Source organism: Eriocheir sinensis, unplaced genomic scaffold (assembly GCF_024679095.1).
Source record: "Eriocheir sinensis breed Jianghai 21 unplaced genomic scaffold, ASM2467909v1 Scaffold42, whole genome shotgun sequence".
Classification (NCBI taxonomy): Eukaryota; Metazoa; Arthropoda; class Malacostraca; order Decapoda; family Varunidae; genus Eriocheir; species Eriocheir sinensis.
In genome coordinates this window covers 95,720-384,077 of record NW_026111743.1, presented here as the reverse complement: position 1 = coordinate 384,077, position 288,358 = coordinate 95,720, and positions in this window count along the sequence as shown.

Below are 288,358 nucleotides of genomic sequence, written 5' to 3'. Positions count from 1 at the left end.
CATAAAATAACGTAAATTTGGAAAAAATATATATATACAAAATATACATCAAATAATGTAAATATTTAAAAAACTATATATACAAAATACACAAAGAATAATGTTAAATCGTATCAAAATAAATAAACAGAATATTAATAAAATAATGTAAATTACAAATTTACGTTATTTAATGTGTATTTTGTATTTTTTATATTTATACAAATATACATTCTTGTATTGGTGTTTTGTTTATTTATTTTGATACGAATTTACATTATTTTATGTGTATTTTGTATACATTTTTTTATACGTATTTACTTAATTTTATGTGTATTTTGTATATATATTTTTACAGAAATCTACCTTATTTTATGTGTATTCGTATATATATTTTGAAACAAATTTACATTGTTTATATGTATTCTGCATATCTATTTAAATATAGATTTAAGTTATTACATGTGCTTTTTGTAAATTTATTTTAATACAAATTCAATTATTTTATGTGTATTTTGGTATGTATATTTTTATAAGAAATGCGTATTTTAAGGGTATTTTGCATCTTAATTTTCATACAAATTTACATTATTTTATTAACATTCTGTGTATTCATTTTGATACGATTTTACATTATTCTATTTGTGTTTTGTATATATTTTTTTATATATATTTACATTATTTAATGTGTATTTTGTATATATATTTCATACAATTTTACGTTATTTTTAGTGTATTTGTTTATATATTTTCATTCAAATTTACATTATTTTAAGTGTATTTTGTTTATGTATTTAAATACAAATTTACCTAATTTTATGTGTATTTTGTATATTTATTTTCATACAAATTTAAATTATTTTTGTGTATTTTTGTATATAGTTTTATACAAATTTATGTTATTTCATGTGTATTTTGTATATCTATTTTCATATAAATACACATTCTTTTATTGATATTTTTTTATTTATTTTGACGCGAATTTACATTATTTAATTATGTATATGTATTTTTATAAAAATATGCTTTATTTCATGGGTATTTTGCATCTTTATTTTCATACAAATTTACATTATTTTATTGATATTCTGGTCATTCATTTTGATACGAATTGACTTTATTCTATGTGTATTTTGTATATTATTTTCATACAAATTTACATTATTTTATGTATATTTGTTTATATATTTTGACACAATTTTACAATATTTTATTGGTATTTTGTATATATATTTCAAAGGAAATTTACCTAATTTTACGCGTATCTTGTATATCTATTTTCATACAAATTCAAATTATTTCTATGTATTTTTGTATATATTTTTATACAAATTTTAGTTATGTTATGTGTATTTTGTAAATTTCTTTTTATTCAAATATATATTATTTTATTGGTATTTTGTTGATTTATTTTGGTACGAATTTACATTATTTTATATGTACTTTGTATATATATTTTTATACGCATTTACATTATTTAATATTTATTTTGAATATATATTTTTATACAAATTCATGGTATTTTATGTGTATTTTTATATATATTTTCATATAAATTTACATTATTTGATATGTATTTTGTACATATATTTCATTACAAATTTACCTTATTTTATGTTTATTTTGTATATTTATTTCATTTAATATTAAATTATTTTATGTGTATATTTGTATTTGTATTTAGGTTATTTTCTGTGTATTTTCTATCTATATTTCCATCGAAAAATTACATTATTTTATTGGTATTTTGTTAATTTAATTCGATAAGAATTTAGATTACTTCATAGGTATTTTGTATACATATTTTTATTCGTATTTACATTATTTAATGTGTGTTTTGTATATATAATTTAATGCAAATTTACTTTATTTTATGTGCATTTTTGTACTTATATTTGTATAAAAATTTCCGTTCTTTTATGTGTATTTTGTATGTGTTTTCTTATACAAATTTACATTATTTTATTGGTATTTTGTTTATTTATTTTGATACGAATTACATTATTATATGTGTATTTTGTATATATCTTTTATACGTATTTACATTATTTAATGTGTATTTTGTTTATATATTTTTATACAAATTTACGTTATTATATGTGTATTTGTATAAATAGTTTGATGCAAATTTACATTATTTTATGTATTTTGTATATATATTTCAATTCAAATTTAGCATATTTTAAGTGTATTTTTGTATATCTATTTCATACAAATTTCATTACTTCTGTGTATTTTTGTATTAAGTTTTATACAAATTTACCTCATTTTATGTGTATTTTGTATACAAAATACACATAAAATAATGTAAATTTCATAGAAAATATATAAACAAATACACATATAATGACATAATTTTGTTTGAAATATATATATACAAAACACACATTAAATAATGTAAATATGTATAAAAAAATATATACAAAACACAAATAGAATAATGTAAAATTGTATCAAAATATATACACAGAATACTAATAAAATATTGTAAATTTGTATGAAAATTAAGATGCAAAATACCTATAAAATAACGCATTTTTTTTTAATTATAGATACCAAAATACACATAAAATATTTGAATTTGTATTAAAATAAATATACAAAATGCACATACAATAAGGTAAATTTGTATTGAAATAGATATGCAAAATACATATAAAATAATGTAAATTTGTTTCAAAATATATACACGAATACACATAAAATAACGTAGATTTCTATAAAAATACATATACAAAATACACATAAAATTAAGTAAATACGTATAAAAAAATATATACAAAATACACATAAAATAATGTAAATTCGTATAAATATAAATAAACAATATACCAATAAAAGAATGTGTATTTGTATAAATATAAATATACAAAATGCACATAAAATAAAGTAAATTTATATAAAACTATATACATAAAATAACGCAAATTTCTATAAAAATATATGTACAAAAATGAACATAAAATAAATTTGCATAAAAATATATATACAAAACACACATTAGATAATCTTTGTTTTCATTTTTACATTACTTTATTGATATTCTGTACATTTATATTGATACAATTTTACATTATTCTAGGTGTATTTTGTATATATTTTCCTTACATATTTACATTATTTTATGTGTATTTTGTATATATATTTTCATAAAAAATTACGTTATTTTATTGAGTGTATTCGTATATATTTTGATACAAATTTTATACAAATTCATGGTATTTTATGTGTATTTGTATATATATTTTCATTCAAATTTATATTATTTTATGTGTATTTTTACATATATTTCATTACAAATTTACCTTATTTTATGTTTATTTTTTATATTTATTTCTTTTAATTCTAAATTATTTTATGTGTATATTTGTATTTGTATTTAGGCTATTTTATATGTATTTTCTATATATATTTTCATCCAAAATTACACTATTTTATTGGTATTTTCTTAATTTAATTTGATACGAGTTTAGATTATTTCATAGTTATTTTGAATACATATTTTTTTACTCATTTACATTATCTAATGTGTGTTTTGTATATATATTTTTATGCAAATTTACTTTATTTTATGTGCATTTTTATACATATATTTTTATAGAAATTTGCGTTATTTTATGTGTATTTTGTATATGTTTTCTCACACAAATTTACATTATTTTATAGGTATTTTGTTTATTTATTTTGATACGAATGATATGATTATATGTGTATTTTGAACATATTTTTTAATACGTATTTACATTTTTTAATGTGTATTTTGTTTATATTTTTTTTTTAAAAATTACTTTATTATATGTGTATTTGTATAAATATTTTGATACAAATTAACATTTTTTTATGTTTTTTGTATGTAGTTTTCAATTCAAATTTAGCTTACATTTTTATAAAATATATATACAAAATACACAAAGAATAATGTAAAATTGTATCAAAATAAATACACAGAATGTCAATAAGATAATCTAAATTTGTATGGAAATAAAGATGCAAAATACAAATAAAATAAAGCATATTTTTTATAAATATACATATACAAAAATACACATAAAATAATTAAATTTGTATGAAAATTAATATACAAAATGAACAAACAATATGGTAAATTTATATTGAAATAGATATCCAAAACACACATAAAACAAGGTAATTTTTTTTCAAAATATATATACGAATACACATAAAAAAACGTAATTTTCTATAAAAATATATGTAAAAAATACATACAAAAATACACAAAAATAATTAAAATTTGTATGAAAATAAATATACAAAATACACATAAAATTAGGTAAATTTGTATTGAAATACATATACAAAATACACATAAAATAATGTAAATTTGAATGAAAATATATAAACAAATACACTTTAAATAACGTAAATTTGTATAAAATATATATACAAAATACACATTAAATAATGCAAATATGAATGAAAAAAATATACAAAACTCAAATAGAATAGGGTAAAATCGTATCAAAATAAATACACAGAATATTAATAAAATAATGTAAAATTGTATGAAAATAAAGACGCAACATACCCATAAAATAACGCATTTTTTAGAAAATATATGTACCAAAATACACATAAAATATTTAAATTTGTATTAAAATAAATATACAAAATGCACATTCATTAAGGTAAATTTGTATTGAAATAGATATGCAAAATACATATACAACTATGTAAATTTGTTTAAAAATATATATACGAATACACAAAATAACGTAGATTTCTATAAAAATATATATACAAAATACACATAAAATTAAGTAAATACGTATAAAAAAATGTATACAAAATACACATCTAAATTTGTATGAAAATATTTATACAAATACACATAAAATAACATGAATTTGTCTAAAATTTGTTTCAAAATATATACGAATACACACAAGAAAATAACGTAAATTTTTATGAAAATGTATATACAAAATACACATAAAATAATTTAAACACGTAGAAAAGTATATATACGAAACACACATAAAATAATGTAAATTCGTATCAAAATAAATAGACAAAATTCCAATAAAAGAGTGTATATTTGTAGGAAAATATTTATACAAAATACAAATAAAATAACTAAATTTTTTATAAAAATATATACAAAAATACACAAAAATAAGTTAAACTAGTTTGAAAATAGATATGCAAAATACACATAAAATTAGGCAAATTTATATTGAAATACATATACAAAATATACATAAAATAATGTAAATTTGTATGAAAATATATAAAGAAACATATAATATATTAATATATAATAATATATATATATATATATATATATATATATATATATATATATATATATATATATATATATATATATATATATATATATATATATATATATATATATACAAAATACACATAAAATAATATTAAATCGTATTAAAATAAATAAACAGAATATCAATAAAATAATGTAAATGTAATAAAAATAAATATACAAAAATACACATGAAATAATTAAATTTGTATTAAAATAAATATAAAAAATGCACATACAATAAAGTAAATTTATTTGAAAATAGATATGCAAAATACACATAAATAATGTAAATTTTTATCAAAAGATTTATACGAATACACATAAAATAGAGTAAATTTCTATGAAAATAATCATACAAAATACATATTTAATGATGTAAATAAGTATAAAAATATATATACCAAATACCCCTAAAATAATGTAAATTCGTATCAAAATAAATAAACAAAATTCCGATAAAAGAACGTATATTTTTTGGAAAATAAATATACAAAATACACATAAAATAGCAAAAATTTGTATAAAAATATATACACACACAATAAAAATTCAATTTGTATGAAAATAGATATACAAAATACACATATTATTAGTTAAATTTGTATTTAAATACATGTACAAAATACACATAAAATAATGTAAATTTGTATGAAATGAAAACAATTACACATAAAATAACGTACATTTGTATAAAATATATATACAAAATACACATGGAATAATGTAAAGTCGTATGAAAACAAATACACAGAGTATCTATAAAATAATGTAAATTTGTATGAAAATAAAGATGCAAAATACCCATAAATTAAAGCATATTTTTATAAAATTACATAAACAAAAATACACATAGAATAATTGAATTTGTATTAAAATTACTATACAAAATGCACATATAATAAGGAAAATTTGTATTGAAAAAATATGCAAAATACACATAAAACAGTGTAAATTTGTTTCAAAACATATACAAACACACATAAAATAACGTAGATTTCTATAGAAATATATATACAAAATACACATGAAATGATGTAAATACGTATAAAAATATAAATACAAAATACACATTAAATAATGTAAATTCGCGTCAAAATAAATAAACAAAATATCAATAAAAGAATGTGTATTTCTATGAAAATAGATATACAAAATACACATAAAATAACCTAAATTTGTATAAAAATATATACAAAAATACACAAAAATAATTTAAACTTGTATGAAAATAAATATACAAAATACACATAAAATTAGGTAAATTTGTGTTGAAATACGTATACAAAATACACATAAAATAATGTAGATTTGATTCATTTTTTTTATACGTATTTACTTCATTTTATGTGTATTTTGTATATATATTTTTTATAGAAATCGACGTTATTTTATGTGTATTCGTATATATATTTTGAAACAAATTTACATTGTTTTATATGTATTTTCCATATCTATTTCAATACAAATTTACCTTATTGTATGTGTTTTTTATATATTTATTTTAATACAAATTTAATTTTGTTATGTGTATTTTGGTATATATATTTTTATAAATAAAAAAAAGTGCGTTATTTTATGGGTATTTATTTTATTAATATTCTGTGTATTTATTTTAATACGATTTTACATTATTCTATTTGTGTTTTGTATATATTTTTTTATACAAATTCACGTTATTTTAAGTGTATTTGTTCATTTATTTTCATTCAAATTTACATTATTTTATGTGTATTTTGTATATGTATTTAAATACAAATTTACCTAGTTTTATGTGTATTTTTTATATTTATTTTCATACAAATTTAAATTATTTTTATGTATTTTTGTATATAGTTTTATACAAATTTAGGTTATTTTATGTGTATTTTGTATATTTATTTTCATACAAATACACATTCTTTTATTGATATTTTGTTTATTTTGACGCGAGTTTTCATTATTTAATGTGTATTTTGTATATATATTTTTATACGTATTTACATCATTTCATGTGCATTTTGTATATATATTCCTATAGAAATCTACGTTATTTTATGTGTATTCGTTTATATATTTTGAAACAAATTTCCACTGTTTTATGTGTATTTTGCATTTTTTTTTTTCAATACAAATTTAGCTTATAGCATGTGCATTTTGTATATTAATTTTAATACAAATTTAACTATTCTATGTGAATTTTTGTATATGTATTTTTTTTAAAATATGCTTTATTTTATCGGTATTTTGCATCTTTATTTTCATACAAATTTAAATTATTTCATTGATATTTTGTGTACTTATTTTGATACGATTTTACATTATTCTATGTGTATTTTTTATTTATATTTTATACAAATGTACCTTATTTTATGTGTATTTGTTTTCATTTCATTCAAATTTACATTATTTTAAGTGTATTTTGTACATGTATTTAAATACAAATTTAACTAATTATATGTGTATTTTGTATATCAATTTTCATATAAATTGATATTATTTTCGTGTTTTTTTTGTATATATTTTTATACAAATTTTCGTTATTTTATGTGTATTTTGTATATTTATTTTCCTACAAATATACGTTTTTTATCGGAATTTTGTTTATTTATTTTGATACGAATTTACATTATTTAGGTGTATTTGATATATATATTTTTATACTTATTTACATCATTTTATATGTATTGTGTATGTATATTTTCATAGAAATTTCCTCTATTTTATGTGTATTCGTATATATATTTTGATACAAATTTACATTATCTATGTGTATTTTGCATATCTATTTCAATACAAATTTACTTTATTGTATATGCATTTTGTATATTTATTTTAATACAAATTAAATTATTTTATGTGTATTTTTGTATATATATTTTTTATGGGTATTTTGCATCTTTATTTTCATACAAATTTACATTATTTTATTAATATTCTGTTTATTTATTTTGATACGATTTAACATTATTCTATGTGTATTTTGTATATATATATTTTTTTATACATATTTACATTATTTAATGTTTATTTTGTATATATATTTTATCCAAATTTACGTTATTTTATGTGTATTTGTTTATATATTTTCATACAAATTTACATTATTTTATGTGAATTTTTTATATGTATTTCAATACAAATTTGCCTAATTTTATGTATATTTTGCATATATATTTTCAAACAAATTTAAATTATTTATGTGTTTTTTTGTATATATTTTAATACAAATTCTACTTATTTTATTTGTATTTTGTATATATATTTTCCTACAAATATACATTTTTTATTGGAATTTTGTTTATTTATTTTGATACGAATTTACATTATTTTATGTGTATTTTGTATATATATTTTTCTATGTATTTAAATTATTTTATGTGTATTTTGTATATACATTTTCATAAAAATTTACGTTATTTTATTGTGTGTATTCGTATATATTTTGAAACAGATTTTATATAAATTCATATTATTTTATGTGTATTTGTATATATATTTTCATACAAATTTATATGTGTATTTTGTATACATTTTTTTATACTTATTTACTTCATTTTATGTGTATTTTGTATATATATTTTTATAGAAATCTACGTTACTTTGTGTATTCGTATATATATTTTGAAACAAATTTAAATTGTTTTATATGTATTTTGCATATACATTTCAATACAAATTTACCTTAATGAATGTGCATTTTGTATATTTATTTCAATACAAATTTAAATATTTTATGTGTATTTTGGTATATATATATATATATATATATATATATATATATATATATATATATATATATATATATAGATATATATATATATATATATATATATATATATATATATATATATATATATATATATATATATATATATATATATATATATATATATATAGATATATATATATATATATATATATATATATATATATATATATATATATATATATATATATATATATATATATATATAAAAATGCGTTATTTATGGGTATTTGCATCTATATTTTCATATTTTCACATTGTTTTACTAATATTCTGTGTATTTATTTTGATACGATTTTACACTATTCTACTTGTGTTTTGTATATATTTTTTTCATTCATATTTGCATTATTTAATGTTTATTTTCTATATATATTTTATATAAATGTACGTTATTTAAAGTTTTTTTTTATGTATTTTTATTCAAATTTTCATTATTTTATGTGTATTTTGTATATGAATTTCAATACAAATTTACCTAATTTTATGTGTATTTTGTATGTTTATTTTCATACAAATTTAAATTATTTTTGTGTATTTTTGTATGTATTTTTTATATATATTTTTATAGAAATTTACGTTTTTTTATGTGTATTCGTATATATATTTTGAAATAAATTTACATTGTTTTATGTGTGTTTTGCATATCTATTTCAATACAAATTTACCATATTGTACGTGCATTTTGTATATTTATTTTAATACAAATTTAATTATTTGATGTGTGTTTTTTATACATATTTTTATAAAAATATGCTTTTTTATGGGTATTTTGCTTCTTTATTTTCATACAAATTTACTTTATTTTATTGATATTCTGTGTATTTATTTTGATACGATTTTACATTATTCTATGTGTATTTTGTATGTGTTTTTTTTTTACATATTTATATGCACATGGTACAAAAATGCACATAAAATAAAGTAATTTTGCATAAAAATATATATACAAACACACATTAAATAATGTAAATGCGTATAAAAATATGTATACAAAATACCTATGAAATAATCTAAATTCTTATCGAATTAAATTAACAAAATACCAATAAAATAATGTAATTTTTTGGATGAAAATATATATAAAAAATACACATAAAATAACCTAAATACAAATACAAATATACACATAGAATAATTTAATATTAAATGAAATAAATATACAAAATAAACATATAATAAGGTAAATTTGTAATGAAATATATGTACAAAATACACATAAAATAATGTAAATTTATATGAAAATATATATACAAATGCACATAAAATTCCATGAATTTGTATAAAGATATATATTCAAAATAAATACCAAATAATGTAAATGCGTGTAAAAATATATATACAAAGTACATATAAAATCATGTAAATTCGTATCAAAATAAATAAACAAAATACCAATAAAATAATGTAAATATTAATGAGAAAACATATACAAAATACACATAAATATCGCAAATTTCAATAAAAATATATATAATATAATATATTTTTATACATGTTTAAAATGTTTTATACATTGATATTTTGTTTATTTATTTTGACTCGAATTTACATTATTTAATGTGTATTTTGTATATAAATTTTTATACGTATTTACATCATTTCATGTGTATTTTATATATATATATATATATATATATATATATATATATATATATATATATATATATATATATATATATATATATATATATATATATATATATATATATATATATATATTTCTATAGAAATCTACGCTATTTTATGTGTATTCTTATATAGATTTTGAAACAAATTTACACTTCTATGAGTATTTTGCTTTTTTTTCAATACAAATTTACTTTATTGTATATGCATTTTGTATATTAATTTTAATACAAATTTAATTATTCTATGTGTATTTTTGTATATGTATTTATATAAAAATATGCTTTATTTCATTGGTATTTTGCAACTTTATTTTCATACAAATTTACATTATTTTAATGATAATCTGCTCATTCATATCGATACGATTTGACATTATTCTATGTGTATTTTGTATATTATTTTCATACAAATTTACGTTATTTTATGTGTATTTGTTTATATATTTTGACACAAATTTACAATATTTTATGGGTATTTTGTATATATATTTCAAAAGAAATTTAACTAGTTTTATTCGTATTTTGTATATCTATTTTCATACAAACTCAAATTATTTCTATGTATTTTTGTATATATTTTAATACAAATTTTAGTTATGTTATGTGTATTTTGTAAGTCTATTTTCATTCAAATATATATTATTTTATTGGTGTTTTGTTGATTTATATTGATACGAATTTACATTATTTTATATGTACTTTGTATATATATATTTTATGCGCATTTATATTATTTAATATTTATTTTGAATATATATTTTTATACAAATTCATGGTATTTTATTTGTATTTGTATATATTTTCATATAAATTTACATTATTTTATGTGTATTTTGTACATATATATCATTACAAATTTACCTTATTTTATGTATATTTTGTATGTGTATTTTGTATATTTATATTTATACAAATACACATTTTTTTATTGGTATTTTGTTTATTTATTTTGATTCGAATTTACATTATTTTATGTGTATTTTGTATACGTTTTTTTATACGTATTTACTTAATTTTATGTGTATTTTGTATATATATTTTTATAGAAATCCACGTTATTTTATGTGTATTCGTATATATATTTTGAACAAATTTACATTGTTTTATATGTATTTTTGCATATCTCTTTCAATACAAGTTTACATTATTGTATGTGCATTTTGTATATTTATTTCAATACAAATTTAAATATTTTATGTGTATTCCTACAAATATACGTTCTTTTATCGGATTTTTTTGTTTTATTTTGATACGAATTTTCATTTTTTTAGGTGTATTTGATATATATATTTTTATACTTATTTACATAATTTTATATGTATTTTGAATATATATTTTCATAGAAATTTACTCTATATGTATATGTATAGAAAATACACATGAAATAATCTAAATTCGTTTCGAAAAAAATGAACAAAATACCGATAAAATAATGTAATTTTGAATGAAAATATATATAGAAAATACACATAAAAGAACGTATATATAAATAAATATATACACATAAAATAATTTGAATTTGAATGAAAATAGATATAAAAATAAACATAAAATAAGGCAAGTTTGTAATGAAATATATATTCAAAATACATATAAAATAATGAATGTTTGTTTCAAAATATATATACGAATACACTTAAAATAACGAAGATTTCTATAGAAATATATATACAAAATACACATGAAATGATGTAAATACGTATAAAAATATATATACAAAATACACATTAAATAATGTAAATTTCTTGACAAAATAAATAAGGAAAATATCAATAAGAGAATGTGTATTTGTATGAAAATACATATATAAAATACACATAAAATAACGTAAATTTGTGTAAAACTACATATAAAAATACACAAAAATATATTAAATTTGTATGAAAATAAATGTACAAAATACACAAAATTAGGCAAATTTGTATTGAAATACATATACAAAATACACATAAAATAATGTAAATTTGTATAAAATATATATACAAAATACTCATTAAATAATGTAAATATGTATAAAAAATATATATACAGTATATATATATATATATATATATATATATATATATATATATATATATATATATATATATATATATATATATATACAAAATACATAGAATAATGTAAGCTTTTATCAAAATATTTAAACATCTACACATAAAATAATGTAAATTTTTATTAAAATATATTTACAAAATACACATTAAATAATTTAAATACGTAGAAAATACATATACAAAATACATAAAATAATGTAAATTCGTATAGAAAAATAAAAAAATACCCAAAAAATAATGTAAATTTGTATGAAAAAATATAGGCAAAATACACATAAAATAACGTAAATTTCTATAAAAATTCTTGTACAAAAATGCACATAAAATAATTTAAATTTGTATGATAATAGATATACAAAATACAGATTAGATAATGTAAATTCGTATAAAATATGTATACAAAATACCTATGAAATAATCAAAATTTGTATCGAATTAAATTAACAAAATACCAAAAAAATAATGTAAATTTGGATGAAAATATATATACAAAATACACATAAAATAATGTAAATACACATACAAATATACACATAAAATAATTTAAGATTGAATGAATATAAATATACAAAATACACATAAAATAACGTAAATTTGTAATAAAATATACACAAAATACACATAAAATAATATAAATTTGTATGAAAATATATATACAAATACACATTAAATAATAAGAATTTGTACAAAATTTGTATCAAAATATATATACGAATACACATAAAATAATGTAAATTTATGAAAATATATATTAAAAATACACATAAAATAATGTAAATACGTATAAAAAATATATATATATATATATATATATATATATATATATATATATATATATATATATATATATATATATATATATATATATATATATATATATATATATATATATATATATATATATATATATATATATATATATATATATATATATATATATATATAAAATACATAAATAATGAAAATTGTATCAAAATAAATATACAAAATACCGATAAAATAACGTAAATTTGTATAAATATATATATATATATATATATATATATATATATATATATATATATATATATATATATATATATATATATATATATATATATATATATATATATATATATATATATATATATATATAAATACCATAAAATAATTAAAATTAGTATCAAAAACAATAAACAAAATTCATAAAATAACGCAAATTTGCATTATTTTATGAGTATTTTGTACATGTATTTAAATATAACTAATTATATGTGTATTTTGTATATCTATTTATACAAATTGAAATTTATTTTATTCAAATTGTAATTTTATGTGTATTTTGTATATTTATTTACAAATATATTCTTTAATCGGAATTTTGTTTATTTATTTTGATACGAATTTTCATTTTTAGATGTATATGATATATAGCATATTTTTATACTTATTTACATAATTTTATATGTATTTTGAATATATATTTACAGAAATTTACTCTATATGTATATACAAAAAAACACAAAAATAATTTAAATTTGTATGAAAATAAATATACAAAATACACATAAAATTAGGTAAATTTGTATTTAAATACATATACAAAATACACATAAAATAATTATTAAATTTGAATGAAATTATATAAACAAATACACTTAAAACAACGTAAATTTCTATAAAATATATATTCAAAATACACATTAAATAATGAAAATATGTATAAAAATATATATTTACAAAACAAAAATAGAATAATGTAAAATCGTATAAAAAAATACACAGAATACTAATAAAATAATGTAAATTTGTATGAAAATTAAGATGCAAAATACCTATAAAATAACGCATTTTTTATAAAATTATATATACCAAAATACACATAAAATATTTGAATTTGTATTAAAATAAATATACAAAATGCACATACAATAAGGTAAATCTGTTTTGAAATAGATATGCAAAATACATATAAAACAATGTAAATTTGTTTCAAAATATATATACGAATACACATAAAATAAGGTATATTTGTATTTATATAGATATACAAAATACAAATAAAATTAAGTAAATTCGAATCAAAAATGTATACCAAATACACATAAATAATGTAAATTCGTATAAATATAAATAAACAAAATACCAATAAAGAATGTGTATTTGTATAAATATAAATATACAAAATTCACATTAAATAACGTAAATTTGTATAAAACTATAAAAAAAATACACCAAAGTAATTAAATCTGTATGAAAATAGATATACAAAATACACATAAAATAAGCTAAATTTGAATTGAAATATATATACAAAGTACATAAAATAAAGTAAATTCGTTTCAAAATATTTTTAACAAATACACATACTAACGTAAATTTGTAAAAAAATATATAAACAAAATACACATTAAGTAATGTAAAAACGAATAAAAAAATATTAACAAAATACACAAATAATAAAGTCATTCGTATCAAAATAAATAAACAAAAAACTAATTCAATAATGTAAATTTGTATGAGAAAACATATACAAAATACACATATAATAACGTAATAATATTTAAATACAAATTTAACTTATTACAATATTATATATATACAATATTATTACAAAATAAACATAAAATAACGAAAATTTGTATAAAAATTTATACAAAAAAAAACATAAATAATTTCAATTTGTTTGAAAATAGATATACAAAATACACATATAATTAGTTAAATTTGTCTTTAAATACATGTACAAAATACATATAAAATAATTAAAATTTTTATGAAATGAAAACATATAAACATAAAATAACGTACATTTGTATAAAATATATATACAAAATACACATATAATAATGTAAAATCGTATCAAAATAAGTACACAGAATATCAATAAAATAATTTAAATTTGTATGAAAATAAAGATGCAAAATACCCATAAAATAAAGCATATTTTTTTTAAAAATACATATACAAAAATACACATAGAATAATTAAATTTGTATTAAAATTAATATACAAAATGCACATACAATAAGGTAAATTTGAATTGAAAAAATACGCAAAATACACATAAAACAGTGTAAATTTGTTTCAAAATATATATACGAATACACATAAAATAACGTTGATTTCTATAGGAATATATATACAAAATACACATGAAATGATGTAAATACGTATAAAAATATATATACAAAATACACATTAAATAATGTAAATTCGCGTCAAAATAAATAAACAAAATATCAATAAAAGAATGTGTATTTGTATGAAAATAGATATACAAAATACACATAAAAAAAACCTAAATTTGTATCAAGCTATATACAAAAATACACAAAAATATTTTAAATTTGTATGAAAATAAATATACAAAATACACATAAAATTAGGTAAATTTGTATTGAAATACATATACAAAATACACATAAAATAATGTAAATTTGTATGAAATTAAAACAAATTCACATAAAATAACATACATTTGTATAAAATATATTTACAAAATATACATAGAATAATGTAAAATCGTATCAAAATAAATACACAGAATATCAATGAAATAATGTAAATTTGCATAAAAATATATATACAAAACACATTTAATAATGTACATGCGTATAAAAATATGTATACAAAATACCAATGAAATAATCTAAATTTGTATCGAATCAAATTATCAAAATACCAAAAAAATATTGGAATTTTGGATGAAAATATATATAGAAAATACACATAAAATAACCTAAATACAAATACAAATATACACATAAAATAATTTAAAATTGAATGAAATAAATATACAAAATAAACATAAATAAGGTAAATTTGTAATGAAATATATGTACAAAATACACATAAAATAATATAAATTTGTATGAAAATATAAATACAAATACACATGAAATAACTTGAATTAGTATAAAAATATATATTCAAAATAAACATTAAATAATGTATAAAAATATACACAATAAAGTAAATTTGTATTGAAATAGATATGCAAAATACACATAAATAATGTAAATTTGTATCAAAATATATATACGAATACACTTAAAATAGAGTAAATTTCTATGAAAATATACATACACAATACATATCAAATGATGTAAATATATATATATATATATATATATATATATATATATATATATATATATATATATATATATATATATATATATATATATATATATATATATATATATATATATATATATATATATATATATATATATATATATATATATATATATCAAATACACCTCAGATACTGTAAATTCGTATCAAAATAAATAAACAAAATTCCGATAAAAAACGTATATTTGTAGGAAAATAAATACCGAAAATACACATAAAATAACGAAAATTTGTATAAAAATATATACAAAAAAAAAAATAATATCAATTTGTATGAAAATAGATATACAAAATACACATATAATTAGTTAAATTTGTATTTAAATACATGTACAAAATACACGTAAAATTATGTAAATTTGTATGAAATGAAAACAAATACACATAAAATAACGTACATTTGTATAAAATATATATACTAAATACACATAGAATATTGTAAAATTGTATCAAAATAAGTACACAGAATATCAATGAAATAATTTAAATTTGTATGAAAATAAAGATGCAAAATACCCATAAAATAAAGCATATTTTTTTTAAAAACACATATACAAAAATACACATAGAATAATTAAATTTGTATTAAAACTAATATACAAAATCCATATACAATAAGGTTTATTTGTATTGAAAAAATACGCAAAATACACATAAGACAGTGTAAATTTGTTTCAGAAAATATATACGAATACACATAAAATAACGTTGATTTCTATAGGAATATATATACAAAATACACATGAGATGATGTAAATACGTATAAAAATATATATACAAAATACACATTAAATAATGTAAATTCGCGTCAAAATAAATAAACAAAATATCAATAAAAGAAAGTGTATTTGTATGAAAATAGATATTCAAAATACACATAAAATAACCTAAATTTGCATCAAACTATATACAAAAATACACAAAAATATTTAAAATTTGTATATATATTTTTATAGAAATCAACGTTATTTTAGGTGTATTCCTTTATATATTTTGAAACAAATTTACATTGTTTTATATGTATTTTGCGTATCTATTTCAATACAAATTTACCTTATTGTATGTGCATTTTGTATACTTATTTTAATACAAAATCAGATATTTTATGTTTTCGTATATATTTTTATAAAAAATGCGTTATTTTATGGGTATTTTGCATCTTAATTTTCATACAAATTTACATTATTTTATTAATATTTTGTGTATTTATTTTGATACGATTTTACATTATTCTATTTGTGTTTTGTATCTATTTTTTTTATACATATTTACATTATTTAATGTGTATTTGATACAAATTTACGTTATTTTATCTATCTATTTCAATACAAATTTACCATATTGTACGTGCATTTTGTATATTTATTTTAATACAAATTTAATTATTTGATGTGTGTTTTTTATACATATTTTTATAAAAATATGCTGTGTATTCTTACATATATTTTATTACAAATTTACCTTATTTTATGTTTATTTTGTATATTTATTTCATTCAATTTTAAATTATTTAATGTGCATATTTGTATTTGTATTTAGGTTATTTTATGTGTGTTTTCTATATATATTTTCATCCAAAATTACATTTTTTTATTGTTATTTTCTTAATTTAACTCGATACGAATTTAGATTATTTCATAGGTATTTTGTATACATATTTTTATACTCATTTACATTATCTAATGTGTGTTTTGTATATATTTTTTATGCAAACTAATTTTATGTGCATTTTTGTACATATATTTTTATAGAAACTTAAAACGTTATTTTAATTTCAATACAAATTTGCCTAACTTTATGTGTATTTTGCATATCTATTTTCAAACAAATTTAAATTATTTTTGTGTATTTTTGTATATATTTTTATACAAATTTTAGTTATTTTATTTGTTTTTTGTATATATATTTTCCTACAAATATACATTCTTTTATTGGAATTTTGTGTATTTAATTTTTTACGAATTTACATTATTTTATGTGTATTTTGTATATATATTTTTCTACGTATTTAAATTATTTTATGTGTATTTTATATATACATTTTCATAAAAATTTACGTTATTTTATTGTGTGTATTCGTATATATTTTGAAACAAATTTTATACAAATTCATGTTGTTTTATGTGTATTTGTATATATATTTTCATACAAATTTATATTATTTTATGTGTATTCTTACATATATTTTATTACAAATTTACCTTATTTTATGTTTATTTTGTATATTTATTTCATTCAATTTTAAATTATTTAATGTGTATATTTGTATTTGTATTTAGGTTATTTTATGTGTGTTTTCTATAAATTTTTTAATCCAAAATTTCATTATTTTATTGTTATTTTCTTTATTTAACTCGATACGAATTTAGATTATTTCATAGGTATTTTGTATACATATTTTTATACTCATTTTCATTATCTAATGTGTGTTTTGTATATATTTTTTTATGCAAAATAATTTTATGTGCATTTTTGTACATATATTTTTATAGAAACTTAAAACGTTATTTTATGTGTATTTTGTATATGTTTTCTCATACAAATTTACATTATTTAATTAGTTTTTTGTTTATTTATTTTGATACGAATAACTTGATTATTTGTGTATTTTGTAAATATTTTTTTATACGTATTTACATTACTTAATGTGTATTTTGTATATATATTTTTTTACAAATTTACGTTATTATATGTGTATTTGTTAAAAATATTTTGAAACGAATTTACTTTATTTTATGTATTTTGTATATATATTTCAATTCAAATTTAGCTTATTTTGTGTGTATTTTGTATATCTATTTTCATACAAATTTAATTACTTCTGTGTATTTTTGTATATAGTTTTATACAAATTTACGTTATCTTATGTGCATTTTGTATATTTATATTTATACAAATACACACTCTCTTATTGGTATTTTGTTTATTTATATTTATACGAATTTACATTATTTTATGTGTATTTTGTATACATTTTAGGTTCGTATTTACTTAATTTTATTTGTATTTTGTATATATATATTTATTGAAATCTACGCTATTTTATGTGTATTCGTATATATATATTTTGAAACAAATTTACATTGTTTTATATGTATTTTGCATATCTATTTCAATACAAATTTACCTTATTGTATTTGCATTTTGTATATTTATTTTAATACAAATTCAAATATTTTATGTGTATTTTGGTATATATAATTTAAAAAAAAATGCGTTATTTTATAGGTATTTTGCATCTTAGTTTTCATACAAAAGTACATTATTTTATTAATATACTGTGTGTATATTTTGATACGATTTTATATTATACTATTTGTGTTTTGTATATATTTTTTTATACATATTTTCATTATTTAATGTGTATTTTTATATATATTTTATACAAATTAACGTTATTTTAAGTGTATTTGTTTATATAATTTCATTCAAATTTACATTATTTTAAGTGTATTTTGTATATGTATTTAAATACATATTTACCTAATTTTATGTGTATTTTGTATATTTATTTTCATACAAATTTAAATTATTTTTGTGTTTTTTTGTATATACATATAGAGTAAATTTCTATGAAAATATATATTCAAAATACATATAAAATTATGTAAATAAGTATAAAAATATATATATATATATATATATATATATATATATATATATATATATATATATATATATATATATATATATATATATATATATATATATATATATATATATATATCAAATACACCTAAAAAAATGAAAATTCGTATCAAAATAAATAAACAAAATTCCGATAAAAGAACGTATATTTGTAGGAAAATAAATATACAAAATACACATAAAATTACGAAAATTTGAATAAAGATATATACAAAAAAACAAAACAAAAAATTTCAATTTGTATGAAAATAGATATACAAAATACACATATAATTAGTTAAATTTGTATTTAAATACATGTGCAAAATACACATAAAATAATGTAAATTTGTACGTTCTTTTATCGGAATTTTGTTTATTGATTTTGATACGAATTTTCATTATTTTAGGTGTATATATATATATATATATATATATATATATATATATATATATATATATATATATATATATATATATATATATATATATATATATATATATATATATATATATATATATATATATATATATATATATATATATATATATATATATATATATATATTTTTTTTTATACTTATTTACATAATTTTATATGTATTTTTAATATATATTTTCACAGTAATTTACTCTATTTTATGTGTATTCGTATATATATTTTGATACAAATTTACATTATTTATGTGTATTTCGCATATCTATTTCAATACAAATTTTCTTTATTGTATGTGCCTTTTGTATATTTATTTTGATACAAATTTAATTATTTTATGTGTATTTTAGTATATATATATTTTAAACAAATATGCGTTATTATATGGGTATTTTGCATCTTTATTTTCATACAAATTTACATTATTTTATTGATAGTCTGTTTATTTATTTTGATACGATTTTACGTTATTCTGTGTATTTTGTATACATATTTTTGGACATATTTACATTATTTAATGTATATTTTGTACATATATTTTATGGAAATTTACGTTATCTTATGTGTATTTGTTTATATAGTTTCATACAAATTTACATTATTTTATGTGTATTTTGTATATGTATTTCAATAAAAATTTGCCTAATTTCGTGTGAATTTTGCATATCTATTTTCAAACAAATTTAAATTATTTTTGTGTATTTTTGTATATATTTTTATACAAATTTTTGTTATTTTATTTGTATTTTGTATATATATTTTCCTACAAATATACATTCTTTTAGAGGAAATTTTGTTTATTTATTTTGATACGAATTTACATTATGTGTGTTTTGTATATATATTTTTCTATGTATTTACAGTATTTAATGTAATGTATGTGTACACATACAAAATAAACATAAAATAAGGTAGATTTGTAATAAAATATAAAAACAAAATACACATAAAATAATGTAAATTTATATGAAAATATATATACAAATACACATAAAATACCATGAATTTGTATAAAAATATATATTCAAAATAAATATTAAATAATGTAAAAGCGTATAAAAATATATATACAAAGTACATATAAAATGAAAATTAAGATGCAAAATACCTATAAAATAACGCATTTTTTATAAAATTATTGACACCAAAATACACATAAAATATTTGAACTTGTATTAAAATAAATATACAAAATGCTCATACAATAAGGTAAATTTGTATTTAAATAGATATGCAAAATACATATAAAATAATGGAAATTTGTTTCAAAATATATATACGAATACACATAAAATAACGTAGATTTCTATAAAAATACATATACAAAATACACATAAAATTAAGTAAATACGTATAAAAAAATGTATACAAAATACACATAAAATAATGTAAATTCGTATAAATGTAAATAAACAATATACCAATAAAAGAATGTGTATTTGTATAAATATAAATATACAAAATGCACATAAAATAACGTAAATTTATATAAAACTATATACATAAAATAACGAACATTTCTATAAAAATATATGTACAAAAATGAACATTAAATAAATTTGCATAAAAATATATATACAAAACACACATTAGATAATGTAAATGAGTATAAAAATATGTATACAAAATACCTATGAAATAATCTAAATTCGTATCGAATTAAATTAAGAAATACCAATAAAATAATGTAATTTTGGATGAAAATATATATACAAAATACACATAAAATAACCTAAATACAAATACAAATATACACATAAAATAATCTAAAATTGAATGAAATAAATATACAAAATAAACATAAAATAAGGTAAATTTGTAATAAAATATATGAAAAAATACACATAAAATAATATAAATTTGTATGAAAATATATATACAAATACACATTAAATAACATGAATTTGTATAAAATTTGTATCAAAATATATACTTATACACACAATAATATAACGTAATTTTTTTATGAAAATGTATATACAAAATACATAAAATAATTTAAATACGTAGAAAAATATATATACAAAAAACACATAAAATAATGTAAATATGTATGAAAATATATAAACAAATACTCATAAAATAATGTAAATTTGGATAAAATATATATACAAAATGAACATTAAATAATGTAAATATGTATAAAAAAAATATATACAAAAAACACATGGAATAATGTTAAATCGTATCAAAATAAATAAAGAGAATATCAATAAAATAATGTAAATTTGTATGAAAATAAAGATGCAAAATATCCATATAATAACGCATATTTGCATAAAAATATATATACAAAAATACATATAAAATAATTAAATTTGTATTAAAATAAATATACAAAATGCACGTACAATAAAGTAAATTTGTATTGAAATAGATATGCAAAATACACATAAATTTGTATCAAAATATATTTACGAATACTCATAAAATAGAGTAAATTTCTATGAAAATATACATACCAAATAGATATACAAAATACACATATAACTAGTTAAATTTGTATTTAAATACATGTACAAAAAACACATAAAACAATGTAGATTTGTATGAAATGAAAACAAATACATTTTATATAAAATATATATACAAAATACACATAGAATAATGTAAAATCATATCAAAATAAATACACAGAATATCAATAAAATAATGTAAATTTGTATGAAAATAAAGATGCAAAATACCCATAAAATAAAGCATATTTTTATAAAAATACATATACAAAAATACACATAGATTAATCAAATTTGTATTAAAATTAATATACAAAATGCACATACAATAAGGTAAATTTGCATTGAAAAAATATGCAAAATACACATAAAACAATGTAAATTTGTTTCAAAATATATATACGAATACACATAAAATAACGCAGATTTCTATAGAAATATATACAAAATACACTTGAAATAATGTAAATACGTATAAAAATATATATACAAAATAAACATTAAATAATGTTAATTCGTGTCAAAATAAATTAACAAAATATCATGAAAAGAATGTGTATTTGTATGAAAATAGATATACAAAATACACATAAAATAACCTAAATTTGTATGAAACTATAAACAAAAATACACAAAAATAATTTAAACTTGTATGAAAATAAATATACAAAAAACATATAAAATTAGGTAAATTTGTATTGAAATACATATACAAAATACACATAAAATAATGTAAATTTGAAAGAAAATATATAAACATATAGACTTAAAATAACGTAAATTTATATACACATAAAATAATTTATAATTGAATGAAATAAATATACAAAATAATCATAAAATAAGGTAAATTTGTAATGAAAAATATGTAAAAATACACGTAAAATAATATAAATTTGTATGAAAATATATATACAAATACACATAAAATAACATGAATTTGTATAAAATTTGTATCAAAATAAATAGGAATACTCACAATAAAATAAAGTAAATTTTTATTAAAATATTCATACAAAATTTTATACAAATTTACGTTATTTTATGTGCATTTTGTATATTTATATTTATACAAATACACACTCTCTTATTGGTATTTTGTTTATTTATATTTATACGAGTTTACATTATTTTATGTGTATTTTGTATACATTTTTGATTCGTATTTACTTAATTTTATTTGTATTTTGTATATATATATTTATAGAAATCTACGTTATTTTATGTGTATTCGTATATATATTTTGAAACAAATTTGCATTGTTTTATATGTATTTTGCATATCTATTTCAATACAAAATTACCTTATTGTATTTGCATTTTGTATACTTATTTTAATACAAATTCAAATATCTTATGTGTATTTTGGTATATGTAATTTTATAAAAAATGCGTTATTTTATAGGTATTTTGCATCTTAGTTTTCATACAAATGTACATTATTTTATTAATATTCTGTGTATATATTTTGATACGATTTTATATTATACTATTTGAGTTTTGTATTTATTTTTTTATACATATTTTTATATATATTTTATACAAGTTAACGTTATTTTAAGTGTATTTGTTTATATAATTTCATTCAAATTTACATTATTTTAAGTGTATTTTGTATATGTATTTAAATACAAATTTACCTAATTTTATGTGTATTTTGTATATATTTTCATACAAATTTAAATTATTTTTGTGTTTTTTTGTATATACATATAGAGTAAATTTATATGAAAATATATATTCAAAATACATATAAAATTATGTAAATAAGTATAAAAATACATATATATCAAATACACCTAAAAAAATGAAAATTCTCATCAAAATAAATAAACAAAATTCCGATAAAAGAACGTATATTTGTAGGAAAATAAATATACAAAATACACATAAAATTACGAAAATTTTAATAAAAATATACACAAAAAAATAAATTTCAATTTGTATGAAAATAGATATACAAAATACACATATAATTAGTTAAATTTGTATTTAAATACATGTACAAAATACACATAAAATAATGTAAATTTGTATGAAATGAAAACAAATTCATATAAAATAACGTACATTTGTATAAAATAGATATACAAAATATACATAGAATAATGTAAAATCGTTTCAAAATAAATACACAGAATATCAATAAAATAATGTAATTTTGTTTGAAAATAAAGATGCAGAATACCCATAAAATAAAGCATATTTAAAAAAAAATACAAATACAAAATACAAAAGAATAATTAAATATTTATTAAAATTAATATACTAAATGCAGGTACAATAAGGTAAATTTCTTTTTAAAAAATATACAAACTGGATATAACATTGTAAATTTGTTTTAAAACTCTATATACGAATACACATAAAATAACGTAGATTTCTATAGAAATATATATACAAAATACATGAAATGATGTAAATACGTATAAAATATATATATATATATATATATATATATATATATATATATATATATATATATATATATATATATATATATATATATATATATATATATATATATATATATATATATATATATATATACAATATACACATTAAATAATTTAAACTCTCGTCAAAATAAATAAACAAAATATTAAATTATCTAATGTGTATTTTGTATATATATATTTTTATACGTATTTACATCATACACTTAAAATAACGTTAATTTGTATAAAATATACATAAAAATATGTATAAAAAAATATATACAAAACACAAATAGTATAATATGAAATCGTATAAAAATATATACACAGAATATTAATAAAATAATGTACATTTGTATGAAAACTAAGATGCAAAATACCTATAAAATAACGCATTTTTTATAAAATTATATATTCCAAAATACACATAAAATATTTGAATTTGTATTAAAATAAATATACAAAATGCAAATACAATAAGGTAAATTTGTATTGAAATAGATATGCAAAATACATATAAAACAATGTAAATTTGTTTCAAAATATATATATAAAATACACATAAATATATATATATATATATATATATATATATATATATATATATATATATATATATATATATATATATATATATATATATATATAGATATATATATATATATATATATATATATATATATATATATATACGAATCAAAAATGTATACAAAATACACATAAAATAATGTAAATTGTATAAATATAAATAAACAAAATACCAATAAGAATGTGTATTTGTATAAATATAAATATACAAAATGTACATAAAATAACTTAAATTTGTATAAAACTATATACAAAAATACACAGAAGTAATTAAATTTGTATGAAAATAGATATAAATTTGAATTGAATTATATATACAAAATACATAAAATAAAGTAAATTCGTTTCAAAATATTTTTAACAAATACACATATAATAACGTAAATTTGTAAAAAAAATATATAAACAAAATACACATTAAGTAATGTAAATACGTATAAAAAATTATTTACAAAATACACAAATAATCAAGTCATTCGTATCAAAATAAATAAACAAAAAACTAATTAAATAATGTAAATTTGTTTAGAAAACATATACAAAATACACATAAAATAACGTTTTAAGTTTCTATAAAAATATATGTACAAAAATGCACATAAAATTAGTTTGCATAAAAAAATATATACAAAACACACATTAGATAATGTAAATGAGTATAAAAATATGTATACAAAATACCTATGAAATAATCTAAATTCGTATCGAGTTAAATAAAGAAAATAACAATAAAATAATGTAATTTTGGATGAAAATATATAGAAAACACACATAAAATAACCTAAATACAAATACAAATATACACATTAAATAATTTAAAATTGAATGAAATAAATATACAAAATAAACATAAAATAAGGTAAATTTGTAATAAAATATATGTAAGAATACACATAAAATAATATAAATTTGTATGAAAATATATATACAAATACACATAAAATAACATGAATTTGTATAAAATTTGTTTCAAAATATATACGAATACACAATAAAATAACGTAAATTTTTATGAAAATGTATATATAAAATACACATAAAATAATTTAAATACGTAGAAAATATATATACAAATACATAAAATAATGTAAATTCGTAAAAAATAAATACACAAATTCCAATAAAAGAATGTATATTTGTAGGAAAATATATATTCAAAAAACAATAAAATAACTAAACTTTGTATAAAAATATATACAAAAATACACAAAAATAATTTAAATTTGTTTGAAAATAGATATGCAAAATACACATAAAGTTAGGGAAATTTGTATTGAAATACAAAACTCACATAAAATAATGTAAATTTGTATGAAAATATATAAATAAATACATATAAAATAACGTAAATTTGGATAAAATATATATACAAAATATACATTAAATATTTTAAATATGTATAAAAATATATTATATTATATATATTTTTATTGATATTTCTGTTATTTATGTGTATTTTGTATATGTTTTCTCATAGAAATTTACATTATTTTATTGGTATTTTGTCTATTTATTTTTATACGAGTTACATGCTTATTTGCGTATTTTGTACATTTTTTTTTATACGTATTTACTTTATTTAATGTGTATTTTGTTTATATATTTTTATACAAATTTACGTTATTATATGTGTATTTGTATAAGTATTTTGATACAAATTTACATTATTTTATGTATTTTGTATATATATTTCAATTCAAATTTAGCTTATTTTATGTGTATTTTGTATATCTATTTATTTTAATACAAAATCAAATATTTTATGTTTTTTCGTATATATATTTTTATAAAAAATGCGTTATTTTATGGGTATTTTGCATCTTAATTTTCATACAAATTTACATTATTTTATTAATATTTTCTGTATTTATTTTGATACGATTTTACATTAATTTATTTGTGTTTTGTATATATTTTTTTATACATATTTACATTATTTAATGTGTTTTTTGTATATATATTTGATACAAATTTACGTTATTTTAAGTCTATATGTTTATATATTTTCATTCAAATTTACATTATTTTATGTGTATTTTGTATATGTATTTCAATACAAATTTACCTAATTTTATATGTTTTTAGTGTATTTATTTTCATACAAGTTTAAATTATTTTTGTGTATTTTTATATATAGTTTTATACAAATTTAGGTTATTTTATGTGTATTTTGTATATCTAATTTCATACAAATACACATTCTTTTCATGATATTTTGTTTATTTATTTTGACACGAATTAACATTATTTAATGTGTATTTTGTATATATATTTTTATACGTATTTACATTATTTCAAGTGTATTTTGTACATATATTTCTATAGAAATCTGCGTTATTTTATGTGTATTCGTATATATATTTTGAAACAAATTTACATTGTTTTATGTGTATTTTGCATATTTTTTTAATACAAATTTACCTTATTGTATGTGCATTTTGTATATTAATTTTAATACAAATTTGATTAATCTATGTGTATTTTTGTATATGTATTTTTATAAAAATATGCTTTATTTGATGGGTATTTTGCATCTTTATTTTCATACAAATTTACATTATTTTATTGATATTCTGTGTATTTATTTTGATATGATTTTACATTATTCTATGTGTATTTTGTATATATATTTTATATAAAATGTTTTTGTTTTCATTTCATACAAATCTACATTATTTTATGTGTTTTTTGTACATGTATTTAAATACAAATTTAACTAGTTATACGTGTATTTTGTATATCTATTTTGTATGTATATTTTCAGAGAAATTTACTCTATTTTATGAGTATTCGTATATATATTTTGATACAAATTTACATTATTAATGTGTATTTTGCATTTCTATTTCAATACAAATTTACTTTATTGTACGTGCATTTTGTATATATATTTTAATACAAATTTAATTATTTTATATGTATTTTTTGTATACATATTTTTATGCAAATATGCGTTATTATATGGATATTTTGCATCTTTATTTTCATACAAATTTACATTATTTTATTGATATTCTCTTTATTTATTTTGATACGATTTAACATTATTCTATGTGTTTTTTGTATATATTTTTTTTATACATATTTACATTATTTAATGTTCATTTTGTATATATATTTTATCCAAATTTACATTATTTTATGTGTATTTGTTTATATATTTTCATACATATTTACATTATTTTATGTGTTTTTTGTATATATATTTTTCTACGTATTTAAATTATTTTATGTGTATTTTGTATATACATTTTCATAAAAAAATTACGTTACTTTATTGTGTGTATAAGTATATATTTTGATACAAATTTTATACAAATTCATGTTATTCAATGTGTATTTGTATATATATTTTCATACAAATTTTTATTATTTTATGTGTATTTTTTCATATATTTCATTACAAATTTACCTTATTTTATGTTTATTTTGTATATTTATTTCATTCAATTTTAAATTATTTTATGTGTATATTTGTATTTGTATTTAGGTTATTTTATGTGTATTTTGTATATATATTTTCATCCAAAATTACATTATTTTATTGGTATTTCTTAATTTAATTCGATACGAATTTAGATTATTTCATAGGTATTTTGTATACATATTTTTATACTCATTTACATTATCTAATGTGTGTTTTGTATATATATTTTTATGCAAATTTATTTAATGATCATTTTTGTACATATATTTTTATAGAAATTTGCGTTATTTTATGAATATAGTTTTATATAAATTTACGCTATTTTATGTGCATTTTTTATATTTATATTTATACAAATAAACATTCTTTTATTGGTATATTGTTTATTTACATATATACGAATTTACATTATTTTATGTGTATTTTTTATACATTTTTTTGTACGTATTTACTTAATTTTATGTGTATTTTGAATATGTATTTTTATAGAAATCTACGTTATTTTATGTGTATTCGTATACATATTTTAAAACAAATTTACATTGTTTTATATGTATTTTGCATATCTATTTCAATACAAATTTACCTTATTGTATGTGTTTTTTATATATTTATTTTAATACAAATTAAATTTTTTTTATGTGTATTTTGGTATACATTTTTTTATAAATAAAAAAAATGCGGTATTTTATGGGTATTTTGCCACTTTATTTTCAAACAAATTTACATTATTTTATTAATATTCTGTGTATTTATTTTGATACGATTTTACATTATTCTATTTGTGTTTTGTATATATTTTTTTATACAAATTTACGTTATTTTAAGTGTATTTGTTTACGTATTTTCATTCAAATTTACATTATTTTATGTGTATTTTGTATATGTATTTCAATACAAATTTACCTAATTTTATGTGTATTTTGTATATTTATTTTCATACAAATTTAAAATATTTTTGTGCATTTTTGTATATAGTTTGATACAAATTTAGGTTATTTTATGTGTATTTTGAATATCTATTTTCATACAAATACACATTCTTTTATTGATATTTTGTTTATTTATTTTGACGCGAATTTATATTATTTAATGTGTATTTTGTATATATATTTTTATACGTATTTACATCATTTCATGTGTATTTTGTATATATATTCCAATAGAAATCAACGTTATTTTATGTTTATTCGTATATATATTTTGAAATAATTTTACACTGTTTTATGTGTATTTTGCGTATTTTTTCAATACAAATTTACCTTATTGTATGTGCATTTTGTATATTAATTTTAGTACAAATTTAATTATTCTATGTGTATTTTTGTATATGTATTTTTTTTTTAAATATGCTTTATTTTATAGGTATTTTGCATCTTTGTTTTCATACAAATTTAAATTATTTTATTGATATTCTGTGTACTTATTTTGATACGGTTTTACATTATTCTATGTGTATTTTGTATATATATTTTATACAAATGTACGTTATTTTATGTGTATTTGTTTTCATTTCATACAAATTTACATAATTTTATGTGTATTTTGTACATGTATTAAAATACAAATTTAACCAATTATATGTGTATTACAAATACACATTCTTTTATTGGTATTTTGTTTATTTATTTTGATACGAATTTATATTATTTTATGTGTATTTTGTATGCATTTTTTTATACGTATTTACTTCATTTTATGTGTATTTTGTATATATATTTTTATAGAAATCTACGTTATTTTATGTGTATTCGTATATATATTTTGAAACAAATTTACATTGTTTTATATGTATTTTGCATATCTATTTCAATACAAATTTACCTTATTGTGTGGGTTTTTTATATATTTATTTTAATACAAATTTAATTTTTTTATGTGTATTTTGGTACATATATTTTTATAAATAAAAAAATGCGTTATTTTATCGGTATTTTGCCTCTTTATTTTCATACAAATTTACATTATTTTATTAATATTCTGTGTATTTATTTTGATACGATTTTACATTATTCTATTTGTGTTTTGTATATATTTTTTTATACAAATTTACGTTATTTTAAGTGTATTTGTTTATGTATTTTCATTCAAATTTACATTATTTTATGTGTATTTTGTATATGTATTTCAATACAAATTTACCTAATTTTATGTGTATTTTGTATATTTATTTTCATTCAAATTTAAAATATTTTTGTATATTTTTGTATATAGTTTGATGCAAATTTAGGTTATTTTATGTGTTTTTTGTATATCTATTTTCATACAAATACACTTTCTTTTATTGATATTTTGTTTATTTATTTTGACGCGAATTTACATTATTTAATGTGTATTTTGTATATATATTTTTATACGTATTTACATCATCTCATGTGTATTTTGTATATATATTCCAATAGAAATCAACGTTATTTTATGTGTATTCGTATATATTTTCTGAAACAAATTTACGCTGTTTTATGTGTATTTTGCGTATTTTTTCAATACAAAATAACCTTATTGTATATGCATTTTGTATATTAATTTTAATACAAATTTAATTATTCTATGTGTATTTTTGTATATGTATTTTTTAAAAAAATATGCTTTATATTATGGGTATTTTGCATCTTTATTTTCATACAAATTTAAATTATTTTATTGATATTCTGTGTTCTTATTTTGATACGATTTTACATTATTCTATGTGTATTTAGTATATATATTTTATACAAATGTACGTTATTTTATGTGTATTTGTTTTCATTTCATACAAATTTACATAATTTTACGTGTATTTTGTACATGTATTTAAATACAAATTTAACTAATTATGTGTATTTTGTATATCTATTTTCATACAAATTGATATTATTTTTGTTTTTTTTTGTATATATTTTTATACAAATTTTCGTTATTTTATGTGTATTTTCGGTATTCATTTTCCTACAAATATATGTTTTTTATCGGAATTTTGTTTATTTATTTTGATACGAATTTACATTATTTTAGGTGTATTTGATATATATATTTTTATACTTATTTACATCATTTGATATGTATTGTGTATGTATATTTTCATAAAAATTTACTCTATTTTAGGTGTATTCGTATATATATTTTGATACAAATTTACATTATTTATGTGTATTTTGCATATCTATTTCAATACAAATTTACTTTATTGTGTATATATATTTTTATACATTATTTAATGTTTATTTTGAATATATATTTTTATACTAATTCATGTTATTTTATGTGTATTTGTATTTATATTTTCATACAAATTTATATAATTTTATGTGTATTTTGTACATATATTTCATTACAAATTTACCTTATTTATGTTTATTTTGTATATTTAATTCATTCAATTTTAAATTATTTTATGTGTATATCTGTATTTGTATTTAGGTTATTTTATGTGTATTTTCTATATATATTTTAATCCAAAATTCCATTATTTTTTTGGTATTTTGATAATTTGATTCGATACAAGTTTAGATTATTTCATTGGTATTTTGTATACATATTTTTATACGCAAGTAGATTATTTAATGTGTGTTTTGTATATATATGTTTATGCAAATTTACATTATTTTTTTGATATTCTGTGTTTTTACTTTGACACGAATTTACATTATTTAATATCTATTTTGTATATATATTTTTATACGTATTTACAACATCTCAAGTGCATTTTGTATATATATTTCTATAGAAATCTACGTTATTTTATGTGTATTCGTATATATATTTTGAATCAAATTTACATTGTCTTAAGTGTATTTTGCATATTTAAAAAAAAATAATTACCTTATTGTATGTGCATTTTGTATATTACTTTTAATACAAATTTAATTATTGAATGTGTATTTTTGTATATATATTTTTATAAAAATATGCTTAATTTTATGGGTATTTTGCACCTTTATTTTCATACAAATTTACGTTATTTTATTGATATTCTGTGTATTTATTTTGATACGATTTTACATTATTCTATGTATATTTTATATATATATTTTATACAAATGTACGTTATTTTATGTGTATTTGTTTTAATTTCTTACAAATTTACATTATTTTATGTGTATTTTGTACATGTATTTAAAGACAAATTTAACTAATTATATGTGTATTTTGTATATCTATTTTCATACAAATTGAAATTATTTTTGTTTATTTTTGAATATATTTTCATACAAATTTTCGTTATTTTATGTGTATTTTGTATATTTATTTTTCTACAAATATACGTTCTTTTATCTGAATTTTGTTTATTGAATTTGATACGAGTTTACCTTATTTTGTATATCTATTTTCATACAAATTTAATTACTTCTGTGTATTTTTGTATATAGTTTTATATAAATTTACGTTATTTTATGTGTATTTTGTATATTTATATTTAAACAAATACACATTCTTTTATTGGTATTTTTTTTTATACGAATTTACATTATTTTATGTGTATTTTGTATACATTTTTTTTATACGTATTTACTTCATTTTATGTGTATTTTGTATATATATTTTAATAGAAATCTACGTTATTTTTTGTGTATTCGTATACATATTTTAAAACAACTTTACATTATTTTATATGTATTTTGCATATCTAATTTAATACAAATTTACCTTATTGTATGTGTTTTTTATATATTTATTTTAATGCAAATTTAATTTTTTATGTGTATTTTGGTATACATTTTTTTATAAATAAAAAAAATGCGGTATTTTATGGGTATTTTGCCTCTTTCTTTTCATACAAATTAACATTATTTTATTAATATTCTGTGTATTTATTTTGATACGATTTTACATTATTCTATTTGTGTTTTGTATATATTTTTTTTATACAAATTTACGTTATTTTAAGTGTATTTGTTTATGTATTTTCATTCAAATTTACATTATTTTATGTGTATTTTGTATATGTATTTCAATAAAAATTTCCCTAATTTTATGTGTATTTTGTATATTTATTTTCATCCAAATTTAAAATATTTTTGTGTATTTTTGTATATAGTTTGATACAAATTTCGGTTATTTTATGTGTATTTTGAATATCTATTTTCATACAAATACACATTCTTTTATTGATATTTTGTTTATTTATTTTGACGCGAATTTATATTATTTAATGTGTATTTTGTATATATATTTTTATACGTATTTACATCATTTCATGTGTATTTTGTATATATATTCCAATAGAAATCAACGTTATTTTATGTTTATTCGTATATATATTTTGAAATAAATTTACACTGTTTTATGTGTATTTTCCGTATTTTTTCAATACAAATTTATCTTATTGTATGTGCATTTTGTATATTAATTTTAATACAAATTTAGCTATTCTATGTCTATTTTTGTATATGTATTTTTTTTTTTAATATGCTTTATTTTATGGGTATTTTGCATCTTTGTTTTCATACAAATTTAAATTATTTTATTGATATTCTGTGTACCTATTTTGATACGGTTTTACATTATTCTATGTGTATTTTGTATATATATTTTATACAAATGTACGTTATTTTATGTGTATTTGTTTTCATTTCATACAAATTTACATAATTTTATGTGTATTTTGTACATGTATTAAAATACAAATTTAACTAATTATATGTGTATTACAAATACACATTCTTTTATTGGTATTTTGTTTATTTATTTTGATACGAATTTATATTATTTTATGTGTATTTTGTATGCATTTTTTTATACGTATTTACTTCATTTTATGTGTATTTTGTATATATATTTTTATAGAAATCTACGTTATTTTATGTGTATTCGTATATATATTTTGAAACAAATTTACATTGTTTTATATGTATTTTGCATATCTATTTCAATACAAATTTACCTTATTGTGTGGGTTTTTTATATATTTATTTTAATACAAATTTAGTTTTTTTATGTGTATTTTGGTACATATATTTTTATAAATAATAAAAAATGCGTTATTTTATCGGTATTTTGCCTCTTTATTTTCATACAAATCTACATTATTTTATTAATATTCTGTGTATTTATTTTGATACGATTTTACATTATTCTATTTGTGTTTTGTATATATTTTTTTTATACAAATTTACGTTATTTTAAGTGTATTTGGTTATGTATTTTCATTCAAATTTACATTATTTTATGTGTATTTTGTATATGTATTTCAATACAAATTTACCTAATTTTATGTGTATTTTGTATATTTATTTTCATACAAATTTAAAATATTTTTGTGTATTTTTGTATATAGTTTGATGCAAATTAAGGTTATTTTATGTGTATTTTGTATATCTATTTTCATACAAATACACTTTCTTTTATTGATATTTTGTTTATTTATTTTGACGCGAATTTACATTATTTAATGTGTATTTTGTATATATATTTTTATACGTATTTTTATCATCTCATGTGTATTTTGTATATATATTCCTATAGAAATCAACGTTATTTTATGTGTATTCGTATATATTTTCTGAAACAAATTTACACTGTTTTATGTGTATTTTGCGTATTTTTTCAATACAAATTAACCTTATTGTATATGCATTTTGTATATTAATTTTAATACAAATTTAATTATTCTATGTGTATTTTTGTATATGTATTTTTTAAAAAAATATGCTTTATATTATGGGTATTTTGCATCTTTAATTTCATACAAATTTAAATGATTTTATTGAAATTCTGTGTACTTATTTTGATACGATTTTACATTATTCTATGTGTATTTAGTATATATATTTTATACAAATGTACGTTATTTTATGTGTATTTGTTTTCATTTCATACAAATTTACATAATTTTACGTGTATTTTGTACATGTACTTAAATACAAATTTAACTAATTATATGTGTATTTTGTATATGTATTTCAATACAAATTTACCTAATTTTATGTGTATTTTGTATATTTATTTTCATACAAATTTAAAATATTTTTGTGTATTTTTGTATATACCTTGATACAAATATAGGTTATTTTATGTGTATTTTGTATATCTATTTTCATACAAATACGCATTCTTTTATTGATATTTTGTTTATTTATTTTGACGCGAATTTACATTATTTAATGTTTATTTTGTATATATATTTTTATACGTATTTACATCATTTCATGTGTATTTTGTATATTATATTCCTATAGAAATCAACGTTATTTTATGTGTATTCGTATATATATTTTGAAACAAATTTACACTGTTTTATGTGTATTTTGCGTATTTTTTCAATACAAATTTACCTTATTGTATGTGCATTTTGTATATTAATTTTAATACAAATTTAATTATTCTACGTGTATTTTTGTATATGTATTTAAAAAAAATATGCTTTATTTTCTGGGTATTTTGCATTTTTATTTTCATACAAATTTAAATTATTTTATTGATATTCTGTGTACTTATTTTGATACGATTTTACCTTATTCTATGTGTATTTTGTATATATATTTCATACAAATGTACGTTATTTTATGTTTATGTTTTCATTTCATAAAAATTTACATTATTTTATATGTATTTAGTACATGTATTTAAAGACAAATTTAACTAATTATATGTGTATTTTGTATATCTATTTTCAAACAAATTGAAATTATTTATGTGTTTTTTTTTTGTATAAATTTTTATACAAATTTTCGTTATTTTATGTATATTTTGTAATAATATTGTATATATAATATTGTAATAAGTTAAATTTGTATTTAAATATTAAAACGTTATTTTATGTGTATTTTGTATATGTTTTCTCATACAAATTTACAATATTTAATTAGTTTTTTGTTTATTTATTTTGATACGAATGACTTGATTATTTGTGTATTTTGTTAATATGAAATATATATACAAAATACATAAAATAATGTAAATTTGTATCAAAGTATTTTAACAGATGCGCATAAAATAACGTAAATTTGTTTTAAAATATACAAAATACACATTAAATAATGTAAATATGTATAAAAAAATATATACAAAACACAAATAGAATAATGTAAAATCGTATCAAAATAAATACACAGAATATTAATAAAACAATGTAGATTTGTATGAAAATAAAGATGCAAAATACCCATTATATAACGCATTTTTTATAAAAATATATATACCAAAATACACATGAAAAAATTAATTTGTATTAAAATAAATATACAAAATACACATACAATAAGGTAAATCTGTATTGAAATAGATATGCAAAATACATATAAAACAATGTAAATTTGTTTCAAAATATAAATACGAATACACATAAAATAACGTAATTTGTATAAAAATATATATACAAAATACACATAAAATGAAATAAATACGTATAAGAAAATGTATACAAAATACACACAAAATAATGTAAATTCGTATCAAAATAGATAAACAAAATACCAATAAAAGAATGTGTATTTGTATAAATATAAATATACAAAATACACATAGAATAACGTAAATTTGTATAAAACTATATACAAAAATACACAAAAGTAATTAAATTCGTATGAATATAGATATACAAAATACAGATAAAATAAGCTAAATTTAAAATGAAATGTATATACAAAATACATAAAATAATGTAAATTTGTATAAAAATATCGATAAAAATACATATAATAACGAAAATTTGTTTAAAAATATATAAACAAAATACACATTAAGTGATGTAAATACGTATAAAAAATATGTACAAATTACACATATAATCATGTAATTCGTATCAAACTAAATAAACAAAATATCAATAAAATAATGTAAATTTGTATGAGAAAACATATACAAATACAAATAAAATAACGCTAATTTCTATAAAAATATATGTCCAAAAATGAACATAAAATAAAGTAACTTTGGATAAAAATATATATACAAAACACACATTAAATAATCTAAATGCGTACATAAAATAACCTAAATTTGTTTAAAACTATATACAAAAATACACAAAAATAATTTAAATTTGTATGAAAAGAAATATACAAAATACACACAAAATTATGTTAATTTGTATTGAAATACATATACAAAATACACATAAAATAATGTAAATTTGAAAGAAAATATATAAACAAATACACATATAATAACGTAAATTCGTATGAAATATATATTCAAAATACACATTAAATAATGTAAATATGTATAAAAAAATATATACAAAACACAAATAGAATAATGTAAAATCGTATCAAAATATATACACAGAATATTAATAAAATAATGTAAATTTGTATGAAAATTAAGATGCAAAATACCTATAAAATAACGCATTTTTTATAAAATTATTGATACCAAAATACACATAAAATATTTGAATTTGTATTAAAATAAATATACAAAATGCACATACAATAAGGTAAATTTGTATTGAAATAGATATGCAAAATACATATAAAATAATGTAAATTTGTTTCAAAATATATATACGAATACACATAAAATAACGTAGATTTCTATAAAAATACATATACAAAATACACATAATATTAAGTAAATACGTATAAAAAAATGTATACAAAATACACATAAAATAATGTAAATTCTTATAAATGTAAATAAACAATATACCAATAAAAGAATGTGTATTTGTATAAATATAAATATACAAAATGTACATAAAATAACGTAAATTTATATAAAACTATATACATAAAATAACGCAAATTTCTATAAAAATATATGTACAAAAATGAACATAAAATAAATTTGCATAAAAATAAATATACAAAACACACTTTAGATAATGTAAATGAGTATAAAAATATGTATACAAAATACCTATGAAATAATCTAAATTCGTATCGAATTAAATTAAGAAAATACCAATAAAATAATGTAATTTTGGATGAAAATATATATACAAAATACACATAAAATAACCTAAATACAAATACAAATATACACATAAAATAATTTAAAATTGAATGAAATAAATATACAAAATAAACATAAAATAAGGTAACCTAAAGATAACCTAAGATAACCTAAATAGAAATACAAAAATACACATTAAATAATTTAAAATTGAATAAAATAAATATACAAAATAAACATAAAATAAGGAAAATTTGTAATAAAATATATGTAAGAATAGATATAAAATAATATAAATTTGTATGAAAATATATATACAAATACACATAAAATAACATGAATTTGTATAAAATTTGTTTCAAAATATATACGAATACACACAATAAAATAACGTAAATTTTTATGAAAATGTATATATAAAATACACATAAAATAATTTAAATACGTAGAAAAATATATATACAAAATACACATAAAATAATGTAAATTCGTCAAAAATTAAATACACAAAATTCCAATAAAAGAATGTATATTTGTAGGAAAATATATATACAAAAAACATAAAGTTAGGCAAATTTGAATTGAAATACATATACAAAACTCACATAAAATAATGTAAATTTGTATGAAAATATATAAACAAATACATATAAAATAACGTAAATTTGGATAAAATATATATACAAAATATACATTAAATATTTTAAATATGTATAAAAATATATTATATTATATATATTTTTATTGATATTTGCGTTATTTATGTGTATTTTGTATATGTTTTCTCATAGAAATTTACATTATTTTATTGGTATTTTGTCTATTTATTTTTATACGAATTACATGATTATTTGTGTATTTTGTACATTTTTTTATACGTATTTACATTATTTAATGTGTATTTTGTTTATATATTTTTATACAAATTTACGTTATTATATGTGTATTTGTATAAGTATTTTGATACAAATTTACATTATTTTATGTATTTTGTATATATATTTCAATTCAAATTTAGCTTATTTTATGTGTATTTTGTATATCTATTTATTTTAATACAAAATCAAATATTTTATGTTTTTTCGTATATATATTTTTATAAAAAATGCGTTATTTTATGGGTATTTTGCATCTTAATTTTCATACAAATTTACATTATTTTATTAATATTTTCTGTATTTATTTTGATACGATTTTACATTATTTTATTTGTGTTTTGTATATATTTTTTTATACATATTTACATTATTTAATGTGTTTTTTGTATATATATTTGATACATATTTACGTTATTTTAAGTTATTTTATGTGTATTTGTTTATATATTTTGACACAAATTTACAATATTTTATGGGTATTTTGTATATATATTTCAAAAGAAATTTACCTAGTTTTATGTGTATTTTGAATATCTATTTTCATACAAACTCAAATTATTTTTATGTATTTTTGTATATATTTCAATACAAATTTTAGTTATGTTATGTGTATTTTGTAAATCTATTTTCATTCAAATATATATTATTTTATTGGTATTTTGTTAATTTATATTGATACGAATTTACATTATTTTATATGTACTTTGTATATATATTTTTATAAGCATTTACATTATTTAATATTTATTTTGAATATATAATTTTATACAAATTCATGGTATTTTATGTGTATTTGTATATATATTTTCATATAAATTTGTACATATATTTCATTACAAATTTACCTTATTTTATGTTTATTTTGTATGTGTATTTTGTACATTTATATTTATACAAATACACATTCTTTTATTGGTATTTTGTTTATTTATTTTGTTTCGAATTTACATAATTTTATGTGTATTTTGTTTACATTTTTTTATACGTATTTACTTAATTTTATGTGTATTTTGTATATATATTTTTATAGAAATCTACGTTATTTTATGTGTATTCGTATATATATTTTGAAACAAATTTACATTGTTTTATATGTATTTTTGCATATCTCTTTCAATAGAAGTTTACCTTATTGTATGTGCATTTTGTTTATTTATTTCAATACAAATTTAAATATTTTATGTGTATTTTGGTATATATATTTTTATAAGAAATGCGCTATTTTATGGGAATTTTGCATCTTTATTTTCATACAAATTTACATTATTTTATTAATATTCGGTGTATTTATTTTGATACGATTTTACATTATTCTATTTGTTTTTTGTATATATATTTTTGTGTATTTTTGTATATAGTTTTATACAAATTTAGGTTATTTTATGTACGCATTTACATTATTTAATGTGTTTTTTGTATATATATTTTTATGCAAATTTACTTTATTTTATGTGCATTTTTGTACATATATTTTTTTAGAAATTTGCGTTATTTTATGTGTATTTGTATATGTTTTCTCATACAAATTTACATTATTTTATTGCTATTTTGTTTATTTATTTTGATACGAAAGAAAATAGATATACAAAATATACATAAAATAAACTAAATTTTTATTGAAATATATATACAAAATACATAAAATAATGTAAATTTGTATCAAAATATTTTAACAGATGCGCATAAAATAACGTAAATTTGTTTTAAAATATACAAAATATACATTAAATAATGTAAATATGTATAAAAAAATATATACAAAACACAAATAGAATAATGTAAAATCGTATCAAAATAAATACACAGAATATTAATAAAACAATGTAAATTTGTATGAAAATAAAGATGCAAAATACCCATTAAATAACGCATTTTTTATAAAAATATATATACCAAAATACACATGAAAAAATTAATTTGTTACAAAATAAATATACAAAATACACATACAATAAGGTAAATCTGTATTGAAATAGATATGCAAAATACATATAATACAATGTAAATTTGTTTCAAAATATATATACGAATACACATAGAATAACGTAGATTTGTATAAAAATATATATACAAAATACACATAAAATGAAGTAAATACGTATAAGAAAATGTATACAAAATACACATAAAATAATGTAAATTCGTATCAAAATAAATAAACAAAATACCAATAAAAGAATGTGTATTTGTATAATTATAAATATACAAAATACACATAAAATAACGTAAATTTGTATAAAACTATAAACAAAAATACACAGAAGTAATTAAATTCGAATGAAAATAGATATACAAAATACAGATTAAATAAGCTAAATTTGAATTGAAATGTATATACAAAATACATAAAATAATGTAATTTCATGTGTTTTTTGTATATATATTTCTATAGAAATCTACGTTATTTTATGTGTATTCGTATATATACAATAAGGTAAATTTATATTGAAAGAGATATGCAAAAATACATATAAAACAATGTAAATTTGTTTCAAAATATATATACGAATACAAATGAAAAAACGTAGATTTCTATAAAAATATATATACAAAATACACATAAAATGAAGTAAATACGTATAAAAAAAATGTATACAAAATACACATAAAATAATGTAAAATCGCATCAAAATAAATTTACAAAATACCAATAAAAGAATGTGTATTTGTATAAATATAAATATACAAAATACACATAAAATAACGTAAATTTATATAAAACTATATACAAAAATACACAGAAGTATTTTAATTTGTATGAAAATTGATATACAAAATAAGGTAAATTCTTTTCAAATTCAATAAACAAAATTCAGATAAAAGAACGTATATTTGTAGAAAAAATAAATATACAAAATACACATAAAATAACGAAAATTTGTATGAAAATATATAAAAAAATAAACAAAAATAATTTCAATTTGTATGAAAATAAATATACAAAATACACATGTATTTTGTATATCTATTTTCACACAAATTTAATTACTTTTGTGTATTTTTGCATATAGCTTTATATAAATTTACTTTATTTTATTTGTATTTTGTATATTTATATTTATACAATACACATTCTTTTATTAGTATTTTGTTTATTTATTTTGATACGAGTTTACATTATTTTATGTGTATTTTGTATACCTTTTTTATACGTATTTACTTCATTTTATGTGTATTTTGTATATTTATTTTCATAGAAATCTACGTTATTTTATGTGTATTCGTATATATATTTTGAAAAAAATTTACATGGTTTTATATGTATTTTGCATATCTATTTCAATACAAATTTACCTTATCGTATATGCATTTGCATTTTATGTGTGTCTTGGTATATATATATTTTTTTTAAAAAAATGCGTTATTTTATGGGTATATTGCATCTTAATTTTCATACAAATTTACATTATTTTATTAATATTCTGTGTATTTATTTTGATACGATTTTATATTATTCTATTTGTGTTTTGTATATATTTTTTTATACATATTTACATTATTTAATGTGTATTTTTTATATATATTTTATACAAATTTACGTTATTTTAAGTGTATTTGTTTATATATTTTCATTCAAAGTTACATTATTTTATGTGTATTTTGTAAATGTATTTCAATACAAATTTACCTAGTTTTATGTGTATTTTGTATATGTATTTTCATACAAATTAAAATTATTTTTGTGTATTTTTGTATATAGTTTTATACAAATTTAGGTGATTTTATGTGTATATTGTATATCTATTTTCATACAAATACACATTCTTTTATTGATATTTTGTTTATTTATTTTGACGCGAATTTACATTATTTAATGTGTATTTTATATATATATTTTTATACGTGTTTACATCATTTGATGTGTATTTTGTATATATATTTCTATAGAAATCTACGTTGATTTATGAGTATTCGTATATAGATTTTGAAATAAATTTACACTGTTTTATGTGTATTTTGCATATTTTTTCAATACAAATTTACCTTATTGTATATGCATTTTGTATATTAATTTTAATACAAATTTAATTATGCTATGTGTATTTTTGTATATGTATTTTTATAAAAATATGCTTTATTTGATGGGTATTTTGCATTTTTATTTTCATTCAAATTTACATTATTTTATTTATATTCTGTTTATTTTTTTTTTAAACAATTTAACATTATATACAAAATAAGGTAAATTCTTTTCAAATTCAATAAACAAAATTCAGATAAAAGAACGTATATTTGTAAAAAAAAAAAATATACAAAATACACATAAAATAACGAAAATTTGTATGAAAATATATAAAAAAATAAACAAAAATAATTTCAATTTGTATGAAAATAAATATACAAAATACACATGTATTTTGTATATCTATTTTCACACAAATTTAATTACTTTTGTGTATTTTTGCATATAGTTTTATATAAATTTACGTTATTTTATTTGTATTTTGTATATTTATATTTATACAATACACATTCTTTTATTAGTATTTTGTTTATTTATTTTGATACGAGTTTACATTATTTTATGTGTATTTTGTATACCTTTTTTTATACGTATTTACTTCATTTTATGTGTATTTTGTATATTTATTTGCATAGAAATCTACGTTATTTTGTGTATTCGTATATATATTTTGAAAAAAATTTACATGGTTTTATATGTATTTTGCATATCTATTTCAATACAAATTTACCTTATTGTATGTGCATTTTGTATATTTATTTTAATACAAATTCAAATATTTTATGTGTGTCTTGGTATATATATTTTTATAAAAAATGCGTTATTTTATGGGTATTTTGCATCTTAATTTTCATACAAATTTACATTATTTTATTAATATTCTGTGTATTTATTTTAATACGATTTTATATTATTCTATTTGTGTTTTGTATATATTTTTTTATACATATTTACATTATTTAATGTGTATTTTTTATATATATTTTATACAAATTTACGTTATTTTAAGTGTATTTGTTTATATATTTTCATTCAAATTTACATTATTTTATGTGTATTTTGTGAATGTATTTCAATACAAATTTACCTAATTTTATGTGTATTTTGTATATTTATTTTCATACAAATTAAAAATATTTTTGTGTATTTTTGTATATAGTTTTATACAAATTTAGGTGATTTTATGTGTATATTGTATATCTATTTTCATACAAATACACATTCTTTTATTGATATTTTGTTTATTTATATTGACGCGAATTTACATTATTTAATGCGTATTTTATATATATTTTTTTATACGTGTTTACATCATTTGATGTGTATTTTGTATATATATTTCTATAGAAATCTACGTTGATTTATGAGTATTCGTATATAGATTTTGAAATAAATTTACACTGTTTTATGTGTATTTTGCATATTTTTTCAATACAAATTTACCTTATTGTATATGCATTTTGTATATTAATTTTGATACAAATTTAATTATGCTATGTGTATTTTTGTATATGTATTTTTATAAAAATATGCTTTATTTTATGGGTATTTTGCATTTTTATTTTCATACAAATTTACATTATTTTATTTATATTCTGTTTATTTTTTTTTAAACAATTTTACATTATTCTATGTGTATTTTGTATATCTATTTTTATACGTATTTACTTAATTTTATGTGTATTTTGTATATATATTTTTATAGAAATCTACGTTATATTATGTGTATTCGTATATATATTTTGAAACAAATTTACATTGTTTTATATGTAATTTTGCATATCTCTTTCAATACGTTTACCTTATTGTATGTGCATTTTGTATATTTATTTCAATAAAAATTTAAGTATTTTATGTGTATTTTGGTATATATATTTTTATAAGAAATGCGCTATTTGATGGGAATTTTGCATCTTTATTTTCATACAAATTTACATTATTTTATTAATATTCGGTGTATTTATTTTGATACGATTTCACATTATTCTATTTGTTTTTCGTATATTTTTTTTTATACATATTTACATTATTTAATGTGTATCTTGCATATATATTTCATACAAATTTATTATCTATTATTTATTTTCATACAAATACACATTCTTTTCATGATATTTTGTTAATTTATTTTGACACGAATTTACCAAGATATGTATTTTGTATATATATTTTTATACGTATTTACATAATTTCATGTGTATTTTATATATATATTTCTATAGAAATCTACGTTATTTTATGTGTATTCGTATATATATTTTGAAACAAATTTACTTTGTTTTATATGTATTTTTGAATATCTCTTTCATTACATATTTACCTTACTGTTTATGCATTTTGTATATTTATTTCAATACATATTTAAATATTTTATGTGTATTTTGTTATATATATTTTTATAAAAAATGCGCTATTTTATGGGAATTTTGCATCTTTCTTTTCATACAAATATACATTATTTTATTGATATTCTGTGTATTTATATTGATAGGATTTTACATTATTCTATTTCTTTTTTGTATATTTTTTTATACACATTTACATTATTTAATGTGTATCTTGCATATATATTTTATAAAAATTTACGTTATTTTAAGTGTATTTGTTTATATATTTTCTTTCAAATTTACTTTATTTGATGTGTATTTTGTATATGTATTTCAATACAAATTTACCTAATTTTATGTGTATTTTGTATATTTCTTTTTATACAAATTTTAAATATTTTTGTGTATTTTTGTATATAGTTTTATACAAATTTAGGTTATTTTATGTACGCATTTACATTATTTAATGTGTGTTTTTTATATATATTTTTATGCAAATTTACTTTATTTTATGTGCATTTTTGTACATATATTTTTTTAGAAATTTGCGTTATTTTATGTGTATTTGTATATGTTTTCTCATACAAATTTACTTTATTTTATTGCTATTTTGTTTATTTATTTTGATACGAATGAAAATAGATATACAAAATATACATAAAATAAACTAAATTTGTATTGAAATATATATACAAAATACATAAAATAATGTAAATTTGTATCAAAATATTTTAACAGATGCGCATAAAATAACGTAAATTTGTTTTAAAATATACAAAATACACATTAAATAATGTAAATATGTATAAAAAAATATATACAAAACACAAAGAGAATAATTTAAAATCGTATAAAAATAAATAAACATAAATTTACGTTATTTTATGTGTATTTTGTATATTTATATTTATACAAATACACATTCTTTTATTGGTATTTTGTATATTTATTTTGATACGAATTTACATTATTTTATGTGTATTTTGTATACATTTTTTTATACGTATTTACTTCATTTTATGTGTATTTTGTATATATATTTTTATAGAAATCTACGTTATTTTATGTATATTCGTATATATATTTTGAAACAAATTTACATTGTTTTATATGTATTTTGCATATCTATTTCAATACAAATTTACCTATTACATTACACATTAAATAATGTAAATATGAATAAAAAATATATATACAAAACACAAATAGAATAATGTAAAATCGTATCAAAATAACATCACAGAATATTAATAAAACAATGTAAATTTGTATGAAAACAAAGATGCAAAATACCCATTAAATAACGCATTTTTTATAAAAATATATATACCAAAATACACATGAAAAAATTAATTTGTATTAAAATAAATATACAAAATACACATACAATAAGGTAAATCTGTATTGAAATAGATATGCAAAATACATATAAAACAATGTAAATTTGTTTCAAAATATAAATACGAATACACATAAAATAACGTAGATTTGTATAAAAATATATATACAAAATACACATAAAATGAAGTAAATACGTATAAGTAAATGTATACAAAATACACATAAAATAATGTAAATTCGTATCAAAATAAATAAACAAAATACCAATAAAAGAATGTGTATTTGTATAAATATAAATATACAAAATACACATAAAATAACGTAAATTTGTATAAAACTATAATCAAAAAGACACATAAGTAATTAAATTCGTATGAAAATAGATATACAAAATACAGATAAAATAAGCTAAATTTGAATTGAAATGTATATACAAAATACATAAAATAATGTAAATTTGTATCAAAATATTGATAAAAATACATATAATAACGTAAATTTGTTTAAAAATATATAAACAAAATACACATTAAGTAATGTAAATACGTATAAGAAATATGTACAAAATACACATATAATCATGTAATTCGTATCAAACTAAATAAACAAAATATCAATAAAATAATGTAAATTTGTATGAGAAAACATATACAAATGCATATAAAATAACGCTAATTTCTATAAAAATATATGACCAAAAATTAACATAAAATAACGTAACTATGGATAAAAATATATTTACAAAACAGACATTAAATAATGTAAATACGTACATAAAATAACCTAAATTTGTATAAAACTATATACAAAAATACACAAAAATAATTTAAATTTGTATGAAAAGAAAAATACAAAATACACATAAAATTATGTTAATTTGTATTGAAATACATATACAAAATACACATAAAATAGTGTAAATTTGAAAGAAAATATATAAACAAATACACATATAATAACGTAAATTTGTATGAAATATATATTCAAAATACACATTAAATAATGTAAATATGATTCTATAAAAAAATATATACAAAACACAAATAGAATAATGTAAAATCGTATCAAAATATATACACAGAATATTAATAAAATAATGTAAATTTGTATGAAAACTAAGATGCAAAATACCTATAAAATAACGCATTTTTTATAAAATTATTGATACCAAAATACACATAAAATATTTGAATTTGTATTATAATAAATATACAAAATGCACATACAATTAGGTAAATTTGTATTGAAATAGATATTCAAAATACATATAAAATAATGTAAATTTGTTTCAAAATATATATACGAATACACATAAAATAACGTAGATTTCTATAAAAATACATATACAAAATACACATAATATTAAGTAAATACGTATGAAAAAATGTATACAAAATACTCATAAAATAATGTAAATTCGTATAAATGTAAATAAATAATATACCAATAAAAGAATGTGTATTTTTATAAATATAAATATACAAAATGCACATAAAATAACGTAAATTTATATAAAACTATATACATAAAATAACGCAAATTTCTATAAAAATATATGTACAAAAATGAACATAAAATAAATTTTCATAAAAATATATATACAAAAATACCTATGAAATAATCTAAATTCGTATCGAATTAAATTAAGAAAATACCAATAAAATAATGTAATTTTGGATGAAAATATATATACAAAATACACATAAAATAACCTAAATACAAATACAAATATACACATAAAATAATTTAAAATTGAATGAAATAAATATACAAAATAAACATAAAATAAGGTAACCTAAAGATAACCTAAGATAACCTAAATACAAATACAAAAATAAACATTAAATAATTTAAAATTGAATGAAATAAATATACAAAATAAACATAAAATAAGGTAAACTTGTAATAAAATATATGTAAGAATACACATAAAATAATATAAATTTGTATGAAAATATTTATACAAATACACATAAAATAACATGAATTTGTATAAAATTTGTTTCAAAATATATACGAATACACATAATAAAATAACGTAAATTTTTATGAAAATGTATATATAAAATACACATAAAATAATTTAAATACGTAGAAAAATATATATACAAATTACACATAAAATAATGTAAATTCGTAAAAAATTAAATACACAAAATTCCAATAAAAGAATGTATATTTGTAGGAAAATATATATACAAAAAACAAATAAAATAACTAAAATTTGTATCAAAATATATACAAAAATACACAAAAATAATTTAAATTTGTTTGAAAATAGATATGCAAAATACACATAAAGCTAGGCAAATTTGTATTGAAATACATATACAAAACTCGCATAAAATAATGTAAATTTGTATGAAAATATATAAACAAATAAATATAAAATAACGTAAATTTGGATAAAATATATATACAAAATATACATTAAATATTTTAAATATGTATAAAAATATATTATATTATATATATTTTTATTGATATTTGCGTTATTTATGTGTATTTTGTATATGTTTTCTCATAGAAATTTACATTATTTTATTGGTATTTTGTCTATTTATTTTGATACGAATTACATGATTATTTGTGTATTTTGTACATTTTTTTATACGTATTTACATTATTTAATGTGTATTTTGTTTATATATTTTTATACAAATTTACGTTATTATATCTGTATTTGTATAAGTATTTTGATACAAATTTACATTATTTTATGTATTTTGTATATATATTTCTTTTCAAATTCAGCTTATTTTATGTGTATTTTGTATATCTATTTATTTTAATACAAAATCAAATATTTAATTTTTTTTCGTATATATATTTTTACAAAAAATGCGTTATTTTATGGGTATTTTGCATCTTAATTTTCATACAAATTTACATTATTTTATTAATATTTTCTGTATTTATTTTGATACGATTTTACATTATCTTATTTGTGTTTTGTATATATTTTTTTATACATATTTACATTATTTAATGTGTTTTTTGTATATATATTTGATACATATTTACGTTATTTTAAGTTATTTTATGTGTATTTGTTTATATATTTTGACACAAGTTTACAATATTTTATGGGTATTTTGTATATATATTTCAAAAGAAATTTTCCTAGTTTTATGTGTATTTTGAATATCTATTTTCATACAAACTCAAATTATTTTTATGTATTTTTGTATATATTTCAATACAAATTTTAGTTATGTTGTGTATTTTGTAAATCTATTTTCATTCAAATATATATTATTTTATTGGTATTTTGTTGATTTATATTGATACGAATTTACATTATTTTATATGTACTTTGTATATATATTTTTATACGCATTTACATTATTTAATATTTATTTTGAATATATAATTTTATACAAATGCATGGTATTTTATGTGTATTTGTATATATATTTTCATATAAATTTACATTATTTTATGTGTATTTTGTACATATATTTCATTACAAATTTACCTTATTTTATGTTTATTTTGTATGTGTATTTTGTACATTTATATTTATACAAATACACATTCTTTTATTGGTATTTTGTTTATTTATTTTGTTTCGAATTTACATTATTATATGTGTATTTTCTTTACATTTTTTTATACGTATTTACTTAATTTTATGTGTATTTTGTATATATATATTTTTATAGAAATCTACGTTATTTTATGTGTATTCGTATATATATTTTGAAACAAATTTACATTGTTTTATATGTATTTTTGCATATCTCTTTCAATAGAAGTTTACCTGATTGTATGTGCATTTTGTATATTTATTTCAATACAAATTTAAATATTTTATGTGTATTTTGGTATATATATTTTTATAAGAAATGCGCTATTTTATGGGAATTTTGCATCTTTATTTTAATACAAATTTACATTATTTTATTAATATTCGGTGTATTTATTTTGATACGATTTTACATTATTCTATTTGTTTTTTGTATATATATTTTTGTGTATTTTTGTATATAGTTTTATACAAATTTAGGTTATTTTATGTACGCATTTACATTATTTAATGTGTGTTTTGTATATATATTTTTTTATGCAAATTTACTTTATTTTATGTGCATTTTTGTGCATATATTTTTTTAGAAATTTGCGTTATTTTATGTGTATTTGTATATGTTTTCTCATACAAATTTACATTATTTTATTGCTATTTTGATTATTTATTTTGATACGAAAGAAAATAGATATACAAAATATACATAAAATAAACTAAATTTGTATTGAAATATATATACAAAATACATAAAATAATGTAAATTTGTATCAAAATATTTTAACAGATGCGCATAAAATAACGTAAATATGTTTAAAAATATACAAAATATACATTAAATAATGTAAATATGTATAAAAAAATATATACAAAACACAAAAAGAATAATATCAAAATAAATAAACATAAATTTACGTTATTTTATGTGTATTTTGTATATTTATATTTATACAAATACACATTCTTTTATTGGTATTTTGTTTATTTATTTTGATACGAATTTACATTATTTTATGTGTATTTTGTAAACATTTTTTTATACGTATTTACTTCATTTTATGTGTATTTTGTATATATATTTTCATAGAAATCTACGTTATTTTATGTGTATTCGTATATATATTTTGAAACAAATTTACATTGTTTTATATGTATTTTGCATATCTATTTCAATACAAATTTACCTTATTGTATGTGTTTTTTATATATTTATTTTAATTCAAATTTAATTTTTTTATGTGTATTTTGGTATATATATTTTTATAAATAAAAAAAAAATGCGTTATTTTATGGGTATTTTGCCTCTTTATTTTTATACACATTTACATTATTTTATTAATATTCTGTGTATTTATTTTGATACGATTTCACATTATTCTATTTGTGTTTTGTATATATTTTTTTATACAAATTTACGTTATTTTAAGTGTATTTGTTTATGTCTTTTCATTCAAATTTACATTATTTTATGTGTATTTTGTATATGTATTTCAATACAAATTTGCCTAATTTTATTTGTATTTTGAATAATTATTTTCATACAAATTTAAAATATTTTTGTGTATTTTTGTATATAGTTTGAGACAAATTTAGGTTATTTTATGTGTATTTTGTATATCTATTTTCATACAAATACACATTCTTTTATTGATATTTTGTTTATTTATTTTGACGCGAATTTACAGTATTTAATGTGTATTTTGTATATATATTTTTATACGTATTTACATCATTTCATGTGTATTTTGTATATATATTCCTATAGAAATCAACGTTATTTTATGTGTATTCGTATATATATTTTGAAACAAATTTACACTGTTTTATGTGTATTTCTCGTTTTTTTTTTCAATACAAACTTACCTTATTGTATGTGCATTTTGTATATTAATTTTAATACAAATTTAATTATTCTATGTGTATTTTTGTATATGTATTTTTAAAAAAAATATGCTTTATTTTATGGGTATTTTGCATCTTTATTTTCATACAAATTTAAATTATTTTATTGATATTCTGTGTACTTATTTTGATACGATTTTACATTATTCTATGTATAACAAAAATAAATACAGAATACACAAAAATATATATGCAAAATACATATCAACAATGTAAATTTGTTTCAAAATATATATACGAATACACATGAAATAAGGTAGATTTCTATAAAAATATATATACAAAATACACATAAAATTAAGTAAATACGTATAAAAAATGTATACAAAATACACATAAAATAATGTAAATTAGTATCAAAATAAATAAACAAAATACACATAAAAGAATGTGTATTTGTATAAATATATATATACAAAATACACATTAAATAATATAAATTTGTTTAAAACCATACAAAATACACATGAAATGATGTAAATACGTATAAAAATATATATACAAAATACACATTAAATAATGTAAATTCGCGTCTAAATAAATAAACAAAATATCAATAAAAGAATGTGTATTTGTATGAAAATAGATATACAAAATACACATAAAATAACCTAAATTTGTATCAAACTATATACAAAAATACACAAAAATATTTTAAATTTGTATGGAAATAAATATACAAAATACACATAAAATTAGGTAAATTTGTATTGGAATACATACACAAAATACACATAAAATTATGTAAATTTGAATGAAAATACATAAAGAAATACACTTAAAATAACGTAAATTTGTATAAAAAAATATGTACAAAACACAAATAGAATAATGTAAAATCGTATCAAAATAAATACACAGAATATTGATAAAATAATGTAAATTTGTATGAAAATCAAGAAGCAAAATACCCATAAAATAACGCATTTTTTTTATTTATAAAAATATATATACCAAAATACACATCAAAAAATTAAATTTCTATTAAAATAAATATACAAAAAACACATACAATAAGGTAAATTTGTATTGAAATAGATATGCAAAATACATATAAAACAATGTAAATATGTTTCAAAATATATATACGAATACACATAAAATAACGTAGATTTCTATAAAAATATATATACAAAATACACATAAAATGAGGTAAATATGTATAAAAAAAATGTATACAAAATACACATAAAATAATGTAAATTCGTATCAAAATAAATAAACAAAATACCAATAAAAGAAAGTGTATTTGTATAAATATAAATATACAAAATACACATAAAATAACGTAAATTTATATAAAACTATATACAAAAATACACAGAAGTAATTAAATTCGTATGAAAATAGATATACAAAATACAGATAAAATAAGCTAAATTTGAATTGAAATGTATATACAAAATACATAAAATAATGTAAATTTGTATCAAAATATTTATAAAAATACATATAATAACGTAAATTTGTTTAAAAATGTATAAACAAAATACACATTAAGTAATGTAAATACGTATAAAAAATATGTACAAAATACACATATAATCATTTAATTCGTATCAAACTAAATAAACAAAATATCAATAAAATAATGTAAATTTGTATGAGAAAACATATACAAACACATATAAAATAACGCTAATTTCTATAAAAATATATGTCCAAAAATGAACGTAAAATAACGTAACTATGGATAAAAATATATATACAAAACACACATTAAATAATGTAAATGCGTACAGAAAATAACCTAAATTTGTATAAAACTATATACAAAAATACACAAAAATAATTTAAATTTGTATGAAAAGAAATATACAAAATACACATTAAATAATGTAAATATGTATAAAAAAAAATATACAAAACACAAATAGAATAATGTAAAATCGTATCAAAATTTACGTTATTATATGTATTTTTATAAATATTTTAATACAAATTTACATTATTTTATGTATTTTGTATATACATTTTAATTCAAATTTAGCTTATTTTATCTGTATTTTGTATATCTATTTTCATACGAATTTAATTACTTCTGTGTATTTTTGTATATAGTTTTATACAAATTTACGTTATTTTATGTATTTTATATTTATATTTATACAAATACACATTCTTTTATTGGTATTTTGTTTATTTATTTTGATACGAATTTACATTATTTTATGTGTATTTTGTATACATTTTCTTATACGTATTTACTTCATTTTATGTGTATTTTGTATATATATTTTTATACAAATCTACGTTATTTTATGTGTATTCGTATTTATATTTTGAAACAAATTTACTTTGTTTTATATGTATTTTGCATATCTATTTCAATACAGATTTACCTTATTGTATGTGTATTTTGTATATTTATTTTAATACAAATTAATTTTTTCATGTGTATTTTGGTATATATATTTTTTAAAAAAATGCGTTATTTAATGGGTATTTTGCATCTTTATTTTCATACAAATTTACATTGTTTTATTAATATTCTGTGTATTTATTTTGATACGATTTTACATTATTCTATTTGTGTTTTGTATATTTTTTTTTATACATATCTACATTATTTAATGTGTATTTTGTATATTTTAAAACAAATTTACGTTATTTTATGCGCATTTATTAAAATATTTTGATACAAATTTACATTATTTTATGTAGTTTGTATATATATTTCAATACAAATTTAGTTTATTTTATGTATATTTTATATATCTATTTTCATTCGTATCAAAATAAATAAACAAAATAGCAATAAAATAATGTAAATTTGTATCAGAAAACATATATAAATACACATAAAATAACGCAAATTTCTAAAAAAATATATGTACAAAAATGCACATAAAATAAAGTAAATTTGCATAAAAATATATATACAAAACACACATTAAATAATGTAAATGCGTACATAAAATAACCAAAATTTGTATAAAGCTATATACAAAAATACAAAAAAATATTTAAAATTTGTATGAAAAGAAATATACAAAATACTCATAAAATTAGGTAAATTTGTATTGAAATACATATACAAAATACACATAAAATAATGTAAATTTGAATGAAAATATATAAACAAATACACTTAAAATAACGTAAATTTGTATAAAATAGATATGCAAGATACTCATTAAATAAAGTAAATGTGTATAAAAAAATATATACAAAAAATAAATAGAATAATGTAAAATCCTATCAATATAAATACACAGAATATCAATAAAATAATGTAAATTTGTATGAAAAGAAAGATGCAAAATTCCCATAAAATAGCGCATTTTTTATAAAAATATATATACCAAAATACACATAAAAGATTTAAATTTGTATTGAAATAAATATACAAAATGCATATACAGTAAGGTAAATATGTATTGAAAGAGATATTCAAAAATACATATAAAACAAAGTAAATTTGTTTCAAAATATATATACGAATACACATAAAATAACGTAGATTTCTATAGAAATATATATACAAAATACACATGAAATTATGTAAATACGTATAAAAATATATATACAAAATACATATCTAGGTAAATTCGTGTCAAAATAAATAAACAAAATATCATGAAAAGAATGTGTATTTGTATGAAAATAAATAATAGATAATAAATTTGTATGAAATATATATGCAAGATACACATTAAATAATGTAAATATGTATACAAAAATATATATAAAATACAAATAGAATAATGTGAAATCGTATCAAAATAAATACACCGAATATTAATAAAATAATGTAAATTTGTATGAAAATAAAGATGCAAAATTCCCATTAAATAGCGCATTTCTTATAAAAATATATATACCAAAATACACAAAAAATATTTAAATTTGTATTGAAATAAATATACAAAATGCACATACAATAAGGTAAACTTGTATTGAAAGAGATATGCAAAAATACATATAAAACAATGTAAATTTGTTTCAAAATATATATACGAATACACATAAAATAACGTAGATTTCTATAAAAATATATATACAAAATACACATAAAATTAAGTAAATACGTATAAAAAAAGATATACAAAATACACATAGAATAATGTAAAATTGTTTCAAAAAAAAAATAAACAGAATATAAATAAAATAATGTCAATTTGTATGAAAATAAAAATGTAAAATACCCATAAAATAAAGCATATTTTTATAAAAATACATATACAAAAATACATATAGCATAATTAAATTTGTATTAAAATTAATATACAAAATGCATATACAATAAGGTAAATTTGTATAGAAAAAATATGCAAAATACACATAAAACAGTGAAAATTTATTTCAAAATCTATATACTCATCAATCAACGTAGATTTCTATAGAAATATATATACAAAATACACATCAAATGATGTAAACACGTATAAAAAAAAAATATATATATATATATATATATATATATATATATATATATATATATATATATATATATATATATATATATATATATATATATATATATATATATATATATATATATATATATATATATATATATATATATATATATATATACACATTAAATAATGTAAATTCGCGTCAAAATAAATAAACAAAATATCAATAAAAGAATGTGTATTTGTATGAAAATAGATATACAATATACACATAAAATCACCTAAATTTGTATAAAACTATATACAAAAATACACAAAAATAATTTTAATTTGTATGAAAATAATATACAAAATACACATAAAATTAGGTAAATTTGTATTGAAATACATATACAAAATACACATAAAATAATGTAAATTTGAATAAAATTATATAAACAAATACACTTAAAATAACGTTAATTTGTATAATATATATATAAAAAATACACATTAAATAATGTAAATATGTATAAAAAAATATATACAAAACACAAATAGTATAATATAAAATCGTATCAAAATATATACACAGAATATTAATAAAATAATGTAAATTTGTATGAAAACTAAGATGCAAAATACCTATAAAATAACGCATTTTTTTTTAAATTATATATACCAAAATACACATAAAATATTTGAATTTGTATTAAAATAAATATACAAAATGCACATACAATAAGGTAAATTTGTATTGAAATAGATATGCAAAATACATATAAAACAATGTAAATTTGTTTCAAAATATATATACGAATACACATAAAATAACGTAGATTTCTATAAATATATATATACAAAATACTCATAAAATTAAGTAAATACGAATAGAAAATGTATACAAAATACACATAAAATAATGTAAATTCGTATAAATTTTTGTATATATATTTTTATGCAAATATGCGTTATTATATGGGTATTATATGGGTATAAACAAAATACCAATAAAAGAATGTGTATTTGTATAAATATAAATATAGAAAATGCACATAAAATAACGTAAATTTGTATAAAACTATATAAAAAAAATACACAGAAGTAATTAAATTTGTATGAAAATAGATATACAAAATACACACAAAATAAGCTAAATTTGAATTGAAATATATATACAAAATACATAAAATAAAGTAAATTTGTTTCAAAATATTTTTAACAAATACACATATAATAACGTAAATTTGTATAAAAATATATAAACAAAATACACAAATAATCATGTCATTCGTATCAAAATAAATAAACAAAAAACTAATTAAATAATGTAAATTTGTATGAGAAAACATATACAAAATACACATAAAATAACGCAAATTTCTATAAAAATATAAGTACAAAAATGCACATAAAATTAATTTGCATAAAAAAATATATACAAAACACACATTAGATAATGTAAATGAGTATAAAAATATGTATACAAAATACCTATGAAATAATCAAAATTCGTATCGAGTTAAATTAAGAAAATAACAATAAAATAATGTAATTTTGGATGAAAATATATAGAAAACACACATAAAATAACCTAAATACAAATACAAATATACACATTAAATAATTTAAAATTGAATTAAATAAATATACAAAATAAACATAAAATAAGGTAAATTTGTAATAAAATATATGTAAGAATACACATAAAATAATATAAATTTGTATGAAAATATATATACAAATACACATAAAATAACATGAATTTGTATAAAATTTGTTTCAAAATATATACGAATACACACAATAAAATAACGTAAATTTTTATGAAAATGTATATATAAAATACACATAAAATAATTTAAATACGTAGAAAAATATATATACAAAATACACATAAAATAATGTAAACTCGTAAGAAAATAAATACACAAAATTCCAATAAAAGAATGTATATTTGTAGGAAAATATATATACAAAAAACAAATAAAATAACAAAAATTTGGATAAAAAAATATATACAAAAATACACAAAAATAATTTAAATTTGTTTGAAAATAGATATGCAAAATACACATAAAGTTAGGCATATTTGTATTGAAATACATATACAAAACTCACATAAAATAATGTAAATTTGTATGAAAATATATAAACAAATACACATAAAATAACGTAAATTTGGATAAAATATATATATACAAAATATACATTAAATATTCTAAATATGTATAAAAATATATTATATTATATATATTTTTATTGAAATTTGCGTTATTTATGTTTTTTTTTATATGTTTTCTCATAGAAATTTACATTATTTTATTGGTATTTTGTCTATTTATTTTAATACGAATTACATGATTGTTTGTGTATTTTGTACATTTTTTTATACGTATTTACATTATTTAATGTGTATTTTGTTTATATATTTTTATACAAATTTACGTTATTATATGTGTATTTTTATAAGTATTTTGATACAAATTTACATTATTTTATTTTTATTTTGTATGTGTATTTTGTTTATCTATTTTAATACAAATTTAATTACTTTTATGTATTTTTGTATATAGTTTAATATAAATTTACGTTATTTTATGTGTATTTTGTATATTTATATTTATACAAACACACTTTCTTTTATTAGTATTTTGTTTATTTATTTTGATACGAGTTTACATTATTTTATGTGTATTTTGTATACATTTTTTTATACGTATTTACTTAATTATATGTGTATTTTGTATATATATTTTTATAGAAATCAACGTTATTTTATGTGTATTCGTATATATATTTTGAAACAAATTTACATTGTTTTATATGTATTTTGCGTATATATTTCAATACAAATTTACCTTATTGTATGTGCATTTTGTATACTTATTTTAATACAAAATCAGATATTTTATGTGTTTTTGAATATATATTTTTATAAAAAATGCGTTATTTTATGGGTATTTTGCATCTTAATTTTCATACAAATTTACATTATTTTATTAATATTTTGTGTATTTATTTTGATACGATTTTACATTATTCTATTTGTGTTTTGTATCTATTTTTTTATACATATTTACATTATTTAATGTGTATTTCTATATATATTTGATACAAATTTACGTTATTTTAAGTGTATATGTTTATATATTTTCATTCAAATTTATATTATTTTATGTGTATTTTGTATATGTATTTCAAAACAAAATTACCTAATTTTATGTGTTTTTTGTATATTTATTTTCATACAAGTTTAAATTATTTTTGTGTATTTTTGTATATAGTTTTATACAAATTTAGGTTATTTTATTTGTATTTTGTATATCTATTTTCATACAAATACACATTCTTTTCATGATATTTTGTTTATTTATTTTGACACGAATTTACATTATTTAATGTGTATTTTGTATATATACTTTTATACGTATTTACATCATTTCAAGTGTATTTTGTATATATATTTCTATAGAAATCTACGTTATTTTATGAGTATTCGTATATATATTTTGAAACAAATTTACATTGTTTTATGTGTATTTTGCATATTTTTTCAATACAAATTTAACTTATTGTATGTGCATTTTGTATATTAATTTTAATACAAATTTGATTATTCTATGTTTATTTTTGTATATATTTTTATGCAAATATGCGTTATTATATGGGTATTTTGCATCTTTATTTTCATACAAATTTACATTATTTAATTGATATTCTGTTTATTTATTTTGATACGATTTAACATTATTCTATGTGTATTTTGTATATATATTTTTATACATATTTACATTATTGAATGTATATTTTGTATATATATTTTATCCAAATTTACGTTATTTTATGTGTATTTGTTTATATATTTTCATACAAAATTACATAGTTTTATACAAATTTACGTTATTTTATGTGTATTTTGTATATGTATTCTCATACAAATACACATTCTTTTATTGATATTTTATTTATTTATTTTGACACGAAATTTACATTATTTAATGTCTATTTTGTATATATATTTTTATACGTATTTACAGCATCTCAAGTGCATTTTGTATATATATTTCTATAGATATCTACGTTATTTTATGTGTATTCGTATCTATTTTGAAACAAATTTACATTGTTTTATATGTATTTTGCATATTTAAAAAAAAATTTACCTTATTGTATGTGTATTTTGTATATTACTTTTAATACAAATTTAATTATTGAATGTGTATTTTTGTATATATATTTTTATAAAAATATGCTTAATTTTATGGGTATTTTGCACCTTTATTTTCATTCAAATTTACGTTATTTTATTGATATTCTGTGTATTTATTTTGATACGATTTTACATTATTCTATGTGTATTTTTTATATATATTTTATACAAATGTATGTTATTTTATGTGTATTTGTTTTCATTTCATACAAATTTACATTATTTTATGTGTATTTTGTACATGTATTTAAAGACAAATTTAACTAATTATATTTGTATTTTGAATATCTATTTTCATACAAATTGAAATTATTTTTGTTTATTTTTGTATATTTTCATACAAATTTTCGTTATTTTATGTGTATTTTGTATATTTATTTTTCTACAAATATACGTTCTTTTATCTGAATTTTGTTTATTGAATTTGATACGAATTTACCTTATTTTGTATATCTATTTTCATACAAATTTAATTACTTCTGTGTATTTTTGTATATAGTTTTATATAAATTTACGTTATTTTATATGTATTTTGTATATTTATATTTATACAAATACACATTCTTTTATTGGTATTTTGTTTATTTATTTTGATACGAATTTACATTATTTTATGTGTATTTTGTATACATTTTTTTTATACGTATTTACTTCATTTTATGTGTATTTTGTATATATATTTTTATAGAAATCTACGTTATTTTATGTGTATTCGTATATATATTTTGAAACAAATTTACATTGTTTTATATGTATTTTGCATATCTATTTCAATACAAATTTACCTTATTGTTTGTGTTTTTTATATATTTATTTTAATACTAATTTAATTTTTTTATGTGTATTTTGGTATATATATTTTTATAAATAAAAAAAATGCGTTATTTTATGGGTATTTTGCCTCTTTATTTTCATACAAATTTACATTGTTTTATTAATATTCTGTGTATTTATTTTGATACGATTTTACATTATTCTATTTGTGTTTTGCATATAATTTTTTATACAAATTTACGTTATTTTAAGTGTATTTGTTTAAGTATTTTCATTCAAATCTACATTATTTTATGTGTATTTTGTATATATTTTTTCATACAAATTTAAAATATTTTTGTGTATTTTTGTATATAGTTTTATACAAATTTAGGTTATCTGATGTGTATTTTGTATATTTATTTTCATACAAATACACATTCTTTTATTGATATTTTGTTTATTTATTTTGACGCGAGTTTTCATTATTTAATGTGTATTTTGTATATATATTTTTATACGTATTTACATCATTTCATGTGTATTTTGTATATATATTCCTATAGAAATCTACATTATTTTATGTGTATTCGTTTATATATTTTGAAACAAATTTACTCTGTTTTATGTGTATTTTGCATTTTTTTTCAATACAAATTTACCTTATAGTATGTGCATTTTGTATATTAATTTTAATACAAATTTAATTATTCTATATGTATTTTTGTATATGTATTTTTAAAAAAATATGCTTTATTTTATCGGTATTTTGCATCTTTATTTTCATACAAATTTAAATTATTTGATTGATATTTTGTGTACTTATTTTGATACGATTTTACATTATTCTATGTGTATTTTGTATATATATATATATATATATATATATATATATATATATATATATATATATATATATATATATCTATATATCTATATATATATATATATATATATATATATATATATATATATATATATATATATATATATTATACAAATGTACCTTATTTTATGTGTATTTGTTTTCATTTCATACAAATTTACATTATTTTATGTGTATTTTGTACATGTATTTAAATACAAATTTAACTAATTATATGTGTATTTTGTATATCAATTTTCATACAAATTGATATTATTATTTTTTTTTGTATATATTTTTATACAAATTTTCGTTATTTTATGTGTATTTTGTATATTTATTTTCCTACAAATATACGTTTTTTATCGGAATTTTGTTTATTTATTTTGATACGAATTTACATTATTTAAGTGTATTTGATATATATATTTTTATACTTATTTACATCATTTTATATGTATTGTGTATGTATATTTTCATAGAAATTTACTCTATTTTATGTGTATTCGTATATATATTTTGATTCAAATTTACATTATTTATGTGTATTTTGCATATCTATTTCAATACAAATTTACTTTATTGTATGTGCATTTTGTATATTTATTTTAATACAAATTAAACTATTTTATGTGTATTTTTGTATATATATTTTTATGCAAATATGCGTTATAATATGGGTATTTTGCATCTTTATTTTCATACAAATTTACATTATTTTATTGATATTCTGTTTATTTATTTTGATACGATTTAACATTATGCTATGTGTATTTTGTATATATATATTTTTTATACATATTTACATTATTTAATGTTTATTTTGTATATATATTTTATCCAAATTTACGTTATTTTATGTGTATTTGTTTATATATTTTCATACAAATTTACATTATTTTATGTGAATTTTTTATATGTATTTCAATACAAATTTGCCTAATTTTATGTGTATTTTGCATATATATTTTCAAACAAATTTAAATTATTTTTGTGTATTTTTGTATATATTTTTATACAAATTCTACTTATTTTATTTGTATTTTGTATATATATTTTCCTACAAATATACATTCTTTTATTGGAATTTTTTTTATTTATTTTGATACGAATTTACATTATTTTATGTTTATTTTGTATATATATTTTTCTATGTATTTAAATTATTTTATGTGTATTTTGTATATACATTTTCATAAAAATTTACGTTATTTTATTGTGTGTATTCGTATATATTTTGAAACAAATTTTATACAAATTCATATTATTTTATGTGTATTTGTATATATATTTTCATACAAATTTATATGTGTATTTTGTATACATTTTTTTATACTTATTTACTTCATTTTATGTGTATTTTGTATATATATATTTTTATAGAAATCTACGTTATTTTGTGTATTCGTATATATATATATATATATATATATATATATATATATATATATATATATATATATATATATATATATATATATATATATATATATATATATATATATATATATATATATATATATATATATATATATATATATATATATATATATATATATATATATATATATATATATATATATATATATATATATATATATATATATATATATATATATATATATATATATATATATATATATATATATATTGTATATATTTTTTTCATACATATTTGCATTATTTAATGTGTATTTTGTATATATATTTTATACAAATTTACGTTATTTAAAGTTTTTTTTTTTTTTTTATTAAAATTTTCATTATTTTATGTGTATTTTGTATATGAATTTCAATACAAATTTACCTAATTTTATGTGTATTTTGTATGTTTATTTTCATACAAATTTAAATTATTTTTGTGTATTTTTGTATGTATTTTTTATATATATTTTTATAGAAATTTACGTTTTTTTTATGTGTATTCGTATATATATTTTGAAATAGATTTACATTGTTTTATGTGTGTTTTGCATATCTATTTCAATACAAATTTACCATATTGTACGTGCATTTTGTATATTTATTTTAATACAAATTTAATTATTTGATGTGTGTTTTTTATACATATTTTTATAAAAATATGCTTTTTTATGGGTATTTTGCTTCTTTATTTTCATACAAATTTACTTCATTTTATTGATATTCTGTGTATTTATTTTGATACGATTTTACATTATTCTATGTGTATTTTGTATGTATTTTTTTTTACATATTTACGTGCATATGGTACAAAAATGCACATAAAATAAAGTAAATTTGCATAAAAATATATATACAAAACGCACATTAAATAATGTAAATGCGTATAAAAATATGTATACAAAATACCTATGAAATAATCTAAATTCTTATCGAATTAAATTAACAAAATACCAATAAAATAATGTAATTTTTTGGATGAAAATATATAGAAAATACATATAAAATAACCTAAATACAAATACAAATATACACATAAAATAATTTAATATTAAATGAAATAAATATACAAATAAACATAAAATAAGGTAAATCTGTAATGAAATATATGTACAAAATACACATAAAATAATGTAAATTTATATGAAAATATATATACAAATGCACATAAAATACCATGAATTTGTATAAAAATATATTCAAAATAAATATCAAATAATGTAAATGCGTATAAAAATATATATACAAAGTACATATAAAATAATGTAAATTCGTATCAAAATAAATAAACAAAATACCAATAAAATAATGTAAATTTGTATGGGAAAACATATACAAAATACACATAAATATCGCAAATTTCAATAAAAAAATATATAATATAATATATTTTTTATACATGTTTAAAATGTTTAATACAATTTTAGGTTATTTTATGTGTATTTTGTATATCTATTTTCATACAAATACACATTCTTTTATTGATATTTTGTTTATTTATTTTGACGCGAATTTATATTATTTAATGTGTATTTTGTATAAAAATTTTTATACGTATTTACATCATTTCATGTGTATTTTGTATATATATTTCTATAGAAATCTACGTTATTTTATATTTATTCTTATATAAATTTTGAAACAAATTTACAGTTTTATGTGTATTTTGCATATTTTTTCAATACAAATTTACTTTATTGTATATGCATTTTGTATATTAATTTTAATACAAATTTAATTATTCTATGTGTATTTTTGTATATGTATTTTTATAAAATTATGCTTTATTTCATGGTTATTTTTCATCTTTATTTTCATACAAATTTACATTATTTTATTGATAATCTGCTCATTCATATCGATACGATTTGACATTATTCTATGTGTATTTTGTATATTATTTTCATACAAATTTACGTTATTTTATGTGTATTTGTTTATATATTTTGACACAAATTTACAATATTTTATGGGTATTTTGTATATATATTTCAAAAGAAATTTAACTAGTTTTATGCGTATTTTGTATATCTATTTTCATACAAACTCAAATTATTTCTATGTATTTTTGTATATATTTTAATACAAATTTTAGTTATGTTATGTGTATTTTGTAAATCTATTTTCATTCAAATATATATTATTTTATTGGTGATTTGTTGATTTATATTGATACGAATTTACATTATTTTATATGTACTTTGTATATATATTTTTTATACGCATTTACATTATTTAATATTTATTTTGAATATATATTTTTATACAAATTCATGGTATTTTATGTGTATTTGTATATATTTTCTTATAAATTTACATTATTTTATGTGTATTTTGTACATATATATCATTACAAATTTACCTTATTTTATGTACATTTTGTATGTGTATTTTGTATATTTATATTTATACAAATACACATTCTTTTATTGGTATTTTGTTTATTTATTTAGATTCGAATTTACATTATTTTATGTGTATTTTGTAAAAAAAAATTTATACGTATTAACTTAATTTTATGTGTATTTTGTATATATATTTTTAGAGAAATCTACGTTACTTTATGTGTATTCGTATATATATTTTGAACAAATTTACATTGTTTTATATGTATTTTTGCATATCTCTTTCAATACAAGTTTACCTTATTGTATGTGCATTTTGTATATTTATTTCAATACATATTTAAATATTTTATGTGTATTCCTACAAATATACGTTCTTTTATCGGAATTTTTTTTATTTATTTTGATACGAATTTTCATTTTTTTAGGTGTATTTGATATATATATTTTTATACTTATTTACATAATTTTATATGTATTTTGAATATATATTTTCATAGAAATTTACTCTATATGTATATGTATAGAAAATACACATGAAATAATCTAAATTCGTATCGAAATAAATGAACAAAATACCGATAAAATAATGTAATTTTGAATGAAAATATATATAGAAAATACACATAAAATAACGTAAATACAAATAAATATATACACATAAAATAATTTGAATTTGAATGAAAATATATATAAAAATAAACATAAAATAAGGCAAATTTGTAATGAAATATATATACAAAATACACATAAAATAATGTAGATTTGTTTCAAAATATATATACGAATACACATAAAATAACGTAGATTTCTATAGAAATATATATACAAAATACACATGAAATGATGTAAATACGTATAAAAATATATATACAAAATACACATTAAATAATGTAAATTCGTGTCAAAATAAATAAGGAAAATATCAATAAGAGAATGTGTATTTGTATGAAAATACATATACAAAATACACATAAAATAACGTAAATTTGTATAAAACTATATATAAAAATACACAAAAATAAATTAAATTTGTATGAAAATAAATATACAAAATACACATAAAATTAGGTAAATTTGTATTGAAATACATATACAAAATACACATAAAATAATGTAAATTTGAATGAAAATATATAAACAAATACACTTAAATTAACGTAAATTTGTATAAAATATATATACAAAATACTCATTAAATAATGTAAATAAGTATAAAAAATATATATACAAAACACAAATAGAATAATGTAAAATCGTATAAAAAAAATACACAGAATGTTAATAAAATAATGTAAATTTGTATGAAAATAAAGATGCAAAATACCCATAAAATAACGCTTTTTTTTTAAATATATATACAAAAATACACATAAAAAAAATTATTTGTATTAAAATAAATATATAAAATACACATACAATAACGTAAATCTGTATTGAAATAGATATGCAAAATACATATAAAACAATATAAATTTGTTTCAAAATATATATACGAATACACATAAAATAACGTAGATTTCTATAAAAATATATATACAAAATACACATAAAATGAGGTAAATACGTATAAAAAATGTATACAAAATACACATAATTTAATGTAAATTCGTATCAAAATAAATAAACAATATACCAATAAAAAAATGTGTATTTGTATTAATATAAATATACAAAATACACATAAAATAACATAAATTTATATAAAACTATATACAAAAATACACAAAAGTAATTAAATTTGTATGAAAATAGATATACAAAATACACACAAAATAAGCTAAATTTGAATTGAAATATATATACAAAATACATAAAATAAAGTAAATTTGTATCAAAATATTTATACAAATACACATATAATAACGTAAATTTGTATAAAAATATATAAACAAAATACACATTAAATAATGTAAATACGTATAAAAAATATGTACAAAATACACATATAATCATGTAATTCGTATCAAAATAAATAAACAAAATACCAATGAAATAATATAAATTTGTATGAAAAAACATATACAAAAAACACATAAAATAACGCAAATTTCTATGAAAATATATGTACAAAAATGCACATCAAATAAATTTGCATAAAAATATATATACAAAACACAGATTAGATAATGTAAATGAGTATAAAAATATGTATACAAAATACCTATGAAATAATCTAAATTCGTATCGATTTAAATTAAGAAAATACCAATAAAATAATGTAATTTTGGATGAAAATATATATAGAAAATACACATAAAATAACCTAAATATAAATACAAATATACACATAAAATAATTTAAAATTGAATGAGATAAATATACAAAATAAACATAAAATAAGGTAAATTTGTAATGAAATATATGTAAAAATACACATAAAATAATATAAATTTGTATGAAAATATATATACAAATACACATTAAATAACAAGAATTTGTATAAAATTTGTATCAAAATATATACGAATACACACAATAAAATAACGTAAATTTTTATGAAAATGTATATTCAAAATACACATAAAATAATTTAAATACGTAGAAAAATATATATACAAAATACACATAAAATAATGTAAATTTGTATGAAAATATATAAACAAATACACATTAAATAATGTAAATATGTATAAAAAAAATACATACAAAATACACATAGAATAATGTTAAATCGTATCAAAATAAATAAACAGAATATCAATAAAATAATATACAAATTTACATTATTTTATTGATATTCTGCTCATTCATTTTGATACGATTTGACTTTATTCTATGTGTATTTTGTATATTATTTTCATACAAATTTACATTATTTTATGTGTATTTGTTTATATATTTTGACACAAATTTACAATATTTTATGGGTATTTTGTATATATATTTCAAAAGAAATTTACCTAGTTTTACGCGTATCTTGTATATCTATTTTTTTTACAAATTCAAATTATTTCTATGTGTTTTTGTATATATTTTAATAAAAATTTTAGTTATGTTATGTGTATTTTGTAAATTTCTTTTTATTCAAATATATATTATTTTATTGGTATTTTGTTGATTTATTTTGATACGAATTTACATGAAAATAAAGATGCAAAATACCCATGAAATAAAGCATATTTTTATAAAAATACATATACACAATTGAATAATGTAAATTCGCGTCAAAATAAATGAACAAAATATCAATAAAAGAATGTGTATTTATATGAAAATAGATATACAAAATACACATGAAATAACATAAATTTGTATAAAACTATTTACAAAAATACACAAAAATAATTTAAATTTGTATGAAAATAAATATACAAAATACACATAAAATTAGGTAAATTTGTATTTAAATACATATACAAAATACACTTAAAATAATGTAAATTTGAATGAAAATATATAAACAAATACACTTAAAATATCGTAAAATTGTATAAAATATATTAACAAAATACACATTAAATAATGTAAATATATATAAAAAAATATATACAAAACACAAATAGAATAATGTAAAATCATATCAAAATGAATACACAGAATGTTAATAAAATAATGTAAATTTGTATGAAAATTAAGATGCAAAATACCCATAAAATACGCATTTTTTATAAAAATATACATACCAAAATACACATAAAATAATTGAATTTGTATTAAAATAAATTTACAAAATGCACATACAATAAGGTAAATCTGTATTTAAATAGATATGCAAAATACATATAAACAATGTAAATTTGTTTCAAAATATATATACGAATACACATAAAATAAGGTAGATTTCTATAAAAATATATATACAAAATACACATAAAATTAAGTAAATACGTATAAAAAAATGTATACAAAATACACATAAAATAATGTAAATTCGTATCAAAATAAATAAACAAAATACCAATACAAGAATGTGTATTTGTATAAATATAAAAATACAAAATACACATTAAATAACGTTAATTTGTATAAAACTATACACAAAAATACACAAAAGTAACTAAATTTGTATGAAAATGGATATACAAAATACACATAAGCTAAATTTGAATTGAAATATATATACAAAGTACATAAAATAATGTAAATTTGTATCAAAATATTTATAAAAATACACATATAATAAAGTGGATTTGTATAAAAATATATAAACAAAATACTCATTAAATAATGTAAATACGTATAAGAAATTTGTACAAAATACACATATAATAATGTAATTCGTATCAAAATAAATAAACAAAATACCAATAAAATAATGTAAATTTGTATGAGAAAACATATACAAAATACACATAAAATAACGCAAATTTCTATAAAAATATATGTACAAAAATGCACATAAAATAAAGTAAATTTGCATAAAAATATATATAAAAACACACAATAAATAATGTACATGCGTATAAAAAATATGTATACAAAATACCAATGAAATAATCTAAATTCGTATCGAATCAAATTAACAAAATACCAAAAAAATAATGGAATTTTGGATGAAAATATATATATAAAATACACATAAAATAACCTAAATACAAATACAAATATACACATAAAATAATTTAAAATTGAATGAAATAAATATACAAAATAAACATAAATAAGGTAAATTTGTAATGAAATATATGTACAAAATACACATAAAATAATATAAATTTGTATGAAAATATATATACAAATACACATAAAATAACATGAATTAGTATAAAAATATATATTCAAAATAAACATTAAATAATGTATAAAAATATATATTCACAATAAAGTAAATTTGTATTGAAATAGATATGCAAAATACACATAAGTAATGTAAATTTGTATCAAAATATATATACGAATACACCTAAAATAGAGTAAATTTCTATGAAAATATACATACACAATACATATAAAATGATGTAAATAAGTATAAAAATATATATATCAAAAACACCTAATATAATGTAAATTCGTATCAAAATAAATAAACAAAATACCAATAAAAGAATGTGTATTTGTATAAATATAAATATACAAAATACACATAAAATAACGAAAATTTGTATAAAAATATATACAAAAAAAAATAATAATATCAATTTGTATGAAAATAGATATACAAAATACACATATAATTAGTTAAATTTGTATTTAAATACATGTACAAAATACACATAAAATTATGTAAATTTGTTTGAAATGAAAACAAATACACATAAAATAACGTACATTTGTATAAAATATATATACAAAATACACATAGAATAATGTAAAATCGTATCAAAATATGTACACAGAATATCAATAAAATAATTTAAATTTCTATGAAAATAAAGATGCAAAATAACCATAAAATAAAGCATTTTTTTTTAAATACATATACAAAAATACACATAGAACAATTAAATTTGTATTAAAATTAATATACAAAATGCACATACAATAAGGTAAATTTGTATTGAAAAAATACGCAAAATACACATAAAACAGTGTAAATTTGTTTCAAAATATATATACGAATACACATAAAATAACGTTGATTTCTATAGGAATATATATACAAAATACACATGAAATGATGTAAATACGTATAAAAATATATATACAAAATACACATTAAATAATGTAAATTCGCGTCAAAATAAATAAACAAAATATCAATAAAAGAATGTGTATTTGTATGAAAATAGATATACAAAATACACATAAAATAACCTAAATTTGTATCAAACTATATACAAAAATACACAAAAATATTTTAAATTTGTATGAAAATAAATATACAAAATACACATAAAATTAGGTAAATTTGTATTGAAATACATATGCAAAATACACATAAAATAATGTAAATTTGAATGAAAATACATAAACAAATACACTTAAAATAACGTAAATTTGTAAAAAAATATATACAAAACACAAATAGAATAATGTAAAATCGTAACAAAATAAATACACAGAATATTAATAAATAATGTAAATTTGTATGAAAATAAAGAGGAAAATACCCATAAAATAACGTATTTTTTTTATTTAAAAAAAATATATATACCAAAATACACATAAAAAAAAAATTGTATTAAAATAAATATATAAAAAACACATACAATAAAGTAAATTTGTATTGAAATAGATATGTAAAATACATATAAAACAATGTAAATTTGTTTCAAAATATATATACGAATACACATTAAATAACGTAGATTTCTATAAAAATATATATACAAAATACACATAAAATGAAGTAAATACGTATAAAAAAATGTATACAAAATACACATAAAATAATGTAAATTCGTATCAAAATAAATAAACAAAATACCAATAAAAGAATGTGTATTTGTATAAATATAAATATATAAAATACACATAAAATAACGTAAATTTATATAAAACTATATAAAAAAATACACAGAAGTAATTAAATTTGTATGAAAATAGATATACAAAATAAGGTAAATTCGTATCAAATTCAATAAACAAAATTCAGATAAAACAACGTATATTTGTAGAAAAATAAATATACAAAATACACATAAAATAACGAAAATTTGTATGAAAATATATACAAAAATAAACAAAAATAATTTCAATTTGTATGAAAATAGATATACAAAATACACATATAATTAGTTAAATTTGTCTTTAAATACATGTACAAAATACACATAAAATAATGTAAATTTGTAAGAAATTAAAACAAATACACATAAAATAACGTACATTTGTATAAAATATATATAAAAAATACACATAGAATAATGTAAAATCGTATCAAAATAAATACACTGAATATCAATAAAATAACGTAAATTTGTATGAAAATAAAGGTGCAAAATACCCATAAAATTAAGCATATTTTTATAAAAATATATATACAAAAATACACATTCAATAACTAAATTTGTATTAAAATTAATATACAAAATGCACATACAATAAGGTAAATTTTTTTTTAAATATGCAAAATACACATAAAACAATGTAAATTTGTTTCAAAATATATATACGAATACACATAAAATAACGCAGATTTCTATAGAAATATATATACAAAATGCACTTGAGATGCTGTAAATACGTATCAAAATATATATACAAAATATATATTAAATAAAGTAAATTCGTGTCAAAATAAATAAACAAAATATCATTAAAAGAATGTGTATTTGTATGAAAATACATATACAAAATACACATAAAATAAGGTTAATTTGTATAAAACTATGTAAATTTGTATGAAAATATATAAACAAATACACATAAAATAACGTAAATTTGGATGAAATATATATACAAAATATACATTAAATAATGTAAATATGTATAAAAATATATATACAAAATACACATAAAATAATGTTAAATCGTATCAAAATAAATAAACAGAATATCAATTAAAGAATGTAAATTTGTATGAAAATAAAGATGCAAAATAACCATATAATAACGCATATTTGCATAAAAATATAAATACAAAAATACACATGAAATAATTAAATTTGTATTGAAATAACTATACAATAAAGTAAATTTGTATTGAAATAGATATGTAAAATACACATCAATAATGTAAATTTGTATCAAAATGTATATACGAATACACATAAAATATAGTAAATTTCTATGAAAATATACATACAAAATACACATAAACTTATGTAAATAGTAAAAAATATATATACCAAATACTCCTAAAATAATGTAAATTCGTATCAAAATAAATAAACAAAATTCCGATGAAAGAACGTATATTTGTAGGAAAATAAATATACAAAATATACATAAAATAACGAAAATTTGTTTAAAATTTATAAAAAAAAACACAAAAATAGTTTCAATTTGAATGAAAATAGATATACAAAATACACATATATTTAGTTAAATTTGTCTTTAAATACATGTACAAAATACATATAAAATAATGTAAATTTTTATGAAATGAAAACATATAAACATAAAATAACGTACATTTGTATAAAATATACATACAAAATACACATAGAATAATGTAAAATCGTTTAAAAAAAAAAAACAGAATATCAATATAATAATGTAAATTTGTATGAAAATAAAGATGCAAAATACATATAAAATAAAGCATATTTTTTATAAAAATACATATACAAAAATACACATAGAATAATTAAATTTGTATTAAAATTAATATACAAAATGCATATACAATAAGGTAAATTTGTATTGAAATAGATATGCAAAATACACATAAATAATGTAAATTTGTATCAAAATATATATACGAATACACATAAAATAGAGTAGATTTCTATGAAAATATACATAAAAAATACATATAAAATGATGTAAGAAAGTATAAAAATATATATACCAAATACACCTAAAATAATTTAAATTCGTATCAAAATAAATAAACAAAATTCCGATGAAAGAACGTATATGTATTGGAAAATAAATATAGAAAATACAAATAAAATACCGAAAATTTGTATAAAAATATATACAAAAAAAAACCCACAACAATAATTTCAATTTGTATGAAAATAGATATACAAAATACACATATAATTAGTTAAATTTGTATTTAAATACATGTACAAAATACACATAAAATAATGTAAATTTGTATGAAATGAACACAAATACACATAAAATAACGTACATTTGTATGAAATATATAAACAAAATACACATAGAATAATGTAAAATCGCATCAAAATATATACACAGAATATCAATAAAATAATATAAATTTGTATAAAAATAAAGATGCAAAATAACCATAAAATTAACCATATTTTTATAAAAATACAAATACAAAAATACACATAGAATAATTAAATTTGTATTAAAATTAATATACAAAATGCAGATACAATAAGATAAATTTGTATTGAAAAAATATGCAAAATACACATAAAACAGTGTAAATTTGTTTCAAAATATATATACGAATACACATAAAATAACGTAGATTTCTATAGAAATATATATACAAAATACACATGAAATGATGTAAATACGTATAAAAATATATACAAAATACACATTAAATAATGTAAATTCGCGTCAAAATAAATAAACAAAATATCAATAAAAGAATGTGTATTTGTATGAAAATAGCTATACAAAATACACATAAAATAACCTAAAATTATATAAAACTATATACAAAAAATACACAAAAATAATTTAAATTTGTATGAAAATAAATATACAAAACACACATAAAATTAGTTAAATTTGTATTGAAATACATATACAAAATACACATAAAATAATGTAAATTTAAAATAAAAATACATAAACAAATAAACTTAAAATAACGTAAATTTGTATAAAATATATATACAAAATACAAATTAAATAATGTAAATATGTACAAAAATATATATACAAAACACAAAAAGAATAATGTAAAATCGTATCAAAATAAATACACAGAATATTAATAAAATAATGTAAATTTGTATGAAAATAAAGAAGCAAAATACCCAATAAATAACGATTTTTTTTATAAAAATATATATACAAATATACACATAAAAAATTTCAATTTGTATTAAAATAAATATACAAAATACACATACAATAAAATAAATTTGTATTGAAATAGATATGCAAAATACATATAAAACAATGTAAATTTGTTTCAAAATATATATACGAATACACAAAATAACGTAGATTTCTATAAAAATATATATACAAAATACACATAAAATGAGGTAAATACGTATAAAAAATGTATACAAAATACACATAATTTAATGTAAATTCGTATCAAAACAAATAAACAATATACCAATAAAAAAATGTGTATTTGTATTAATATAAATATACAAAATACACGTAAAATAACGTAGATTTATATAAAACTATATACAAAAATACACAAAAGTAATTAAATTTGTATGAAAATAGATATACAAAATACACACATAATAAGCTAAATTTGAATTGAAATATATATACAAAATAAATAAAATAAAGTAAATTTGTATCAAAATATTTATACAAATACACATATAATAACGTAAATTTGTATTAAAATATATAAACAAAATACACATTAAATAATGTAAATACGTATAAAAAATATGTACAAAATACACATATAATCATGTAATTCGTATCAAAATAAATAAATAAAATACCAATGAAATAATATAAATTTGTATGAGAAAACATATACAAAAAACACATAAAATAACGCAAATTTCTATTAAAATATATGTACAAAAATGCACATCAAATAAATTTGCATAAAAATATATATACAAAACACAGATTAGATAATGTAAATGAGTATAAAAATATATACAAAATACCTATGAAATAATCTAAATTCGAATCGAATTAAATTAAGAAAATACCAATAAAATAATGTAATTTTGGATGAAAATATATATAGAAAATAAACATAAAATAACCTAAATACAAATACAAATATACACATAAAATAATTTAAAATTGAATGAAATAAATATACAAAATAAACATAAAATAAGGTAAATTTGTAATGAAATATATGTAAAAATACACATAAAATAATATAAATTTGTATGAAAATATATATACAAATACACATTAAATAACAAGAATTTCTATAAAATTTGTATCAAAATATATACGAATACACATAATAAAATAACGTAAATTTTTATGAAAATGTATATACAAAATACACATAAAATAATTTAAATACGTAGAAAAATATATATACAAAATACACATAAAATAATGTAAATTTGTATGAAAATATATAAACAAATACACATTAAATAATGTAAATATGTATAAAAAATATATATACAAAATACACATAGAATAATGTTAAATCGTATCAAAATAAATAAACAGAATATCAATAAAATAATGTAAATTTGTATGAAAATAAAGATGCAAAATATCCATATAATAACGCATATTTGCATAAAAATATATATACAAAAATACATATAAAATAATTAAATTTGTATTAAAATAAATATACAAAATGCACGTACAATAAAGTAAATTTGTATTGAAATAGATATGCAAAATACACATCAATAATGTAAATTTGTATGAAAATGTATATACGAATACTCATAAAATAGAGTAAATCTCTATGAAAATATACATAAAAAATAGATATACAAAATACACAAATAACTAGTTAAATTTGTATTTAAATACATGTACAAAAAACACATAAAATAATGTAAATTTGTATGAAATGAAAACAAATACACATAAAATAACGTATATTTTATATAAAATATATATACAAAATACACATAGAGTAATGTAAAATCATATCGAAATAAATACACAGAATATCAATAAAATAATGTAAATTTGTATGAAAATAAAGATGCAAAATACCCATAAAATAAAGCATATTTTTATAAAAATACATATATAAAAATAAACATAGAATAATCAAATTTGTATTAAAATTAATATACAAAAAGTATAAATATATAAACGAATACACATAAAATAACGTAGATTTCTATAGAAATATATATACAAAATACACATGAAATGATGTAAATACGTATAAAAATATATATTCAAAATACACATTAAATATTGTAAATTCGTGTCAAAATAAATAAACAAAATATCATGAAAAGAATGTGTATTTGTATGAAAATAGATATACAAAATACAAATAAAATAACCTAAATTTGTATAAAACTATATACAAAAATACACAAAAATAATTTAAACTTGTATGAAAATAAATATACAAAAAACACATAAAATTAGGTAATTTTGTTTTGAAATACATATACAAAATACACATAAAATAATGTAAATTTGAATGAAAATACATAAACATATACACTTAAAATAACGTAAATTTGTATCAAATATATATACAAATACACATTAAATAATGTAAATATTTATAAAAAAAAATAGATACAAAACACAAATAGAATAATGTAAAATCGTATCAAAATAAATACACAAAATATTAATAAAATAATGTAAATTTGTATGAAAATTAAGATGCAAAATACCCATAAAATAACGCATTTTTTATAAAAATATATATACGAAAACACATAAAATATCTGATTTTGTATTAAAATAAGTATACAAAATGCACATACAATAAGGTAAATTTGTATTGAAATAGATACGCAAAATACATATAAAACAATGTAAATTTGTTTCAAAATATATAAAGGAATACACCTAAAATAACGTAGATTTCTATTAAAATATATATACAAAATACACATATAATTAAGTAAATAATCATGTAATTCGTATCAAAATAAATAGACAAAATACCAATAAAATAATGTAAATTTGTATGAGAAAACATATACAAAATACACATAAATAACGCAAATTTCAATGAAAATATATATAATATAATATATTTTTATACATATTTAAAATATTTAAGGTATATTTTGTATATATATTTTATCCAAATTTACGTTATTTTATGTGTATTTGTTTATATATTTTCATACAAATTTACATTATTTTATGTGAGTTTTGTATATGTATTTCAATACAAATTTGCCTAACTTTATGTGTATTTTGCATATCTATTTTCAAACAAATTTAAATTATCTTTGTGTATTTTTGTATATATTTTTATACAAATTTTAGTTATTTTATTTGTATTTTGTATATATATTTTCCTACAAATATACATTCTTTTATTGGAATTTTGTGTATTTCATTTTTTACGAATTTACATTATTTTATGTGTATTTTGTATATATATTTTTCTACGTATTTAAATTATTTTATGTGTATTTTATATATACATTTTCATAAAAATTTACGTTATTTTATTGTGTGTATTCGTATATAATTTGATACAAATTTTATAGAAATTCATGTTATTTTATGTGTATTTCTATATATATTTTCTTACAAATTTATATTATTTTATGTGTATTTTTACATATGTTTCTTTACAAATTTACCTTAGTTTATGTTTATTTTGTATATTTATTTTATTCAATTTTAAATTATTTAATGTGTATATTTGTATTTGTATTTAGGTTATTTTTGTGTGTTTTCTATATATATTTTCATCCAAAATTACATTATTTTATTGGTATTTTCTTAATTTAACTCGATACGAATTTAGATTATTTCATAGGTATTTTGTATACATATTTTTATACTCATTTACATTATCTAATGTGTGTTTTGTATATATTTTTTATGCAAATTAATTTTATGTGCATTTTTGTACATATATTTTTATAGAAATTTGCTTTATTGTATGTGTATCTTGTATCGTTTTCTCATACAAATTTACATTATTTTATTGTTTTTTTGTTTATTTATTTTGATACGAATTACATGATTATATGTGTATTTTGTACATATTTTTTTATACGTATTTACATTACTTAATGTGTATTTTGTTTATATATTTTTATACAAATTTACGTTATTATATGTGTATTTATTAAAAATATTTCGACACAAATTTACTTTATTTTATGCAGTTTGTATATATATTTCAATTCAAATTTAGCTTATTTTGTGTGTATTTTGTATACCTATTTTCATACAAATTTAATTACTTCTGTGTATTTTTGTATATAGTTTTATATAAATTTACGTTATTTTATGTGCATTTTGTATATTTATATTTATACAAATACACATTCTTTTATTGGTATTTTGTTTATTTATATTTATACGAATTTACATTATTTTATGTGTATTTTGTATACATTTTTTATACGTATTTACTTAATTTTATGTGTATTTTTTATATATATTTTTTTATAGAAATCTACGTTATTTTATGTGTATTCGTATATATATATATATATATAAAAATATATATATATATATATATATATATATATATATATATATATATATATATATATATATATATATATATATATATATATATATATATTTTGCATATCTATTTCAATACAAATTTACCTTATTGTATGTGCATTTTGTATATTTATTTGGTATATATAATTTTAAAAATGCGTTATTTTATTGGTATTTTGCATCTTAATTTTCATACAAATTTACATTATTTTATTAATATTCTGTGTATATATTTTGATACGATTTTATATTATTCTATTTGTGTTTTGTATATATTTTTTTATATATTTTCATTATTTAATGTGAATTTTTTTATATATTTTATACAAATTAACGTCATTTTAAATGTATTTGTTTATATAATTTCATTCAAATTTACATTATTTTAAGTGTATTTTGTATATGTATTTCAATACAAATTTACCTAATTTTATGTGTATTTTGTATATTTATTTTCATACAAATTTAAATTATTTTTGTGTTTTTTTCTATATACATATAGAGTAAATTTCTATGAAAATATATATTCAAAATACATATAAAATTATGTAAATAAGAATAAAAATATATATATCAAATACACCTAAAAAAATGAAAATTCGTAACAAAATAAATAAACAAAATTCCGATAAAAGAACGTATATTTGTAGGAAAATAAATATACAAAATACACATAAAACTACGAAAATTTGAATAAAAATAAATACAAAAAAAAAACAAAAAAGTAAATTTCAATTTGTATGAAAATAGATATATAAAATACACATATAATTAGTTAAATTTGTATTTAAATACATGTACAAAATACACATAAAATAATGTAAATTTGTATGAGATGAAAACAAATTCACATAAAATAACGTACATTTGTATAAAATAGATATACAAAATATACATAGAATAATGTAAAATCGTATCAAAATAAATACACAGAATATCAATAAAATAATGTAATTTTGTATGAAAATAAAGATGCAAAATACCCATAAAATAAAGCATTTTATTTTTAAAATACATATACAAGAATACACATAGAATAATTAAATTTGTATTAAAATTAATATACAAAATGCACGTACAATAAGTTAAATTTGAAATGAAAAAAATATACAAAATGCACATAAAACAATGTATATTTGTTTAAAAATATATATACGAATACACATGAAATAACGTATATTTCTATAGAAATATATATACAAAATACACATGAAATGACGTAAATACGTATAAAAATATATATTCACAATACACATTAAATAATGTAAATTCGCATCAAAATAAATAAACAAAATATCAATAAAAGAATGTGTATTTGTATGAAAAAAGATATACAAAATACACATAAAATATTGTAAATTTGTATAAAACTCAATTCAAAAAATACACAAAAATAAATTATATTTGTATAAAAATATATATACAAAATACACATCAAACTAGTTAAATTTCTATTGAAATACATATACAAAATACACATAAAATAATGTAAATTTGAATGAAAATATATAAACAAATACACTTTAAATAACATAAATTTGTATGAAATATATATAGAAAATACACATTAAATAATGTTATTATGTATAAAAAAGTATATACAAAACACAAATTGAATAATGTAAAATAGTATCAAAATAAATACACAGAATATTAATAAAATAATGTAAATTTGTATGAAAATAAAGATGCAAAATACCCATAAAACAACGCATTTTTATGAAAATATATATACCAAAATACACATAAAATATTTAAATTTGTATTACAATAAATATACAAAATGCACATACAATAAGGTAAATTTGTATTGAAATAAATATGCAAAATACACATAAAACAATGTAAATTTGTTTCAAAATATATATACGAATACATATAAAATAACGTAGATTTCTATAAAAATATATATACAAAATACACATAAAATGAATTAAATACGTATAAGAAAATGTATACAAAATACACATAAAATAATGTAAATTCGTATCAAAATAAATAAACTAAATGCCAATAAAAGAATGTTTACATGTATAAATATAAATATACAAAATACATATAAAATAACGTAAAATTGTATGAAACTATATTAAAAAATAAACAAAAATAATTAAATTTGTATGAAAATAGATATACAAAAGACATATAAAATAAGCTAAATTTGAATTGAAATAAATATAGAAAATGCATAAAATAATGTAAATTTGTATCAAAATATATATTCAAATACACATATAATAACGTAAATTTGTATAAAAATATATAAACAAAATACACATTAAATAATGTAAATACGTATAAAAGATATGTACGTAATGTAAAAATTTATAAAATTAAAGATGCAAAATACCCATAAAATAACTCATATTTAAAAAAAATATATATACAAAAATACACATAAAATAATTGAATTTGTATTAAAATAAATATACAAAATACAAATACAATAAGGTAGATTTTTATTGAAATAGATATGCAAAAAACACATAAAATAATGAAATTTTTTATCAAAATTGATACGAATACACACAATAAAATTACGTAAATTTTTATGAAAATATATATACAAAATACACATAAATAATGTAAATACATAGAAAAACATATATACAAAATACACATAAAATAATGTAAACCCGTATCAAAATAAATAAACAAAATTTCCTCTAAAAGAATGTATATTTGTAGGAAAATATATATACAAAATACAAATAAAATAACAAAAATTTTTATAAAAATATATACAAAAATACACAAAAATAATTTAAATTTGTTTGAAAATAGATATGCAAAATACACATGAAATTAGGCAAATTTTTATTGAAATACATATACAAAATACACATAAAATAATGTAAATTTGTATGAAAATATATAAACAAATACACATAAGATAACGTAAATTTCCATAAAATATATGCACAAAATAAATAAACTGACTATCAATAAAATAATGTAAATTTGTATGAAAATAAAGATGTAAAATACCCATATAATAACGCATATTTGTTTAAAAATATATATACAAAAATACATATAAAATAATTAAATTTGTATCAAAATAAATATACAAAAGGCACATACAATAAAGAAAACTTCTATTGAAATAGATATGCGAAATACACATAAATAATGTAAATTTGTATCAAAATATATATACGAATACACATAAAATAGAGTAAATTTCTATGAAAATATATATTCAAAATACATATAAAATTATGTAAATAAGTATAAAAATATATATATCACATACACCTAAAATAATGAAAACTCGTATCAAAATAAATAAACGAAATTCCGATAAAAGAACGTATATTTGTAGGAAAATAAATATAAAATACACATAAAAATACGAAAATTTTAATAAAAATATATACTAAAATACACAAAATTAATTTCGATTTGTATGAAAATAGATATACATAATACACATATAATTAGTTAAATTTGCATTTAAATACATGTACAAAATACACATGAAATAATGTAAATTTGTATGAAGTGAAAACAAATTCACATAAAATAACGTTCATTTGTATGAAATATATATACAAAATATACATAGAATAATGTAAAATCGTATCAAAATAAATACACAGAATATCAATAAAATAATGTAAATTTGTATGAAAATAAAGATGCAAAATACTCATAACATAAAGCATTTTTTTATGAAAATACATATACAAAAATACACATAGGATAATTAAATTTGTATTATTTTATATGTACTTTGTATATATATTTTTATACGCATTTACATTATTTAACATTTATTTTGAATATATAATTTATACAAATTCATGGTATTTATGTGTATTTGTATATATATATTCATATAAATTTACATTATTTTATGTGTATTTTGTACATATTTCATTTCAAATTTACCTTATTTTATGTTTATTTTGTATGTGTATTTTATATTTATACAAATACACATTCTTTTATAGGTATTTTCTTTATTTATTTTGATTCGAATTTACATTATTTTATGTGTATTTTGTTTACATTTTTTTATACGTATTTACTTAATTTTGTGTATTTTCTATATATATTTTTTATAGAAATCTACGTTATTTTATGTGTATTCGTATATATATTTTGAAACAAATTTACATTGTTTTATATGTATTTTTGCATATTAAATAATATATATGTATATTTATTTTAATACAAATTCAAATATTTTATGTGTATTTTGGAATCAATAATTTTATAAAAGATGTGTTATTTTATAGGTATTTTGCATCTTAATTTTCATACAAATTTACATTATTTTATTAATATTCTGTGTATATATTTTGATACGATTTTACATTATTCTATTTGTGTTTTGTATATATTTTTTTATACATATTGACATTATTTAATGTGTATTTTGTATATATATTTCATACAAATTTACGTTATTATATGTTTATTTGTTTATATATTTTCTTTCAAATTTACATTATTTTATGTGTTTTTTGTATATGTATTTTATACAAATTTAGGTTATTTTACGTACGCATTTACATTATTTAATGTGTTTTGTATATATATTTTTATCCAAAGTTACTTTATTTTACGCTCATTTTTCGACATATTTTTATAGAAATTAGCGTTATTTTATATGTATTTGTATATGTTTTCTCATACAAATTTACATTATTTTATTGACATTTTGTTTATTTAGTTTGATACGAATTACATGATTATATGTGTATTTTGTACTTATTTTTTATACGTATTTACATTACTTAATGTGTATTTTGTTTATATATTTTTAAACAAATTTACGTTATTATATGTATTTTTATAAATATTTTGATACAAATTTACATTATTTTATGTATTTTGTATATACATTTCAATTCAAATTCAGCTTATTTTATCTGTATTTTGTATATCTATTTTCATACGAATTTAATTACTTCTCTGTATTTTTGTATATAGTTTTATACAAATTTACGTTATTTTATGTGTATTTTGTATATTTATATTTATACAAATACACATTCTTTTATTGGTATTTTGTTTATTTATTTCGATACGAATTTACATTATTCTATGTGTATTTTGTATACATTTTCTTATACGTATTTACTTAATTTTATGTGTATTTTGTATATTTATTTTTATACAAATCTACGTTATTTTATGTGTATTCGTATATATATTTTGAAACAAATTTACATTGTTTTATATGTATTTTGCATATCTATTTCAATACAGATTTACCTTATTGTATGTGTATTTTGTATATTTATTTTAATACAAATTCATTTTTTCATGTGTATTTTGCTATATATATTTTTATAAAAACTGCGTTATTTAATGGGTATTTTGCATCTTTATTTTCATACAAATTTACATTGTTTTATTAATATTCTGTGTATTTATTTTGATACGATTTTACATTATTCTATTTGTTTTTGTATATATTTTTTTTATACATATTTACATTATTTAATGTGTATTTTGTATATTTTAAAACAAATTTACGTTATTTTATGCGCATCTGTTAAAATATTTTGATACAAATTTACATTATTTTATGTATTTTGTATATATATTTCAATACTAATTTAGTTTATTTATGTATATTTTGTATATTTATTTTCATTCGTATCAAAATAAATAAAGAAAATAGCAATAAAATAATGTAAATTTGTATGAGAAAACATATACAAATACACATAAAATAATGTAAATTTGAATGAAAATATATAAACAAATACACTTAAAATAACGTAAATTTGTATAAAATATATATGCAAGATACACATTAAATAATGTAAATGTGTATAAAAAAATACATATACAAAAAATCAATAGAATAATGTAAAATCTTATCAATATAAATACACAGAATATCAATAAATTAATGTAAATTTGTATGAAAAGAAAGATGCAAAATTCCCATAAAATAGCGCAATTTTTTATAAAAATATAATTATATAACAAAATACACATAAAATATTTAAATTTTTATTGAAATAAATATACAAATTGCATATACAGTAAGGTAAATATGTATTGAAAGAGATATTCAAAAATACATATCAAACAAAGTAAATTTGTTTCAAAATATATATACGAATACACATAAAATAACGTAGATTTCTATAGAAATATATATACAAAATACACATGAAATTATGTAAATACGTATAAAAATATATATACAAAATACATATCTTGGTAAATTCGTGTCAAAATAAATAAACAAAATATCATGAAAAGAATGTGTATTTGTATGAAAATAAATAATAGATAATAAATTTGTATGAAATATATATGCAAGATACACATTAAATAATGTAAATATGTATAAAAAAAATATATACAAAAGACAAATAGAATAATGTGAAATCGTATCAAAATAAATTCACCGATTATTGATAAAATAATGTAAATTTGTATGAAAATAAAGATGCAAAATTCCTATCAAATAGCGCATTTCTTATAAAAATATATATACCAAAATACACATAAAATATTTAAATTTGTATTGAAATAAATATACAAAATGCACATACAATAAGGTAAACTTGTATTGAAAGAGATATGCAAAAATACATATAATACAATTTAAATTTGTTTCAAAATACGAATACACATAAAATAACGTAGATTTCTATATAAATATATATACAAAATACACATAAAATTAAGTAAATACGTATAAAAATAGATGTACAAAATACACATAGAATAATGTAAAATTGTTTAAAAAAAATAAAAAATATAAATAAAATAATGTAAATTTGTATGAAAATAAAAATGCAAAATACCCATAAAATAAAGCATATTTTTTTTATAAAAATACATATACAAAAATACATATAGCATAATTAGATTTGTATTAAAATTAATATACAAAATGCATATACAATAAGGTAAATTTGTATTAAAAAAAAAATGCAAAATACACATAAAACAGTGTAAATTTGTTTCAAAATCTATATACGAATACTCATAAATCAACGTAGATTTCTATAAAAATATATATACAAAATACACATCAAAATCTGTAAACCCCTATAAAAAAAAAAAAAAAAATTATATATATATATATATATATATATATATATATATATATATATATATATATATATATATATATATATATATATATATATATATATATATATATATATATATATATATATATATATATATATATATATATATATATATATATATATATATATATATATATATATATATATATATATATATATATATATATATATATATATATATATATACACATTAAATAATGTAAATTCGCGTCAAAATATATAAACAAAATATCAATAAAAGAAAGTGTATTTGTATGAAAATAGATATACAATATACACATAAAATCACCTAAATTTGTATAAAACTATATACAAAAATACACAAAAATAATTTTAATTTGTATGAAAATAAATATACAAAATACACATAAAATTAGGTAAATTTGTATTAAGATACATTTACAAAATACACATAAAATAATGTAAATTTTAATAAAAATATATAAACAAATACACTTAAAATAACGTAAATTTGTATAAAATATATATAAAAAATACACATTAAATAATGTAAATATGTATAAAAAAATATATACAAAACACAAATAGAATAATATAAAATCGTATCAAAATAAATACACAGAATATTAATAAAATAATGTAAATTTGTATGAAAATTAAGATGCAAAATACCCATAAAATAACGTTTTTTTTTATAAAAATATATATACCAAGACACACATAAAATATTTGAATTTGTATTAAAATAAATATACAAAATGCACATACAATAAGGTAAATTTGTATTGAAATAGATATGCAAAATACATATACAACCATGTAAATTTTTTTCAAAATATATATACGAATACACATAAAATAACGTAGATTTCTATGAAAATAAATATACAAAATACACATCAAATGAAGTAAATACGTATAAAAAAAGGTATACAAAATACACATAAAATAATGTAAACTCGTATCAAAATAAATAAACAAAAAACTAATAAAAGAATGTGTATTGTATAAATATAAATATACAAAATACAAATAAAGTAACGTAAATTTATATAAAACTATATGAAAAATAAAGAAAAGTAATTAAATTTTTGTGAAAATAGATATAAAAAATACATGTGTATTTTGTATATTTATTTTCATACAAATTGAAATTATTTTGTTTATTTTTTTATATATTTTCAAACAAATTTTCGTTATTTTATGAGTATTTTATATTTATTTTTCTACAAATATACGTTCTTTTATCTGAATTTTGTTTATTGAATTTGAAACGAATTTACCTTATTTTGTATATCTATTTTCATACAACTTAAAATACTTCTGTGTATTTTTGTATATAGTTTTATTTAAATTTACGTTATTTTATGTGTATTTTGTATATTTATATTTATACAAATACAAATTCTTTTATTGGTATTTTGTATATTTATTTTGATGCGAATTTACATTATTTTATGTGTATTTTGTATACATTTTTTTATACGTATTTACTTCATTTTATGTGTAATTTGTATATATATTTTAATATAAATCTACGTTATTTTATGTGTATTCGTATATATATTTTGAAACAAATTTACATTGTTTTACATGTATTTTGCATATCTATTTCAATACAAATGTACCTTATTGTATGTGTTTTTTATATATTTATTTTAATACAAATTAAATTTTTTATGTGTATTTTGGTATATATGGTAAGGTAAATTTGTATTGAAAGAGATATTCAAAAATACATATAAAATAATGTAAATTTGTTTCAAAATATATATACGAATACACAAAAAATAACGTAGATTTCTATAAAAATATATACAAAATACACACAAAATGAAGTAAATACGTATAAAAAAATGAATACAAAATACACATAAAAATCGTATCAAAATAAACAAAATACCAGTAAAAGAATTTTTATTTGTATAATTATAAATATACAAAATACATAAAAAATATCGTAAATTTGTATAACACTATATACAAAAATACACAGAAGTAATTAAATTTGTATGAAAATATATATACAAAATACAGCTAAAATAAGCTAAATTTGAATAGAAATGTACATACAAAATACATAAAATAATGTAAATCTGTATCAAAATATTTATACAAATACATATAATAACGAAGATTTGTTTAAAAATATATAAACAAAATACACATTAAGTAATGTAAATACGTATAAAAAATATGTACAAAATACACATATAATCTTGCAATTCGTATCAAAATAAATAAACAAAATAGCAATAAAATAATGTAAATTTGTATGAGAAAACATATACAAATAACGCAAATTTCTATAAAAATATATGTACAAAAATGCACATAAAATAAAGTAAATTTGCATAAAAATATATATACAAAACACACACTAAATAATGTAAATCCGTACATAAAATAACCTAAATTTGTATAAAACTATATACAAAAATACACAAAAATAATTTAAATTTGTTTGAAAAGAAATATACAAAATACACATACAATTAGGTAAATTTGTATTGAAATACATATACAAAATACATCAAATAATGTAAATTTGAATGAAAATATATAAACAAATACACTTAAAATAACGTAAATTTGTATAAAATATATATGCAAGATACACATTAAATAATGTAAATGTGTATAAAAAAAATATATACAAAAAACAAATAGAATAATGTAAAATCGTATCAAAATAAATACTCAGAATATCAATAAAATAATGTAAATTTATATGAAAATAAAGATGCAAAATTCCCAAAAATTATCGCATTATTTATAAAAATATATTTACCAAAATACACATAAAATATTTAAATTTGTATTAAAATAAATACACAAAATGCATATACAGTAAGGTAAATTTGTATTGAAAGAGATATTCAAAAATACATATAAAACAATGTAAATTTGTTTCAAAATATATATACGAATACATATAAAATAAAGTAGATTTCTATAGAAATATATGTACAAAATACATATGAAATTATGTAAATACGTATAAAAATATATATACAAAATACATATCAAATAATGTAAATTCGTGCCAAAATAAATAAACAAAATATCATGAAAAGAATGTGTATTTGTATGAAAATAGATAATAGATAATAAATTTGTATAAAATATCTATGCAAGATACACATTAAATAATGGAAATATGTATAAAAAAGTATATACAAAAAACAAATACAATAATGTAACATCGTATCAAAATAAATACACCGAATATTAATAAAATAATGTAAATTTGTATGAAAATAAAGATGCAAAATATCCATATAATAACGCATATTTGCATAAAAATATATATACAAAAATACATATAAAATAATTAAATTTGTATTAAAATAAATATACAAAATGCACGTACAATAAAGTAAATTTGTATTGAAATAGAAATGCAAAATACACATCAATAATGTAAATTTGTATCTAAATATATATACGAATACTCATAAAATAGAGTAAATATCTATGAAAATATACATACAAAATAGATATACAAAATACACATATAACTAGTTAAATTTGTATTTAAATACTTGTACAAAAAACACATAAAATAATGTAGATTTGTATGAAATGAAAACAAATATATTTTATATAAAATATATATACAAAATACACATAGAATAATGTAAAATCATATCAAAATAAATACACAGAATATCAATAAAATAATGTAAATTTGTAAGAAAATAAAGATGCAAAATACCCATAAAATAAAGCATATTTTTATAAAAATACATATACAAAAATACACATAGATTAATCAAATTTGTATTAAAATTAATATACAAAATGCACATACAATAAGGTAAATTTGTATTGAAAAAATATGCAAAATACACATAAAACAATGTAAATTTGTTTAAAAATATATATACGAATACATATAAAATAACGCAGATTTCTATAGAAATATATATACAAAATACACTTGAAATAATGTAAATACGTATAAAAATATATATACAAAATACACATTAAATAATGTTAATACGTGTCAAAATAAATAAACAAAATATCATGAAAAGAATATGTATTTGTATGAAAATACATATACAAAATATACATAAAATAACCTAAATTTGTATAAAACTATATACAAAAATACACAAAAATAATTTAAACTTGTATGAAAATAAATATACAAAAAACATAAAAATAGGTAAATTTGTATTGAAATACATATACAAAATACACATAAAATAATGTAAATTTGAATGAAAATATATAAACAAATAGACTTAAAATAACGTTAATTTGTATGAAATATGTATACAAAAAAAACATTAAATAATGTAAATATTTATAAAAATATATATACAAAACACAAATAAAATAATGTAAAATCGTATCAAAATAAATACAGAAAATATTAATAAAATAATGTATATTTGTATGAAAATTAAGATGCAAAATACCCATAAAATAACGCATTTTTTATAAAAATATATATACGAAAAAACATAAAATATTTGATTTTGTATTAAAATAAATAGACATACAAAATACACATAAAATAAGCTAAATTTGAATTGAAATATATATACAAAATACATAAAATAATGTAAATTTGTATCAAAATACCTATACAAATACACATATAATAACATAAATTTGTATAAAAATATATAAACAAAATACACATTAAATAATGTAAATACGTATAAAAAAAAATGTACAAAATACACAAATAATCATGTAATTCGTATTAAAATAAAAAGACAAAATACCAATAAAATAATGTAAATTTCTATGAGAAAACATATACAAAATACACATAAATAACGCAAATATCAATAAAAATATATATAATATAATATATTTTTATACATATTTAAAATATTTAATGTATATTTTGTATATATATATTTTATCCAAATTTACGTGATTTTATATGTATTTGTTTATATATTTTCATACAAATTTACATTATTTTATGTGAGTTTTGTATATGTATTTCAATACAAATTTGCCTAACTTTATGTGTATTTTGCATATCTATTTTCAAACAAATTTAAATTATTTTTGTGTATTTTTGTATATATTTTTATACAAATTTTAGTTATTTTATTTCTTTTTTTGTATATATATTTTCCTACAAATATACATTCTTTTATTGGAATTTTGTGTATTTAATTTTTTACGAATTTACATTATTTTATGTGTATTTTGTATATATTTTCCTACGTATTTAAACTATTTTATGTGTATTTTATATATACATTTTCATAAAAATTTACGTTATTTTATTGTGTGTATTCGTATATATTTTGAAACAAATTTTATACAAATTCATGTTATTTTATGTGTATTTGTATATATATTTTCATACAAATTTATATTATTTCATGTGTATTCTTACATATATTTTATTACAAATTTACCTTATTTTATGTTTATTTTGTATATATATTTCATTCAATATTAAATTATTTAATGTGTATATTTGTATTTGTATTTAGGTTACTTTATGTGTTTTCTATATATTTTCCTCCAAAATTACATTATTTTATTGTTATTTTCTTAATTTACCTCGAGACGAATTTAGATTATTTCATATGTATTTTGTATACATATTTTATACTCATTTACATTATCTAATGTGTTTTGTATATATTTTTATGCAAACTAATTTTATGTGCATTATTGTACATATATTTTATAGAAACTTAAAACGTTATTTTATGTGTATTTTGTATATGTTCTCATACAAATTTACATTATTTAATTAGTTTTTGTTTATTTATTTTGATACGAATGACTTGATTATTTGTGTATTTTGTAAATATTTTTTATATACGTATTTACATTACTTAATGTGTATTTTGTTTATATAATTTTTTACAAATTTACGTTATTATATGAGTATTTGTTAAAAATATTTTGAAACGACTTTTCTTTATATTATGTATATTGTATATATATTTCAATTCAAATTTAGCTTATTTTGTGTGTATTTTGTATATCTATTTTCATACAAATTTAATTACTTCTGTGTATTTTGTATATAGTTTTATACAAATTTATGTTATTTTATGCATTTTGTATATTTATATCTATACAAATACACTTTCTCTTATTGGTATTTTGTTTATTTATATTTATACAATTTACATTATTTTATGTGTATTTAGTATACATTTTTGAGTCGTATTAACATACATTTATTTGTATATTGTAGATATATATTTATAGAAATCTACGATATTTTATGTATATATATATATGTCTATATATATATATATATATATATATATATATATATATATATATATATATATATATATATATATATATATATATATATATATATATATATATATATTTTTTAAACAAATTTACATTGTTTTATATGTATTTTGCATATCTATTTCAATACAAATTTACCTTATTGTATGTGCATTTTGTATACTTATTTGGTATATATAATTTTATAAAAAATGCGTTATTTTATAGGTATTTTGCATCTTAGTTTTCATACAAATGTACATTATTGTATTAATATTCTGTGTATATATTTTGATACGATTTTATATTATACTATTTGTGTTTAGTATATATTTTTTTTATATATATTTTCATTATATAATGAGAATTTTTTTTATATATTTTATACAAATTAACGATATTTTAAGTGTATTTGTTTATATAATTTCATTCAAATTTACATTATTTTAAGTGTATTTTGTATATGTATTTCAATACAAATTTACCTAATTTTATGTGTATTTTGTATATTTATTTTCATACAAATTTAAATTATTTTTGTGTTTTTTTCTATATACATATAGAGTAAATTTCTATGAAAATATATATTCAAAATACATATAAAATTATGTAAATAAGAATAAAAATATATATATCAAATACACCTAAAAAAATGAAAATTCGTAACAAAATAAATAAACAAAATTCCGATAAAAGAACGTATATTTGTAGGAAAATAAATATACAAAATACACATAAAATTACGAAAATTTGAATAAAAATAAATACAAAAAAAAAAAAAAAGTAAATTTCAATTTGTATGAAAATAGATATATAAAATACACATATAATTAGTTAAATTTGTATTTAAATACATGTACAAAATACACATAAAATAATGTAAATTTGTATGAGATGAAAACAAATTCACATAAAATAACGTACATTTGTATAAAATAGATATACAAAATATACATAGAATAATGTAAAATCGTATCAAAATAAATACACAGAATATCAATAAAATAATGTAATTTTGTATGAAAATAAAGATGCAAAATACCCATAAAATAAAGCATATTATTTTTAAAATACATATACAAGAATACACATAGAATAATTAAATTTGTATTAAAATTAATATACAAAATGCACGTACAATAAGTTAAATTTGAAATGAAAAAATATACAAAATGCACATAAAACAATGTATATTTGTTTGAAAATATATATACGAATACACATGAAATAACGTATATTTCTATAGAAATATATATACAAAATACACATGAAATGACGTAAATACGTATAAAAATATATATTCACAATACACATTAAATAATGTAAATTCGCATCAAAATAAATAAACAAAATATCAATAAAAGAATGTGTATTTGTATGAAAAAAGATATACAAAATACACATAAAATATTGTAAATTTGTATAAAACTCAATTCAAAAAATACACAAAAATAAATTATATTTGTATAAAAATATATATACAAAATACACATCAAACTAGTTAAATTTCTATTGAAATACATATACAAAATACACATAAAATAATGTAAATTTGAATGAAAATATATAAACAAATACACTTTAAATAACATAAATTTGTATGAAATATATATAGAAAATACACATTAAATAATGTTATTATGTATAAAAAAATATAAACAAAACACAATTTGAATAATGTAAAATAGTATCAAAATAAATACACAGAATATTAATAAAATAATGTAAATTTGTATGAAAATAAAGATGCAAAATACCCATAAAACAACGCATTTTTATGAAAATATATATACCAAAATACACATAAAATATTTAAATTTGTATTACAATAAATATACAAAATGCACATACAATAAGGTAAATTTGTATTGAAATAAATATGCAAAATACACATAAAACAATGTAAATTTGTTTCAAAATATATATACGAATACATATAAAATAACGTAGATTTCCATAAAAATATATATACAAAATACACATAAAATGAATTAAATACGTATAAGAAAATGTATACAAAATACACATAAAATAATGTAAATTCGTATCAAAATAAATAAACTAAATGCCAATAAAAGAATGTTTACATGTATAAATATAAATATACAAAATACATATAAAATAACGTAAAATTGTATGAAACTATATTAAAAAATAAACAAAAATAATTAAATTTGTATGAAAATAGATATACAAAAGACACATAAAATAAGCTAAATTTGAATTGAAATAAATATAGAAAATGCATAAAATAATGTAAATTTGTATCAAAATATATATTCAAATACACATATAATAACGTAAATTTGTATAAAAATATACAAACAAAATACACATTAAATAATGTAAATACGTATAAAAGATATGTACGTAATGTAAAAAATACCCATAAAATAACTCATATTTAAAAAAAATATATATACAAAAATACACATAAAATAATTGAATTTGTATTAAAATAAATATACAAAATACAAATACAATAAGGTAGATTTTTATTGAAATAGATATGCAAAAAACACATAAAATAATGAAATCTTTTATCAAAATTGATACGAATACACACAATAAAATTACGTAAATTTTTATGAAAATATATATACAAAATACACATAAATAATGTAAATACATAGAAAAACATATATACAAAACACACATAAAATAATGTAAACTCGTATCAAAATAAATAAACAAAATTTCCTCTAAAAGAATGTATATTTGTAGGAAAATATATATACAAAATACAAATAAAATAACAAAAATTTGTATAAAAATATATACAAAAATACACAAAAATAATTTAAATTTGTTTGAAAATAGATATGCAAAATACACATGAAATTAGGCAAATTTTTATTGAAATACATATACAAAATACACATAAAATAATGTAAATTTGTATGAAAATATATAAACAAATACACATAAGATAACGTAAATTTCCATAAAATATATGCACAAAATAAATAAACTGACTATCAATAAAATAATGTAAATTTGTATGAAAATAAAGATGTAAAATACCCATATAATAACGCATATTTGTTTAAAAATATATATACAAAAATACATATAAAATAATTAAATTTGTATCAAAATAAATATACAAAAGGCACATACAATAAAGAAAACTTCTATTGAAATAGATATGCGAAATACACATAAATAATGTAAATTTGTATCAAAATATATATACGAATACACATAAAATAGAGTAAATTTCTATGAAAATATATATTCAAAATACATATAAAATTATGTAAATAAGTATAAAAATATATATATCACATACACCTAAAATAATGAAAACTCGTATCAAAATAAATAAACGAAATTCCGATAAAAGAACGTATATTTGTAGGAAAATAAATATAAAATACACATAAAAATACGAAAATTTTAATAAAAATATATACTAAAATACACAAAATTAATTTCGATTTGTATGAAAATAGATATACATAATACACATATAATTAGTTAAATTTGCATTTAAATACATGTACAAAATACACATGAAATAATGTAAATTTGTATGAAGTGAAAACAAATTCACATAAAATAACGTTCATTTGTATGAAATATATATACAAAATATACATAGAATAATGTAAAATCGTATCAAAATAAATACACAGAATATCAATAAAATAATGTAAATTTGTATGAAAATAAAGATGCAAAATACTCATAACATAAAGCATTTTTTTATGAAAATACATATACAAAAATACACATAGGATAATTAAATTTGTATTATTTTATATGTACTTTGTATATATATTTTTATACGCATTTACATTATTTAACATTTATTTTGAATATATAATTTTATACAAATTCATGGTATTTTATGTGTATTTGTATATATATATTCATATAAATTTACATTATTTTATGTGTATTTTGTACATATATTTCATTACAAATTTACCTTATTTTATGTTTATTTTGTATGTTTATTTTATATTTATACAAATACACATTCTTTTATAGGTATTTTCTTTATTTATTTTGATTCGAATTTACATTATTTTATGTGTATTTTGTTTACATTTTTTTATACGTATTTACTTAATTTTGTGTATTTTCTATATATATTTTTTATAGAAATCTACGTTATTTTATGTGTATTCGTATATATATTTTGAAACAAATTTACATTGTTTTATATGTATTTTTGCATATTAAATAATATATATGTATATTTATTTTAATACAAATTCAAATATTTTATGTGTATTTTGGAATCAATAATTTTATAAAAGATGTGTTATTTTATAGGTATTTTGCATCTTAATTTTCATACAAATTTACATTATTTTATTAATATTCTGTGTATATATTTTGATACGATTTTACATTATTCTATTTGTGTTTTGTATATATTTTTTTATACATATTGACATTATTTAATGTGTATTTTGTATATATATTTCATACAAATTTACGTTATTATATGTTTATTTGTTTATATATTTTCTTTCAAATTTACATTATTTTATGTGTTTTTTGTATATGTATTTTATACAAATTTAGGTTATTTTACGTACGCATTTACATTATTTAATGTGTGTTTTGTATATATATTTTTATCCAAAGTTACTTTATTTTACGCTCATTTTTCGACATATTTTTATAGAAATTAGCGTTATTTTATATGTATTTGTATATGTTTTCTCATACAAATTTACATTATTTTATTGACATTTTGTTTATTTAGTTTGATACGAATTACATGATTATATGTGTATTTTGTACTTATTTTTTATACGTATTTACATTACTTAATGTGTATTTTGTTTATATATTTTTAAACAAATTTACGTTATTATATGTATTTTTATAAATATTTTGATACAAATTTACATTATTTTATGTATTTTGTATATACATTTCAATTCAAATTCAGCTTATTTTATCTGTATTTTGTATATCTATTTTCATACGAATTTAATTACTTCTCTGTATTTTTGTATATAGTTTTATACAAATTTACGTTATTTTATGTGTATTTTGTATATTTATATTTATACAAATACACATTCTTTTATTGGTATTTTGTTTATTTATTTTGATACGAATTTACATTATTCTATGTGTATTTTGTATACATTTTCTTATACGTATTTACTTAATTTGATGTGTATTTTGTATATATATTTTTATACAAATCTACGTTATTTTATGTGTATTCGTATATATATTTTGAAACAAATTTACATTGTTTTATATGTATTTTGCATATCTATTTCAATACAGATTTACCTTATTGTATGTGTATTTTGTATATTTATTTTAATACAAATTCATTTTTTCATGTGTATTTTGCTATATATATTTTTATAAAAACTGCGTTATTTAATGGGTATTTTGCATCTTTATTTTCATACAAATTTACATTGTTTTATTAATATTCTGTGTATTTATTTTGATACGATTTTACATTATTCTATTTGTTTTTGTATATATTTTTTTTATACATATTTACATTATTTAATGTGTATTTTGTATATTTTAAAACAAATTTACGTTATTTTATGCGCATCTGTTAAAATATTTTGATACAAATTTACATTATTTTATGTATTTTGTATATATATTTCAATACTAATTTAGTTTATTTATGTATATTTTGTATATTTATTTTCATTCGTATCAAAATAAATAAAGAAAATAGCAATAAAATAATGTAAATTTGTATGAGAAAACATATACAAATACACATTAAATAACACAAATTTCAAAAAAAAATATATGTACAAAAATGCACAAAAAATAAAGTAAATTTGCATAAAAATACATATACAAAACACACATTAAATAATGTAAATGCGTACATAAAATAACTTAAATTTGTATAAAACTATATACAAAAATACACAAAAATATTTAAAATTTGCATGAAAAGAAATATACAAAATACACATAAAACTAGGTAAATTTGTATTGAAATACATATACAAAATACACATAAAATAATGTAAATTTGAATGAAAATATATAAACAAATACACTTAAAATAACGTAAATTTGTATAAAATATATATGCAAGATACACATTAAATAATGTAAATGTGTATAAAAAAATACATATACAAAAAATCAATAGAATAATGTAAAATCTTATCAATATAAATACACAGAATATCAATAAATTAATGTAAATTTGTATGAAAAGAAAGATGCAAAATTCCCATAAAATAGCGCAATTTTTTATAAAAATATAATTATATAACAAAATACACATAAAATATTTAAATTTTTATTGAAATAAATATACAAATTGCATATACAGTAAGGTAAATATGTATTGAAAGAGATATTCAAAAATACATATCAAACAAAGTAAATTTGTTTCATACATATACAAAATACACATGAAATTATGTAAATACGTATAAAAATATATATACAAAATACATATCTTGGTAAATTCGTGTCAAAATAAATAAACAAAATATCATGAAAAGAATGTGTATTTGTAGGAAAATAAATAATAGATAATAAATTTGTATGAAATATATATGCAAGATACACATTAAATAATGTAAATATGTATAAAAAATATATATACAAAAGACAAATAGAATAATGTGAAATCGTATCAAAATAAATACACCGATTATTGATAAAATAATGTAAATTTGTATGAAAATAAAGATGCAAAATTCCCATCAAATAGCGCATTTCTTATAAAAATATATATACCAAAATACACATAAAATATTTAAATTTGTATTGAAATAAATATACAAAATGCACATACAATAAGGTAAACTTGTATTGAAAGAGATATGCAAAAATACATATAAAACAATGTAAATTTGTTTCAAAATACGAATACACATAAAATAACGTAGATTTCTATATAAATATATATACAAAATACACATAAAATTAAGTAAATACGTATAAAAATAGATATACAAAATACACATAGAATAATGTAAAATTGTTTAAAAAAATAAACAATATAAATAAAATAATGTAAATTTGTATGAAAATAAAAATGCAAAATACCCATAAAATAAAGCATATTTTTATAAAAATACATATACAAAAATACATATAGCATAATTAAATTTGTATTAAAATTAATATACAAAATGCATATACAATAAGGTAAATTTGTATAAAAAAAAAATGTAAAATTCACATAAAACAGTGTAAATTGTTTCAAAATCTATATACGAATACTCATAAATCAACGTAGATTTCTATAGAAATATATATACAAAATACACATCAATTGATATAAACACGTATAAAAAAAAAAATATATATATATATATATATATATATATATATATATATATATATATATATATATATATATATATATATATATATATATATATATATATATATATATATATATATATATATATATATATATATATATATATATATATATATATATATATATATATATATATATATATATATATATATATATATATATATATATATATAAAATAATATCGTCAAAATATATAAACAAAATATCAATAAAATAAAGTGTATTTGTATGAAAATAGATATACAATATACACATAAAATCACCTAAATTTGTATAAAACTATATACAAAATACACAAAATAATTTTAATTTGTATGAAAATAAATATACAAAATACACATAAAATTAGGTAAAATTGTATTAAGATACATTAACAAAATACACATAAAATAATGTAAATTTGAATGAAAATATATAAACAAATACACTTCAAATAACGTAAATTTGTTTAAAATATATATATAAAAAAAACACATTAAATAATGTAAATATGTACAAAAAATACATACAAAACACAAATAGAATAATATAAAATCGTATCAAAATAAATACATAGAATATTAATAAAATAATATAAATTTGTATGAAAATTAAGATGCAAAATTCCCATAAAATAACGCCTTTTTTTTAATATATATACCAAGACACACATAAAATATTTGAATTTGTATTAAAATAAATATACAAAATGCACATACAATAAGGTAAATTTGTATTGAAATAGATATGCAAAATACATATACAACCATGTAAATTTTTTTCAAAATATATATACGAATACACATAAAATAACGTAGATTTCTATGAAAATAAATATACAAAATACACATCAAATGAAGTAAATACGTATAAAAAAAGGTATACAAAATACACATAAAATAATGTAAACTCGTATCAAAATAAATAAACAAAAAACTAATAAAAGAATGTGTATTGTATAAATATAAATATACAAAATACAAATAAAGTAACGTAAATTTATATAAAACTATATGAAAAATAAAGAAAAGTAATTAAATTTTTGTGAAAATAGATATAAAAAATACATGTGTATTTTGTATATTTATTTTCATACAAATTGAAATTATTTTGTTTATTTTTTTATATATTTTCAAACAAATTTTCGTTATTTTATGAGTATTTTGTATATTTATTTTTTCTACAAATATACGTTCTTTTATCTGAATTTTGTTTATTGAATTTGAAACGAATTTACCTTATTTTGTATATCTATTTTCATACAACTTAAAATACTTCTGTGTATTTTTGTATATAGTTTTATTTAAATTTACGTTATTTTATGTGTATTTTGTATATTTATATTTATACAAATACAAATTCTTTTATTGGTATTTTGTATATTTATTTTGATGCGAATTTACATTATTTTATGTGTATTTTGTATACATTTTTTTATACGTATTTACTTCATTTTATGTGTAATTTGTATATATATTTTAATATAAATCTACGTTATTTTATGTGTATTCGTATATATATTTTGAAACAAATTTACATTGTTTTACATGTATTTTGCATATCTATTTCAATACAAATGTACCTTATTGTATGTGTTTTTTATATATTTATTTTAATAAATTAATTTTTTATGTATTTTGGTATATATGGTAAAATAAATTTGTATTGAAAGAGATATTCAAAAATACATATAAAACAATGTAAATTTGTTTCAAAATATATATACGAATACACAAAATAACGTAGATTTCTATAAAAATATATACAAAATACACATAAAATGAAGTAAATACGTATAAAAAATTGAATACAAAATACACATAAAAATCGTATCAAAATAAACAAAATACCAGTAAAAGAATTTTTATTTGTATAATTATAAATATACAAAATACATAAAAAATATCGTAAATTTGTATAACACTATATACAAAAATACACAGAAGTAATTAAATTTGTATGAAAATATATATACAAAATACAGCTAAAATAAGCTAAATTTGAATTGAAATGTACATACAAAATACATAAAATAATGTAAATCTGTATCAAAATATTTATACAAATACATATAATAACGAAGATTTGTTTAAAAATATATAAACAAAATACACATTAAGTAATGTAAATACGTATAAAAAATATGTACAAAATACACATATAATCTTGCAATTCGTATCAAAATAAATAAACAAAATAGCAATAAAATAATGTAAATTTGTATGAGAAAACATATACAAATAACGCAAATTTCTATAAAAATATATGTACAAAAATGCACATAAAATAAAATAAATTTGCATAAAAATATATATACAAAACACACACTAAATAATGTAAATCCGTACATAAAATAACCTAAATTTGTATAAAACTATATACAAAAATACACAAAAATAATTTAAATTTGTTTGAAAAGAAATAACAAAATACACATACAATTAGGTAAATTTGTATTGAAATACATATACAAAATACACATCAAATAATGTAAATTTGAATGAAAATATATAAACAAATACACTTAAAATAACGTAAATTTGTATAAAATATATATGCAAGATACACATTAAATAATGTAAATGTGTATGTATAAAAAAATATGTACAAAAAACAAATAGAATAATGTAAAATCGTATCAAAATAAATACTCAGAATATCAATAAAATAATGTAAATTTATATGAAAATAAAGATGCAAAATTCCCAAAAATTATCGCATTATTTATAAAAATATATTTACCAAAATACACATAAAATATTTAAATTTGTATTAAAATAAATACACAAAATGCATATACAGTAAGGTAAATTTGTATTGAAAGAGATATTCAAAAATACATATAAAACAATGTAAATTTGTTTCAAAATATATATACGAATACATATAAAATAAAGTAGATTTCTATAGAAATATATGTACAAAATACATATGAAATTATGTAAATACGTATAAAAATATATATACAAAATACATATCAAATAATGTAAATTCGTGCCAAAATAAATAAACAAAATATCATGAAAAGAATGTGTATTTGTATGAAAATAGATAATAGATAATAAATTTGTATAAAATATCTATGCAAGATACACATTAAATAATGGAAATATGTATAAAAAAGTATATACAAAAAACAAATACAATAATGTAACATCGTATCAAAATAAATACACCGAATATTAATAAAATAATGTAAATTTGTATGAAAATAAAGATGCAAAATTCCCATAAAATAGCGCATTTCTTAAAAAAATATATATACCAAAATACACATAAAATATTTAAATTTGCATTGAAATAAATATACAAAATGCACATACAATAAGGTAAATTTGTATTGAAAGAGATATGCAAAAATACATATAAAACAATGTAAATTTGTTTCAAAATATATATACGAATACAAATAAAAAAACGTAGATTTCTATAAAAATATATATACAAAATACACATAAAATTAAGTAAATACGTATAAAAAGATGTATACAAAATACACATAAAATAATGTAATTTCGAGTTAAAATAAATGTAAATTTGAATGAAAATATATAAACAAATACACTTAAAATAACGTAAATTTGTATAAAATATATATGCAAGATACACATTAAATAATGTAAATGTGTATACAAAAATATATACAAAAAACAAATAGAATAATGTAAAATCGTATCAAAATAAATACACAGAATATCAATAAAATAATGTAAATTTGTATGAAAATAAAGATGCAAAATTCCCAAAAATTATTGCATTTTAAAAAAAAATATATATACCAAAATACACATAAAATATTTACATTTGTATTGAAATAAATATACAAAATGCATATACAGAAAGGTAAATTTGTATTAAAAGAGATATTCAAAAATACATATAAAACAATGTAAATTTGTTTCAAAATATATATACGAATACACATAAAATAAAGTAGATTTCTATAGAAATATATATACAAAATACATATGAAATTATGTAAATACGTATAAAAATATATACACAAAATACATATCAAATAATGTAAATTCGTGTCAAAATAAATAAACAAAATATCATGAAAAGAATGTGTATTTGTATGAAAATAGATAATAGATAATAAATTTGTATAAAATATATATGCAAGATACACATTAAATAATGTAAATATGTATAAAAAAGTATATAGAAAAAACAAATAGAATAATGTAAAATCGTATCAAAATAAATACACCGAATATTAATAAAATAATGTAAATTTGTATGAAAATAAAGATGCAAAATTCCCATAAAATAGCGCATTTCTTATAAAAATATATATACCAAAATACACATAAAATATTTAAATTTGTATTGAAATAAATATAAAAAATGCATATACAATAAGGTAAATTTGTATTGAAAGAGATATGCAAAAGTACATATAAAACAATGTAAATTTGTTTCAAAATATATATACGAATACAAATAAAAAAACGTAAATTTCTATAAAAATATATATACAAAATACACATAAAATTAAGTAAATACGTATAAAAAAATGTATACAAAATACACATAAAATAATATAAATTCGATTTAAAATAAATAAACAAAATACCAATAAAAGAATATGTATTTGGATAAATATAAATATACAAAATACACATACAAAATAAACATAAAATAAGGTAGATTTGTAATAAAATATATGTACAAAATACACATAAAATAATGTAAATTTATATGAAAATATATATACAAATACACATAAAATACCATGAATTTGTATAAAAATATATATTCAAAATAAATATTAGATAATGTAAAAGCGTATAAAAATATATATACAAAGTACATATAAAATAATTTAAATTAGTATCAATATAAATCAACAAAACACCAATAAAATAATATATATTTGAATGAAAATAAATTTACAAAATACACATAACATAACTAAAATTTGTATTAAAATATATACAAAAATACATTGAAATAATTTGGGTTTGTATGAAAATAGATATACAAAATACACATAAAACTAGGTAAATTTCTTTTGAAATGTATATACAAAATAGCCATAAAATATTGTAAATTTGTGTCAAAATATATAAACAAATACATATAAAATAACGGAAATTTGTATGAAAAATATATACAAAATACACATAGAATAATGTCAATTCGTATCAAAATGAATGAGCAGAATATCAATAAAATAATGTAAATTTGTATGAAAATAAAGATGCAAAATACCCAAAAAATAAAGCATATGTTTATAAAAATACAGATACAAAAATACACATCGAATAATTAAATTTGTATTAAAATTAATATAAAAAATGCGTATATAATAAGGTAAATTTGTATTGAAAAAATATGCAACATACACGTTTACTCATACAAATTCATATTATTTTATTGGTATTTTGTTTATTTATTTTGATACGAATTACATGTATATTTGTATTTTGTAAACTTTTTTTTATACGTATTTACATTATTTAATGTGTATACAAATTTACGTTATTATATGTGTATTTGAATAAATATTTTTATACAAATTTACTTTATTTTATGTATTTTGTATATATATTTCAATTCAAATTTAGCTTATTTTGTGTGTATTTTGTATATATTTTCATACAAATTTAATTACTTCTGTGTATTTTTGTATATAGTTTTATATAAATTTACGTTATTTTTTGTGTATTTTGTATATTTATATTTATACAAATACACATTCTTTTATTGGTATTTTGTTTATTTATTTTGATACGAATTTACATTATTTTAAGAGTATTTTGTATACATTTTTTTATACGTATTTAATTCATTTTATGTATATTTTGTATATATATATTTATAGAAATCTACGTTATTTTATGTGTATTCGTATACATATTTTGAAACAAATTTACATTGCTTTATATGTATTTTGCATATGTATTTCAATACAAATTTACCTTATTGTATGTGTTTTTTATATATTTATTTTAATACAAATCTAATTTTTTTATGTGTATTTTGGTATATATATTTTTATAAATAAAAAAAATGCGTTATTTTTTGTGTATTTTGCCTCTATTTTCATACAAATTTACATTATTTTATTAATATTCTGTGTATTTATTTTGATACGATTTTACATTATTCTATTTGTGTTTTGTATATATTTTTTTATACAAATTTACGCTATTTTAAGTGTATTTGTTTATGTATTTTCATTCAAATTTATATTATTTTATGTGTATTTTGTATATGTATTTCCATACAAATTTACCTAATTTTATGTGTATTTTGTATATTTATTTTCATACAACTTTAAAATATTTTTGTGTATTTTTGTATATAGTTTGATACAAATTTAGGTTATTTTATGTGTATTTTGAATATCTATTAAATATATATACAAAATACATCTGAAATTATGTAAATACGTATAAAAATATATATACAAAATACATATCAAATAATGTAAATTCGTGTCAAAATAAATAAACAAAATATCATGAAAAGAAAGTGTATTTGTATGAAAATAGATAATAGATAATAAATTTGAATAAAATATATATGCAAGATACACATTAAATAATGAAAATATGTATTAAAAAAGTATATACAAAAAACAAATAGAATAATGTAAAATCGTATCAAAATAAATACACCGAATATTAATAAATTAATGTAAATTTGTATGAAAATAAAGATGCAAAATTCCCATAAAATAGCGCATTTCTTATAAAATATATATACCAAAATACACATAAAATTTTTAAATTTGTATTGAAATAAATATACAAAATGCACATACAATAAGGTAAATTTGTATTGAAAGAGATATGCAAAAATACATATAAAACAATGTAAATCTGTTTCAAAATATATATATATATATATATATATATATATATATATATATATATATATATATATATATATATATATATATATATATATATATATATATATAAATAGATATATATATATATATATATATATATATATATATATATATATATATATATATGAATACAAATAAAAAAACGTAGATTTCTATAAAAATATATATATACAAAATACACATAAAATTAAGTAAATACGTATAAAAAAAATGTATACAAAATACACATAAAATAATGTAAATTCGAATTAAAAAAAATAAACAAAATACCAATAAAAGAATGTGTATTTGGATAAATAAAAATATACAAAATACACATACAAAATAAACATAAAATAAGTTAGATTTGTAATAAAATATATGTACAAAATACACATTCAATAATGTAAATTTATATGAAAATATATATACAAATACACATAAAATACCATGAATTTGTATAAAAATATATATACAAAATAAATATTAAATAATGTAAAAGCGTATAAAAGTATATATACAAAGTACATATAAAATGAAAATTAAGATGCAAAATACCTATAAAATTATTGATACCAAAATACACATAAAATATTTGAACTTGTATTAAAATAAATATACAAAATGGACATACAATAAGGTAAATTTGTATTGAAATAGATATGCAAAATACATATAAAATAATGTAAATTTGTTTCAAAATATATATACGAATACACATAAAATAACGTAGATTTCTATAAAGATACATATACAAAATACACATAAAATTAAGTAAATACGTATAAAAAAATGTATACAAAATACACATAAAATAATGTAAATTCGTATAAATGTAAATAAACAATATACCAATAAAAGAGTGTGTATTTGTGTAAATATAAATATACAAAATGCACATAAAATAACGTAAATTTATATAAAACTATATACATAAAATAACGCAAATTTCTATAAAAATATATGCACAAAAATGAACAGTAGATAAATTTGCATAAAAATATATATACAAAACACACATTATATAATGTAAATGAGTATAAAAATATGTATACAAAATACCTATGAAATAATCTAAATTCGTATCGAATTAAATTAAGAAATACCAATAAAATAATGTAATTTTGGACATAAAATACCATGAATCTGTATAAAATTATATATTCAAAATAAATATTAAATAATGTAAATGCGTATAAAAATATATATAAAAAGTACATATAAAATAATGTAAATTCGTATCAATATAAATCAACAAAATACCAATAAAATAATATATATTTGAATGAAAATAGATTTACAAAATACACATAACATAACTAAAATCTGTATTGAAATATATACAAAAATACATAAAAATAATTTGAGTTTGTATGAAAATAGATATTCAAAATACACATAAAACTAGGTAAATTTCTTTTGAAATATATATACAAAATACCCATAAAATATTGTAAATTAGTGTCAAAATATATAAACAAATACACATAAAATAACGTAAATTTGTATGAAAAATATATACAAAATACACATAGAACAATGTCAAATCGTATCAAAATGAATGAGCAGAATATCAATAAAATAACGTAAATTTGTATGAAAATAAAGATGCAAAATACCCATAAAATAAAGCATATTTTTATAAAAATACATATACAAAAATACACATAGAATAATTAAATTTGTATTAAAATTAATATACAAAATGCATATACAATACGGTAAATTTGTATTGAAAAAATATGCAAAATACACATAAAAGTGTAAATTTGTTTAAAAATCTATATACGAATACACATAATATAACGTAGATTTCTATAGAAATATATATACAAAATACACATGAAATGATGTAAATACGTATAAAAATATATATACAAAATACACTTTAAATAATTTAAATTCTCGTCAAAATAAATAAACAAAATATCAATAAAAGAATGTGTATTTGTATGAAAATAGATATACAAAATACTCATAAAATAACCTAAGTTTGTATAAAACTATATACAAAAATACACAAAAATAATTTAAATTTGTATGAAAATAAATATACAAAATACACATAAAATTAGGTCAATTTGTATTGAAATACATATACAAAATACACATAAAATAATGGAAATTTGAATGAAAATATATAAACATATACACTTAAAATAACGTAAATTTGTATCAAATATATATACAAAATACTAATTAAATAATGTAAATATGTATAAAAAATATATATACAAAACACAAATAGAATAATGTAAAATCGTATCAAAATAAATACACAGAATATTAATTAAATAATGTAAATTTGTATGAAAATAAAGATGCAAAATAGCCATAAAATAACGCATTTTTAAAAAAAAAAATATATATACCAAAATACACATAAAATACTAAAATTTGTATTAAAATAAATATAAAAAATGCACATACTGTAAGGTAAATTTGTATTGAAATAGATATGCAAAATACATATAAAACAATGTAAATTTGTTTCAAAATATATATACGAATACACATAAAATAACGTTGATTTCTATAAAAATATATACAAAATACACATAAAATGAAGTAAATACGTATAAAAAAATGAATACAAAATACACATAAAAATCGTATCAAAATAAATAATAAATACACATTCTTTTATTGGTATTTTGTTGATTTATTTTGTTTCGAATTTATATTATTTTATGTGTATTTTGTTTACGTTTTTTTATACGTATTTACCTAATTTTATGTGTATTTTGTATATATAATTTTATAGAAATCTACGCTATTTTATGTGTATTCGTATATATATTTTGAAACAAATTTACATTGTTTTATATGTATTTTTTCATATCTCTTTCAATAGAAGTTTACCTTATTGTATGTGCATTTTGTATATTTATTTCAATACAAATTTAAATATTTTATGTGTATTTTGGTATATATATTTTTATAAGAAATGCGCTATTTGATGGGAATTTTGCATCTTTATTTTCATACAAATTTACATTATTTTATTAATATTCGGTGTATTTATTTTGATACGATTTTACATTATTCTATTTGTTTTTTGTATATATATTTTTATGTATTTTTGTATATAGTTTTATACAAATTTAGGTTATTTTATGTACGCATTTACATTATTTAATGTGTGTTTTGTATATATTTTTATGCAAATTTACTTTATTTTATGTGCATTTTTGTACATATATTTTTTTAGAAATTTGCGTTATTTTATGTGTATTTGTATATGTTTTCTCATACAAATTTACATTATTTTATTGCTATTTTGTTTATTTATTTCGATACGAATGAAAATAGATAAACAAAAAATACATAAAATAAACTAAATTTGTATTGAAATATATATACAAAATACATAAAATAATGTAAATTTGTATCAAAATATTTTAACAGATGCGCATAAAATAACGTAAATTTGTTTTAAAATATACAAAATACACATTAAATAATATAAATATGTATAAAAAAATATATACAAAACACAAATAGAATAATGTAAAATCGTATCAAAATAAATACACAGAATATTAATAAAACAATGTAAATTTGTATGAAAATAAAGATGCAAAATACCCATTAAATAACGCATTTTTTATAAAAATATATATACTAAAATACACATGAAAAAATTAATTTGTATTAAAATAAATATACAAAATACACATACAATAAGGTAAATCTGTATTGAAAGAGATATGCAAAATACATATAAAACAAAGTAAATTTGTTTCAAAATAAATATACGAATACACATAAAATAACGTAGATTTGTATTAAAATATATATACAAAATACACATAAAATGAAGTAAATACGTATAAGAAAATGTATTCAAAATACACATAAAATAATGTAAATTCGTATCAAAATAAAATAACAAAATACCAATAAAAGAATGTGTATTTGTATAAATATAAATATACAAAATACACATAAAATAAAGTAAATTTGTATAAAACTATATACAAAAATACACAGAAGTAATTAAATTCGTATGAAAATAGATATACAAAATACAGATAAAATAAGCTAAATTTGAATTGAAATGTATATACAAAATACATAAAATAAGTAGATTTGTATCAAAATATTTATAAAAATACATATAATAACGTAAATTTTGATACGATTTTACATTATTCTATTTGTATTTTGTATATATTTTTTTATACATATTTACATTATTTAATGTGTATTTTGTATATATATTTCATACAAATTTACGTTATTATATGTGTATTTGTTTATATATTTTCTTTCAAATTTACATTATTTTTTTGTATTTTTGTATATAGTTTTATACAAATTTAGGTTATTTTATGTACGCATTTACATTATTTAATGTGTTTTGTATATATTTTTTTATCCATAGTTACTTTATTTTACATTCATTTTTGGACATATATTTTTAAAGAAATTAGCGTTATTTTATATGTATTTGTATATGTTTTCTCATATATATATATTATATTATTTTATTGGTGTTTTGTTGATTTATATTGATACGAATTTACATTATTTTATATGTACTTTGTATATATATTTTTATACGCTTTTACATTATTTAATATTTATTTTGAATATATATTTTTATACAAATTCATGGTATTTTATGTGTATTTGTATATATATTTTCATATAAATTTACATTATTTTATGTGTATTTTGTACATATATTTTATTACAAATCTACCTTATTTTATGTTTATTTTGTATGTGCATTTTGAATATTTATATTTAACCAAATACACATTCTTTTATTGGTATTTTGTTTATTTATTTTTATTCGAATTTACATTATTTTATGTGTATTTTGTATACATTTTTTTATACGTATTTACTTAATTTTATGTGTATTTTGTATATATATTTTTATTGAAATCTACGTTTTTTTATTTGTATTCGTATATATATTTTGAAACAAATTTACATTGTTTTATATGTGTTTTTGCATATCTCTTTCAATACAAATTTACCTTATTGTATGTGCATTTTGTATATTTATTTCAATGCAAATTTAAATATTTTATGTGTATTTTGGTATATATATTTTTATAAGAAATGCGCTATTTTATGGTAATTTTGCATCTTTATTTTCATACAAATTTACATTATTTTATTAATATTCGGTGTTTTTATTTTGATACGATGTTACATTATTCTATTTGTTTTTTGTATATACTTTTTTATACATATTTACATTATTTAATGTGTATCTTGCATATATATTTTATACAAATTTATTATCTATTATCTATTTTCATACTAATACACATTCTTTTCATGATTTTTTGTTTATTTATTTTGACACGAATTTACATTATTTGATATGTATTTTGTATATATATTTTTATACGTATTTACATAATTTCATATGTATTTTGTATATATATTTCTATAGAAATCTACTTTATTTATTTTGACACGAATTTACATTATTTGATATGTATTTTGTATATATATTTTTATACGTATTTACATAATTTCATATGTATTTTGTATATATACTTCTATAGAAATCTACTTTATTTTATGTGTATTCGTATATATATTTTGAAACAAGTTTACATAGTTTTATATGTTTTTTTGAATATCTCTTTCAATACAAATTTACCTTACTGTATATGCATTTTGTATATTTATTTCAATACAAATTTAAATATTTTATGTGTATTTTGGTTAATATATTTTTATAAAAAATGCGATAATTTTTGGGAATTTTGCATTTTATTAATATTCTGTGTATTTATTTTGATTCGATTTTACATTATTCTATTTGTGTTTTGTATATATTTTTTTATATATATTTACATTATTTAATTAGTATTTTGTATATATATTTTATACAAATTTACGTTATTTTAAGTGTATATGTTTATATATTTTCATTCAAACTTCCATTATTTTATGTGTATTTTGTATATGTATTTCAATACAAATTTACCTAATTTTATGTGTATTTTGTATATTTATTTTCATACAAATTTAAATTATTTTTGTGTATTTTTGTATATAGTTTTATACAAACTTAGGTTATTTTATGAGTATTTTGTATATCTATTTTCATACAAATACACATTCTTTTATTGATATTTTGTTTATTTATTTTGACGAGAATTTAAATTATTTAATGTGTATTTTGTATATATATTTTTATACGTATTTACATCATTTCATGTGTATTTTGTGTATATATTTCTATAGAAATCTACGTTATTTTATGTGTATTCGTATATAGATTTTTAAACAAATTTACACTTTTATGTGTATTTTGCATATATTTTCAATACAAATTTACCTTATTGTGTATGCATTTTGTTTATTAATTTTAATACAAATTTAATTATTCTATGTGTATTTTTGTATATGTATTTTTATAAAAATATGCTTTATTTTAAGGGTATTTTGCTTCTTTATTTTCATACAAATTTACGTTATTTTATTGATATTCTGCTCATTCATTTTGATACGATTTGACATTATTCTATGTGTATTTTGTATATATTTTTCATACAAATTTACATTATTTTATTAATATTTTCTGTATTTATTTTGATACGATTTTACATTATTTTATTTGTGTTTTGTATATATTTTTTTATACATATTTACATTATTTAATGTGTTTTTTGTATATATATTTGATACATATTTACGTTATTTTAAGTTATTTTATGTGTATTTGTTTATATATTTTGACACAAATTTACAATATTTTATGGGTATTTTGTATATATATTTCAAAAGAAATTTACCTAGGTTTATGTGTATTTTGAATATCTATTTTCATACAAACTCAAATTATTTTTATGTATTTTTGTATATATTTCAATACAAATTTTAGTTATGTTATGTGTATTTTGTAAATCTGTTTTCATTCAAATATATATTATTTTATTGGTATTTTGTTGATTTATATTGATACGAATCTACATTATTTTATATGTACTTTTTATATATATTTTTATACGCATTTACATTATTTAATATTTATTTTGAATATATAATTTTATACAAATTCATGGTATTTTATGTGTATTTGTATATATATTTTCATATAAATTTACATTATTTTATGTGTATTTTGTACATATATTTCATTACAAATTTACCTTATTTTATGTTTATTTTGTATGTGTATTTTGTACATTTATATTTATACAAATACACATTCTTTTATTGATATTTTGTTTATTTATTTTGTTTCGAATTTATATTATTTTATGTGTATTTTGTTTACATTTTTTTTATACGTATTTACCTAATTTTATGTGTATTTTGTATATATATTTTTATAGAAATCTACGTTATTTTATGTGTATTCGTATATATATTTTGAAACAAATTTACATTGTTTTATATGTATTTTTGCATATCTCTTTCAATACAAATTTACCTTATTGTATGTGCATTTTGTATATTTATTTCAATACAAATTTAAATATTTTATGTGTATTTTGGTATATATATTTTTATAAGAAATGCGCTATTTGATGGGAATTTTGCATCTTTATTTTCATACAAATTTACATTATTTTATTAATATTCGGTGTATTTATTTTGGTACGATGTTACATTATTCTATTTGTTTTTTGTATATACTTTTTTATACATATTTACATTATTTAATGTGTATCTTGCATATATATTTTATACAAATTTATTATCTATTATATATTTTCATACAAATACACATTCTTTTCATGATATTTTGTTTATTTATTTTGACACGAGTTTACATTATTTGATATGTATTTTGTATATATATTTTTATACGTATTTACATAATTTCATATGTATTTTGTATATATATTTCTATAGAAATCTACTTTATTTTATATGTATTCGTATATATATATATATATTGAAACAAATTTACATTGTCTTATATGTGTTTTTGAATATCTCTTTCAATACAAATTTACCTTACTGTATATGCATTTTGTATATTTATTTCAATACAAATTTAAATATTTTGTGTATTTTGGTATATATATTTTTTATAAAAAATGCGATATTTTTTGGGAATTTTGCATCTTTATTTTCATACAAATTTACATTATTTTATTGATATTCTGTGTATTTATTTTGATAGGATCTTACATTATTCTATTTGTTTTTTGTATATATATTTTTATACACATTTACATTATTTAATGTGTATCTTGCATATATATTTTATACAAATTTACGTTATATTAGGTGTGTTTGTTTATATATATTCATTCAAATTTACATTATTTGATGTGTATTTTGTATATGTATTTCAATACAAATTTACCTAATTTTACGTGTATTTTGTATATTTCTTTTCATACAATTTTAAATTATTTTTGTGTATTTTTGTATATAGTTTTATACAAATTTAGGTTATTTTATGTACTCATTTACATTATTTAATGTGTGTTTTGTATATATATTTTTATGCAAATTTACTTTATCTTATGTGCATTTTTGTACATATATTTTTATAGAAATTTGCGTTATTTGTATATGTTTTCTCATACAAATTTACATTATTTTATTTTTATTTTGTTTATTTATTTTGATACGAATTACATGATTATATGTGTATTTTGTACATATTTTTTAGTCGTATTTACATTACTTAATGTGTATTTTGTTTATATATTTTTAAAGAAATGTACGTTATTATATGTATTTGTATAAATATTTTGATATAAATTTACATTATTTTATATATTTTGTATATATATTTCAATTCAAATTTAGTTTATTTTAGCTGTATTTTATATATCTATTTTCCTACAAATTTAATTACTTCTGTATATTTTTGTATATAGTTTTATACAAATTTACGATATTTTATGTGTATTCTGTATATTTATTTTTATACAAATACACATTCTTTTATTGGTATTTTGTTTATTTATTTTGATACGATTTTACATTATTTTATGTGTATTTTGTATTCATTTTTTTATACGTGTTTATTTCATTTTATGTGTATTTTGTATATATTTTTATAGAAATCTACGTTATTTTATGTGTATTCGTATATATATTTTGAAACAAATTTACATTGTTTTATATGTATTTTGCATATCTATTTCAATAAAAACTTACAAAAATGCACATAAAATAAAGTAATTTTGCATAAAAATATATATACAAAACACACATTGAATAATGTAAATGCGTACATAAAATAACCTAAATTTGTATAAAACTATATACAAAAATACACAAAAATAATTAAAATTTGTATGAAAAGAAATATACAAAGTACACATAAAATTAGGTAAATTTGTATTGAAATACATATACAAAATACACATAAAATAATGTAAATTTGAATGAAAATATATAAACAAATACACTTAAATAACATAAATTTGTATAAAATATATATGCAAGATACACATTAAATAATGTAAATGTGTATAAAAAAAAATATACAAAAAAGAAATAGAATAATGTAAAATCGTATCAAAATAAATACAGAGAATATCAACAAAATAATGTAAATTTGTATGAAAAGAAAGATGCAAAATTCCCATAAAATAGCGCATTTTTTCTAAAAATATATATACCAAAATAAACATAAAATATTTAAATTTGTATTGAAATAAATATTCAAAATGCATATACAGTAAGGTAAATATGTATTGAAAGAGATATTCAAAAATACATATAAAACAAAGTAAATTTGTTTCAAAATATATATACGAATACTCATAAAATAACGTAGATTTCTATAGAAATATATATACAAAATACACAAGAAATTATGTAAATACGTATAAAACTATATACAAAATACATATTAAGTAATGTAAATTCGTGTCAAAATAAATAAACAAAATATCATGAAAAGAATGTGTATTTGTATGAAAATAAATAATAGATAATTAATTTGTATGAAATATATATGCAAAATACACATTAAATAATGTAAATATGTATAAAAAAAATATATATGCAAAAAACAAATAGAATAATGTAAAATCGTATCAAAATAAATACACCGAATATTAATAAAATAATGTAAATTTGTATGAAAATAAAGATGCAAAAATTCCTATCAAATAGCGCATTTCTTATAAAAATATATATACCAAAATACACATAAAATATTTAAATTTGTATTGAAATAAATATACAAAATGCACATACAATAAGGGAAACTTCTATTGAGAGATATGCAAAAATACATATAAAACAATTGTTTCAAAATATATATACGAATACTCAAAAAATAATGTAGATTTCTATAAAAATATATATACAAAATACATATAAAATTAAGTAAATACGTATAAAAAAATGTAAACAAAATACACATAAAATAATGTAAATTCGAATCAAAATAAATAAACAAAATACCAATAAAAGAATGTGTATTTGTATAAATATAAATGTATAAAATACACATACAAAATAAACATAACATAAGGTAAATTTGTAATGAAATATATGTACAAAATACACATAAAATAATGTAAATTTATATGAAAATATATATACAAATACACATAAAATACCATGAATTTGTATAAAATTATATATTCAAAATATATGTTAAATAATGTAAATGCGTATAAAAATATATACACAAAGGACATATAAAATAATACAAATTTATTTATTCCATGTGTATTTTTGTATATGTATTTTCATAAAAAAATGCTTTATTTTATGAGTATTTTGCATCTTTATTTTCATACAAATTTACATTATTTTATTGATATTATGTGTATTTATTTTGATACGATTTTACATTATTCTATTTATATTTTGTATATATATTTCATACAAATGAACGTTATTTTATGTGAATTTGTTTTCATTTCATACAAATTTACATTATTTTATGTGTATTTTGTACATGTATTTAAATGCAAATTTAACTAATTATATGTGTATTATGTATATCTATTTTCATACAAATCGAAATTAATTTTGTGTATTTTAGTATATATTTTTATTCAAATTTTCGTAATTTTATGTGTATTTTGTATATTTATTTTCCTACAAATATATCTTCTTTTATCGAAATTTTGTTTATTTATTTTGATACGAATTTTCATTATTTTAGGTGCATTTCATATATATATATATATATATATATATATATATATATATATATATATATATATATATATATATATATATATATATATATATATATATATATATATATATATATATATATATATATATATATATATATATATATATATATATATATATATATATACTTATTTACATAATTTTATATGTATTTTGAATATATATTTTCATAGAAATTTACTCTATTTTATGTGTATTCGTATATATATTTTGATACAAATTTACATTATTTATGTGTATTTCGCATATCTATTTCAATACAAATTTTCTTTATTGTATGTGCCTTTTGTATATTTATTTTGATACAAATTTAATTATTTTATGTGTATTTTTGTATATATATTTTTAAACAAATATGCGTTATTATATGGGTATTTTGCATCTTTATTTTCATACAAATTTACATTATTTTATTGAGAGTCTGTTTATTTATTTTGATACGATTTTACGTTATTCTGTGTATTTTGTATATTTTTAGACATATTTACATTATTTAATGTATATCTTGTACATATATTTTATGGAAATTTACGGTATCTTATGTGTATATGTTTATATATTTTCATACAAATTTACATTATTTTATGCGTATTTTGTATATGTATTTCAATAAAAATTTGCCTAATTTCATGTGTATTTTGCATATCTATTTTCAAACAAATTTAAATTATTTTTGTGTATTTTTGTATATATTTTTATACAAATTTTTGTTATTTTATTTGTATTTTGTATATATTTTCCTACAAATATACATTCTTTTAGAGGAAATTTTGTTTATTTATTTTGATACGAATTTACATTATTTTATGTGTATTTTGTATATATATTTTTCTATGTATTTGCATTATTTTATGTGTATTTTGTATATATATTTTCATAAAAATTTACGTAATTTTATTGTGTGTATTCGTATATATTTTGATAAAAAATTTCATTATCTTATGTGTTTTTTGCATATCTATTTCAATAAAAATCTACCTTATTGTATGTGTCTTTTGTATATTTATATTAATACAAATTCAATTATTTTATGTGTATTTTTGTATATATTTTTTTTAAATATGAGTTATTTTATGGGTATTTTGCATCTTTAATTTTCTTAATTTTTACATTACGTACATATCTCTTATACGTATTTACATTATTTAATGTATATTTTGTTTATTTATTTTTATACAAATTTACGTTATTATATGTGTATTTGAATATATATTTTGATACAAATTTACATTATTTTATGTATTTTCTATATTTATTTCAATTCAAATTTAGCTTATTTTATGTGTCTTTTGTATATCTATTTTAATACAAATTTAATTATTTTTGTTTATTTTTGTATATAGTTTTATACAATTTTACGTTATTTTATGTGTATTTTGTATATTAAGTAAACATTCTTTTATTGGCATTTAGTTTATTTATTTTGATACGAATTTACATTATTTTATGTGTATTTTGTATACATTTTCTTATACGTATTTCCCTTATTTCATGTGTATTTTGTATATATATTTTTATAGAAATCTACGTTATTTTATGTGTATTCGTATTTATATTTTGAAACAAATTTACACTGTTTTATGTGTATTTTGCATATCTATTTCAATACAAATTTACCTTATTGAATGTGCATTTTGTATATTTATTGTAATACAAATTGAAATATTTTATGTGTATTTTGGTATATATATTTTCATAAAAAAAAAATGCGTTGTTTTATGGGTATTTTGCATCTTTATTTTCATAAAATTTATATTATTTTATTAATATTCTGTGTATTTATTTTGATACTATTTTACATTATTCTATTTGTGTTTTGTATATATTTTTTTATACATATTTACATTATTTAATGTGTATTTTCTATATATATTTCATACAAATTTACGTTGTTTTAAGTGTATTTGTTTATATATTTTCATTCAAATTTACATTATTTTATGTGTATTTTGTATATGTATTTCAATAGAAATTTAATTAATTTTATGTGTATTTTGTATATATATTTTTATACAAATTTAAATTATTTTTGTGTATTTTTTGTATAGAGTTTTATACAAATTTAAAATATTTTATGTGTATTTTGAATATCTATTTTCATACAAAAACACATTCTTTTATTGATATTTTGTTTATTTATTTTGATGCGAATTTACATTATTTAATGTGTATTGTGTATATATATTTTTATACGTATTTACGTCATTTCATGTGTATTTTGTATATATATTTCTATAGAAATATACCTTATTCTATGTGTATTTGTATATATATTTTGAAACAAATATACATTGTTTTATGTGCATTTTGTATATTTTTTCAATACAAATTTACCTTATTGTACGTGCATTTTGTATATTAATTTTAATACAAATTTAATTATTCTATGCGTATTCTTTTATATATATTTAAAAAAAAAATATGCTTTATTTTATTAGTATTTTGCATCTTTATTTTCATACAAAATTACATAATTCTATTGATATTCTGTGTATTTATTTTGATACGATTTTACATTATTCGATGTATATTTTGTATATCTATTTTATACAAATGTACGTTATTTTATGTGAATTTGTTTTCATTTCATTCAAATTCACATTATTTTATGTGTATTTTGTACATGTATTTAAATACAAATTTAACTAATTATATGTGTATTTTGTATATCTATTTTCATACAAATTGAAATTTATTTTTTTGTTGTTTTGTATATATTTTTATTCAAATTTTCGTAATTTTATGTGAATTTGTATATTTATTTTCCTACAAATATACGTTCTTTTATCGGAATTTTGTTTATTTATTTTGATACGAATTTTCATTTCTTTAGGTGTATTTGATATATATATTTTTATACTTATTTATATAATTTTACATGTATTTTGAATATATATTTTCATAGAAATTTACTCTCTCTCTCTCTCTCTCTCTCTCTCTCTCTCTCTCTCTCTCTCTCTCTCTCTCTCTCTCTCTCTCTCTCTCTCTCTCTCTCTCTCTCTCTCTCTCTCTCTCTCTCTCTCTCTCTCTCTCTCTCTCTCTCTCTCTCACTCTCTCTCTCACTCTCTCTCTCTCTCTCTCTCTCTCTCTATCTATCTATATATATATATATATATATATATATATATATAAAAAAAAACACAAAAAATAATTTAAATTTGTATGAAAATAAATATACAAAATACACATAAAATTAGGTAAACTTGTATTGAAATACATATAAAAAATACACTCAAAATAATGTAAATTTGAATGAAATTATATAAACAAATACACTTAAAATAACGTTATTTTGTATAAAATATATATAAAAAATACACATTAAATAATGAAAATATGTATAAAAAAATATATACAAAACACAAATAGTATAATATAAAATCGTATCAAAATATATACACAGAATATTTATAAAATAATGTACATTTGTATGAAAACTAAGATGTAAAATACCTATAAAATAACGCATTTTTTATAAAATTATTTATACCAAAATACACATAAAATATTTGAATTTGAATTTTTATTAAAATAAATATACAAAATGCACATACAATAAGGTAAATTTGTATTGAAATAGATATGCAAAATACATATAAAACAATGTAAATTTGTTTCAAAATATATATACGAATACACATAAAATAACGTAGATTTCTATAAATATATATATACAAAATACAAATAAAATTAAGTAAATACGAGTCAAAAATGTATACAAAATACACATAAAATAATGCAAATTCGTATAAATATAATTAAACAAAATACCAATAAGAGAATGTGTATTTGTATAAATATAAATATACAAAATGCACATAAAATAACGTAAATTTGTATAAAACTATATACAAAAATACACAGAAGTAATTAAATTTGTATGAAAATAGATATACAAAATACACACAAAATGAGATAAATTTGAATTGAAATATATATACAAAATGCATAAAATAAAGTAAATTCGTTTCAAAATATTTTTAACAAATACACATATAATAACGTAAATTTGTTAAAAAATATATAAACAAAATACACATTAAGTAATGTAAATACGTATAAAAAATATTTACAAAATACACAAATAGTGAAGTCATTCGTATCAAAATAAATAAACAAAAAACTAATTAAATAATGTAAATTTGTATGAGAAAACATATACAAAATACACATAAAATAACGTTTTAAGTTTCTATAAAAATATATGTACAAAAATGCACATAAAATTAGTTTGCTTAAAAAATATATATACAAAACACACATTAGATAATGTAAATGAGTATAAAAATATGTATACAAAATACCTATGAAATAATCTAAATTCGTATCGAGTTAAATTAAGAAAATAACAATAAAATGATGTAATTTTGGATGAAAATATATATAGAAAACACACATAAAATAACCTAAATACAAATACATATATACACATTAAATAATTTAAAATTGAATGAAATAAATATACAAAATAAACATAAAATAAGGTAAATTTGTAATAAAATATATGTAAGAATACACATAAAATAATATAAATTTGTATGAAAATATATATACAAATACACATAAAATAACATGAATTTGTATAAAATTTGTTTCAAAATATATACGAATACACACAATAAAATAACGTAAATTTTTATGAAAATGTATATATAAAATACACATAAAATAATTTAAATACGTAGAAAAATATATATACAAAATACACATAAAATAATGTATATTCGTAAAAAATTCAATACACAAAATTCCAATAAAAGAATGTATATTTGTAGCAAAATATATATACAAAAAACAAATAAAATAATTAAAATTTGTATAAAAATATATACAAAAATACACAAAAATAATTTAAATTTGTTTGAAAATAGATATGCAAAATACACATACAGTTAGGCAAATTTGTATTGAAATACATATACAAAACTCACATAAAATAATGTAAATTTGTATGAAAATATATAAACAAATACATATAAAATAACGTAAATTTGGATAAAATATATATATACAAAATATACATTAAATATTTTAAATATGTATAAAAATATATTATATTATATATATTTTTATTGATATTTGCGTTATTTATGTGTATTTTGTATATGTTTTCTCATAGAAATTTACATTATTTTATTGGTATTTTGTCAATTTATTTTGATACGAATTACATGATTATTTGTGTATTTTGTACATTTTTTATACGTATTTACATTATTTAATGTGTATTTTGTTTATATATTTTTATACAAATTTACGTTATTATATGAGTATTTGTATAGGTATTTTGATACAAATTTACATTATTTTATGTATTTTGTATATATATTTCAATTCAAATTTAGCTTATTTTATGAGTATTTTGTATATCTATTTATATTATTACAAAATCAAATATTTTATGTTTTTTCGTATATATATTTTTATAAAAAAAAAGCGTTATTATATGGGTATTTTGCATCTTAATTTTCATACAAATTTACATTATTTTATTAATATTTTCTGTATTTATTTTGATACGATTTTACATTATTTTATTTGTGTTTTGTATATATATATTTTTATACATATTTACATTATTTAATGATTTTTTTTTGGTATATATATTTGATACAAATTTACGTTATTTTAAGTCTATATGTTTATATTTTCATTCAAATTTACATTATTTTATGTGTATTTTGTATATGTATTTCAATTCAAATTTACCTATTTTTATATGTTTTTTGTATATTTATTTTCATACAAGTTTAAACTATTTTGTGTATTTTTGTATATAGTTTTATACAAATTTAGGTTATTTTATGTGTATTTTGTATTTCTATTTTCATACAAATACACATTCTTTTCATGATATTTTGTTTATTTATTTTGACACGAATTAACATTATTTAATGTGTATTTTGTATATATATTTTTATACAGTATATGTATAGAAAATACACATGAAATAATCTAAATTCGTATCGAAATAAATGAACAAAATACCGATAAATAATGTAATTATGAATGAAAATATATATAGAAAATACACATAAAATAACGTAAATACAAATAAATATATACACATAAAATGATTTGAATTTGAATGAAAATAGATATAAAAATAAACATAAAATAAGGCAAATTTGTAATGAAATATATATGAAAAATACACATAAAATAATGTAGATTTGCTTCAAAATATATATACGAATACACATAAAATAACGTAGATTTCTATAGAAATATATATACAAAATACACATTAAATAATGTAAATTCGTGTCAAAATAAATAAGGAAAATATCAATAAAAGAATGTGTATTTGTATGAAAATACATATACAAAATACATATAAAATAACGTAAATTTGTATAAAACTATATATAAAAATACACAAAAATAAATTAAATTTGTATGAAAATAAATATACAAATTACACATAAAATTAATTAAATTTGTATAGAAATACATATACAAAATACACATAAAATAATGTAAATTTGAATGAAAATATATAAACAAATACACTTAAACTAACGTAAATTTGTATAAAATATATATACAAAATACTCATTAAATAATGTAAATATGTAAAAAAATATATATACAAAACACAAATAGAATAATGTAAAAACGTATCATAATAAATACACAGAATGTAAATGAAATAATGTAACTTTGTATGAAAATAAAGATGCAAAATACCCATAAAATAACGCATTTTTTATAAATATACAAAATACACATGAAAGGATGTAAATACGTATAAATATATATATATATATATATATATATATATATATATATATATATATATATATATATATATATATATATATATATATATATATATATATATATATATATATATATATATATACAAAATACACATTAAATAATGTAAATTCGCGTCAAAGTAAATAAACAAAATATCAATAAAAGAATGTGTATTTGTATGAAAATATATATACAAAATACACATCAGAGAACATAAATTTGAAAAACTATATAAAAAATACACAAAATATTTTAAATTTGTATGAAAATAAATATACAAAATACAAAAAATTAGGTAAATTTGTATTGAAATACATATACAAAATACACATAAAATAATGTAAATTCGTATCAAAATAAATAAACATATACACTTATTATAACGTAATTTTTTATATAAAAAATATATAAAAAACACAAATAGTATACTGTATAATCGTATCAAAATAAATACACATAATATTATTAAAATAATTTAAAATTGTATTAAAATAAAAAGCAAAATACCATAAAATAACGCATTTTTTTATAAAATATATATACCAAAATAAACATCAAAAATTCAATTTGTATTAAAATAAATATACAAAAAACACATATAATAAGGTAAATCTGTATTGAAATAGATATGCAAAATACATATAAAACAATGTAAATTTGTTTCAAAATATATATACGAATACACATAAAATAACGTAGATTTCTATAAAAATATATATACAAAATACACATAAAATGACGTAAATACGTATAAAAAAATGTATACAAAATACACATAAAATAATGTAAATTCGTATCAAAATAAATAAACAAAATATCAATAAAAGAATGTGTATTTGTATAAATATAAATATACAAAATACGCATAAAATAACGTAAATTTATATAAAACTATATACAAAAATACACAGAAGTAATTAAATTTGTATGAAAATATATACAAAATACACACAAAATAAGCTAAATTTGAATTGAAATATATACAAAATACATGAAATAAAGTAAATTTGTATCAAAATATTTATACAAATACACATATAATAACGTAAATTTGTATGAAAATATATAAACAAAATACACATTATATAATGTAAATACGTATAAAAAAATATGTAAAAATACACCTATATACATTTAATTCGTATCAAAATAAATAAACACAATACCAATAAAATAATATAAAGTTGTATGACTAAACGTGTATGTTGTATATTTTTCAATACAAATTTACCTTATTGTATACGCATTTTCTATATTAATTTTAATACAAATTTAACTATTCGATGTGTTTTTGTATCGTATTTTATAAACATATGCTTTATTTTTGGGTATTTTGCATCTTTATTTTCATACAAATTTACATTATTTTATTGATATTCTGCTCATTCATTTTGATACGAATTGACATTATTCTATGTGTTTTGCATATATTTTTCATACAAATTTACGTTATTTTATGTGTATTTGTTTATATATTTTGACACAAATTTACAATATTTTATGGGTATTTTGTATATACATTTCAAAAGAAATTTACCTAGTTTTATGTGTATTTTGTATATCTATTTTCATACAAACTCAAATTATTTCTATGTATTTTTGTATATATTTTAATACAAATTTTAGTTATCTTATGTGTATTTTGTATATTTATTTTCATTCAAATATATATTATTTTATTGGTGTTTTGTTGATTTATATTGATACGAATTTAGTTTATTTTATATGTACTTTGTATATATATTTTTATACGCTTTTACATTATTTAATATTTATTCTCAATATATATTTTTATACAAATTCATGGTATTTTATGTGTATTTGTATATATTTTCATATAAATTTACATTATTTTATGTGTATTTTGTATATATATTTTATTATAAATCTACCTTATTTTATGTTTATTTTGTATATGTATTTTGTATATTTATATTTATCCAAAAACACATTCTTTTATTGGTATTTTGTTTATTTATTTTAATTCGAATTTACATTATTTTATGTGTATTTTGTATACATTTTTTTATACGTATTTACTTAATTTTATGTGTATTTTGTATATATATTTTTATAGAAATCTACGTTTTTTTTATTTGTATTCGTATATATATTTTGAAACAAATTTACATTGTTTTATATGTATTTTTGCATATCTCTTTCAATACAAATTTACCTTATTGTATGTGCATTTTGTATATTTATTTCAATACAAATTTAAATATTTTATGTGTATTTTGGTATATATATTTTTATAAGAAATGCGCTATTTTATGTGAATTTTGCATCTTTATTTTTATACAAATTTACATTATTTTATTAATATTCGGTGTATTTATTTTGATACGATTTTACATTATTCTATTTGTTTTTTGTATATACTTTGTTATACATATTTACATTATTTAATGTGTATCTTGCATATCTATTTTATACAAATTTATTATTTATTATCTATTTTCATACAAATACATATTCTTTTTATGATATTTTGTTTATTTATTTTGACACGAATGTACATTATTTGATATGTATTTTGTATATATATTTTTATACGTATTTACATAATTTCATATGTATTTTGTATATATATTTCTATAGAAATCTACTTTATTTTATGTGTATTCGTATATATATTTTGAAACAAATTTACATTGTTTTATATGTATTTTTGAATATCTCTTTCAATACAAATTTACCTTACTGTATATGCATTTTGTATATTTATTTCAATACAAATTTAAATATTTTATGTGTATTTTGGTATATATATTTTTATAAAAAATGCGATAATTTCTGGGAATTTTGCATCTTTATTTTCATACAAATTTACATTATTTTATTGATATTCTGTGTATTTATTTTGATACGATTTTACATTATTCTATTTGTTTTTTGTATATATTTTTTTATCCACATTTACATTATTTAATGTGTATCTTGCATATATATTTTATACAAATTTACGTTATTTTAAGTGTATTTGTTTATATATTTTCATTCAAATTTACATTATTTGATGTGTATTTTGTATATGTATTTCGATACAAATTTACCTAATTTTATGTGTATTTTGTATATTTCTTTTCAAACAAATTTAAACTATTTTTGTGTATTTTTGTATATAGTTTTATACAAATTTAGGTTATTTATTTGTACGCATATACATTATTTAGTGTGATTTGTATATATATTTTTATGCAAATTTACTTTATTTTATGTGCATTTTTGTACATATATTTTTTATAAAAATTTGCGTTATTTGTATATGTTTTCTCATACAAATTTACATTATTTTATTGCTATTTTGTTTATTTATTTTGATACGAATTACATGATTATAAGTGTATTTTGTACATATTTTTTATACGTATTTACATTACTTAATGTGTATTTTGTTAGCATATTTTTAAACAAATCTACGTTATTATATGTATTTGTATTAATATTTTGAAACAGATTTGCATTATTTTATGTATTTTGTATGTACATTTCAATTCAAAGTTAGCTTATTTTAGCTGTATTTTGTATATATATTTTCATACAAATTTAATTACTTCTTTGTATTTTTCTATATAGTTTTATACAAATCTACGATATTTTATGTGTATTTTGTATATTTATATTTATACAAATACACATTCTTTTACTGGTATTTTGTTTATTTATTTTGATACGATTTTTAGGTGTATTTTGTATTCATTTTTTAATACGTATTTACTTCATTTTATGTGTATTTTGTATATATTTTTATAGAAATCTACGTTATTTTATGTGTATTCATATATATATTTTGAAACAAATTTACATTGTTTTATATGTATTTTGCATATCTATTTCAATACAAATTTACCTTATAGTATGTACATTTTTTATATTTATTTTAATACAAATTTTAATATTTTATGTGTATTTTGGTATCTATATTTTTATAAAAAATTCGTTATTTTATGGCTATTTTGCTTCTTTATTTTCATACAAATTTACATTATTTTATTAATATTCTGTATATTTATTTTTGATACGATTTTACATTATTCTATTTGTGTTTTGTATATATTTTTTTATACATATTTACATTATTTAATGTGTATTTTGTATATATATTTGATACAAATTTACGTTATTTTAAGTGTATATGTTTATATATTTTCATTCAAATTTCCATTATTTTATGTGTATTTTATATATGTATTTCAATACAAATTTACCTAATTTTATGTGTATTTTGTATATTTATTTTCATACAAATTTAAATTATTTTTGTGTATTTTTGTATATAGTTTTATACCAACTTAGGTTATTTTATGAGTATTTTGTATATCTATTTTCATACAAATACACATTCTTTTATTGATATTTTGTCTATTTATTTTGACAAGAATTTAAATTATTTAATGTGTATTTTGCATATATATATATATATATATATATATATATATATATATATATATATATATATATATATATATATATATATATATATATATATATATATATATATATATATATATATATATATATATATATATATATATATATATATATAAATCTACGTTATTTTATGTGTATCCGTATATAGATTTTTAAACAAATTTACACTTTTATGTGCATTTTGTATATTTTTTCAATACACATTTACCTTATTGTACGTGCATTTTGTATATTAATTTTAATACAAATTTAATTATTCTATGTGTAATTTTGTATATGTATTTTTAAAAAAATATGTTTTATTTTATGGGTATTTTGCATCTTTATTTTCATACAAAATTACATTATTTTATTGATATTTTGTGTATTTATTTTCATACGATTTTACATTATTCTATGTATATTTTGTATATCTATTTTATACAAATATACGTTATTTTATGTGAATTTGTTTTCATTTCATACAAATTTACATTTTTCATGTGTATTTTGTACATGTATTTAAATACAAATTTAACTAATTATATGTGTATTTTGTATATCTATGTATATTTTTGTGTGTTTTTTTGTATTTATTTTTATTCAAATTTTCGTAATTTTATGTGTATTTTGTATATTTATTTTCCTACAAATATACGTTCTTTTATCGGAATTTTGTTTATTTATTTTGATACGAATTTTCATTTTTTTAGGTGTATTTGATATATATATTTTTTATACTTATTTACATAATTTTATATGTATTTTGAATATATATTTTCATAGAAATTTACTCTATATGTTTATACAAAAAAACACAAAAATAATTTATATTTGTATGAAAATAAATATACAAAATACACATAAAATTAGGTAAATTTGTATTGAAATACATATACAAAATACACTTAAAATAATGTAAATTTGAATGAAAATATACGTTATTTTATGTGTACTCGTATATATATTTTGAAAAAAATTTACATGGTTTTATATGTATTTTGCATATCTATTTCAATACAAATTTACCTTATTGTATGTGCATTTTGTATATTTATTTTAATACAAATTCAAATATTTTATGTGTCTTGGTATATATATTTTTATAAAAAGTGCGTTATTTTATGGGTATTTTGCATCTCAGTTTTCATACAAATTTACATTATTTTATTAATATTCTGTGTATTTATTTTGATACGATTTTATATTATTCTATTTGTGTTTTGTATATATTTTTTTATACATATTTACATTATTTAATGTGTATTTTATATATATATTTTATATATATATATTATATATATATATATATATATATATATATATATAATATATATATATAAAATATATATATATATATATATATATATATATATATATATATATATATATATATATATATATATATATATATATAATATATATATATATATATATATATATATATATATATATATATATATATATATATATATATATATATATATATATATATATATATATATATATATATATATATATATATATATATATATATATATATATATATATATATATATTTAAATATGAGCTATTTTATGTGTATTTTGTATATCTATTTTCATACAAATTTAATTCCATTTGTGTATTTTTGTATATACCTTTATATCAATTTACGTTATTTTATGTGTATTTTGTATATTTATATTTATACAAATACACATTCTTTTATTAGTATTTTGTTTATTTATTTCGATACGAGTTTACATTATTTTATGTGTATTTTGTACACATTTTTTTATACGTATTTACTTCATTTTATGTGTATTTTGTATATATATCTTTATAGAAATCTGCGTTATTTTATGTGTTTTCGTATATATATTTTGAAAATAAATTTACATTGTTTTATGTGTATTTTGCATATCTATTTCAATACAAATTACCTTATTGTGTGTGCATTTTGTATATTTATTTTAATACAAATTCAAATATTTTATGTGTGTTTTGGTATATATATTTTTATAAAAAATGCGTTATTTTATGGGTATTTTGCATCTTTATTTTCATGCAAATTTATATTATTTTATTAATATTCTGTGTATTTTGATACGATTTTACATTATTCTATTTGTGTTTTGTATATATTTTTTTTATACATATTTACATTATTTAATGTGTATTTTGTATATATATTTATACAATTTTACGTTATTTTAAGTGTATTTGTTTATATATTTTCATTCAAACTTACATTATTTTATGTGTATTTTGTATATGTTTTTCAATACAAATTTCCCTAATTTTATGTCTATTTTGCATATCTATTTTCAAACAAATTTAAATAATTTTTGTGTGTTTTTGTATATATTTTTATACAAATTTTAGTTATTTTATTTGTATTTTCTATATATATTTTCCTACAAATATACATTCTTTTATTGGAATTTTATCTATTTATTCTGATACGAATTTACTTTATTTTATGTGTATTTTGTAAATATATTTTTCTACGTATTTACATTATTTTATGTGTATTTTGTATATATATTTTCATAAAAATTTATTTTATTTTATTGTGTGTATTCGTATATAAATTGATACAAATTTTATACAAATTCATGTTATTTTATGTGTATTTGTATATATATTTTCATACAAATCTACATTATTTTATGTGCATTTTTACATATATTTCATTAATAATTTACCTTATTTTATGTTTATTTTGAATATTTATTTCCTTCAATTTTAAATTATTTTATGTGTATATATGTATTTGTATTTAGGTTATTTTATGTGTATTTTCTATATATATTTTCATCAAAAATTACATTATTTTATTGGTATTTTGTTAGTTTAATTCGATACGAATTTAGATTATTTCATAGGTATTTTGTATACATATTTTTATACGCATTTACATTATTTAATGTGTGTTTTGTATATTTATTTTTATAGAAATTTACTTTATTTTATGTGTATTTGTATAAATATAAATATACAAAATGCACATAAAATAAGGTAAATTTATATAAAACAATATACAAAGATACACAAAAGTAATTAAATTTTTTTTGAAAATAGATATACAAAATACACACAAAATAAGCTTAATTGGAATTGAAATATATGTACAAAATACATAAAATAAAGTAAATTTTTATCAAAATATTTTTACAAATACACATAATTACGTAAATTTTATATAAAAATATATAAACAAAATACACATTAAATAATGTAATTACGTATAAAAAAATATATACAAAATACACATATAATCATGTAATTCGTCTCAAAATAAATAAACAAAATACCAATAAAATAATGTAAATTTTTATGAGAAAACATATACAAAATACACAGAAAATAAATAAATTTCTATAAAAATATATGTACAAAAATGCACATAAAATAAATTTGCATTAAAAAATATATACAAAACACACATTACATAACGTAAATGAGTATAAACATATGTATACAAAATACCTTTGAAAAAATCTAAATTCGTATCGACTTAAATAAAGAAAATATCAATAAAATAATGTAATTTTGGATGAAGATATATATAGAAAATACACATAAAATTACGTAAATACAAATACAAATATACACATAAAATAATTTAAAATTGAATGAAATAAATATACAAAATAATCATAAAACAAGGTAAATTTGTTATGAAAAATATGTAAAAAATACACGTAAAATAATATAAATTTTTATGAAAATATATATACAAATACACATAAAATAACATGAATTTGTATAAAATTTGTATCAAAATAAATAGGAATACACACAATAAAAAAATGTAATTTTTTACTAAAATATATATACAAAATACACATAAAATAATGTAAATACGTAGAAAAATATATATACAAAATACACATGAAATAATGTAAACTCGTATCAAAATAAATAAACAAAATTATAATAAGAGATTGTATATTTGTAGGAAAATACATATACAAAATACAAATAAAATAACTAAAATTTGTATAAAAATACAAAAATACAAATAAATAATTTAATTGTTTCTAAATATATATTCAAAATACACATAAAGTTAGGCAAATTTGTATTTAAATAAATATACAAAATACACATAAAATAAATTAAATTTGTAAGAAAATATATAAAATACACATAAAATAACGTAGATTTGGGTAAAATATATACAAATATACATTAAATAATGTAAATATGTATAAAAATATATATACAAAATACACATAGAATAATGTTTAATCGTATCAAAATAAATAAACAGAATATCAATAAGATAATTTAAATTTGTATGAAAATAAAGATGGAAAATACCCATATAATAACGCATATATGCATAAAAATATATATACAAAAATACACATGAAATAATTAAATTTGTATTGAAATAAATATACAAAATGCATATACAATAAAGTAAATTTGTATTGAAATACATATGCAAAATACACATCAATAATGTAAATTTGTATCAAAATATATATACGAATACACATAAAATAGAGTAAATTTCTATGAAAATATACATACAAAATACATATAAAATGATGTAAATAGTATAAAAATATATATACCAAATACACCTAAAATAACGTAAATTCGTATCAAAATAAACAAACAAAATTCCGATAAAAGAACGTATATTTGTAGGAAAATAAATATACAAAATACACATAAAATAACGAAAATTTGTGTAAAAATATATAAAAAAAAAATAATTTCAATTTTTATGAAAATTGATATACAAAATACACATATAATTAGTTAATTTTGTACAAATTTGTACATGTACAAAATACACATAAAATAATGAAAATTTGTATGAAATGAAAACAAATACACTTCGTTGATTTATGAGTATTCGTATATAGATTTTGAAATAAATTTACACTGTTTTATGTGTATTTTGCATATTTTTTCAATACAAATTTACCTTATTGTATATGCATTTTGTATATTAATTTTAATACAAATTTAATTATGCTATGTGTATTTTTGTATATGTATTTTTATAAAAATATGCTTTATTTTATGGGTATTTTGCATTTTTTTTCATACAAATTTACATTATTCTATTTATATTCTGTATATTTTTTTTAAACAATTTTACATTATTCTATGAGTATTTTGTATATCTATTTTTATACGTATTTACTTAATTTTATGTGTATTTTGTATATATATTTTTATAGAAATCTACGTTATTTTATGTGTATTCGTATACCTATATATTTTGAAACAAATTTACATTGTTTTATATGTATTTTTGCATATCTCTTTCGATACAAATTTACCTTATTGTATTTGCATTTTGTATATTTATTTCAATACAAATTTTAATATTTTATGTGTAATTTGGTATATATATTTTTATAAGAAATGCGCTATTTGATGGGAATTTTGCATCTTTATTTTCATACAAATTTACATTATTTTATTAATATTCGGTGTATTTATTTTGATACGATTTAACATTATTCTATTTGTTTTTTGTATATATTTTTTTTATACATATTTACATTATTTAATGTGTATCTTGCATATATATTTCATACAAATTTATTATCTATTATATATTTTCATACAAATACACATTCTTTTCATGATATTTTGTTTATTTATTTTGACACGAATTTACCTAGATATGTATTTTGTATATATATTTTTATACGTATTTATATAATTTCATGTGTATTTTGTATATATATTTCTATAGAAATCTAAATTATTTTATGTGTATTCGTATATATATTTTGAAACATATTAACATTGTTTTAAATGTATTTTTGAATATCTCTTTCAATACAAATTTGCCTTACTGTATATGCATTTTGTACATTTATTTCAATACAAATTTAAATATTTTATGTGTATTTTGGTATATATATTTTTATAAAAAATGCGATAATTTTAGTGAATTTTGCATCTTTATTTTCATACAAATTTACATTATTTTATTGATATTCTGTGTATTTATTTTGATACGATTTTACATTATTCTTTTTGGTTTTTGAATATATTTTTTTATACACATTTACATTATTTAATGTGTATCTTGCATATATATTTTATACAAATTTACGTTATTTTAAGTGTATTTGTTTATATATTTTCATTCAAATTTACATTATTTGATGTGTATTTTGTATATGTATTTCAATACAAATTTCCCTAATTTTATGTGTATTTTGTATATTTCTTTTCAAACAAATTAAAATTATTTTTGTGTATTTTTGTATATAGTTTTATACAAATTTAGGTTATTTTATGTACGCATACACATTATTTAGTGTGTGTTTTGTATATATATTTTTATGCAAATTTACTTTATTTTATGTGCATTTTTGTAGATATATTTTTATAGAAATTTGCGTTATTTGTATATGTTTTCTCATACAAAATTACATTATTTTATTGCTATTTTGTTTATTTATTTTGATACGAATTACATGATTATATGTGTATTTTGTACATATTTTTTATACGTATTTACATTACTTAATGTGTATTTTGTTTATATATTTTTAAACAAATCTACGTTATTATATGTATTTGTATAAATATTTTGATACAGATTTACATTATTTTATGTATTTTGTATGTACATTTCAATTCAAATTTAGCTTATTTTAGCTGTATTTTGTATATATATTTTCATACAAATTTAATAACTTCTCTGTATTTTTGTATATAGTTTTATACAAATTTATGATATTTTATGTGTATTTTGTATATTTATATTTATAGAAATACACTTTCTTTTACTGGTATTTTGTTTATTTATTTTGATACGATTTTTATGTGTATTTTGTATCTTATATTTTATTGCTATTTTGTTTATTTATTTTGATACGAATTACATGATTATATGTGTATTTTGTACATATTTTTTATACGTATTTACATTACTTAATGTGTATTTTGTTTATATATTTTTAAACAAATCTACGTTATTATTTGTATTTGTATAAATATTTTGATACAGATTTACATTATTTTATGTATTTTCTTTGTACATTTTAATTCAAATTTAGCTTATTTTACCTGTATTTTGTATATATATTTTCATATAAATTTACATTATCTTATGTGTATTTTGTACATAAATTTCATTAAAAATTTACCTTATTTTATGTTTATTTTGTATGTGTATTTTATGTGTATTTTGTATATATTTTTTATAGAAATCAACGTTATTTTATGTGTATTCGTATATATATTTTGAAACAAATTTACATTGTTTTATATGTATTTTGCATATCTATTTCAATACAAGTATTTTGAATATCTATTTTCATACAAACTCAAATTATTTATATGTATTTTTGTATATATTTCAATACAAATTTTAGTTATGTTATGTGTATTTTGTAAATATATTTTCATTAAAATATATATTATTTTATTGGTATTTTGTTGATTTATATTGATACGAATTTATATTATTTTATATGGACTTTTTATATATATTTTTATTCGCATTTACATTATTATATATTTATTTTGAATATATAATTTTATACAAATTCATGGTATTTTATGTGTATTTGTATATATATTTTCATATAAATTTACATTATTTTATGTGTATTTTGTACATATATTTTATTACAAATTTACATTATTTTATGTTTATTTTGTATGTGTATTTTGTACATTTATATTTATACACGTTTACTCATACAAATTTATATTATTTTATTGTTATTTTGTTTATTAATTTTGATACGAATTACATGATTATATGTGTATTTTGTACACATTTTTTTATACGTATTTACATTATTTAATGTGTATTTTGTTTATATATTTTCATACAAATTTACGTTATTATATGTGTATTTGTATAAATATTTTGATACAAATTTACTTTATTTCATGTATTTTGTATATATATTTCAATTCAAATTTAGCTTATTTTGTGTGCATTTTGTATATATTTTCATACAAATTTAATTACTTCTGTGTATTTTTGTATATAGTTTTATATAAATTTACGTTATTTTACGTTTATTTTGTATATTTATATTTATACAAATACACATTCTTTTATTGGTATTTTGTTTATTTATTTTGATACGAATTTAAATTATTTTATATAAATAAACAAAATATCAATAAAAGAATGTGTATTTGTATTAAAATAGATATACAAATACATAAATAAATTTATATCAAACTATATACACAAATACACAAAAATATTTTAAATTTGTATGAAAATAAATATACAAAATACATATAAAATTAGGTAAATTTGTATGGAAATACATTCACAAAATACACATAAAATAATGTAAATTTGAATGAAAATACATAAACAAATACACTTAAAATAACGTAAATTTGTATAAAAAAATATATACAAAACACAAATAGAATAATGTAAAATCGTATCAAAATACATACACAGAATATTAATAAAATAATGTAAATTTGTATGAAAATAAAGAGGCAAAATACCCATAAAATAACGCATTTTTTTATTTATAAAAATATATATACCAAAATACACATAAAAAAATTAGATTTATGTTAAAATAAATATATAAAAGACACATACAATAAGGTAAATTTGTATTGAAATAGATATGCAAAATACATATAAAGCAATGTAAATTTGTTTCAAAATATGTATACGAATACACATAAAATAACGTAGATTTCTATAAATATATATATATATATATATATATATATATATATATATATATATATATATATATATATATATATATATATATATATATATATATATATGCAAAATACACATAAATTGAAGTAAATACGTATAAAAAAAATGTATACAAAAAACATATAAATAATGTAAATTCGTATCAAAATAAATAAACAAAATACCAATAAAAGAATGTGTATTTGTATAAATATAAATATACAAAATACACATAAAATAACGTAAATTTATATAAAACTATATACAAAAATACACAGAAGTAATTAAATTTGTATGAAAATATATACAAAATACACACAAAATAAGCTAAATTTGAATTGAAATATATATACAAAATACATGAAATAAAGTAAATTTGTATCAAAATATTTATACAAATACACATATAATAACGTAAATTTGTATGAAAATATATAAACAAAATACATATTAAATAATGTAAAACGTATAAAAAATGTGTACAAAATACACATATAATCATGTAATTCGTATCAAAATAAATAAACAAAATACCAATAAAATAATATAAATTTGTATGAGTAAACGTGTATGTTCCATATTTTTTCAATACAAATTTATCTTATTATATACGCATTTTGTTTATTAGTTTTAATACAAATTTAATTATTCGATGTGTATTTTTGTATCCGTATTTTTATAAACAAATGCTTTATTTTTTGGGTATCTTGCATCTCTATTTTCATACAAATTTACATTATTTTATTGATATTCTGCTCATTTATTTTGATACGAATTGACATTATTCTATGTGTATTTTGTATATATTTTTCATACAAATTTACGTTATTTTATGTGTATTTGTTTATATATTTTGACACAAATTTACAATATTTTATGGCTATTTTGTTTATACATTTCAAAAGAAATTTACCTAGTTTTATGTGTATTTTGTATATCTATTTTCATACAAACTCATATTATTTCTATGTATTTTTGTATATATTTTAATACAAATTTTAGTTATGTTATGTGTATTTTGTATATTTATTTTCATTCAAATATATATTATTTTATTGGTGTTTTGTTGATTTATATTGATACGAATTTACATTATTTTATATGTACTTTTTATACATATTTTTATACGCTTTTACATTATTTAATATTTATTTTGAATATATATTTTTACACAAATTCATGGTATTTTATGTGTATTTGTATATATATTTTCATATAAATTTACATTATTTTATGTGTATTTTGTGCATATATTTTATTACAAATCTATCTTATTTTATGTTTATTTTGTATATGTATTTTGTATATCTATATTTATCCAAATGCACATTCTTTTATTGGTATTTTGTTTATTTATTTTAAATCGAATTTACATTATTTTATGTGTATTTTGTATACATTTTTTTATACGTATTTACTTAATTTTATGTGTATTTTGTATATATATTTTTATAGAAATCTTCGTTTTTTTATTTGTATGCGTATATATATTTTCAAACAAATTTACATTGTTTTATATGTATTTTTGCATATCTCTTTCAATACAAATTTACCTTATTGTATATGCATTTTGTATATTTATTTCAATACAAATTTAAATATTTTATGTGTATTTTGGTATATATATTTTATAAGAAATGCGCTATTTTATGGGAATTTTGCATCTTTATTTTCATACAAATTTACATTATTTTATTAATATTCGGTGTATTTATTTTGATACGATTTTACATTATTCTATTTGTTTTTTGTATATACTTTTTTATTCATATTTACATTATTTAATGTGTATCTTGCATATATATTTTATACAAATTTATTATCTATTTTCATACAAATACACATTCTTTTCATGATATTTTGTTTATTTATTTTGACACGAATTTACATTATTTGATATGTATTTTGTATATATATATTTATACGTATTTACATTATTTCATATGTATTTTGTATATATATTTCTATAGAAATCTACTTTATTTTATGTGTATTCGTATATATATTTTGAAACAAATTTACATTGTTTTATATGTATTTTTTAATATCTCTTTCAATACAAATTTACCTTACTGTATATGCATTTTGTATATTTATTTCAATACAAATTTAAATATTTTATGTGTATTTTGGTATATATATTTTTATAAAAAATGCGATGATTTTTTGGAATTTTGCATCTCTATTTTTATACAAATTTACATTATTTTATTGATATTCTGTGTATTTATTTTGATACGATTTTACATTATTCTATTTGTTTTTTGTATATATATTTTTTATACACATTTACATTATTTAATGTGTATCTTGCATATATATTTTATACAATTTTACGTTATTTTAAGTGCATTTGTTTATATATTTTCTTTCAAATTTACATTATTTGATGTGTATTTTGTATATGTATTTCAATATAAATTTACATAATTTTATGTGTATTTTGTATATTTCTTTTCAAACAAATTTAAATTATTTTTGTGTATTTTTGTATATAGTTTTATACAAATTTATGGTATATTATGTACGCATTTACATTATTTAGTGTGTGTTTTGTATATATATTTTTTTGCAAATTTACCTTATTTTATGTGCATTTTTGTACATATTTTTATAGAAATTTGCGTTATTTGTATATGTTTTCTCATACAAATTTACATTATTTTATTGCTATTCTGTTTATTTATTTTGATACGAATTACATGATTATATGTTTATTTTGTACATATTTTTTATACGTATTTACATTACTTAATGTGTATTTTGTTTATATATTTTTAAACAAATCTACGTTATTATATGTATTTGTATAAATATTTTGATACAGAATTACATTATTTTATGTATTTTGTATGTACATTTCAATTCAAATTTAGCTTATTTTAGCTGTATTTTGTATATATATTTTCATACAAATTTAATTACTTCTGTGTATTTTTGTATATAGTTTTATACAAATTTACGATATTTTATGTGTATTTTGTATATTTATATTTATATAAATACACATTCTTTTACTGGTATTTTGTTTATTTATTTTGATACGATTTTTATGTATATTTTGTATTAATTTTTTTATCCGTATTTACTTCATTTTATGTGTATTTTGTATATATTTTTATAGAAATCTACGTTATTTCATGTGTATTCGTATATATATTTTGAAACAAATTTACATTGTTTTAAATGTATTTTGCATATATATTTCAATACAAATCTACCTTATAGTATGTGCATTTTTTATATTTATTTTAATACAAATTTTAATATTTTATGTGTATTTTGGTATCTATATTTTTATAAAAAATTCGTTATTTTATGGCTATTTTGCATCTTTATTTTCATACAAATTTACATTATTTTATTAATATTCTGTGTATTTATTGTTGATACGATTTTACATTATTCTATTTGTGTTTCGTATATATTTTTTTATACATATTTACATTATTTAATGTGTATTTTGTATATATATTTGATACAAATTTACGTTATTTTAAGTGTATATGTTTATATATTTTCATTCAAATTTCCATTATTTTATGTGTATTTTGTAAATGTATTTCAATATAAATTTACCTAATTTTATGTGTATTTTGTATATATATTTTCATACAAATACACATTCTTTTATTAATATTTTGTTTATTGATTTTGACGAGAATTTAAATTATTTAATGTGTATTTTGTATATATATTTCTAAAGAAATCTACATTATATTATGTGTATTCGTATATAGATTTTTAAACAAATTTTCACTTTTATGTGTATTTTGCATATTTTTTCAATACAAATTTACCTTATTGTATATGCATTTTGTATATTAGTTCTAATACAAATTTAATTATTCTATGTGTATTTTTGTATATGTATTTTTATAAAAATATGCTTTATTTTATGGGTATTTTGCATCTTTATTTTCATACAAATTTACGGTATTTTATTGATATTCTGCTCATTCATTTTGATACGATTTGACATTATTCTATGTGTATTTTGTATATATTTTTCACACAAATTTACGTTGTTTTATGTGTATTTGTTTATATATTTTGACACAAATTTACAATATTTTATGGATATTTTTAATATATATTTCAAAAGAAATTTACCTAGTTTTATGTGTATTTTGAATATCTATTTTCATACAAACTCAAATTATTTTTATGTATTTTTGTATATATTTCAATACAAATTTTAGTTATGTTATGTGTATTTTGTAAATTTATTTTCATTCAAATATGTATTATTTTATTGTTATTTTGTTGATTTATATTGATACGAATTTACATTATTTTATATGTACTTTTTATATATATACATATATATATATATATATATATATATATATATATATATATATATATATATATATATATATATATATATATATATATATATATATATATATATATATATATATATATATATATATATATATATATATATATATATATATATATTTTTATACGCATTTACATTATTTAATATTTATTTTGAATATATAATTTTATACAAATTCATGGTATTTTATGTGTATTTGTATATATTTTTTCATATAAATTTACATTATTTTATGTGTATTTTGTACAAATATTTCATTACAAATTTACGTTATTTTATGTTTATTTTCAATGTGTATTTTGTACATTTATATTTATACAAATACAAATTCTTTTATTGATATTTTGTTTATTTATTTTGTTTCGAATTTATATTATTTTATGTGGATTTTTTTTACATTTTTTTATACGTATTTACCTAATTTTATGTGTATTTTGTATATATATTTTTATAGAAATCTACAATATTTTATGTGTATTCGTATATATATTTTGAAACAAATTTCCATTGTTTTATATGTATTTTTGCATATCTCTTTCAATAGAAGTTTACCTTATTGTATGTGCATTTTGTATATTTATTTCAATACAAATTTAAATATTTTATGTGTATTTTGGTATATATACTTTTATAAGAAATGCGCTATTTGATGAATTTTGCATCTTTATTTTCACAAATTTACATTATTTTATTATTATTCGGTGTATTTATTTTGATACGATTTTACATTATTCTATTTGTTTTTGTATATATATATATATATATATATATATATATATATATATATATATATATATATATATATATATATATATATATATATATATATATATATATATATATATATATATATATATATATATATATATATATATATATATATATATATATATATATAAATATATATATATATATATATATATATATATATATACAAAATACACATTAAATAATATAAATTTGTTTAAAACTATACAAAATACACATGAAATGATGTAAATACGTATAAAAATATATATAAAAAATACACATTAAATAATGTAAATTCGCGTCAAAATAAATAAACAAAATATCAATAAAATAATGTGTATTTGTATGAAAATAGATATACAAAATACACATAAAATAACCTAAATTTGTATCAAACTATATACAAAAATACACAAAAATATTTTAAATTTGTATGAAAATAGATATACAAAATACACATAAAATTAGGTAAATTTGTATTGAAATACATACACAAAATACACATAAAATAATGTATATTTGAATGAAAATATATAAACAAATACACTTAAAATAACGTAAATTTGTATAAAAAAAATATGTACAAAACACAAATAGAATAATGTAAAATCGTATCAAAATAAATACACAGAATATTAATAAAATAATGTAAATTTGTATGAAAATAAAGAAGCAAAATACCCATAAAATAACGCATTTTTTTTATTTATAAAAATATATATACCAAAATACACATCAAAAAATTAAATTTGTATTAAAATAAATATACAAAAAACACATACAATAAGGTAAATTTATATTGAAATAGATATGCAAAATATATATAAAACAATGTGAATTTGTTTCAAAATATATATACGAATACACATAAAATAACGTAGATTTCTATAAAAATATATATACAAAAAAAACATAAAATGAAGTAAATACGTATAAAAAAAAGTATAGAGTAAATTTCTATTAAAACATATATTCAAAATACATATAAAATTATGTAAATAAGTATAAAAATATATATATCAAATACACGTAAAAAAATGAAAATTCGTATCAAAATAAATAAACAAAATTCCGATAAAAGAACGTATATTTGTAGGAAAATAAATATACAAAATACACATAAAATTACGAAAATTTAAATAAAAATATATACAAAAAAACAAAAAAATAAATTTCAGTTTGTATGAAAATAGATATACAAAATACACATATAATTAGTTAAATTTGTATTTAAATACATATACAAAATACACATAAAATAATGTAAATTTGTATGAAATGAAAACAAATTCACATAAAATAACGTACATTTGTATAAAATAGATATACAAAATATACATAGAATAATGTAAATCGTATCAAAATAAATACACAGAATATCAATAAAATAATGTAATTTTGTATGAAAATAAAGATGCAAAATACCCATAAAATAAAGCATATTTTTATAAAAATACATATACAAAAATACACATAGAATAATTAAATTTGTAATAAAGTTAATATACAAAATGCATATACAATAAGGTAAATTTGTATTAAAAAAATATGCAAAATACACATAAAAGTGTAAATTTGTTTAAAAATCTATATACGAATACACATAATATAACGTAGATTTCTATAGAAATATATATACAAAATACACATGAAATGATGTAAATACGTATAAAAATATATATACAAAATACACATTAAATAATTTAAATTCTCGTCAAAATATATAAACAAAATATCAATAAAAGAATGTGTATTTGTATGAAAATAGATATACAAAATACTCATAAAATAACCTAAGTTTGTATAAAACTATATACAAAAATACACAAAAATAATTTAAATTTGTATGAAAATAAATATACAAAATACACATAAAATTAGGTAAATTTGTATTGAAATACATATACAAAATACACATAAAATAATGGAAATTTGAATGAAAATATATAAACATATACACTTAAAATTACGTAAATTTGTATCAAATATATATACAAAATACTAATTAAATAATGTAAATATGTATAAAAAAATATATACAAAACACAAATAGAATAATGTAAAATCGTATCAAAATAAATACACAGAATATTAATTAAATAATATAAATTTTTATGAAAATAAAGATGTAAAATAGCCATAAAATAACGCATTTTTTTTATAAAAATATATATAACAAAATACACATAAAATATTAAAATTTGTATTAAAATAAATATAAAAAAATGCACATACTGTAAGGTAAATTTGTATTGAAATAGATATGCAAAATACATATAAAACAATGTAAATTTGTTTACAAATATATATACGAATACACATAAAATAACGTTGATTTCTATAAAAATATATACAAAATACACGTAAAATGAAGTAAATACGTATAAAAAAATGAATACAAAATACACATAAAAATCGTATCAAAATAAATAAACAAAATGCCAGTAAAAGAATGTGTATTTGTATAAATATAAAGATACAAAATACACATAAAATATCGTAAATTTGTATAAAACTATATACAAAAATACACAGAACAAATACACATTCTTTTATTGGTATTTTGTTTATTTATTTTGTTTCGAGTTTATATTATTTTATGTGTATTTTTTTTTATATATTTTTATACGTATTTACCTAATTTTATGTGTATTTTGTATATATATTTTTATAGAAATCTACGTTATTTTATGTGTATTCTTATATATATTTTGAAACAAATTTACATTGTTTTATATGTATTTTTGCATATCTCTTTCAATAGAAGTTTACCTTATTGTATGTGCATTTTGTATATTTATTTCAATACAAATTTAAATATTTTATATGTATTTTGGTATATATATTTTTATAAGAAATGCGCTATTTGATGGGAATTTTGCATCTTTATTTTCATACAAATTTACATTATTTAATTAATATTCGGTGTATTTATTTTGATACGATTTTACATTATTCTATTTGTTTTTTGTATATATATATTTTTTTATACATATTTACATTATTTAATGTGTATCTTGCATATATATTTCATACAAATTTATTATCTATTATTTATTTTCATACAAATACACATTCTCTTCATGATATTTTGTTTATTTATTTTGACACGAATTTACATTACTTAATATGTATTTTATATATATTTTTTTATTCATATTTACATAATTTCATGTGTATTTTGTACATATATTTCTATAGAAATCTACGTTATTTTATGTGTATTCGTATATATATTTTGAAACAAATTTACACTGTTTTATATGTATTTTGCGGTTTTTTTCATTACAAATTTACCTTATTGTATGTGTGCATTTTGTATATTAATTTTAATACAAATTTAATTATTCTATGTGTATTTTTGTATATGTATTTTTTTTTTTAAATATTCTTTATCTTATGGGTATTTTGCATCTTTTTTTACATACAAATTTAAATTATTTTATTAATATTCTGTGTACTTATTTTGATACGATTTTACATTATTCTATGTATAACAAAAATAAATACAGACTACACAAAAATAGATATGCAAAATACACATAAGCAATGTAAATTTGTTTCAAAATATATATACGAATACACACGAAATAAGGTAGATTTCTATAAAAATATATATACAAAATACACATAAAATTAAGTAAATACGTTGAAAAAATGTATACAAAATACATATAAAATAATGTAAATTAGTATCAAAATAAATAAACAAAATACCAATAAAAGAATGTGTATTTGTATAAATATAAATATACAAAATACACATTAAATAATATAAATTTGTTTAAAACTATACAAAATACACATGAAATGATGTAAATACGTGTAAAAATATATATACAAAATACACATAAAATAATGTAAATTCGCGTCAAAATAAAATATCAATAAAAGAATGTGTATTTGTATGAAAATAGATATACAAAATACACATAAAATAATCTAAATTTGTATCAAACTATATAAAAAATACACAAAAATATTTCAAATTTGTATGAAAATAAATACACAAAATACACATAAAATTAGGTAAATTTGTATTGAAATACATACACAAAATACACATAAAATAATGTAAATTTGAATGAAAATACATAAACAAATACACTGAAAATAACGTAAATTTGTATAAAAAAAATATGTACAAAACACAAATAGAATAATGTAAAATCGTATCAAAATAAATACACAGAATATCAATAAAATAATGTAAATTTGTATGAAAATAAAGAAGCAATATACCCATAAAATAACGCATTTTTTTATTTATAAAAATATATATAGCAAAATACGCATCAAAAAACTAAATTTGTATTAAAATAAATATACAAAAAACACATACAATAAGGTAAATTTGTATTGAAATAGATATGCAAAATACATATAAAACAATGTAAAATTGTTTGAAAATATATATACGAGTACACATAAAATAACGTATATTTCTATAAAAATATATATACAAAATACACATAAAATGAAGTAAATACGTATAAAAAAATGTATACAAAATACACATAAAATAATGTAAATTCGTTTCAACATAAATAAACAAAATACCAATAAAGGAATGTGTATTTGTATAAATATAAATATACAAAATACACATAAAATAACGTAAATTTATATAAAACTATATACAAAAATACACAGAAGTAATTAAATTTGTATGAAAATATATACAAAATACACACAAAATAAGCTAAATTTGAATTGAAATATATATACAAAATACATGAAATAAAGTAAATTTGTATCAAAATATTTATACAAATACACATATAATAACGTAAATTTGTATGAAAATATATAAACAAAATACACATTAAAGAATGTAAAAACGTATAAAAAAATATGTACAAAATATACATATAATCATGTAATTCATATCAAAATAAATAAACAAAATACCAATAAAATAATATAAATTTGTATGAGTAAACGTGTATGTTGCATATTTTTTCAATACAAATTTACCTTATTATATATGCATTTTGTATATTAATTTTAATACAAATTTAATTATTCGATATGTATTTTTGTATCTGTATTTTTATAAACATATGCTTTATTTTTTGGGTATTTTGCATCTTTATTTTCATACAAATTTACATTATTTTATTGATATTCTGCTCATTCGTTTTGATACGAATTGACATTATTCTATGTGTATTTTGTATATATTTTTCATACAAATCTACGTTATTTTATGTGTATTTGTTTATATATTTTGACACAAATTTACAATATTTTATGGGTATTTTGTATATACATTTCAAAAAAATTTACCTAGTTTTATGTTTATTTTGTATATCTATTTTCATACAAACTCAAATTATTTCTATGTATTTTAGTATATATTTTAATACAAATTTTAGTTATGTTATGTGTATTTTGTAAATTTATTTTCATTCAAACATATATTATTTTATTGATGTTTTGTTGATTTATATTGATACGAATTTACATTATTTTATATGTACTTTGTATATATATTTTTATACGCTTTTACATTATTTAATATTTATTTTGAATATATATTTTTATACAAATTCATGGTATTTTATGTGTATTTGTATATATATTTTCATATAAATTTACATTATTTTATGTGTATTTTGTACATATATTTTATTACAAATCTACCTTATTTTATGTTTATTTTGTATGTGTATTTTGTATATTTATATTTATCCAAATACACATTCTTTTATTGGTATTTAGTTTATTTATTTTATTTCGAATTTACATTATTTTATGTGTATTTTGTATACAATTTTTTTTACGTATTTACTTAATTTTATGTGTTTTTTGAATATATATTTTTATAGAAATCTACGTTTTTTTATTTGTATTCGTATATATATTTTGAAACAAATTTACATTGTTTTATATGTATTTTTGCATATCTCTTTCAATACAAATTTACCTTATTGTATGTGCATTTTGTATATTTATTTCAATACAAATTTAAATATTTTATGTGTATTTTGGAATATATATTTTTATAAGAAATGCGCTATTTTATGGGAATTTTGCATCTTTATTTTCATACAAATTTACATTATTTTATTAATATTCGGTGTATTTATTTTGATACGATTTTACATTATTCTATTTGTTTTTTGTATATACTTTTTTATACATATTTACATTAATTAATGTGTATCTTGCATATATATTTTATAAAAAATTATTATCTATTATCTATTTTCATATAAATACACATTCTTTTCAAGATATTTTGTTTATTTATTTTGACACGAATTTACATTATTTGATATGTATTTTGAATATTTATTTTTATACGTATTTACATAATTTCATATGTATTTTGTATATATATTTCTATAGAAATCTACTTTATTTTATGTGTATTCGTATATATATTTTGAAACAAATTTACATTGTTTTAAATGTTTTTTTGAATATCTCTTTCAATACAAATTTACCTTACTGTATATGCATTTTGTATATTTATTTCAATACAAATTTAAATATTTTATGTGTATTTTGGTATATATATTTTTATAAAAAATGCGATAATTTTAGTGAATTTTGCATCTTTATTTTCATACAAATTTACATTATTTTATTGATATTCTGTGTATTTATTTTGATACGATTTTGCATTATTCTTTTTGTTTTTTGTATATATTTTTTTATACACATTTACATTATTTAATGTGTATCTTGCATATATATTTTATTTTAAGTGTATTTGTTTATATATTTTCATTCAAATTTACATTATTTGTTGTGTATTTTGTATATGTATTTCAATTCAAATTTACCTAATTTTATGAGTATTTTGTATATTTCCTTTCAAACAAATTTAAATTATTTTTGTGTATTTTTGTATATAGTTTTATACAAATTTAGGTTATTTTATGTACGCATATACATTATTTAGTGTGTGTTTTGTATATATATTTTTATGCAAATTTACTTTATTTTATGTGCATTTTTGTACATATATTTTTATAGAAATTTCCGTTATTTGTATATGTTTTCTTATACAAATTTACATTATTTTATTGCTATTTTGTTTATTTATTTTGATACGAATTACATGATTATATGTGTATTTTGTACATATTTTTTATACGTATTTACATTACTTAATGTGTATTTTGTTTATATATTTTTAAACAAATCTACGTTATTATATGTATTTGAATAAATATTTTGATACAGATTTACATTATTTTATGTATTTTGTATGTACATTTCAATATAAATTTAGCTTATTTTAGCTGTATTTTGTATATATATTTTCATACAAACTTAATAACTTCTCTGTATTTTTGTATATAGTTTTATACAAATTTACGATATTTTATGTGTATTTTGTATATTTATATTTATAGAAATACACTTTCTTTTACTGGTATTTTGTTTATTTATTTTGATACGATTTTTATGTGTATTTTGTATTCTATATTTTATTGCTATTTTGTTTATTTATTTTGATACGAATTACATGATTATATGTGTATTTTGTACATATTTTTTATACGTATTTACATTACTTAATGTGTATTTTGTTTATATATTTTTAAACAAATCTACGTTATTATTTGTATTTTTATAAATATTTTGATACAGATTTACATTATTTTATGCATTTTGTTTGTACATTTCAATTCAAGTTTAGCTTATTTTAGCTGTATTTTGTATATATATTTTCATATAAATTTATATTATTTTATGTGTATTTTGTACATATATTTCATTACAAATTTGCCTTATTTTATGTTTATTTAGTATGTGTATTTTATGTGTATTTTGTATATATTTTTATAGAAATCAACGTTATTTTATGTGTATTCGTATATATATTTTGAAACAAATTTACATTGTTTTATATGTATTTTGCAAATCTATTTCAATACAAGTATTTTGAATATCTATTTTCATACAAACTCAAATTATTTATATGTATTTTTGTATATATTTCAATACAAATTTTAGTTATGTTAAGTGTATTTTGTAAATCTATTTTCATTCAAATATATATTATTTTATTGGTATTTTGTTGATTTATATTGATACGAATTTATATTATTTTATATGTACTTTTTATAAATATTTTTATACGCATTTACATTATTTAATATTTATTTAGAATATATAATTTTATACAAATTCATGGTATTTTATGTGTATTTGTATATATATTTTCATATAAATTTAAATTATTTTATGTGTATTTTGTACATATATTTCGTTACAAATTTACCTTATTTTATGTTTATTTTTATGTGTATTTTGTACATTTATATTTATACACGTTTACTCATACAAATTTATATTATTTTATTGGTATTTTGTTTATTTATTTTGATACGAATTACATGATTATAAGTGTATTTTGTACACATTTTTTTTATACGTATTTACATTATTTAATGTGTATTTTGTTTATATATTTTCATACAAATTTACGTTATTATATGTGTATTTGTATAAATATTTTGATACAAATTTACTTTATTTCATGTATTTTGTATATATATTTCAATTCAAATTTAGCTTATTTTGTGTGTATTTTGTATATATTTTCATACAAATTTAATTACTTCTGTGTATTTTTGTATATAGTTTTATATAAATTTACGTTATTTTACGTGTATTTTGTATATTTATATTTATACAAATACACATTCTTTTATTGGTATTTTGTTTATTTATTTTGATACGAATTTACATTATTTTATGTGTATTTGTATATGTTTTCTCATACAAATTTACATTATTTTATTGCTATTTTGTTTATTTATTTTGATACGAATTACTTGATTATATGTGTATTTTGTTCATATTTTTCATACGTATTTACATTACTTAATGTTTATTTTGTTTATATATTTTTAAACAAATCTACGTTATTATATGTATTTGTATAAATATTTTGATACAGATTTACATTATTTTAGGTATTTTGTATGTACATTTCAATTCAAATTTAGCTTATTTTAGCTGTATTTTGTATATATATTTTCATATAAATTTACATTTTTTTATGTGTATTTTGTACATATATTTCATTACAAATTTACCTTATTTTATGTTTATTTTGTATGTGTATTTTGTACATTTATATTTATACAAATACACATTCTTTTATTGATATTTTGTTTATATATTTTGTTTCGAATTTATATTATTTTATGTGTATTTCGTTTACATTTTTTTATACGTATTTACCTAATTTTATGTGTATTTTGAATATATATTTTTATAGAAATCTACGTTATTTTATATGTATTCGTATATATATTTTGAAACAAATTTACATTGTTTTATATGTATTTTTGCATATCTCTTTCAATAGAAGTTTACCTTATTGTATGTGCATTTTGTATATCTCTTTCAATACAAATTTAAATATTTTATGAGTATTTTGTTATATATATTTTTATAAGAAGTGCGCTATTTGATGGGAATTTTGCATCTTTATTTTCATACAAATTTACATTATTTTATTAATATTCGGTGTATTTATTTTGATACGATTTTACATTATTCTATTTGTTTTTTGTATATATTTTTTTTATACATATTAACATTATTTAATGTGTATCTTGCATATATATTTCATACAAATTTATTATCTATTATTTATTTTCATACAAATACACATTCTTTTCATTATATTTTGTTTATTTATTTAAACACGAATTTACATTACTTAATATGTATTTTATATATATATTTTTATACGTATTTACATAATTTCATGTGTATTTTGTATATATATTTCTATAGAAATCTACGTTATTTTATGTGTATTCGTATATATATTTTGAAACAAATTTACACTGTTTTATTTATATTTTGCGTTTTTTTTTAAATACAAATTTACCTTATTGTATGTGTGCATTTTGTATATCAATTTCAATACAAATTTAATTATTCTATGTGTATTTTTGTATATGTATTTAAAAAAAAATATGCTTTATCTTATGGGTATTTTGCATCTTTATTTTCATACAAATTTAAATTATTTTATTGATATTCTGTGTACTTATTTTGATACGATTTTACATTATTCTATGTATAACAAAAATAAATACAGAATACATAAAAATAGATATGCAAAATACATATAAACAATGTAAATTTGTTTCAAAATATATATACGAATACACATGAAATAAGGTAGATTTCTATAGAAATATATATACAAAATACACATAAAATTAAGTAAATACGTATAAAAAATGTATACAAAATACACATAAAATAATGTAAATTAGTATCAAAATAAATAAACAAAATACCAATAAAAGAATGTGTATTTGTATATATATATATATATATATATATATATATATATATATATATATATATATATATATATATATATATATATATATATATATAAAAAAGACACAAAATATAATATAAATTTTTGTAAAAATATACAAAATACATGAAATGATGTAAATACGTATAAAAATATATATAAAAAATACATATTAAATAATGTACATTTTCGTCAAAATAAATGAACAAAATATCAATAAAAGAATGTGTATTTGTCTTAAAATAGATATACAAAATACACATAAAATAACCTAAATTTATATCAAACTATATACAAAAATACACAAAAATATTTTAAATTTGTATGAAAATAAATATAGAAAATACACATAAAATTAGGCAAATTTGTATGGAAATACATTCACAAAATACACATCAAATAATGTAAATTTGAATGAAAATACATAAACAAATACACTTAAAATATCGTAAATTTGTATAAAAAAATATATACAAAACACAAATAGAATAATGTAAAATCGTATCAAAATACATACACAGAATATTAATAAAATAATGTAAATTTGTATGAAAATAAAGAGGCAAAATACCCATAAAATAACGCATTTTATTTATTTATAAAAATATATATACCAAAATACACATAAAAAAATTAGAATTATATTAAAATAAATATATAAAAAACACATACAATAAGGTAAATTTGTATTGAAATAGATATGCAAAATACATATAAAGCAATGTAAATTTGTTTCAAAATATGTATACGAATACACATAAAATAACGTAGATTTCTATAAATATATATATATATATATATATATATATATATATATATATATATATATATATATATATATATATATATATATATATATATATATATATATATATATATATTTATATATATATATATATATATATATATATATATATATATATACAAAATACACATAAAATTAAATAAATACGTATAAAAAAAATGTATACAAAATACACATAAAATAATGTAAATTCGTATCAAAATAAATAAACAAAATACCAATAAAAGAATGTGTATTTGTATAAATATAAATATACAAAATACACATAAAATAACGTAAATTTATATAAAACTATATACAAAAATACACAGAAGTAATTAAATTTGTATGAAAATATATACAAAATACACACAAAATAAGCTAAATTTGAATTGAAAATATTTATACAAATACACATATAATAACGTAAATTTGTATGAAAATATATAAACAAAATACACATTAAGTAATGTAAATACGTATAAAAATGTGTACAAAATACACATATAATCATGTAATTCGTATCAAAATAAATAAACAAAATACCAATAAAATAATATAAATTTGTATGAGTAAACGTGTATGTTGCAGATTTTTTCAATACAAATTTATCTTATTATATACGCATTTTGTATATTAGTTTTAATACAAATTTAATTATTCGATATGTATTTTTGTATCTGTATTTTTATAAACAAATGCTTTATTTTTTGGGTATTTTGCATCTCTATTTTCATACAAATTTACATTATTTTATTGATATTCTGCTCATTCATTTTGATACGAATTGACATTATTCTATGTGTATTTTGTATATTTATTTTCATACAAATTTACGTTATTTTATGTGTATTTGTTTATATATTTTGACACAAATTTACAATATTTTATGGCTATTTTGTATATACATTTCAAAAGAAATTTATCTAGTTTTATGTGTATTTTGTATATCTATTTTCATAGAAACTCAAATTATTTCTATGTATTTTTGTATATATTTTAATACAAATTTTAGTTAAGTTATGTGTATTTTGTAAATATATTTTCATTCAAATATATATTATTTTATTGGTGTTTTGTTGATTTATATTGATACGAATTTACATTATTTTATATGTACTTTTGATATATATTTTTATACTCTTTTACATTATTTAATATTTATTTTGAATATATATTTTTATACAAATTCATGGTATTTTATGTGTATTTGTATATATATTTTCATATAAATTTACATTATTTTATGTGTATTTTTTACATATATTTTATTACAAATCTACCTTATTTTATGTTTATTTTGTATATGTATTTTGTATATTTATATTTATCCAAATACACATTCTTTTATTGGTATTTTGTTTATTTATTTTAAATCGAATTTACATTATTTTATGTGTATTTTGTATACATTTTTTTATACGTATTTACTTAATTTATGTGTATTTTGTATATATATTTTTATAGAAATTTACGTTTTTTTTATTTGTATGCGTATGTATATTTTCAAACAAATTTACATTGTTTTATATGTATTTTTGCATATCTCTTTCAATACAAATTTACCTTATTGTATATGCATTTTGTATATTTATTTCAATACAAATTTAAATATTTTATGTGTATTTTGGTATATATATTTTTATAAGAAATGCGCTATTTTATGGGAATTTTGCATCTTTATTTTCATACAAATTTACATTATTTTATTAATATTCGGTGTATTTATTTTGATAGAATTTTACATTATTCAATTTGTTTTTTGTATATACTTTTTTATACATATTTACATTATTTAATGTGTATCCTGCATATATATTTCATACAAATTTATTATCTATTTTCATACAAATACACATTCTTTTCATGATATTTTGTTTATTTATTTTGACACGAGTTTACATTATTTGATATGTATTTTGTTTATATATTTTTATACGTATTTACATTATTTCATATGTATTTTGTATATATATTTCTATAGAAATCTACTTTATTTTATGTGTATTCGTATATATATTTTGAAACAAATTTACATTGTTTTATATGTATTTTTGAATATCTCTTTCAATACAAATTTACCTTACTGTATATGCATTTTGTATATTTATTTCAATACAAATTTAAATATTTTATGTGTATTTTGGTAGATATATTTATATAAAAAATGCGATAATTTTTTGGAATTTTGCATCTTTATTTTTATACAAATTTACATTATTTTATTGATATTCTGTGTATTTATTTTGTAACGATTTTACATTATTCTATTTGTTTTTTGTATATATATTTTTTATACACATTTACAATATTTAATGTGTATCTTGCATATATATTTTATACAAATTTACGTTATTTTAAGTGTATTTGTTTATATATTTTCTTTCAAATTTACATTATTTAATGTGTATTTTGTATATGTATTTCAATACAAATTTACCTAGTTTTATGTGTATTTTGTATATTTCTTTTCAAACAAATTTAAATTATTTTTGTGTATTTTTGTATATAGTTCTATACAAATTTATGGTATTTTATGTACGCATTTACATTATTTAGTGTGTGTTTTGTATATATATTTTTTTGCAAATTTACTTTATTTTATGTGCATTTTTGTACATATATTTTTATAGAAATTTGCGTTTTTTGTATATGTTTTCTCATACAAATTTACATTATTTTATTGCTATTTTGTTTATTTATTTTGATACGAATTACATGATTATATGTGTATTTTGTACATATTTTTTATACGTATTTACATTACTTAATGTGTATTTTTTATATTTTTAAACAAATCTACGTTATTATATGTATTTGTATAAATATTTTGATACAGATTTACAATATTTTATGTATTTTGTATGTACATTTCAATTCAAATTTAGCTTATTTTAGCTGTATTTTGTATATATATTTTCATACAAATTTAATTACTTCTGTGTATTTTTGTATATAGTTTTATACAAATTTACGATATTTTATGTGTATTTTGTATATTTATATTTATACAAATACACATTCTTTTACTGGTATTTTGTTTATTTATTTTGATACGATTTTTATGTATATATTGTATTCATTTTTTATACGTATTTACTTCATTTTATATGTATTTTGTATATATTTTATAGAAATCTACGTTATTTCATGTGTATTCGTATATATATTTTGAAACAAATTTACATTGTTTTATATGTATTTTGCATATCTATTTCAATACAAATTTACCTTATAGTATGTGCATTTTTTATATTTATTTTAATACAAATTTTAATATTTTATGTGTATTTTGGTATATATATTTTTATAAAAAATGCGTTATTTTATTTCTATTTTGCATCTTTTTTTTCATACAAATTTACATTATTTTATTAATATTCAGTGTATTTATTGTTGATACGATTTTACATTATTATATTTGTGTTTTGTATATATTTTTTTATACATATTTACATTATTTAATGTGTATTTTGTATATATATTTGATACAAATTTACGTTATTTTAAGTGTATATGTTTATATATTTTCATTCAAATTTCCATTATTTTATGTGTATTTTGTATATGTATTTCAATACAAATTTACCTAATTTTATGTGTATTTTGTATATATATTTTCATACAAATACACATTCTTTTATTGATATTTTCTTTATTGATTTTGACAAGAATTTAAATTATTTAATGTGTATTTTGTATATATATTTCTATAGAAATCTACAATATATTATGTGTATTCGTATATAGATTTTTAAACAAATTTACACTTTTATGTGTATTTTGCATATTTTTTCAATACAAATTTACCTTATTGTATATGCATTTTGTATATTAATTTCAATACAAATTTAATTATTCTATGTGTATTTTTGTATATGTATTTTTATAAAAATATGCTTTATTTTATGGGTATTTTGCATCTTTATTTTCATACAAATTTACGTTATTTTATTGATATTCAGCTCATTCATTTTGATACGATTTGACATTATTCTATGAGTATTTTGTATATATTTTTCATACAAATTTACTTTATTTTATGTGAATTTGTTTATATATTTTGACACAAATTTACAATATTTATGGTTATTTTGTATATATATTTCAAAAGAAATTTACCTAGTTTTATGTGTATTTTGAATATCTATTTTCAAACAAACTCAAATTATTTTTATGTATTTTTGTATATATTTCAATACAAATTTTAGTTATGTTATGTGTATTTTGTAAATCTATTTTCATTCAAATATGTATTATTTTATTGTTATTTTGTTGATTTATATTGATACGAATTTACATTATTTTATATGTACTTTTTATATATATATATTTTTATACGCATTTACATTATTTAATATTTATTTTGAATATATAATTTTATACAAATTCATGGTATTTTATGTGTATTTGTATATATATTTTCATTTAAATTTACATTATTTTATGTGTATTTTGTACATATATTTCATTAAAAATTTACCTTATTTTATGTTTATTTTGTATGTGTATTTTGTACATTTATATTTATACAAATACACATTCTTTTATTGATATTTTGTTTATTTATTTTGTTTCGAAATTATATTATTTTGTGTATTTTTTTTAACATTTTTTTTATAGGTATTTACCTAATTTTATGTGTATTTTGTATATATATTTTTATAGAAATCTACGTTATTTTATGTGTATTCGTATATATATTTTGAAACAAATTTACATTGTTTTATATGTATTTTTGCATATCTCTTTCAATAGAAGTTTACCTTATTGTATGTGCATTTTGTATATTTATTTCAATACAAATTTAAATATTTTATGTGTATTTTGGTATATATATTTTTATAAGAAATGCGCTATTTGATTTTCATACAAATTTACATTATTTTATTATTATTCGGTGTATTTATTTTGATACGATTTTACATTATTCTATTTGTTTTTTGTATATATTTTTTTATACATATTTACATTATTTAATGTGTATCTTGCATATATATTTCATACAAATTTATTATCTATTATTTATTTTCATACAAATACACATTCTTTTCATGATATTTTGTTTATTTATTTTGACACGAATTTACATTACTTAATATGTATCTTATTTATATATTTTTATACGTATTTACATAATTTCATGTGTATTTTGTATATATATTTCTATAGAAATCTACGTTATTTTATGTGTATTCTTATTTATATTTTGAAACAAATTTACACTGTTTTTTATGTATTTTACGTTTTTTTTTCAATACAAATTTACCTTATTGTATGTGTGCATTTTGTATATTAATTTTAATACAAATTTAATTATTCTATGTGTATTTTTGCATATGTATTTTTTTTTTAAATATGTTGTATCTTATGGGTATTTTGCATCTTTATTTTCATACAAATTTATATTATTTTATTGATATCCTGTGTACTTATTTTGATACGATTTTATATTACTCTATGTATAACAAAAATAAATACAGAATACACAAAAATAGATGTGCAAAATACATATAAACAATGTAAATTTGTTTCAAAATATATATACGAATACACATAAAATAACGTAGATTTCTATAAAAATATATATACAAAATACAAATAAAATGAAGTAAATACGTATAAAAAAATGTATACAAAATACACATAAAATAATGTAAATTCGTATCAAAATAAATAAACAAAATACCAATAAAAGAATGTGTATTTGTATAAATATAAATATACAAAATACACATAAAATAACGTAAATTTATATAAAACTATATACAAAAATTCACAGAGGTAATTAAATTTGTATGAAAATATACACAAAATACACACAAAATAAGCTAAATTTGAATTGAAATATATATACAAAATACATGAAATAAAGTAGATTTGTATCAAAATATTTATACAAATACACATATAATAACGTAAATTTGTATGAAAATATATAAACAAAATACACATTAAATAATGTAAATACGTATAAAAAAAATATGTACAAAACAAATTTACATTGTTTTATGTGAATTTTGCATATTTTTTCAATACAAATTTATCTTATTGTATGTGCATTTTGTATATTAATTTTAATACAAATTTGATTAATCTATATGTATTTTTGTATATATATTTTTATAAAAATATGCTTTATTTTATGGGTATTTTGCATCTTTATTTTCATACAAATTTACATTATTTTTTTGATATTCTGTGTATTTATTTTGATATGATTTTACATTATTCTATGTGTATTTTGTATATATATTTTATATAAAATGTATTTGTTTTCATTTCATACAAATCTACATTATTTTATGTGTTTTTTGTACATGTATTTAAATACAAATTTAACTAGTTATATGTGTATTTTGTATATCTATTTTGTATGTATATTTTCATAGAAATTTACTCTATTTTATGAGTATTCGTATATATATTTTGATACAAATTTACATTATTGATGTGTATTTTGCATATCTATTTCAATACAAATTTACTTTATTGTATGTGCATTTTCTATATTTATTTTAATACAAATTTAATTATTTTATATGTATTTATATATATATATATATATATATATATATATATATATATATATATATATATATATATATATATATATATATATATATATATATATATATATATATATATATATATATATATATATATATATATATATATATATATATATATATATATTTTTTTATGCAAATATGCGTTATTATATGGATATTTTGCATCTTTATTTTCATACAAATTTACATTATTTTATTGAAATTCTCTTTATTTATTTTGATACGATTTAACATTATTCTATGTGTATTTTGTATATATATATTTTTTATACATATTTACAATATTTAATGTTCATTTTGTATATATATTTTATCCAAATTTACATTATTTTATGTGTATTTGTTTATATATTTTCATACAAATTTTCACTATTTTATGTGTTTTTTGTACATATATTTTTCTACGTATTTAAATTATTTTATGTGTATTTTGTAAATACATTTTCATAAAAAAAATTACGTTATTTTATTGTGTGTATAAGTATATATTTTGATACAAATTTTATACAAATTCATGGTATTTAATGTGTATTTATATCAAAATTTGTATCAAAATAAATAAACAAAATTCCGATAGAAAACGTATATTTGTAGGAAAATAAATACCGAAAATACACATATAATAACGAAAATTTGTATAAAAATATATACAAAAAAAAAATATCAATTTGTATGAAAATAGATATACAAAATACACATAGAATTAGTTAAATTTGTATTTAAATACATGTACAAAATACACGTAAAATTATGTAAATTTGTATGAAATGAAAACAAATACACATAAAATAACGTACATTTGTATAAAATATATATACCAAAATACACATAGAATAATGTAAAATCGTATCAAAATAAGTACACAGAATATCAATAAAATAATTTAAATTTGTATGAAAATAAAGATGAAAAATACCCATAAAATAAAGCATATTTTTTTTAAAAATACATATACAAAAATACACATAGAATAATTAAATTTGTATTAAAATTAATATACAAAATGCATATACAATAAGGTTAATTTGTATTAAAAAAATACACAAAATACACATAAAACAGAGTAGATTTGTTTCAGAAAATATATACGAATACACAAAAAATAACGTTGATTTCTATAGGAATATATATACAAAATACACATGAGATGATGTAAATACGTATAAAAATATATATACAAAATACACATTAAATAATGTAAATTCGCGTCAAAATTAATAAACAAAATATCAATAAAAGAAAGTGTATTTGTATGAAAATAGATATACAAAATACACAAAATAACCTAAATTTGCATCAAACTATATACAAAAATACACAAAAATATTTTAAATTTGTATGAAAATAAATATACAAAATACACATATAATTAGGTAAATTTATATTGAAATACATATACAAAATACACATAAAATAATGTAAATTTGAATCAAAATACATAAGCAAATACACTTAAAATAACGTAAATTTGTATAAAAAAATATATACAAAACACAAATAGAATAATGTAAAATCGTATCAAAATAAATACACAGAATATTAATAAAATAATGTAAATTTGTTTGAAAATAAATAGGGAAAATACCGATAAAATAACGCTTTTTTTATTTAAAAAAATATATATACCAAAATACACATAAAAAAATTAAATTTGTATTAAAATAAATATATAAAAAACCCATTCAATAAGGTAAATTTGTATTGAAATAGATATGCAAAATGCACATAAAACAATGTAAATTTGTTTCAAAATATATATACGAATACACATAAAATAACGTAGATTTCTATAAAAATATATATACAAAATTCACATAAAATGAAGTAAATACGTATAAAAAAATGCATACAAAATACACATAACATAATATAAATTCGTATCAAAATAAATAAACAAAATAATAACAAAGAATGTGTATTTGTAATACACATATAATTAGTTAAATTTGTATTTTAATACATGTACAAAACACACATAAAATTATGTAAATTTGTATGAAATGAAAACAAATACACATAAAATAACGTACATTTGTATAAAATATATATACAAAATACACAGAGAATAATGTAAAACCGTATCAAAATAAGTACACAGAATATAAATAAAATAATTTAAATTTGTATGAAAACAAAGATTCAAAATACCCATAAAATAAAGCATATTAAAAAAAAATATATATATATACAAAAATACACATAGAATATTTAAATTTGTATTAAAATCAATATACAAAATGCACATACAATAAGGTAAATTTGCATTCAAAAAATACGCAAAATACACATAAAACTGTGTAAATTTGTTTCAAAATATATATACGAATACAAATAAAATAACGTTGATTTATATAGGAATATATATACAAAATACACATGAAATGATGTAAATACGTATAAAAATATATATACAAAATACACATTAAATAATATAAATTCGCGTCAAAATAAATAATCAAAATATCAATAAAAGAATGTGTATTTGTATGAAAATAGATATTCAAAATACACATAAAATAACCTAAATGTGTATCAAACTATATACAAAAATACACAAAAATATTTTAAATTTGTATGAAAAAAAATATACAAAATACACATAAAATGAGGTAAATTTGTATTGAAATACATATACAAAATACACATAAAATAATGTAAATTTGAATGAAAATACATAAATAAATACACTTAAAATAACGTAAATTTGTGTAAAAAAATATATACAAAACACAAATAGAATAATGTAAAATCGTATCAAAATAAATACACATAATATTAATAAAATAATGTAAATTTGTATGAAAATAGAGGCCAAATACCCATAAAATAACGCATTTTTTTATTTATAAAAATATGTATACCAAAATACACATAAATTTTTTTAATTTGTATTAAAATAAATATATAAAAAACACTTACAATAAGGTAAATTTGTATTGAAATAGATATGCAAAATACATATAAAACAATGTAAATTTGTTTTAAAATATGTATACGAATACACATAAAATAACGTAGATTTCTATAAAAATATATATACAAAATACACATAAAATGAAGTAAATACGTATAAAAAAATGTATACAAAATACACATAAAATAATGTAAATTCGTATAAAAAAATTAAACAAAATAATTAATAAAAGAATGTATTTGTATAAATATAAATATACAAAATACACATAAAATAACGTAAATTTATATAAAACTATATACAAAAATACACAGAAGTAATTAAATTTGTATGAAAATAGATATACAAAATAAGGTAAACTCGCATCAAACTCAATAAACAAAATTCAGATAAAAGAACGTATATTTGTAGAAAAGTATATATTCAAAATACACATAAAATAACGAGAATTTGTATGAAAATATATACAAAAAAAAAAACAAAAATAATTTCAATTTGTATGAAAATATATATTCAAAATACACATATAATTAGTTAAATTTGTCTTTAAATACATGTGCAAAATACACATAAAATAATGTAAATTTGTAAGAAATTAAAACAAATGCACATAAAATAACGTACATTTGTATAAAATATATATAAAAAAACACATAGAATAATGTAAAATCGTATCAAAATAAATACACAGAATATTAATAAAATAACGTAAATTTCTATGAAAATAAAGGTGCAAAATACCCATAAAATTAAGCATATTTTTATAAAAAATATATATACAAAAATACACATTCAATAATTAAATTTGTATTAAAAGTAATATACAAAATGCACATACAATAAGGTAATTATTTTTTTTTAAATATGCAAAATACACATAAGACAATGTAAATTTGTTTCAAAATATATATACGAATACACATAAGATAACGTAGATTTCTATAGAAATATATATACAAAATGCACTTGAGATGCTGTAAATACGTATAAAATATATATACAAAATAGACATTAAATAATGTAAATTCAAAATAAATAAATAAACAAAATATGAATAAAAGAATTTGTATTTTTATGAAAACAAATATACAAAATACACATAAAATAACGTAAATTTGAATAAAACTATGTAAATTTGTATGAAAATATATAAACAAATACACATAAAATAACGTAAATTTGAATAAAATATATATACAAAATATACATTAAATAATGTAAATATGTATAAAATATATATATAAAAATACAGAGAATAATGTTAAATCGTATCAAAATAAATAAAGAGAATATCAATTAAATAATGTAAATTTGTATGAAAATAAAGATGCAAAATACCCATATAATAACGCATATTTGCATAAAAATATATATACAAAAAAACACTTGAAATAACTAAATTTATATCGAAATAAATATACAATAAAGTAAATTTGTATTGAAATAGATATGTAAAATACACATCAATAATGTAAATTTGTATCAAAATATATATAAGAATACACATAAAATAGAGTAAATTTATGAAAATATACATACAAAATACGCATAAACTTATGTAAATAGTAAAAAATATATATACCAAATACACATAAAATAAAGTAAATTCGTATCAAAATAAATAAAGAAAATTCCGATGAGAGAACGTATAATTGTAGGAAAATAAATATACAAAATATTCATAAAATAACGAAAATTTGTATAAAAATTTATACAAAAAACAAACAAAAATAATTTCAATTTGTTTGAAAATAGATATACAAAATACACATATAATTAGTTAAATTTGTCTTTAAATACATGAACAAAATACATATAAAATAATGTAAATTTTTATGTGCATTTTTGTACATATATTTTTATAGAAACTTAAAACGTTATTTTATGTGTATTTTGTATATGTTTTCTCATACAAATTTACATTATTTTATTAGTTTTTTGTTTATTTATTTTAATACGAATGACTTGATTATTTGTGTATTTTGTAAATATTTTTTTATACGTATTTACATTACTTAATGTGTATTTTGTTTATATATTTTTTTTAAAATTTACTTTATTATATGTATATATGTTAAAAATATTTTGAAACGAATTTACTTTATTTTATGTATTTTGTATATATATTTCAATTCAAATTTAGCTTATTTTGTGTGTATTTTGTATATATATTTTCAAACAAATTTAAATACTTCTGTCTATTTTTGTATATTGTTTTATACAAATTTACGTTATTTTATGTGCATTTTGTATATTTATATTTATACAAATACACATTCTCTTATTGGTATTTTGTTTATTTATATTTATACGAATTTACATTATTTTATGTGTATTTTGTATACATTTTTGATTCGTATTTACTTAATTTTATTTGTATTTTGTATATATATATTTATAGAAATCTACGTTATTTTATGTGTATTCGTATATATATTTTGAAACAAATTTACATTGTTTTATATGTATTTTGTATATCTATTTCAATACAAATTTACCTTATTGTATGTGCATTTTGTATATTTATTTTAATACAAATTCAAATATTTTATGTGTATTTTGGTATATATAATTTTATAAAAAATGCGTTATTTTATAGGTATTTTGCATCTTAGTTTTCATACAAATGTACATTATTTTATTAATATTCTGTATATATTTTGATACGATTTTATATTATATTATTTGTGTTTTGTATATATTTTTATACATATTTTCATTATTTAATGTGTATTTTAAATATATATATATATATATATATATATATATATATATATATATATATATATATATATATATATATATATATATATATATATATATATATATATATATATATATATATTATACAAATTAACGTTATTTTAAGTGTATTTGTTTATATAATTTCATTCAAATTTACATTATTTTAAGTGTATTTTGTATATGTATTTTATTACAAATTTACCTAATTTTATGTGTATTTTGTATATTTATTTTCATACAAATTTAAATTATTTTTGTGTTTTTTTGTATATACATATAGAGTAAATTTCTATGAAAATATATATTCAAAATACATATAAAATTATGTAAATAAGTATAAAAATATATATATCAAATACACCTAAAATAATGAAAATTTCGTGTCAAAATAAATAAACAAAATTCTGATAAAAGAATGTATATTTGTAGGAAAATAAATATAGAAAATACACATAAAATTATGAAAATTTGAATAAAAATATATACTAAAATGCACAAAATTAATTTCGATTTGTATGAAAATAGATATACATAATACACATATAATTAGTTAAATTTGCATTTAAATACATGTACAAAATACACATAAAATAATGTAAATTTGTATGAAATGAAAACAAACATAAAATAACGTTCATTTGTATGAAATATACAAAATATACATACAATAATGTAAAATCGTATCAAAATAAATACAAAATATCAATAAAATAATGTAAATTTGTATGAAAATAAAGATGCAAAATACTCATAAAATAAAGCATTTTTTTATGAAAATACATATACAAAAATACACATAGAATAATTAAATTTGTATTATTTTATATGTACATATATGAAAATATATTTACAAAATACACATTAAATAATGTAAATACATAAAAAAATATATATACAAAATACACATAAAATAATGTAAATTCGTATCAAAATAAATAAACAAAATTTCCTCTAAAAGAATGTATATTTGTAGGAAAATATATATACAAAATACAAATAAAATAACAAAATTTGTATAAAAATATATACAAAAATACACAAAAATAATTTAAATTTGTTTGAAAATAGATATGCAAAATACACATGATATTAGGCAATTTTTTTATTGAAATACATATACAAAATACACATAAAATAATGTAAATTTGTATGAAACTATATAAACAAATACACATAAGATAACGTAAATTTTCATAAAATATATGTACAAAATATACATTAAATAATGTAAATATGTCTAAAAATATGTATACAAAATACACAGAATTACGTAAAATCGTATCAAAATAAATAAACAGACTATCAATAAAATAATGTAAATTTGTATGAAAATAGAGATGCAAAATACCCATATAATAACGCATATTTGATTAAAAATATATATACAAAAAATACACATAAAATAATTAAATTTGTATCAAAATAAATATACAAAAGGCACATACAATAAAGAAAATTTGTATTGAAATAGATATGCGAAATACACATAAATAATGGAAATTTGTATCAAAATATATATACGAATACACATAAAATAGAGTAAATTTCTATGAAAATATATATTAAAAATACATATAATATTATGTAAATAAGTATAAAAATATGTATGTATCAAATACACCTAAAATAATGAAAATTCGTATCAAAATCAATAAACAAAATTCCGATAAAAGAACGTACAAATTTACATTATATTATGTGTATTTTGTACATGTATTTAAATACAAATTTAACTAATTATATGTGTATTTTGTATATCTATTTTCATACAAATTGAAATTTACTTTTTTTGTTTTTTTGTATGTATTTTTATTCAAATTTTCGTAATTTTATGTGTATTTTGTATATTTATTTTCCTACAAATATACGTTCTTTTATCGCAATTTTGTTTATTTATTTTGATACTAATTTTAATTTTTTTAGGTGTATTTGATATATATATTTTTATACTTATTTACATAATTTTATATGTATTTTGAATATATATTTTCATAGAAATTCACTCTATATGTATATACAAAAAAAACACAAAATAATTTAAATTTGTATGAAAATAAATATACAAAATACACATAAAATTAGGTAAATTTGTATTGAAATACATATAAAAATACACTTAAAATAATGTAAATTTGAATGAAATTATATAAACAAATACACTTAAAATAACGTTTTGTATAAAATATATATAAAAAAACACATTAAATAATGAAAATATGTATAAAAAATATATACAAAACACAAATAGTATAATATAAAATCGTATCAAAATATATACACAGAATATTAATAAAATAATGTACATTTGTATGAAAACTAAGATGCAAAAAAACCCATAAAATAACGCATTTTTTATAAAATTATATATACCAAAATACACATAAAATATTTGAATTTGTATTAAAATAAATATACAAAATGCACATACAATAAGGTAAATTTGTATTGAAATAGATATGCAAAATACATATAAAACAATGTAAATTTGTTTCAAAATATATATACGAATACACATAAAATAACGTAGATTTCTATAAATATATATATACAAAATACAAATAAAATTAAGTAAATACGAATCAAAAATGTATACAAAATACACATAAAATAATGTAAATTCGTATAAATATAAATAAACAAAATACCAATAAGAGAGTGTGTATTTGTATAAATATAAATATACAAAATGCACATAAAATAACGTAAATTTGTACAAAACTATATACAAAAATACACAGAAGTAATTAAATTTGTATGAAAATAGATATACAAAATACACACAAAATAAGCTAAATTTGAATTGAAATATATATACAAAATACATAAAATAAAGTAAATTCGTTTCAAAATATTTTCAACAAATACACATATAATAACGTAGATTTGTAACAAAATATATAAACAAAATACACATTAAGTAATGTAAATACGTATAAAAAATTTTTTTACAAAATACACAAATAATCAAGTCATTCGTATCAAAATAAATAAACAAAAATCTAATTAAATAATGTAAATTTGTATGAGAAAACATATACAAAATACAAATAAAATAACGTTTTAAGTTTCTATAAAAATATATGTACAAAAAAGCACATAAAATTAGTTTGCATAAAAAAAATATATACAAAACACACATTAGATAATGTAAATGAGTATAAAAATATGTATACAAAATACCTATGAAATAATCTAAATTCGTATCGAGTTAAATTAGAAAATAACAATAAAATAATGTAATTTTGGATGAAAATATATATAGAAAACACACATAAAATAACCTAAATACAAATACAAATATACACATTAAATAATTTAAAATTGAATGAAATAAATATACAAAATAAACATAAAATAAGGTAAATTTATAATAAAATATATGTAAGAATACACATGAGATAATATAACTTTGTATGAAAATATATATACAAATACACATAAAATAACATAAATTTGTATAAAATTTGTTTCAAAATATATACGCATACACACAATACAATAACGTACATTTTTATGAAAATGTATATATAAAATATACATAAAATAATTTAAATACGTAGAAAAATATATATACAAAATACACATAAAATAATGTAAATTCGTAAAAAATTAAATACACAAAATTCCAATAAAAGAATGTATATTAGTAGGAAAATATATATACAAAAAACAAATAAAATAACTAAAATTTGTATAAAAATATATACAAATATACACAAAAAATAATTTAAATTTGTTTGAAAATAGATATGCAAAATACACATAAAGTTAGGCAAATTTGTATTGAAATACATATACAAAACTCACATAAAATAATGTAAATTTGTATGAAAATATATAAACAAATACATATAAAATAACGTAAATTTGGATAAAATATAAATACAAAATATTCATTAAATATTTTAAATATGTATAAAAATATATTATATTATATATTTTTTTATTGATATTTGCGTTAATTATGTGTATTTTGTATATGTTTTCTCATAGAAATTTACATTATTTTATTGATATTTTGTCTATTTATTTTGATACGAATTACATGATTATTTCTGTATTTTGTACATTTTTTTTATACGTATTTACATTATTTAATGTGTATTTTGTTTATATATTTTTATACAAATTTACGTTATTATATGTGTATTTGTATAAGTGTATAAGTATTTTGATACAATTTTACATTATCTCATGTATTTTGTATATATATTTCAATTCAAATTTAGCTTATTTTATGTGTATTTTGTATATCTATTCATTTTAATATAAAATCAAATATTTTATGTTTTTTCGTATATATATTTTTATAAAAAATGCGTTATTTTATGGGTATTTTGCATCTTAATTTTCATACAAATTTACATTATTTTATTAATATTTTCTGTATTTATTTTGATACGATTTTACATTATTTTATTTGTGTTTTGTATATATTTTTTTATACATAATTACATTATTTAATGTGTTTTTTGTATATATATTTGATACAAATTTACGTTTTTTTAAGTTATTTTATGTGTATTTGTTTATATATTTTGACAAAAATTTACAATATTTTATGGGTATTTTGTATATATATTTCAAAAGAAATTTACCTAGTTTTATGTGTATTTTGAATATCTATTTTCATACAAACTCAAATTATTTTTATGTATTTTTGTATATACATTTCAATTCAAATTTAGTTTATTTTATCTGTATTTTGTATATCTGTTTTCATACGAATTTAATTACTTCTGTGTATTTTTGTATAGTTTTATACAAATTTACGTTATTTTATATGTATTTTGTATATTTATATTTATACAAATACACATTCTTTTATTGGTATTTTGTTTATTTATTTTGATACGAATTTACATTATTTTATGTGTATTTTATATACATTTTCTTATACGTATTTACATCATTTTATGTGTATTTTGTATATATATTTTTATACAAATCTACGTTATTTTATGTGTTTTCGTATATATATTTTGAAACAAATTTACATTGTTTTATATGTATTTTGCATATCTATTTCAATACAGATTTACCGTATTGTATGTGTATTTTTTATATTTATTTTAATACAAATTAATTTTTCATGTGTATTTTGGTATATATATTTAAAAGAAAAGCGTTATTTAATGGGTATTTTGCATCTTTATTTTCATACAAATTTACATTGTTTTATTAATATTCTGTGTATTTATTTTGATACGATTTTACATTATTCTATTTGTGTTTTGTATATATTTTTTTTATACATATTTACATTATTTAATGTGTATTTTGTATATTTTAAAACAAATTTAAGTTATTTTATGCGCATCTGTTAAAATATTTTGATACAAATTTACATTATTTTATGTATTTTGTATATATATTTCAATACAAATTTAGTTTATTTTATGTATATTTTGTATATCTATTTTCATTCGTATCAAAATAAAATAAACAAAATAGCAATAAAATAATGTGAGTTTGTTTTCATTTCATACAAATTTACATTATTTTATGTGTATTTTGTACATGTATTTAAATGCAAATTTAACTAATTATATGTGTATTATGTATATCTATTTTCATACAAATCGAAATTAATTTTGTGTATTTTAGTATATATTTTTATTCAAATTTTCGTAATTTTATGTGTATTTTGTATATTTATTTTCCTACAAATATACGTTCTTTTATCGGAATTTTGTTTATTTATTTTGAGACGAATTTTCATTATTTTAGGTGTTTTTGATATATATATATTTTATACTTATTTACATAATTCTATATGTATTTTGAATATATATTTTCATAGGAATTTACTCTATATGTATATACAAAAAAACAGTAAAATTATTTAAATTTGTATGAAAATAAATATACAAAATACACATAAAATTAGGTAAATTTGTAATAAAATACATATACAAAATACACTTAAAATAATGTAAATTTGAATGAAATTATATAAACAAATACACTTAAAATAACGTTAATTTGTATAAAATATGTATATAAAAATACACATTAAATAATGAAAATATGTATAAAAAAATATATACAAAACACAAATAGTATAATATAAAATCGTATCAAAATATATACACAGAATATTAATAAAATAATGTACATTTGTATGAAAACTAAGATGCAAAATACCTATAAAATAACGCATTTTTTATAAAATTATATATACCAAAATACACATAAAATATTTGAATTTGTATTAAAATAAATATACAAAATGCACATACAATAAGGAAAATTTGTATTGAAATAGATATGCAAAATACATATAAAACAATGTAAATTTGTTTCAAAATATATATACGAATACACATAAAATAACGTAGATTTCTATAAATATATATATACAAAATACAAATAAAATTAAGTAAATACGAATAAAAAATGTATAAAAAATACACATAAAATAATGTAAATTCGTATAAATATAAATAAACAAAATACCAATAAGAGAATGTGTATTTGTATAAATATAAATATACAAAATCCACATAAAATAACGTAAATTTGTATAAAACTATATACAAAAATACACAGAAGTATTTAAATTTGTATGAAAATAGATATACAAAATACACACAAAATAAGCTTAATTTGAATTGAAATATATATACAAAATACATAAAATAAAGTAAATTCGTTTCAAAATATTTTTAACAAATATTCATATAATAACGTAAATTTGTAAAAATATATAAACAAAATACATTAAGTAATGTAAACGTATAAAAAATATTTACAAAATACACAAATAATCAAGTCATTCGTATCAAAATAAATAAACAAAAACTAATTAAATAATGTAAATTTGTATGAAAACATATACAAAATACACATAAAATAACGTTTTAAGTTTCTGTAAAATATATGTACAAAATGCACATAAAATTTACATTATTTTATATGTATTTTGTACATGTATTTAAAGACAAATTTAACTAATTATATGTGTATTTTGTATATCTATTTTCAAACAAATTGAAATTTTTTTTTTGGGGGGGGTATAAATTTTTATACAAATTTTCGTTATTTTATGTATATTTTGTATTTTTATTTTCCTACAATTATACGTTCTTTCATCGGAATTTTTTTTATTTATTTTGATACGAATTTACTTTATTTTAGGTGTATTTGGTATATATTTTTTTTACTATTTACATAAGTTGATGTGTATTTTGTATGTATATTTTCATAGAAATTTACTCTATTTTATGTGTATTCGTATATATATTTTGATACAAATTTACATTATTGATGTGTATTTTACATATCTATTTCAATACAAATTTACTTTATTGTATATTTATTTCAATATAAATTTAATTATTTCATGTGTATTTTTGTATATATATTTTTATGCAAATATGCGTTATTATATGGGTATTTTGCATCTTTATTTTCATACAAATTTACATTATTTAATTGATATTCTCTTTATTTATTTTGATACGATTTAACATTATTCTATGTGTATTTTGTATAAATATTTTTATACATATTTACATTATTTAATGTATATTTTGTATATATATTTTATTCAAATTTACGTTATTTTATGTGTATTTGTTTATATATTTTCATACAAATTTACATAGTTTTATACAAATTTACGTTATTTTATGTGTATTTTGTATATGTATTTTCATACAAATACACATTCTTTTATTGATATTTTGTTTATTTATTTTGACACGAATTTACATTATTTAATGTCTATTTTGTATATATGCATTTATACGTATTTACAGCATCTCAAGTGCATTTTGTATATATATTTCTATAGAAATCTACGTTATTTTATGTGTATTCGTATATATATTTTGAAACAAATTTACATTGTCTTATGTGTATTTTGCATATTTAAAAAAAAATAATTACCTTATTGTATGTGCATTTTGTATATTACTTTTAATACAAATTTAATTATTGAATGTGTATTTTTGTATAAATATTTTTTATAAAAATATGCTTAATTTTATATGTATTTTGCACCTTTATTTTCATACAAATTTACGTTATTTTATAGATATTCTGTGTATTTATTTTGAAACGATTTTACATTATTCTATGTTTATATTTTATATATATTTTATACAAATGTACGTTATTTTATATGTGTATTTGTTTTAATTTCTAACAAATTTACATTATTTTATGTGTATTTTGTACATGTATTTAAAGACAAATTTAACTAATTATATGTGTATTTTGAATATCTATTTTCATACAAATTGAAATTATTTTTGTTTATTTTTTATATATTTTCATACAAATTCTCGTTATTTTATGGGTATTTTGTATATTTATTTTTCTAATAATATACGTTCTTTTATCTGAATTTTGTTTATTGAGTTTGATACGAGTTTACCGTATTATGTATATCTATTTTCATACAAATTTGATTACTTCTGTGTATTTTTGTATATAGTTTTATATAAATTTACGTTATCTTATGTGTATTTTGTATATTTATATTTATACAAATACACATACTTTTATTGGTATTTTTTTATACGAATTTACATTATTTTATGTGTATTTTGTATACATTTTTTTATACGTATTTACTTCATTTTATGTGTATTTTGTATATATATTTTTATAGAAATCTACGTTATTTTATGTGTATTCGTATACATATTTTAAAACAAATTTACATTGTTTTATATGTATTTTGCATATCTATTTCAGTACAAATTTACCTTATTGTATGTGTTTTTTATATATTTATTTTAATACAAATTTAATTTTTTTATGTGTATTTTGGTACACATATTTTTATAAATAAAAAAATGCGTTATTTTATGGGTATTTTGCCTCTTTATTTTCATACAAATTTACATTATTTTATTAATATTCTGTGTATTTATTTTGATACGATTTTACATTACTCTATTTGTGTTTTGTATATATATTTTTTACACAAATTTACGTTATTTTAAGTGTATTTATTTATGTATTTTCATTCAAATTTAATAAAATTATTATTTTATGTGTATTTTGTATATGTATTTCAATACAAATTTACCTAATTTTATGTGTACTTTGTATATTTATTTTCATACAAATTTAAAATATTTTTGTGTATTTTTGTATATAGTTTGATACAAATTTAGGTTATTTTATGTGTATTTTGAATATCTATTTTCATACAAATACACATTCTTTAATTGATATTTTGTTTATTTATTTTGACGCGAATTTACATTATTTAATGTGTATTTTGTATATATATTTTTATACGTATTTACATCATCTCATGTGTATTTTGTATATATATTACTATAGAAATCAACGTTATTTTATGTGTATTCGTATATATTTTCTGAAACAAATTTACACTGTTTTATGTGTATTTTGCGTATTTTTTCAATACAAATTAACCTTATTGTATGTGCATTTTGTATATTAATTTTAACACAAATTTAATTATTCTATGTGTATTTTTGTATATGTATTTTTTTTAAATATGCTTTATTTTATGGGTATTTTGCATCTTTGTTTTCATACAAATTTAAATTATTTTATTGATGTTCTGTGTACTTATTTTGATACGGTTTTACATTATTCTATGTGTTTTTTGTATATATATTTTATACAAATGTACGTTATTTTATGTGTATTTGTTTTCATTTCATACAAATTTACATAATTTTATGTGTATTTTGTACATGTATTAAAATACAAATTTAACTAATTATATGTGTATTACAAATACAGATTCTTTTATTGGTATTTTGTTTATTTATTTTGATAAGAATTTATATTATTTTACGTGTATTTTGTATGCATTTTTTTATACGTATTTACTTCATTTTATGTGTATTTTGTATATATATTTTTTATAGAAATCTACGTTATTTTATGTGTATTCGTATATATATTTTGAAACAAATTTACATTGTTTTATATGTATTTTGCATATCTATTTCAATACAAATTTACCTTATTGTATGGGTTTTTTATATATTTATTTTAATACAAATTTAGTTTTTTTATGTGTATTTTGGTATATATATTTTTATAAATAAAAAAAATGCGTTATTTTATCGGTATTTTGCCTCTTTATTTTCATACAAATTTACATAATTTTTTTAATATTCTGTGTATTTATTTTGATTCGATTTTACATTATTCTTTTTGTGTTTTGTATATATTTTTTTATACAAATTTACGTTATTTTAAGTGTATTTGTTTTTGTATTTTCATTCAAATTTACTTTATTTTATGTGTATTTTGTATATGTATTTCAATACAAATTTACCTAATTTTATGTGTATTTTATATATTTATTTTCATACAAATTTAAAATATTTTTGTGTATTTTTGTATATAATTTGATGCAAATTTAGGTTATTTTATGTGTATTTTGTATATCTATTTTCATACAAATACACTTTCTTTTATTGATATTTTGTTTATTTATTTTGACGCGAATTTACATTATTTAATATGTATTTTGAATATATATTTTTATACGTATTTACCATCTCATGTGTATTTTGTATATATATTCCTATAAATATCAACGTTATTTTATGTGTATTCGTATATATTTTCTGAAACAAATTTACACTGTTTTATGTGTATTTTGCGTATTTTTTCAATACAAATTAACCTTATTGAATATGCATTTTGTATATTAATTTTAATACAAATTTAATCATTCTATGTGTATTTTTGTATATGTATTTAAAAAAAATGCTTTATTTTATGGGTATTTTTCATCTTTATTTTCATACAAATTTAAATTATTTTATTGATATTCTGTGTACTTATTTTGATACGATTTTACATTATTCTATGTGTATTTAGTATATATATTTTATACAAATGTACGTTATTTGATGTGTATTTGTTTTCATTTCATACAAATTTACATAATTTTACGTGTATTTTGTACATGTATTTAAATACAAATTTAACTAATTATATATGTATTTTGTATATCTATTTTCATACAAATTGATATTATTATTTTTTTTGTATATATTTTTATACAAATTTTCGTTATTTTATGTGGATTTTCGGTATTTATTTTCCTGCAAATATACGTTTTTTATCGGAATTTTGTTTATTTATTTTGATACAAATTTTGATACAAATACACATTAAATAACATGAACTTGTATAAAATTTGTATCAAAATATATACTTATACACACAATAAAATAACGTAATTTTTTTATGAAAATGTATATACAAAATACACATGAAATAATTTAAATACGTAGAAAAATATATATACAAAAAACACATAAAATAGTATAAATTTGTATGAAAATATATAAACAAATACACATAAAATAATGTAAATTTGGATAAAATATATATACAAAATGAACATTAAATATTGTAAATATGTATAAAAAATATATATACAAAATACACATAGAATAATGCTAAATCGTATCAAAATAAATAAAGAGAATATCAATAAAATAATATAAATTTGTATGAAAATAAAGATGCAAAATATCCATATAATAACGCATATTTGCATATAAATATATATAAAATACATATAAAATAATTAAATTTGTTTTAAAATAAATATACAAAATGCACATAAAGTAAATTTGTATTGAAATAGATATGCAAAATACACATCAATAATGTAAATTTGTATCAAAATATATAAACGAATACTCATAAAATAGAGTAAATTTCTATAAAATATACATACAAAATAGATATACAAAATACATATAACTAGTTAAATTTGTATTTAAATACATACAAAAACACATAAAATAATGTAGATTTGTATGAAATGAAAACAAATACATTTTATATAAAATATATATACAAAATACACATAGAATAATGTAAAATCATATCAAAATACACAGAATATCAAAAAATAATGTAAATTTGTATGAAAATAAAGATAAAATACCCATAAAATAAAGCATATTTTTATAAAAATATATACAAAATATAGATTAATCAAATTTGTATTAAAATTAATATACAAAATGCACATACAATAAGGTAAATTTGTATTGAAAAAATATGCAAAATAAACATAAAACAATGTAAATTTGTTTTGTACATATTTTTTTATACGTATTTACATTATTTAATGTGTATTTTGTTTATATATTTTCATACAAATTTACGTTATTATATGTGTATTTGAATAAATATTTTGATACAAATTTACTTTATTTCATGTATTTTGTATATATATTTCAATTCAAATTTAGCTTATTTTGTGTGTATTTTGTATATATTTTCATACAAATTTAATTACTTCTGTGTATTTTTGTATATAGTTTTATTTAAATTTATGCTATTTTATGTGTATTTTGTATATTTATATTTATACAAATACACATTCTTTTATTGGTATTTTGTTTATTTATTTTGATACGAATTTACATTATTTTATGTGTATTTTGCATACATTTTTTATACGTATTTACTTCATTTTATGTGTATTTTGTATATATATTTTTATAGAAATCTACGTTATTTTATGTGTATTCGTATATATATTTTGAAACAAATTTTCATTGTTTTATATGTATTTTGCATATCTATTTCAATACAAATTTACCTTATTGTATGTGTTTTTTGTTTATTTATTTTAACACAAATTAAATTTTTTGGTGTGTATTTTGGTATATATATTTTTATAAATAAAAAAAACTCGTTATTTTATGGGTATTTGGCTTCTTTATTTTCATACAAATTTACATTATTTTATTAATATTCTGTGTATTTATTTTGATACGATTTACATTATTCTATTTGTGTTTTGTACATATTTTTTTATACAAATTTACGTTATTTTAAATGTATTTGTTTATGCATTTTCATTAAAATTTACATTATTTTATGTGTATATTGTGTATGTATTTCAATACAAATTTACCTAATTTTATTGGTATTTTGTATATTTATTATCATACAAATTTAAAATATTTTTATGTATTTTTGTATATAGTTTGATACAAATTTAGGTTATTTTATGTGTATTTTGTATATCTATTTTCATACAAGTACACATTCTTTTATTGATATTTTGTTTATTGATTTTGACGCGAATTTACATTATTTAATGTGTATTTTGTATATATATTTTTATACGTATTTACATCATTTCATGTGTATTTTGTATACTTTTAAACAAATTTATATTATTTAATGTGTATTTTGTATATATATATATATTTATACAAATACACATTCTTTTATTGGTATTTTGTTTATTTATTTTGATACTAATTTACACTATTTTATGTGTATTTTGTATACATTTTTTATAGGTATTTACTTAATTTTATGTGTATTTTGTATATATATTTCATCGTATATATTTTGAAACAAATTGAAACAAATTTACATTGTTTGTGTATTCTGTATTTATTTTTGTTATACATAGAATAATGTAAAATCGTATCAAAATAAGTACACAGAATATCAATAAAATAATTTAAATTTGTATGAATATAAAGATGCAAAATACCCATGAGATAAAGCATATTTTTTTCTAAAAATACATATACAAAAATACACATTGAATAATTAAATTTGTATTAAAATTAATATACAAAATGCACACATACAATAAGGTAAATTTGTATTGAAAAAAAAAACGCAAAATACAAATAAAACTGTGTAAATTTGTTTCAAAATATATATACGAATACACATAAAATAACGTAGATTTTTATAGAAATATATATACAAAAAACATATGAAATTATGTAAATACGTATAAAAATATATATACAAAATACATATCAAATAATGTAAATTCGTATCAAAATAAACAAAATATCATGAAAAGAATGTGTATTTGTATGAAAATAGATAATAGATAATAAATTTGTATAAAATATATAAGCAAGATACACATTAAATAATGTAAATATGTATAAAAAAGTATATACAAAAAACAAATAGAATAATGTAACATCGTATCAAAATAAATACACTGAATATTAATAAAATAATGTAAATTTGTATGAAAATAAAGATGCAAAATTCCCATAAAATAGCGCATTTCTTATAAAAATATATATACCAAAATACACATAAAATATTTAAATTTGCATTGAAATAAATATAAAAAATGCACATACAATAAGAAAAAATTGTTATGAAAGAGATATGCAAAAATAAATTTGTATCAAATATATATACAAAATGCACATTAAATAATGTAAATATGTATAAAAATATATATACAAAACACAAATAGAATAATGTAAAATCGTATCAACAATAAATACACAGAATATTAATAAAATAATGTAAATTTGTATGTAAATAAAGATGCAAAATAGCCATAAAATAACGTGTATTTGCATCTTTATTATACAAATTACACATTATTTTATTGATATTCTATCATTCATTTTTATACGAACTGACACTATTATGTGAATTTGTATATATTTTTCATACAAATTTACTTTATTTTATTTGTATTTGTATATATATTTTGACACAAATATACAATATAAATTAAGTATTTTGTATATACATTTCAAAAGAAATTTACCTAGTTTTATGTGTATTTTGTATATCTATTTTCATAATAACTCAAATTATTTCTATGTATTTTTGTATATATTTTAATACAAATTTTAGTTATGTTATGTGTATTTTGTAAATTTATTTTCATTCAAATATATATTATTTTATTGGTGTTTTGTTGATTTATGTTGATACGAATTTACATTATTTTATATGTACTTTGTATATATATTTTTATACGCTTTTACATTATATAATATTTATTTTGAATATATATTTTTATACAAATTCATGGTATTTTATGTGTATTTGTATATATATTTTCATATAAATTTACATTATTTTATGTGTATTTTGTACATATATTTTATTACAAGTCTACCTTATTTTATGTTTATTTTGTATATGTATTTTGGATATTTATATTTATCCAAATACACATTCTTTTATTGGTATTTTGTTTATTTATTTTAAATCGAATTTACATAATTTTATGTGTATTTTGTATACATTTTTTTATACGTATTTACTTAATTTTATGTGTATTTTGTATATATATTTTTATAGAAATCTACGTTTTTTTATTTGTATTCGGATATAGATTTTGAAACAAATTTACATTTTTTTATATGTATTTTTGCATATCTCTTTCAATACAAATTTACCTTATTGTATGTGCATTTTGTATATTTATTTCAATACAAATTTAAATATTTTATGTGTATTTTGGTATATATATATTTTCATAAGAAATGCGCTATTTTATGGAATTTTGCATCTTTATTTTCATACAAATTTACATTATTTTATTAATATTCGGTGTATTTGTTTTGATACGATTTTACATTATTCTATTTGTTTTTTGTATATACTTTTTTATACATATTTACATTATTTAATGTGTATCTTGCATATATATTTTATACAAATTTATTATCAATTATCTATTTTCATACAAATACACATTCTTTTCATGATATTTTGTTTATTTATTTCGACACGAATTTACATTATTTGATATGTATTTTGTATATATATTTTTATACGTATTTACATAATTTCATATGTATTTTGTATATATATTTCTATAGAAATCTACTTTATTTTATGTGTATTCGTATATATATTTTGAAACAAATTTACATTGTTTTATATGTATTTTTGAAAATCTCTTTCAATACAAATTTACCTTACTGTATATGCATTTTGTATATTTATTTCAATACAAATTTAAATATTTTATGTGTATTTTGGTAAATATATTTTTATAAAAAATGCGGAATTTTGCATCTTTATTTTTATACAAATTTACATTATTTTATTGATATTATGTGTATTTATTTTGATACGATTTTACATTATTCTATTTGTTTTTTGTATATATATTTTTTATACACATTTACATTATTTAATTTGTATCTTGCATATATATTTTATACAAATTTACGTTATTTTAAGTGTATTTGTTTATATATTTTCATTTAAATTTACATTATTTGATGTGTATTTTGTATATGTATTTCAATACAAATTTACCTAATTTTATGTGTATTTTGTATATTTCTTTTCAAACAAATTTAAATTATTTTTGTGTATTTTTGTATATAGTTTTATACAAATTTAGGTTATTTTATGTACGCATTTACATTATTTAGTGTGTGTTTTGTATATATATTTTTTTGCAAATTTACTTTATTTTATGTGCATTTTTGCACATATATTTTCATAGAAATTTGCGTTATTTGTATATGTTTTCTCATACAAATTTACATTATTTTATTGCTATTTTGTTTATTTATTTTGATACGAATTACATGATTATATGTGTATTTTGTACATATTTTTTATACGTATTTACATTACTTAATGTGTATTTTGTTTATATATTTTTAAACAAATCTACGTTTATTTTATGTGTATTTTGTATATCTATTTTCATACAAATACACATTCTTTTCATGATTTTTTGTTTATTTATTTTGACACGAATTAACATTATTTAATGTGTATTTTGTATATATATCTTTATACGTATTTACATTATTTCAAATGTATTTTGTATATATATTTCTATAGAAATCTGCGTTATTTTATGTGTATTCGTATATATATTTTGAAACAAATTTACATTGTTTTATGTGTATTTTGCATATTTTTTCAATACAAATTTACCTTATTGTATGTGCATTTTGTATATTAATTTTAATACAAATTTGATTATCCTATGTGTATTTTTGTATATGTATTTTTATAAAAATATGCTTTATTTTATGGGTATTTTGCATCTTTATTTTCATACAAATTTACATTATTTTATTGATATTCTGTGTATTTATTTTGATTTGATTTTACATTATTCTATGTGTATTTTGTATATATATTTTATATAAAATGTATTTGTTTTCATTTCATACAAATCTACATTATTTTATGTGTTATGTATTTAAATACAAATTTAACTAGTTATATGTGTATTTTGTATATCTATTTTGTATGTATATTTTCATAGAAATTTACTCTATTTTATGAGTATTCGTATATATATTTTGATACAAATTTACATTATTGATGTGTATTTTGCATATCTATTTCAATACAAATTTACTTTATTGTACGTGCATTTTGTATATTTATTTTAATACAAATTTAACTATTTTATATGTATTTTTGTATATATATTTTTATGCAAATATGCGTTATTATATGGATATTTTGCATCTTTATTTTCATACAAATTTACATTATTTTATTGATATTCTCATTTATTTTGATACGATTTAACATTATTCTATGCGTATTTTGTATATTTTTTTATACATATTTACATTATTTAATGTTCATTTTGTATATATATTTTATCCAAATTTACATTATTTTATGTGTATTTGTTTATATATTTTCATACAAATTTACATTATTTTATGTGTTTTTTGTATATATATTTTTCTACTTATTTAAATTATTTTATGTGTATTTTGTATATACATTTTCATAAAAAAATTACGTTATTTTATTGTGTGTATAAGTATATATTTTGATACAAATTTTATACAAATTCATGTTATTTAATGTGTATTTGTATATATATTTTCATACAAATTTATATTATTTTATGTGTATTTTTTCATATATTTCATTACAAATTTATCTTATTTTATGTTTATTTTGTATATTTATTTCATTCAATTTAAAATTATTTTATGTGTATATTTGTATTTGTATTTAGGTTATTTTATGTGTATTTTGTATATATATTTTCATCCAAAATTACATTATTTTATTGATATACTCATTTACATTATCTAAAGTGTGTTTTCTATATATATTTTTATGCAAATTTATTTAATGTTCATTTTTGAACATATATTTTTATAGAAATTTGCGTTATTTTATGTATATAGTTTTATATAAATTTACGTTATTTTATGTGCATTTTGTATATTTATATTTATACAAATACACATTCTTTTATTGGTATATTGTTTATTTACATTTATACGAATTTACATTATTTTGTGTATTTTGTATACATTTTTTTATACGTATTTACTTAATATTATGTTTATTTTGTATATGTATTTTTATGGAAATCTACGTTATTTTATGTGTATTCGTATATATATTTTGAAAGAAATTTACATTATTTTATATGTATTTTGCATATCTATTTCAATACAAATTTACCTTATTGTATGTGCATTTTGTATATTTATTTTAATACAAATTCAAATATTTTATGTGTATTTTGGTATCAATAATTTTATAAAAAATGCGCTATTTTATAGGTATTTTGCATCTTAATTTTCATACAAATTTACATTATTTTATTAATATTCTGTGTATATATTTTGATACGATTTTACATTATTCTATTTGTGTTTTGTATATATTTTTTTATACATATTTACATTATTTAATGTGTATTTTGAATATATATTTCATACAAATTTACGTTATTATATGTGTATTTGTTTATATATTTTCTTTCAAATTTACATTATTTTATATGTATTTTTTATATGTATTTCAATACAAATTAACCTAATTTTATGTGTATTTTGTATATTTCTTTTCATATAAATTTAAATTATTTTTGTGTATTTTTGTATATAGTTTTATACAAATTTAGGTTATTTTATGTACGCATTTACATTATTTAATGTGTGTTTTGTATATATATTTTTATCCAAAGCTACTTTATTTTACGTTCATTTTTGGACAGATATTTTTATGGATATTAGCGTTATTTTATATGTATTTGTATATGTTTTCTCATACAAATTTACATTATTTTTTTGATATTTTGTTTATTTAGTTTGATACGAATTGCATACATATATTTTATACGTATTTACATTTCCTAATGAGTATTTTGTTTATATATTTTTAAACAAATTTACGTTATTATATGTATTTTTATAAATATTTTGATACAAATTTACATTATTTTATGTATTTTGTATATACATTTCATTTCAAATTTAGCTTATTTTATCTGTATTTTGTATATCTATTTTCATACGAATTTAATTACTTCTGTGTATTTTTGTATATAGTTTTATACAAATTTACCTTATTTTATGTGTATTTTGTATATTTATATTTATACAAATACACATTCTTTTATTGGTATTTTGTTTATTTATTTTTATACGAATTTACATTATTTCATGTGTATTTTGTATACATTTTCTTATACGTATTTACTTCATTTTATGTGTATTTTGTATATATATTTTTATACAAATCTACGTTATTTTATGTGTATTCTTATATATATTTTGAAACAAATTTACATTGTTTTATATGTATTTTGCATATCTATTTCAATACAGATTTACCTTATTGTATGTGTATTTTGTATATTTAATTTAATACAAATTAATTTTTTCATGTGTATTTTGGTATATATATTTTTATAAAAAAATGCGTTATTTAATGGGTATTTTGCATCTTTATTTTCATACAAATTCTCATTGTTTTATTAATATTCTGTGTATTTATTTTGATACGATTTTACATTATTCTATTTGTGTTTTGTATATATTTTTTTAAACATATTTACATTATTTAATGTGTTTTTTGTATATTTTAAAACAAATTTACTTTATTTTATGCGCATCTGTTAAAATATTTTGATACAAATTTACATTATTTTATGTATTTTGTATATATATTTCAATACAAATTTAGTTTATTTTATGTATATTTTGTATATCTATTTTCATTTGTATCAAAATAAATAAACAAAATAGCAATAAAATAATGTAAATTTGTATGAGAAAACATATACAAATACACATAAAATAACGCAAATTTCTAAAAAAATATATGTACAAAAATGCACATAAAATAAAGTAAATTTGCATAAGAATATATATACAAAACACACACTAAATAATGTAAATGCGTACATAAAATAACCTAAATTTGTATAAAACTATATACAAAAGTACACAAAAATAATTTAAATTTGTTTGAAAAGAAATATACAAAATACACATAAAATTAGGTAAATTTGTTTTGAAATACATATACAAAATACACATCAAATAATGTAAATTTGAATGAAAATATATAAACAAATACACTTAAAATAACGTAAATTTGTATAAAATATATATGCAAGATACACATTAAATAATGTAAATGTGTATAAAAAAATATATACAAAAAAACAAATAGAATAATGTAAAATCGTATCAAAATAAATACACAGAACATCAATAAAATAATATAAATTTGTATGAAAATAAAGATGCAAAATTCCCAAAAATTATCGCATTTTTTATAAAAATATATTTACCAAAATACACATAAAATATTTAAATTTGTATTGAAATAAATATACAAAATGCATATACAGTAAGGTAAATTTGTATTGAAAGAAATATTCAAAAATACATATAAAACAATGTAAATTTGTTTCAAAATATATATACGAATACAAATAAAAAAACGTAGATTTCTATAAAAATATATATACAAAATACACATAAAATTAAGTAAATACGTATAAAAAAAATGTATACAAAATACACATAAAATAATGTAAATTCGAATAAAATTAAATAAACAAAATACCAATAAAAGAATGTGTATTTGGATAAATATAAATATACAAAATACACATACAAAATAAACATAAAATAAGGTAGATTTGTAATGAAATATATATACAAAATACACATAAGATAATGTAAATTTATATGAAAATATATATACAAATACACATAAAATACCATGAATTTGTATAAAAATATATATTCAAAATAAATATTAAATAATGTAAAAGCGTATAAAAATATATATACAAAGTACATATAAAATAATGTAAATTCGTATTAATATAAATCAACAAAACACCAATAAAATAATATATATTTGAATGAAAATAAATTTACAAAATACACATAATATAACTAAAATTTGTATTGAAATATATACAAAAATACATATAAATAATTTGAGTTTGTATGAAAATATATATACAAAATACCCATAAAATATTGTAAATTTGTGTCAAAATATATAAGCAAATACACATAAAATAACGTAAATTTTCATGAAAATTATATACAAAATACACATAGAATAATGTCAATTCGTATCAAAATGAATGAGCAGAATATCAATAAAATATTGTAAATTTGTATGAAAATAAAGATGCAAAATACCCAAAAAATAAAGCATATGTTTACAAAAATACAGATACAAAAATACATATCGAATAATTAAATTTGTATTAAAATTAATATACAAAATGCGTATATAATAAGGTAAATTTGTATTGAAAAAATATGCAACATACACGTTTACTCATACAAATTTATATTATTTTATTTGTATTTTGTTTATTTATTTTGATACGAATTACATGATTATATGTGTATTTTGTACACATTTTTTATACGTATTTACATTATTTAATGTGAATTTTGTTTATATATTTTCATTCAAATTTACGTTATTATATGTGTATTTGTATAAATACTTTGATTCAAATTTACTTTATTTCATGTATTTTGTATATATATTTTAATTCAAATTTAGCTTATTTTGTGTGTATTTTGTATATATTTTCATACAAATTTAATTACTTCTGTGTATTTTTGTATATAGTTTTATATAAATTTACGTTATTTTATGATGAAAAAAAAGATGCAAAATACCCATAAGATAAAGCATATTTTTTTAAAAAAATACATATACAAAAATACACATAGAATAATTAGATTTATATTAAAATTAATATACAAAATGCACACATACAATAAGGTAAATTTGTATTGAAAAAAAAACGCAAAATACAAATAAAACAGTGTAAATTTGTTTAAAAATATATATACGAATACACATAAAATAACGTAGATTTCTATAGAAATATATATACAAAATACACATAAAATTGTGTAAATACGTATAAAAATATATATATATATATATATATATATATATATATATATATATATATATATATATATATATATATATATATATATATATATATATATATATATATATATATATATATATATATATAAAATACATATTAAGTAATGTAAATTTGTGTCAAAATATATAAACAAAATATCATGAAAAGAATGTGTATTTGTATGAAAATAAATAATAGATAATAAATTTGTATGAAATATATATGCAAGATACACATTAAATAATGTAAATATGTATAAAAAAAATATATACAAAAAACAAATAGAATAATGTAAAATCGTATCAAAATAAATACACCGAATATTAATAAAATAATGTAAATTTGTATGAAAATAAAGATGCAAAATTCCCATCAAATAGCGCATTTCTTATAAAAATATATATACCAAAATACTCATAAAATATTTAAATTTGTAATGAAATAAATATACAAAATGCACATACAATAAGGTAAACTTCTATTGAAAGAGATATGCAAAAATACATATAAAACAATGTAAATTTGTTTCAAAATATATATACGAATACACATAAAATAACGTAGATTTCTATAAAAATATATATTCAAAATACACATAAAATTAGGTAAATACGTATAAAAAAATGTAAACAAAATACACATAAAATAATATAAATTCGAAACAAAATAAATAAACAAAATACCAATAAAAGAATGTTTGTTCTGTGTATTTTTGTATATAGTTTTATACAAATTTACGATATTTTTTTTGTATTTTGTATATTTATATTTATACAAATACACATTCTTTTACTGGTATTTTGTTTATTTATTTTGATACGATTTTTATGTGTATTTTGTATTCATTTTTTTATACGTATTTACTTCATTTTATGTGTTTTGTATATATTTTTATAGAAATCAACGTTATTTTATGTGTATTCGTATATATATTTTGAAACAAATTTACATTGTTTTATATATTTTGCATATCTATATCAATACAAATTTATCTTACAGTATGTGCATTTTTTATATTTATTTTAATACAAATTTTTATATTTTATGTGTATTTTGGTATATATATTTTTATAAAAAATGCGTTATTTTATGGCTATTTTGCATCTTTATTTTCATACATATTTACATTATTTAATTAATATTCTGTGTATTGATTTTGATACGACTTTACATTATTCTATTTGTGTTTTGTATATATTTTTTTTATACATATTTACATTATTTAATTAGTATTTTGTATATATATTTGATACAAATTTACGTTATTTTAAGTGTATATGCTTATATATTTTCATTCAAATTTCCATTATTTTATGTGTATTTTGTATATGTATTTCAATACAAATTTACCTAATTTTATGTGTATTTTGTATATTTATTTTCATACAAATTTAAATTATTTTTGTGTATTTTTGTATATCGTTTTATACAAACAGGTTATTTTATGAGTATTTTGTATATCTATTTTCATACAAATACACATTCTTTTATTGATATTTTGTTTATTTATTTTGACGAGAATTTAAATTATTTAATGTGTATTTTGTATATATATTTTTATACGTATTTACATCATTTCATGTGTATTTTGTATATATATTTCTATAGAAATCTACGTTATATTATGTGTATTCGTATATAGATTTTTAAACAAATTTACACTTTTATGTGTATTTTGCATATTTTTTCAATACAAATTTACCTTATTGTATATGCATTTTGTATATTAATTTTAATACAAATTTAATTATTCTATGTGTATTTTTGTATATGTATTTTTATAAAAATATGCTTTATTTTATGGGTATTTTGCATCTTTATTTTCATACAAATTTATGTTATTTTTTTGATATTCTGCTCATTCATTTTGATACGATTTGACATTATTCTATGTGTATTTTGTATATATTTTTCATACAAATTTACGTTATTTTATGTGTATTTGTTTATATATTTTGACACAAATTTACAATATTTTATGGGTATTTTGTATATATATTTCAAAAGAAATTTACCTAGTTTTATGTGTATTTTGAATATCTATTTTCATACAAACTCAAGTTTTGTATATATTTCAATACAAATTTTAGTTATGTTATGTGTATTTTGTAAATCTATTTTTATTCAAATATATATTATTTTATTGGTATTTTGTTGATTTATATTCATACGAATCTACATTATTTTATATGTACTTTTTATATATTTTTTTATACGCATTTACATTATTTAATATTTATTTTTAATATATAATTTTATGCAAATTCATGGTATTTTATGTGTATTTGTATATATATTTTCATATAAATTTACATTATTTTATATGTATTTTGTACATATATTTCATTACAAATTTACCTTATTTTATGTTTATTTTGTATGTGTATTTTGTACATTTATATTTATACAAATACACATTCTTTTATTGGTATTTTGTTTATTTATTTTGTTTCGAATTTACATTATTTTATGTGTATTTTGTTTACATTTTTTTATACGTATTTACTTAATTTTATGTGTATTTTGTATATATATTTTTATAGAAATCTACGTTATTTTATGTGTTTTCGTATATATATTTTAAAACAAATTTACATTGTTTTATATGTATTTTTGCATATCTCTTTCAACAGAAGTTTACCTTATTGTATGTGCATTTTGTATATTTATTTCAATACAAATTTAAATATTTTATGTGTATTTTGGTATATATATTTTTATAAGAAATGCGCTATTTGATGGGAATTTTGCATCTATATTTTCATACAAATTTACATTATTTTATTAATATTCGGTGTATATATTTTATACCTATTTACATTATTTAATGTGTATTTTGTTTATATATTTTCATACAAATTTACGTTATTATATGTGTATTTGAATATATATTTTGATACAAATTTGAATTATTTTATGTATTTTCTATATTTATTTAAATTCTAATTTAGGTTATTTTATGTCTTTTGTATATCTATTTTCATACAAATTTAACTATTTTTGTTTATTTTTGTATATAGTTTTATACAATTTTACGTTATTATATGTGTATTTTGTATATTTGTACTTATACAAGTACACATTCTTTTATTGGTATTTTGTTCATTTATTTTGATACGAATTTACATTATTTTATGTGTATTTTGTATACATTTTCTTATACGTATTTACTTCATTTTATGTGTATTTTGTATATATATTTTTATAGAAATCTACGTTATTTTATGTGTATTCGTATATATATTTTGAAAGAAATTTACATTGTTTTATATGTATTTTGCATATTTGAAGAAAAATAAATATACAAAATGCACATAAAATAAGGTAAATATATATAAAACAATATACAAAAATACACAGAAGTAATTAAATTTGTATGAAAATAGATATACAAAATACACACAAAGTAAGCTTAACTTGAATTAAAATATATGTACAAAATACATAAAATAAAGTAAATTTGTATCAAAATATTTTTTACAAATACACATAATTACGTAAATTTTATATAAAAATATATAAACAAAATACACATTAAATAATGTAATTACGTATAAAAAAATATATACAAAATACACATATAATCATGTAATTCGTATCAAAATAAATAAGCAAAATACCAATAAAATAATAAATTTGTATTTGTATTTGTAAATTTGTATTGAAATATATACAAAAATACATAAAAATAATTTGAGTTTGTATGAAAATAGATATTCAAAATACACATAAAACTAGGTAAATTTCTTTTGAAATATATATACAAAATACCTATAAAATATTGTAAATTTGTGTGAAAATATATAAACAAATACACATAAAATAACTTAAAATAACGTAAATATGTATCAAATATATATACAAAAAACACATTAAATAATGTAAATATGTATAGAAAAAATATATACAAAACACAAATAAAATAATGTAAAATCGTATCAAAATAAATACAGAAAATATTAATAAAATAATGTAAATTTGTATGAAAATTAAGATGCAAAATACCCATAAAATAACGCATTTTTTATAAAAATATATATACGAAAAAACATAAAATATTTGATTTTGTATTAAAATAAATAGATATACAAAATACACATAAAATAAGCTAAATTTGAATTGAAACATATATACAAAATACATAAAATAATGTAAATTTGTATCAAAATACTTATACACTTATACAAATACACATATAATAACGTAAATTTGTATAAAAATATATAAACAAAATACACATTAAATAATGTAAATACGTATAAAAAAATGTACAAAATACACAAATAATCATGTAATTTGTATCAAAATAAATAGACAAAATACCAATAAAATAATGTAAATTACTATGAGAAAACATATACAAAATACACATAATTAACGCAAATATCAATAAAAATATATATAATATAATATATTTTTATACATATTTAAAATATTTAATGTATATTTTGTATATATATTTTATCCAAATTTACGTTATTTTATATGTATTTGTTTATATATTTTCATACAAATTTACATTATTTTATGTGAGTTTTGTATATGTATTTCAATACAAATTTGCCTAACTTTATGTGTATTTTGCATATCTATTTTGAAACAAATTTAAATTATTTTTGTGTATTTTTGTATATATTTTTATACAAATTTTAGTTATTTTATTTGTTTTTTGTATATATTTTTTCCTACAAATATACATTCTTTTATTGGAATTTTGTGTATTTAATTTTTTTACGAATTTACATTATTTTATGTGTATTTGTATATATATTTTCATACAAATTGATATTATTTTATGTGTATTTTATATATACATTTTCATAAAAATTTACGTTATTTTATTGTGTGTATTCGTATATATTTTGAAACAAATTTTATACAAATTTATGTTATTTTATGTGTATTTGTATATATATTTTCATACAAATTTATATTATTTCATGTGTATTCTTACATATATTTTATTACAAATTTACCTTATTTTATGTTTATTTTGTATATTTATTTCATTCAATTTTGAATTATTTAATGTGTATATTTGTATTTGTATTTAGGTTATTTTATGTGTGTTTTCTATATATATTTTCATCCAAAATTACATTATTTTATTGTTATTTTCTTAATTTAACTCGATACGAATTTAGATTATTTCATAGGTATTTTGTATACATATTTTTATACTCATTTACATTATCTAATGTGTGTTTTGTATATATTTTTTTATGCAAACTAATTTTATGTGCATTTTTGTACATATATTTTTATAGAAACTTAAAACGTTATTTTATGTGTATATTGTATATGTTTTCTCATACAAATTTACATTATTTAATTAGTTTTTTGTTTATTTATTTTGATACGAATGACTTGATTATTTGTGTATTTTGTAAATATTTTTTATACGTATTTACATTACTTAATGTGTATTTTGTTTATATATTTTTTTACAAATTTACGTTATTATATGTGTATTTGTTAAAAATATTTTGAAACGAATTTACTTTATTTTATGTATTTTGTATATATATTTCAATTCAAATTTAGCTTATTTTATCTGTATTTTGTATATCTATTTCCATACGAATTTAATTACTTCTGTGTATTTTTGTATATAGTTTTATACAAATTTACGTTATTTAATGTGTATTTTGTATATTTATATTTATACAAATACACATTCTTTTATTGGTATTTTGTTTATTTATTTTGATACGAATTTACATTATTTTATGTGTATTTTGTATACATTTTTTTATACGTATTTACTTCATTTTATTTGTATTTTGTATATATATTTTTATAGAAATCTACGTTATTTTATGTGTATTCGTATATATATTTTGAAACAAATTTACATTGTTTTATATGTATTTTGCATATCTATTTCAATACAAATTTACCTTATTGTATGTGTTTTTTGTATATTTATTTTAATACAAATTTAATTTTTTGATGTGTATTTTGGTATATATATTTTTATAAATAAAAAAAATGCGATATTTTATGGGTATTTTGCTTCTTTATTTTCATACAAATTTACATTATTTTATTAATATTCTGTGTATTTATTTTGATACGATTTTACATTATTCTATTTGTGTTTTGTACATATTTTTTTATAAAAATTTACGTTATTTTAGGTGTATTTGCTTATGTATTTTCATTCAAATTTGCATTATTTTATGTGTATTTTGTGTATGTATTTCAATACATATTTACCTAATTTTATGTGTATTTTGTATATTTATTTTCATACAAATTTAAAATATTTTTGTGTATTTTTGAATATAGTTTGATATAAATTTAGGTTATTTTATGTGTATTTTGTATATCTATTTTCATACAAATACACATTCTTTTATTGATATTTTGTTTATTTATTTTGACGCGAATTTTATGTGAATTTGTTTTCATTTCATACAAATTTACATTATTTTATGTGTATTTTATACATGTATTTGAATACAAATTTAACTAATTATATGTGCATTTGTATATCTATTTTCATACAAATTGAAATGTATTTTTTTGTTTTTTTGTATATATTTTTATCCAAATTTTCGTAATCTTATAAAAATATATATACCAAAATACACATAAAATATTTAAATTTGCATTGAAATAAATATGCAAAATGCACATACAATAAGGTAAATTTGTATTGAAAGAGATATGCAAAAATACATATAAAACAATGAAAATTTGTTTCAAAATATATATACGAATACAAATAAAAAAATGTAGATTTCTATAAAAATATATATACAAAATACACATAAAATTAAGTATATACGTATAAAAAAATGTATACAAAATACACATAAAATAATGTAAATTCGAATTAAAATAAATAAACAAAATACCAATAAAAGAATGTGTATATGGATAAATATAAATATTCAAAATACACATACAAAATAAACATAAAATAAGGTAGATTTGTAATAAAATATATGTACAAAATACACATAAAATAATGTAAATTTATATGAAAATATATATACAAATACATATAAAATACCATGAATTTGTAAAAAAATATATATTCAAAATAAATATTAAATAATGTAAAAGCGTATAAAAATATATATACAAAGTACATATAAAATAATGTAAATTCGTATCAATATAAATCAACAAAACACCAATAAAATAATATATATTTGAATGAAAATAAATTTACAAAATACACTTAACATATCTAAAATTTGTATTAAAATATATACAAAAATACATAGAAATAATTTGAGTTTGTATGAAAATAAATATACAAAATACACATAAAACTAGGTAAATTTCTTTTGAAATGTACATACAAAATACCCATAAAATATTGTAAATTTGTGTCAAAATATATAAACAAATACACATAAAATAACGTAAATTTGTATGAAAAATATATACAAAATACACATAAAATAATGTCAATTCGTATCAAAATGAATGAGCAGAATATCAATAAAATAATGTAAATTTGTATGAAAATAAAGATGCAAAATACCCAAAAAATAAAGCATATGTTTATAAAAAGACAGGTACAAAAATACACATCGAATAATTAAATTTGTATTAAAATTAATATACAAAATGCGTATATAATAAGGTAAATTTGTATTGAAAAAATATGCAACATACACGTTTACTCATACAAATTTATATTATTTTATTGGTATTTTGTTTATTTATTTTGATACGAATTACATGATTATATGTGTATTTTGTACATATTTTTTTCATACGTATTTACATTATTTAATGTGTATTTTGTTTATATATTTTCATACAAATTTACGTTATTATATCTGTATTTGTATAAATATTTTGATACAAATTTACTTTATTTCATGTATTTTGTATATATATTTCAATTCAAATTTAGCTTATTTTGTGTGTATTTTGTATATATTTTCATACAAATTTAATTACTTCTGTGTATTTTTGTATATAGTTTTATATAAATTTACGTTATTTTATGTGTATTTTGTATATTTATATTGATACAAATACACATTCTTTAATTGGTATTTTTTTTATTTATTTTGATACGAATTTACATTATTTTATGTGTATTTTGTATACATTTTTTTATACGTATTTACTTCATTTTATGTGTATTTTGTATATATATTTTTATAGAAATCTACGTTATTTTATGTGTATTCGTATATATATTTTGAAACAAATTTACATTGTTTTATATGTATTTTGCATATCTATTTCAATACAGATTTACCTTATTGTATGTGTTTTTTGTATATTTATTTTAATACAAATTTAATTTATTATGTGTATTTTGGTATATATATTTTTATAAATAAAAGAATGCGTTATTTGATTTTGTGTATGTATTTCAATAAATTTACCTAATTTTATGTGAATTTTATATATTTATTTCACAAATTTAAAATATTTGTATATAGTTTGATACAAATTTAGGTTATTTTATGTATATCTATTTTCATACATTGATATTTTGTTTTATTTTATGAATTTGTTTTCACATGTTTTTACAAATTTAACTAATTATATGTGTATTTTGTATATCTATTTTCAAACAAATTAAAATTTATTTTTTGTTATTCAAATTTTAAATATACATAAAATATTTAAATTTGCATTGAAATAAATATACAAAAGAGATATGCAAAAATACATATAAAACAATGTAAATTTGTTTCAAAATATATATACGAATACAAATAAAAAAAACGTAGATTTCTATAAAAATATATATACAAAATGCACATAAAATTAAGTAAATACGTATAAAAAAATGTATAGAAAATACATATAAAATAATGTAAATTCGAATTAAAATAAATAAACAAAATACCAATAAAAGAATGTGTATTTTGATAAATATAAATATACAAAATACACGTACAAATTAAACATAAAATAAGGTAGATTTGTAATAAAATATATGTACAAAATACACATAAAATAAGTTAAATTTATATGAAAATATATACAAATACACATAAAATACCATGAATTTGTATAAAAATATAAATTCAAAATAAATATTAAATAATGTAAAAGCGTATAAAAATATATATACAAAGTACATATAAAATAATGTAAATTCATATCAATATAAATCAACAAAACACCAATAAAATAATATATATTTGAATGAAAATAAATTTACAAAATACACATAACATAACTAAAATATGTATTAAAATATATACAAAAATACATAGAAATAATTTGAGTTTGTATGAAAATAGATATACAAAATACACATAAAACTAGGTAAATTTCTTTTGAAATGTATATACAAAATACCCTTAAAATATTGTAAATTTGTGTCAAAATATGTAAACAAATACACATATAATAACGTAAATTTGTATGAAAAATATATACAAAATACACATAGAATAATGTAAATTCGTATCAAAATGAATGAGCAGAATATCAATAAAATAATGTAAATTTTTATGAAAATAAAGATGCAAAATACCCAAAAAATAAAGGATATGTTTATAAAAATACAGATACAAAAATACACATCGAATAATTAAATTTGTATTAAAATTAATATACAAAATTCGTATATAATAAGGTAAATTTGTATTGAAAAAATATGCAACATACACGTTTACTCATACAAATTTATATTATTTTATTAGTATTTTGTTTATTTATTTTGATACGAATTACATGATTATATGTGTATTTTGTACATATTTTTTTATACGTATTTACATTATTTAATGTGTATTTTGTTTATATATTTTCATACAAATTTACGTTATTATATGTGTATTTGTATAAATATTTTGATACAAATTTACTTTATTTCATGTATTTTGTATATATATTTCAATTCAAATTTAGCTTATTTTGTGTGTATTTTGTATATATTTTCATACAAATTTAATTACTTCTGTGTATTTTTGTATATAGTTTTATATAAATTTACGTTATTTTATGTGTATTTTGTATATATATATATATATATATATATATATATATATATATATATATATATATATATATATATATATATATATATATATATATATATATATATATATATATATATATATATATATATATATATATATATATATATATATATATATATATATATATATATATATATATATATATATATATATATATATATATATATATATATATATATATATATATATATATATATATATATATATATATATATATATATATATATATATATATTATACTATTTGTGTTTTGTATATATTTTTTATACATATTTTCATTATTTAATGTGTATTTTTTATATATATTTTATACAAATTAACGTTATTTTAAGCGTATTTGTTTATATATTTTCATTCAAATTTACATTATTTTAAGTGTATTTTGTATATGTATTTCAATACAAATTTACCTAAATTTATGTGTATTTTGTATATTTATTTTCATACAAATTTAAATTATTTTTGTGTTTTTTTGTATAAACATATAGAGTAAATTTCTATGAAAATATATATTCAAAATACATAAAAAATTATGTAAATAAGTATAAAAATATATATATCAAATACACCTAAAAAAATGAAAATTCGTATCAAAATAAATCACCAAAATTCCGATAAAAGAACGTATATTTGTAGGAAAATAAATATACAAAATACACATAAAATTACGAAAATTTGAATAAAAATATATACAAAAAAACAAAAAAAATAAATTTCAATTTGTATGAAAATAGATATACAAAATACACATATAATTAGTTAAATTTGTATTTAAATACATGTACAAAATACACATAAAATAATGTAAATTTGTATGAAATGAAAACAAATTCACATAAAATAACGTGCATTTGTATAAAATAGATATACAAAATATACATAGAATAATGTAAAATCGTATCAAAATAAACACACAGAATATCAATAAAATGATGTAATTTTGTATGAAAATAAAGATGGAAAATACCCATAAAATAAAACATATTTTTTTAAAAATACATATACAAAAATACACATAGAATAATTAAATTTGTATTAAAATTAATATACAAAATGCATATACAATGAGGTAAATTTGTATTGAAAAAATATACAAAATGCACATAAAAGTGTAAATTTGTTTAAAAATCTATATACGAATACACATAATATAACGTAGATTTCTATAGAAATATATATACAAAATACACATGAAATGATGTAAATACGTATAAAAATATATATACAAAATACACATTAAATAATTTAAATTCTCGTCAAAATCAATAAACAAAATATCAATAAAAGAATGTGTATTTGTATGAAAATAGATATACAAATTACTCATAAAATAACCTAAGTTTGTATAAAACTATATACAAAAAAACACAAAAATAATTTAAATTTGTATGAAAATAAATATATAAAATACACATAAAATTAGGTAAATTTGTATTTAAATACATATACAAAATACACATAAAATAATGGAAGTTTGAATGAAAATATATAAACATATACACTTAAAATAACGTAAATTTGTATCAAATATATATACAAAATACTAATTAAATAATGTAAATATGTATAAAAAAATATATGCAAAACACAAATAGAATAATGTAAAATCGTATCAAAATAAATACACAGAATATTAATAAAATAATGTAAATTTGTATGAAAATAAAGATGCAAAATAGCCATAAAATAACGCATTTTTTTATAAAAATATATATACCAAAATACACATAAAATATTAAAATTTGTATTAAAATATATATAAAAAATGCACATACTGTAAGGTAAATTTGGATTGAAATAGATATGCAAAATACATATAAAACAATGTAAATTTGTTTCAAAATATATATACGAATACACATAAAATAACGTTGATTTCTATAAAAATATATACAAAATACACATAAAATGAAGTAAATACGTATAAAAAAATGAATACAAAATACACATAAAAATCGTATCAAAATAAATAAACAAAATACCAGTAAAAGAAAGTGTATTTGTATAAATATAAATATACAAAATACACATCAAATATCGTAAATTTGTATAAAACTATATATAAAAATACACAGAAGTTATTAAATTTGTATGAAAATATATATACAAAATACAGCTAAAATAAGCTAAATTTGAATTGAAATGTACATACAAAATACATAAAATAATGTAAATCTATATCAAAATATTGATACAAATACAAATATTAAGGTAGATTTGTTTAAAAATATATAAACAAAATACACATTAAGTAATGTAAATACGTATAAAAAATTTGTACAAAATACACATATAATCATGTAATTCGTATCAAAATAAATAAACAAAATAGCAATAAAATAATGTAAATTTGTATGAGAAAACATATACAAATAACGCAGATTTCTATAAAAATATATGTACAAAAATGCACATAAAATTAAGTAAATTTGCATAAAAATATATATACAAAACACACACTAAATAATGCAAATGCGTACATAAAATAACCTAAATTTGTATAAAACTATATACAAAAATACACAAAAATAATTTAAATTTGTTTGAAAAGAAATATACATAATACACATAAAATTAGGTAAATTTGTATTGAAATACATATACAAAATACACATCAAATAATGTAAATTTGAATGAAAATATATAAACAAATACACTTAAAATAACGTGAACTTGTATAAAATATATATGCAAGATACACATTAAATAATGTAAATGTGTAGAAAAAAATATATACAAAAAACAAATAGAATAATGTAAAATCGTATCAAAATAAATACACAGAATATCAATAAAATAATGTAAATTTGTTTGAAAATAAAGATGCAAAATTCCCAAAAATTATCGCATTTTTTATAAAAATATATATACCAAAATACACATAAAATATTTAAATTTGTATTGAAATAAATATACAAAATGCATATTCAGTAAGGTAAATTTATATTGAAAGAGATATTCAAAAATACATATAAAACAATGTAAATTTGTTTCAAAATATATATACGAATACACATAAAATAAAGTAGATTTCTATAGAAATATATGTACAAAATACATATGAAATTATGTAAATACGTATAAAAAGATAAATACAAAATACATATCAAATAATGTAAATTCGTGTCAAAATAAATAAACAAAATATCATGAAAAGAATGTGTATTTGTATGAAAATAGATAATAGATAATAAATTTGTATAAAATATATGTGCAAGATACACATTAAATAATGTAAATATGTATAAAAAAGTATATACAAAACACAAATAGAATAATGTAAAATCGTATCAAAATAAATACACCGAATATTAATAAAATAACGTAAATTTGTATGAAAATAAAGATGCAAAATTCCCATAAAATAGCATATTTCTTATAAAAATATATATACCAAAATACACATAAAAAATTTAAATTTGTATGGAAATAAATATACAAAATGCACATACAATAAAGGTAAATTTGTATTGAAAGAGATATGCAAAAATACATATAAAACAATGTAAATTTGTTTCAAAATATATATACGAATACAAATAAAAAAACGTAGATTTCTATAAAAATATATATACAAAATACACAAAATTAAGTAAATACGTATAAAAAATGTATACAAAATACACATAAAATAATGTAAATTCGAATTAAAATAAATAAACAAAACACCAATAAAAGAATGTGTATTTGGATAAATATAAATATACTAAATACACATACAAATTAAACATAAAATAAGGTAGATTTGTAATAAAATATATGTACAAAATACACATAAAATAATGTAAATTTATATGAAAATATATATACAAATACACGTAAAATACCATGAATTTGTATAAAAATATATATTCAAAATATATATTAAATAATGTAAAAGCGTATAAAAATATATATACAAAGTACATATAAAATAAAAATTAAGATGCAAAATACCTATAAAATAACGCATTTTTTATAAAATTATTGATAACAAAATACTCATAAAATATTTGAACTTGTATTAAAATAAATATACAAAATGCACATACAATAAGGTAAATTTGTATTGAAATAGATATGCGAAATACATATAAAATAATGTAAATTTGTTTCAAAATATATATACGAATACACATAAAATAACGTAGATTTCTATAAAAATACATATAAAAAATACACATAAAATTAAGTAAGTACGTATAAAGAAAATGTATACAAAATACACATAAAATAATGTAAATTCGTATAAATGTAAATAAACAATATACCAATAAAAGAATGTGTATTTGTATAAATACAAATATAAAAAATGCACATAAAATAACGTTAATTTATATAAATCTATATACATAAAATAACGCAAATTTCTATAAAAATATATATATAAAAATGAAGATTAAATAAATTTGCATAAAAATATATATACAAAACACACATTAGATAATGTAAATGAGTATAAAAATATGTATACAAAATACCTATGAAATAATCTAAATTCGTATCGAATTAAATTAAGAAATACCAATAAAATAATGTAATTTTGGATGAAAATATATATACAAAATGCACATAAAATAACCTAAATACAAATACAAATATACACATTAAATAATTTAAAATTGAATGAAATAAATATACAAAATAAACATAAAATAAGGTAAATTTGTAATGAAATATAAGAAAAAATACACATAAAATAATATAAATTTGTATGAAAATATATATACAAATACACATTAAATAACATGAATTTGTATAAAATTTGTATCAAAATATATACTTATACACAAAATAAAATAACGTAATTTTTTTATGAAAATGTATATTCAAAATACACATAAAATAGTTTAAATACGTAGAAAAATATATATACAAAAAACACATAAAATAATGTAAATATGTATGAAAATATATAAACAAATACACATAAAATAATGTAAATATGTATAAAAAAATATATACAAAAAACACATAGAATAATGTTAAATCGTATCAAAATAAATAAAGAGAATATCAATAAAATAATGTAAATTTGTATGAAAATAAAGATGCAAAATATCTATATATTAACGCATATTTGCATAAAAATATATATACAAAAATACATATAAAATAATTAAATTTGTATTAAAATAAATATACAAAATGCACGTACAATAAAGTAAATTTGTATTGAAATAGATATGCAAAATACACATTAATAATGTAAATTTGTATCAAAATATATATACGAATACTCATAAAATAGAGTAAATTTCTATGAAAATATACATACAAAATATATATACAAAATACACATATAACTAGTTAAATTTGTATTTAAATATATGTACAAAAACACATAAAATAATGTAGATTTGTATGAAATGAAAACAAATACATTTTATATAAAATATATATACAAAATACACATAGAATAATGTAAAATCATATCAAAATAAATACACAGAATATCAATAAAATAATGTAAATTTGTATGAAAATAAAGATGCAAAATACCCATAAAATAAAACATATTTTTATAAAAATACGTATACAAAAATACACATAGATTAATCAAATTTGTATTAAAATTAATATACAAAATCCACATACAATAAGGTAAATTTGTATTGAAAAAACATGCAAAATACACATAAAACAATGTAAATTTGTTTCAAAATATATATACGAATACACATAAAATAACGCAGATTTCTATAGAAATATATATACAAAATACACTTGAAATAATGAAAATACGTATAAAAATATATATACAAAATACACATTACATAATGTTAATTCGTGTCAAAATAAATAAAAAAAAATATCATGAAAAGAATGTGTATTTGTATGAAAATAGGTATACAAAATACACATAAAATAACCTAAATTTGTATAAAACTATAAACAAAAATACACAAAAATACTTTAAACTTGTATGAAAATAAATATACAAAAAACATATAAAATTAGGTAAATTTGTATTGAAATACATATACAAAATACACATAAAATAATGTAAATTTGAATGAAAATATATAAACATATAGACTTAAAATAACGTAAATTTGTATCAAATATATATACAAAAAACACATTAAATAATGTAAATATGTATAAAAAAATATATACAAAACACAAATAAAATAATGTAAAATCGTATCAAAATAAATACAGAAAATATTAATAAAATAATGTAAATTTGTATGAAAATTAAGATGCAAAATATCCATAAAATAACGCTTTTTTTATAAAAATATATATACGAAAAAACATAAAATATTTGATTTTGTATTAAAATAAATAGATGTACAAAATACACATAAAATAAGCTAAATTTGAATTGAAATATATATACAAAATACATAAAATAATGTAAATTTGTATCAAAATACTTATACAAATACACATATAATAACGTAAATTTGTATGAAAATATATAAACAAAATACACATTAAATAATGTAAATACGTATAAAAAAAATGTAGAAAATACACAAATAATCATGTAATTCGTATCAAAATAAATAGACAAAATACCAATAAAATAACGTAAATTTCTATGAGAAAACATATACAAAATACACATAAATAACGCAAATATCAATAAAAATATATATAATATAATATATTTTTATACATATTTAAAATATTCAATGTATATTTTGTATATATATTTTATCCAAATTTACGTTATTTTATATGTATTTGTTTATATATTTTCATACAAATTTACATTATTTTATGTGAGTTTTGTATATGTATTTCAATACAAATTTGCCTAACTTTATGTGTATTTTGCATATCTATTTTCAAACAAATTATTTTTGAGTATTTTTGTATATATTTTTATACAAATTTTAGTTATTTTATTTGTTTTTTGTATATATATTTTCCTACAAATATACATTCTTTTATTGGAATTTTGTGTATTTATTTTTTTACGAATTTACATTATTTTATGTGTATTTTATATACACATTTTCATAAAAATTTACGTTATTTTATTGTGTGTATTCGTATATATTTTGAAACAAATTTTATACAAATTCATGTTATTTTATATGTATTTGTATATATATTTTCATACAAATTGATATTATTTTATGTGTATTCTTACATATATTTTATTACAAATTTACCTTATTTTATGTTTATTTTGTATATTTATTTCATTCAATTTTGAATTATTTAATGTGTATATTTGTATTTGTATTTAGGTTATTTTATGTGTTTTCTATATATATTTTCATCCAAAATTACATTATTTTATTGTTATTTTCTTAATTTAACTCGATACGAATTTAGATTATTTCATAGGTATTTTGTATACATATTTTTATACTCATTTACATTATCTAATGTGTGTTTTGTATATATTTTTTTATGCAAACTAATTTTATGTGCATTTTTGTACATATATTTTTATAGAAACTTAAAACGTTATTTTATGTGTATTTTGTATATGTTTTCTCATACAAATTTACATTATTTAATTAGTTTTTTATTTATTTATTTTGATACGAAGGACTTGATTATTTTGTATTTTGTAAATATTTTTTTATACGTATTTACATTACTTAATGTGTATTTTGTTTATATATTTTTTCACAAATTTACGTTATTATAGTGTATTTGTTAAAAATATTTTGAAACGAATTTACTTTATTTTATGTATTTTGTATATATATTTCAATTCAAATTTAGCTTATTTTGTGTGTATTTTGTATATCTATTTTCATACAAATTTAATTACTTCTGTGTATTTTTGTATATAGTTTTATACAAATTTACGTTATTTTATGTGCATTTTGTATATTTATATTTATACAAATACACACTCTCTTATTGGTATTTTGTTTATTTATATTTATACGAATTTACATTATTTTATGTGTATTTTGTATACATTTTTGATTCGTATTTACTTAATCTTATTTGTTTTTTGTATATATATATTTATAGAAATCTACGTTATTTTATGTGTATTCGTATATATATTTTGAAAAAAAATTTCATTGTTTTATATGTATTTTGCATATATATTTCAATACAAATTTACCTTATTGTATTTGCATTTTGTATATTTATTTTAATACAAATTCAAATATTTTATGTGTATTTTGGTATATATAATTTTATAAAAAATGCGTTATTTTATAGGTATTTTGCATCTTAGTTTTCATACAAATGTACATTATTTTATTAATATTCTGTGTATATATTTTGATACGATTTTATATTATACTATTTGTGTTTTGTATATAATTTTTTATACATATTTTCATTATTTAAAGTGTATTTTTTTTAAATATATTTTATACAAATTAACGTTATTTTAAGTGTATTTGTTTATATAATTTCATTCAAATTTACATTATTTTAAGTTTATTTTGTATATGTATTTAAATACAAATTTACCTAATTTTATGTGTATTTTGTATTTTTATTTTCATACAAATTTAAATTATTTTTGTGTTTTTTTGTATAAACATATAGAGTAAATTTCTATGATAATATATATTCAAAATACATATAAAATTATGTAAATAATTATAAAAATATATATATCAAATACACCTAAAAAAAAAAATATGTATCAAAATAAATAAACAAAAATTCCGATAAAAGAACGTATATTTGTAGGAAAATAAATATACAAAATACACATAAAATTACGAAAATTTGAATAAAAATAATACAAAAAAACAAAAAAATAAATTTCAATTTGTATGAAAATAGATATACAAAATACACATATAATTAGTTAAATTTGTATTTAAATACATGTACAAAATACACATAAAATAATGTAAATTTGTATGAAATGAAAACAAGTTCACATAAAATAACGTAAATTTGTATAAAATAGATATATAAAATATACATAGAATAATGTAAAATCGTATCAAAATAAATACACAGAATATCAATAAAATAATGTATGAAAATAAAGATGCAAAATACCCATAAAACAAAGCATATTTTTTTAAAAAATACATATACAAAAATACACATAGAATAATTAAATGTGTAATAAAATTAATATACAAAATGCACGTACAATAAGGTAAATTTGTATTAAAAAAATATACAAAATGCACATAAAAGTGTAAATTTGTTTAAAAATCTATATACGAATACACATAAAATAACGTAGATTTCTATAGAAATATATATACAAAATACACATGAAATGATGTAAATACGTATAAAAATATATATATACAAAATACACATTAAATAATTTAAATTCTCGTCAAATAGATAAACAAAATATCAATAAAAGAATGTGTATATGTATGAAAATAAATACACAAAATACACATAAAATTAGGTAAATTTGTATTGAAATACATATACAAAATACACATAAAATAATGGAAATTTGAATAAAAATATATAAACATATACACTTAAAATAACGTAAATTTGTATCATATATATATATATATATACAAAATACACATTAAATAATGTAAATATGTATAAAAAAAGTATATACAAAACACAAATAGAATAATGTAAAATCGTATCAACAATAAATACACAGAATATTAATAAAATAATGTAAATTTGTATGAAAAGAAAGATGCAAAACAGCCATAAAATAACGCATTTTTTATAAAAATATACATACCAAAATACACATAAAATATTAAAATTTGCATTAAAATAAATATAAAAAATGCACATACTATAAGGTAAATGTGTATTGAAATAGATATGCAAAATACATATAAAACAATGTAAATTTGTTTCAAAATATATATACGAATACACATAAAATAACGTAGATTTTTATAAAAATATATACAAAATACACATAAAATGAAGTAAATACGCATAGAAAAATGAATACAAAATATACATAAAAATCGTATCAAAATAAATAAACAAAATACCAGTAAAAGAATGTGTATTTGTATAAATATATTTATACAAAATACACATAAAATATCGTAAATTTGTATAAAACTATATACAAAAATACACAGAAGTAATTAAATTTGTATGAAAATATATATACAAAATACAGCTAAAATAAGCTAACTTTGAATTGAAATGTACATACAAAATACATAAAATAATGTAAATCTGTATCAAAATATTTATACAAATACATATAACAACGTAGACTTGTTTAAAAATATATAAACAAAATACACATTAGTAATGTAAATACTTATAAAAAATATGTACAAAATACACATATAATCATGTAATTCGTATCAAAATAAATAAACAAAATAGCAATAAAATAATGTAAATTTGTATGAGAAAACATATACAAATAACGCAAATTTCTTTAAAAATATATGTACAAAAATGCACATAAAATAAAGTAAATTTACAAAAAAATATATATACAAAACACACTTTAAATAATGTAAATGCGTACATAAAATAACCTAAATTTGTATAAAACTATATACAAAAATACACAAAAATAATTTAAATTTGTTTGAAAAGAAATATACAAAATACACATAAAATTAGGTAAATTTGTATTGAAATACATATACAAAATACACATCAAATAATGTAAATTTGATTGAAAATATATAAACAAATACACTTAAAATAACGTAAATTTGTATAAAATATATATGCAAGATACACATTAAATAATGTAAATGTGTATAAAAAATATATATACAAAAAAAAATAGAATAATGTAAAATCGTATCAAAATAAATACACAGAATATCAATAAAATAATGTAAATTTGAATAAAAATAAAGATGCAAAATTCCCAAAAATTATCGCATTTTTTATAAAAATATATTTAACCAAAATACACATAAAATATTATCAAATAATACGAAAATACATATCAAATAATGTAAATTCGTGTCAAAATAAATAAACAAAATATCATGAAAAGAATGTGTATTTGTATGAAAATAGATAATAGATAATAAATTTGTATAAAATATATATGCAAGATACACATTAAATAATGTAAATATGTAAAAAAAGTATATACAAAAAACAAATAGAATAATGTAAAATCGAATCAAAATAAATACACCGAATATTAATAAAAATAATGTAAATTTGTATGAAAATAAAGCTGCAAAATTCCCATAAAATAGCGCATTTCTTATAAAAATATATATACCAAAATACACATAAATTTTTTAAATTTGTATTGAAATGAATATACAAAATGCACATGCAATAAGGTAAATTTGTATTGAAAGAGATATGCAAAAATACATATAAAACAATGTAAATTTGTTTCAAAATATATACGAATACAAATAAAAAAACGTAGATTTCTATAAAAATATATATACAAAATACACATAAAATTAAGTAAATACGTATAAAAAAAATGTATACAAAATACACATAAAATAATGTAAATTCGAATTAAAATAAATAAACAAAATACCAATAAAAGAATGTGTATTTGAATAATTATAAATATTCAAAATACACATACAAAAAAAACATAAAATAAGGTAGATTTGTAATAAAATATATGTACAAAATACACATACAATAATGTAAATTTATATGAAAATATATATACAAATACACATATAATACCATGAATTTGTATAAAAATATATATTCAAAATATATATTAAATAATGTAAAAGCGTATAAAAATATATATACAAAGTACATATAAAATGATAATTAAGATGCAAAATACCTATAAAATAACGCAATTTTTTAAAATTATTGATACCAAAATACACATAAAATATTTGAACTTGTATTAAAATAAATATACAAAATGCACATACAATAAGGTAAATTTGTATTGAAATAGATATGCAAAATACATATAAAATAATGTAAATTTGTTTCAAAATATAAATACGAATACACATAAAATAACGTAGATTTCTATAAAAATACATTTACAAAATACACATAAAATTAAGTAAATACGTATAAAAAATGTATACAAAATACACATAAAATAATGTAAATTCGTATAAATGTAAATAAACAATATACCAATAAAAGAATGTGTATTTGTATAAATATAAATATACAAAATGCACATAAAATAACGTAAATTTATATAAAACTATATACATAAAATAACGCAAATTTCTATAATGATATATGTACAAAAATGAACATTAAATAAATTTGCATAAAAATATATATACAAAACACACATTAGATATTGTAAATGAGTATAAAAATATATATACAAAATACCTATGAAATAATCTAAATTCGTATCGAATTAAATTAAGAAATACCAATAAAATAATGTAATTTTGGATGAAAATATATATACAAAATACGCATAAAATAACCTAAATACAAATACAAATATACACATAAAATAATTTAAAATTGAATGAAATAAATATACAAAATAAACATAAAATAAGGTAAATTTGTAATGAAATATATGAAAAAATACACATAAAATAATATAAATTTGTATGAAAATATATATACAAATACACATTAAATAACATGAATTTGTATAAAATTTGTATCAAAATATATACTTATACACACAATAAAATAACGTAATTTTTTTATGAAAATGTATATACAAAATACACATAAAATAATTTAAATACGTAGAAAAATATATATACAAAAAACACTTAAAATAATGTAAATATGTATGAAAATATATAAACAAATACACATAAAATAATGTAAATTTGGATAAAATATATATACAAAATGAACATTAAATAATGTAAATATGTATAAAAAAAATATACACAAAAAACACATAGAATAATGTTAAATCGTATCAAAATAAATAAAGAGAATATCAATAAAATAATTTAAATTTGTATGAAAATAAAGATGCAAAATATCCATATAATAACGCATATTTGCATAAAAATATATATACAAAAATACATATAAAATAATTAAATTTGTATTAAAATAAATATACAAAATGCACGAGCAAAAAATTAAATTTGTATTGAAATAGATATGCAAAATACACATTAATAATGTAAACTTGTATCAAAATATAAATACTAATACTCATAAAATAGAGTAAATTTCTATGAAAATATACATACAAAATAGATATACAAAATATACATATAACTAGTTAAATTTGTATTTAAATACATGTAAAAAAAACACATAAAATAATGTAGATTTGTATGAAATGAAAAAAAATACATTTTATATAAAATATATATACAAAATACCCATAGAATAATGTAAAATCATATCAAAATAAATACACAGAATATCAATTAAATAATGTAAATTTGTATGAAAATAAAGATGCAAAATACCCATAAAATAAAGTATATTTTTATAAAAATACATATACAAAAATACACATAGATTAATCAAATTTGTATTAAAATTAATCTACAAAATGCACATACAATAAGGTAAATTTGTATTGAAAAAATATGCAAAATACACATAAAACAATGTAAATTTTTTTCAAAATATATATACGAATACACATAAAATAAAGCAGATTTCTATAGAAATATATATACAAAATACTCTTGAAATAATACAAATACGTATAAAAATATATATACAAAATACTCATTAAATAATGTTAATTCGTGTCAAAATAAATAAACAAAATATCATGAAAAGAATGTGTATTTGTATGAAAATAGATATACAAAATACACGTAAAATAACCTAAATTTGTATAAAACTATAAACAAAAATACATAAAAATAATTTAAACTTGTATGAAAATAAATATTCAAAAAACATATATAAAATTAGGTAAATTTGTATTGAAATACATATACAAAATACACATAAAATAATTTAAATTTGAATGAAAATATATAAACATATAGACTTAAAATAACGTAAATTTGTATCAAATATATATACAAAAAACACATTAAATAATGTAAATATGTATAAAAAAATATATACAAAACACAAATAAAATAATGTATAATCGTATCAAAATAAATTCAGAAAATATTAATAAAATAATGTAAATTTGTACGAAAATTAAGATGCAAAATACCCATAAAATAACGCGTTTTTTATAAAAATATATATACGAAAAAACATAAAATATTTGATTTTGTATTAAAATAAATAGATATACAAAATACACATAAAATAAGCTAAATTTGAATTGAAATATATATACAAAATACATAAAATAATGTAAATTTGTTTCAAAATACTTATACAAATACACATATAATAACGTAAATTTGTATAAAAATATATAAACAAAATACACATTAAATAATGTAAATACGTATAAAAAAAATTTAGAAAATACACAAATAATCATGTAATTCGTATCAAAATAAATAGACAAAATACCAATAAAATAATGTAAATTTCTATGAGAAAACATATACAAAATACACATAAATAACGCAAACATCAATAAAAATATATATAATATAATATATTTTTATACATATTTAAAATATTTAATGTATATTTTGTATATATATTTTATCCAAATTTACGTTATTTTATATGTATTTGTTTATGTATTTTCATACAAATTTACATTATTTTATGTGAGTTTTGTATATGTATTTCAATACAAATTGCCTAACTTTATGTGTATTTTGCATATCTATTTTCAAACAAATTTAAATTATTTTTGAGTATTTTTATATATATTTTTATACAAATTTTAGTTATTTTTTTTGTATATATATTTTCCTACAAATATACATTTTTTTATTGGAATTTTGTGTATTTATTTTTACAATTTACATTATTTTATGTGTATTTTGTATATATATTTTTCTACGTATTTAAATTATTTTTGTGTATTTTATATATACATTTACGTTATTTTATTGTGTGTATTCGTATATATTTTGAAACAAATTTCATACAAATTCGTGTTATTTTATGTGTATTTGTATATATATTTTCATACAAATTAATATTATTTTATGTGTATTCTTACATATATTTCATTACAAATCTACCTTATTTTATGTTTATTTTGTATATTTATTTCATTCAATTTTAAACTATTTAATGTGTATATTTGTATTTGTATTTAGGTTATTTTATGTGTGTTTTCTATATATATTTTCATCCAAAATTACATTATTTTATTGTTATTTTCTTAATTTAACTCGATACGAATTTAGATTATTTCATAGGTATAGTATACATATTTTTATAATCTTCTACATTATCTAATGTGTGTTTTGTATATATTTTTTTATGCAGACTATTTTATGTGCATTTTGTACATATATTTTATAGAAACTTAAAACGTTATTTTATGTGTATTTTGTATATGTTTTCTCATACAAATTTACATTATTTAATTAGTTTTTTTTTATTTATTTTGATACGAATGATTTGATTATTTGTGTATTTTGTAAATATTTTTTTATACGTATTTACATTACTTAATGTGTATTTTGTTTATATATTTTTTACAAATTTACGTTATTATATGTGTATTTGTTAAAAATATTTTGAAACGAGTTTACTTTATTTTATGTATTTTGTATATATATATATATCAATTCAAATTTAGCTTATTTTGTGTGTATTTTGTATATCTATTTTCATACAAATTTAATTACTTCTGTGTATTTTTGTATATAGTTTTATACAAATTTACGTTATTTTATGTGCATTTTGTTTATTTATATTTATACGAATTTACATTATTTTATGTGTATTTTGTATACATTGTTGATTCGTATTTACTTAATTTTATTTGTATTTTGTATATATATATATATATATATATATATATATATATATATATATATATATATATATATATTTATAGAAATCTACGTTATTTTATGTGTATTCGTATATATATTTTGAAACAAATTTACATTGTTTTATATGTATTTTGCATATCCATTTCAATACAAATTTACCTTATTGTATTTGCATTTTGTATATTTATTTTAATACAAATTCAAATATTTTATGTGTATTTTGGTATATATAATTTTATAAAAAATGCGTTATTTTATAGGTATTTTGCATCTTAGTTTTCATACAAATGTACATTATTTTATTAATATTCTGTGTGTTTATAGTTGATACGATTTTATATTATGCTATTTGTGTTTTGTATATATTTTTTATACATATTTTCATTATTTAAAGTGTATTTTTTATATATATTCTATACAAGTTAACGTTATTTTAAGTGTATTTGTTTATATAATTTCATTCAAATTTACATTATTTTAAGTGTATTTTGTATATGTATTTAAATACAAATTTAACTAATTTTATGTGTATTTTGTATATTTGTTTTCATTCAAATTTATATTATTATTATTTTTTTTGTATAAATATATAGAGTAAATTTCTATGATAATATATATTCAAAATACATATAAAATTATATAAATAAGTATAAAAATATATATATCATATACACTTAAAAAAAAAAAAATTCGTATAAAAAATTAAACAAAATTCCGATAAAATAACGTATATTTGTAGGAAAATAAATATACAAAACACACATAAAACTACGAAAATTTGAATAAAAATATATACAAAAAAACAAAAAAATAAATTTCAATTTGTATGAAAATAGATATACAAAATACACATATAATTAGTTAAATTTGTATTTAAATACATGTACAAAATACACATAAAATAATGTAAATTTGTATGAAATGAAAACAAATTCACATAAAATAACGTACATTTGTATAAAATAGATATACAAAATATACATAGAATAATGTAAAATCGTATCAAAATAAATACACAGAATATCAATAAAATAATGTAATTTTGTATGAAAATAAAGATGCAAAATACCCATAAAATAAAGCATATTTTTTTAAAAATACATATACAAAAATACACACAGAATAATTAAATGTGTATTAAAATTAATATACAAAATGCACGTACAATAAGATAAATTTGTATTGAAAAAATATACAAAATGCATATAAAAGTGTAAATTTGTATAAAAATCTATATACGAATACACATAAAATAACATAGATTTCTATGGAAATATATATACAAAATACACATGAAATGATGTAAATACGTATAAAAATATATATATACAAAATACACATTAAATAATTTAAATTATCGTGTAAATAAATAAACAAAATATCAATAAAAGAATGTGTATTTGTATGAAAATAAATATACAAAATACACATAAAATTATGTAAATTTGTATTGAAATACATATACAAAATACACATAAAATAATGGAAATTTGAATGAAAATATATAAACATATACACTTAAAATAACGTAAATTTGTATCAAATATATATACACATTAAATAATGTAAATATGTATAAAAAAATATATACAAAACACAAATAGAATAATGTAAAATCGTATCAACAATAAATACACAGAATATTAATAAAATAATGTAAATTTGTATGAAAATAAAGATGCAAAATAGCCATAAAATAACGCATTTTTTATAAAAATATATATACCAAAATACACATAAAATATTAAAATTTGTATTAAAATAAATATAAAACATGCACATACTATAAGGTAAATTTGTATTGAAATAGATATGCAAAATACATATAAAACATTGTAAATTTCTTTCAAAATACACAAAATAACGTAGATTTCTATAAAAATATATACAAAATACACATAAAATGAAGTAAATACGTATAAAAAAATGAATACAAAATATACATAAAAATAGTATCCAAATAAATAAACAAAATACCAGTAAAAGAATGTGTATTTGTATAAATATAAATATACAAAATACACATAAAATATCGTAAATTTGTATAAAACTATATACAAAAATACACAGAAGTAATTAAATTTGTATGAAAATATATATACAAAACACACCTAAAATAAGCTAAATTTGAATTGAAATGTACATACAAAATACATAAAATAATGTAAATCTGTATGAAAATATTTATACAAATACATATAATAACGTAGATTTGTCTAAAAATATATAAACAAAATACACATTAAGTAAAGTAAATACGTATAAAAATATGTACAAAATACACATATAATCATGTAATAGATATGCAAAATACATATAAAAAAATGTAAATTTGTTTCAAAATATATATACGAATACACATAAAATAACGTAGATATCTATAATAATATATAGAAAATACACATAAAATGAAGTAAATACGTATAAAAAAATTAATACAAAATACCAGTAAAAGAAAATGTATTTGTATAAATATAAATATACAAAATTCACATAAAATATCGTAAATTTGTATAAAACTATAATAAAAAATACACAGAAGTTATTAAATTTGTATGAAGATATAAATATACAAAATACAGCTAAAATAAGCTAAATTTGAATTGAAATGTACATACAAAATACATAAAATAATGTAAATCTGTATCAAAATATTTATACAAATACATATAATAACGTAGCTTTGTTGAAAAATATATAAACAAAATACACATTAAGTAATGTAAATACGTATAAAAAATATGTACAAAATACACATATAATCATGTAATTCGTATCAAAATAAATAAACAAAATAGCAATAAAATAATGTAAATTTGTATGAGAAAACATATACAAATAACGCAAATTTCTATAAAAATATATGTACAAAAAAGCACATAAAATAAAGTAAATTTGCATAAAAATATATATACAAAACACACACTAAATAATGTAAATGCGTAAATAAAATAGCCTAAATTTGTATAAAAGTATATACAAAAATACACAAAAATTATTTAAATTTGTTTGAAAAGAAATATATAAAATACACATAAAATTAGGTAAATTTGTATTGAAATACATATACAAAATACACATCAAATAATGTAAATTTGAATGAAAATATATAAACAAATACACTTAAAATAACGTAAGTTTGTATAAAATATATATGCAAGATACACATTAAATAATGTAAATGTGTATAAAAAAATATATACAAAAAACAAATAGAATAATGTAAAATCGTATAAAAATAAATACACAGAATATCAATAAAATAATGTAAATTTGTATAAAAATAAAGATGCAAAATTCCCAAAAATTATCGCATTTTTTATAAAAATATATATACCAAAATACACATAAAATATTTAAATTTGTATTGAAATAAATATATAAAACGCATATACAGTAACGTAAATTTGTATTGAAAGAGATATTAAAAAATACATATAAAACAATGTAAATTTGTTTCAAAATATATATACGAATACACATAAAATAAAGTAGATTTCTATAGAAATATATATACAAAATACATATGAAATTATGTAAATACGTATAAAAATATATATACAAAATACATATCAAATAATGTAAATTCGTGTCAAAATAAATAAACAAAATATCATGAAAAGAATGTGTATTTGTATAAAAATATATAATAGATAATAAATTTGTATAAAATATATGTGCAAGATACACATTAAATAATGTAAATATGTATAAAAAAAAGTATATACACAACACAAATAGAATAATGTAAAATCGTATCAAAATAAATACACCGAATATTAATAAAATAATGTAAATTTGTATGAAAATAAAGATGCAAAATTCCCATAAAATAGCACATTTCTTATAAAAATATATATACCAAAATACACATAAAATATTTAAATTTGTATTGAAATAAATATACAAAATGCACATACAATAAGGTAAATTTGTATTGAAAGAGATATGCAAAAATACATATAAAACAATGTAAATTTGTTTCAAAATATATATACGAATACAAATAAAAAAACGTAGATTTCTATAAAAATATATATATACAAAATACACATAAAATTAAGTAAATACGTATAAAAAAATGTATACAAAATACACATAAATTAATGTAAATTCGAATTAAAATAAATAAACAAAATACCAATAAAAGAATGTGTATTTGGATAAATATAAATATACTAAATACACATACAAAATAAACATAAAATAAGGTAGATTTGTGATAAAATATATGTACAAAATACACATAAAATAATGTAAATTTATATGAAAATATATATACAAATACACATAAAATACCATGAATTTGTATAAAATATATATTCAAAATATATATTAAATAATGTAAAAGCGTATAAAATATATATACAAAGTACATATAAAATGAAAATTAAGATGCAAAATACCTATAAAATAACGCATTTTTAAAATTATTGATACCAAAATACACATAAAATATTTGAACTTGTATTAAAATAAATATACAAAATGCACATACAATAAGGTAAATTTGTATTGAAATAGATATGCAAAATACATATAAAATAATGTAAATTTGTTTCAAAATATATATACGAATACACATAAAATAACGTAGATTTCTTTAAAATACATATACAAAATACACATAAAATTAAGTAAATACGAATAAAAATGTATACAAAATACACATAAAATAATGTAAATTCGTATAAATGTAAATAAACAATATACCAATAAAAGAATGTGTATTTGTATAAATATAAATATACAAAATGCACATAAAATAACGTAAATTTATATAAAACTATATACATAAAATAACGCAAATTTCTATAAAATATATGTACAAAATGAACATAAAATAAATTTGCATAAAAATATATATACAAAACACACTTTAGATAATGTAAATGAGTATAAAAATATATATACAAAATACCTATGAAATAATCTAAATTCGTATCGAATTAAATTAAGAAATACCAATAAAATAATGTAATTTTGGATGAAAATATATATACAAAATACACATAAAATAACCTAAATACAAATACAAATATACACATAAAATAATTTAAAATTGAATGAAATAAATATACAAAATAAACATAAAATAAGGTAAATTTGTAACGAAATATATGAAAAAATACACATAAAATAATATAAATTTGCATGAAAATATATATACAAATACACATTATATAACATGAATTTGTATAAAATTTGTATCAAAATATATACTTATACACACAATAAAATAACGTAATTTTTTTATGAAAATGTATATACAAAATACACATAAAATAATTTAAATACGTAGAAAAATATATATACAAAAAACACATAAAATAATGTAAATTTGTATGAAAATATATAAACAAATACACATAAAATAATGTAAATTTGGATAAAATATATATACAAAATGAACATTAAATAATGTAAATATGTATAAAGAAATATATAAAATATACATAGAATAATGTTAAATCGTATCAAAATAAATAAAGAGAATATCAATAAAATAATGTAAATTTGTATTAAAATAAAGATGCAAAATATCCATATAATAACGCATATTTGCATAAAAATATATATACAAAAATACATATAAAATAATTAAATTTGTATTAAAATAAATATACAAAATGCACGTACAATAAAGTAAATTTGTATTGAAATAGATATGCAAAATACACATCAATAATGTAAATTTGTATCAAAATATATATACGAATACTCATAAAATAGAGTAAATTTCTATGAAAATATACATACAAAATAGATATACAAAATACACATATAACTAGTTAAATTTGTATTTAAATACATGTACAAAAAACACATTAAATAATGTAGATTTGTATGAAATGAAAACAAATACATTTTATATAAAATATATATACAAAACACACATAGAATAATGTAAAATCATATCAAAATAAATACACAGAATATCAATAAAATAATGTAAATTTGTATGAAAATAAAGATGCAAAATACCCATAAAATAAAGCATATTTTTATAAAAATACATATACAAAAATACACATAGATTAATCAAATTTGTATTAAAATTAATATACAAAATGCACATACAATAAGGTAAATTTGTATTAAAAAAATATGCAAAATACACATAAAACAATGTAAATTTGTTTCAAAATATATATACGAATACACATAAAATAACGCAGATTTCTATAGAAATATATATACAAAATACACTTGAAATAATGTAAATACGTATAAAAATTTATATACAAAATACACATTAAATAATGTTAATTCGTGTCAAAATAGATAAACAAAATATCATGAAAAGAATGTGTATTTGTATGAAAATAGATATACAAAATACACATAAAATAACCTAAATTTGTATAAAACTATATACAAAAATACACAAAAATAATTTAAACTTGTACGAAAATAAATATACAAAAAACATATAAAATTAGGTAAATTTGTATTGAAATACATATACAAAATACACATAAAATAATGTAAATTTGAATGAAAATATATAAACATATAGACTTAAAATAACGTAAATTTGTATCAAATATATATACAAAAAACACATTAAATAATGTAAATATGTATAAAAAAATATATACAAAACACAAATAAAATAATGTAAAATCGTATCAAAATAAATACAGAAAATATTAATAAAATAATGTAAATTTGAATGAAAATTAAGATGCAAAATACCCATAAAATAACGCATTTTTTATAAAAATATATATACGAAAAAACATAAAATATTTGATTTTGTATTAAAATAAATAGATATACAAAATACTCATAAAATAAGCTAAATGTGAATTGAAATATATATACAAAATACATAAAATGATGTAAATTTGTATCAAAATACTTATACAAATACACATATAATAACGTAAATTTGTATAAAAATATATAAACAAAATACACATTAAATAATGTAAATACGTATAAAAAAATGTAGAAAATACACAAATAATCATGTAATTCGTATCAAAATAAATAGACAAAATACCAATAAAATAATGTAAATTTCTATGAGAAAACATATACAAAATACACATAAATCACGCAAATATCAATAAAAATATATATAATATAATATATTTTTATACATATTTAAAATATTTAATGTATATTTTGTATATATATTTTATCCAAATTTACGTTATTTTATATGTATTTGTTTATATATTTTCATACAAATTTACATTATTTTATATGAGTTTTGTATATGTATTTCAATACAAATTTGCCTAGCTTTATGTGTATTTTGCATATCTATTTTCAAACAAATTTAAATTATTTATGTGTATTTTTGTATATATTATACAAATTTTAGTTATTTATTTGTTTTTGTATATATTTTCCTAAATATACATTCTTTTATTGGAATTTTGTGTATTTAATTTTACGAATTTACATTATTTTATGTGTATTTTATATATATTTTCTACGTATTTAAATTACTTTATGTGTATTTATATATACATTTTCATAAAATTTACGTTATTTTATTGTGTGTATTCGTATATATTTTGAAACAAATTTTATACAAATTCATGTTATTTTATGTGTATTTGTATATATTTTCATACAAATTTATATTATTTTATGTGTGTTCTTACATATATTTTATTACAAATTTACCTTATTTTATGTTTATTTTGTATATTTATTTCATTTAATATAATCAAATTTAAATTTATTGTATATGCATTTTGTATATTAATTTTAATACAAATTTAATTATTCTATTTGTATTTTCTATATGTATTTTTATAAAAATATGCTTCATTTTATGGGTATTTTGCATCTTTATTTTCATACAAATTTACGTTATTTTATTGATACTCTGCTCATTCATTTTGATACGATTTGACATTATTCTATGTGTATTTTGTATATATTTTTCATTCAAATTCACGTTATTTTATGTGTATTTGTTTATATATTTTGACACAAATTTACAATATTTTATGGAAACTTTGTATATATATTTCAAAGAAATTTACCTAATTTTATGTGTATTTTGAATATCTATTTTCATACAAACTCAAATTATTTTTATGTATTTTTCTATATATTTCAATACAAATTTTAGATAGGTTATGTGTATTTTGAAAATCTATTTTCATTCAAATATATATTATTTTATTGGTATTTTGTTGATTTATAGATACGAATTTACATTATTTTATATGTACTTTGTATATATATTTTTATACGCATTTACATAATTTAATATTTATTTTGAATATATAATTTTATACAAATTCATGGTATTTTATGTGTATTTGTATATATATTTTCATATAAATTTACATTATTTTATGTGTATTTTGTACATATATTTCATTACAAATTTACCTTATTTTATGTTTATTTTGTATCTGTATTTTGTACATTTATATTTATACAAATACACATTCTTTTATTGGTATTTTGTTTATTTATTTTGTTTCGAATTTACATTATTTTATGTTTATTTTGTTTACATTTTTTTATACGTATTTACTTAATTTTATGTGTATTTTGTATATACATATATTTTGAAACAAATTTACATTGTTTTATATGTACAATAAGGTAAATTTGTATTGAAATAGATATGCAAAATACATATAAAGCAATGAAAATTTGTTTCAAAATATGTATACGAATACACATAAAATAACGTAGATTTCTATAAAAATATATATACAAAATTCACATAAAATGAAGTAAATACGTATAAAAAAATGTATACAAAATACACATAAAATAATGTAAATTCGTATCAAAATAAATAAACAAAATACCAATAAAAGAATGTGTATTTGTATAAATATAAATATACAAAATACACATAAAATAACGTAAATTTATATAAAACTATATACAAAAATACTCAGAAGTAGTTAAATTTGTATGAAAATATATACAAAATACACACAAAATAAGCTAAATTTGAATTGAAATATATATACAAAATACATGAAATAAAGTAAATTTGTATCAAAATATTTATACAAATACACATATAATAACGTAAATTTGTATAAAAATATATAAACAAAATACACATTAAATAATGTAAATACGAATAAAAAAAAATGTGTACAAAATACACATATAATCATGTAATTCGTATCAAAATAAATTAACAAAATACCAATAAAATAACATAAATTTGTATGAGTAAACGTGTATAAATATAAACGTACAAAATACACATACAAAATAAACATAAAATAAGGTAAATTTGTAATAAAATATATATACAAAATACACATAAAATAATGTAAATTTATATGAAAATATATATACAAATACACATAAAATACCATGAATTTGTATAAAATTATATATTCAAAATAAATATTAAATAATGTAAATGCGTATAAAAATATATATAAAAAGCACATATAAAATAATGTTAGTTCGTATTAATATAAATCAACAAAATACCATCAAAATAATATATATTTGAATGAAAATAGATTTACAAAATACACATAACATAATTAAAATTTGTATTGAAATATATACATATATACATATAAATAATTTGAGTTTGTATGAAAATAGATAATCAAAATACACATAAAACTAGGTAAATTTCTTTTGAAATATATATACAAAATACCCGTAGAATAATGTCAAATCGTATCAAAATAAATGAGCTGAATATCGATAAAATAACGTAAATTTGTATGAAAATAAAGATGCAAAATACCTATAAAATAAAGCATATTTTTATAAAAATGCATATACAAAAATACACATAGAATAATTAAATTTGTATTAAAATTAATATACAAAATTCATATACAATAAGGTAAATTTGTATTGAAAAAATATGCAAAATACACATAAAAGTGTAAATTTGCTTAAAAATCTATATACGAATACACATAATATAACGTAGATTTCTATAGAAATATATATACAAAATACACATGAAATGATGTAAATACGTATAAAAATATATATACAAAATACACATTAAATAATTTAAATTCTCGTCAAAATGAATAAACAAAATATCAATAAAAGAATGTGTATTTGTATCAAAATAGATATACAAAATACTCATAAAATAACCAGTTTGTATAAAACTATATACAAAAATACACAAAAATAATTTGAATTTGTATGAAAATAAATATACAAAATACACATAAAATTAGGTAAATTTGTATTGAAATACATATAGAAAATACACATAAAATAATGGAAATTTGAATGAAAATATATAAACATATACACTTAAAATAACGTAAATTTGTATCAAATATATATACAAAATACTAATTAAATAATGTAAATATGTATAAAAAATATATACAAAACACAAATAGAATATTGTAAAATCGTATCAAAATAAATACACAGAATATTAATTAAATAATGTAACTTTGTATGAAAATAAAGATGCAAAATAGCCATAAAATAACGCATTTTTTATAAAAATATATATACCAAAATACACATAAAATATTAAAATTTGTATTAAAATAAATATAAAAAATGCACATACTGTAAGGTAAATTTGTATTGAAATAGATATGCAAAATACATTAAAACAATGTAAATTTGTTTCAAAATATATATACGAATACACATAAAATAACGAAGATTTCTATAAAAATATATACAAAATACACATAAAATGAAGTAAATACGTATTAAAAAATGAATACAAAATACACATAAAAATAGTATAAAAAATAATAAACAAAATACCAGTAAAAGAATGTGTATTTGTATAAATATAAATATACAAAATACACATAAAATATCGTAAATTTGCATAAAACTATATAGAAAAATACAAAGTAATTGAATTTGTATGAAAATATATATACAAAATACAGCTAAAATAAGCTAACTTTGAATTGAAATGTACATACAAAATACATAAAATAATGTAAATCTGTATCAAAATATTAATACAAATACATATAATAACGTACTTTTGTTTAAAAATATATAAACAAAATACATATTAAGTAATGTAAATACGTATAAAAAATATGTTCAAAATACACATATAATTATGTAATTCGTATCAAAATAAATAACCAAAATAGCAATAAAATAATGTAAATTTGTATGAGAAAACATATACAAATAAAGCAGATTTCTATAAAAAATATTTGTACAAAAATGCACATAAAATAAAGTAAATTTGCAAAAAAAATATATATACAAAACACACACTAAATAATGTAAATGCGTACATAAAATAACCTAAATTTCTATAAAACTATATACAAAAATACACAAAAATAATTTAAATTTGTTTGAAAAGAAATATACAAAATACACAAAAAATTTGTAAATTTGTATTGAAGTACATATATAAAATACACATCAAATAATATGAATTTGAATGAAAATATATAAACAAATACACTTAAAATAACGTAAATTTGTATAAAATATATATGCAAGATACACATTAAATAATGTAAATGTGTATAAAAAAATATATACAAAAAAAAATAGAATAATGTAAAATCGTATCAAAATAAATACACAGAATATCAATAAAATAATGTAAATTTGTATGAAAATAAAGATGCTAAATTCCCAGAAATTATCGCGTTTTTTATAAAAAATATATATACCAAAATACACATAAAATATTTAAATTTGTATTGAAATAAATATACAAAATGCATATACAGTAAGGTAAATTTGTATTGAAAGAGATATTCAAAAATACATATAAAACAATGTAAATTTGCTTCAAAATATATATACGAATACACATAAAATAAAGTAGATATAGAAATATATATACAAAATACATATGAAATTATGTAAATACGTATAAAAATATATATACAAAATACATATCAAATAATGTAAATTCGTGTCAAAATAAATAAACAAAATATCATGAAAAGAATGTGTATTTGTATGATACTTAATTTTATTTGTATTTTGTATATATATTTTTACAGAAAACTACCTTATTTCATGTGTATTCGTATATATATTTTGAAACAAATTTACATTGTTTATATGTATTTTGCATATCTATTTTTGTGTATTCTGTATTTATTTTTGTTATACATAGAATAATGTAAAATCGTATCAAAATAAGTACACAGAATATCAATAAAATAATTTAAATTTGTATGAAAATAAAGATGCAAAATACCCATAAAATAAAGCATATTTTTTTAAAAATACATATACAAAAATACACATAGAATAATTAAATTTGTATTAAAATTAATAGACAAAATGCACATACAATAAGGTAAATTTGTATTGAAAAATACACATAAAACAGTGTAAATTTGTGTCAAAATATATATACGAATACACATAAAATAACGTTGATTTCTATAGGAATATATATACAAAATTCACATGAAATTATGTAAATACGTATAAAAATTATACAAAATACACATTAAATACTGTAAACTCGCGTCAAAATAAATAAACGAAATATCAATAAAAGAATGTGTATTTGTATGAAAAAATATATACAAAATACACATAAAATAACCTAAATTTGTTTCAAACTATATATAAAAATACACAAAAATATTTTAAATTTGTATGAATATAAATATACAAAATACCTATAAAATTAGTTAAATTTGTATTGAAATACATATACAAAATACACATAAAATAATGTAAATTTGAATGAAAAGACATAAACAAGTACACTTAAAATAACGTAAATTTGTATAAAAAAATATATACAAAACACAAATAGAATAATGTAAAATCGTATCAAAATAAATACACATAATATTAATAAAATAATGTAAATTTGTATGAAAATAAAGAGGCAAAATACCCATAAAATAACGCATTTTTTTTTTATTTATAAAAATATATATACCAAAATACACATAAAAAAATTAAATTTGTATTAAAGTAAATATATAAAAAAACACATACATTAAGGTAAATTTGTATTGAAATATATATGCAAAATACATATAAAACAATGTAAATTTGTTTCAAAATATATATACGAATACACATAAAATAACGTAGATTTCTATAAAAATATATATACAAAATACACATAAAATGAAGTAAATACGTATAAAAAAATGTATACAAAATACACATAAAATAATGTTAATTCGTATCAAAATAAATAAAAAAAATACCAATAAAAGAATGTGTATTTGTATAAATATAAATATACAAAATACACATAAAATAACGTAAATTTATATAAAACTATATACAAAAATACACAGAAGTATTTTAATTTGTATGAAAATAGATATACAAAATAAGGTAAATTCGTTTCAAATTCAATAAACAAAATTCAGATAAAAGAACGTATATTTGTAGAAAAAATAAATATACAAAATACACATAAGATAACGAAAATTTGTATGAAAATATATAAAAAATAAACAAAAATATTTCAATTTGCATGAAAATAAATATACAAAATACACATGTATATCTATTTTCACACAAATTTAATTACTTTTGTGTATTTTTGCATATAGTTTTATATAAATTTACGTTATTTTATTTGTATTTTGTATATTTATATTTATACAATACACATTCTTGTATTAGTATTTTCTTTATTTATTTTCATACGAGTATACATTATTATATGTGTATTTTGTATACCTTTTTTTTATACGTATTTACTTCATTTTATGTGTGTTTTGTATATTTATTTTCATAGAAATCTACGTTATTTTATTTGTATTCGTACATATATTTTGAAAAAAATTTACATGGTTTTATATGTATTTTTCATATCTATTTCATTACAAATTTACCTTATTGTATGTGCATTTTGTATATTTATTTTAATACAAATTCAAATATTTTATGTGTGTCTTGGTATATATATTTTGATAAAAAATGCGTTGTTTTATGGGTATTTTGTAACTTAATTTTCATACAAATTTACATTATCTTATTACTTTTCTGTGTATTTATTTTGATACGATTTTATACTATTCTATTTTTGTTTTGTATATATTTTTTTTTACATTTACATTATTTAATGTGTATCTTGCATATATATTTCATACAAATTTATTATCTATTATTTATTTTAAGTGTATTTGTTTATATATTTTCATTCAAATTTACATTATTTTATGTGTATTTTGTAAATGTATTTCAATACAGATTTACCTAATTTTATGTGTATTTTGTATATTTATTTTCATACAAATTAAAATTATTTTTGTGTATTTTTGTATATAGTTTTATACAAATTTACGTGATTTTATGTGTATATTGTATATCTATTTTCATACAAATACACATTCTTTTATTGATATTTTGTTTATTTATTTTGACGCGAATTTACATTATTTAATGTGTATTATATATATATATATATATATATATATATATATATATTTTTTATACGTGATTACATCATTTGATGTGTATTTTGTATATATATTTCTATAGAAATCTACGTTGATTTATGAGTATTCGTATTTAGAATTTGAAATAAATTTACACTGTTTTATGTGTATTTTGCATATTTTTTCAATACAAATTTACTTTATTGTATATGCATTTTGTATATTAATTTTAATACAAATTTAATTATGCTATATGTATTTTTGTATATGTATTTTTATAAAAATATGCTTTATTTTATGGGTATTTTGCATTTTTATTTTCATACAAGTTTACATTATTTTATATATATACTGATTATTTTTTTTGAAACAATTTTTCATTATTCTATGTGTATTTTGTATATCTATTTTTATACGTATTTACTTAATTTTATGTGTATTTTGTATATATATTTTTATAGAAATCTACGTAATTTTATGTGTATTCGTTAGAGCAATGGGAGGAGTAATGGGAGGGGACATCTAGCTCATAATATGACCAGGCAGCTTAGAAGTAATTCTAGAGGAGTAACAGAGGACGGGCTAAGAATCTTCTATACTAACAGCAGGAGCCTCAGAAACAAGATAGACTTACTAAGGGGTGAAGCTTGTTCAGAAAATTTTGACATAATAGCGATCACTGAGACATGGATAGACACTGCTAATAGAAATTTTAGATCAGAATTTGAAATAACGGGTTATCAGATGTTTCACAAAGACAGAAGGGGCAGAAAGGGAGGTGGAGTTGCTCTATATGTTAAAGACTCACTTAAATGTTTAGTTAACAACTCAGTCAAAACTAACATGGATTCAGAATCAGTTTGGGTGGACGTTTACAAAGGGAAAGAAAAACTAACTCTAGGAGTTATATACAGGCCACCCAACCTTAACAGGCAGGACACGAGTATATTACTACAGGAGATTGGCAGGGCGAGTATGAGTAGAAATATCTGCGTAATGGGGGACTTTAATTATAGGAATATAGACTGGGAAGATCTAGTGGGTGACCTGGAAGCCGAGGACTTTCTTGAAGTTATACAAGATAATTTTCTTAAGCAGGTAGTTACTGAGCCTACCAGAGGAGATAACATATTAGACTTAGTCCTAACCAATAATGGGAACTTGCTACGTGAATTGGAGGTGGGCGGAGAGTTAGGAAATAGTGATCACAGAACGGTTCGTTTTAGCTTAGACTGGGCGGTAACCCGAACCAAACCCAGTGTTAGTGCCAGATTTTAGAAGAGCAAACTACGAGGGGCTTCGAAGACATCTTGAAGGGGTAAACTGGGATAATTTAGGGATTCATGAGGGCCAGAACTGCGGATTGGAGAGCCAGGAGAACCAGGTAGAAATGTCTTACAATAATTTAGTTAGAGTAATAGTAGAGGGGCAAGAACAGCATATACCACAGCGAACACTTAGAAAAGAAAACAATGATCCTAAGTGGATGACTCGTGGACTAAAACACGAGATTGGGTTAAAGAAGGGAATTTATCAGAAAATAAAGAATGGGGAAACACATCTCAGGGGCCGGTACGTCGAACTATCTAGATTAGTTAAGAAAAACACCAGGATAGCAAAAAAGAACTATGAGATCAAAGTAGCAAATGAGGCGAAAAGTAATCCTAAGGGCTTCTTTCAGATGTATAGAACAAAAACACGGGAGAAAATTGGACCGCTGAAAACAAACACAGGGGAGCTAGTAGAAAATTACGAAAATATGAGCACATTGTTGAACGACTACTTCCTTTCAGTATTCACACAGGAGGATCGAACGACTATACCGGAAAGAGTTCAGGTGTACGAGGGCGGGGATGGCGATAAATTTTTTTTTTTTTTTTTACAGCAAAGGAGACAGCTCAAGAGCACAAAAAAGTAAACATTAATAAAAAAAAAGCCCGCTACTCGCTGCTCCTAAAAAGAATCCAAAGAGGTGGCCGAAAGATAAGTCAGTTTCGGGAGGAGAGGTGTCCTGATACCCTCCTCTTGAAAGAGTTCAAGTCGTAGGCAGGAGGAAATACAGATGAAGGAAGATTGTTCCAGAGTTTACCAGCGTGAGGGATGAAAGAGTGAAGATGCTGGTTAACTCTTGCATAAGGGGTTTGGACAGTATAGGGATGAGCATGAGTAGAAAGTCGAGTGCAGCGGGGCCGCGGGAGGGGGGGAGGCATGCAGTTAGCAAGTTCAGAAGAGCAGTCAGCGTGGAAATATCGATAGAAGATAGAAAGAGAGGCAACATTGCGGCGGAATTTAAGAGGTAGAAGACTATCAGTATGAGGAGGAGAGCTGATGAGACGAAGAGCCTTTGCCTCCACTCTGTCCACTAGAGCTGTGTGAGTGGAGCCCCCCCACACATGAGATGCATACTCCATACGAGGGCGGACAAGGCCCCTGTATATGGACAGCAACTGTGCAGGGGAGAAGAACTGGCGGAGACGGTACAGAACGCCCAGCCTCGAGGAAGCTGATTTAGTAAGAGATGAGATATGAAGTTTCCAGTTGAGATTTTGAGTTAAGGATAGACCGAGGATGTTTAGTGTTGAGGAAGGTGATAGCTGGGTACAGAGAGAAGGATAGAAACCGTAGGAGGGTAGTTTAGAAAGCAAAGATTTGTGCCAGACCCTATCAAAAGCTTTTGATATGTCCAGCGCAATAGCAAAAGTTTCACCGAAACGGCTAAGAGAGGATGACCAAGAGTCAGTTAAGAAGGCTAGGAGATCACCAGTAGAACGCCCCTTGCGGAACCCATACTGGCGATCAGATAGAAGGTCAGAAGTGGAAAGGTGCTTTTGAATCTTACGGTTAAGGATTGATTCAAAAGCTTTAGATAGACAAGAAAGTAAAGCAATAGGACGGTAGTTTGAGGGATTGGAGCGGTCACCCTTCTTAGGTACAGGCTGTGTGAAGGCATACTTCCAGCAAGAAGGAAAGGTAGATGTTGACAGGCAGAGGCGAAAGAGTTTGACCAGGCAGGGTAACAGCACGGAGGCACAGTTTTTAAGGACAATAGGAGGCACTCCATCAGGTCCATAAGCCTTCTGAGGATTGAGGGATATAATCATTACCAGGCAAGTAGTTCAGGATGAGATAGATAAGCTTAAGAAGAACAAGTCGCCAGGTCCTGACGGGGTATTTCCGAGGGTATTAAAGGAGTTAGGTGATATAACCAGTGACCCACTAACCGACATCTTTAAGATGTCGGTAAATACTGGCTATGTGCCGAGCCTATGGAAAGTAGCTAATGTGACGCCGATTTTTAAAAAGGGGGACAGGTCAGTTGCTTCAAACTATCGCCCAATTAGCTTAACATCGGTTATAGGGAAGATGCTGGAGTCCATAATAGCCAGGAACATTCGGGAGCATTTAGAGAAACATAGCTTAATTCACGACTCGCAGCATGGGTTCACAAAAGGTAGGTCATGCCTCACCAATCTCTTGTCCTTCTACAATAAAGTATTTGAGGCGGTTGACAGAGATGAAAATTATGATGTAATCTATCTTGATTTTAGTAAAGCGTTTGACAAAGTTCCTCACCAACGACTGTTGCTTAAATTACAGGCTCACGGAGTAGAGGGTAAAGTTTTGAACTGGGTCAAGGCGTGGCTTAGCAATAGGAAGCAAAGAGTGCAAATCAATGGTAAAAGATCTGACTGGGGATGTGTTACGAGTGGGGTCCCACAAGGTTCGGTATTAGGTCCACTTTTGTTTATTATTTATATCAATGACTTAGACACAGGAATTAGTAGTTATGTTAGTAAATTTGCAGATGATACCAAGATCGGTAGAGTAATTAAGTCGGATCAGGACGCTAGTATTCTCCAAGGTGAACTCAACAAATTATATGACTGGGCGGATAAATGGCAGATGGAGTTCAATGTAGGGAAGTGCAGTATTCTGAGTGTAGGTAGGAACAACCCCTCACATAACTATTGCTTAAATGACACTCTCATAAGTAGGTCTGGGTGCGAGAGGGATTTAGGGGTCTTAGTGAGCTCTGATCTCCGTCCAAGGGCACAATGCATTCAAGCTAGAAATCGAGCTAATAGGGTACTGGGATTTATTTCAAGGAGCGTAAGCAACAGAAGCCCCGAAGTCTTTCTCAAACTATATTTAGCATTAGTTAGACCTCATCTTGACTATGCGGTTCAGTTCTGGTCACCCTACTATAGAATGGATATCAAAATGTTAGAATCGGTGCAGAGGAGGATGACTAAGATGATTCAAGGGTTGAGAAACTTGCCATACGAGGAAAGACTCAAACAGTTAAACTTGCATTCTCTAGAAAGGCGAAGGGTGCGTGGAGACATGATCGAGGTTTATAAATGGATGAAGGGCTTTAATAAGGGAGACATTCATAAGGTTTTGTTGGTAAGAGAACCGGGTAGGACACGAAGTAACGGGTTTAAACTGGATAAATTCAGATTCAACACGGACATAGGCAAAAATTGGTTTACTAACAGGGTGGTGGATGAGTGGAATAGGCTTAGCAGTCATGTGGTGAGTGCCAATACAATTGTCACATTCAAAAATAGACTAGATAAATTCATGGACAGCGATATTAGGTGGGGTTATATACAGGGGAGCTTAGGGTCAAAGGAGCTGCCTCGTACAGGCCTACCGGCCTCTTGCAGACTCCTGCGTTCTTATGTTCTTATGTTCTTATGTATATATATTTTGAAACAAATTTACATTGTTTTATATGTATTTTTGCATATCTCTTTCAATACAAGTTTACCTTATTGTATGTGCATTTTGTATATTTATTTCAATACAAATTTAAATATTTTATGTGTATTTTGTTATATATATTTTTATAAGAAATGCGCTATTTAATGGGAATTTTGCATCTTTATTTTCATACAAATTTACATTATTTTATTAATATTCGGTGTATTTATTTTGATACGATTTCACATTATTCTATTTGTTTTTTGTATATTTTTTTTATACATATTTACATTATTTAATGTGTATCTTGCATATATATTTCATACAAATTTATTATCTATTATTTATTTTCTTACAAATACACATTCTTTTCAAGATATTTTGTTTATTTATTTTGACACGAATTTACCTTGATATGTATTTTGTATATATATTTTTATACGTATGTACATAATTTCATGTGTATTTCGTTTATATATTTCTATAGAAATCTACGTTATTTTATGTGTATTCGTATATATATTTTGAAACAAATTTACTTTGTTTTATATGTATTTTTGAATATCTCTTTCAATACATATTTACCTTACTGTATATGCATTTTGTATATTTATTTTAATACAAATTTAAATATTTTATGTGTATTTTGGTATATATATTTTTATAAAAAATGCGCTATTTTATGGGAATTTTGCATGTTTCTTTTCATACAACTTTACATTATTTTATTGATATTCTGTGTATTTATATTGATAGGATTTTACATTATTCTATTTATTTTTTGTATATATTTTTTTATACACATTTACATTATTTAATGTGTATCTTGCATATATATTTTATACAAATTTACGTTATTTTAAGTGTATTTGTTTATATATTTTCATTCAAATTTACATTATTTTATGTGTATTTTGTATATGTATTTCAATACAAATTTACCTAACTTTATGATTATTTTGTATATTTCTTTTCATACAAATTTTAAATATTTTTGTGTATTTTTGTATATAGTTTTATACAAATTTAGGTTATTTTATGTACGCATTTACATTATTTAATGTGTGTTTTGTATATATTGTTATGCAAATTTACTTTATTTTATGTGCATTTTTGTACATATATTTTTTTAGAAATTTGCGTTATTTTATGTGTATTTGAATATTTCTCATACAAATTTACATTTTATTGCTATTTTGTTTATTTATTTTGATACGAATGAAAATAGATATACAAAATATACATAAAATAAACTAAATTTGTGTTGAAATATATATACAAAATACATAAAATAATGTAAATTTGTATCAAAATATTTTAACAGATGCGCATAAAATAACGTAAATTTGTTTTAAAATATACAAAATACACATTAAATAATGTAAATATGTATAAAAAATATATACAAAACACAAATAGAATAATGTAAAATCGTATCAAAATAAATACACAGAATATTAATAAAACAATGTAAATTTTATGAAAATAAAGATGCAAAATACCCATTAAATAACGCATTTTTTATAAAAATATATAAACCAAAATACACATGAAAAAATTAATTTGTATTAAAATAAATATACAAAATACACATACAATAAGGTAAATCTGTATTGAAATAGATATGCAAAATACATATAAAACAATGTAAATTTGTTTCAAAATATGTATACGAATACACATAAAATAACGTAGATTTGTATAAAAATATATATACAAAATACACATAAAATGAAGTAAATACGTATAAGAAAATGTATACAAAATACACATAAAATAATGTAAATTCGTATCAAAATAAATAAACAAAATACCAATAAAAGAATGTGTATTTGTATAAATATAAATATACAAAATACACATAAAATAACGTAAATTTGTATAAAACTACATACAAAAATACACAAGTAATTAAATTCGTATGAAAATAGATATACAAAATACAGATAAAATTAGCTAAATTTGAATTGAAATGTATATACAAAATACATAAAATAATGTAAATTTGTATCAAAATATTTATAAAAATACATATAATAACGTAAATTTGTTTAAAAATATATAAACAAAATACAGATTAAGTAATGTAAATACGTATAAAAAATATGTACAAAATACACATATAATCATGTAATTCGTATCAAACTAAATAAACAAAATATCAATAAAATAACGTAAATTTGTATAAGAAAACATATACAAATACATATAAAATAACGCTAATTTCTATAAAAATATATGTCCAAAAATGAATGTAAAATAAATTAACTTTGGATAAAAATATATATACAAAACACACATTAAATAATGTAAATGCGTACATAAAATAACCTAAATTTGTATAAAACTATATACAAAAATACACAAAAATAATTTAAATTTGTATGAAAAGAAATATACAAAATACACATAAAATTATGTTAATTTGTATTGAAAAACATATACAAAATACACATAAAATAATGTAAATTTGAAAGAAAATATATAAACAAATACACATATAAAAACGTAAATTTGTATGAAATATATATTCAAAATACACATTAAATAATGTTAATATGTATAAAAAAAAATATATACAAAACACAAATAGAATAATGTAAAATCGTATCAAAATATATACACAGAATATTAATAAAATAATATAAATTTGTATGAAAATTAAGATGCAAAATACCTATAAAATAACGCATTTTTTATAAAATTATTGATACCAAAATACAAAAAATATTTGAATTTGTATTAAAATAAATATACAAAATGCACATACAATAAGGTAAATTTGTATTGAAATAGATATGCAAAATACATATAAAATAATGTAAATTTGTTTCAAAATATATATACGAATACACATAAAATAACGTAGATTTCTATAAAAATACATATACAAAATACACATAATATTAAGTAAATGCGAATAAAAAAATGTATACAAAATGCACATAAAATAATGTAAATTCGTATAAATGTAAATAAACAATATACCAATAAAAGAATGTGTATTTGTATAAATATAAATATACAAAATGCACATAAAATAACGTAAATTTATATAAAACTATATACATAAAATAACGCAAATTTCTATAAAAATATATGTACAAAAATGAAAAAATAAATTTGCATAAAAATATATATACAAAACACACTTTAGATAATGTAAATGAGTATAAAAATATGTATACAAAATACCTATGAAATAATCTAAATTCGTATCGAATTAAATTAAGAAAATACCAATAAAATAATGTAATTTTGGATGAAAATATATATACAAAATACACATAAAATAACCTAAATACAAATACAAATATAAACATAAAATAATTTAAAATTGAATGAAATAAATATACAAAATAAACATAAAATAAGGTAAATTTATAAAAAATATATGTAAGAAAACACATAAAATAATATAAATTTGTTTGAAAATATATATGCAAATACACATAAAATAACATGAATTTGTATAAAATTTGTTTCAAAATATATACGAATACACACAATAAAATAACGTAAATTTTTATGAAAATGTATATATAAAATACACATAAAATATTTTAAATACGTAGAAAAATATATATACAAAATACACATGAAATAATGTAAATTCTTAAATAATTAAATACCCAAAATTCCAATAAAAGAATGTATATTTGTAGGAAAATATATATACAAAAAACAAATAAAATAACTAAAATTTGTATAAAAATATATACAAAAATACACAAAAATATTTTAAATTTGTTTGAAAATAGATATGCAAAATACACATAAAGTTACGCAAATTTGTATTGAAATACATATACAAAACTCACATAAAATAGAGTAAATTTTTATGAAAATATATAAACAAATGCATATAAAATAACGTAAATTTGGATAAAACATATATACAAAATATACATTAAATATTTTAAATATGTATAAAAATATATTATATTATATATATTTTTATTGATATTTGCGTTATTTATGTGTATTTTGTATATGTTTTCTCATAGAAATTTACATTATTTTATTAGTATTTTGTCTATTTATTTTGATACGAATTACATGATTATTTGTGTATTTTGTACATTTTTTTTATACGTATTTACATTATTTAATGTGTATTTTGTTTATATATTTTTATACAAATTTACGTTATTATATGTGTATTTGTATAAGTATTTTGATACAAATTTACATTATTTTATGTATTTTGTATATATATTTCAATTCAAATTTAGCTTATTTTATGTGTATTTTGTATATTTATTTATTTTAATACAAAATCAAATATTTTATGTTTTTTCGTATATATATTTAAAAAAATGCGTTATTTTATGGGTATTTTGCATCTTAATTTTCATACAAATTTACATTATTTTATTAATATTTTCTGTATTAATATTGATACGATTTTACATTATTTTATTTGTGTTTTGTATATATTTTTTTATACATATTTACATTTTTTAATGTGTTTTTTGAATATATATTTGATACATATTTACGTTATTTTAAGTTATTTTATGTGTATTTGTTTATATATTTTGACACAAATTTACAATATTTTATGAGTATTTTGTATATATATTTCAAAAGAAATTTATCTAGTTTTATGTGTATTTTGAATATCTATTTTCATACAAACTCAAATTATTTTTATGTATTTTTGTATATATTTCAATACAAATTTTCGTTATGTTATGTGTATTTTGTAAATCTATTTTCATTCAAATATATATTATTTTATTGGTATTTTTTTGATTTATATTGATACGAATTTACATTATTTTATATGTACTTTGTATATATATTTTTATACGCATTTACATTATTTAATATTTATTTTGATTATATAATTTTATACAAATTCATGGTATTTTATGTGTATTTGTATATATATTTTCATATAAATTTACAATATTTTATGAGTATTTTGTACATATATTTCATTCCAAATTTATCTTATTTTATGTTTATTTTGTATGTGTTTTTTGTACATTTATATTTATACAAATACACTTTCTTTTATTGGTATTTTGTTTATTTATTTTGTTTCGAATTTACATTATTTTATGTGTATCTTGTTTACATTTTTTTATACGTATTTACTTAATTTTATGTGTATTTGTGTATTCGTATATATATTTTGAAACAAATTTACATTGTTTTATATGTATTTATGCATATCTCTTTCAAAAGAAGTTTACCTTATTGTATGTGCATTTTGTATATTTATTTCAATACAAATTTAAATATTTTATATGTATTTTGGTATTTGATGGGAATTTTGCATCTTTATTTTCATACAAATTTACATTATTTTATTAATATTCGGTGTATTTATTTTGATACAATTTTACATTATTCTATGTTTTTTGTATATATATTTTTGTGTATTTTTGTATATAGTTTTATACAAATTTAGGTTATTTTATGTACGCATTTACATTATTTAATGTGTGTTTTGTATATATATTTTTTTGCAAATTTACTTTATTTTATGTGCATTTTTGTACATATATTTTTTTAGAAATTTGCGCTATTTTATGTGTATTTGTATATGTTTTCTCATACAAATTTACATTATTTTATTGCTATTTTGTTTATTTATTTTGATACAAATGAAAATAGATATACAAAATATACATAAAATAAACTAAATTTGTATTGAAATATATATACAAAATACATAAAATAATGTAAATTTGTATCAAAATATTTTAACAGATGCGCATAAAATAACGTAAATTTGTTTTAAAATATACAAAATACACATTAAATAATGTAAATATGTATAAAAAAATTATATACAAAACACAAATAGAATAATGTAAAATCGTATCAAAATAAATACACAGAATATTAATAAAACAATGTAAATTTGTATGGAAATAAAGATGCAAAATACCCATTAAATAACGTATTTTTTTTAAAAATATATATACAAAAATACACATGAAAAAGTTAATTTGTATTAAAATAAATATATAAAATACACATACAATAAGGTAAATCTGTATTGAAATAGATATGCAAAATACATATAAAACAATGTAAATTTGTTTCAAAATATATATACGAATACACATAAAATAACGTAGATTTGTATAAAAATATATATACAAAATACACATAAAATGAAGTAAATACGTATAAGAAAATGTATACAAAATACACATAAAATAATGTAAATTCGTATCAAAATAAATAAACAAAATACCAATAAAAGAATGTGTATTTGTATAAATATAAATATACAAAGTACACATAAAATAACGTAAATTTGTATAAAACTACATACAAAAATACACAAGTAATTAAATTCGTATGAAAATAGATATACAAAATACAGATAAAATTAGCTAAATTTGAATTGAAATGTATATACAAAATACATAAAATAATGTAGATTTGTATAAAAATATTTATAAAAATACCCCTAAAATAACGCATATTTTTTATTTATAAAAATATATATACCAAAATACACATCAAAAAATTAAATTTGTATTAAAATAAATATAGAAAAAACACATACAATAAGGTAAATTTGTATTGAAATAGATATGCAAAATACATATAAAACAATGTTAATTTGTTTCAAAATATATATACGAATACACATAAAATAACGTAGATTTCTATAAAAATATATATACAAAATACACATAAAACTAAGTAAATACGTATAAAAAAATGTATACAAAATACACATAAAATAATGTAAATTCGTATCAAAATAAATAAACAAAATACCATAAAAAGAATGTGTATTTGTATAAATATAAATATACAAAATACACATAAAATAACGTAAATTTATATAAAACTTTATACAAAAATACACAGAAGTATTTTAATTTGTATGAAAATAGATATACAAAATAAGGTAAATTCGTTTCAAATTCAATAAACAAAATTCAGATAAAAGAACGTATATTTGTAGAAAAAATAAATATACAAAATAAACATTAAATAACGAAAATTTGTATGAAAATATATAAAAAAATAAACAAAAATAGTTTCAATTTGTATGAAAATAAATATACAAAATACACATGTATTTTGTATATCTATTTTCACACAAATTTAATTACTTTTGTGTATTTTTGCATATAGTTTTATATAAATTTACGTTATTTATTATATTTGTATATTTATATATAATACACATTCTTTTATTAGTATTTTGTTTATTTATTTTGATACGAGTTTACATTATTTTATGTGTATTTGTATACCTTTTTATACGTATTTACTTCATTTTATGTGTATTTTGTATATTTATTTTCATAGAAATCTACGTTATTTTATGTGTATTCGTATATATATTTTGAAAAAAATTTACATGGTTTTATATGTATTTTGCATATCTATTTCAATACAAATTTACCTTATTGTATGTGCATTTTGTATATTTATTTTAATACAAATTCAAATATTTTATGTGTGTCTTGGTATAAATATTTTAAAAAAAAATGCGTTATTTTATGGGTATTTTGCATCTTAATTTTCATACAAATTTACATTATTTTATTAATATTCTGTGTATTTATTTTGATACGATTTTATATTATTCTATTTGTGTTTTGTATATATTTTCTATACATATTTACATTATTTAATGTGTATTTTTTATATATATTTTATACAAATTTACGTTATTTTAAGTGTATTTGTTTATATATTTTCATTCAAATTTACATTATTTTATGTGTATTTTGTAAATGTAATTCAATACAAATTTACCTAATTTTATGTGTATTTTGTATATTTATTTTCATACAAATTAAAATTATTTTTGTGTATTTTTGTATATAGTTTTATACAAATTTAGGTGATTTTATGTGTATATTGTATATCTATTGTCAAAAAAATACACATTCTTTTATTGATATTTTTTTTATTTATTTTGACGCGAATTTACATTATTTAATGTGTATTTTATATATATATATATATATATATATATATATATATATATATATATATATATATATATATATATATATATATATATATATATATATATATATATATATATATATATATATATATATATATATATATATATATATATATATATATATATATATATATATATATATATATATATATATATATATATATATATATATATATATATATATATATATATTTTTATAGAAATCTACGTTGATTTATGAGTATTCGTATATAGATTTTGAAATAAATTTACACTGTTTTATGTGTATTTTGCATATTTTTTCAATACAAATTTACCTTATTGTATATGCATTTTGTATATTAATTTTAACACAAATTTAGTTATGCTATATGTATTTTTGTATATGTATTTTTATAAAAATATGCTTTATTTTATGGGTATTTTGCATTTTTATTTTCATACAAGTTTACATTATTTTATATATATATACTGATTATTTTTTTTGAAACAATTTTACATTATTCTATGTGTATTTTGTATATCTATTTTTATACGTATTTACTTAATTTTATGTGTATTTTGTATATATATTTTTATAGAAATCTACGTAATTTTATGTGTATTCGTATATATATTTTGAAACAAATTTACATTGTTTTATATGTATTTTTGCATATCTCTTTCAATACAAGTTTACTTTATTGTATGTGCATTTTGTATATTTATTTCAATACAAATTTAAATATTTTATGTGTATTTTGTTATATATATTTTTATAAGAAATGAGCTATTTAATGGGAATTTTGCATCTTTATTTTCATACAAATTTACATTATTTTATTAATATTCGGTGTATTTATTTTGATACGATTTCACATTATTCTATTTGTTTTTTGTATATATTTTTTTTTATACATATTTACATTATTTAATGTGTATCTTGCATATATATTTCATACAAATTTATTATCGATTATTAATTTTCTTACAAATACACATTCTTTTCAAGATATTTTGTTTATTTATTTTGACACGAATTTACCTTGATATGTATTTTGTATATATATTTTTATACGTATTTACATAATTTCATGTGTATTTCGTATATATATTTCTATAGAAATCTACGTTATTTTATGTGTATTCGTACATATATTTTGAAAAAAATTTACTTTGTTTTATATGTATTTTTGAATATCTCTTTCAATACTTATTTATCTTACTGTATATGCATTTTTTATATTTATTTTAATACAAATTTAAATATTTTATGTGTATTTTGGTATATATATTTTTATAAAAAATGCGCTATTTTATGAGAATTTTGCATGTTTCTTTTCATACAAATTTACATTATTTTATTGATATTCTGTGTATTTATATTGATAGGATTTTACATTATTGTATTTCTTTTTTGTATATATTTTTTTATACACATTTACATTATTTAATGTGTATCTTGCATATATATTTTATACAAATTTACGTTATTTTAAGTGTATTTGTTTATATATTTTCATTCAAATTTACATTATTTTATGTGTATTTTGTATATGTATTTCAATACAAATTTACCTAATTTTATGATTATTTTGTATATTTCTTTTCATACAAATTTTAAATATTTTTGTGTATTTTTGTATATAGTTTTATACAAATTTAGGTTATTTTATGTACGCATTTACATTATTTAATGTGTGTTTTGTATATATATTTTTATGCAAATTTACTTTATTTTATGTGCATTTTTGAACATATATTTTTTTAGAAATTTGCGTTATTTAATGTGTATTTGTATATTTCTCATACAAATTTACATTATTTTATTGCTATATTGTTTATTTATTTTGATACGAATGAAAATAGATATACACATAAAATAAACTAAATTTGTATTGAAATATATATACAAAATACATAAAATAATGTAAATTTGTATCAAAATATTTTAACAGATGCGCATAAAATAACGTAAATTTGTTTTAAAATATACAAAATACACATTAAATAATGTAAATATGTATAAAAAAATATTTACAAAACACAAATAAAATAATGTAAAATCGTATCAAAATAAATACACAGAATATTAATAAAACAATGTAAATTTTATGAAAATAAAGATGCAAAATACCCATTAAATAACGGATTTTTTGTAAAAATATATATACCAAAATACACATGAAAAAATTAATTTGTATTAAAATAAATATACAAAATACACATACAATAAGGTAAATCTGTATTGAAATAGATATGCAAAATACATATAAAACAATGTAAATTTGTTTCAAAATATATATACGAATACACATAAAATAACGTAGATTTGTATAAAAATATATATACAAAATACACATAAAATGAAGTAAATACGTATAAGAAAATGTATACAAAATACACATAAAATAATGTAAATTCGTATCAAAATAAATAAACAAAATACCAATAAAAGAATGTTTATTTGTATAAATATAAATATACAAAATACACATAAAATAACGTAAATTTGTATAAAACTATATACAAAAATACACAGAAGTAATTAAATTCGTAAGAAAATAAATATACAAAATACAGATAAAATAAGCTAAATTTGAAATGAAATGTATATACAAAATACATAAAATAATGTAAATTTGTAACAAAATATTTATAAAAATACATATAATAATGTAAATTTGTTTAAATATATATAAACAAAATACAGATTAAGTAATGTAAATACGTATAAAAAATATGTACAAAATACACATATAATCATGTAATTCGTATCAAACTAAATAAACAAAATATCAATAAAATAATGTAAATTTGTATAAGGAAACATATACAAATACATATAAAATAACGCTAATTTCTATAAAAATATATGTCCAAAAATGAACGTAAAATAAAGTAACTTTGGATAAAAATATATATACAAAACATACATTAAATAATGTAAATGCGTACATAAAATAACCTAAATTTGTATAAAACTATATACAAAAATACACAAAAATAATTTAAATTTGTATGAAAAGAAATATACAAAATACACATAAAATTATGTTAATTTGTATTGAAATACATATACAAAATACACATAAAATAATGTAAATTTGAAAGAAAATATATAAACAAATACACATATAATAACGTAAATTTGTATGAAATATATATTCAAAATACACATTAAATAATGTTAATATGTATAAAAAAATATATACAAAACACAAATAGAATAATGTAAAATCGTATCAAAATATATACACAGAATATTAATAAAATAATGTAAATTTGTATGAAAATTAAGATGCAAAATACCTATAAAATAACGCTTTTTTTTTAATTATTGATACCAAAATTCACATAAAATATTTGAATTTGTATTTAAACAAATATACAAAATGCACATACAATAAGGTAAATTTGTATTGAAATAGATATGCAAAATACATATAAAATAATGTGAATTTGTTTCAAAATATATATGCGAATACACATAAAATAACGTAGATTTCTATAAAAATACATATACAAAATACACATAATATTAAGTAAATACGAATAAAAAAATGTATACAAAATGCACATAAAATAATGTAAATTCGTATAAATGTAAATAAACAATATACCAATAAAAGAATGGGTATTTGTATAAATATAAATATACAAAATGCACATAAAATAACGTAAATTTATTTAAAACTATATACATAAAATAACGCAAATTTCTATAAAAATATATGTACAAAAATGAACTTAAAATAAATTTGCATAAAAATATATATACAAAACACACTTTAGATAATGTAAATGAGTATAAAAATATGTATACAAAATACCTATGAAATAATCTAAATTCGTATCGAATTAAATAAAGAAAATACCAATAAAATAATGTAATTTTGTATGAAAATATATATACAAAATACACATAAAATAACCTAAATACAAATACAAATATACACAAAATAATTTAAAATTGCATGAAATAAATATTGAAAATAAACATAAAATAAGGTAACCTAAAGATAACCTAAGATAACCTAAATACAAATACAAAAATACACATTAAATAATTTAAAATTGAATGAAATAAATATACAAAATAAACATAAAATAAGGTAAATTTGTAAAAAAATATATGTAAGAATACACATAAAATAATATAAATTTGTATGAAAATATATATGCAAATACACATAAAGTAACATGAATTTGTATAAAATTTGTTTCAAAATATATACGAATACACACAATAAAATAACGTAAATTTTTATGAAAATGTATATATAAAATACACATAAAACATTTTAAATACGTAGAAAAATATATATACAAAATACACATAAAATAATGTAAATTCTTAAAAAATTAAATACACAAAATTTCAATAATAGAATGTATATTTGTAGGAAAATATATATATAAAAAACAAATAAAATAACTAAAATTTGTATAAAAATATATACAAAAATACACAAAAATATTTTAGATTTGTTTGAAAATAGATATGCAAAATACACATAAAGTTAGGCAAATTTGTATTGAAATACATATACAAAACTCACATAAAATAGTGTAAATTTTTATGAAAATATATAAACAAATACATATAAAATAACGTAAATTTGGATAAAATATATATACAAATTATACATTAAATATTTTAAATATGTATAAAAATATATTATATTATATATATTTTTATTGATATTTGCGTTATTTATGTGTATTTTGTATATGTTTTCTCATAGAAATTTACATTATTTTATTAGTATTTTGTCTATTTATTTTGATACGAATTACATGATTATTTGTGTATTTTGTACATTTTTTTTATACGTATTTACATTATTTAATGTGTATTTTGTTTATATATTTTTATACAAATTTACGTTATTATATGTGTATTTGTATAAGTATTTTGATACAAATTTAAATTATTTTATGTATTTTGTATATATATTTCAATTCAAATTTAGCTTATTTTATGTGTATTTTGTATATCTGTTTATTTTAATACAAAATCAAATATTTTATGTTTTTTCGTATATATATTTAAAAAAAAAAGCGTTATTTTATGAGTATTTTGCATCTTAATTTTCATACAAATTTACATTATTTTATTAATATTTTCTGTATTTATATTGATACGATTTTACGTTATTTTATTTGTGTTTTGTATATATTTTTTTTATACATATTTACATTTTTTAATGTGTTTTTTGAATATATATTTGATACATATTTACGTTATTTTAAGTTATTTTATGTGTATTTGTTTCAATATTTTGACACAAATTTACAATATTTTATGGGTATTTTGTATATATATTTCAAAAGAAATTTACCTAGTTTTATGTGTATTTTGAATATGTATTTTCATACAAACTCAAATTATTTTTATGTATTTTTTTATATATTTCAATACAAATTTTCGTTATGTAATGTGTATTTTGTAAATCTATTTTCATTGAAATATATATTATTTTATTGGTATTTTGTTGATTTATATTGATACGGATTTACATTATTTTATATGTACTTTGTATATATATATTTATACGCATTTACATTATTTAATATTTATTTTGAATATATAATTTTATACAAATTCATGGTATTTTATGTGTATTTGTATATATATTTTCATATCAATTTACAATATTTTATGAGTATTTTGTACATATATTTCATTACAAATTTATCTTATTTTATGTTTATTTTGTATGTGTATTTTGTACATTTATATTCATACAAATACACTTTCTTTTATTGGTATTTTGTTTATTTATTTTGTTTCGAATTTATATTATTTTATGTGTATTTTGTTTACATTTTTTTATACGTATTTACTTAATTTTATGTGTATTTTGTATATATATTTTTATAGAAATCTACGTTATTTTATGTGTATTCGTATATATATTTTGAAACAAATTTACATTGTTTTATATGTATTTATGCATATATCTTTCAAAAGAAGTTTACCTTATTGTATGTGCATTTTGTATATTTATTTCAATACAAATTTAAATATTTTATGTGTATTTTGGTATTTGATGGGAATTTTGCATCTTTATTTTCATACAAATTTACATTATTTTATTAATATTCGGTGTATTTATTTTGATACAATTTTACATTATTCTATGTTTTTTGTATATATATTTTTGTGTATTTTTGTATATAGTTTTATACAAATTTAGGTTATTTTATGTACGCATTTACATTATTTAATATGTGTTTTGTATATATATTTTTATGCAAATTTACTTTATTTTATGTGTATTTTTGTACATATATTTTTTTAGAAATTTGCGTTATTTTATGTGTATTTGTATATGTTTTCTCATACAAATTTACATTATTTTATTGCTATTTTGTTTATTTATTTTGATACAAATGAAAATAGATATACAAAATATACATAAAATAAACTAAATTTGTATTGAAATATATATACAAAATACATAAAATAATGTAAATTTGTATCAAAATATTTTAACAGATGCGCATAAAATAACGTTAATTTGTTTTAAAATATACAAAATACACATTAAATAATGTATATATGTATAAAAAATAAATACAAAACACAAATAGAATAATGTAAAATCGTATCAAAATAAATACAGAATATTAATAAAATAATGTAAATTTGTATGGATATAAAGATGCAAAATACCATTAAATAACGCATTTTATAAAATATATATACAAAAATACACATGAAAAAATTTATTTGTATTAAAATAAATATACAAAATACACATACAATAAGGTAAATCTGTATTGAAATAGATATGCAAAATACATATAAAACAATGTAAATTTGTTTCAAAATATATATGCGAGTACACATAAAATAACGTAGATTTGTATAAAATATATATACAAAATACATAAAATGAAGTAAATACGTATAAGAAAATGTATACAAAATACACATAAAATAATGTAAATTCGTATCAAAATAAATAAACAAAATACCAATAAAAGAATGTGTATTTGTATAGATATAAATATACAAAATACACATAAAATAACGTAAATTTATACAAAAACTATATATAAAAATAAACAGAAGTAATTATATTCGTATGAAAATAGATATACAAAATACAGATAAAATAAGCTAAATTTGAATTGAAATGTATATACAAAATATTTATAAAAAATACCCCTAAAATAACGCATTTTTTTTATTTATAAAAATATATATACCAAAATACACATCAAAAAATTAAATTTGTATTAAGATAAATATAGAAAAAACACATACAATAAGGTAAACTTGTATTGAAATAGATATGCAAAATACATATAAAACAATGTAAATTTGTTTCAAAATATATATACGAATACACATAAAATAACGTAGATTTCTATAAAAATATATATACAAAATACACATAAAATGAAGTAAATACGTATAAAAAAATGTATACAAAATACACATAAAATAATGTAAATTCGTATCAAAATAAATATACAAAATACCATTAAAAGAATGTGTATTTGTATAAATATAAATATACAAAATACACATAAAATAACGTAAATTTATATAAAACTATATACAAAAATACACAGAAGTATTTTAATTTGTATGAAAATAGATATACAAAATAAGGTAAATTCGTTTCAAATTCAATAAACAAAATTCAGATAAAAGAACGTATATTTGTAGAAAAAATAAATATACAAAATACATATTAAATAACGAAAATTTGTATGAAAATGTATAAAAAAATAAACAAAAATAGTTTCAATTTGTATGAAAATAAATATACAAAATACACATGTATTTTGTATATCTATTTTCACACAAATTTAATTACTTTTGTGTATATTTGCATATAGTTTTATATAAATTTACGTTATTTTATTTGTATTTTGTATATTTATATATATATACACATTCTTTTATTAGTATTTTGTTTATTTATTTTGATACAGTTTACATTATTTTATGTGTATTGTATACCTTTTTTATACGTATTTACTTCATTTTATGTATTTTGTATATCTATTTTCATAGAAATCTACGTTATTTTATGTGTATTCGTATATATATTTTGAAAAAAATTTACATGGCTTTATATGTATTTTGCATATCTATTTCAATACAAATTTACCTTATTGTATGTGCATTTTGTATATTTATTTTAATACTAATTCAAATATTTTATGTGTGTCTTGGTATAAATATTTTTATAAAAAATGCGTTATTTTATGGGTATTTTGCATCTTAATTTTCATACAAATTTACATTATTTTATTAATATTCTGTGTATTTATTTTGATACGATTTTATATTATTCTATTTGTGTTTTGTATATATTTTTTATACATATTTACATTATTTAATGTGTATTTTTTATATATATTTTATACAAATTTACGTTATTTTAAGTGTATTTGTTTATATATTTTCATTCAAATTTACATTATTTTATGTGTATTATGTAAATGTAATTCAATACAAATTTACCTAATTTTATGAGTATTTTGTATATTTATTTTCATACAAATTAAAATTATTTTTGTGTATTTTTGTATATAGTTTTTTACAAATTTAGGTGATTTTATGTGTATATTGAATATCTATTTTCATAGAAATACACATTCTTTTATTGATATTTTGTTTATTTATTTTGACGCGAATTTACATTATTTAATGTGTATATTTTATATATATATATATATATATATATATATATATATATATATATATATATATATATATATATATATATATATATATATATATATATATATATATATATATATATATATATATATATATATATATATATATATACATCATTTGATGTGTATTTTGTATATATATTTCTGTAGAAATCTACGTTGATTTATTAGTATTCGTATATTGATTTTGAAATAAATTTACAGTTTTATGTGTATTTTGCATATTTTTTCAATACAAATTTGTCTTATTGTATATGCATTTTGTATATTGATTTTAATACAAATTTAATTATGCTATGTGTATTTTTGTATATGTATTTTTATAAAAATATACTTTATTTTATGGGTATTTTGCATTTTTATTTTCATACAAATTTACATTATTTTATTTATATTCTGTTTATTTTTTTTGAAACAATTTTACATTATTCTATGTGTATTTTGTATATCTATTTTTATACGTATTTACTTAATTTTATGTGTATTTTGTATATATATTTTTATAGAAATCTACGTTATTTTATGTGTAGTCGTATATATATTTTGAAACAAATTTACATTGTTTTATATGTATTTTTGCATATCTCTTTCAATACAAATTTACCTCATTGTATGTGCTTTTTTATATTTATTTCAATACAAATTTAAATATTTTATGCGTATTTTGGTATATATATTTTTATAATAAATGGGCTATTTGATTGGAATTTTGCATCTTTATTTTCATACAAATTTACATTATTTTATTAATATTCGGTGTATTTATTTTGATACGATCTCACATTATTCTATTTGTTTTTTTTATATATATTTTTTATACATATTTTCATTATTTAATGTGTATCTTGCATATATATTTCATACAAATTTATTATCTATTATTTATTTTCATACAAATACACATTCTTTTCATGATATTTTGTTTATTTATTTTGACACGAATTTACCTATATATGTATTTTGTATATATATTTTTATACGTATTTACATAATTTCATGTGTATTTTGTATATATATTTCTATGGAGATCTACGTTATTTTATGTGTATTCGTATATATATTTTGAAACAAATTTACTTTGTTTTATATGTATTTTTGAATATATCTTTCAATACATATTTACCTTACTGTATATGCATTTTGTATATTTATTTCAATACAAATTTAAATATTTTATGTGTATTTTGGTATATATATTTTTATAAAAAATGCGCTATTTTATGGGAATTTTGCATCTTTCTTTTCATAGAAATTTACATTATTTTATTGATTTTCTGTGTATTTATATTGATAGGATTTTACATTATTCTATTTCTTTTTTGTATATATTTTTTTATACACATTTACATTATTTAATGTGTATCTTGCATACATATTTTATACACATTTACGTTATTTTAAGTGTATTTGTTTATATATTTTCATTCAAATTTACATTATTTTATGTGTATTTTGTATATGTATTTCAATACAAATTTACCTAATTTTATGTGTATTTTGTATATTTCTTTTCATACAAATTTTATTTATTTTTGTGTATTTTTGTATTTAGTTTTATACAAATTTAGGTTATTTTTTTTACGCATTTACATTATTTAATGTGTGTTTTGTATATATATTTTTATGCAAATTTACTTTATTTTATGTGCATTTTTGTACTTATATTTTTTTAGAAATTTCCGTTATTTTATGTGTATTTGTATATGTTTTCTCATACAAATTTACATTATTTTATTGCTATTTTGTTTATTTATTTTGAAACGAATGAAAATAGATCTACAAAATATACATAAAATAAACTAAATTTGTATTAAAATGTATATACAAAATACATAAAATAATGTAAATTTGTATCAAAATATTTTAACAGATGCGCATAAAATAACGTAAATTTGTATAAAATATATTTAAAAAATACACATTAAATAATGTAAATATGTATAAAAAAATATACAAAACACAAATAGAATAATATAAAATCGTATCAAAATAAATACACAGAATATTAATAAAATAATGTAAATTTGTATGAAAATTAAGATGCAAAATACCCATAAAATAACACATTTTTTATAAAAATATTTATACTAAGACACATATAAAATATTTGAATTTGTATTAAAATAAATATACAAAATGCACATACAATAAGGTAAATTTGTATTGAAATAGATATGCAAAATACATATAAAACCATGTAAATTTGTTTCAAAATATATATACGAATACACAAAATAACGTAGATTTTATGAAAATAAATATACAAAATACACATAAAATGAAGTAAATACGTATAGAAAAGGTATACAAAATACAAATAAAATAATGTAGCTCGTATCAAAATAAATAAACAAAATACTAATAAAGAATATGTATTGTATAAATATAAATATACAAAATACAAATAAAATAACGTATATTTATATAAAACTATAAGCAAAAATACACAAAAGTAATTAAATTTCTGTGAAAATAGATATACAAAATACATGTGTATTTTGCATCTTTATTTTCATAGAAATTTACATTATTTTATTAATATTCGGTGTATATATTTTATACCTATTTACATTATTTAATGTGTATTTTGTTTATATATTTTTATACAAATTTACGTTATTATATGTGTATTTGAATATATATTTTGATACAAATTTGCATTATTTTATGTATTTTCTACATTTATTTCAATTCTAATTTGATTTATTTTAAGTGTCTTTTGTATATCTATTTTCATACAAATTTAATTATTTTTGTTTATTTTTGTATATAGTTTTATACAATTTTACGTTATTTTGTGTGTATTTTGTATATTTATATTTATACAAGTACACATTCTTTTATTGGCATTTTGTTTATTTATTTTGATACGAATTTACATTATTTTATATGTACTTTGTATATATATATTTATACGCATTTACATTATTTAATATTTATTTTGAATATATAATTTTATACAAATTCATGGTATTTTATGTGTATTTGTATATATATTTTCATATCAATTTACAATATTTTATGAGTATTTTGTACATATATTTCATTACAAATTTATCTTATTTTATGTTTATTTTGTATGTGTATTTTGTACATTTATATTCATACAAATACACTTTCTTTTATTGGTATTTTGTTTATTTATTTTGTTTCGAATTTATATTATTTTATGTGTATTTTGTTTACATTTTTTTATACGTATTTACTTAATTTTATGTGTATTTTGTATATATATTTTTATAGAAATCTACGTTATTTTATGTGTATTCGTATATATATTTTGAAACAAATTTACATTGTTTTATATGTATTTATGCATATATCTTTCAAAAGAAGTTTACCTTATTGTATGTGCATTTTGTATATTTATTTCAATACAAATTTAAATATTTTATGTGTATTTTGGTATTTGATGGGAATTTTGCATCTTTATTTTCATACAAATTTACATTATTTTATTAATATTCGGTGTATTTATTTTGATACAATTTTACATTATTCTATGTTTTTTGTATATATATTTTGTGTATTTTTATATAGTTTTATACAAATTTAGGTTATTTTATGTACGCATTTACATTATTTAATATGTGTTTTGTATATATATTTTATGCAAATTTACTTTATTTTATGTGTATTTTGTACATATATTCTTTTAGAAATTTGCGTTATTTTATATGTATTTGTATATGTTTTCTCATACAAATTTACATTATTTTATTGCTATTTTGTTTATTTATTTTGATACAAATGAAAATAGATATACAAAATATACATAAAATAAACTAAATTTGTATTGAAATATATATACAAAATACATAAAATAATGTAAATTTGTATCAAAATATTTTAACAGATGCGCATAAAATACGTTATTTATTTTTAAAATATACAAAATACACATTAAATAATGTATATATGTATAAAAAATAAATACAAAACACAAATAGAATAATGTAAAATCGTATCAAAATAAATACACAGAATATTAATAAAATAATGTAAATTTGTATGGATATAAAGATGCAAAATACCCATTAAATAACGCATTTTTTATAAAAATATATATACAAAAATACACATGAAAAAATTTATTTGTATTAAAATAAATATACAAAATACACATACAATAAGGTAAATCTGTATTGAAATAGATATGCAAAATACATATAAAACAATGTAAATTTGTTTCAAAATATATATGCGAGTACACATAAAATAACGTAGATTTGTATAAAAATATATATACAAAATACACATAAAATGAAGTAAATACGTATAAGAAAATGTATACAAAATACACATAAAATAATGTAAATTCGTATCAAAATAAATAAACAAAATACCAATAAAAGAATGTGTATTTGTATAGATATAAATATACAAAATACACATAAAATAACGTAAATTTATACAAAAACTATATATAAAAATAAACAGAAGTAATTATATTCGTATGAAAATAGATATACAAAATACAGATAAAATAAGCTAAATTTGAATTGAAATGTATATACAAAATATTTATAAAAAATACCCCTAAAATAACGCATTTTTTATTTATAAAAATATATATACCAAAATACACATCAAAAATTAAATTTGTATTAAGATAAATATAGAAAAAACACATACAATAAGGTAAACTTGTATTGAAATAGATATGCAAAATACATATAAAACAATGTAAATTTGTTTCAAAATATATATACGAATACACATAAAATAACGTAGATTTCTATAAAATATATAAACAAAATACATAAAATGAAGTAAATACGTATAAAAAAATGTATACAAAATACACATAAAATAATGTAAATTCGTATCAAAATAAATATACAAAATACCATTAAAAGAATGTGTATTTGTATAAATATAAATATACAAAATACACATAAAATAACGTAAATTTATATAAAACTATATACAAAAATACACAGAAGTATTTTAATTTGTATGAAAATAGATATACAAAATAAGGTAAATTCGTTTCAAATTCAATAAACAAAATTCAGATAAAAGAACGTATATTTGTAGAAAAAATAAATATACAAAATACATATTAAATAACGAAAATTTGTATGAAAATGTATAAAAAAATAAACAAAAATAGTTTCAATTTGTATGAAAATAAATATACAAAATACACATGTATTTTGTATATCTATTTTCACACAAATTTAATTACTTTTGTGTATATTTGCATATAGTTTTATATAAATTTACGTTATTTTATTTGTATTTTGTATATTTATATATATACAATACACATTCTTTTATTAGTATTTTGTTTATTTATTTTGATACGAGTTTACATTATTTTATGTGTATTTTGTATACCTTTTTTTATACGTATTTACTTCATTTTATGTGTATTTTGTATATCTATTTTCATAGAAATCTACGTTATTTTATGTGTATTCGTATATATATTTTGAAAAAAATTTACATGGCTTTATATGTATTTTGCATATCTATTTCAATACAAATTTACCTTATTGTATGTGCATTTTGTATATTTATTTTAATACTAATTCAAATATTTTATGTGTGTCTTGGTATAAATATTTTTATAAAAAATGCGTTATTTTATGGGTATTTTGCATCTTAATTTTCATACAAATTTACATTATTTTATTAATATTCTGTGTATTTATTTTGATACGATTTTATATTATTCTATTTGTGTTTTGTATATATTTTTTATACATATTTACATTATTTAATGTGTATTTTTTATATATATTTTATACAAATTTACGTTATTTTAAGTGTATTTGTTTATATATTTTCATTCAAATTTACATTATTTTATGTGTATTATGTAAATGTAATTCAATACAAATTTACCTAATTTTATGAGTATTTTGTATATTTATTTTCATACAAATTAAAATTATTTTTGTGTATTTTTGTATATAGTTTTTTACAAATTTAGGTGATTTTATGTGTATATTGAATATCTATTTTCATAGAAATACACATTCTTTTATTGATATTTTGTTTATTTATTTTGACGCGAATTTACATTATTTAATGTGTATATTTTATATATATATATATATATATATATATATATATATATATATATATATATATATATATATATATATATATATATATATATATATATATATATATATATATATATATATATATATATACATATATATATATACGTGTTTACATCATTTGTTGTGTGTTTTTTATATATATTTCTGTATAAATCTAGTTTGATTTATTATTATTAGTATATTGATTTTTAAATAAATTTACAGTTTTATGTGTATTTTGCATATTTTTTCAATACAAATTTGTCTTATTGTATATGCATTTTGTATATTGATTTTAATACAAATTTAATTATGCTATGTGTATTTTTGTATATGTATTTTTATAAAAATATACTTTATTTTATGGGTATTTTGCATTTTTATTTTCATACAAATTTACATTATTTTATTTATATTCTGTTTATTTTTTTTTTGAAACAATTTTACATTATTCTATGTGTATTTTGTATATCTATTTTTATACGTATTTACTTAATTTTATGTGTATTTTGTATATATATTTTTATAGAAATCTACGTTATTTTATGTGTATTCGTATATATTTTGAAACAAATTTACATTGTTTTATATGTATTTTTGCATATCTCTTTCAATACAAATTTACCTCATTGTATGTGCTTTTTTTATATTTATTTCAATACAAATTTAAATATTTTATGCGTATTTTGGTATATATATTTTTATAATAAATGGGCTATTTGATTGGAATTTTGCATCTTTATTTTCATACAAATTTACATTATTTTATTAATATTCGGTGTATTTATTTTGATACGATCTCACATTATTCTATTTGTTTTTTTTATATATATTTTTTATACATATTTTCATTATTTAATGTGTATCTTGCATATATATTTCATACAAATTTATTATCTATTATTTATTTTCATACAAATACACATTCTTTTCATGATATTTTGTTTATTTATTTTGACACGAATTTACCTAGATATGTATTTTGTATATATTTTTATACGTATTTACATAATTTCATGTGTATTTTGTATATATATTTCTATGGAGATCTACGTTATTTTATGTGTATTCGTATATATATTTTGAAACAAATTTACTTTGTTTTATATGTATTTTTGAATATATCTTTCAATACATATTTACCTTACTGTATATGCATTTTGTATATTTATTTCAATACAAATTTAAATATTTTATGTGTATTTTGGTATATATATTTTTATAAAAAATGCGCTATTTTATGGGAATTTTGCATCTTTCTTTTCATAGAAATTTACATTATTTTATTGATTTTCTGTGTATTTATATTGATAGGATTTTACATTATTCTATTTCTTTTTGTATATATTTTTTTATACACATTTACATTATTTAATGTGTATCTTGCATATATATTTTATACACATTTACGTTATTTTAAGTGTATTTGTTTATATATTTTCATTCAAATTTACATTATTTTATGTGTATTTTGTATATGTATTTCAATACAAATTTACCTAATTTTATGTGTATTTTGTATATTTCTTTTCATACAAATTTTATTTATTTTTGTGTATTTTTGTATTTAGTTTTATACAAATTTAGGTTATTTTTTTTACACATTTACATTATTTAATGTGTGTTTTGTATATATATTTTTATGCAAATTTACTTTATTTTATGTGCATTTTTGTACTTATATTTTTTTAGAAATTTCCGTTATTTTATGTGTATTTGTATATGTTTTCTCATACAAATTTACATTATTTTATTGCTATTTTGTTTATTTATTTTGAAACGAATGAAAATAGATCTACAAAATATACATAAAATAAACTAAATTTGTATTAAAATGTATATACAAAATACATAAATAATGTAAATTTGTATCAAAATATTTTAACAGATGCGCATAAAATAACGTAAATTTGTATAAAATATATTTAAAAAATACACATTAAATAATGTAAATATGTATAAAAAAATATATACAAAACACAAATAGAATAATATAAAATCGTATCAAAATAAATACACAGAATATTAATAAAATAATGTAAATTTGTATGAAAATTAAGATGCAAAATACCCATAAAATAACACATTTTTTATAAAAATATTTATACTAAGACACATATAAAATATTTGAATTTGTATTAAAATAAATATACAAAATGCACATACAATAAGGTAAATTTGTATTGAAATAGATATGCAAAATACATATAAAACCATGTAAATTTGTTTCAAAATATATATACGAATACACATAAAATAACGTAGATTTCTATGAAAATAAATATACAAAATACACATAAAATGAAGTAAATACGTATAGAAAAAGGTATACAAAATACAAATAAAATAATGTAAGCTCGTATCAAAATAAATAAACAAAATACTAATAAAAGAATATGTATTGTATAAATATAAATATACAAAATACAAATAAAATAACGTATATTTATATAAAACTATAAGCAAAAAATACACAAAAATTAAATTTCTGTGAAAATAGATATACAAAATACATGTTTATTTTGCATCTTTATTTTCATAGAAATTTACATTATTTTATTAATATTCGGTGTATATATTTTATACCTATTTACATTATTTAATGTGTATTTTGTTTATATATTTTTATGCAAATTTACGTTATTATATGTGTATTTGAATATATATTTTGATACAAATTTGCATTATTTTATGTATTTTCTACATTTATTTCAATTCTAATTTGATTTATTTTAAGTGTCTTTTGTATATCTATTTTCATACAAATTTAATTATTTTTGTTTATTTTGTATATAGTTTTATACAATTTTACGTTATTTTGTGTGTATTTTGTATATTTATATTTATACAAGTACACATTCTTTTATTGGCATTTTGTTTATTTATTTTGATACGAATTTACATTATTTTATGTGTATTTTGTATACATTTTCTTATACGTATTTACTTCATTTTATGTGTATTTTGTATATATATTTTTATAGAAATCTACGTTATTTTATGTGTATTTATATGAAAATATATATACAAATACACATAAAATACCATGAATTTGTATAAAATTATATATTCAAAATAAATATTAAATAATGTAAATGCGTATAAAATATATATAAAAAGTACATATAAAATAATGTAAATTGTATCAATATCAACAAAACACCAATAAAATAATATATATTTGAATGAAAATTAATTTACAAAATGCACATAACATAACTAAAATTTGTATTAAAATATATACAAAATACATAGAAATAATTTGAGTTTGTATGAAAATAGATATACAAAATACATAAAACTAGGTAAATTTCTTTTGAAATGTATATACAAAATACCCATCAAATATTGTAAATTTGTGTCAAAATATATAAACAAATACACATAAAATAAGTTAAATTTGTATGAAAAATATATACAAAATACACATAGAATAATGTCAATTCGTAGCAAAATGAATGAGCAGAATATCAATAAAATAATGTAAATTTTTATTAAAATAAATATGAAAATCCCCAAAAATTAAGCATATGTTTATAAAAATACAGATACAAAAATACACATCGAATAATTAAATTTCTATAAAAATTAATATACAAAATGCGTATATAATAAGGTAAATTTGTATTGAAAAAAATGCAAAATACACATAAAAGTGTAAATTTGTTTAAAAATCTATATACGAATACACATAATATAACGTAGATTTATATAGAAATATATATACAAAATACACATGAAATGATGTAAATACGTATAAAAATATATACAAAATACATATTAAATAATATAAATTCTCGTCAAAATAAATAAACAAAATATCAATAAAAGAATGTATTTGTATGAAAATAGATATACAAAATAATCATAAAATAACCTAAGTTTGTATAAATCTATATACAAAAATACACAAAAATAATTTAAATTTGTATGAAAATAAATATACAAAATACACATAAAATTATTTTGTATATCTATTTTATACAAGTGTACGTTATTTTATGTGAATTTGTTTTCATTTGCACAAATTTACATTATTTTATGTGTATTTTGTACATGTATTTAAATAAATTTAACTTATTATATGTGTATTTTGTATATCTATTTTCATACAAATTGAAATTTATTTTTTGTTTTTGTATATATTTTATTCAAATTTTCGTAATCTTATAAAAATATATATACCAAAATACACATAAAATATTTAAATTTGCATTGAAATAAATATACAAAATGCACATACAATAAGGTAAATTTGTATTGAAAGAGATATGCTAAAATACATATAAAACAATGTAAATTTGTTTCAAAATATATATACGAATACAAATAAAAAAACGTAGATTTCTATAAAAATATATATACAAAATACACATAAAATTAAGTAAATACGTATAAAAAAAAGTATACAAAATACACATAAAATAATGTAAATTCGAATTAAGATAAATAAACAAAATACCAATAAAAGAAAGTGTATTTGGATAAATATAAATATACAAAATACATATACAAATAAACATAAAATAAGGCAGATTTGTAAAAAAATATATGTACAAAATACATAAAATAATGTAAATTTATATGAAAATATATATACAAATACACATAAAATACCATGAATTTGTAAAAAAATATATATTCAAAATAAATATTAAATAATGTTAAAGCGTATAAAAATATATAATACAAAGTACATATAAAATAATGTAAATTCGTATCAATATAAATCAACATAACGCTTATAAAATAATATATATTTCAATGAAACTAAATTTACAAAATACACATTACATAACTAAAATTTGTATTAAAATATATATAAAAATACATAGAAATAATTTGAGTTTGTATGAAAATAGATATACAAAATACACATAAAACTAGGTAAATTTCTTTTGAAATGTATATACAAAATAGCCATAAAATATTGTAAATTTGTGTCAAAATACATAACCAAATACACATAAAATAACGCAAATTTGTATGAAAAATATATAAAAAATACACATAGAATAATGTCAATTCGTATCAAAATGAATAAGCAGAATATCAATAAAATAATGTAAATTTGTATGAAATTAAAGATGCAAAATTCCCAAAAAATAAAGCATATATTTATAAAAATACATTTACAAAAATACACATCGAATAATTAAATTTGTATTAAAATTAATATACAAAATGCGTATATAATAAGATAAATTTGTATTGAAAAAATATGCAACATACACGTTTACTCAAACAAATTTATATTATTTTATTGGTATTTTGTTTATTTATTTTGATACGAATTACATGATTATATGTGTATTTTGCACACATTTTTTTTATACGTATTTACATTATTTAATGTGTATTTCGTTTATATATTTTCTTACAAATTTACGTTATTATATGTGTATTTGTATAAACATTTTGATACAAATTTGCTTTATTTCATGTATTTTGTATATATATTTCAATTCAAATTTAGCTTATTTTGTGTGTATTTTGTATATATTCATACAAATTTAATTACTTCAGTGTATTTTGTATATAGTTTTATATAAATTTACGTTATTTTATGTGTATTTTGTATATTTATATATACAAATACATTCTTTTATTCGTATTTTGTTTATTTATTTTGATGAATTTACATTATTTTATGTGAATTTTTTATACATTTTTTTATACGTATTTACTTCATTTTATGTGTATTTTGTATATATATATTTATAGAAATCTACGTTATTTTAAGTGTATTGGTATACATATTTTGAAACAAATTTACTTTGCTTTATATGTATTTTGCATATCTATTTCAATACAAATTTACCTTATTATATGTGTTTTTTATATTTATTTTAATACAAATCTAATTTTTTATGTGTATTTTGGTATATATTTTTATAAATAAAAAAAATGCGTTATTTTATTGGTATTTTGCCTCTTTATTTTCATACAAATCTACATTATTTTATTAATATTCTGTGTGTTTATTTTGATACGATTTTACATTATTCTATTTGTGTTTTGTACATATTTTTTTTATACAAATATACGTTATTTTAAATGTATTTGTTTATGTATTTTCATTCAAATTTACATTATTTTATGTGTATTTTGTATATGTATTTCCATACAAATTTACCTAATTTTATGTGTATTTTGTATATTTATTTTCATACAAATTTAAAATATTTTTGTGTATTTTTGTATATAGTTTGATACAAATTTAGGTTATTTTATGTGTATTTTGAATATCTTTTAAATATATATACAAAATACATATGAAATTATGTAAATACGTATAAAAATATATATACAAAATACATATCAAATAATGTAAATTCGTGCCAAAATAATTAAACAAAATAATATGAAAAGAATGTGTATTTGTATAAAAATAGATAATAGATAATAAATTTGTATAAAATATATATGCAAGATAATCATTAAATAATGTAAATATGTATAAAAAAGTATATACAAAAAACAAATAGAATAATGTAAAATCGTATCAAGAAAAATACACCGAATATTAATAAAATAATGTAAATTTGTATGAAAATAAAGATGCAAAATTCCCATAAAATAGCGCATTTCTTATAAAAATATATATACCAAAATACACATAAAATTTTTAAATTTGTATTGAAATAAATATACAAAATGCACATACAATAATGTAAATTTGTATTGAAAGAGATATGCAAAAATACATATAAAACAATGTAAATTCGTTTCAAAATATATATACGAATACAAATAAAAAAAACGTAGATTTCTATAAAAATATATATACAAAATACATATAAAATTAAGTAAATACGTATAAAAAAATGTATACAAAATACACATAAAATAATGTAAATTTGAATTAAAATAAATAAACAAAATACCAATAAAAGAATGTGTATTTGGATAAATATAAATATACAAAATACACATACAAAATAAACATAAAATAAGGTAGATTTGTAATAAAATATATGTACAAAATACACATACAATAATGTAAATTTATATGAAAATATATATACAAATATACATAAAATACCATGAATTTGTATAAAAATATATATTCATAATAAATATTAAATAATGTAAGAGCGTATAAAACTATATATACAAAGTACATATAAAATGAAAATTAAGATGCAAAATACCTATACAATAACGCATTTTTTATAAAATTATTGATACCAAAATACACATAAAATATTTGAACTTGTATTAAAATAAATATACAAAATGCACATACAATAAAAGTAAATTTGTATTGAAATAGATATGCAAAATACATATAAAATAATGTAAATTTGTTCCAAAATATATATACGAATACACATAAAATAACGTAGATTTCTATAAAAATACATATACAAAATATACATAAAATTAAGTAAATACGTATAAAAAATGTATACAAAATACACATAAAATAATGTAAATTCGTATAAATGTAAACAAACAATATACCAATAAAAGAATGTGTATTTGTATAAATATAAATATACAAAATGCACATAAAATAACGTAAATTTATATAAAACTATATATATAAAATAACGCAAATTTCTATAAAAATATATGTACAAAAATGAGCATTAGATAAATTTGCATAAAACTATATATACAAAACACACATTAGATAATGTAAATGAGTATAAAAAAAAGTATACAAAATACCTATGAAATAATCTAAATTCGTATCGAATTAAATTAAGAAATACCAATAAAATAATGTAATTTTGGATGAAAATATATATACAAAATACACATAAAATAACCTAAATACAAATACAAATATACACATAAAATAATTTAAAATTGAATGAAATAAATATACAAAATAAACATAAAATAAGGTAAATTTGTAATGAAATATATGAAAAAATACACATAAAATAATATAAATTTGTATGAAAATATATATACAAATACACATTAAATAACATGAATTTGTATAAAATTTGTATCAAAATATATACTTATACACACAATAAAATAACGTAATTTTTTTATGAAAATGTATATACAAAATACACATAAAATAATATAAATATGTAGAAAAATATATATACAAAAAACACATAAAATAATGTAAATATGTATGAAAATATATAAACAAATACACATAAAATAATGTAAATTTGGATAAATTATATATACAAAATGAACATTAAATAATGTAAATATATATATAAAAAAATATATACAAAAAACACATAGAATAATGTTAAATCGTATCAAAATAAATAAAGAGAATATCAATAAAATGATGTAAATTTGTATGAAAATAAAGATGCAAAATATCCATATAATAACGCATATTTGCATAAAAATATATATACAAAAATACATATAAAATAATTAAATTTGTATTAAAATAAATATAGAAAATGCACGTATAATAAAGTAAATTTGTATTGAAATAGATATGAAAAATACACATTAATAATGTAAAATTGTATCAAAATATATATACGAATACTCATAAAATAGAGTAAATTTCTATGAAAATATACATACAAAATAGATATACAAAATACACATATAACTAGTTAAATTTGTATTTAAATACAGGTACAAAAAACACATAAAATAATGTAGATTTGTATGAAATGAAAACAAATACATTTTATATAAAATATATATACAAAATACACATGGAATAATGTAAAATCATATCAAAATAAATACACTGAAAATCAATAAAATAATGTAAATTTGTATGAAAATAAAGATGCAAAATACCCATAAAATAAAGCATATTTTTATAAAAATACATATACAAAAATTAACATAGATAAATCAAATTTGTATTAAAATTGTGTTTTTTATATATATTTTTATAAAAAAAAAAATGCGTTATTTTATGGGTATTTTGCCTCTTTATTTTCATACAAATTTACATTATTTTATTAATATTCTGTGTATTTATTTTGATACGATTTTACATTATTCTATTTGGTTTTGTATATATTTTTTTATACAAATTTACGTTATTTTAAGTGTATTTGTTTATGTATTTTCATTCAAATTTACATTATTTTATGTGTATTTTGTATATGTATTTCCATATAAATTTACCTAATTTTATGTGTATTTTGTATATTTATTTTCATACAAATTTAAAATATTTTTGTGTATTTTTGTATATAGTTTGATACAAATTTAGGTTATTTTATGTGTATTTTGAATATATATTAAATATATATACAAAATACATATAAACTATGTAAATACGTATAAAAATATATATACAAAATACATATCAAATAATGTAAATTCGTGTCAAAATAAATAAACAAAATATCATGAAAAGAATGTGTATTTGTATGAAAATAGATAATAGATAATAAATTTGTATAAAATATATATGCAAGATACACATTAAATAATGTAAATATGTATAAAAAAGTATATACAAAAAACAAATAGAATAATGTAAAATCGTATCAAAATAAATACACCGAATATTAATAAAATAATGTAAATTTGTATGAAAATAAAGATGCAAAATTCCCATAAAATAGCGCATTTCTTATAAAAATATATATACCAAAATACACATAAAATAAATTTGTATTGAAATAAATATACAAAATGCATATACAATAAGGTAAATTTGTATTGAAAGAGATATGCAAAAATACATATAAAACAATGTAAATTTGTTTCAAAATATATATACGAATACAAATAAAAAAACGTAGATTTCTATAAAAAAATATATATACGAAATACACATAAAATTAAGTAAATACGTATATAAAAATGTATACAAAATACACAAAAAATAATGTAAATTCGAATTAAAATAAATTAACAAAATACCAATAAAAGAATGTGTATTTGGATAAATATAAATATACAAAATACACATACAAAATAAACATAAAATAAGGTAGATTTGTAATAAAATATATGTACAAAATACACATACAATAATGTAAATTTATATGAAAATATATATACAAATACACATAAAATACCATGAATTTGTATAAAAATATATATTCAAAATAAATAATAATTAATGTAAGAGCGTATAAAAATATATATACAAAGTACATATAAAATGAAAATTAAGATGCAAAATACCTATAAAATAACGCATTTTTTAAAAAATTATTGATACCAAAATACACATAAAATATTTGAACTTGTATTAAAAGAAATATACAAAATGCACATACAATAAGGTAAATTTGTATTGAAATAGATATGCAAAATACATATAAAATAATGAAAATTTGTTTTAAAATATATATACGAATACACATAAAATAACGTAGATTTCTATAAAAATACATATACAAAATACACATAAAATTAAGTAAATACGTATAAAAAAATGTATACAAAATACACATAAAATAATGTAAATTCGTATAAATGTAAATAAACAATATACCAATAAAAGAATGTGTATTTGTATAAATATAAATATAGAAAATGCACATAAAATAACGTAAATTTATATAAAACTATATACATAAAATAACGCAAATTTCTATAAAAATATATGTACAAAAATGAACATTAGATAAATTTGCATAAAAATATGTATACAAAACACACATTAGATAATGTAAATGAGTGTAAAAATATGTATACAAAATACCTATGAAATAATCTAGATTCGTATCGAATTAAATTAAGAAATACCAATAAAATAATGTAATTTTGGATGAAAATATATATACAAAATACACATAAAATAACCTAAATACAAATACAAATATACACATAAAATAATTTAAAATTGAATGAAATAAATATACAAAATAAACATAAAATAAGGTAAATTTGTAATGAAATATATGAAAAAATACACATAAAATAATATAAATTTGTATGAAAATATATATACAAATACACATTAAATGACATGAATTTGTATAAAATTTGTATCAAAATATAACTTATACACACAATAAAATAACGTAATTTTTTTATGAAAATGTATATACAAAATACACATAAAATAATTTAAATACGTAGAAAAATATATATACATAAAACACATAAAATAATGTAAATATGTATGAAAATATATAAGCAAATACACATAAAATAATGTAAATTTGGATGAAATATATATACAAAATGAACATTAAATAATGTAAATATATATATAAAAAAATATATACATAAAACACATAGAATAATGTTAAATCGTATCAAAATAAATAAAGAGAATATCAATAAAATAATGTAAATTTGTATGAAAATAAAAATGCAAAATTTCCATATAATAACGCATATTTGCATAAAAATATATATACAAAAATACATATAAAATAATTAAATTTGTATTAAAATAAATATACAAAATGCACGTACAATAAAGTAAATTTGTATTGAAATAGATATGCAAAATACACATTAATAATGTAAATTTGTATCAAAATATATATACGAATACTCATAAAATAGAGTAAATTTCTATGAAAATATACATACAAAATAGATATACAAAATACACATATAACTAGTTAAATTTGTATTTAAATACATGTACAAAACACACATAAAATAATGTAGATTTGTATGAAATGAAAACAAATACATTTTATATAAAATATATATACAAAATACACATAGAATAATATAAAATCATATGAAAATAAATACTCAGAATATCAATAAAATAATGTAAATTTGTATGAAAATAAAGATGCAAAATACCCATAAAATAAAGCATATTTTTATAAAAATACATATACAAAAATACACATAGATTAATCAAATTTGTATTAAAATTAATATACAAAATGCACATACAATAAGGTAAATTTGTATTAAAAAAATATGCAAAATACACATAAAACAATGGAAATTTGTTTCAAAATATATATACGAATACACATAAAATAACGCAGATTTCTATAGAAATATATATACAAAGTACACTTGAAATAATGTAAATACGTATAAAATATATATACAAAATACATTAAATAATGTTAATTCGTGTCAAAATAAATAAACAAAATATCATGAAAAGAATATGTATTTGTATGAAAAGAAATATACAAAATACACATAAAATAACCTAAATTTGTATAAAACTATATACAAAAATACACAAAAATAATTTAAACTTGTATGAAAATAAATATACAAAAAACATATAAAATTAGGTAAATTTGTATTGAAATACATATACAAAATACACATAAAATAATGTAAATTTGAATGAAAATATATAAACATATAGACTTAAAATAACGTAAATTTGTATGAAATATATATACAAAAAACACATTAAATAATGTAAATATGTATAAAAAAAATATATACAAAACACAAATAAAATAATGTAAAATCGTATCAAAATAAATACAGAAAATATTAATAAAATAATGTAAACTTGTATGAAAATCAAGATGCAAAATACCCATAAAATAACGCATTTTTTATAAAAATATATATACGAAAAAACATAAAATATTTGATTTTGTATTAAAATAAATAGATATACAAAATACACATAAAATAAGCTAAATTTGAATTGAAATATATATACAAAATGCATAAAATAATGTAAATTTGTATCAAAATACTTATACAAATTCACATATAACGTAAATTTGTATAAAAATATATAAACAAAATACACATTAAATAATGTAAATACGTATAAAAAAAATGTACAAAATACACAAATCATCATGTAATTCGTATCAAAATAAATAGACAAAATACCAATAAAATAATGTAAATTTCTATGAGAAAACATATACAAAATACACATAAATAACGCAAATATCAATAAAAATATATATAATATAATATATTTTTATACATATTTAAAATATTTAATGTATATTTTCTATATATATTTTATCCAAATTTACGTTATTTTATATGTATTTGTTTATATATTTTCATACAAATTTACATTATTTTATGTGAGTTTTGTATATGTATTTAAATACAAATTTGCCTAGCCTTATGTGTATTTTGCATATCTATTTTCAAACAAATTTAAATTATTTTTGTCTATTTTTATACAAATTTTAGTTATTTTATTTGTTTTTAGTATATATATTTTCCTACAAATATACATTCTTTTATTTGAATTTTGTGTATTTAATTTTTTACGAATTTACATTATTTTATGTGTATTTTGTATATATATTTTTCTACGTATTTAAATTATTTTATGTGTATTTTATATATACATTTTCATAAAAATTTACGTTATTTTATTGTGTGTATTCGTATATATTTTGAAACAAATTTTATACAAATTCATGTTTTTTTATGTGTATTTGTATATATATTTTCATACAAATTTATATTATTTTATTTGTGTTCTTACATATATTTTATTAAAAATTTACCTTATTTTATGTTTATTTTGTATATTTATTTCATTCAATACAATCAAATTTAAATTTATTGTATATGCATTTTGTATATTAATTTTAATACAAATTTAATTATTTTATGTGTATTTTTCTATATGTATTTTTATAAAAATATGCTTTATTTTATGGGTATTTTGCATCTTTATTTTCATACAAATTTACGTTATTTTATTGATATTCTGCTCATTCATTTTGATACGATTTGACATTATTCTATGTGTATTTTGTATATATTTTTCATACAAATTTACGTTATTTTATGTGTATTTTTTTTATATTTTGACACAAATTTACAATATTTTATGGGTATTTTGTATATATATTTCAAAAGAAATTTACCTAGTTTTATATGTATTTTGAATATCTATTTTCATACAAACTCAAATTATTTTTATGTATTTTTGTATATATTTCAATACAAATTTTAGTTAGGTTATGTGTATTTTGTAAATCTATTTTCATTCAAATATATATATATTTTATTGGTATTTTGTTGATTTATATTGATTGAATTTACATTATTTTATATGTACTTTGTATATATATTTTTATACGCATTTACATTATTTAATATTTATTTTGAATATATAATTTTATACAAATTCATGGTATTTTATGAGTATTTGTATATATATTTTCATATGAATTTACATTATTATATGTGTATTTTGTACATATATTTCATTACACATTTACCTTATTTTATGTTTATTTTGTATGTGTATTTTGTTCATTTATATTTATACAAATACACATTCGTTTATTGGTATTTTGTTTATTTATTTTATTTCGAGTTTACATTATTTTATGTGTATTTTGTTTACATTTTTTTATACGTATCTACTTAATTTTATGTGTATTTTGTATATATATTTTTATAGAAATCTACGTTAATTTATGTGTATTTGTACATATATTTTGAAACAAATTTACATTGTTTTATATGTACAATAAGGTAAATTTGTATTGAAATAGATATGCAAAATACATATAAAGCAATGTAAATTTGTTTCAAAATATGTATACGAATACATATAAAATAACGTAGATTTCTATAAAAATATATATACAAAATACACATAAAATGAAGTAAATACGTATAAAAAAATGTATACAAAATACACATAAAATAATGTAAATTCGTATCAAAATAAATAAACAAAATACCAGTAAAAGAATGTGTATTTCTATAAATATAAATATACAAAATACACATAAAATAACGTAAATTTATATAAAACTATATACAAAAATACACAGAAGTAATTAAATTTGTATGAAAATATATACAAAATACACACAAAATAAGCTAAATTTGAATTGAAATATATATACAAAATACATGAAATAAAGTAAATTTGTATCAAAATATTTATACAAATACACATATAATAACGTAAATTTGTATGAAAATATATAAACAAAATACACATTAAATAATGTAAAAACGTATAAAAAAATATGTACAAAATATACATATAATCATGTAATTCGTATCAAAATAAATAAACAAAATACCAATAAAATAATATAAATTTGTATGAGTAAACGTGTATGTTGCATATTTTTTCAATACAAATTTACCTTATTATATACGCATTTTGTATATTAATTTTAATACAAATTTAATTATTCGTTGTGTATTTTTGTATCTGTATTTTTATAAACATATGCTTTATTTTTTGGGTATTTTGCATCTTTATTTTCATACAAATTTACATTATTTTATTGATATTCTGCTCATTCATTTTGATACGAATTGACATTATTCTGTGTGTATTTTGTATATATTTTTCATACAAATTTACGTTATTTTATGTGTATTTGTTTATATATTTTGACACAAATTTACAATATTTTATGGGTATTTTGTATATACATTTCAAAAGAAATTTACCTAGTTGTATGTTTATTTTGTATATCTATTTTCATACAAACTCAAATTATTTATATGTATTTTTGTATATATTTTAATACAAATTTTAGTTATGTTATGTGTATTTTGTAAATTTATTTTCATTCAAATATATATTATTTTATTGGTGCTTTGTTGATTTATATTGATACGAATTTACATTATTTTATATGTACTTTGTATATATATTTTTATACGCTTTTACATTATTTAATATTTATTTTGAATATATATTTTTATACAAATTCATGGTATTTTATGTGTATTTGTATATATATTTTCATATAAATTTACATTATTTTATGTGTATTTTGTACATATATTTTATTACAAATCTACCTTATTTAATGTTTATTTTGTATGGGTATTTTTTATATTTATATTTATCCAAATACACATTCTTTTATTGGTATTTTGTTTATTTATTTTAATTCGAATTTACATTATTTTATGTGTATTTTGTATACATTTTTTTATACTTATTTACTTAATTTTATGTGTATTTTGTATATATATTTTTATAGAAATCTAGGTTTTTTTTTGTATTCGTATATATATTTTGAAACAAATTTACATTGTTTTATATGTATTTTTGCATATCTCTTTCAATACAAATTTACCTAATTGTATGTGCATTTTGTATATATATTTCAATGCAAATTTAAATATTTTATGTGTTTTTTGGTATATATATTTTTATAAGAAATGCGCTATTTTATGGGAATTTTGCATCTTTATTTTCATACAGATTTACATTATTTTATTAATATTCGGTGTATTTATTTTGATACGATGTTACATTATTCTATTTGTTTTTTGTATATACTTTTTTTTTATACATATCTACATTATTTAATGTGTATCTTGCATATATATTTTATACAAATTTATTATCTATTATCTATTTTCATACAAATACACATTCTTTTCATGATATTTTGTTTATTTATTTTGACACGAATTTACATTATTTGATATGTATTTTGTATATATATTTTTATACGTATTTACATAATTTCATATGTATTTTGTATATATATTTCTATAGAAATCTACTTTATTTTATGTGTATTCGTATATATATTTTGAAACAAATTTACATTGTTTTATATGTATTTTTGAATATCTCTTTCAATACAAATTTACCTTACTGTATATGCATTTTGCATATTTATTTGAATACAAATTTAATTTTATGTGTATTTTTGTAAATATATTTTTATAAAAAATGCGATAATTTTTGGGACTTTTGCTTCGTTATTTTCATACAAATTTACATTATTTTATTGATATTCTGTGTATTTATTTTGATACGATTTTACATTATTCTATTTGTTTTTTGTATATATATTTTTTATACACATTTACATTATTTAATATGTATCTTGCATATATATTTTATACAAATTTATGTTATTTTAAGTGTATTTGTTTATATATTTTCATAATAATAATTTAAATACGTAGAAAAATATAAATACAAAATACACATAAAATAATGTAAATTCGTAAAAAATTAAATACACAAAATTCCAATAAAAGAATTTATATTTGTAGGAAAATATATATACAAAAAACAAATAAAATAACTCAAATTTGTATAAAAATATATACAAAAATACACAAAAAAATTTAAATTTGTTTGAAAATAAATATGCAAAATACACATAAAGTTAGGCAAATTTGTATTGAAATACATATACAAAACTCACATAAAATAATGTAAATTTGTATGAAAATATATAAGCAAATACATACAAAATAACGTAAATTTGGATAAAATATATATACAAAATATACATTAAATATTTTAAATATGTATAAAAATATATTATATTATATATATTTTTATTGATATTTGCGTTATTTATGTGTATTTTGTACATGTTTTCTCATAGAAATTTACATTATTTTATTGGTATTTTGTCTATTTATTTTGATACGAATTACATGATTATTTGTGTATTTTGTACATTTTTTTATACGTATTTACATTATTTAATGTGTATTTTGTTTATATATTTTTATACAAATTTACGTTATTATATGTGTATTTGTATAAGTATTTTGATACAAATTTACATTATTTTATGTATTTTGTATATATATTTCAATTCAAATTTAGCTTATTTTATGTGTATATTGTATATCTATTTATTTTAATTCAAAATCAAATATTTTATGTTTTTTCGTATATATATTTTTATAAAAAATGCGTTATTTTATGGGTATTTTGCATTTTAATTTTCATACAAATTTAAATAATTTTATTAATATTTTCTGTATTTATTTTGATACGATTTTACATTATTTTATTTGTGTTTTGTATATATTTTTTTATACATATTTATATTATTTAATGTGTTTTTTGTATATATATTTGATACAAATTTACGTTATTTTAAGTCTATATGTTTAAATATTTTCATTCAAATTTACATTATTTTATGTGTATTTCAATACAAATTTACCTAATTTTATGTTTTTTGTATATTTATTTTCATACAAGTTTAAATTATTTTTGTGTATTTTTGTATATAGTTTTATACAAATTTAGGTTATTTTATGTGTATTTTGTGTATCTATTTTCATACAAATACACATTCTTTTCATGATATTTTGTTTATTTATTTTGACACGAATTAACATTATTTAATGTGTATTTTGTATATATATTTTTATACGTATTTACATTATTTCAAGTGTATTTTGTATATATATTTCTATAGAAATCTGCGTTATTTTATGTGTATTCGTATATATATTTTGAAACAAATTTCCATTGTTTTATGTGTATTTTGCATATTTTTTTAATACAAATTTACCTTATTGTATGTGCATTTTGTATATTAATTTTAATACAAATTTGATTAATCTATGTGTATTTTTGTATATGTATTTTTATAAAAATATGCTTTATTTTATGGGTATTTTGCATCTTTATTTTCATACAAATTTACATTATTTTATTGATATTCTGTGTATTTATTTTGATATGATTTTACATTATTCTATGTGTATTTTGTATATATATTTTATATAAAATGTATTTGTTTTCATTTCATACAAATCTACATTATTTTATTTGTTTTTTGTACATGTATTTAAATACAAATTTAACTAGTTATATGTGTATTTTGTATATCTATTTTGAATGTATATTTTCATAGAAATTTACTCTATTTTATGAGTATTCGTATATATATTTTGATAAAAATTTACATTATTAATGTGTATTTTGCATATCTATTTCAATACAAATTTACTTTATTGTACGTGCATTTTGTATATTTATTTTAATACAAATTTAATTATTTTATATGTATTTTTGTATATATATTTTTATGCAAATATGCGTTATTATATGGATATTTTGCATCTTTATTTTCATACAAATTTACATTATTTTATTGATATTCTCTTTATTTATTTTGATACGATTTAATATATATATATATATATATATATATATATATATATATATATATATATATATATATATATATATATATATATATATATATATATATATATATATATATATATATATATATATATATATATATATATATATATATATATATATATATATATATATATATATATATATATATATTTACATTATTTAATGTTCATTTTGTATATATATTTTATCCATATTTACATTATTTTATGTGTATTTGTTTACATATTTTCATACATATTTACATTATTTTATGTGTTTTTTGTATATATATTTTTCTACGTATTTAAATTATTTTATGTGTATTTTGTATATACATTTTCATAAAAAAATTACGTTATTTTATTGTGTGTATAAGTATATATTTTGATACAAATTTTATACAAATTCATGTTATTTAATGTGTATTTGTATATATATTTTCATACAAATTTATATTATTTTATGTGTATTTTTTCATATATTTCATTACAAATTTACCTTATTTTATGTTTATTTTGTATATTTATTTCATTCAATTTTAAATTATTTTATGTGTATATTTGTATTTGTATTTAGGTTATTTTATGAGTATTTAGTATATATATTTTCATCCAAAATTACATTATTTTATTGGTATTTCTTAATTTAATTCGATACGAATTTAGATTATTTCATAGGTATTTTGTATACATATTTTTATACTCATTTACATTATTTAATGTGTGTTTTGTATATATATTTTTATGCAAATTTATCTCATGTTCATTTTTCTACATATATTTTTATAGAAATTTGCGTTATTTTATGTATATAGTTTTACATAAATTTACGTTATTTTATGTGCATTTTGTATATTTATATTTATACAAATACACATTCTTTTATTGGTATATTGTTTATTTACATATATACGAATTTACATTATTTTATGTGTATTTTGTATACATTTTTTATACGTATTTACTTAATTTTATGTGTATTTTGTATATGTATTTTTATAGAAATCTACGTTATTTTATGTGTATTCGTATATATATTTTGAAACAAATTTACATTATTTTATATGTATTTTGCATATCTATTTCAATACAAATTTACCTTATTGAATGTGCATTTTGTATATTTATTTTAATACAAGTTCAAATATTTTATGTGTATTTTGGTATCAATAATTTTAAAAAATGCGTTATTTTATAGGTATTTTGCATCCTAATTTTCATTTTATATGTACTTTGTATATATATTTTTATACGCTTTTACATTATTTAATATTTATTTTGAAAATATATTTTTATACAAATTCATGGTATTTTATGTGTATTTGTATATATATTTTCATATAAATTTACATTATTGTATGTGTATTTTGTACATATATTTTATTACAAATCTACCTTATTTTATGTTCATTTTGTATGTGTATTTTGTATATTTATATTTATCCAAATTCACATTCCTTTATTGGTATTTTGTTTATTTATTTTAATTCGAATTTACATTATTTTATGTGTATTTTGTATACATTTTTTTATACTTATTTACTTAATTTTATGTGTATTTTGTATATATATTTTTATAGAAATCTACGTTTTTTTATTTGTATTCGTATATATATTTTGAAACAAATTTACATTGTTTTAAATGTATTTTTGCATATTTCTATCAATACAAATTTACCTTATTGTATGTGCATTTTGTATATTTATTTCAATACAAATTTAAAAATTTTATGTGTATTTTGGTATATATATTTTTATAAGAAATGCGCTATTTTATGGTAATTTTGCAACTTTATTTTCATACAAATTTACATTATTTTATTAATATTCAGTGCATTTATTTTGATACGATTTTACTTTATTCTATTTGTTTTTTGTATATACTTTTTTATACATATTTGCATTATTTAATGTGTATCTTGCATATATATTTTATACATATTTATTATCTATTATCTATTTTCATACAAATACACATTCTTTTCATGATATTTTGTTTATTTATTTTGACACGAATTTATATTACTTTATATATATATATATATATATATATATATATATATATATATATATATATATATATATATATATATATATATATATATATATATATATATATATATATATATATATATATATATATATATATATATATATATATATATATATATATATATATTAATAGATATTCAAAATACACATAAAATAACCTAAATTTGTATCAAACTATATACAAAAATGCACAAAAATATTTTAAATTTGTATGAAAATAAATATACAAAATACACATAAAATTAGGTAAATTTGTATGGAAATACATTTACAAAATTCACATAAAATAATGTAAATTTGAATGAAAATACATAAACAAATACACTTAAAATAACGTAAATTTGTATAAAAAAATATATACAAAACACAAATAGAATAATGTAAAATCGTATCAAAATAAATACACAGAATATTAATAAAATAATGTAAATTTGTATGAAAATAAAGAGGCAAAATATCCATAAAATAACGCATTTTTTTTATTTATAAAAATATATATACCAAAATACACATAAAAAAATTAGATTTGTATTAAAATAAATATATAAAAAACACATACAATAAGGTAAATTTGTATTGAAATAGATATGCAAAATACATATAAAGCAATGTAAATTTGTTTCAAAATATGTGTACAAATACACATAAAATAACGTAGATTTCTATAAATATATATACAAAATACACATAAAATGAAGTAAATACGTATAAAAAAATGTATACAAAATACACATAAAATAATGTAAATTCGTATCAAAATAAATAAACAAAATACCAATAAAAGAATGTGTATTTGTATAAATATACAAAATACACATAAAATAACGTAAATTTATATAAAACTATATACAAAATACACAGATGTAATTAAATTTTGTATGAAAATATATACAAAATACACACAAAATAAGCTAAATTTGAATTGAAATATATATACAAAATACATGAAATAAAGTAAATTTGTATCAAAATATTTATACAAATACACATATAATAACGTAAATTTGTATGAAAATATGTAAATAAAATACACATTAAATAATGTAAATACGTATAAAAAAATGTGTACAAAATACACATATAACCATGTAATTCGTATGAAAATAAATAAACAAAATACCAATAAAATAATATAAATTTGTATGAGTAAACGTGTATGTTTTTTTTTTCTATACAAATTTATCTTATTATATACGCATTTTGTATACTAATTTTAATACAAATTTAATTGTTCGATGTGTATGTTTGTATCTGTATTTTTATAAACATATGCTTTATTTTTTGGGTATTTTGCATCTTTATTTTCATACAAATTTACATTATTTTTATGATATTCTGCTCATTCATTTTGATACGAATTGACATTATTCTATGTGTATTTTGTATATATTTTTCATATAAATTTACGTTATTTTATGTGTATTTGTTTATATATTTTGACACAAATTTACAATATTTTATGGGTATTTTGTATATACATTTCAAAAGAAATTTACCTAGTTTTATGTGTATTTTGTATATCTATTTTCATACAAACTTAAATTATTTCTATGTATTTTTGTATATATTTTAATACAAATTTTAGTTATGTTATGTGTATTTTGTAAATTTATTTTCATTCATATATATATTATTTTATTGGTGTTTTGTTGATTTATATTGATACGAATTTACATTATTTTATATGTACTTTGTATATATATTTGTATACGCTTTTACATTATTTAATATGTATTTTGAATATATATTTTTATACAAATTCATGGTATTTTATGTGTATTTGTATATATATTTTCATATAAATTTACATTATTTTATGTGTATTTTGTACATATATTTTATTACAAATCTACCTTAATTTATATTTATTTTGTATGTGTATTTAGTATATTTATATTTATCCAAATACACATTCTTTTATTGGTATTTTCTTTATTTATTTTAATTCGAATTTACATTATTTTATGTGTATTTTGTATACATTTTTTTATTTGTATTTACTTAATTTTATGTGTATTTTGTATATATATTTTTATAGAAATCTTCGTTTTTTTATTTGTATTCGTATATATATTTTGAAACAAATTTACATTGTTTTATATGTATTTTTGCATATCTCTTTCAATACAAATTTACCTTATTGTATGTGCATTTTGTATATTTATTTCAATACAAATTTAAATATTTTATGTGTATTTTGGTATATATATTTTTATAAGAAATGCGCTATTTTATGGGAATTTTGCATCTTTATTTTCATACAAATTTACATTATTTTATTAATATTCGGTGTATTTATTTTGATACGATTTTACATTATTCTATTTGTTTTTTGTATTTACTTTTTTATACATATATACATTATTTAATGTGTATCTTGCATATATATTTTATACAAATTTATTATCTATTATCTATTTTCATACAAATACACATTCTTTTCATGATATTTTGTTTATTTATTTTGACACGAATTTATATTATTTGATATGTATTTTGTATATATATTTTTATACGTATTTACATAATTTCATATGTATTTTGTATATATATTTCTATAGAAATCTACTTTATTTTATGTGTATTCGTATATATATTTTGAAACAAATTTACATTGTTTTTTATGTATTTTTGAATATCTCTTTCAATACAAATTTACCTTACTGTATATGCATTTTGTATATTTATTTCAATACAAATTAAAATATTTTATGTGTATTTTGGTATATTTATTTTTATAAAAAATGCGATAATTTTTGGGAATTTTGCATCTTTATTTTCATACAAATTTACATTATTTGATGTGTATTTTGTGTATGTATTTCAATACAAATTTACCTAATTTTACGTGTATTTTGTATATTTCTTTTCATACAAATTTAAATTATTTTTGTGTTTTTTTGTATATAGTTTTATACAAATTTAGGTTATTTTATGTACTCATTTACATTATTTAATGTGTGTTTTGTATATATATTTTTATGCAAATTTACTTTATCTTATGTGCATTTTTGTACATATATTTTTATAGAAATTTGCGTTATTTGTATATGTTTTCTCACAAATTTACATTATTTTATTGTTATTTTGTTTATTTATTTTGATACGAATTACATGATTATATGTGTATTTTGTTCATATTTTTTATACGTATTTACATTACTTAATGTGCATTTTGTTTATATATTTTTAAACAAATCTACGTTATTATATGTATTTGTATAAATATTTTGATATAAATTTACATTATTTTATGTATTTTGTATATATATTTCAATTCAAATTTAGTTTATTTTAGCTGTATTTTATATATCTATTTTCCAACAACTTTAATTACTTCTGTGTATTTTTGTATATAGTTTTATACAAATTTACGATATTTTATGTGTATTTTGTATATTTATATTTATACAAATTCTCATTCTTTTATTGGTATTTTGTTTATTTATTTTGATACGATTTTACATTATTTTATGTGTATTTTGTATTTATTTTTTTATACGTATTTACTTCATTTTATGTGTATTTTGTATATATTTTTTATAGAAATCAACGTTATTTTATGTGTATTCATACAAATTTACATTATTTTATTAATATTCTGTGTATTTTTTTTTATACGATTTTACATTATTCTATTTGTGTTTTGTATATGTTTTTTTTTATACATATTTACATTATTTAATGTGTATTTTGTATATATATTTGATACAAATTTACGTTATTTTAAGTGTATATGTTTATATATTTTCATTCAAATTTCCATTATTTTATGTGTATTTTGTATATGTATTTCAATAAAATTTACCTAATTTTATGTGTATTTTGTATATTTATTTTCATACAAATTTAGATTATTTTTGTGTATTTTTGTATATAGTTTTATACACACTTAGGTTATTTTATGAGTATTTTGTATATCTATTTTCATACAAATACACATTTTTTTATTGATTTTTTGTTCATTTATTTTGACGAGAATTTAAATTATTTAATGTGTATTTTGTATATATATATATATTTTTATACGTATTTACATCATTTCAAGTGTATTTTGTATATATATTTCTATAGAAATCTACGTTATTTTATGTATATTCGTATATAGATTTTTAAACAAATTTACACTTTTATGTGCATTTTGTATATTTTTTCAATACAAATTTACCTTATTGTACCTGCATTTTGTATATTAATTTTAATACAAATTTAATTATTCTATGTGTATTTTTGTATATATATTTTTAAAAAAATATGCTTTATTTTATGGGTATTTTGCATCTTTATTTTCATACAAAATTACATTATTTTATTGATATTCTGTGTATTTATTTTGATACGATTTTACATTATTCTATGTATATTTTGTATATCTATTTTATACAAAGGTACGTTATTTTATGTGAATTTGTTTTCATTTCATACAAATTTACATTATTTTATTTGTATTTTGTACATGTATTTAAATAGAAATTTAACTAATTATATGTGTATTTTGTATATCTATTTTCATACAAATTGATTTTTTTTTTGTTTTTCTGTATATATTTTTATTCAAAATTTCGTAATTTTATGTGTATTTTGTATATTTATTTTCCTACAAATATACGTTCTTTTATCGGAATTTTGTTTATTTATTTTGATACGAATTTTCATTTTTTTAGGTGTATTTGATATATATATTTTTATACTTATTTACATAATTTTATATGTATTTTGAATATATATTTTCATAGAAATTTACTCTATACTTTTTTTTATACGTATTTGCTTCTTTTTATGTGTATTTTGTATATATATTTTTATAGAAATCTACGTTATTTTATGTGCATTCGTATATATATTTTGAAACAAATTTACATTGTTTTATATGTATTTTGCATATCTATTTCAATACAAATTTACCTTATTGTATGTGTTTTTTGTATATTTATTTTAATACAAATTTAATTTTTTGATGTGTATTTTGGTATATATATTTTTATAAATAAAAAAAATGCGTTATTTTATGGGTATTTTGCTTCTTTATTTTCATACAAATTTACATTATTTTATTAATATTCTGTGTATTTATTTTGATACGATTTTACATTATTCTATTTGCGTTTTGTTCATATATTTTTATACAAATTTACGTTATTTTAAGTGTATTTATTTATGTATTTTCATTCAAATTTACATTATTTTATGTGTATTTTGTGTATGTATTTCAATACAAATTTACCTAATTTTATCTGTATTTTGTATATTTATTTTCATACAAATTTAAAATATTTTTGTGTATTTTTGTATATAGTTTGATACAAATTTAGGTTATTTTATGTGTATTTTGTATATCTATTTTCATACAAATACACATTATTTTATTGATATTTTGTTTATTTATTTTGACGCGAATTTACATTATTTAATGTGTATTTTTTATATATATTTTTATACATATTTACATCATTTCATGTGTATTTTGTATAGTTTTAAACAAATTTATATTATTTAATGTGTATTTTGTATATATATATACATACAAATACACATTCTTTTATTGGTATTGTTTATTTATTTTGATACTAGTTTACATTATTTTATGTGTATTTTGTATACATTTTTTATACGTATTTACTTAATTTTATGTGTATTTTGTATATTTTTTTTTATAGAAATCTACCTTTTTTCATGTGTATTCGTATATATATTTTGAAACAAATTTACATTGTTTATATGTATTTTGCATATCTATTTTTGTGTATTCTGTATTTATTTTTGTTATACATAGAATAATGTAAAATCGTATCAAAATAAGTACACAGGATATCAATAAAATAATTTAAATTTGTATGAAAATAAAGATGCAAAATACCCATAAGATAAAGCATATTTTTTTTAAAAAATACATATACAAAAATACACATGCAATAATTAAATTTGTATTAAAATTAATATACAAAATGCAGACATACAATAAGATAAATTTGTATTGAAAAAAAACGTAAAATACAAATAAAACAGTGTAAATTTGTTTCAAAATATATATACGAATACACATAAAATAACGTAGATTTCTATAGAAATATATATACAAAATACACATGAAATTATGTAAATACGTATAAAAATATATATATATAAAATACATATTAAGTAATGTAAATTCGTGTCAAAATAAATAAACAAAATATCATGAAAAGAATGTGTATTTGTATGAAAATAAATAATAGATAATAAATTTGTATGAAATATATATGCAAGATACACATTAAATAATGTAAATATGTATAAAAAAATATATACAAAAAACAAATAAAACAATGTAAAATCGTATAAAAATATATACACCGAATAATAATAAAATAATGTAAATTTGTATGAAAATAAAGATGCAAAATTCCCATCAAATAGCGCATTTCTTATAAAAATATATATACCAAAATACACATAAAATATTTAAATTTGTATTGAAATAAATATACAAAATGCACATACAATAAGGTAAACTATTGAAAGAGATATGCAAAAATTCATATAAAACAATGTAAATTTGTTTCAAAATATATATACGAATACACATAAAATAACGTAGATTTCTATAAAAATATATATACAAAATACACATAAAATTAGGTAAATACGTATAAAAAAATGTAAAAAAAATACACATAAAATAATATAAATTCGAAACAAAATAAATAAACACAATATCAATAAAAGAATGTGTATTTGTATAAATATAAATGTACAAAATACTCATACAAAATAAACATAAAATAAGGTAAATTTGTAATGAAATATATGTACAAAATACACATAAAATAATGTAAATTTATATGAAAATATATATACAAATACACATAAATATATGAATTTGTATAAAATTATATATTCAAAATAAATATTAAATAATGTAAATGCGTATAAAAATATATATATAAAAAGTACATATAAAATAATGTAAATTCGTATCAATATAAATCAACAAAATAACAATAAAATAATATATATTTGAATGAAAATAGATTTACAAAATACACATAACATAACTAAAATTTGTATTGAAATATATACAAAAATACATAGAAATAATTTGAGTTTGTACGAAAATAGATATTCAAAATACACATAAAACTAGGTAAATTTCTTTTGAAATATATATACTAAATAACCATAAAATATTGTAAATTTGTGTCAAAATATATAAACAAATACACATAAAATAACGTAAATTTGTATGAAAAATATATACAAAATACACATAGAATAATTTCAAATCGAATCAAAATGAATGAGCAGAATATCAATAAAATAACGTAAATTAGTATGAAAATAAAGATGCGAAATACCCATAAAATAAAGCATATTTTTATAAAAATACATATACAAAAATACACATAGAATAATAAAATTTGTATTAAAACTAATGTACAAAATGCATATACAATAAGGTAAGTTTGTATTGAAAAAATATGCAAAATACACATAAAAGTGTAAATTTGTTTAAAAATCTATATACGAATATAGAAATATAGAAATATATATACAAAATTCTCTTTAAATAATTTAAATTCTCGTCAAAATCAATAAACAAAATATATATACAAAATACACATAAAACTAGGTAAATTTGTATTGAAATACATATACAAAATACACATAAGATAATTGAAATTTGAATGAAAATATATAAACATATACACTTAAAATAACGTAAATTTGTATCAAATATTTATACAAAATACTAATTAAATAATGTAAATATGTATAAAAAATATATACAAAACACAAATAGAATAATGTAAAATCGTATCAACAATAAATACACAGAATATTAATAAAATAATGTAAATTTGTATGAAAATAAAGATGCAAAATAGCCATAAAATAACGCATTTTTTTTTATAAAAATATATATACCAAAATACACATAAAATATTAAAATTTGAGTTAAAATAAATATAAAAAATGCACATACTATAAGGTAAATTTGTATTGAAATAGATATGCAAAATACATATAAAACAATGTAAATTTGTTTCAAAATATATATACGAATACACATAAAATAACGTTGATTTCTATAAAAATATATACAAAATACACATAAAATGAAGTAAATCCTTATTAAAAAATGAATACAAAATATACATAAAAATCGTATCAAAATAAATAAACAAAATACCAGTAAAAGAATGTGTATTTGTATAAATATAAATATACATAATACACATAAAATATCGTAAATTTGTATTAAACTATATACTAAAATACACAAAAGTTATTAAATTTGTATGAAAATATATATACAAAATACAGCTAAAATAAGCAAAATTTGAATTGAAATGTACATACAAAATACATACAGGCTAAGGCTGGGGTACCGACCGTTGTGGCAGGTATCACAGGCGATTGATGTACCTCATCACTCCTCATGCAGACTGTGGGACCGTCCTGCAGCCAATACGATCCATCATATTGCTTAGAATGTCCCATTGTTAGACGTCTGCTGCCACAGGACCAAGATTTGATCAATCTTTGTAAATATTTGTTAAAGGAAGACATTTTGGATGAAATTCTTGTACAATATCCACACTTTGGTGGATACTGAATGAATTCTGCATTTGTTCCTTTATTTCTTTGTGTATGTGTGTGTGTGTGTGTGTGTGTGTGTGTGTGTGTCTGTCTGTCTGTGTGTGTGTGCGTGTGCGTGTGTGTGTGTGTGTGTGTGTGTGTGTGTTAGCTAATGGATATCTGTTGTCTTCCATGTAACTTGACGTTTACCTGATTCACTATTATTTTGTCTATGTTTATCGTGAGACCCTGTTTCATGTTTACAAAATATTGTATTTCACTATTTTTACACTTGTCTGACGCCCACTAGGCGTAATAAATTGATCAAATCAAATGAAATTTCTCTCTCTCTCTCTCTCTCTCTCTCTCTCTCTCTCCGATAGTGATTGAAAAGGAGAACATAGAGGATGAGCACAGGATGAAGAATAATGAAGATTGAAGAGGTTAAACATAGTATGGGCACTAATCTGGGATCACGTAGAGTGGGTTCATGATCTTCATCTCCTCCTCTATCTCTCCATCTTCCATTATGTTTATTTTTTATTTTCCTCCTACTCTCCTCTTTATTCAACATTTCCCTAAACTTACTCATACCTATTAGGCATTGATCGTATCACCGGAACATCCGCTCAATCCGCCACTCTGTCGCTGCCCAGTGTCAACAAAGAGGCATACCAGCCTCTCAGGGAAAGTTCACGCGTCGGCATCCCATAATTACACGATCAGGAATTCCATGAATGTATAACTAAAGTAGGAACTGCCGCCATGTTTAGGCGTTTGATTCATCGATACAACGCTTGACATTTTAATCCTCCAATGGAAAGAAAGGGCAGAGTACTGAGGAGTCTTCACAAGTATCGAGATACGATTTAAGGAGTTACAGGTATTCTCCATATCTGGTTTGAATTTTCCAATGAATTATCATGATTTTACCTATTTATTTATTGTCGAGTACTAATACCTTTGATATTATTATATTCAGTATTACTATTATCTTTAACGGACGTATTATGACCGCTTGGTCGGCGCCCGCCGCTGCCTCGACTATGGGGAAATTAAGTGTGTTAACTTATTATAATTATCATCATAATTATCATTATTATAATCTTAATATTACTACTACTGCTACTATTATTATTATTATTATTATTATTATTATTATTATTATTATTATTTTTATTATTATTATTATTATTATTATCATTATTATTACCTTCATCATCATAGGGCAATGTCGCGTAGGACTCTTGAAGAGAGATAAGGTAAGGTCTGTCAAGAGTCTCGCTGAGGATGTAGAGAGCCATTTTAACCCGTACAGCCCCGGTGACGGCTCTGGACCGTCGAGTACATGTGTAACGCTCTCATGCTGACGGCTCTCAGACCCTCATCCCACTGGCGGCAGACAGCGCGCGATATCCCGCGACAGCCCGATTTGCCTAGTGTCGGCGACGAAATTCTAGTTTTGTCGGTTAACTGGCGGGTGTGGGCGCTTGTCGGAAACCAATTGCGACCGTCATTGCCGATAAACCCCGATTGTCTGCCATTCGGCGCGACTGACCCTTTAAAAAAAAGTCGCCGATGGACTGCAATAGTCGGTGACATATGGTGATTGTCATCTGCGACAAAAGGCGACAGTCGGAGTTAGTCAGCGACAAAAGGTCATACTAATCGGCGACTATAGCCGATAGCC